At 41.9% G+C, this 288,358-nt stretch overlaps 15 protein-coding genes across 26 annotated transcripts in view; 7 read left to right on the forward strand and 8 right to left on the reverse strand.

The window, feature by feature from the left end:
* ora2 (olfactory receptor class A related 2) overlaps positions 1–516 on the reverse strand; it is a 1,218-nt gene extending 702 nt beyond the window's left edge. Inside the window, 2 exon segments of the mRNA XM_034083875.1 lie at positions 1–256; positions 430–516. The exon segment at positions 1–256 is cut by the window's left edge and continues 417 nt beyond it. Of these exon segments, the coding sequence (XP_033939766.1) occupies positions 1–254 (254 nt within the window). The 5' untranslated portion in view covers positions 255–256; positions 430–516.
* A 12,620-nt stretch (positions 517–13,136) lies between these two features.
* Positions 13,137–14,078, forward strand: LOC117447430 (olfactory receptor class A-like protein 1). Its single transcript, XM_034084170.1, has one exon. It carries the CDS (start codon positions 13,137–13,139, stop codon positions 14,076–14,078), a length of 942 nt encoding a protein of 313 aa, XP_033940061.1.
* Positions 14,079–15,257: 1,179 nt separating this feature from the next.
* On the forward strand, positions 15,258–28,739 carry phtf1 (putative homeodomain transcription factor 1). The gene is made up of 17 exons (XM_034083048.2): positions 15,258–15,599; positions 16,478–16,603; positions 18,560–18,616; positions 18,712–18,781; positions 19,061–19,219; positions 19,988–20,168; positions 20,418–20,538; positions 21,082–21,279; positions 21,369–21,614; positions 21,829–21,957; positions 24,236–24,505; positions 25,395–25,526; positions 25,762–25,848; positions 26,349–26,504; positions 26,681–26,776; positions 27,251–27,376; positions 27,993–28,739. The coding sequence occupies exons 2-17, from the start codon at positions 16,574–16,576 to the stop codon at positions 28,011–28,013; spliced, it is 2,079 nt and encodes a 692-aa protein (XP_033938939.1). The 5' UTR covers positions 15,258–15,599; positions 16,478–16,573; the 3' UTR covers positions 28,014–28,739.
* Positions 28,740–28,874: 135 nt separating this feature from the next.
* Positions 28,875–42,561, forward strand: pfkfb2b (6-phosphofructo-2-kinase/fructose-2,6-biphosphatase 2b). Its single transcript, XM_034083348.2, has 16 exons — positions 28,875–29,062; positions 29,421–29,577; positions 30,769–30,894; positions 32,325–32,421; positions 34,768–34,834; positions 35,014–35,088; positions 35,316–35,372; positions 35,523–35,647; positions 36,337–36,544; positions 36,834–36,980; positions 37,704–37,808; positions 37,921–38,050; positions 39,421–39,483; positions 39,571–39,635; positions 40,319–40,486; positions 41,514–42,561. Exons 2-16 carry the CDS (start codon positions 29,493–29,495, stop codon positions 41,589–41,591), a joined length of 1,596 nt encoding a protein of 531 aa, XP_033939239.1. The 5' UTR covers positions 28,875–29,062; positions 29,421–29,492; the 3' UTR covers positions 41,592–42,561.
* A 3,867-nt stretch (positions 42,562–46,428) lies between these two features.
* Positions 46,429–51,111, forward strand: yod1 (YOD1 deubiquitinase). Its single transcript, XM_034083905.1, has 3 exons — positions 46,429–46,516; positions 48,200–48,412; positions 48,685–51,111. The coding sequence occupies exons 1-3, from the start codon at positions 46,477–46,479 to the stop codon at positions 49,374–49,376; spliced, it is 945 nt and encodes a 314-aa protein (XP_033939796.1). The 5' UTR covers positions 46,429–46,476; the 3' UTR covers positions 49,377–51,111.
* A 2,346-nt stretch (positions 51,112–53,457) lies between these two features.
* Positions 53,458–59,851, forward strand: LOC117447051 (specifically androgen-regulated gene protein). The gene is made up of 4 exons (XM_034083638.1): positions 53,458–53,542; positions 57,179–57,330; positions 57,568–57,763; positions 57,852–59,851. The coding sequence occupies exons 2-4, from the start codon at positions 57,232–57,234 to the stop codon at positions 58,910–58,912; spliced, it is 1,356 nt and encodes a 451-aa protein (XP_033939529.1). The 5' UTR covers positions 53,458–53,542; positions 57,179–57,231; the 3' UTR covers positions 58,913–59,851.
* A 1,121-nt stretch (positions 59,852–60,972) lies between these two features.
* kif17 (kinesin family member 17) lies at positions 60,973–74,989 on the reverse strand. 6 transcript variants are annotated; one of them, XM_071203195.1, is made up of 15 exons: positions 74,800–74,989; positions 74,437–74,711; positions 74,032–74,178; positions 73,421–73,522; positions 72,986–73,175; positions 71,601–72,053; positions 71,326–71,420; positions 71,028–71,223; positions 70,768–70,871; positions 70,505–70,611; positions 66,789–67,017; positions 62,804–63,062; positions 62,497–62,555; positions 62,298–62,418; positions 60,973–61,554 (listed from the first exon to the last, which is right to left on the reverse strand). In XM_071203195.1, the coding sequence occupies exons 2-15, from the start codon at positions 74,665–74,667 to the stop codon at positions 61,364–61,366; spliced, it is 2,484 nt and encodes an 827-aa protein (XP_071059296.1). In that variant the 5' UTR covers positions 74,668–74,711; positions 74,800–74,989; the 3' UTR covers positions 60,973–61,363. The 6 variants fall into 6 exon arrangements, with proteins under 6 accessions (XP_071059296.1, XP_071059295.1, XP_071059294.1 ...); XM_071203194.1 differs by having other exon boundaries at positions 62,298–62,421; XM_071203193.1 differs by having other exon boundaries at positions 62,497–62,558.
* A 1,514-nt stretch (positions 74,990–76,503) lies between these two features.
* On the reverse strand, positions 76,504–81,059 carry LOC117446992 (SH2 domain-containing protein 5-like). Its single transcript, XM_034083548.2, is given in 12 exon segments — positions 76,504–76,563; positions 76,565–76,711; positions 77,165–77,324; positions 77,413–77,518; positions 78,408–78,591; positions 78,677–78,877; positions 79,674–79,751; positions 79,753–79,821; positions 79,937–80,011; positions 80,100–80,180; positions 80,259–80,323; positions 80,825–81,059. Coding segments are annotated over 11 exon segments (1,212 nt in total). The 5' UTR covers positions 80,310–80,323; positions 80,825–81,059.
* A 2,446-nt stretch (positions 81,060–83,505) lies between these two features.
* LOC117446367 (kinesin-like protein KIF17) lies at positions 83,506–91,915 on the reverse strand. Its single transcript, XM_034082533.2, has 11 exons — positions 91,829–91,915; positions 91,466–91,740; positions 91,061–91,207; positions 90,447–90,548; positions 90,012–90,201; positions 88,633–89,085; positions 88,357–88,451; positions 88,059–88,254; positions 87,799–87,902; positions 87,538–87,647; positions 83,506–84,047 (listed from the first exon to the last, which is right to left on the reverse strand). Exons 2-11 carry the CDS (start codon positions 91,694–91,696, stop codon positions 83,693–83,695), a joined length of 1,983 nt encoding a protein of 660 aa, XP_033938424.1. The 5' UTR covers positions 91,697–91,740; positions 91,829–91,915; the 3' UTR covers positions 83,506–83,692.
* Positions 91,916–92,748: 833 nt separating this feature from the next.
* On the reverse strand, positions 92,749–98,063 carry LOC117447340 (SH2 domain-containing protein 5-like). Of its 3 annotated transcripts, none has more exons than XM_034084048.2 (10): positions 97,861–98,060; positions 97,295–97,359; positions 97,136–97,216; positions 96,972–97,046; positions 96,710–96,856; positions 95,710–95,910; positions 95,441–95,624; positions 94,446–94,551; positions 94,197–94,356; positions 92,749–93,743 (listed from the first exon to the last, which is right to left on the reverse strand). In XM_034084048.2, the coding sequence occupies exons 2-10, from the start codon at positions 97,343–97,345 to the stop codon at positions 93,537–93,539; spliced, it is 1,212 nt and encodes a 403-aa protein (XP_033939939.1). In that variant the 5' UTR covers positions 97,346–97,359; positions 97,861–98,060; the 3' UTR covers positions 92,749–93,536. The 3 variants fall into 3 exon arrangements, with proteins under 3 accessions (XP_033939939.1, XP_033939937.1, XP_033939940.1); XM_034084046.2 differs by having other exon boundaries at positions 97,295–97,384; XM_034084049.2 differs by lacking the exon at positions 92,749–93,743 and having other exon boundaries at positions 94,264–94,356; positions 95,392–95,624; positions 97,295–97,384; positions 97,861–98,063.
* A 974-nt stretch (positions 98,064–99,037) lies between these two features.
* Positions 99,038–112,168, reverse strand: hp1bp3 (heterochromatin protein 1, binding protein 3). Of its 2 annotated transcripts, XM_034083142.1 has the most exons (13): positions 112,065–112,168; positions 111,513–111,593; positions 110,196–110,376; positions 109,433–109,495; positions 109,164–109,320; positions 108,927–109,070; positions 107,766–107,825; positions 107,289–107,428; positions 106,721–106,811; positions 106,378–106,531; positions 106,068–106,179; positions 101,162–101,314; positions 99,038–100,473 (listed from the first exon to the last, which is right to left on the reverse strand). In XM_034083142.1, exons 2-13 carry the CDS (start codon positions 111,577–111,579, stop codon positions 99,954–99,956), a joined length of 1,842 nt encoding a protein of 613 aa, XP_033939033.1. In that variant the 5' UTR covers positions 111,580–111,593; positions 112,065–112,168; the 3' UTR covers positions 99,038–99,953. The 2 variants fall into 2 exon arrangements, with proteins under 2 accessions (XP_033939033.1, XP_033939035.1); XM_034083144.1 differs by lacking the exon at positions 109,433–109,495.
* Positions 112,169–113,407: 1,239 nt separating this feature from the next.
* Positions 113,408–173,858, reverse strand: LOC117446291 (eukaryotic translation initiation factor 4 gamma 3-like). 3 transcript variants are annotated; one of them, XM_034082405.2, is made up of 36 exons: positions 173,259–173,858; positions 163,537–163,651; positions 163,009–163,113; positions 160,746–160,913; positions 158,496–158,588; positions 157,642–157,674; positions 153,343–153,363; positions 150,605–150,784; positions 149,474–149,585; positions 149,157–149,317; positions 148,207–148,332; positions 147,032–147,182; positions 145,735–146,496; positions 144,399–144,487; positions 141,639–141,927; positions 141,373–141,497; positions 140,173–140,292; positions 139,420–139,578; positions 138,231–138,428; positions 137,112–137,258; positions 136,742–136,978; positions 135,813–135,917; positions 134,192–134,330; positions 133,423–133,553; positions 131,631–131,721; positions 128,316–128,433; positions 127,989–128,206; positions 126,621–126,733; positions 125,460–125,632; positions 124,376–124,501; positions 123,884–123,965; positions 123,597–123,695; positions 122,365–122,511; positions 122,015–122,096; positions 121,750–121,896; positions 113,408–114,443 (listed from the first exon to the last, which is right to left on the reverse strand). In XM_034082405.2, exons 1-36 carry the CDS (start codon positions 173,420–173,422, stop codon positions 114,262–114,264), a joined length of 5,508 nt encoding a protein of 1,835 aa, XP_033938296.1. In that variant the 5' UTR covers positions 173,423–173,858; the 3' UTR covers positions 113,408–114,261. The 3 variants fall into 3 exon arrangements, with proteins under 3 accessions (XP_033938296.1, XP_033938288.1, XP_071059300.1); XM_034082397.2 differs by having other exon boundaries at positions 160,734–160,913; XM_071203199.1 differs by lacking the exon at positions 153,343–153,363 and having other exon boundaries at positions 160,734–160,913.
* A 532-nt stretch (positions 173,859–174,390) lies between these two features.
* Positions 174,391–202,365, reverse strand: ece1 (endothelin converting enzyme 1). 2 transcript variants are annotated; one of them, XM_034082654.2, is made up of 19 exons: positions 202,276–202,365; positions 192,145–192,231; positions 189,349–189,487; positions 186,520–186,732; positions 186,253–186,377; positions 186,020–186,166; positions 185,054–185,119; positions 184,564–184,752; positions 183,197–183,339; positions 182,915–183,029; positions 179,165–179,275; positions 178,980–179,078; positions 178,727–178,804; positions 178,527–178,630; positions 178,091–178,201; positions 177,414–177,481; positions 177,092–177,282; positions 175,901–175,996; positions 174,392–175,349 (listed from the first exon to the last, which is right to left on the reverse strand). In XM_034082654.2, exons 2-19 carry the CDS (start codon positions 192,229–192,231, stop codon positions 175,173–175,175), a joined length of 2,259 nt encoding a protein of 752 aa, XP_033938545.1. In that variant the 5' UTR covers positions 202,276–202,365; the 3' UTR covers positions 174,392–175,172. The 2 variants fall into 2 exon arrangements, with proteins under 2 accessions (XP_033938544.1, XP_033938545.1); XM_034082653.2 differs by lacking the exon at positions 202,276–202,365 and having other exon boundaries at positions 174,391–175,349; positions 192,145–192,751.
* Positions 202,366–206,422: 4,057 nt separating this feature from the next.
* Positions 206,423–246,533, forward strand: alpl (alkaline phosphatase, biomineralization associated). The gene is made up of 12 exons (XM_034083425.2): positions 206,423–206,564; positions 214,498–214,655; positions 216,285–216,404; positions 218,971–219,086; positions 220,495–220,669; positions 222,242–222,417; positions 232,019–232,159; positions 232,294–232,363; positions 232,476–232,610; positions 243,334–243,525; positions 243,642–243,761; positions 245,665–246,533. Exons 2-12 carry the CDS (start codon positions 214,583–214,585, stop codon positions 245,928–245,930), a joined length of 1,584 nt encoding a protein of 527 aa, XP_033939316.1. The 5' UTR covers positions 206,423–206,564; positions 214,498–214,582; the 3' UTR covers positions 245,931–246,533.
* Positions 246,534–259,515: 12,982 nt separating this feature from the next.
* On the forward strand, positions 259,516–263,264 carry LOC117446368 (alkaline phosphatase-like). Its single transcript, XM_034082534.2, has 4 exons — positions 259,516–259,564; positions 260,068–260,259; positions 260,376–260,495; positions 262,399–263,264. Exons 1-4 carry the CDS (start codon positions 259,516–259,518, stop codon positions 262,662–262,664), a joined length of 627 nt encoding a protein of 208 aa, XP_033938425.2. The 3' UTR covers positions 262,665–263,264.
* Positions 263,265–288,358: the final 25,094 nt, after the last annotated feature.

The following is a 288,358-nucleotide window of genomic DNA, read 5'->3' on the forward strand; positions in this document are numbered from 1 at the left end:
AAGATGACAGATTTGCAGCCTAGGTCTCCAAAAATGTTGGCCAGGCTGAAGGAGGCCAGGGTCTCCAGCAGACAGCGGACCATCACCAGCAGGTTGACGCAGGCCAGGTGCAGGACGATGGCATCAGCTGGGAGGAGGCGGTTCTCCTGGTAGAGCAAGAGGAGGAATGCCAGGATGACGCTAGCATTACCTGGGACTCCCACAACGGTGAGGGACAAGTAGAGCACCCCTCGGACCAACTCCTCCGATGGCATTCCTGCAGGAATAGTACAATAAACCAAGTGTATTTAAAATGATATCAGAACAAACTCATTGCAGAAATGTACACCGCCGAACTGAGAACAGTCAAAGCTAGGAACATCTGAAGTGGACCTTGTCCCTGATCCCTCTCTCCTGAAGTAGTTGGGGTGTTTGTGCTCTTATACTTACTAACAGTTGTTGGATCTGTTTTTCATGCTCCATTGACTTCTCTTCCCTCAGCCTCCAATTACTTGAGATCAATTCAGATGACTGCTTCTGTCCCCTCGATGGATTTCAGACAGGATAACAGAGGAAACTGTGTTTGGATTCATTAACAGAAAGCCAACCAGTGGACAGAGAATCTGGTGTTAATGAGCGGATAATATCCATTAGCCACATGTTTAGATTAAAACAATTTCTCCATGTCACTGTTTCACCAAGTGGAGACTATTGAATACTTTTTTTAATCACTTATGTTATATTTAGTTTCCCTTTTAAAACCCTTCATATTGCTTCTGTATTTTTAATTCCTACAATTAATTATAAAAGCCACTACCTACAGAAAGGTAGAAAGTCCTTGTGTTGCTTAGTCAAACACCAACACCACAGTGTCCTCCAGTGGAGAGAGTTGAAAAGTTAAAGCCAGAGGACATTCCACAGTCAGTCTGCATTAGATCACCCGCAATGTCATTTAAAAAGCATCCATGGCATTGATGTATGTTTGTTTACTTCATCCAAAGCAATTCAAGTTAAAAAAAAGGAAATTATAGGGCAAATAAGTGTGGATGGGCTGTATGATTTAACTTCAACATGTCCCATTGATAGTGGATATTAAGACATGTATCACAAGTGTATTATGAGACATGACCTCCACTAAAATGAAAATAATAAATACTAATATAATAATTAATTAGATAACTTACATTCACAAAAGCATCCACTAGTTATATATATATATATATATATATATATATATATATATATATATATAATAAAGCTCTGTACCTTATAGAATGTAACACAGTTCATTTTAGTATTATTGTTGGCAATATAATGATAGCATACGGTGATAGTGTGACACTCACAGGAGCATTTATTTTTTTGCATTGAGGGCTCTAACTTGAAGTATATTTTCATGACTTCTACTTAATATGAACTTACTGTAATACTTTTAATTCCCCTATTTTTAGAGTTAAAGAGGATATATTATGCTCATTTTCAGATTAATATTTGTATTTTGTTCCTCTACTGTAACATGTTTCCATGCTTTAATGTTCAAAAAGGTCTTTATTTTTCTCTTACTGCCTGTGCTGCAGCACCTCTTTTCACCCTCTGTCTGAAACCAGAGCCCAGTCTGCTCTGATTGGTTCGCTGGCCGGCTCTGTTTGATTGGTCAACCGCTTAGAGATGTCCGGCCCCTTAGCCTATCACGTACAATGTGGTGGAGCAATAGCCAATGGAAGCGCAAGTGTTACATGGTGATGTCATGCCAGTGCATGACATTAAGGATTTTGGGAGCTTAGTGTGCCATCTAAGCTAATTTACAGATGGCCCTGAGCCCAATAGAGATTTCCCTGAAAAATGTGCGCGGACAAAATGACGCACAAAGGGTTTGGGGGGCCTCCCCCTAGAACATTTAGATGTTTGCAGGTCTTAGATGCTGTCTGGTGCATTCTCTAGACTGAATTATAAAATGAACCACCACAATATTATATTGTTGTGGTGACACGTTATTGGACATAATTCACCTCTCGTATTGTGTTGCCACACGGACCCTTTAGTGGGAACACCTGTAGCGTTAGGTGGCATTCCTGCTAGCTCGTCAAGCAGAGCAGTTGATGTGATAACCTCTCTGTTATTAATGGCTAATAAAGATTGGAACTCTGTTCTTAATACACCGCCTCCGACTCCCTTTTCCTGGCACTACACTGGTGACCCCGACGTTTCCGAGAAAGTTTCCGGGAAATTAACGAGCATGGCTGAACGCGATGTGTTCGTAAAGCTGCCGGAATTCTGGGAGCACGCCGCGGAGGCATGGTTCGCACATGTGGAGGCGCACTTCGCCTGCCGACAGGTCCGTGACGGGGACCTGAAATACTATCATGTGGTAGCAGCGCTGGGCAGCTCTGCGTCGTCCAGGTTGGTGGGATTCATCGCAGCCCCCCCACATCATGGCAAATATGAGGCGATTAAGGCCCTTCTCCTTAAGACATTTAGCTTATCTGCTAAGGAGAGGGCCCGCCAGATACTTGACATTCAAGGCCTAGGAGACAGCAAGCCATCCCAGCTAATGGAGAAAATGCTAAATCTGCTAGGGGGGGAAGATCCCCGGATTTTATTCACGGAGATTTTACTGCGTCACTTGCCTACCCGGGTCCAGACGGCGCTGGCCAACACGCCTGTCACGGAGCCCCGTGCTTTGGCTGAGGAAGCAGATCGTTTTTTCCTGGCTACACAACAGCCCGGTGCAGAGACGTTAGCCGCGACGCTCAGCGGCCCACCTGCACTCAAGAAAGCGTGGCGGAGGCCAGACACGGCTGTGGCGAGCCGGCGTGGAGACGCCGGAGAGTGCGTTTACCACGCACGTTTCGGGACAAGGGCGAAGAGATACATCGCTCCGTGCGCAGTAGTGGCTCTGAGCGTCGGCGGCACGTGCAGGCTCCTCTTCGTCAGCGACAGCGTTTCGGGGAGCCTGTTTCTGTGTGACACGGGCGCTCAACGGAGCGTAGTTTCAGCGTCGAGTGAAGACGTCGCCCGTGGGGGGCACGGACCACGATTGACGACGGCTAACGGCGGTCCCATTCGCACATACGGCGTGAGGCCTATGTGTCTGTGCATCGGAGGACAGCGTTTCAGCTGGGATTTCGTGACAGCGGACATTTCTTTCCCCCTCCTCGGAGCGGATTTTTTGTGTGCTCGTGGACTCTTAGTGGACGTTAAGAATAGGCGTTTGGTTGATGCCTTAACGTTTTTTTCCCTCGTGTGCACACTTGGCAGCGCAGCGTACGACGGGCTGTCAGGCTCGCTGTCAGGGGCAGACACGTTTCTCAGACTGTTGGCCGAGTTTCCAGACCTGTCACTACCCACCTTCTCTGCGCTTACCACTAAGCATGGCGTGGAACACCACGTCACTACCGGGGGGCCTCCTGTCTACGCCAGGGCCCGGCGGTTGAACCCTTCTAAGCTGGCTGTAGCGAGGGTGGAGTTCGCAACCATGGAGCGCCTGGGCATTGTCCGCCGCTCCGACAGTCCTTGGGCTTCCCCCCTGCACGTCGTTCCCAAACGGAACTGACCGCTATTCGGTGCCGCACATTCAGGACTTTTCGGCGCATCTGGCCGGTACGGGGGTGTTTTCCAAGGTGGACCTGGTGCGTGGATACCACCAGGTGCCCATGCACCCCCTGGACATTCCCAAGACAGCAGTGATAACGCCTTTTGGACTTTTTGAGTTCCTGCAGATGCCTTTTGGACTCAAGAATGCTGCTCAGACGTTCCAGCGCCTGATGGATTCGGTGCTGCGGGACCTGCCGTTTGTGTTTGTCTACCTCGACATACTCGTCGCCAGCGCTTCAGTGCAGGAGCACCTGTCCCACCTCCGAGCCCTTTTCACACGGCTCAACGAACACGGATTAATCATCAATCCTGCAAAGTGCCAGTTCGGGGTGTCGGACATCGATTTCCTGGGGCACCGCATCACCAAGGGCGGTGCGACACCTCTGCCAGCGAAGGTGGAGGCTGTTGCGGCTTTTCCTCGCCCGCTCACAGCCCGGTCGCTCCGTGAGTTTCTGGGGATGTTGACTTTCTACCACCGTTTCATCGCCCGGGCCGCACACATCATGCGGCCGCTGTATGAAGCGTTGAAAAGCAAGACCCCCGTCCAGGAGATCGACTGGACAGCAGAGGCGGACGGCGCTTTTGCTGAGGTCAAAACCGCGTTGGCTCAGGCGGCTTTGCTGGCACACCCATCATCTACGGCTCCCATCTCCATCACCACGGACGCGTCGGACTATGCGGTCGGCGCAGTGCACGAGCAGTGGGTGGAGGGCGCTTGGCAGCCGCCAGCTGACGCCTAGAGAACGCAAATACAGCGCCTTTGACCGGGAGCTCCTCGGACTTTATTTGGCCGTGCGGCACTTCCGTTTCATGCTGGAAGGCCGTGAATTTACGGCGTTTGTCGACCACAAGCCGCTCACCTTCGCCATGTCAAAAGTGGCGGAGCCTTGGTCGGCACGTCAGCAGCGGCAGCTGTCCTACATATCGGAGTTCACTACGGACATTAAGCACGTGGCTGGCAAGTCGAACCTGGTTGCTGATTGCCTCTCCAGGGTCGTCATCTCATCGGTGCCGTCCAGTTGGGCCTGGACTACTCGCATGGCGGCGGACCAGGTCACAGATCCCGGCGTCCAGGCTCTGAAGGTGGAGAGCGCGGGGCTGCGCTTGGAGGACGTGGTGCACCGCCACACGAAGGCCCCGTTGGAGCGTTTCCTGGTGCCTGAGAGGAGGTTTGATCACGTCAACATTGACCTGGTTGGTCCGTTGCCTTCCTCTCAGGGATTTTCCTACCTCCTCACCATGGTGGACAGAACGAGCCGTTGGCCGGAGGCGGTTCCGCTCGTTTTCGACATCAGCCGCAGACGTTGCCCGGGCCTTCATTGCAACGTGGGTGTGTCATTTTGGCACCCCGTCAGACATTTCCTCAGACAGGGGCTCTGGAACGCTGTGGCAGGCGGTTTGGGGGTTAAGCTGCACCGGACTACCGCTTACCACCCTCAGGCTAACGGCCTCTGCGAGCGCTTTCATCGCTCCATGAAGGCGGCCCTCAAGGCCGGCCTTACGGACGGTAACTGGGTCGACAAGCTGCCCTGGGTGATGCTGGGCCTGAGGACCGCACCTAAGGAAGATCTGCAGTGCTCTACAGCGGAGATGGTCTACGGTCAGCCGCTGAGAGTTCCGGGGGATTTCCTCCCAAATGCATCAGCTCCCTGGTCTGCCACGGCCCAGCGAGTTTTTCTGCGTGACGCGGCGGAGGCTTTCGCTCCAGTCCCGACTACTCAGCACGGTGCGCCAGGGTCTCAAGTTCCCGCGGAGCTACGCTCGGCTGGGCACGTCTTCATTCGTCACGACGCACACAGAGGCCCCCTGCAGCCCCCTTACAATGGACCTTTCCGGGTTTTGGAACACGGTAAAAAACACCTGGTGGTTGACATGGGCGGTAAGGCTGAGTACGTCTCGGTTGACCGGGTGAAGGCTGCTCACTTGGACGTGGACCGGCCGGTGGTGCTGGCTCGGCCGCCGAGACGGGGCCGAACCCCGGCTTTGATTCCTGTCAGGGAGTGTGGACCTGTTGTTCCGGTCCCTCCTCTGTCAGGGGCCGCACGGGCGGAGGTCGCTGTACCGACTCCGGTGCGCAGGTCTCGTGGGGGCAGGCGGATTGTTCCTCCCCGCCATACAGATTTTGTTTACACGTGAATTCTGGGGGGGCTTGTGTGGTGACACGTTATTGGACATAATTCACCTCTCGTATTGTGTTGCCACACGGACCCTTTAGTGGGAACACCTGTAGCGTTAGCTGGCATTCCTGCTAGCTCGTCAAGCAGAGCAGTTGATGTGATAACCTCTCTGTTATTAATGGCTAATAAAGATTGTAACTCTGTTCTTAATACTACATTGTACAATTTCAATTGTATTCTTCATTTCACTTGTTTGTTTGTTCTTGTTTGTGTTTGCTCGCTTGCATGCCCTGCATAGCTATAATAAATACTTAAGTTGTTGGTCAAGACACTTTCCATCTGATGAAGGCAAATGCCTTCCCAGATGGAAAAAAGTAGAAAACATTACATTCAGATATAACTGCCAAAACAAACATTATTTACACTATTATGGCCCCTGTTAAAAATGTGTGTAATGTTATATACTGTAAATTGGTCGAACGAATGCCTCCTCATCCGGAAGCTGACGGAGCAGACCTGAGCAGCAGTCGAGAGGAGCCGAGCGCATCCGTGAAGCACACAAAATGGCGACGTCAGAGATAAAATGTAAGGTTGCGTTCCGATAATCCAAAAATCAGCTCCTAAATTCTAACCCTATCTACCCTATAAGTCCTTTTGAATTCTCCTATCCACTATCCCTTAACCCCGTGACGTTTCACTCAGAGGTCAAGGAATAGTGGATAGGAGAATTCAAAAGGACTTAGGAGAAGAGACTGCGGGGCTGCAGTCGAATAGTCCAAAGATCAGCTCCTAAATCCTAACCCTATCTCCTATCCCTTGACCTCTGAGTGAAACGTCACGGGGTTAAGGGATAGTGGATAGGAGAATTCAAAAGGACTTAGGAGAAGAGACTGCGGTAGTTTAGAGAATCGACTGCACTTTCACTATCCGACGTGTTTATGATGCGCCAGCGGACGTCATGAATGTGCGTCTGCTGCTGTGGGGAAACCATGGAAACAACAGTTTTCTATACAGCGGACTACAACATGGATGCTCAATAAGAACGAGGGACTTCTGTAAACTCATCTGGAGACTCTGCACCGTGCTCTGATGCTGTTGCTTTATGCTTTATGAACGTAGACAACAGAGAAACATATTCTTCATGACCAAAGCTGGAATTGAAATTAAAAAGGAAAGTGAAACTTCTGCTCGTCTCCCTCTCCCTCCGGTCCACATTAATACCAATGATCCAAATACGTATGATTGATGAAAAGATCTTAAAATCAATAATACAGATGTATTTATTATAAACGTTATTCCTTAACATCTATCACTGTGTATATCACCATTCAAACATCTTTTAGAAGTTGAACAAACTCCACAGCTCAGTAAAGACTGTGAAATGTTGACTTTATTTGATCATTTCAGTAAAAACTAACGTTCATATTTCTCTCTTTGATTATAATACTGATGAACGTTCAGAAGAAAGCACTTTGGAAACTTACCACATACGTTTTAAAAAGCTTAATAAGCACCGTAACTTTCATGATATCATTTCTCGGTCATAATCGGTTGTTTCCGTGAACGGCCAACTGTTGAGTGACGGCAAATGCTGCGGCTGCAATGCATTGTGGGGCAGCATTTTCGCTTCTCCTGTCGGTTAGGGAGGTCCAGTGGTTCCTAAGCTAAAGGAGGTTATAAAGGAAGTTTGAAACCTCCTTTCCTGTCATTCTAGAGAATTTGAACGGCACTTATCATGGCTGCCACTGAGGGACTTCCGGGTCATTTCACTAAATGGACTATTCGACTGCAGCCTAGATGGCCCCGGGCCATCGGGCAGTCGTTAATGTCGAGCCCCGCTCCCTTCATGTTGGTCACAGTCCCTTTTTGTTTGGATGCTACCTCGTGCCTTGTACCTGTTCATGGATTCTTGTTTACTGCTACTCTTCTGCCGGGGATCCAGCCAACCCTATGTCCTGTGCCGTTGGAGGTTCCGCTGGAGGTCCCGCTGGAGGTCCCGCTGGAGGTCCCGCTGGAAGTCCTACCAACTCTATGTCCTGTCCCGTTAGGGGTCCCACCGACTACTCTTCTGCCGGGGGTCCTGCCAACCCTATGTCCTGTGCCGTTGGAGGTCCCGCCGTCACCTGTCTCGCCGGGGGTCCTGCCAACTCCTTGTCCTCTTCCGTGGGGGATCCTGCCGACACCTGTCCCGCCGGGGGTCCTGCCTACTCCTTGCCCTGTTGCGTTGGTGGTCCAATCGACATCAGCCCTTGCTCCATCCGGGGTCCCATTGACACCAGCCCATGTCATGTCCAGGATCTCGTCTACGCCTGTCCCACCGGCTCCGGTTCCTGTCCGGCCAACACCGGGTCCGGCACGGTCTCCGGAGCTGTCCCGTCGCCGCCTTCTTCGCCCTCGAGCCCGGCCCCCTGAGTGCCGTAGTCTTCGCCCTCGAGCCCGGCCCCCTGACTCTTCCAGCCGCTGCCTTCGCCCTCATGCTCGGCCCCCTGAGTTCGCCCGCTGTGGCCTTCGCCCCTTTATGAACTCTGCCTTGCCCCCGGGCCGTCCGCCCGAGACCCCCTCCATGGACTCTGCCTTGCCCCCGGGCCGTCCGCCCGAGACCCCCTCCATGGACTCTGCCTTGCCCCCGGGCCGTCCGCCCGAGACCCCCTCCATGGACTCTGCCTTGCCTCCGGGCCGTCCGCCCGAGACCCCCTCCATGGACTCTGCCTTGCCCCCGGGCGTCCGCCCGAGACCCCCACCATGGACTCTGCCTTGCCCCCGGGCCGTCCGCCCGAGAACCCCTCAGTGAACTATGCCTTTCCTGGGCTGTTGATCCAGACCCTTCCTCCGGACCCCCTCCACCCACCCAGTTTGAAATGTTTGACTTTGTGAAGGGACGTCTGGAATCCGTCCCTTGAGGGGGGGGTTATGTTAGGGATTGAGTTTGTGTGTGTCTAGTTTTGGGGTTATTTTTGCTGTTCTGTCCTCCCTGTCGTTAGTTTCCCTGGTGTGTCTAATTGTCTGATTGTGTTCACCTGTTGCCCTTGTGTTTCTCCTCCCCTGCCCGGCTGTTTCTCGTCTCATGATTATCCCTCCCTGTATTTAGTCTTGTCTTTTCCTGTGTTCAGTGTTGGTTCATTATTTGTCGTTCATGTCTCCCTTCATGTTGGTCACAGTCCCTTTTTGTTTGGATGCTACCTCGTGCCTTGTACCTGTTCATGGATTCTTGTTTTTTCAGCTTTTGTGAATAAAGCTCGCCTTTTTGTTCCATTTTGAAACCTGCTTCCCTCCTCATTCTGCATTTGGGTCCTATTTTTCCCCAACCCTGACACAATGGAGGCGTTTCAGGCAACAGAAGGGAGAGAAACTTTGGGAACTTGGGATTTTAGCCTTTGCAGACCATTAACATGAACAGAAAGCTATATAACACACTACAGGAAAGATAGTGCCCTGCACTGCCCTTAACAAACTTGAAAAGTCATCTTTCACGTTTGTACTTAAGTAGAGGATCCAACTCCTTTCTCTTCCACTGTATTGTCCCTGCAAATACATGTTGAAACACAATTTGCACACAAACTTGCAGGTGCATAAAACATAATAAAAAATATTTAAAAAAGCATGTTTTGGAGTTACTGTGGGAGGTGCTGCGGGAGTATGGGGTGAGGGGGTCTCTACTCAGGGCCATCCAATCTCTGTACTCCCAAAGCGAGAGCTGTGTCGGGTCCTCGGCAGTAAGTCGGACCCATTTCCGGTGAGGGTTGGCCTCCGCCAGGGCTGCGCTTTGTCACCAATCCTGTTTGTAATATACATGGATCGGATTTCGAGGCGTAGTCGTGGGGGGGGGGGTCTGCAGTTCGGTGGACTAAGGATTGCACCACTGCTTTTTGCAGATGATGTGGTTCTGATGGCTTCATCGGTCTGCGACCTTCAGCACTCACTGGATCGGTTCGCAACCGAGTGTGAAGCGGCTGGGATGAGGATCAGCACCTCCAAATCTGAGGCCATGGTTCTCAGCAGGAAACCGATGGACTGTCCACTCCAAGTAGGGAATGAGTCCTTACCCCAAGTGAAGGAGTTCAAGTATCTCGGGGTCTTGTTCTCGAGTGAGGGATCAATGGAGCGTGAGATGGGCCGGAGAATCGGAGCAGCGGGAGCGGTATTGCAGTCGCTTTACCGCACCGTTGTGACGAAAAGGGAGCTGAGCCGGAAGGCAAAGCTCTCTGTCTACCGGGCCATTTTCGTTCCTACCCTCACCTATGGTCATGAAGGATGGGTCATGACCGAAAGAACGAGATCGCGGATACAAGCGGCCGAGATGGGTTTCCTCCGCCGGGTGGCTGGTGTCTCCCTTAGAGATAAGGTGAGAAGTTCGGTCATCAGGGAGGGACTCGGAGTTGAGCCGCTCCTCCTTCGCGTCGAAAGAAGCCAGTTGAGGTGGTTCGGGCACCTAGTTAGGATGCCACCTGGGCGCCTCCCTAGGGAGGTGTTCCAGGCACGTCCAGCTGGGAAGAGACCAAGGGGTAGACCTAGGACCAGGTGGAGGGATTATATCTCTTCGCTGGCCTGGGAGCGCCTTGGGATCCCCCAGTCAGAGCTGGTTGATGTCGCCAGGGAAAAGAAAGTTTGGGGCTCTCTGCTGGAACTGCTACCCCCGCGACCCGACCACGGATAAGCGGGAGAAGATGGATGGATGGATGGATGGATGGATGGATGGATGGATGGATGGATGGATGTTTTGGATAGAGAGAACAGAGAGAAAACGGCAGACACCTAAACTGATGAATGATCACTGCAGATGAGGTGTGACAGGTAAAAGCACTCAGTGGAATGAAAATACATTTTAAGGATTAGTTTGTGTTTTTCATTATGCTCGATTGAGTTATCTTACTGAAAAGGATACAGAACATATCGAGAACTATATCAAAGGTTGTGACAGCTTGATGTGGCCACCTTCACCTTAAATGCAGACAGAGTATAAGGTCCACCAATATCTGACGGAGGACTGCTAAGCCAAAAGCCTCTTAAACCAAATGTTTGCTGTGGGACAGATTCATTGCACAGTAAGGGGTGCACTCAATATTCCCCAACCAAAGCTGTTGCCCTCACCAGCATACTTAAAGGTGCAAAAGTTGAAAAAGTACTAATCTATCTTCAATTATATTAAAACAACTAACTTTAACACTGATTTAACATCAGCACATAATGATGCAAGAAAATGCCAGTTGCCAAGTGAATGATCTAAAACTGTTATCAAAGCTATGAAAATGCCATTTGAGTACAGCCATTGTGCGAAGAATCTTTTTAAGCACTCGTTGTGCAAGACACTTCATCCCAAATGTCTCCTCTGGGTATTGTCCACAAAATTGAGTGCATGTAAAGCATCTTTGAGCACCTGTATAAGTGATATAAAAATACCATGTATTATTATTATTATTACCCTCAATAAATGCACGTCTTATTTAGGAAAACACACTGTCTTAATACATGCAGCGAACAAAAAAAGACATATTTGGTGACAGGAACTGTATTAAAATGTGTGTGCTTCACCTCTAAGGATGATATTGTAACTGAATTACTTCATACAAATTTAAATTGAATTACTGCAACAGGAGAAAACTATTTACATCATCCATAAAAAAGGAAACCTAATTTCATGTCAAGGGGGAAAAAGCCCAGATTTCGCAGCGTACTTTACATGATGCAATCCCCTGAGAAGGACATGCTTGAACTTGCCGTTTTAATTAGCTCTTTGAACATGTAAACATGTAATGAAAAAACACACACAGGGAAATAACACATCCTATGATGGGTTATTCCACAGCCCACTCCCGAAAGAAGAGACGCTCCTCAAACAACAATGTTTCAGCTCACAGACCCAGTCCCAGCTTTGCAAGAGAAAAAACTGAAAAATAAAATAAACCAGTCGGTCACAGCGCTTTTAATGAAGACACATTTGGTTCATGGTGCTGAAAAAGCGTGATACGAATTGCAAACTTCTGTTGTAGCATATGTCAGTGAGGAACATAAATGAATAATGGCGGCTCGTCCCTGTGCCCCCAATTAGTACAGACATGCATTGTTATATGGCTAATTGTCTTGTTCCTCTGTGTCTTTTAACACGCTCCCAGGACATGCAGGAGGAGAGGAGCGCAACTCAAGCACCAGCTGTGCTTGTAAAAGCCTCTTGATAGCTCATTCAAGGCATCATCAGGCTGCCTTTGCATCAACAATAACCACTATAGTTGTCTCCGCAGGGAGAGTTTAACTTTGTTTTCAGTCAGCTGGGAAATAGCATTACAATGATTAACTGACAGTCTCTGTCTATGGACACTGAAGTGATGAAGTTAAGAACAGGAAAAGACCACTGAAGTTTAGAAGTAACATACGGTATGTTATAAATACAAGGCAGCTAAATTAAATAATTTTTAATGATGGAAAAATGACCAACACTAAAACTAATCTGAAAACAGGGTTGGAAGAAGTACTCAGATCTTGTACTTAAGTAAAAGTCCTGCATTCAAAATGTTACTCAAGTAAAAGTACAAAAGTATTAGCATCAAAATATACTTAAAGTACCAAAAGTAAAAGTACTCAGTATGCAGATTGGTCCATTTCAGAAGTCCAAATGTTCTTCCATTTGGATGAGAATGTCACATTAAAACTTAAATGATAGATTAAAATAGTTTTGAAGTATGTTTTCAAACAAACACAATATTACCATAAGTACATTAAACACATTTTGTTGTAATTATTATTACTAATGTGCTTACTGTAAACAAAAATACTCCTTTCTAGTATCCTATGGACGGTTTTGGGGACATTTGTGGAGTAATAGTTGTTGTCACTAGAAGAAGAATGGCTGCTGTAGTCTCGCAGGTGTAAAAGAGATACACAAAGCCCAAAGAATTGGCCACCAAGGACAATGTTCAAAAGATATGTTCTTCAAAGGATGTTGTTTTTTTTCCAGAAAGTAAGATATGAACAGAAGGAATAATTACAGAAAACAAAAATGGGTTCAATGTTCATATGGGACTACTGCTTTAATCCAGACTTAAAACTGTGTGTGCCCTTCAGCTGTACAAATTCCCTCTTTAGTGCTTTGTCCTCTGAGATCACTTGAGTCAGATTTATTTTGTTGCTTTAATTTTCCAAACTGTGGGCTGAAAACTGCAACGGTGGCCAATGATCTCAAGGGGCATCGGATACTATAAATTGCAATTTCACAGGCAATTAAACATTTAATGCACAACAGGCTTTTCGGTTCATCTGCAAATTGAGGTAAGCTTAATTTTGAATAAAAACATTTGAGAAATAACATGATTGTATCCAGTTTGGTTGTATTATTTATGTGTTTATAGTTTTCAATCAAACTTGTGGCTTGGTAGCATGGAGGATGTTTTCAGTGTATTTATAACAGTTTCTGTGTCTGCTTTTCAAATCAGGACCACTTTAGGCGCTGCTGTCATGGATCTGTGTGTGACCATCAAAGGAGTCTCCTTCCTCTTGCAAACAGGAATGGGCATCTTTGGGAACTCTGTGGTCCTGCTGGCTTACGCCAACATCATTTGCACCGAGCCCAAGATCCTTCCTGTGGACCTGATCCTGTGCCACCTGGCCTTCGCCAACCTGATGCTGCTGCTGACCCGCTGCGTCCCCCAGACTATGACTGTGTTTGGGCTGAAGGACCTGCTGAATGACCCTGGCTGTAAGGTGGTGATCTACGCCTACCGTATCGCTCGGGCTTTGTCAGTCTGCATCACCTGCATGCTTAGTGTGTTTCAGGCAGTCACCATCGCCCCCGCTGGACCCCGTTTATCCAGATTGAAATCTGCACTTCCTTCCCTGGTCCTTCCTACATTTGCAGGACTGTGGTTACTCAACATGGCCATATGCATCGCAGCCCCTTTCTTCTCTATGGCCCCACGTAATGGCACGGTCCCTGCCTTTACTCTTAACCTGGGCTTCTGTCATGTGGACTTCAGAGACTACCTGTCCTATGTGATAAATGGCGTGGCTGTGTCTGTGAGGGATTTTGCCTTTGTTGCCCTGATGTTGGGCTCAAGTGGTTACATCCTGCTGCTCCTCCACCGCCACAGCCACAAGGTGAGAGGGATGCGTCGCTCTCATGGCGGAGGGGCAGAGACCAGGGCGGCTAAAACGGTGGTCACCCTGGTGGTTCTGTATGTGTTATTTTTCGGCATTGATAACGTGATCTGGATCTACATGCTGACGGTGCCGAAGGTGTCACCAGTGGTGGCTGATATGAGGGTGTTCTTCTCCTCTTGCTATGCCTCTCTCAGCCCCTACTTCATCATGTCCTCCAACAAGAAGGTCAAGGCAAAGATCGTGTGTGCAGCAGAGCAAGATCAGCCGTCAGCAGACAATCAGGAATCGAGTGAAAGATGACACTCTTTTGCTGTCTTGACAGACTGTTGACAAACAAGACAAGGTTGTTTTCTCTGACCTTATCATTTTCAACCCTGCTGCAGATGACAGTCATTTAGCTGAACAATGGACTTTTTAGAAGTAGTACAAATAGTGCCTTGTAATGGTGATACAGTGTCTTATGTCTCTTGAGTATATTTTTGAATAAAATTATAATTCTACAGGTTTCTGAACCGGCTATGTGGTTTGTGGTCATTTTATCACTGAAAACTAACAGGTCATTGTCATTAGAGCTGAAGCCATTAGTCAATCGGTATTTTAATTTTTGTATCCATGTTGTTTATTAACTGTTTTGTTTTGTTGTTTATACATTTTTTAAGCGAATGTGCAAAACACCCCATTGTTTTTACATGTGGAAATGATATGCTTTTCTTTGTCTTTTGTGGTCTTACACTGATTATATTTGGGATCGTTTGACATTCAAAAACTATTTAAACAGGGCATTAGCCAACATTAAAGACAGCTATGTCCTCTAAACGTTTTGTTAAATGTTGATGTTTTATTTTCCCTGGAATGTACAGTTTCACTTAGATTTCAAATGCCTTCTTTTAATACCAAGTTCAGATATGTTAAGAGTCCCTATATAGGGCCAGCATCGTTAATTTAAAAGAATAAGATTTCTAATTTATATAACATGACTTTATTCATGGCATAGGAACATTTTGGGAAAATACCTTGTTCTTGTGGCTATTAAAACATTTCTCAGTGCAGTATTTAAAAAAGTAATGGTCCTGAAGATGTCACTTTTGTCTTTAGGAAATTATATTCACCAAACAGTCAATTGATAAATCAATCGTTTGTATAAGCTAATAATATATAAGTACATTATTAGTATATTCTTAACATATTGGTTCACTGTTGGTGCGCACTGATTGGTTGAAATGTTAGGAACAGCTTCAGGTTATGGGTACATTCTGACCATATAGGGACATTTAAGGCAGCACATTCCTCAACTTGCTGCGACCATCCCCATCAGTCAAACTTGTATTTAAAAATGTAGATCAGACCTTGTTGATTGAACGTTCAATGCAATAGTAGCGGTTTATTGTCTGAATCTTACCCACGGAAAATGATTCAGATTGCATCATAACAGAGCGCACTCTCAGCCTGAGAGACATGACTGAGGGATGGTTAATCCCACACAAGCACAACAAACCCCGGAAAAGGGAAGCGGAACACGGCCCCTAATGCTAAACCAAAAGTAAATAAAAGTGTAGTTAGTGAAGTACACCGTTCCTGGAATAAACGTATCGGCATACGTTCATGCGTATGAAGGAAGCAGTTTAGAAATGAAACATTCTGAAGTTATGTAACGCGTCGAAGAGTGTCAGTTGGGATAAACGCGTAGCTAGGAGTTAGCTCAGTTTGACAACAAGACGCTGCTTTTGCTCCTGACAGTGAAGTATTTAGCGACCAGTTTGTGATGATTATTAAAGCTGTCTTCCAGTTTGTGGCAGACCAACCCGCTCTGTTTCATTTTAGGTGAGTTATGTAAGCCTCTTGCTAACTGTTAGCTTTTGTTAGCTTACATTAACTTGTTTACAAAGAATATGGTTGAACATCAGCAGATGTGTGCTGCATCACGAAACTTACTGTAGCTAACGAACCGCTCCACATCTACAGCTAACGCTTGCTAACTATTGTCTTCATTGTGTTGCTGTTATGCATTGCTGGAAGAATTACTCCGATTATTAACTTAAGTTAGGGTAGAAATGTCACAGCAAAAGTAAAGCATTCAAAATCTAAAGGTAGCCTTCATGAGTATTAGCATTTAATATAAGTAGCAATAGTAAAATAATCAATAATGCAGAATGGCCAATTGCATAATAATATGTATTATATGATTGTATTATAATTGGCGATGCAGTAATGTGTAAGCATTACTATTGTTGTAATTGATACATGTGAGGTACATAATTAACAGATCCAATGTTGCTTAAAACATGTTGTTTATTCGATGTATTTTTTCTTTTTTGGGTTATTATTACGGGCATCAAACTTGTATCATGTTGTTGTTGAATGTACTTGAATCTGTAGAATAGTTAGTAACTTATGTTTGTAACAAATATTATGAAGTTAAAAGAACAATATGTTCCTATTAAATGTAGTAGAGTTATAAACAAAATAAAAAGAATCAAAGAAAGCTCTCGAACCATAGGGACTGCATTGGAACATTAGCAACTAAATCCGACAAATGACATGATGGAATCGAGTGCTCATGTTAATTAATGTGCATTGTACCTTCTTACATTAATGTATACAATTTAAGGACAGCACTTAATAATATTAACCCATCTACTTAGCTTCATTCCATCACGTTTTGTCTGGTTCAATGTGTCTGTATCTCTTTTTTTGTCTAGTGAACAAATCTGGATTTCTGCCCAGTCGTCTCTCTTTCCTGCGCTCTTTGTGAAATGACCTGACTGTGACTTCACTGGTTCCAGAATCCGATCACAATGGCCAGAATAGCCTGGTATCAAGAGAAGGTAAACAACCTATGTTGTTGTGAAAGGCATATCATTAATATATCCAACAAACAGGTTTCAAAGATAAATAAATGAGGGGTTGTGTTGTAAAAATATACTGGCAAAGGCCATGTATTTATTTAAAAGGCAATATTTATATCAATAAATGCAAATGGTCCCAGAAAAATCCAGCAGACACAAGTCTAAGATGAAGACTTGTTGATGTATTGTGTGTTTAATTGACAGAGACACTGCTGATTCTACAACAACACCTGCATACCTTTCCTGTTTTGTTTAACTGTTTACAAAGCAAATGAAGTTGGAAAAAAAGGTGGGACCAGTTACAGGTTAGGTTACCATATGTTGAAACATGTAGGAGGCTGCCAGAAGCACACACTTATGCAATACTCATTTTAAGAGCTCACTTTCATATAACCTGATTTGCATCAAATGTGAACAACATCTGACGCTGTTGAAGACATGTGTTTACATGTCTTCAACAGCAGTGGAGCAATTGAAAGTGTTTCTTGCTGCTGAACCTGTAATCATATAATATAACAAATTCCATCATCTCTTACGTTGTTTATGTTAGTAGTTCATGTTGTTTTTTTAAGAAGAAGATGACCCTTTATTTATCCCCAAGTAGAGATTCAGTTTTTTACTCTGTTGGTTGAACACACACAGTAAAAACAAACCCATGCATAGTAGGGCTGAACGATATATCGTGTCATGGCGATAACCGCGATATGCGCATGCGCGATATTCACATCGCAGGGACGTGCGATTTTATTAATATTTTTTTATTTTTTTTATTTTTAGGACGTGCGATATTAAAGGTGGAGTAGGTCATTTTGGAGAAACCAGCTCGAGTGCGCTAGAATTTGAAAATACACAGCCGGAACAAATCTGCCCCTTCCTTACAGAGCCCCTCCTCCAACACACACAAATGCGCACATGACCAATGAGGGCACGAGATAAGTTTGTGCACAGATGGAAAGCTGACAGGCAGGTAAGCCATCCAGTTACTTTAGCCGGGCCGGCTGAAATGATTGGTCCTGCTTTTTACAGCACTACGGCTTCCACAGATGAAATGTTTTTATGTATTTTTTGTCAAAGCACTTCAGATATTCATTGCTATCGGATGTTAAGAGCATTCCATGGAATATAACAAAAAGTGTATCTCGAGCCGGTTTACCAAACTTACCTACCCCACCTTTCAGTAGGTAAATTAACTCCAACACGTCATGTTACAATTATTTTGCTGCTTGCTACAAAAGGAAAACTTGCGCGGCTCTCTTGTCAGGGGTACTTGAGTGAGTGACATGCAGGCTCTGCATGCACAGCAAACTACCAATCACAATCATTCTTTATCAGATCACCCGCCCCGCTAGTTTGCAGACCATCAAAACACCGGTAAAAAATGTGCGAGTCAAATATAGATATATAATATATAAAAAATATAAAATGCAATATATATCGCAGAGGAAAAAAATATATCGCAATGTCAGTTTTTTTCAATATCGTGCAGCCCTAATGCATAGTAATGCACAGTACAAATACACACATGCATTTTATAGAGAGCTGCTAGAGCGAAGAGGATGCTAGGTTGTCCGGTGCCAGAGAGCAGTTAAGTTGCCTTGCTCAAGGACAGCTCGGCAGTGACCAGGAGGTGAACTGGCACCTCTCCAGCTACCAGTCCACACTAATTATATATCATTTTTTGGACAGATCAGGAGTTCAACTGGCAACCCTTCAGTTCCTAGGCTAAGTCCGTACAGACTGAGCTACTGCCTGCTGTTCTGTAGTCATACTTGTGATGTGTATGAGGCTTCAATGTTTTATTTAAATGCCAGATAAAAGTACATTGGTTTAATAATTTGTATTTAAAATGCATTTATTTTAATAACCAGTTTATTTAACATCCTGCATTGCTTGTTCTGAAGGAAAGTATTGATAAAAGTTGTGTTGTTGCTACAGATCGGAGCCTATGATCAACAAGTCTGGGAGAAATCTCTGAAGCACACCGATCTAAATGTAAGACGACAAAAAAAATCTTGATAAATAAATACTTTGTGTATCTATCTTCGGCATTCCCACTAAATCGAAAATACCACTTTCCATGTATCAAGGGTTTGAACAGCAAACCAAGAAAGACGGGCCACATCAAACCAGATCTCATCGATGTCGACTTAGTAAGAGGTGAGGATCGATGAAGAGTAGTTCTCCATCTATTGTTAGCAGTAAATACATTTGCTCCTTACCCTGTCCACACATATCCACCCTAACCTAAGTCATTTCTGCCTATGTTCTGATCCGTTTTGTATGTTCTGTTTCTGTAACTTTAGTTAAATGTAGTTGTGTATTGCTTAACCCTAACAGCAACAGAGCAACAATTATGTTGTAAAGCTGTGAGATATTGTCAAATCTATAATGGTTTCAATGAAGCTTTGTAAGAGACTTTCTTATTCCTCCCTTTAGGGTCAACTTTCAGCAAAGCTAAACCAGACCGGCCCTGGACAGCTCTGACTCGGAAGGGTCTGGTCCGAGTGCTGCTGTTCCCGTTGTTCTTCCAGTGGTGGATCCAGGTCACCTCCAAGTCCATCTCCTCCTGCATCCTCGTGATCTACTTCATGCAAGGTTTGCTCACCGGCTCAATCTAATTGTATTCATAATGGGGCAGTGGTTTCTCAGAGAACTGGACTGCGTTGGGTTATGAATTCAAACATTAACATAATTACAAGAACCAGTGTACAAATGACATGACTACACATTTTAAACAAACTCAAAGTGGGTTGTCTTGACACTTATGCTACTCATGAACGATTTTAAGTTATAACTGAAATGTCACTTGATGTTGGAGAACAGGTTTCAGATGTCTTAGTAATATATTTTGTAAATACTTTCTGTCTGGACCCCTATTCTAGACTTTCAGATAGTTTATTATGTTTGTACCTTTTTTAAAACGGCCTCTTTTATAATACTAATTATTAACATGCTTTTCTTGAACCAATGGAGCTCAAATGAGTTAACCAACTTGACATGCATTGGGTAATATTAACTGACAAAGCTCATGTATATTACAACAGTTACTGTTGAGTGTGTGTTCCTAAATTACAACATCTCTGCAGCTGCAATAATCTTTTAGAGCTTTTTCTATTGACTTTGTTAAACCATTAAAACACAAACACGGTCATTAAAGGAAAACAACAGTACCCTGTTTTTGATATGTACTTAATTCAGGATCTCCATTAGTCACAGTTTACACAGTTATGTGCAACACTAACCATATTAACCGTCACACCTGAGCAACACAGAAAGACCTCATTAGTAAGCAGGAATTCTGTTATAATGGCCCCCCGAAGGGACCGTTTTGTTTGCTCATGCCAAATGTGTTGCTCCCCTCAGTGGCCGCGCTGCTGCTGTACGTGGATGTCCCTGGGGCGAGTGCCAGCGAGGTGTTTGGCCCCATGTTTCTGATGCTGCTGCTGGGCACGGTGCACTGCCAGATTGTGTCCACTGAGTCCAGCCGGTGGTCCTCGGGCAGTCCAGCTGCCAGCTGCACCACCAGCCCTGCTCGCAGACGGAGGTGCTGTACTCATTGTTAGGCACTGCACACTCATTTGCCTTTACAAACACACTCTCACCTCTTGGCAGGTGCATAAACTGCCACATTATTCACACCAATAGACTCAGAGACCTTAAACTTAGAGTTATTCTATTCAGTAAGGCCTCTCTTGAACTTCTTTCACTCCTGTGGGTTTAGCTCATTTTGTAATGGCTGCTGTATTTAGAATTTCTTGTCTTCAACTGACATTTTTATTCTGTCTCCTGCAAGGCCAAGGAAGAGCAGAGGGCTGAAAAAATCTGAGGAGAAGAATGACAGCGAGGACAGAGAGCAGCAGGGGCCCTGGCCGTTTGAAGAAAGCCAGCTGTTATACAGGAACGAAGAGAGGAGGGTACAGTCACTCATCAAACTACTGAATCTCAGGACTGTGATATCAAGTAAAGAAGAAAATAACTTATGAATCAAAGATAAAAAATAACACCAAATAAATGCAGGTGAGCTGTATTGACATGTAGGTTTAATAACATTTTGAATTGTGTTACCTCATGGCTAATATCAACATCAAAATAAGGTATTTTTGTTTAGTTTGCTGTCTCAAAAAGAGAGGCAGATTGAGTTAAACCTGAATAAGTAGTAATAAAGATGAAAACTATCTTTAATGAAGTCGATGACCTATATCTGAATAGATATTTTAATAAATATTAAAACGTGCAGTTGTTTTATCAACTCTCGCTATTATATCGGAGTTCATCACACTGACGGATGGTTTTGTTATTTTATGAATTTCCGTTGGTTAAGGGTTGTGTTTCAAAGCTGCTCTAGATTCTTTAATAACATGTTTTGTACACCATAGAATCTTAGTCTTATGGCATATTTCAAATTCATGCATGTGTTGTCATTCCTTTTGTTTGTGTGACTTGATATTCTTTCACAGATCACAAGAAAGTCAGGTTTTGGGGCATCCGACGAGCTCTCCAGTGAGGAAGAGGAGGGGGTTCAACCGGTGGAATTAATTCATCCAGCATCTGATCAAGAGAGACAACATGCGTCAACATGGCCGCCATCTGAAACAGGGGCCTCTGTTAGAAGGAGGAGTCTAAACTCTATGGCCACACCCACATTAAGACCTCAGGTGAAGTTTGGTGTTTTGTATATAGAACAGGTATTTAAGATTGATCACAGTATGCAGGGTTTAAATAATTATTTCAAACACTGAAACAGGAAGTGAGTGGGGATCCCATCAAAGTGAAGCCTCGAGAGGTGGATCGCCTCAGGCCAAGGTTGGGCTCTCGTCCTGCCTCCGACACCGATGACACGTTGTGGGAGGAGCTTCTCCAGGGGCCTGACTCCGCCTCCACGGAGAGCAGCGACAGTGAGGTGAACGGGAGGTACAACGCCGGCCTGACGCTCCCACCAACCACCACTCTGAGCAGTGACGATGAGAGCCTGCAGCAGGGGATCGCCGGAGTAAGATCGACAATAAACCTTGTGTTGTGTGGACTTAACGGTTGTGTTTTAAAAGTTATGGTTTACTTTCAGATCTCCACATTTTATGACTAATCCCAGTAAATCAGAATCCTATTTAGCCCTAGAACCATTGCAGAATACGACACTGCAGCATTATTTACACATTTAAAAGCAGCAGTAAACTAAATGTTGTTTATTGTGCATGTGATTTCAGAACCAGCTGTCCTGGCTGCAGTCGTGTCACCCATCCAAGGACCGTGTCAGTGCCATAATATGGGAGCAGGGCGAGTGTAAGAAAGCAGACATGTCAGTATTGGAGATCAGTGGGATCATCCTCACACGGGTACACATTATCCTCTTTATGTTTGTAATAATACAGCATGTGCAGTTTTAGACTGTGTGGTATGAAGACATCCGATATCACAATATTTGAGGTTAAATACCTGGACTAACCCCGGCCACACGAGGACGAAAACGGCTAAACGCATAGGATTAACGCAATCGCAAAAATGCTTCCGTCCACACGCAATAGTCATCCGGATAGTGTCTGTCCACACGAGACCGCTCCGTTTAGCTCCAACCGCTGGAGAAGCTGCAGTACATATGCAGGAGCCTGTACGTGGCGCTGTAACTTCCTCCACAAAAGCAGCGAAGAAGCATGGTTGTCATGGTTGCCCTTCTGTTTATTCTCCGCGGTGGGGGCCGAGGGAACCGGGCAGAGTTTTTCGCCAGTCAACGTGAATTAAAGTTTAAATCTTCCGGACAAAATTATAAAAGTGCCGGTCAAAGGTCTTCTTTGTTATTTATTGAGCTTTAAAACAAATGAATAACGAATCTATATATTATAATAATAAAATACACGGAGCCTCTCTTTTTCCTCCCTCTCTTCTGACAGCGTCAGTGTCTGTCTCATGCAGCAGCTGATCCAGTAATGAGTGACCTGGCCGACAGTAAAAATAAACATATTTATAACTAGCTTAGGTAGTTTGAGAGGTGTCTCCGTCCTGTCAGATTAGACTTCACTCGCGTTTATGTCCATATCGAGAGAAAGATAAATAATCTGAATTCAGTGTGCAGTTTACTTTGATGCGGGGGTGAGCAGCAGAGGTGGGGAGAGGCGGGGCTATTGCCTCATCATTATCAGAAATGTATCGTATATGGCGTACACACGGAGCCGTTGGACCCCCCAGAGCTTTGCGTATGCCGTTCTATCCACCTTGGGACCCGTTATCGTTTCCGCAGTCGTTTAGTGCCGTATTCGGTCGTCCTCGTGTGGCGAACGGTCTATATGACACTAAACAGTAACGCAAACGACCATTTTCGTCCTCGTGTGGCCGGGGCACAAGATTGCGGCAATATCATAGGGTTGACTATTGCTTTCACCCAAAAAAAAAAATTAAATATGATTATTAGGTATGTGGATATAATGGCTATGTGGGTAACGGCAAATAATATAACAGACAGCTAGAACAATCTGTCACTTACGTAATGCATCCTTTAAAACCAGTAGAAAGTCACTTAGTGCAATATTTAGAGATCTAGTCTCATATCACAAAACCAATATATTATTGATAGCCCTCCTAGTGCTGCATAATACAAGTGTTTGAAGCCAAGAACCAAGACTGTGTGCCTACAAAGGGAGAGTTCACTGTTCTTTACCTTGCTGTGTCAGACAGCCATTTTCACAGGGGAACAGAAGCTGTTGTCGATGCCCTTTTTGCAAACCACCAGACTCCTCTGACAAAATCAATCATTTTAACTTAGACAGAGGATCGTTCTGGTCTACAACTGCCTAGATTGGTTATGTTGTTTTGGTTATTGTGTGACTTAGGTGATTCGTAACCCTTTAAAACACAACATTTACACAATAACCTCTTCTCGGTCTCCTAGTTTGTCTACCACACACAGTCATATCTGTGACAAGAAATATTGCAATTCAAAGTGTAGTCATCTTGAGTTATGCAATAAAGGTGCAGATAGGATTGCCAAAGGAGCCCAATACTGAAGCTTCCATGTGGTGTTTTAACTCCCGGGATGAATTGGCTGACGCGCTTACTGCGTTTATAGATACCGTTTGTGTTGTTGTTTTCTATGATTAGTCAGTAGGCTTATTAATGATGCGGAATAGTACATTCCATTTATTGACCAGGGTTTGTGCATCGTGAAAGTGAAGTCCATACAATTATCCTTGTTAACAAACATGCTTTGTGGTATTCCGACTGCCCTTAACCATTTGCCCTTCCGGGGTCAGACAAGGTGACAAAAAAACAACGTAAATACCGTTCGCCATAGGGAATAGGACAGCGACACCCTATGGCACACACAGTGAATAACACCTCATTGTGACAACTTGAACCCAAACATGACACTCCATCAAAATGGCTCTTACAATTACAATGTAAATGTTACATGATTACCGATATGAAAAAAATTGAAAATCTCAAAGTTTAACTGTCAGACATGTACTGTTAAATCACTTCTGGGTAATAAACATGCAGGCGATGTTAATTTAAATCAATATGTTCTGACTGAGTACCTGTCCAGATGCACTGATTTTATTAGCAGAATTTCTTTGCAGCATAACAAGATGTCTCCTGTGTCTCCCTCCTGTTTCTTCCCAGGTGAAGTTGGTGGAGCAGGGTGTGGGCTACCTTATGCTTGGTGGGCTGATGACCACCACCCTGGCTCTGCTTCCCTTTGCCTTCCACCTGGCTCAGCGTCTGGACGTGTCCAAACTCAGCTCCCTTTCACAGAAGGAGCTGGTAGACATGGCGCTGGGGCAGCATGGTCTCCATGCCTACGTCTTTTTCCTCATCACAACGCTGCAAAGAGTCTGCCTCATAGGACTGTTCTTCTTCATGATGTGTGTGGCTGAGAGAACGTACAAACAGGTGAGCGCTGAAGTATTTTTTATATATTTTCTCACACTTTATTCTCAGCTATGTCTTGCCACAAGGTTATGTGTAGTTAAATATGATTGCTTATAGAATCAATTTTAACCCAAAAGTGGCATTCCTCCATCACAGTCAAAACGAAATAGCTTTTCATAACTGAATGTAACTCCTGAGGTTATCAATAGGTCATATAAACGTCTGTGTCTTTTTATAACTCCTAGAAAAAAATCTCCTATAATCTCAGTTCTTTTTTCATAATTACCACATTTATAACGTTCTTCAATATGAGAATTAATTATTGAATTGGTCGTCCTGACATCCATGGTAACAATGCAAACGGGAACTACTAACGGCTAAATCGGCATGTTTTTCAAAGGTCCAAATTAGCAAATGCCAAAAAATGTTGACTAAAGATAACAGAGCTCAAGGGGAAGCATGCAGCTAACTCACTAACCACACATATTATACTTCCTATTGGCATCATCCAAAGCATGAGAGGAACTGTTCCAAACCGTATTAATCAAAATAGAAGAGTTGAATATAGTGACAAAATCCATATTTTTGAACTATAAATTAGCTTCTTTTCAGATTTGTAATTCTCAGAATATCTAATAAACTTGGCTCTTATCCCCTGACATTTTATTCAAGCCCTACATGTGCAAATATTGCCCTTTCGTAATAAACTTGAAGTGAAAGTCCATGTACTTACATTAATCCAACTCATCCACACTTATCAATTCATTCAGTTCATTTATTTAACAAATGTCTCCCTCTAGTGGTGTTAAGAACCATTTAAACAGTCACCTCTCTTGACTCTTTGCAGAACTGCTTAACTCTATCTGTGCTTTGCATCTCTGACACTGTATTTCCCTTGTTCTCGTTACAGAGACTCTTGTTTGCCAAGTACTTCAGCCACCTGACTTCAGCTCGCAAGGCCAAGAAATCCGAGATCCCTCACTTCAGGCTGAAAAAAGTCCAGAACATTAAGATGTGGTTGTCACTCCGCTCTTTTCTCAGGGTGTGTATTCTCCTGCTTTAAAACTCCCCCTGTTTGTGTATATTTTATTCACCTCAAGAGTGTTTCACTGGACTAGTCTTTGTTTGTAGTGGTGTGTTCACTGACTTGCTTATTCTTACTGGATGCTACCCGTACGTCATTTTGCTGCTACTTATTGAATACATATTGCATTTGCCTTTTTATCTGCACTGTTCCCCACTGGGATATTAATAAAATAGTTCTGATTTTATTGCAGAGACGAGGGCCGCAGCGCTCCGTTGACGTCATCGTCTCCACTATCTTCCTTTTGGCACTTTCTATTTCCTTCATCATTTGCGCCCAGGTCAGGTCATCTTATTTATCAGCTGGAACAGGTCTGATCTGTGAAGCGATCCCAAATGTAATAATGTTACCAGACAGCCACAAAAGATGCAACCATCTAATCATATTGCCAGACAAGAAGATGAGACATATTTATCACTCGGCTTGTCAAAAGTACTCTTGGTAGTTATCCTGGCTCATAAATGGTGGAAACAAGCTCTCCATTGATATCAGGAAAGCTAAATGTTGTACTTCAATGGTTTTAGCTCATTTGAAGCTAATGCTCCAGCACCTTCAATGGTTTGGCTTATTGAAACAAATGAACCTGCACGTTTCTTGCTGTTCTGAGTTTGTATCTTTTTGGTATAAATAATAATAATACTTATTGTAAGTCCCTTTAGATAAAAGTGTCAGCTAAAAACAATGTAATGTCATGATATAGTTGAATCCCAATTCTTACAACAACTAATTGCTGAGGGCTACAAGCATAACCACTGTTGTTGTTTTGTTGCCCTTCTTTAGCTTCTGCGCAACCACCAGACATTCCTAGAGACCCTGACTAACTGGGAGCTGATGGTGTGGGCCTCCTCCCTCATCCTCTTTCTGTTACGGTTGGCAACGCTCGGCTCAGAGACAAACTGCAAATACAGCAACTCCTCAGTGCTGCTCACCGAGCAGGTAAGAATATGTGTCTGCAAAGAGGGAAACACATGGAGTTGCAGGTTATTTCTCTGTGGGTTCAGCCCTGTACAGCAATACTATCAGATGATTTACAGTCAGTATATCATTCAGTTAAAAAATGACCATGACTTTATTGTATTATTTATATTATGTGAAACTGTTCTTGGTTGCAGATCAATTTGTATCTCAAGATGGAGAAAAAACCCAATAAGAAAGAAGAACTCAACATTGTGAACAATGTTTTGAAACTAGCTACAAAACTGATGAAGGTAAGCAATTTTAGCTTGTTTTCTGAATAAGAAATACTCTAATTTGAATGTACCATCATAGGGGCTTTGTTTGATTTTTAAGTGTAAAATACTGCATATATTAGCATTCTAATCCTTTCAAAATAAGATTAAGGCAGCACTTTTAGGTTAGATTATTTTAAATAATGAAACATTCAGAGTTGGTTTAAAATGTGTTTTTTAGAAAATAAACAATGGCTGACGTTAACCAAAATGTAAAATAAAAAATATATAATTCCTCATCCTGTTGACTATGTTAATACAACTGTTACTTCCACTGACTAAATTGATGTTTGTTAGTTAAAATTGTTCAATAATTGGTGTTCAGTAATCTCACTTTATGTTTAACTACTTAACTGTCCCTTAGTATTACAGTCTAATAACCTCCATAATTCATTCTAGCTTTGACTCATTTTGTAAAGTTATATAACATTGTATTCCCTCTCTCCTCCTAAGGAGCTGGATATACCTTTCAGACTGCTGGGTCTGACTGTGAACCCTCTGATCTACAATATCACCAGAGTGGTCATCCTGTCCGCTGTGTCTGCTGTGGTCAGCGACCTGCTCGGCTTCAACATCAGAGTGAGGGTCTTTCTGCTAGTTAAATTACATCTCATGTGTAATTTAGCAATCCCTCTATTGTGAATATACTTAATTGAATAGGCACATTTCCCTTTAGTATTAAGTTATGTGTACAACTCTCATGTTTGTGTGTGAACCCCAGAGGCTGTTAGCCTAGCTTAGCATAAAGACTGGGAGCATTGGAAAATAGCTTGTCTAGCTGCATTCAAAGTTGAAAAATACATCAATTAACTTCTCTAATGCTCACTTATTAACTATTACTAGTAGTATTTTATGGTTAAAACAAAAGATACATGGTAATCCGTGGTACATTTTTGAACTATGCTGAAACAACCTGAGCTAATGGGCTCCTGGTTGTAGTTCTGTGTGTGTGTGTGTGTGTGTGTGTGTGTGTGTGTGTGTGTGTGTGTGTGTGTGTGTGTGTGTGTGTGTGTGTGTGTGTGTGTGTGTGTGTGTGTGTGTGTGTGTGTGTGTGTGTGTGTGTGTGTGTGTGTGTGTGTGTGTGTGTGTGTGTGTGTGTGTGTGTGTGTGTGTGTGTGTGTGTGTGTGTGTGTGTGTGTGTGGTGGTTTTACGCTTTCTCTAACAAAAGTTGTATCTCCTCTGCTTCATTTCCAGCTGTGGAAAATCAAGCCTTAATGTGAAAAGAGAAAACCACTAACAGTCGGACACTGGATACCAGAAGCTCTGTCCGCAGCTACAGCGTCTCATCAAAAAAAAAAGTGCAAATCTACTGACTGTTATTCATTGTCTGTGCCTTCCAGCAGAAACGTCTGTCTCTTGAGTTTCATCAGTCATTCCCAAGCCTGAGATGCTCTGACTATTGCTCACACACAATTGCTGGCGGCTCAGTTGGTGTCCATCTACCACGCCACTAAACCAGTGCCTAATGTTTTACCCCTTTTCAGTGTGTCGTTAAATTTATATAGGGGTGATTTTGAGGTCTGAGATCATTTCAGGCATCCGTGGCATCCAGAGGTGTACAACAAAATGTAAATACAGACCTGGAGTGAATAGTTTATATAGTCTTACTGATGTTTTCCCATCAATATATTAGTTAAACTAACTGTAAATCAAGCTATGTGCTATCTGAAGCCGCTAAATCAAAAGGGGCTGCCAGTTTAATTAAATGAATGTTCATAGGAATTAGATTTTTGTACTGTTTAAAGAGGAAACTTTGTGATTGTAAGAGGGCTTTATTTATTTGGGGGTCTATTTTATCACTTAAACTTGTAATGGTACCTGTAAATAATGACCACTCTGTGTTTTGTGTCGATGACAATTGTCAAAGGAAATAACTATGCCAAGTTTTGCTTAAAGAAAATACTTGTTAGAGGTGAATAAATGTTTTTATCTACCTATCAATCGTGTAATATTTCTCTTTTAACATTTTGCCTTCTAAAAAAATCCTATTATGTTGTCTTTTTAATATATTAGAGCTTTACGCGTTTACGTATGATCTATTATCAACGTTACGGTAGGCACAAAAAATACGACGTCGTGGCACACCTCCAGTTTGGAAGGACACCAGCCGGGCAAGGAGGCACCCCAGCTCCAAGGGCAGGCTGAGCAGACCGCCTCCTCCGGCCGCAGCGGCAGGATCAAACTCTCGGCCCGGCAGCTCGAGAGTCCCGCATGCCGACCGTGTCCGCAGAGGCTTACCGGAAAGACTACCGCCAATCGAGCAGGTAAAAAAAGCAATAACCATTTGAATGAGATGCTGTTAGAAACGCGTCCTGCAAGGATTATATTGTATATTTCACTTCAGATTAAGTGTCGCATGAACTCAAGTCACCCCCGTCTGAGAGGACATCACCGCGTGCTCTTATGCGGCTACAGTGTGTTCAGCCAAAGCGGGGTTTTTGTAAACGGATGATGTGGCAACATTTCATCCTTAACTCCTCTGGCTCATGTTACCACGGATACATAAAGCCAAAAACACATACTATTTGGAGAATGTAGCCTATTGCTATTTGTGCAAGATTCTGTTCTACCAGAGATGCATGGAAGTAATGGATGACATGGATTGTGACTCATCTGTTTCAGATCAGCTTGGATGATGTCCCTCTGAGAAATACATCGAGGGACAGCTGATTTTGACTCAAAAATACTTTAAACATGTCGTGCACTCAGATAGACAATGGCTGTTCAAACTCGGCAGAAGCTACGAAAACAGACCTGAGAACCAAGGAGAAGAAATGCTGTAAGTAAAGTCGAGGTTTTACCACAATAATTTGATTTAAACACGTTATTGTTGCATGACTGCAGTCAGTCTACAGGTGCCATTGTAATATAAAACCTTGTATTGTTCACTCTGGATCTATAACACATTTTCTAAATCACCTCCCTGGGACACTGCCACTTCTTCACTAAAGCCTCCTCTTTTGTAAACATAGACTTTTTAATCTACATTTATATTTCTAAAGCAGTTTTTATTATTGAATGTTGTAAACATATCTAAACGCTCAATCCTGAACTCGTGAACTTCATTTAAATGAGCTTTCAGGACTTCTGATTGTTGTGATAATACAACACAATACATGAAGACCATCCCACAGTTTTAGATGTAAATACCATATGTAAATCCTCTAAATGTGTCCTAGTTACATGAAACCAGTTTACAGGAAGAAAGAGTTGTTTTTTAAACACTGAAGCATTTAACAAGTTCTAGTAGAAACCCAAATATAAGTATGAACCAATGTCTCCTTTAAGACTCCAACCTGCGAAAGATAATAAAATGAAAAGGTGAACATCTGGGCGAAAAAACTAAAGTGTGAAGAAGAAGATATAAAAAAGTGTGGCACCTTCTGTGGTTTCCACTGTTCTTCAGGAAATTGCTTTTTTCTCTAGGGATGATTTATTTTTAATTTCTTCGGATCCTGTCTGAGAAAATTATTTTTGTCCAGTAATGGCCTAGTTATGTAAGTGTCCTAATCCTGCAAGAATAGACACAATTATTACAACTATTTAATTATGGATTGATCTCATAATTATTTTTCTTAATGAATCTATTAATCATCTTGTCAATAAAATGTCAGCAAATAGTGATTTGTCCATCCCAGCTTCACAATGTCCAAGATAATGTTTAATAATGGGTTGTGTGGTCAGTACAAACCCAAAGATATTCAGTTAAAAATGACGTTAAACACAGAAAAAAAGAAAGTCTCCATATTTGGAAGGCTGAAAACGGCTGCCATTTTTGCATGAGAAATGACTTTAATTATGAATCGATTATCAAAATAGATAATTTTGTTGTTGACCAACTAATCAATTAATTGACTAATCAGTTGGTTGACTAACATTGGGTACATTTACATTATGACGTCATTTTTTTGCTTATTTTTCTTATGCATGGGATTACCATTGAAGTGACCTATGATCTACGTCCTTTTAGCATGGGCCTCCTATATGACAAATTCTCCAACGGTGATCGTAATGATCGGCCTGCCTGCAAGAGGGAAGACCTACATGTCAAAGAAACTCACACGTTACCTCAACTGGATCGGGGTCCCAACCAAAGGTAGTACAAGACATGTTATGGAAACCTGTTGAATTGTCTTTCATTTATTCTGACTATATATTAGAGCTGCTTGTTATTAGGAAAGGTGCAAAATGCAATGATGTTGTTCAATTTAGCAAAAATGATATTACTTGCGATATCATATGAAAGTATTTTCAGTTCTGCCTTTCTGCTTCTTTTGGTATACTGCTAAAGTACAACATGTTTGCTTGTTGAATAAAAAAGAACACAAAAGGAAGCAATGTCAAAAATAATAGTTACACTGTATTAAAGGTGGGGTAGGTCATTTTGGAGAAACCAGCTTGAGTGCGCTAGAATTTGAAAATACACAGCCGGAAAAAATCTGCCACTTCCTTACAGAGCCCCTCCTCCAACACACACAAACGCACACATGACCAATGAGGGCACAAGATAAGTTTGTGCACAGATGGAAGGCTGACAGGCAGGTAGGCCATCCAGTTACTTTAGCCGGGCCGGCTCAGATGATTGGTCGTGCTTTTTACAGTACTACTGCTTCCACAGATGACATTTTTTAATGGATTTTTTGTCAAAGCACTTAAGATATTCATTGCTCTCGGAATGTTAAGAGAATTCCATGGAATATAACAAAAAGTGTATCTCGAGCCGGTTCTCAAACGTACCTACCCCACCTTTCAGTGCTATTTTCTACTGATACTCTCTTTGAACTAACCGAAAAATTACAATATAATATGAAGCGCAGACCGAATATAACAATCAAAAACGCTCACTACATATTTTATACTGTAATTGATATTGAACCGCCAAAGGAATGGAAATCTTCAGATATTCTTGCAATGATGGTCAAAGTATTTTTAAAATAGGAAACTCAATTTTGCAGCAGTTGAGTTCAAACCGGAAAGACGTGATGTAAGATTTTACATATTTATTGTTTACACGTCATATGAATGAAATGATTGCCATGATAATACAACAGGAGAATGTAATGGTGTTTTGGCGATTAGGCCCCGGTTTGCAGGATAATCATTTAGGAGGGAAAGCACCGCTCCGATGAAATCCCCGGGGTCTAGACACTGGTGGTGGTGCTGAGTAGGTGAGACCGGTCTGAAGAAGGAAGGTTTAGCTTTGTCCTGGAGGAGACTGGAGGCGAGAGGGGTGGAGGCGGGTTGCGGTCATCTGCAAATGACAACTGACAGGGAGGAAGAGCAGGCATTTAAGGAATTTAGCATGTGCAGCTATTGGCTGCTGAGGGGTGACGCCCTCATATTTAATGAGGGGGGAAGGGAGCCATCGAGTGACGTGTAAGTGACTCGTGTTAGGTCTTCCTTATTGAACTTGCGCTAAGCTTAATTTGTAATAGGTGAAATTACTTATTAAAAAGCAACTTGTGGGTGACTTGATGCACACGTGTACAGATTAAGCCTTTTTAATATATTGTTTTCATTTTGCAGTGTTTAACTTGGGCGTGTACCGCAGAGAGGCTGTCAGAGCCTACAAGTCCTATGATTTCTTCCGCCATGACAATGAGGATGCCATGAGGATAAGGAAGTAAGTTCCACTCTAACTAATATGCTCTTGTCCAGTCATTAGATTGCACATTATATATCTATTAAAGGTCCCATGTCATGGCCATTTCCACTGATCATAATTCCATTGTTGAGGTCTACTAGAATAGATTTATGCTGTGCAATTTTCCAAACTCACATTGGTTTCGCATACAGCATCTCTGTAAAGTATGTGTATTCAGCAGTATTCACTCTCTCCACTGAACAGCTCGTTGCAGCTCTTGCCCCCCCCTCCCTGTGAGCCCAGTGTGCTCCGATTGGTCGGGACGTTGTGAATCGCGCTGAGCTCCGTGGAGGTGTGATTTCCTTGTTTAGCGATACACAGCCAAACTCACCCTGAGCACACACAAAGTCACAGCCGAAGTAAAAACAATAAGTGTGGCTTGATATTGAGTAAGAAAAAGGTTGATAAACGCTGTGAGAATGGGTCTGCAGAGAGAATTTCGCCAAGATCCCAACTGTCTGTTATCAGCCTGCAGCCAGGGAGGAGAGATCAGCTGAGCTGCCTGCACTGTGTGTGTGAGGAAGTCCGTGGATTGGTCAATTTGGACCAATCAGCGGGGGCTTAACGTAACAGCTCCTCGGACGTGACGTAACGGCACCACGGATTGGTCCATTTCGTTCCGGGGACGACATGACATCATGATGTACCCGGAAGAATCAAATGGACAGTGACGTATCTCCAACAAGGCATTTTGGGGAGGTCTTTTCTGTTTTAGAGTTTTACTCGCTACATGGTGTACTTTGAGGGTTTTGACTCTGCAGACCGTTACATGCATAAAAACCTTCATAACACACAAGGGGACGGGTACTAACCGGAAAAGCATGACATGTCACCTTTAAGGGAAGCTGTAGCAGCTCTACTGTCTGACCAAAAATGTCCTCCCAATCAACATGGCTCTGTTTGATACTATGCAGCCTCTACTGCTGCATCAGTGACTAAGCAGTTTTTGAGCTAACATTCTATAATAAACCAGGGTCTCCATGGTGTTCTTGTGACCTTAAACTGGCACTTATCTCAAATTAATGTGACAGCTGTAAACCACTGCCGATTTCTCCAAAAGTATACAGAATAAATGTCTCTTTCCTTCATGGTCTTATCCAGTAATGGTTTTTGGATTGGGGTTTGTCCTTCAGGGCTATCAGGAGATTTGTGACAGGCTCCTGACAGCCTTCCAGAGCTGAATCGTGACCTTGATATTAAACAAGCTGCCGCTGTCACTCTGAAGCTGACACAAGTCCGCCAGGCAGCTGCATGGGTTTCAAACCTGAATCAAATAGTAGCTGCAGTCCTTATGCTATTGGAAATACCCGATATGTTCGTTTAAAGGAATCATTTATTTTGTGAAGTTCACCTTTTTGCTTTGGTTCCAAACCAGTCCCATTGAGTTAAAGTAATTGTCCAACTGTTTGGGAAATATACTTTATCACTTTTCATTTCAAGAGAAAGATGAGAACATTGATACCATTCTCATGTCTGTTTTAATATAACATTTTTTACTATTCATATTGTATCAAGTTTTATTTAATCAAAAGGCTACCACCAACAACCTGTTGGCTTAGCTAGGCTTAGCTTACCTTAGCTTACCTTAGTTGACCTTAGTTGACCTTAGCTTACCTTAGTTTACCTTAGTTTAGCTTAGTTTACCTTAGCTAGGCTTAGCTTCCCTTAGCTTATTTTACCTTAGTTTAGCTTAGCTTACCTTAGTTTACCTTAGCTTACCTTAGTTTAGCTTAGCTTACCTTAGCTTACCTTAGTTTAGATTAGCTTATCATCAAGACTGGATACATTGGGAACTGCTTTACTTTGCTTACAGATATGAAAGTGGTATCAAGGACGGAAATAGACTAAGCAAATGTTTGAAATATCAAACTGTCTCTTTAAATTAATGAGACAGTTCTGTTTTGTTTTGTTAAAAACACCAACAAAAAACACATCCGTGCACAGGTAAACTAATTTAACCCGAAAATAACTTTTCTTACAAAATAATAGTCGCAATGAAAGAAGTGCAAATGAAGGTCTATGGGTTATCAATCATGTAATCAGTACATGTAATTGGAAAAATATATTGCTGCTTAGTTTTTGAATTGTATTTTTATCACTGTTTTAAAAGCAGTGCAAATAAAAGAATACACTTTGTTTGAGGTAAAACGATGTTTAACCGGGAAACAGTGGATATCCTAAATTCAAAGATTCTCCAAATAAGACATCCAATTTTCTTTCTGGTCACCAGTTTACTTTATGGGCAAAGTAAGTATTAGATTTAGAATGAGATCATAATGAGGCTTTTTATCAGCACTGTTCTCATGTTTCTCCTCCCTTTCGAAGGCAGTGTGCTCTGGTAGCTCTGAAGGATGTGAAGAAGTACCTGTCGGTGGAGGGAGGGCAGATCGCAGTGAGTCCTCTTTTTGCTGTATGTTGATCTGTGTCCCTGTCTGCGTTTCAATACATACTAGCTGAAAACATCCAGAACAGAAACACATCTGGCATTAAGGCAACCTTAATCTTACTGACAATTTACTAGAGAAACCCCACATTAAACATGAGAAATCTCCTTTGTGATTCCTTTATTAGGTGTTCGATGCAACAAACACAACAAGAGAAAGACGAGACCTCATTATATCTTTTGTGAAAGAGAATGCTTATAAGGTAAGATATAGTATATGTTTGCAAATGTTTCGTGAGGAAAACATTTTTACTTTCATCAAGAATTCACACAATTCATTTTGGTATAAACAGTACATGTAAAGACAACTTCACAGGGTGTCTTTACTATCTGATAAAAAGCAGGTGAATATGTGAGATGGCGTTGATTCAATGCACCATTACAGGAAGTTTAGCACGTGCTGACCCTGTGAGATGCCCTTTTCCAACAGGTGTTCTTTGTGGAGTCGGTGTGTGACGACCCAGAGGTCATTGCTGCTAATATTCTGGTATGATCTCATGTCACCAGCCAGACATTACGGTTGGACTTGTTGCCTGGGTCAAACCCATAATCTATTAATATTCATACTATCTACAGTGCTATGTGAAAACCACCATGCTCTCTTACATTGTTTGAATGTGCTGAATACCTGTAACAGGAGGTGAAAGTGTCCAGTCCAGACTACCCAGAGAGACACAGAGAGAGGGTGATGGATGATTTCCTCAAAAGAATCGAGTGCTACAAGGTTACTTACCAACCAATAGATCCTGATGATTATGACAAGTAAGGACTCATTTCTTCTGCCTCTTTTTATGTTTTTCAAACATGAATTATAACATTTCAATAACTACTGTTGAAATTAGAAATAAATGAATGTTTTTTGTTTATTCAGTACTGTGTCTATTAAGTTGTGTAATTATGTGTATGTAAATAGTCTACAAAGTATAAAATCCCAAAGTTCCCTCCAGAGGGAGTTTCTCTCCCGTATACTCTCCCTCAACTGCCTGAAACGCCTCCATTGTGTTCCTTTGTTTACTTCCATAGCATAAGGACATCACTACACAACATTCATATTTTTATTGGCTAGCGCTCCAACACATTGTATGTGATACTGTGATAGGCTTAGGGGCGGGACATGTCTCATTGGTTGACTAATAACAACCGAGCCAGCTAACCAATCAGAGCAGACTGGGCTCTGGTTTCAGACAGAGGGGGGAAAGAGATGCTGCAGCACAGGCAGTATGAGAAAAATCAAGAGCTTTTTGAACATTAAAGCATAGAGACATGTCACAGTAGAGGCACACAATACACATATGAACCTGAAAATGAGCATACTAGATCCTCTTTAATCACTAAATTGAATATCATTAAATAGTGTCAGGAATGGTTGGTATTGTTTTATATTTCTACTTGTGAAGCACGTTTGTGTATGAAAAGTGCTTAAAAATAAAGTCTGATTGATTGATCTACAGGGACCTATCTTTCATCAAGGTGATAAACGTGGGCCGGCGTTTCCTGGTGAACCGAGTGCAGGACTACATCCAGAGTAAGATAGTGTACTACCTCATGAACATCCAAGTGCACTCTCACTCCATCTACCTGTGTCGGCACGGAGAGAGCGACCACAACGTCGAAGGCCGAATCGGAGGAGACTCGGAGCTTTCTCCTCGAGGGAAACAGGTTCTCTTTTATAATCCTCATTTAATGAACTGAAACACCACTGTGTCCTGAAACCCAGCTACAAGCATTTCTTAAGGAGGTATATCAGTGAGATAAGGTGTTCCTTACTGCAGTATTATGAACACCTGAGTCATAACCACAGTTAACCTTCTCTACTTCCTGTTTTCCTGTCGCTATCAACTGAACATGGTTCTTATAAAGCAAATAAATAATTTAATCAATTATTAAGGATATAAATTATTAATGGTTAGATGATTTGAAACCTCTGTCTGTGTCTCCAACATTGCAGTTTTCCCATGCCCTACGAGATTTCATTGAAGAGCATGAGCTGTCAGATTTGAAGGTGTGGACGAGTCAGCTGAGAAGAACCATCCAGACAGCCGAGGAGCTGTGTGTCCCTTACGAACAGTGGAAGATACTCAACGAGATCGATGCTGTCAGTACCCTCATCCTCTAACCTTCAGCAGATTCATTACAGATTTATGTACCTTTGGTTTGGATGGGGAGAAACTTTATTTGCAATGTTTCTCCGAGACATTTTGGCACGGGGAAAGGGGCATCCTAATGTACATCACTCAATACCAGTGGTAGAGGAGGTATTCAGTAAAGTACCGTTGGGTAGTTTGATTTATGACAAAACATAATATTTTTTTTTATGTCTTAATGTAAAGTAACCGATAACTACTGCTGTCAGATAATTGCAGTGGTGTAAAACAATATTTCCCTTTAAAACATAGTAGAAAGTGGCATGAAAATAAGTGCCTAAAATGGGTTCCTTTAGTAAAGTACTCAACTCACCAAAATCAAAAGGCCAGTTTCAAAAGATATTGGTCACAGTAAAGAGAGAATAGTTCAGGCAATCTAAGGAGATTACCTTTTTTTTGTTCATTTTAAATGCAACCAGTTTCAACCTTGCAAGACCTTTTTCAGGGCAAGATATTAAAAACAAATAAAAACCACCTGGTACTGTTGATAGACATTAGTCTAAAACATAATGTAAATATCTGTGCTTACAGGTGAAACTAACATTCTTCTTTAAAAAGGAACGACTGCTGTGTTTTTTTTGTGGACTGTATTTAAATCCTGCTGTAAAAGCATCCATTCAGCTTTTTACTTGTGCTTTTGACATTTTGACAAATGCTCTGTTTTCCATATCCAGGGTGTGTGTGAGGAGATGACCTATGAGATGATTGAGAACACATTCCCAGAGGAGTTTGCACTGAGGGACCAGGACAAGTACCACTATCGCTACCCAGGAGGAGAGGTGACCTGAAATAATCCCTCTATGCTTTACTTTCAATACACTGAATTCATCTTGTTGTTTGAACATGACATTTGGAGTGTGGTTAAAATAGTCTTCTCTCTCTCTTTTTCAGTCCTACCAAGACCTGGTTCAGCGCTTGGAGCCGGTCATCATGGAGCTGGAGAGGCAGGGCAACGTGTTGGTCATTTGCCATCAGGCCGTGATGCGCTGCCTGCTGGCTTACTTCCTGGACGAGAGTGCAGGTCAGAATCACCCCTGTAATGTGAAACACATTTGATCCTTATATTCCTGACAAATCTAAGTGTATTTTTTGGGCAAATATCAGTTGGGGGAAGTGATATAGATTTGAACAGTTTTGGTTATATTATATTTCTATCACATGACCTGTATTCAATTAACTTTATTAAGCATTTATCCACACCAGTGTTCTCTATCTGATAGAGAAATAAAAATGGTTGACCTATGTTTACTACAAGCCAAGTGCAGGATTGCTGTGTGTTGGATAAATGTTGGCGGCTCCTCAATTGGCCCCTTCTGTATGTTTAAGCTCTTGAGAAACCCCCATAGGATCGATGTTGATGGAATTTGTTAAAAATGTTTGACTTTTTATAATTGTACTTATTTAAAAAAAATAAAACATCTGTCCATTTTAATTATTAAAGGTGGGGTAGGTAAGTTTCAGAAACCGGCTCGAGATACACTTTTTGTTATATTCCATGGAATGCTCTTAACATCCCGATAGCAATGAATATCTGAAGTGCTTTGACAAAAAATCCATAAAAAAATGTCATCTGTGGAAGCCGTAGTACAGATTGCCGCCCTGTCTGTCAGCCTTCCATCTCGTGCACGCACAAATGTATCTCGTGCCCTCATTGGGCGTGCCCACATTGGGCGTGCATTGCAGCTGCAGCAGTACTTCAATGACTCTCCAGCAACAGGCGGCCACTTTCACCAGTCTGCTGACGTCATGTGCGCGTTCATGTGTGTTGGAGGAGGTGCTCTGTAAGGAAGTCTGAAGGAAGGGGCGGATTCTTTTCGGCTGTGTACTTTCAAATTTTAGTGCACTCGAGCCGGTTTCTGAAACTTACCTACCCCACCTTTAAGTATTATTACTAACTATAATTACCTAGAAGGTTAAACTACTGTATGTATGTTTAATCGGTTAAAGGTGGAGTAGGTAATTTTGGAGAAACCAGCTCGAGTGCACTAGAATTTGAAAATACACAACCGGAAAAAATCTGCCACTTCCTCACAGAGCCCCTCCTCCAACACACACGAACATGACCAATTAGGGCACAAGATAAGTTTGTGCACAGATGGAAGGCTGACAGGCAGGTAGGCCATCCAGTTATTTTATCCAGGCCGGCTCAGATGATTGGTCGTGCTTTTTACAGCGCCACGGCTTCCACAGATGACATTTTTTAATGGATTTTTTGTCAAAGCATTTAATATATTCATTGCGATCGGGATGTTAAGAGCATTCCATGGAATATAACGAAAAGTGTATCTCGAGCCGGTTTCTCAAACTTACCTAACCCACCTGTAAACATAAAAATATCAATAATTACATTACAAAAAAGATGATGACATTTTATGCATTCGCTTTCCGCAGAAGATCTACCATATATGAAATGTCCACTCCACACGATACTCAAGCTAACCCCTGTTGCATATGGTACGTCTTTACCTCTAAATATAACACCATTTTCTTTTTTTAAATGTTTTTATTTATTTAAATGTATTCTGTCTTTTGTTCCAATAGGTTGCAAGGTGGAACTGTTTTATCTCAATGTGGACGCAGTGAACACGCATCGAGACCGGACTCTTGTAAGTCCCTCTGGATTGAGCTGACAAATCACATTATTATTTTTTAATTAAAGCTTCAAAATATAATAATCCATTCAAATAATGTTTATTGTTAATTTACCCAGTATTAATTCAAAAGTTATCAGCATATTTCAACATCTGAAACAAAGCCCTGTGTTTGTTGTGTCTGCTAGTTTGGTGCACTTCTTACCCTGTGTGAGGCTTTGCTGCTTTGACTCCCTTTTATATATTCCTTATGTTCCTTTATCTTTGAACCTTATTAATAAGTCTGGCTTAAGCAATATGATGAATGTTGAATAAGTTGTTTATTTTGGTTTTGTTTGACCTTGATGGAGGCAATGGCTTGTGCTAACTTGCTTGGCTCTGCCCTGCTTGCATTCTGATATGAAAGACATCTGTATTTGAGCTATTATTCTATTGTTCATCCGTTATTATACTCTCTGTTTTTCCTGTGAAATCAGGGCTGATTTCTTTGATATTTTTTTTGTGTGATGGAATACCTTTGCTTAAACAGCGTCTGTCACCTAAAACACTTACAGTTGTCTAACCTGTTGGTGTGGATCCATGTGGAGAAGACGGCTAGTTTGCTTGGCTTTGTCCGGTTAAGCCCCCCCCCCCCCCTCCTGCCAGGAGTTCACATGTACCTTAATCTTTTTTCCCTGCTATATTTCCTCCCCTACCAGGATAAATCTGCGATGGACTCTGCTCTCACACTCCGGCGGAATAGTTACACTCCCTTGTCCAGTCACGACCAGTTCAAGCGTCCTAGGCTCTACAGCGCGGGCAACCAGCCCTGGCTCCCGCTCGCCCCGACCCCCGCAGCACTGATGCCAGAGGGACGGCATAGCCAAGTTAGTGCCAGAGTTACAGCCCCCTTCTAAACCAGTCAACTGTATTCGGTCACCTCCCTTCACAGTTTGCCATCCCCTCGTCTCAGTGTTGGATCCTCTCGATGCATGACCTATGCTTCACTACTGGGCTGCTTGAATATGCAGAACAGCATGCCAATTTGTTTTGAGCTAGCCAACATGGGATTCAAAAGACACACAAACATCAAAGACATCTTATACTGTATTTTTTTTTTTACAAGTGTACTATAATGTACACAGCTTTGGTTATGCATCAATTCCCTTAAATACATTACAAAATGTATCCAATTTGAGAGCAATTAGGCAAATAAACAATACACAAATGAAAGATTTTAATCATTCAAATTTGAAAAAGCATAGAATAATATATTTATACGTGTTGTGTATTTGTTGGCCTTGCCTTGTGTGTTCAGTCCATCTCTACATCTATCCGTTTCCATTCCCACTTCTATCTGTTTCTATCTCCACCTCCTCTAAACCTGTCTTGCAGCCTCGAATAGGATGCGGTTGTCTGTGAGTATTTCGTAGTCTATCTAGCCAGCCCTTTATTTAGCCCTTTTCTTTCCCACAACCCATGTCATACGTTGTCACAGTGGTGTATTTAAATAGTTTTCAATCTTTCGGTTTCTCTAACCTTCCATCACCTTTAATACTTCAGTAAAACTCTTTGATGAAAGTCATTATTAGCCACCTAGATATAGTTCAAAATGAAACAAAATTGAGAACATCTTAACATATTTAGTTATTTATTTCCTTCATATTGTATTTAATTAAGTGTACTAGATTCATAGAGCGAGAATGTGATTAGTTATTAATCTCTTTTTGATAATTTGCCTGAAAGAGCCTCCTCTAATGTGATTGTTTTACCACACTTCACTTAATGACCTAATTTTTCATATAAGAACTTAAGACTCCTGGGGCCCCTGGTAAAATGTTTTCCTCTAAAATAGCATTTGCTGCTGTAAGTCATTAATTTGTAAATGTCTGTGACATTTCCTTTCTCTCGAAGGAGTCCCTGTGCGAAGGAAGTGACGCTGACAGCGACGCTGACAGCCCCGAAGAAACGAGTGGCTGTGTCCGCTTCTGAGTGAAGATGAAGGTCTCTTCCTTCAATGTGTCAAAGTTCTGGGTTCAATCATGTTAGAAAGATGATATTATTTGTTTTAAACCATATTCTTTGAAATGTTGGTCTGATTATGAGGTCATTTGTTGGTCCTAAATCTCTCTGTTTAACTTCACTCTGCATGCTGAGGCTTCAAACTGGAAGACTTTTCATGGGTATCAAACACTACTGCATGCGTACAACAATCAAGCAACCAAGAATAAACAGGTTAACTTATCGTCTATGTAAATATTATAATACCTCCCTCAACTTTAACTTGTACGTTGAAAACCATTTTTAGGTCATTGCAAATAGAACTTGTTATACAGAAGATGTTGTAGGAATTATTTTATAAGATACAAATATTCTCATTTAGCAAACATACTGTAATTGTAAGTCTTATATTCATATTTCTAACATCACATGTTATGTGACTATTTGGTTTTTATTTGTGCTTTTGTTGTTTAAGGAAATTAAAATACTGTATTTAGTTGGTTTCTTATGTTTTGGAAGCCTTGTATATCTTGTTGGTCTTGTTAGAAATACCCCATTGGGAAAACTGTGTTCTAGCAGCAGTTAAAGAAGCTTAGTTTTCTGTCATAGGCTACTTGTAATGAGATGGTTTGCTCCATCACAATTTAAACCCTAAATGTTCATCTGTTTGTTGTTTTTCTTGACTTTATATCCAAGCATGTTGATGGCTTATTAGCTATATCTGGACATCATTTTATCATACTTGCCATACATTTCTTTTAATTGCTTGTGTAATGTAACTTTACTCTTTACTTAATTCTCTTGACATATTCAAAACACAAAATCCTCTCATCATACTTAATCCTAGACAGTAGCACAAGTTATATTCTACGACTTTGTAATGTTTGAATGTTGATATGTATTCGCTCATAGCAGCCTACTGTGCCTTTCATGCAGAAAATAAAAGTGAATTCTCATATGATTTTTGTTTACCCAGTGTGTGTGTAGTAAAGACCTTTGTGTAATCTTCAAAATGGGGTGGTACAAATCTATTACAAACATCTATATAATATGTGTGGGGTTTAGTTAATTGTTCTTTGGTTGATGCAAAAAGGTCTCACAATTATTAAAAACTAAGACCCAGTGTCCTTTAAAAATGCAGGGTGTGTGTATAGGCCTATGTGATATTAGGGCGGGTCATACTCAGGTGCCAAAAATGAATCTGAAGGAAATCCTAACATGAGGGGTGTCAAAATTATGTGTTTTTCTATGGGGAATTCAAATATGAGCTTATTTTTTAGATAGGATAACTCTAAGCTACATCGTTTTGTATTTCTAAATTGGCAATTTTACCCTTTCGAACGTCTATATAAGATAGTAAAATATATAAGGGAAATCATTTATATTGACAAAGCCAAATCATTTTTACATATTTATTAACCGGTGAACTGCATATGTATAACTGGATAAGATTACAAAGAAACATCTTCTGACTTTGATCTGAACTTTGTCAGGTGGCACAAGTCCTGCTTTGACTCATTCTTGGACATCAGTCTCCTGCTGGTCTCCTGAGCTCTGATCCCTCCATCCCTCTTTTCCTGTGAGAAGTACGTAGCAGAAGCCTCGGTCACCATTTTAACGACCCTCTCAATGCTTTGAGTATGGCAAGGCCAGTTTAGTACCTCCATGGGGGTTTTGATGAAGTTTTTCACCTCCGAGGTGCTTAGCAAGCAGGTGAGAGGTGGCTCTGACACACCTTCTGACCAGCTGATCAAGTCCCCAATGCTGGAAGCATCACAATTGATGTCAGGAGTCCTTCTGGTCCTGACAGAGGAGTCCCCCAGCTGAGTGTCTGGGTCCCCCTCTCCCCTAATGGCCAGGATTCTCCCCACCCCCCTCAATTCTCTCCTTCTGATCCTCAGAGCACAGCAGTGTTTGGAGGATGGCTTCACTGTGGGCATACCAAGCAGATCTTCTCACAGTTGGCATCACAAGTTCCAGAACCTCCTTCCTCTGGGACTTGAGGCAGTCCAGCTGAAACAGGATGTGCCTAGGCCCTTCGATCCAGGAGTGCTTGACCTTCACGTTAAACCAACATGGATAATACACTCCAATGATGAATTCCACAATCAATTGTAGATTCTTCAGTTTCTTTCCTTTAAGTCTGTGCTTTGACACCCAGAGCCTGAGAAGTCTGTTTGCTGTGGTGAGCCAGCGGCTGTGGTTTACTGGTCCAATCTCCAACAGAGCCAGCCTTGCAGGAAACACTCCATCCCTGACTGCACAGACCATTTTATAGCCATAGTGTTGATCAGTTGAGAGATCTTGAATGACCTTGTCAGGCAGCTTGATCAGTGGAGGGCCAACAAAGATCCGGGTGAAGTTTGGATTGATATCCAAGTCTGTAGCGGAATCAAGGAGCTTTCCTATTGGCCCAGATAATTTGCTGTCTGACAGAGTAGGGCCATCAAGGCCAACAATGAGATGGCGCAGGGGAAGTTCACCAGTGTGCAGGTTGCACACCAACCACACCAGCTTTCTCCCCAGGTGCAGCTCCAGCTTTCGCATAACCCCAGCTTTCACACCAGTGTTGACATTAGTTGAGTCTCCTCCAATGGCCGATAAGGTCTTATCAAAACCCCTTTCTTTCAGCCAGGCCAACAGGACCTTAGCAATCTGCTCAGCATGTGAGTCCTCTTTAGTTGCTTTCTCTGGGGTAAAGTGGAACAGATAGTTGCTGCCAGGCTCACTAGCAACACTATAGTGTTCTTCTTTGATCTTTGCAGGAAAAGATTGGTCACTGCCCTCAGCTTCCATCATCACATTGGTCAGGTCAATCCGCCCATCAAAGAGGATGCAGGAGATCCCCCCCATCTCCCTGCACTTCTCCTCAAACTCTTCTCCCAGCTCTCTCATCAACTTCTCCTGTGCTCTCTTGACCTTGTTCTTATCAATCACTTTACTTGTGTTGTCTTCTGTGTTGATTCCTGCATCAATCAGAGCTGCAGTTGCTATCGCTGCAGTTGGTCTCAGCCCTATGCCATACCTTACACCAGCAAGCGCAATATTTAGAATATCGTCATAGTTTTTCTGCACTTTTGTTGAAGCTGCAGGCTCAGGTTCAGTTTCAGGGAAGAGCTCAACTTCAGGGACAAACTCATCTTCAGAACCACTCTCCAATTCCAGATCCTCATCACCATCTGCCAAAAATCTCTTAACATCCTTCCTGGCTGCCTTGTCTGCTGCTGCAGCATTTTCCTCCCTGCTCCTTCTCCTTTCCTCAGCCATGTTTTCCATCCCCTGCCTTTCCAATGTCCTCACCTGTCTCTTGTGCTCCTGCAGATCAGGGGCCCCCCATTTGGTGGGGTCCTTTACTTCCAACCTTCTCTTTCTGTCCCTTGATGTATGCAAGATCTTTTAAAGGAATCCTGTTCTCTCTGCTGCAGCAACAGTTCATGTGGGCTTGAATCACACAGCCATCACAGCCTCCCCTCTCACAACTGCTAATCTGACACTTGCAAGTCAAAATATCAAATAGTTGGTCTAACTTGACACTGAACCTCTCTTTTGCATCAAGTTTTCCCTTCCCAAGGGAAAACTTCACTGCCTGATTCCAGACCTCCTTGAGCTTGGACATGATGGTCACCTTTTCATTTATAACAGGTGGCTTGAAAAGAGCATTCGCTTTGGACCACTGACCAATCAGACCAGGGAAGATGTCACCCACCAGCTGGTCCACTGGGTAGTTCCTCCTATCATCTGTACTTTGATCCCTCAAGTAGATGCCATACCTCAGGATATCCCTCAAAGTTGGCAGTTCAGACACCAACAGCTCTCGCCCAGTGCCAACAAGATTACTCAAATGAGAATTCGATTTTGCCCTTGTTTTGACTTGAGCCATTTCAACTAGTTCACACTGAAAACGTTTCATTTCCTGTAATTTTCACGTCAGACAGGAACATGAAAGCCCTGACTTCAAAATAAAAGCCCTGACTTCAAAATAAAAGCCCCCCAATTTAAGTCTCTTTTTTCCTGAAGAATAGCTAAATAATCAAAAAATAGACAATATTCAACTGCAAATTGATGTAGCTTAGGTTTATTGAAATTGAAAAATGTCTTCAGATTTGTGTTCTACACGCCAAACTACGTTATTTGAACACCCCTCTCGGTCGATTTAGAAAAAAAAAATAGTATGGCCCGCCCTAATGTGATATAGGAGCAAAAATGATAAAGACTATGACATAAACAGGAGTAGGCCTACCTAAATTATAAACATTTAGTCATAGGTTTCAGGGAAAAGGGTTCCATTCTTTTTTCAAAATCTTATGACTTGTTTTGTTATTATAAACTGAAGTGTAAATAATTCAGTTCTACAAGAAGATGAAAACGTAATACTTTAGAAAATGCCTGAAGAAAGAAAAAATCTAAATAGAATAATACAATTGATAAGATATTCAAGAGCGCCATCATCTGGAGTATCAAGGTAGCAAATAATAGTTTAAAGTTAAAAGAGCCGACATAAAGATTAGCTTTAAAAAAAAATTCTCCAGATTTGTCCACAACCTACAGTCTATGGTCCAAACCTTTATATATACAGTCTATGGTCCAAACATGATCAAATAGATGCTAATGTCTTATCTTGAAAAAATAACATAAATATGCTATAATTGTTTGGAAATTTAGCGATAAGAAAATTAGCAGGGTATTTTCTTATGTGGCACATGAGTCTTGTGTAAGTACAGTAATGTACGGTTAACTTGGTTATATTGTTATATACATTTAAAAGGGAATGGATGTATAGAGAAAATGTACGGTACACGCCGTGTTGAGCGTCATGACGTAGAACAGACGCAGATTGACGTTATACACACACACACACACACCAGTTTCTCACTAGATGTGTTTATTGTTTGAGGCAGGATTGCAGTCAACAGCAGGTAAGACGAACAAATGAACTTATCTCGTTGTCATTTATCTTATGAAATACTCTGTCGTGTTAATATATTTCAATTGACAGGTAACATGATGTACATTAGTCTACATAGATTCGAAATGCTTGAAAAAACGGTCCACTTAACGTTAGGTTTAGCATGCTAACGTTAGCAGATGATACATGATATAGCTACCGTTAACGTTGGTCTATGAGTCTGGGCAAGTGTGTTTATTTCAAACATGTTCATAATTCATGTCACTAACGCCCTTCTTGTCCAATGTTATGAAGTAACTGGCTCTACATAATCATGCTATATTGTCTCGCTTGGCAGGTAGTTCCTAGCTTAGCCCGCTGTTGGTCTGCTGATGAGTTAACTGACAGAACAAAGAAAAAAAACAACAAAGCATGTCGCTGTCACTTGATGCCCTTTAATGCATCATCAGCATTGCAGTTGTTATGCTGGGTCCATTCAGAAAGCAGTACTACCACAACACGGACAGCAAAAACAACGGCTAACTGACACCCTGGTTTCCTGTTGTGAGGCAAAAAGTTAACATTTGGCTAACAATACAGTGATCTAAAACAACCAGTTTAACCACTACAACCATGAAGCAGCTGAGTCCCGAGCTAAACTTAGCTAACGTGTGGCGTGCATATTATGTGTAGCTAAATGATCATGATGGCTGATTTAAAATCGGCACAAAGTGAATATAATCTGGGTACATTAAGTTCCTATTCTGTTGGCACAACAGAAAACGATTAAGGTTTGTGAAACATTCCTTTTGAGTGTATTACTTCAAAAATAGTTAGAGTAAATAGAACACAATCAAGTAAATAGGAGACAAACTATCAGCATCATTTGAAATGACTGTAGACTCTTAAATATTTACCCCGCCTGCGGAGTGGCCTTTATTTAATCTTCCCCAAAAAACAAATGTACATGTGCTCCACCCATGGCTTTCTTTGTTTATGGGAATTGAAACAGGCCTTTGCAGAATAATGGAAATGTTATAAATAGCTGCTGCCACGTATAATTCACAACCAAAGAATAATAAATCAAAGTTTGATTCAATAATTGTCAATGCAAAAGTTGCAGTGGTGCATAGTGAATAAGTAAGGCACCAAAAGTCATAAAGCAACACCATATTTCTACTCAAGAAGTCTCTCACGGAGTGGCAAATATATCAACCTGATATATAATACATTCATCTGACTTTAGTAAACTTCAGAATGTCACTGTCAATATCAGAACAACTTGATATGTGTCATTTTCAAAATGAAAAGTGAATAATTTACCACTAATTTCAGCAGATCCTCTGCATTTTAACGGTCAAAAATATAACTTCAGGGAAACAGTATTGATGTGAACAAAGTATGTATGTTCCTCCCATCGGAGTCCTGCGGTCAGCTGTTCAGTCCCTTTGTTGTGCAACCATATGTGGCAGAAAGACAGTAAATGATGCTTCAATTGATGAGGAATAGGACTGTTACTTAACTACTATTAGGCATAAGAATGACAGCAGCAGAACAGGGTTATGCCTGTTGACTTAATAAGTTGATATGATGTTTTTTATTAAGCTGGATGTCCATAAAGTGTCCTTGATGGCTATTTAAATCACTTGATAAGTGGCCTGATTAGTGGATGAGTATAGGTTTGTTACTGATACAATGTCTAATGTTTTTGCAGGTAGAATGTTGCGGCTTCGCTGTAAAACCAAAAATGGCAGCCACATAATGCAGGGCTTGACTCACCAGTCCTGTGTCCAAGAGCTGAAGAGTATGGTGGAGGAGCTGACTGGTATCCCGTGTGATGTGCAGAAAATCATGGTTGGTTATCCACCCAGCAGCCTGGATCTTCGAAATGGAGACGCTCACCTCAAAGACTACCCTATCAAATCAGGTATGTTGATGTCAAACATTCAGATACATTCACATCATGTATTGACTGGGTTAACATTTAAGTACATTTTGGAATAAATTATTATTATAACAAATCTGGAAAGTTGGCGGCATATATCTCAAGAAGTGGCAAACCTATTTGCAGTTAAGGTGTTCTGACTATAACTCAACGTATTGTTAACAACTGCAAAGCTGTAAACAAAATAGATGTTTCCTCTCAATTTGTTCTTACAAAAGTCAGACTAGGCTAAACTGTGTGGCCTTCCTCTACAGGAGACACACTCATTGTTGAGGAAGACAAAAACAAGCCAAAGGAACAACCCGCTGTGACTAAAGTACCACGACTGGAAGCCTCGCCCATGCTGGCACGTAGAGTCGTCCCAGCAGACAACTCATGCCTCTTCACCAGTGTGTATTATGTGGTGGAGGGGGGGGTGTATGACCCTGCGTGCGCCCCAGAGATGCGCGGCCTCATAGCCCAGATCGTGTCAAGTGACACCACAGCTTACTCTGAAGCGGTGCTGGGGAAGACCAACGAGGACTACTGCACGTGGATCAGACGTGACGACACCTGGGGGGGGGCCATCGAGGTCTCCATCCTGTCCAAGTTTTACCAGTGCGAGATCTGTGTGGTGGACACTCAGACGGTGCGAGTGGATCGATTTGGGGAGGATGCTGGATACCACAAACGTGTGCTGCTCATCTACGACGGCATCCACTACGACCCCCTGCAGAAAGAGACGCCCGGCTCCGACGCTCCGCCCCTGACTATCTTCTCCACCACGGACGACGTCATCCTGGCTCTGGCACTTGAGCTGGCGGACGAAGCCCGCCGCAAGCGGCAGTTCACGGACGTTAACCGCTTCGCTTTGCGCTGCATGGTTTGCCAGCAAGGCCTTGTGGGACAAAAGGAGGCGCGTGAACATGCCAAGGACACAGGCCACACCAATTTCGGCGAAGTGTGAACACTGTTTTGTCTTTTCTCCCTCTCACAATACAACATCTGCACGTCTGGCAACTTTGTTGGTCTTTTTGTCACTCTGCTTGTGTGGATCCTCTACCTCACGACATCAATGGAGAATCTGCAGACACTGTGTCCAGCCTCTAACCTGTTAAGTATTACTGTTTAAACTGCTGTACGTTCTCAAAGTCAGGAACGCTACTGCCGTGCTACGATGTCTCTAAACCATCTTTTTTAGTCTGTTACGTAGGTTTTTTAATCTGGGTCAACAACAAAAAGCAAAACCATTTTTAGGATTTAACCCTTTCGAACGACTTGATAGCTGGTTGTGTAGAAAAAAATGAATGTGTTTTTAAATGAAAAAATCTTCCAATTTGCAAATACTTGCTCGGGTGGACTAAACTTCTGTTTGATTAAAACCCGGCTATCTGGCTCTTGAAAGAGTTTAAAAGGACTAGGAATGATTTGCACTATGATGTGATCCAACTCACCGTTGTCTTAAGTGCACACAACAAGTATGACTGTTATTCATCATGTTGGTTATGTAGCATGTTTTTTGTGTCATAAACTAGTTGAATACTTAAAACGTATAATTTGATCAAATGTAGAAATCTGTTCTGTGCGGCACAGTTGGGTTTGAATATAGTGAACAGTGGTCATTGAGATTGAGGTTAAGCATTTTGAAATACAATATCACGTTGCCAATTGTGATCCAAAGTTACTACTTATGTGAGACTATTTCATCTTCATTTTTCTCACAATATGTCTTATCAGTTATCTTATTTTAGATTAGTCAAAAGAAATGGTGCTGAAAACATAAAATATGTAGCTCTGTTTTTTTTCATGGGTACAACAGTATTTCAGGAGTGTTTTTTTATTATAGTGTTATATTCAAATGTCATGCTGAAATCTTTTTTTTTAGATTTACATTGCTGCATATTTTTGAAAAAACACTAAGCATGTTCATTTGTTTGAGCGTTTATTTAATATTACAAAAGATGGTGAGAGGGACTCGAAATCTAAAGTGTGAGACTGTGAATTGATGTACGAGAAATCTCGCTGACGGATGCATTTAGGATTCAGCTAATCAACAACAACCATTTATCTTTGAAATCACAACTTTTCAGCTAACATTTGAAGGCCTAAAGTATCTTTGGGTGTTTGAAAAGAAGTATTTCTTTGGTTTACTGTGTAGTGTATTTTGTCATAAAACATGTTGCACTGTATGTGTTGCACACATGGAGCATGTTCTCACATTTTCAGCTAAAGTCAGACATGATCTCTTTGCTCTTCCTGCACTGCCTAGAAGGATGAAGCATGCACTTGTTTCTTAAATCATAGCTCAAACATTATAAATTAGAGGAGGCCAGAATATGTAATTGTGGGATTACTTTTTCTCTTGAGAACCAGTATTTGTAATTCACTTTCTGTGATGACAATATTGGTACAGAGTTGTTGCCAAAAAATCAATTTGACAGTGGAGGATTTGATTGAGATTTTCTTGTAGATTTATCTTAATTATTTGAATGTGAATACATATGATTTCCCCCCTCATCTGTTACCTTAAGGTAGTTTTAACAGGGAAAGGTGAAAGTAGGAACTGGCTTTGTTGTGTTTACCAAGATCTCATGACTCTTCAAGGACAAAAACAATGAATGTTGCACACTAAGCACTACGGAATAACTGGACTTACTTGATCTTTTCAGTGTTGTGTCACAATTAAAAGTTATAGCCAACGGTATTGAGTATGAGTCATTTTATGTATGAGTCAATCAAACCCTTGTTTGCAAAACAATTTAGTGTTTACCACCATTTACATTACATCATCAGTACTGCTACTACAAAAAGCAAGAGATAAAAGATAAGTAGACTTCACGTTTGCATTTACACTAAACTGAAAACAGGGCTGTTTTTCTCATCCCCCAAAGATAACTGAACCTCTACAGCAGTATCATGCAACAATCCCATTAATGCACAGTGTTATTATTTAACATATAATTAACATCATTAGTTCAAAACACTGATGGAGAACAGCTGATTTGAAGTCACTGGGTCACATGACATAAACATTTGGGAAACAATGACTTTTCAATACAAAAAACTGCTGCATTTTTATAATATATGTATAAAATTGAAGAAGCCCTAAAATCAAATAAAAATAAGTAGGTGTGTCCTTATTGTCTAGTCAGTGTAATAATACAAATCCGCGTTGATATGGAGATGACAGCTATTGAGTAGAAATGAGACTTTTCAATGTAGTAATTGCTTTATTTTCATAATCAATAACCAATGTGAAAATATCAGAAAAAACAACATGGTATAGTTTGTCAAAATTATCTATGTACGTTGTAAATGTCATAAAAACTAAATAGTATAGCATGTTTAAAAAAAAAAGTATAGTACAGCATGTACAAAACAATTATATTACACTATGTTCAATATATCAGAAAAATATCATACTATACCTAGTGTGTATTTGTCTATATTTAAAGAAAAGAAAAGAAAAAGAGCAGCATGTACTAAATAATCATATTATAGTTTGTTAAACATATCAGTATAGTATAACAAAAATATAACAATACAACAAAAGTATTGTATGTCTAAAATATCAAGAAAAATAACACAGTATAGTGTGTCGAAAATACATAAAGAAAAAACAACATAGTATAGTCTGTTGTAAATACAAAAAAAACATAGTAAATAAAAATATAAATAAAAAACAACATAGTCGAAAAATATAAAAAACTGAAATGTAAACTCCACAGACAAATAGTTTTGTAACAGGGGACCCTTATCTAAAAAAAAAAAAATCCGGATATAAGGGGGACCCTCATCTAAAAATGTTGTTCCGGACATAAGGCGGACCATTATCAAAAAAGTCACTTTTTTTTCAAGGATCTAAAGTGTCACGTTTTAGATAAGGGGGACCCTTATTTAAAAAATGTATTCCAGACATGAGTGGGGACCCTTATCTAAAAAGTAAAATTGTATTATAAGGGGGGATCCTTATTTAAAAAAACGTTTTAGATAAGGGTCCCTTATTTTAAAAGTATCTTCTTTATATAAAAAAATTAAAATCATATTATAGTCAAATCAGAAAAAAATCATGGCATAGACTTTCAGAAAAACAATGAAAAAGTCAGTGTAGGATGTCCAAAAATGTGAAAAATATCCCAGTTTAGCATTTCAACAATATCATGAACAAAGTCTTGGCGAGATGGAAAAAGTTATAGATGCCAGCAGCCAATGTATTGATGGTCCGATAAGAAGTGGATAAGAGGACTGGAGTGAAAGTGTGTCCAATATCCAACCTAAACCTAACTTCACTCTGTTTTGTCTCACTTTAAAATAACAATCCAATACGGGTTACTCGTATTGGATTGTTATTTTACAAGTATTTATCTTTCGTATCATATATAGTTAGTATTAGTATAGTATTGTGGAAGTCATGCGAGCATAACATGGTGAAAACAATCAGTCTAAATTAACAATCGGGACGGAAATGTTCGGATTTCCAAAGGGAGGTTCTGTGAATAAATAAAAATCAAGAACCGAAATAATTGAAACTATTCATATCTTAGACTGCACTGTAACTTTTATCTTTTAATGTTTATTTTATTAGCTTCTCTTTTTAATGACTGATTTTTAATGCCATTTTCTTAATGTCTTTCAGTTTTTGTTTTTGTTTTAATGTTTCTTTTATTATCTTTTACTGTTTTTAAATGCCTTTATCTGAATGTCTTTCATTTTTGTAAAGCACCTTGATTGCCTGGTGCTGAAAGGTGCTATATAAATAAACTTGCCTTGCCTTAGTAAAAACAGTTTATGTAACTTGTTATATCCAAATCTGGGGAGTAATTATCGCAAGAGTATCCACTTATATTTCCTTTACAGCAGTAAGTAACAAGTTACTTTTGAGTAAGGAGCGACTTCACACCACAGTCAGCAGAGAGAGTCTGAAACATACTGATCAGCAGTTTAATGCAGTTGTAGGTAATATGACAACGACAGCTCGTGGGTCTGAAGGAGAATCCTGCTCTCTGATTGGCTAAAAGCTGAGAGCATAAAGTCCCTCGTGCAGGCAACACAGAGCCACTCTCTCATTTACCCGCGTCTTCACTTGCATAAGAAGCAGAAGATGGATAACTGACGAATGCTCGAAGATTCAAGGTATGTGTTCAATTAGTGCAATTTCCAGTTCGTGGTCAATTTAAATACCTCTTTATTTAAATTGTTAAATCGTGTTTTTCTTGTGGAGAGCTGATCCCATCAGGTTGATGTACAAGTTCTAAATGTTGGCTTTAACCATTATGTGTCCTAGCTTCTGTTGCCACACTTCATACGTGTATATAATGTCATAGGCTACTGTTGTAATTAAATAACTTCTTTACAATGTTTAGTTATCTTGCCTTTTGGGGCTGAATTGGAAGTCTTACATTTAACTAACATATTTTGGTAAATGTATATTTTGTGTATGACAATTCTAATTTACTTTTAAGGCATAGGGTTTGAGGCAGAGGTTTAAAATAACTTTATAATAAAAACAGTGATGATTCAACCCAGTTGCCCAATCCCTTTCAAATAATGCATTAATACAAGCTTGGAAAGTTGCTCTTTAATAGATACAATAAATTTAAAAAACTGCCACTGTGTCAATAGCAGAGATAATGTTCCATGGAGTTGGACAAAGGATTTAGGTTTATTGCTTTAATCTCTGCTTCTCCATGTCTTTCTTTGGCGGTAGCTACTTTGTTGATAGGTGTGTCTATAGAATAGAGATAACATTATGATGCACTGTATATTCATCCATGGCCCTCCACTGGAAATGGTCAACAGGGGTCAATGACTAACTACATTCTTAGTAGTCTGAAGGTTTGTTATGACAAGGGAAAAACACGCAGCACTGTAATACTTCATTACTTAAACAGATAACCAAAAATCAGAAGCTTCTAACACCCAGTGTTGTTATTTGCATGCAAATCAACCCCGATTGTGTCAGTTTAAAACAATTCATGTTATCTCAGTTTCACATCCTGACCAAAATACATCAGCACGTATGGGAACATTTACATATTTGCCAGCTGATAGTGATGGGATGGCATGACAAAGCAACCCAGGTGAACAGGAGTGCCTTTGTGCCTCTCTTGGCTTATCTAGAAAGCCTTCCCTCTCAGGTGTTGAAACTTTTCCAAAAGTACATTCTCTATTACATACAGACGGTCCTTTATACTAAACTTCAGAAGAAAAGTAAAATGTATTTTTTGTCTATAAAGTGTTTTTCTGTAGAACGAAACTGTTGAACAACTGTTCTTTCAATTTGTAATCTTTTTTTTTTTTAAGTGTAAATGTTTCCATCCCAGGAGTAACCTATCCCTTAACCTGGTATTCATATTTACATTATCTGAAAACAATGATTATTCTATAGATAAACATACACCCAAATGAATTGTGTTGCAGTAAGACAAGATGGATATCATATGGCTTTCATGGGATTGTTTCTGCTGCCCTCCACACTCTCTGAAACTGATCCGGTCGAGGAAGATTAGGAGTGGCATGCGTCCCGTAATCTGAGTCACATGCAGCTAGAGGACTAGCTAGATATCTGTCAAAAACACTCTGAGCTAAGATACCCTGTCGTTCTGCAAAGCTCCTGTGCATGTAAAGCCCAACAAGGTTTTGTGATTGAGATAGAAACTATTTTATAAATTGCTTAAACATGATTCCATTTGAACATATGCACAGGTGTTAGCCATTAACTACAAACTATGTTTCCTTAAAGTGGACCAATCATGCTATATATGAATAATATATTGTAGGGCCATACCTATATAAAACATGTGAAGTTTTTTTTTCAAAATACCAAACAGATCCTGCATTTTAGCCATGCCTCATTTCAATCTATTTGCTCTTTTCCAGCCCTGTTTTTGCAAGGGCTGATTCTGCTTTTGTGGCAGACTACAGCGCCACTTACAGGCCTGGCATATGTACTGCAGCGTCTCCAGCGCTTTTGAGCGATTCTCTCATTCCCCTGATAGGTGGAGAGTTGCCCATATAGGCGGAGCACCCCTTTTCTGACGTCAGAACAATTCAAATAATAATCAGCTCTGTTGCAGCCCCCGTTTTTAGAGATTTGGGTATGGAGGAAAAGAGAGAGGGTTGAGTTTTGTTTTTGTTGTGACACTTGGTGAGTTCCCTGACACACCGGGGACACATATTCATGTATAAAAGACGTACAAAAGTGCATTTTGCATGATAGGTCCCCCTTTAACATCAGAACCATTTGGTAAGACATTCTAACTTGATGAACTTCCAGGCAGCAAATGGTAATAATGTAATGCCAATTTAGTATGGAAATTAACTTTATGATCATTTAGTAAGCATTTAGGAAATTTAAAAACACTTTTGATAGATTTATAATAGTTTTGACTTGTTTTCAAGAGTTACTGTACAGTTTTTACATAATCTTGTTTTAATTCCCCCTAGGGAGCCTGCAAGGTAGATATTATCATTTATATAGATATTATCACAAATGAATATTTTTGCATTAAGAAAACATGGATATCATCGAATGTGTGCTATTGTTACGACCCGCTCCGTGGTAGTGGCTCGTGGGGAGACCCGCAACATAAAAGAAAACACATAAAAAAAAGTACTTAATAGCGATTTGATGTACAGCCGTTACTCACACAAGCCATCCGGCAAACGAACGAGCTCTGAATTATTATATCAGATTCTTGCGCAACCACAATGCACCCCACATTTACAGTTTATGTTAGTAATAATATTAAAGTAATCAAGGAATAATTGTAATCGTGTTTGACATAACTTCAGGTTAGGGTTTGACACATGGAATTCTCAAGTATTAAACATCAGCCAAATCTAAAGCGTCTGTGGGATCAAATGTACAGCTGACCTGGCTCCAAGCCGAATATTGTTAACCAAGGCCTGTGCACATTGTACTGTCCATTATTTAATCATAACAGAGGAAGCCAACATTCCTTTACACTTAAACATCTAATTTCACATGGCAGTTACATCACATCAGATGTGGTCAAAGGTCTGGAGTATCAAAAATAGTCAGTGAAAGAAATACTGAATGTTACTAAATGGTGCTTTGACAATATGTCAGACGATGTGATGAATAATTGTATCCTGAGCCCCTTAGAGTGTTTACACTACACATCTGGCATCATGACGTTTTGAACCAGTACTGAGGGTAAACGTCTGTTCTTTTTATCGTTACTGTTCTTTAGAGGTCTGGACATTGTAGGGCTCTTGTAATTTCTCCAAGGCAAGAACCAACGTATTGGTACTTACCGCTAATAGGTTCCATTTAAAAGTCAAAGTAAATGTCTCTAAAGAATTTAATTAGACCATAAGCGTGTAATTACATACATGTTTACAGACAAGCCTTCATTACATCACACCAGTGTGTGTTCTGCCTGTCGGTTGCACACACATTAGTTATTTGTAAACTGGGTATTCTTTAATACTGATTACAAATTGCGGCACAAGGTTAGCACTAGGTTACAGAAAATGTGGATAGACCAACAATATGGCGAGAGATTGAATGCGAAGGGACTGCAAGAGAATGCAATAGGAAAGTATTAGAAAAAGAATTCCCAATGTGTTGGGAGATAGAGTACACAGACACAAAAAGAAAGAATGTGACTGAAATAGGCACAACTAGAATGATCTATTAAATAGAAGTTACTTATCAAATAACATATTCATCCATTTTACCATGCCAAGGTTTTTGAGAAACTATTTTTAATTTAACTCACAATGTATTTTCTTTTTTAACAGAGTGAAACGCAACGCCCTTTGCCACTAACCTTGGATACATTGGGGCACTAAAGATGCCTAAAAGCGATACCTGGCCAGGTGGCATTGGACTGGAGACCAGCATGGACAGCGCCGGCAGCTGCGACAGCGTTGTCAGCGCCAACTCTATCTTTGTAAGTTTCTAACCTTCATCTCTTGCATCTAAGAAAAAGATTACTACAACTCCTTATGCAAAGCAACATGGGTACTTTTAGGTGTCTTCATAGATGTGTGTATTTAAAAGTCAAGGATTGTTCCGATAAAAAAGGGTGTCACATCTCAATTCTTCAGTTTGACAATTTCTCAGATTTAGTGTGACATCTCATCATGGATGTGTTGTCAAAAGGAGAGTCCTCTTTGATGCATTGCAGAGTGATGATAGTCTGGAGCACCTCTCTGCTGAGGAGAAGGCCTGCCTCATGTTTCTGGAGGAGACTATTGATTCTCTGGATACTGAGGAGGATAGTGGGCTGTCTAATGATGAGCCTGACCAACTGCCCAGCGCCGGCAACCTGGTCTCCAAACTGGCTGACCTGTCGGCTTCCATGAGCAAAACCAAGCTCAACAGTGAGTTCATCTCAAGGCCCAAATGCAGAATGACCTTAAATGTTCTCAATGAAATACTTTCTATTGACCAACAAGTGTTGTCTTTTAGGTTTGCAGAAACAAGACTTTTCGGAAAATGCTGACACCAAACCCATGCACAGCTACCTGGTTCCTACACCGTTTGTTGTAGCTAGCAGCTCTCCATGTTCCATACCAAATGCAAAGGCAGGTTTCTCTCCTGACAAAAACCTGAGCTCCTTGTCTCAGTTCCTTCCTTCAAGCAACAAACCTGATCACAAACACAAGCCGAAACCTGTTAACCACCATGTATCTTTCGATGCTAATGTTGGGATACCTCCTGCCACCAAACCCAGGGATTTGACTGAAGGTTTACCCAGAGGCCCCCTGTCCTACGACGCACTGGTTTATCTGCGGAGGAGTGCCTCAACAAAGAAGACGCCTCTATGTCCCACGATTGATCATACAATAGACTTGAACAAGCACCTTCCTGTCACAGAGGAAGGCCCACACTTTGGAAATCTACCAAGATCTGACAGATTTAACTCGGAGGCTTTTAAGTCCAAGACAGACCCTCCAGTTGTGGCCCCGAAACCCAAACAGATAACAGCCAAAACATCTGTTAAAACCCCAAATGCAGAAGATGTTTCGTACAATATAAAGAATGCGAAAGACCCCAAGGTCGTAAGACTGGAGGCTTTGGAGAAGCTCGGTCTCCTGAAAGACGAACAGCCCAAAAATGAGACAGTAGCTCCACGGCCTCCCACTAAATCTCCCTCCTCTCTGGACCCGACGACCAACAGACTCTCAAGAGGTACATCTAATGCTAACCCATCAAGAAGCCCGTCGTTGTCCTACTCTCATGCGCCTACCGAGCCCAAGAACAAGGCTCTGCAGAGCAGTGCCAGCTTCCATCTCTGCTGCAGACGGGACCAGCTGCCTGCGTCCGCGTCACATTCCGCTCCATCCAACGGAGTGAAGGCAGCTAGCCTAGAGCGCGCTGCTACACGAGACCAACACAGAAATGCAGAAAACGCACAGCCTGTACCCCACAAACCCCCACACTCAGTGGGATATACGGTGATGATGGTGCCTGGGATGGGAGCGGATCGAAAGGAAGCACTCAGAAAGCTTGGACTGCTCAAAGACTGAATCAGGTAAACAGCAGAAGAGAGCCTGAGTAAAAGCAGTGCGCAGAGTTCAAGAGTACCACCAGCTTTAAGAGATTAGAGCATTGAGTGGAAACTTGGCACTCAGAGCGAGCAGGAGAGGATGAAGAAGAGTGAGTTTAAAGGGCACGATCACACCTTTGAATATAGTTTGCAATACAGGGGACTGGATTGAGGTACATGTACATGAGGGTCGTTTTTTTCTCGATTATGGATCTTTTGTAGATTTCATCTATAAAAAGCAGTTTAAACTCTTCAAGTTCTCAAGGTTCTACGTGTTGATTAAATGGTATGTTGATGTAACGCCATCTAATCAGGATATCTCATTGTGTTTTTTTAAACAAATTTCAGTTAAATATGATTTTTCAAGACCCACACCTAATCTATTGCACATGAATGGTTGGTTAAATACTCATTTCCATACAGTATGCACACACACATGTATGGCTGTAAACAAGTGTTTATCCTTATTTACCGAGAGAATACAAATATAAATATTGCAGGTAACCTATTTTGCACATAAAAACACTTCAAAGTCAACATCGACCCAAATCAACAGATTTGTTACATTTCTGATTGTTTTACAAATCCCAGTTGTGCCTATAAGTGGATTGTTGAGAACGTCCATTGGAGCAAAATCTTAAAGATCTTTATAATAAAAATTAAAAAAGGTTTGGAAAATGTTTTGGGTTCTGTATTCTCTAATCTTCAAAACGCATCAGCAGTACATCCTAATATCAAGCCCCGGATTTGTTCTTGCTACTACTTTTACAGGAAGTATGGTGTAGTTGTTTTTTAATGTGACAGACTGTGTCCGAGCCGCTGCCTTAATTGTCTAAATACTGGATGAGTTCAACCAGAATTAAAAAGAGTGATCATGTCATTTTTACCATTTTCATGAATACCTGTGAAAATAAAGACATCTGCATGTTAAATACCGTGTATCGTTATCTTTAACCTCACATCTTTTATACATGTTGTGATTTAAATGTGATTAACTTAGTTTGCTTTTCAGACTGAGCTGCTGAATAACATCCTGCAGGTACAGCTGCACAGAGAGACAAAGGGTCTTTGATTCAGTCCAACTATCATCCCTGTAAACCTGCACAGGGCTTTACGTGCCTGCCTCATCCAGCGCTCCACTTACAGTCACCCTACTCATCTTACACGCCACTCGAGCAACGAGAAAGCCTGCTCAGCTGATCTTCCATTATCCGATTATCCTGAGCCCCACCTCTCAGCACACCGGTGTCTTCCTTTCTGTTTTCTCACTATCCCTTCCATGTAAGACTTATAATTCCCACCACTGACTTATCTAAATGGCCAGGCATTGGTTACGCAACAGTCTTAAATTAATGTGTGGTTGATTATTGTGAGAGACAATTACAGTTGGCTTCTGAAGTGTTACCTCTCGGTCAGGACAGGAGCTGGCCTAATAGCCCAGAATGTGTGTATAGTATGTCTGCGCACAGGCAAACAAAGGGTGTCAAATGTTGAAACTGACACGGCTCTCTGCCGGTCAACTAATATGAAACAATGGGTGAAGAAATCAGGCCATGGCCACGTTCGGAAATAGGACACCGGGACAGAAAAGTGAGCTGCGGAAATGATTGATACATCAGTAGAGATACGAATGCTACTACGGCGTTGAGCTGTTGCTGTGTTAGCAAAACAAACAAAAAACTAAAACAACAGGATACTTGATCATAGGATATTCTAAAATCATAATCCAGTATTAAAACTAAATCCATGCAACCTTTTGACATTGCCTACAGAATAAAAAGAGCTCTCTTGTCTCTATTATCCTTAAGCAATCCACTAATAATAATCCACTACGCTGACCCCAGAGGTCATAAGTAACCTGAGTTAAGCTTGGACTACCTGTACATGCTGCTGCCATGACAACAGCCCCCCCCCCTGACCTAATTGTGACGGTGGAGTCATCTGTAGCTGCAACAACACAAACTCAGATCTAATTTGTGTAACACTCAACAACCCATGTCTAACAAAGGAAAAAGAAACGTGCCATAAAGTGGTGGAATCATTTGTTTAATTTTTATATTTAGCAGCAAGATGTTGGAAGTTAGATAAACAGGTTTAATTGTGGTTTACAATCAGCAATAGCAAAATACAATATAAATGAAATATTATGGTACTAGAGTTTCACAGTTTAGGTACAGTGCAAAAAGTGCAATGGTAGTTTCAGAATGTAGGTAGTATTTTTTTCTCAAAATAACAATTGAAAATATTTTCGAAACACATGACAACTGAATTTAAAGTGTCCAGAAAAAGTGTTGGCTGTGTGCATTCTGGTGGGCACTAGACTTCAAATAATAAAATGCATAATGTATGTGACCGATAACAGGATATATATTCAAAAAAACAGATGACAGTGAGATGTGTTTAAGTATTTAAGAACCTAAGGGATGTTATTTTAAATCCCCTCGTTATGGATGTGGGATTTACTTTTCTTGCGTTTCACTCTAGCATTGGGCACAGGGACTCCCAGAGACTCCAGGCGGAAGGGGCGCGGGAACACAGAGTCTGAGCCCAGAGGGGAGCTCATGGTGGAGCCGCTCACTGTGAGGTGGGCCGACCCATTAGCCGGGGGGAGAGAGTGGACCGCTGTAGGAGAGAGAGCTCCATCAGATGGGTAAAACCAACATGAGCATAAACACCTAAATATGAAATAGCTTTAGCGTTACTTAAATGCTGCATACATTCGTACCACTGAATCAAATTGTATTTAATTTATTATCTTAACAGTTATAGTTAATTGTATTTCACTGTAAAATATTTAACCTTACATTCTGTTTCTTTGAACTGCACTATTTTATTCAAATGTATCGTACTTATTTTTGTATTATTATTATTGTTATTTTGTTGAATGATGTCCTTTATATAATATGCTGCATAGTTGGCGGAGCTCTGTACCTAAGATGTTCATTGCCATAACTACACTGGAGCTACTGTGCATATGATAATAAAACCTTTGAATGTTGAATCACTTGAGATTAATATTTAGCAAACTATTCGTTGAATGTGTAGTTTATTTATTTTTCTATATTATTTGTATGACCATTTTATTGTAGATAGGGTAGACGCCAGTTCTACCAGGTAAGATATTGGTGTCCCAAGTGTGTCTTCTTTTTCGAATTAAAAAGTAAAATGTAAGTATTTCCGACCTTCTACAATTTAATCATGATTCATTTTGTACCATTGTTTTTATGATATTGGTCTGCATACAGTTCAGAATCCCCAAAAAAAGATATACCACAGTGAGAGCACCGTGTTAAACTAAGCTAACTAGCCAACTAAACTGTAGCATCTCATTAGTAAATGTGTGTGTGTGCTTGTCCTGTCCCTACCGTGTCCCTTGGTAGCTTCACGTCCCAGCAGTTGGCTCGCTCTCTTTGATTTGAAGTAGCTGCTGGCGATGTTCTCACTGTCACTGCGGGCCAGCATCTCCTTGTACCTGTCCTCCTCCATCTGCTAAAAACACAACAGGGTTAAGGCTCTGTGACAGTGTTAGGTGTGTGTTGGATGATGCGTGGAACATGAACGCACCATGAAGGGCTCTCCAGTATCAGCAGCTGGACCTCTGCCAGCTGAAACCTTCGGAGCCCCTGCTGTGAGGGAGAAAGAGAGCAAGATAATATTTAAGATAAAGATAAGATAAGAAGTACTTTATTGATCCCAATTTGGGAAATGTTTATGTAAAAAGGCAAGGCATTGTACATTGTAAGGAATGGAATATTAAATTGTAGGCAGGAATGTTTTCCAGTATGAGCATAGTAATCTGCAGAACACATAGGGTTATAGCCCTACATTACTAAAACTGACACACATTTCACTCCAATATGCCATTGTGCACCTGAAGGCAGTGTTGTTTTCTGAACCGTCACCTCCGGCAGCCTCCAGGTGGCGCTGTCCTCCTCCCACACAGCTTCCTTCTTCAGGCGGTCCAGGTTGCTGTAGTTGCAGTCCCGGCGCACCAGCGGCACCATGCGCTCCAGCAGGCTGTGCAGAAGCAGGCCCTCCCTCTCCAGCCGCCGGATGGTTGCCAGGTAGTCATCCCGCTCCACCTCGAACTCCGCCTGCAGGTCCCGGATCTCCAGTCTGGCTCCTTTCAGCTGTCACCAGTGGGGGGGAAACACTCAGATGCTTTACTTAAGTAGAGACACCTAAAGGGCTGAGCTACAGGATCCATATTGTGCTTTTGGGGGTTTTCCCTTTCCTGTAGTGTGTTATAGGTTTGGGAGCATGTAGGGACTGCAAAGGCTAAGTTCCCTCCCCCTGCCTAAACGCCTCCATTGGGCTAAGTATACTTCAGAGACATAGTGACGTCACTACGTAACACTTGCGCTTCTATTTGTTAGCGCTCAAATACATTGTACGTGAACATCTCTAAGCGGTTGACCAATCACAACAAAGCCGGCCAGCTGACCAATCAGAGCAGACTGGGCTCTGGTTTCAGACAGAGGGTGAAAGGAGGCACAGGCAGTATGAGAAAAATAAAGAGCATTTTGAACATTAAAGCATGGAAACATGTGAAGGCACAAAATACATTTGAAAATGAACATTATAGGGCTACTATAAGATAGAGTTGTATTATTTTTTGAATATTGATATATTCCTTTTTTATCCCCAAAAATGACTAGGTATATAATTTATTCATTTATATATTCATTTTTGGTGTTAAAGGTCCCATGTCATGGCCATTTCTACTGCTCATAATTCCATTGTTGAGGTCTACTAGAATAGATTTACATTGTTCAATGTTCCAAACTCACATTGGTTTCTCATACAGCTTCTCTGTATAGTATCACTCTCTTGCGGCTTTCACACCAGCGCTTTTCAGTTTCTAGCTCCGAGCGGGAGCTTTTCTGGTTCAGCTCCGGTTTCCCTTGTCAGCTCCCGCTCTGTGCACACCGCCCACTGGCGCCCCAGAGCTGCCCTTGCTGCGTCATGACGTCACCGTTTACATCGCTGATTTGCCCCCCAACGGCAGCTCACAACAACAACTGCGTCGGGTCGATGATCGTGTTGCTTTTAATCACACGAAGCCAGAATAAATTGAATAACGACTTCTCCAACCTTATACTTTTCTCCAGAGTGCCGTGGTTCATTGTTTATTAATGTGTTTCTGCAGCATTTACCGACCGCTGCAGTGCTGCTCTTCCACGGAGTTTATTCTCCCGTTAGCTCCCGGTTAGCTCACACTGCAGCGGCCGCTCTAAAGTATTCACTGTCCGACTCACACAAGCAGCCATGGGCGGCGCCAGGATTTTTTTGCTGTAGTAGCTTAGGAGTTGCTATATGACAGCACGGCGTTGCTAGTTAATTTTCAAAATAAACAAACAATACCAGTGGGCCAAGCACGAGCCTGTTCATATTGTTGCGTTCACCGCTATTCAAGATCACTCAAGCCTTCAATGTCGAAAACGTTCTCTTTATTTACAGAACCAATCAATAGTGTAACACTCATGACTTTCACGTAACACACAGCGGACAACGCACACACATACACACCTGGAAGGGGCGGTCTCTCCCTAACTCCCACCAACAACATTGCCTAAATAACGCACTTTTCCTCCTCTCTGGCCTCCTCCTCCTCCTCATTCTCATTCTCAGTTCTCTTCTCCTCATTCACAATTCCCCGTGTTAGATCTCACTGTCAGCACGCCTCGAACAATGCGCCATGTCGGAAAATACAACACATTCTTGATTCATTTAAAATGACCATTTGTAACTGAGATGAGTGACTGCTCATTTCTGCCGAGATGCTCAAAGGGTGAGACGCTGTGTCTGAGAATCACGGACTAGCAGAAGTTGTATATTCTGGAGTGGAGCTCTGCAGAGAGCAGGGTGGAGGAAATGAGACGAGGAGCAGCGCTAGTTCCACTGCAGCTCGTGGTAGCAGCTAGCTGGTCCTGCTGCTGCGGGTGCAGCGGGTCAGTTGGCGGGGGCACCTGTTCTTCGTGGTCCCAATCCTCCCGGTTTTCATAGTGTGCATCGGGATCCTTGTGGATAGCAGGGTTGTCCAGCTGGACCGGCTCCGTTGGAGAACGCGGTCATTTACGCTGACTTGTGACTGTGAGAAATGTTTCCATTTTTGATCTACTGAGAATTAGCCAAGTAACAGTTCACACAGTAAATTACAACGACCCGCCCCTGATAGATCCCGCGAAAATGTATCATATTTATACACATTCTCGCGGGCTGTGAGAATGTGTATAAATATGATACATTTTCATATCAAAACAATGGGGTTGCTAAGCCGTTGCTAGGCCAATTGTTGGAGTTGCTATAGCAACTCCTAGATACCCCCTGGCGCCGCCCCTGCAAGCAGCTGATGCATATCCCCAGTTCCCTTAGCCTAATTGAATGTGTGTCAGTCTGAATTGACACTGTTTGGTATCACAACGCTGTTATGAAAGTTTCTCTGGTATAAAACGGGTGATGTTAGCATAGCAACCGAAGCTAAACTGACTACTTGCATCCGATAGCTGCAATAATACAATCTGCCTCTCTCCACAATGATCGATAACAGCGAACGGATGGTCAAAGTAAGGCACAAATAAACAGAATCACACGAAGCCTGGTTAGTGTTGCCTGACTTTATAAAGTGTGTTTATAGGCACTACTGCTTGTAGGCAGGCATAACAGTCGACCCATGGGAGGTGGGTTTAGTTTCCTGCACGCCTCGACGTAAGAGAGATGTAAGCGACGTCACCTCTTAGCTCCAAAGCTCTTGCCTCTGGACCGACAATTTTTTGGAGCTGGAAATGAAGCGGATTCCGGAGCTAAGAGCCGCCGCAGCTCCGGTGTGAACAGGAAAACCCGGCGCTTTTCAGGCTCTAGCTCCGAGCCGGAGCTGAAAAGGCGCTGGTGTGAAAGGGGCATCTGTCCTCCATGGCTTGTTGGAGCTCCTGCCCCCCCCTCCCTATGAGCCCACTGTGCTCTGATTGGTCAGCTTGCCCACTCTGTTCTGATGAGTCAACCACCGTTACAGCTGAACATCAGTGATTATGTGTTACAATGGCGTTTGTTAGCAACCAGAAAATGACACCAGTAAGGACAAACAGATGAGAATGCTGCGTGGGGTCTGGGTGCCGTGTTGGCGGGAAGTATTACTGGTGTCATTTCCTGGTTGCTGCGTGGGGTCTGCGACAGAGACACCGCGGAACTCAGCCTGAGCGCGCACACACACACACACACACACACACACACACACACACACACACACACACACACACACACACACACACACACACACACACACACACACACACACACACACACACACACACACACACACACTCACAGTGCAGAGATCCGCGGAGCCGCGGCTGAGAAAATATAAGGCTTGTGTGTGCGTGTGTGTGTGTGTGTGTGTGCGTGTGTGTGTGTGTGTGTGTGCGTGCGTGCGTGCATGTGTGTGTGTGTGTGTGTGTGTGTGTGTGGGTGTGTGTGTGTGTGTGTGTGTGTGTGTGAGGAGCTCCGCGGATTGGTCCAAGCCGTTACGTCACTATGACCAGGAAGAAAAAAATGGAAAAAGAGAAATCTCCAACGAGGCGTTCTGGGGCAGCACAGACAGGTCTTTTCTGTGTTAGAGTTTTACTCGCTACAGGGTGTACTTTGAGGGTTTGTGACTCTGCAGACCGTTTACATGCAGAAAAAGCTACATAACACACAAGGGGACGGGTAATAACCGGAAAAGCGTGACATGTTTAAGTTAAATCTGTGGTATTTCGTACTGCACGTCCTGAACCCAGTTGTTGAACTTTGCTCCAAACCCATTGCAGTTCCCATAAAAACTTTAATATGTGTCCTACTGTACTGTAGCTGTGACCCACCTTTCCCTGGACCTTGACGAGCATTTGGCTTTTGGCGTGGACTTCCTCCTGGATGGAGTTGTAGACATTTAACAGTACATGTTCACTGTCCTCAATGTTCTGTGACAAAGCGCTGATAAGATGGACTTTTCTCTGGTCAGCCAGGTTCTTCCTCTGCCTGTGTCTCTGCTGCAAGTCTTTGTTCCTGGCCTGCTCTCCTCCCACCACCTCCTGTTCCAGCTGCTGTAGTCTGGGGACAGATGGATCAACAGGGAACTGTTCATACTGGACTGTCATGTCTGAATCTTAAATGTAATAAATAACACTTAAATGCACTATTAATCTTGGTACAGATCCATTTTATAGTTCAATTGTAGTGGACACATACTGAGTAAGATGTTTTTAGCTGTAAATTGGCACTTCAATAGTGTTTTATTTGTCAGATAGTTACAGATTCTTATCTTCACGGTCAACCATTTCTGTTCTGTTTTATTTTCTATTTCTAGATGAATATATTTGATTTTTGATTTCTTATGTTGTGCAATACTTTGTTTTACATGCTGCTGCAACGTCCCCATGTCCCAATCTGTGATTAATAAAACTATATCTTATTTAGTTGGAATGCTGACACAGCATTCCAACTATCTGTTATGTTACGCACGAAATTCTTTATTATTCCGCCGGGTTATTTTGCACCTCTTCTTCTCCCACATTCCACATCGCAGAAACTCCGTTCAAACATCAAAACGTTCAGCTCGGTCGGGAATCGATGGCTATTACTTTTCTCATTCATAACTTTCATAATTTCAGAGATTCATCCCATAATACATCACAATCACATTTTTAACATGGAAGTCAATGGAGAAACTCTTCAGACTTGAACAATCTTCATGCAACTTCAACTGCTAACTGCTCCTTCATACTTTCACTCAGAAACCTCATTCCACTTTAAAATGTTACACATCTTTCTGACATTATTCGTGTAAAACAACTTTTAAATCTGATTCATACTTTTAGAGATATTTAACATTGTTCAGACCTTGGTAAAGAGGCCTTCTTCAGATTTAGAGTGAGTGATGTCACAGCTAGAGTGGAGGACAGATTTCATTTTGCCTTCATATTTTCTTTTAAACCTGCCATAATTCCCAAACCCTACATTCCTGAGACATAATTTTTCATGAGAAACATAGGAAAACATCTCGTAGCTTGAAAAATGACAAACAATTAAGCAAAAATAATTAAACAAAATGCCTCTTGAGGGCATGAAGTGACAAAAACTTTCAACATGTCTCCATTAAACCAGCCTCATCTTTCCCCACCACAGCAGCCGCACACCTTTAGTTAATCTGCCAAAAAGGCCACATTATTAACCCGGAAGTACACACAAAGTACACTTCAGATGCTCAAGTTCCTTGACATGCTTCACGCTTTGAAATTTCACCGATATCTGTTACGGTTCTTCAACAAAACGTTCACATGTAATGCGATGTTTGGGGTCGGCGCGATGACATGTAAAGTCAATGCAGAGTACACTACAGTACACTACATACGCAAATTCACTCCGACGGCCAGCATGAAGCGGTGGACGCCGCGCGAATCACACGATTGAGGCGATTGAAGGGGGCCGCGTCAAACGCGAGAGTTCAATCTTTTCAACTTGAGTGTCAAATTCACGTGACGCGTTCTTGCGAAAGCCAATCAGCGTTGGGATAATTCCTTCTGACGTCCTGCTGTTGATCAGTTGTAAAGATGGAAGAGATGATCGTTGTGGCTGTGAGTGGGTTCCCGGAGATATACGATACACTTCCACAGAAGGTACAAAGCAGCAATAGTTGTTCCTCCATAGTCAAGGACAGAAATAACCAAAACGATCTTGCATGTAAGCAAGGCCGTAACCATGGAGTCAACATTGGGGGGGACCAAAAATTCAATCAATTTGAATACTAATTTCCTGCTATTCTAAAGGAAAATATATAAAAATGGATTTCTTTGTCTATATAAATAAACGTACCTTGCCTTTTAGAAGTAGTAAAATTGAAGTAAATTGATGTGTGTGTCCCAATGTATATGGTGAATTCGGCCCTGCATGGAAGTATAAACAACCTCAACTGTCCGTCAACGGCGCGTCAACGGTATGTCTGTTTTGAATGACGCGATAAAACAAACTGCAAGCCGCGGTGAAACTGCAAGCCGCGGTGAAACTTGAGCGATTGGAGCGATGCGAATATTCGCATCGCGTCCGGTGTGAACGCAGCATAAGAGGTTTATCTCTCATTCAGAACAATGAAAATGCTCTCCTCTCACTGATCACCATGGAAACCTTTGATCTCTGGACACGTCGTTAGCTCAAATATAAACACCTATGTCATGGAACACGATGATGTCATAACTCCAATTGACATGCTCAGAGCAGCAGACTTCACATAATGGTTAACACAGCTCTACGTCAATTATGGGGTGTCATCATATGCCGTTTCCATGGAAACGCATCCCTCGCCATAAAACACGATGTCGCTGTAACTCCAATGGACACGGTCCGATCGTCCCCCAAACTTCGCTTGTATATCACCGGTCCTTGCCTCAACAGCTTTACGGGAAATCTGAGATCTCACCATAGGCTGTTGCCATGGAAACACATCCCTCGCCATAAAACCCGATGTCGCTGTAGCTCCAATGGACATGGTCCGGTCGTCCCACAATCTTCACCTGTATATCACCTCTCCATGCCTCAACAGCTCTACGTCAAATCTGACATCTCACCATATGCCGTTTCCATGGAAACGCATCCCTCGCCATAAAACGGTGGCGGTTTTCTCATAACTTCAGTGAAAATGCTCCAAACTGCCCAAACTTCACAGGTTTGGTAACGATGCAGCCATCAACGCATCTAAGCGTATTATGAGATGTCATCAAATGCCATTGGCATGGCGACAGGTCATTCGCCATCAAGTTAGTTCAAAAGTTTGCAGTTCAAATATTCTGCTGCTTTTCCAAGCCTTTTTACTTTCTGTTCTTCTCTCATCACACATTCCAGCCCCCAGTGTTCATGTATCATTACAATCTAAATTCTTCACTTTCTTCTTACACCTTACATTTCAGCATAGCAGTTTAGCGTCAGCTTTTCAGCATTCCCACTAGCAATTTCTTCAGGAATTGCATTCTCTAGTCTTATCTTTATTATTGTATGTTCTACACTTTCTTTTTCGGGTGCAATCAATTAAATATTGACACAGTTTCTTACAACCTCAGACCTTTTTTAATTATCAGAACAATTGTCGACACGGGGTTACTACAATTTAGGCAAATTCAAATTAAGCCCTTTTTAATGCCACTTGGAATTAGAGTTCAAGACCATTTAAGGTGCAATTTCATGTTAATATTACAATTATTTTCCCAAAAATATATGTCACCAATTATACAAACAATTATTTACATTGCAACTTCAGAAAAGTATGCATACAATCCTATTTCCTATGTGCTAGCATGTTCAAGACTTTTGAAATATGTACTTAACAATTAAATACCAATTAAGTCCTTATTTTTATGTATTTATATATTCAATGTCAATTGAATGCCTCTTAAGGCTTTTTTAGGATGCGTGGGAACCCTGGTACACAAAAACGTTATGGTGTTATGGCGTCCTGCTCCACATCCTTTGCACAATGTTGGAAAGACATCATGTAAAAAGACAGCAGTTGTAATGGCTGGTTCTGTGTGTACAATGTGTCTCTACAAACCTCTCCAGGACATGTTGCTGGTCCAGAGGCCCTGCAGTGACATCAGGAGAGTCTTTGAGCCCGTCTCTGTCTGGACCTTCTGGGACACCGACTGCCGGTACAGCAGGCTGGCTCGCCAACATGAGGAAATAATATCCAATAAGTATTTGAATGTCAGCATTCATGTCCAGCAGTTATTTCTAAAATGGTAGATACCTAATATAGAAACTATAACATATCTTGAATGTTTACTGGTAGTGTTGGAAGGTGCTAATGAACAGTACCTTGGTCTGGGAAGTTTCTCCAGTTGTTTTGTGGCAAACGGGATCAGTGTGGCAGGAGCCCTCTTCTTCTGAGACCTCTGTCATACAGCTAGCACTTACTGATGCTTAGAAGCAAGACAATCCATAGCAGTGATAGTACATACACAAAAACAAGGACTCTTGAGAAAAAAATGCAATCTCATACAACAACATTGTGTTCAGCAGGAGTGTTTACTTAAGCTTTTTTGACATGCACTGGACCACATTTCAAAACTAGTTACCTGGTTCTTGGGAAGATGATTTTCTGTTTTCATTCTTGGGGCCAGAGCTCCCCCTGCTGGCTCGAGCCTTCTCCAGATTGGACAGTTTGGAATCATAGGAGGAACGCAGGGCAGCGATGTCCTCCTGCAGCTTTGCCTTGGATTCCTGTTCTGCATTGTACTCAGCCTGCAACTTGGCCAGCCTCTCTTCGTACTCCTGTGGCGAGAGCAGAATACAGCCCGATAAATCACCTGCTCTTTATACAAAGCATGTAGAGATGTGAAGTGATATATGGGTGTGGGAACGGCCTGTAGTTGCCTCTTTAATCTTCTCCTTCTCTACTTCTTTGGTGCTGGACTGTGGCCTTGAAAGAGCAGCAGGGGATTCCTCAGAAAAGTGACCAGAGAGCAGAGCTGCATGCAAAATAGAAGAAAAAGTAGGATAAAAAGCAGGCGTTAAAAATCACACAACAAGTAAGCATATCCAGGTGGAACGTCTCTTGATATCTCTTGGTAGCATAAAATAATTTAGCAATATTCAAATAAAAATGGCATTTTGGCTTGAATTAAAAGGCTGGTCAAAAAAATACTTACATGATAGGTTTGTGGTGCCCATCTGACCTGAGATAAGGGCCCGCAACTTCTTGATCTCCTCCTGATACTCCCGCAGCAGAGCATCTTTGGGGTCCTCATTGATACAAGGCCTGTTCTGGATGCTCTTGGCCCGGTTGGCATAGCGCAGTGTGCTCAGGGTTTCCTCGTAGTTGTTATCCGAGGGGGACAGACAGGCGATCATTAATGTGCGCGTGTTTCCTCCCAGAGAGTCCTGCAGCAGCCTGGTCAGCTTGGAGTCTCGGTAGGGGACGTGTTTGGAGCGTCCGTCCACCAGCGCCGAGATGACGTTACCCAGCGCCGAGAGGGACAGGTTGATCTTGATGGCCTCGCGGAGCCGCTCACCTGTAGCACCGGTTTTAGACTGACGCTCACTTCCCGCCAGGTCAACCAGGTTAAGTTTACCTGCTCGTAGATGATCCTGGCCTTCTGCATCTGAGAATATGGGATGACAAAGAACATTGTGAAAAATGTGACTTGTTACTGTTACAATTAGTAAAAGACACCCTGAAATTATTTATTTTTTAAAATCCTGCTGGGTCTGGGTTTATGATCATCTCTCCTATTCAGCATTTAAATGTATCAAAGCTGGTCACACTTTATTTTAAAAATATTCATTATTCACACTATCAAAGATTTCAGAAAGTGGAATTTAAAGGGGCCCTATAATGCTCATTTTCAGGTTCATATTTGTATTTTGTGAACATGCTTTAATGTTCAAAAAGGTATTTATTTTTCTCATACTGCCTTTGCTGCAGCATCTCTTTTCACCCTCTGTCTGAAACCAGAGCCCAGTCTGCTTTGATTGGTTAGCTAGACGGCTCTGTTGTGACAATAAGTATCTTCTTGGTCGAATGCACTTATTGTAAGTCAGCTAAATAAAATGTAATGTAATGTGATTAGTCAACCGCTTAGAGATGTCCCGCCCCTTCACCTATCATATAGAATGGGTTGGAGCACTAATGCAGGCATTTCAGACAGGGGGGGAGTGCGTGGGAGAGAACATCTCTCTGGAGGGAACTTTGGGATTTTAGCCTTTGCAGAGCATTTTCATGAACCAAAACCTCTAAAACACACTACAGGAGGAAAACCCCTAAAAGCATAATAGGGCCTCTTTAAAGAAAGGAAGATCAAGCACATGTTCCTTCATGCAGACAAAAATGCCTTTATCACATATTAAACGGAATGTCAATATGTTTCAACATGTTAAACGTATTGCATCAGTGTGTGTGAGTGTGAGTGTGTGTGAGTGTGAGTGTGAGTGTGAGTGTGAGTGTGAGTGTGAGTGTGTGTGTGTGTGTGTGTGTGTGTGTGTGTGTGTGTGTGTGTGTGTGTGTGTGTGTGTGTGTGTGTGTGTGTGTGTTCACCTGTGTTGCACATCTCCAGGTGGATGGTGAAGATGGAGTGTGAGCGAGAGGAGTCCTTGTTCATCAGCGTGAAGCCCACTGCCCTGTTTCCCCAGCCTTGCACTATGATTCTCTCACACTCACCCACACTGTGCACAGTGTGCATGGAGAGGTCCCGCACATACACCCCCCGCTCTGGATGCTCTTTCAGCTAAGTATTCATCAACCACACAAAAACACATACACACAATCCAAATCTGTCACCTTGTTCAAACACCTTGACCTTCAAGCAACTACTGTGCTTGTAAGTCACCATGGCAACTTACACAGTACATGCACATTCCACAAAAAGCTCACTGACAGAGAATAGCCTGAGAAGCTATAATCACTTTACTTACTGAAGAGCAATAATCCTTTGGGCTTCTGATTTGTTTATTGAAACAACAAAAGACTTACCTCCAATCTGTGTTTGGTGTCATTTCCCAATAGGTCTCTGATTTCTTCATTGTAAATCTCCAAGTAGGAGGCCCTCACCAGGAATTTAGTATTCTCTGCACACTAGCTTGCACACATAAACACATCAAATGAGTCTCTCGGAGCACATAAAGCTCAGACAAGCCTGGACAGAGACTATATGTAAGAAAAGTCGTAGCCACTAGAATGGCGTACAAAAAGTGCTTAGCCAACCTACCTAAATACTCTAAAAGACAAATAAATCAATTTTAAGCATTATTATCACTAGCATTATTAGTTTATCTTGTTATTTTCTACAAAATATTTAAATTGAAGTGGATCCTTGCTTTTTTTTCAGAAGCTGAAACCATTGACCAATTCTTTTTTTTATTAACCTGAGAATTAATTGTCACTTTTGTGCATTTTCATTTATCTGTGCATTAAATAATATGCAAAACGTTCTCTTCATTTTAAGTATAATGGTACCTTTCTTGTAAATTGTGGTGTAGCATAACTTCCATAATTTTTTATTAAATTATATTATATCGTACATTCATTTCCTGTACTGTGTTGTTTATTTTTGTGTTGCTAAATATATATATTTTTTCATCTACCTGTATACTCTCAAAGATGTGCTCAAAAGCTCTTGGGATGACCCCCCTCTGGGCTGTAGGGTCGGACACCCCCTGCATGGTGAAAGACTTCCCACTTCCAGTCTGTCCATAGGCGAAGATTGTGCCATTGTATCCCTCAGTGACACCCTGTAAAGAAAAGTATAGGAATAAAGTCTGGCATGACCTTATGCAAGACAATTCTTTAAAAAGCACCCTTCTGAAAGTGACTGACAGCAACCTGTTAAGTAAATAATGAGGTCTGCTGTCATGAGCAATAAGATATAGGCTGTTGTTGGACTCAGGGTGTCCAGTGACCACTTTTGTAATGCTTCTGTATATGTTGGCACTGAAAACTAAACAAATTAAAAAAAAAAAACAGAATCAAAAGTGGGTGCCAGAGCTTACCTCAACCAAAGGATAGGCAATCTCGTTGTACATCTGCTCAGTGGTTTGATCAATGAAGTAAGTCCCATCAAAGGTGAACTGTTTGGGCGGCTCGTCCACTGCCCCGGGCTTTTCTATGAAGCACTGGCAGCGGTGCGGGTCGATGGAGAGAACCGTGTTAGAGCCGAGAGCATTCTCCCGGTCATTCAGGGGCCTGCACCTCACAACCACCTTCACTGACTCTGATCCCATGGCTCAACATCCACAACACAGCAGTCGACTTATACAGTAGCTAGCTAAAGATAAAAAAAACAAAGAACACTGTTCAATTATCATTTATACATATTTAACGTAACACAGCTGAGTTGAGCCTCATTAGCTTACCTAGTTTAAAAGCACGCGGACAAATGGCTGAAAAACAGTTCCCATCCCGGTTAAAGTCGGTTTAGAAAAACTGACAACCAGAGGATATCAAACACCACCAACAAAATAATGATGTACTTAAAAAGTAAAGTGAGACTTTTTAATTTCCTGTTCAGGTGTCGTTATAGGTTACATTGCATTCTGCACTGGTTCGTGGTTCCTCCCACAGCGTTGACATTGCTTAGCAACCATAAACAACCGTTGACCAATGGAAGCGAACCTACCTCGTAATATTGCTTGGAGTTACAAATAAATGTTTTTAGTATAGGAGAACATGGGTAAACAAATAGGTTACCCACAGATGCCTGTATTATGGGTTTCGTTTCACCTTCCATTAACAGTTAACCTATGTGGTACAATAAGTTAATAACTCATGCATTCATAAAGGTTAAAAGATGCAGTCTTTGTTGAGAGATGTTGAATATTTTTTACATTTTCAAATGATAACATAATACAGAAAGGTGTTTCTGTTTTTAAGCCACTCATTGGTATTTATTGGGTGGACGATTTAAGAGCAACACTGGTCTTGTGTAAATGCAATACAAATACAACATCACCACAAACTGCAAGCGCTAGAGCAATCATTAAGGTCAACTCACTTCTATAAAACAGATAACAAAAACAGATTCATAACCTAATAAATGTAGGATTTATTTATTTATCGATGATTATAAATAACTAAGTAAACCTTAGAAACTGAGTGTGTATCACGATAATTGAACAATGTAATTAGAGTTCTGCTCTAAGATTTAGAAACTTTGTACAGTATACTTGTCTCATAATACTAAGCAGCAAGTATTATCGTCCTCAATACCAAAGCCACAGGTGATGTTGTGGTATGCAGTCATAAATAATAAAAATCAACACTTTTGCAGGAAATTGGTTTTGAAAACAGAGAACCCCAGTTGTTTAATCTCAAACAAGGGTGAATAATATGAAAATTACCCTATGTGTAAAAGATAGTACAGAATAATCACATTTATTACCTAAATTGAAATGGAACATTTAGGAATAACAACAAAATATCAGACAATCTTATGATAAAGACTTAATTTAGGTAACTGCATGCAAAAAGTACCAGTTTAACTTGGAAGTAACAAACTTTAAAACACAGAAGAATGACCCTTCTTAGGGGCCATAATACAGGAAAAGCTATACACTACTAAGGTGTCGAGATATAGAAAATATTCAATATCATCATGGTCCTATTTTTTTACACCATAACACATTGTGGGCATAGGATTACTGCTTAGATATTCCCCCGGTTCTAACGTCTAAACACATAAGAGGAAACATGAAAGCAAGATTAAAATTGTATGAATAATAATATTTGATCAAATGTATGTGTGCAACTTGCAAGAAATAAAAGTATTCTGTATGACCCAATCAATTAGTTAGGTTTCACGTCTTAAAAACACAAAAAAACTCTTCTAGCCTTTCAGGGCTATTAAAAAGACTTTATCGAAAGACATAAAAAGCAACTTTACAAATAAGTACCCCATTATAAATGACTAGTATACTATATACATTAAGTGCCAACACTTTTGTGAAGCTTCCCAAAAACACCAATATGATTTAAAGATAAAAGATGATACATGTGCAAAAATCCAAAAAGTTTGTCACTCATTCTGAGGTTGGCATTCCACATTTTCCAGTGTCCAGTGATTAAACCCAAGTCCTTTCTGTGGTACTTTTAATTCTGGCTTTGTTTAGGCTCTTGCGTGGGTTTAGAGGCTGCGTGAGAGCTGGAACTCTCCTCCCACTCGTAACAGTGGTTTACCCGGGCACAGCTCAGCAGACACTGCAGCTCTTCCCGAAACTCTGTGTAGTGTTCGATCAGCTCTGCTATGGAACTGAATTCAGTCTTGCATTGCTGAGAGATAAACAAAAAGATTACTGTAAAAGCAGAAGTAACAGCTAGGGTTACACAGTATCAGTTTGACATTATAATCAAATGCCAACATGACTCATTCTTAGTTTCAGTTTTCACAGATAATAATGTCTGTCTCAGTTGTTTGCCTCTTTAACACTCTTTTTACACCCAATAAATATCCCTTAGTTATTTAGTAAAACCCTCAATTGCAGAGAGGAATATGTTCCTATAGGAATCTATATTAATAAATCAATTCAATCATGAAAATTCATCTTCTTTCTGATTATCTAAAAATAGTGAAAAAAAGACACTGTTTGGTGTGTGACTATATCCTTGGTAGCTCAAATAAAACTGATACAGTTGTTTACAGTACAAACTAAGTACAAATGTACCTGGCAGACTCACCGTTTGCTAATAATTCTGTGTAATAATTAACCTTAGCAAAACATTTACCTCGAGCAGGAATTTCCCTTTGTGAGTGTTTCCGATAAGGTGGGTGATCAGGCCAGAGGGAAAGCGGATGATGAGAGAGCCACATTTGGGTTTTTTAGGATGTGGGCACAGGAGGTATGACCCGAGAACGTCGTCTGCAAGCAGGGCAAAGCTGCTGTCACTAAAAAAAAAAAATACACATTTAGAAAAACACAGACATATAGCGGGCAAGAAGAAGCATCTATTTCAAATGCATGAAGGACTCTTACGTTGCGATACCAGCCCAACACCACACCGTTTGAGCCAGTGCTTCTTCCGTTTCGGCCAAGCTCGGAGCCCGTGATCTCCTTACCGGTACTTTGTCTTGCTCCTTTCCTGATTCACATTTGAAAGAAAAATCAGTGCGAATTTGGAGATGATTAAAAGCTAAGAGGTCAAAAAGTTGAAATATTTCACCAGCCGTGTTTGCGTGTGGAACCATTCAATAAATCCCAACCTCAGTGAATGTTTGGTTTAGAAGGCCCCGACACACTAAAGGAAACCAGAAGACTGTTCGACTCGGCCAAAAAGTACAAGTGAGCCAGGACATGACTCTCCATAAGCAGCATGCAACGGTTATTATAAAAAGAGAACCGTAAAACGTAGGGCTATAAAGGCTTAGCATACACACACATTAAAACCACCAGTGTTTGCCAAACATTTTTGCACCACTCTCACTCCCTACCTAGCTTCATTCCAGGTTGCAATATTGAACAAATTCAAAAAGATACCGGGTGTACACTTTTGACTTCAATTGTTTGTTTTCCTTACGTCAGTTTCTCTTCTTGTACAGATTTGCTTAAGCTCAACAGCCAATCAACTGATTTAACATTTTAAAAAGGAAGTGGCCAAAAATAGTGCCAGACACACCGCAAATAGTACACCAAAGATGCTAACCAACGGCAATGACCGTCGATCAATAATCGGCTTTGTGTGTCAGGACCCTAAAACAAGATTTAGATAAACAAAGCAGTTGGTGATGAAAGAAAACATTCAAAACGAGTGTTTTAACACATTAAAGCTACTAGTTCAAACTGAGACGTTTTAAGAACATTTACATCCGTTGTGACTCGACCAGAACAACCTACTTATCACGTGTCTAAATGTCTACCTGCTGACACCACGACAGACAGTGAGTGGCTGCCCTTCACCTAAACATTGAGGGGTTTCCTTTACCTCCACAACTCTTTGACTCTTGAAAGCGCTTTGTGAACACTTAGCCCACCTTGTGAGGCACTCAGTTGCTCCTGAACGTTGCGCTGTTTGAGCGGTGTGAAAGTGAAAGAGCGGTAGGCCCCAGATTTCAGCACCTTGTTGCGGATGGCCTTCTTGCGCACCAGGGAGGGGGAGGAAGTGGGGAAGACTTCATCTTGGCTGCTGTTCAGGTCATCGGAAGACTTTTGATTGTTCTATAGATGCAATGAAAGGAAATAATGGGGTAAAAGGAATAATATAATCTTGTAGGTGAAAATAAGAAGACGTTCAAGTCCAAACCTTAGATCCCGGCAGCAAGCCCTGAAAAGGAGCTCTTCTGAAGGACACCAGGGCACTGACGCTGAGAGGGAAGCCGTGGTTGAGCAGGGAGGGGTTGCGACGCGGCGCCGAGCCCACAGAGTCTCCCTGAGCCTCCTCGGGGTGCTTTTCTATGTAAGACAGCTGGAAACAGCGGCAAAGCAGCAGGTTCAGGAACTGTGCCTAGAGAGGAGAACATGGACACAGAAAACACAACAGTTCTACTTAGATTGTATCATCAATTTTTGTGTTTTTTGATCAACCAAATTCCTAGTAAACATTTTTCAGTTAAGAGCAACACTAACAAAAAACGTTTTCTCTCTTTGGAAGAAATATCACCACAAACTCCAAAACGCCTGACTGACGATCAATTTGGCCAAACAACAAGGTTGGTTTTAAGCAACGGTTTATTAAGTTAACATGGTTTATTTAAGGTCAGCAATGTTTTGATAAGAGTTTGGTAGACCAAATGTGTTTGATCTTGTGAGGGTTTCTTTGTGTTAATTATAAGATATTTTGATAGCAGAATTATAGTCTCTACAGACCCACAGAAGCTAAATAAATACTGCGTGGGTGTGTCTTTGTTCTGCTCAGTCAATGGGACAACTTACCCTGTTATCATTAATATTGCTACATAGTCTGTGTGGGTGTGCTATTTATATTCTTTTGTGTAAGATATCTTTTACATTTGTTTACTGTTACTGCACAATTATTATTATTTATTTGTTGAAGGTGGCGTACATTTCTATATATCTTTTGCTGGAAAACAATTCCATTAAAATATATTTGTCAAATAAACAGGTTTCTTTCAAATACAGCACATATTCTTCCTTTGATGCTTCCCATATATACTTTTTTTGTAGGGCCATTATGTCAAAATCCTAGATATGCATAGTTCCACATCTGCCCTAAATTGTTCTTGTGTAAGACACATAACTTAACTATTTCTCCTATCAATATTATACCCAAAGTTTCTCACCGCTCTTGAATGCCTTGCTTGAAAGACATGGCAGTAGAGCTGGGCATCAGTGCTGCCTGGGTTGTGGGAGACAAAGGAACAACTGGGCCTCAGAGGGCCAGGCGGTGGACAGAGAGACTCGCCGCAGAGCGTGAGCCATCAAGAGTTTCTGCATACAGTGACACACGAGAAAAACGACTTCATCTTTAATGTTCCAGATTTAAAACAAACTCATTAGATCAAGATGTCCATGAATGTAGCATGCCTAACGTCTCAATACTTGCCGTTTCATCCTCATTGTACATCTTCACACCTTTGATGGAGAATTTTAGGGATACAGGCCTCCTTCTTTTGCATGTCTGAAGAAAACAAACATATTCAATATCGTATTTTCCAAAAACGGGCACAAGTTGCTACTTTTGGGGATAATCTAAGGCTCAGGCTTACTATGAGGCACTTCAGCTGAGTGTGCAGCTGCTCTATCTGGTCATCCAAGCAGCAGTCATCCACAGGAAATGAACCCACATACTTCACAGCAAAGACAAACATTAAAGCGAAACACAAACACACAAAAAGACACAAACATGAATTACTTGTTCTAGTTACCTCTGCTGATCGAGTGACTGTACCATCTTCTCCCACTGGCGCCTCACCCATGCTTCTGTTTATCTCTGCAAAAGCAGACATATTTTAGACCTAAAAGCAAAGCCCAGTTAGAATAAAGCTCATTTGAAAAGCTATCTAACAAACAAGCAGATCACTTAGTCAGACATTTACAATAGTAGACTACAGCTGCATGAGGTTTAAACAGGGTGTAATGAAGTGAACGTTTGGCAGAGTATTGTAAAATACAATACCATCTTGAAATATCAGAATACTTGAAGACAGGTCGTGATTTAGGATTGGTCTGTGGTTTTAAAAACAGGCTTATTAGTCTTTTATCCAATGTCCGAGCAACGTAACCGAGTCAAAGTCGCTGCCAACAAGTGGGAACGTTGTTTTATTGTTTCACTTGTATTCATCCCGAACAGTAGGCTACAATAAATCCAAAATGACAAACGTAGGTGTCATTCGGCTTCAATTTGTTCTTCGTTTCCACCCAGTGTAGGCGGACAGTGCACCGGAGCTCCTCGACCTGTTGAAACAAAAGCTTTGAAATCACATAAACTTACTTTCGGAGTTGTTAGACCACAGCCCGTTCCTCGCGAAGCCTGCGTCTCCTTCAGTGGGTCTTCACACGGCGCGTGACACCGACGTCCTGCACCTTTACCTGCTGCCCGAGGCGGGGCTCGAGGGGAGGGAACCGGGGAGTCAGGAGAGGGTACGTGAACACGTCGGCCCCTGAGATATGATACACCCCTCCCTCTCCCTGCTGCTCTTTTCTATAAATCCACTCTTTTCCACCAAGCTCCTCACATTCCTACATATTGCGAAATGTACCGCAGTGACGTCACGCGCCCTGTGGTGGGAAAGTCAGGTTCCTCTGGGACAAGCACATTTCGCTATGATGGTTTCAAGTATCATTTTCTATAAACTTGCTTTTTTGGTAAAATATTCAATGCTTAAATTAAACTCTCTTAGAAGTTAAGTGAGAAAGATTGTTTGGACACCTGACATAGCCCTGGGCCCAAAACAAGCACTTGACACATCATTTCCTGCATTTTGATTAATTTTCAATTTATGGTGAAAAGAATCAGGCAGCAGGTAACAAATATAATATATTAATAGTAGCCTACAATATAATGGATTATAATGCAATAAGGCCGCCATACTTTCTGTACTGCTTTCAAATATGTAACTGAACAGAAATAGACATTTTAGATATCAATGTGATAATCAATGCGTTGAGGTTATGATTCCCCGTATTAAATTGTACGGAAATCAGGATGGCCCAAGTAAATGATTTATTGAACTCTGCTGGTCATCAACCCAGTATTGTTTAACTGATAAGACAAAACACGTTTGAGAGCCCAGCATTTAACAACCGTTTGCTTCTTCTCTCTTCATGAAGAGATGTGATTCATCCCACCAAGTCTAACATTCACGAGAGATCTAACGGCTCTTTATATTTAGAAGAATTTCTCTGACAGCATAAATGCAGACATGCTTTACCCTTCCCTTCTGATGTGTTTGGGGAAAGAACATCTTTACATATGCATTTGGAAAAAAAATAGCAAACCTCACCTACACATCACTATAAAATATTGTGGTATCTTGTCCAGAAGAAATTATAAAAACGCATACATTCATACCTAATACTACTTAATGTTTTTGAATCAGGACAATTATGCATTGTATTTAAAATAAATCACTCAAACTAAATAAAGGAAAAATAAATAACAGCAAGATTTTACAAATATAGCCATTTTATTAATGACTTGGAAAAAAAGCTTAACAACACAAGGAATACATGCATGCAGGGTATGTATGAGCTATTGTCCTCCTTGTTCGTACTCACAAGACACATTTCTTACAGTTGGATACTGAATTACAGCTGTGAAGCAATCAAATCAATTGATGTATATGCTCGTTTACACACACATCAAAAAATACATTTTCTCCTATGTGTATGAAATGAAAACTAACTTAGTGTTTTATCATTGTATTTCCTTAACATGTCACCTGCAAGCCTAATCTTTTGTTGGGGCAATCTTTTGTTAAATAACACATCAAATCCTTATTCATAATAATAAAAAATATTTAAGAACAAATGTCGATACAATTTTAAATCTAAGGTAGTACTGCACGGACAAAAAATATTGTCATTTACTCCCAGTACAGGAAACAACCATAGAATCTGTGTTTATAAAATATGAATGTCTTTAGGAACAGTTTCAAACCAACATTTTAACTTCAAATGTAATTTTTGCAACCATCCAAAACACTGATATCTCACTTCATTTGATAGGAACTCGTACTGCCAACAGCTAATTAATACACGAGGAACAGATATAAAAATGATAGTTACCAAATGGCTCTAGTTACAGATTATTGGACCTCGCTATGTTTCCCGATCTGGCAGCTGATCTGTTTTAACAGCAACACTTACTGAGCTTTTTCTACACATGGTGATTAAAAAATGAAATTCAGGAAACTCTCAACGTACAGTAAACTTGGTAGGATAACGTTATTCTACAATAGAAATTAAAAAAAAACTACTGCCCTGTTAAAAAGGGGAGAACATGGTCAAAAGAGAGAGCACTGAAACGAAGCGGCTGCATATTCAGAGCAGCTCAGTTCGTGGAAGGCGGCGCCGGCTCAGTTTTTCCCTCTCTTGGACTTACGAGTGGTCGGCTTGCCGCCCTTCGCCCCCTTTTTCGGTGCGGGCCCTTTTGTAGGTTCAGGCTCAGGCTCAGGCTCAGGCTGCCTTTTGTTTGCCGGCTTTTTAACCGCCGGCTCCTTAGGAGAAGACTCTTCAGGCTTAGATCGTCTGGACCTCGTTGTCTCCTTCGTGACTACCGCCTCCTCAGGGGACGAATCTCTGGACGCGGGTCGTTTGGCCCCCCGTTTGGCCAGCTTTTTAACCGCTGGTGTTTTGGGCTTTGTTGCAGGAGCTCTCTCTTGACGGGCGTGGCCACACACACACACACACACACACACACACACACACACACACACACACACACACACACTCACAGTGCAGAGATCCGCGGAGCCGCGGCTGAGAAAATATAAGGCTTGTGTGTGCGTGTGTGTGTGTGTGTGTGTGCGTGTGTGTGTGTGTGTGTGTGCGTGCGTGCGTGCATGTGTGTGTGTGTGTGTGTGTGTTGTGTGGTGTGTGTGTGTGTGTGTGTGTGTGTGTGAGGAGCTCCGCGGATTGGTCCAAGCCGTTACGTCACTATGACCAGGAAGAAAAAAATGGAAAAAGAGAAATCTCCAACGAGGCGTTCTGGGGCAGCACAGACAGGTCTTTTCTGTGTTAGAGTTTTACTCGCTACAGGGTGTACTTTGAGGGTTTGTGACTCTGCAGACCGTTTACATGCAGAAAAAGCTACATAACACACAAGGGGACGGGTAATAACCGGAAAAGCGTGACATGTTTAAGTTAAATCTGTGGTATTTCGTACTGCACGTCCTGAACCCAGTTGTTGAACTTTGCTCCAAACCCATTGCAGTTCCCATAAAAACTTTAATATGTGTCCTACTGTACTGTAGCTGTGACCCACCTTTCCCTGGACCTTGACGAGCATTTGGCTTTTGGCGTGGACTTCCTCCTGGATGGAGTTGTAGACATTTAACAGTACATGTTCACTGTCCTCAATGTTCTGTGACAAAGCGCTGATAAGATGGACTTTTCTCTGGTCAGCCAGGTTCTTCCTCTGCCTGTGTCTCTGCTGCAAGTCTTTGTTCCTGGCCTGCTCTCCTCCCACCACCTCCTGTTCCAGCTGCTGTAGTCTGGGGACAGATGGATCAACAGGGAACTGTTCATACTGGACTGTCATGTCTGAATCTTAAATGTAATAAATAACACTTAAATGCACTATTAATCTTGGTACAGATCCATTTTATAGTTCAATTGTAGTGGACACATACTGAGTAAGATGTTTTTAGCTGTAAATTGGCACTTCAATAGTGTTTTATTTGTCAGATAGTTACAGATTCTTATCTTCACGGTCAACCATTTCTGTTCTGTTTTATTTTCTATTTCTAGATGAATATATTTGATTTTTGATTTCTTATGTTGTGCAATACTTTGTTTTACATGCTGCTGCAACGTCCCCATGTCCCAATCTGTGATTAATAAAACTATATCTTATTTAGTTGGAATGCTGACACAGCATTCCAACTATCTGTTATGTTACGCACGAAATTCTTTATTATTCCGCCGGGTTATTTTGCACCTCTTCTTCTCCCACATTCCACATCGCAGAAACTCCGTTCAAACATCAAAACGTTCAGCTCGGTCGGGAATCGATGGCTATTACTTTTCTCATTCATAACTTTCATAATTTCAGAGATTCATCCCATAATACATCACAATCACATTTTTAACATGGAAGTCAATGGAGAAACTCTTCAGACTTGAACAATCTTCATGCAACTTCAACTGCTAACTGCTCCTTTCATACTTTCACTCAGAAACCTCATTCCACTTTAAAATGTTACACATCTTTCTGACATTATTCGTGTAAAACAACTTTTAAATCTGATTCATACTTTTAGAGATATTTAACATTGTTCAGACCTTGGTAAAGAGGCCTTCTTCAGATTTAGAGTGAGTGATGTCACAGCTAGAGTGGAGGACAGATTTCATTTTGCCTTCATATTTTCTTTTAAACCTGCCATAATTCCCAAACCCTACATTCCTGAGACATAATTTTTCATGAGAAACATAGGAAAACATCTCGTAGCTTGAAAAATGACAAACAATTAAGCAAAAATAATTAAACAAAATGCCTCTTGAGGGCATGAAGTGACAAAAACTTTCAACATGTCTCCATTAAACCAGCCTCATCTTTCCCCACACAGCAGCCGCACACCTTTAGTTAATCTGCCAAAAAGGCCACATTATTAACCCGGAAGTACACACAAAGTACACTTCAGATGCTCAAGTTCCTTGACATGCTTCACGCTTTGAAATTTCACCGATATCTGTTACGGTTCTTCAACAAAACGTTCACATGTAATGCGATGTTTGGGGTCGGCGCGATGACATGTAAAGTCAATGCAGAGTACACTACAGTACACTACATACGCAAATTCACTCCGACGGCCAGCATGAAGCGGTGGACGCCGCGCGAATCACACGATTGAGGCGATTGAAGGGGGCCGCGTCAAACGCGAGAGTTCAATCTTTTCAACTTGAGTGTCAAATTCACGTGACGCGTTCTTGCGAAAGCCAATCAGCGTTGGGATAATTCCTTCTGACGTCCTGCTGTTGATCAGTTGTAAAGATGGAAGAGATGATCGTTGTGGCTGTGAGTGGGTTCCCGGAGATATACGATACACTTCCACAGAAGGTACAAAGCAGCAATAGTTGCCTCCATAGTCAAGGACAGAAATAACCAAAACGATCTTGCATGTAAGCAAGGCCGTAACCATGGAGTCAACATTGGGGGGGACCAAAAATTCAATCAATTTGAATACTAATTTCCTGCTATTCTAAAGGAAAATATATAAAAATGGATTTCTTTGTCTATATAAATAAACGTACCTTGCCTTTTAGAAGTAGTAAAATTGAAGTAAATTGATGTGTGTGTCCCAATGTATATGGTGAATTCGGCCCTGCATGGAAGTATAAACAACCTCAACTGTCCGTCAACGGCGCGTCAACGGTATGTCTGTTTTGAATGACGCGATAAAACAAACTGCAAGCCGCGGTGAAACTGCAAGCCGCGGTGAAACTTGAGCGATTGGAGCGATGCGAATATTCGCATCGCGTCCGGTGTGAACGCAGCATAAGAGGTTTATCTCTCATTCAGAACAATGAAAATGCTCTCCTCTCACTGATCACCATGGAAACCTTTGATCTCTGGACACGTCGTTAGCTCAAATATAAACACCTATGTCATGGAACACGATGATGTCATAACTCCAATTGACATGCTCAGAGCAGCAGACTTCACATAATGGTTAACACAGCTCTACGTCAATTATGGGGTGTCATCATATGCCGTTTCCATGGAAACGCATCCCTCGCCATAAAACACGTATGTCGCTGTAACTCCAATGGACACGGTCCGATCGTCCCCCAAACTCGCTTGTATTATCACCGGTCCTTGCCTCAACAGCTTTACGGGAAATCTGAGATCTCACCATAGGCTGTTGCCATGGAAACCAATCCCTCGCCATAAAACCCGATGTCGCTGTAGCTCCAATGGACATGGTCCGGTCGTCCCACAATCTTCACCTGTATATCACCTCTCCATGCCTCAACAGCTCTACGTCAAATCTGCAATACTCACATATGCCGTTTCCATGGAAACGCATCCCTCGCCATAAAAACGGTGGCGGTTTTCTCATAACTCAGTGAAAATGCTCCAAACTGCCCAAACTTCACAGGTTTGGTAACGATGCAGCCATCAACGCATCTAAGCGTATTATGAGATGTCATCAAATGCCATTGGCATGGCCGACAGGTCATTCGCCATCAAGGTAGTTCAAAAGTTTGCAGTTCAAATATTCTGCTGCTTTTCCAAGCCTTTTTACTTTCTGTTCTTCTCTCATCACACATTCAGCCCCCAGTGTTCATGTATCATTACAATCTAAATTCTTCACTTTCTTCTTACACCTTACATTTCAGCATAGGCAGTTTAGCGTCAGCTTGTTCAGCATTCCCACTAGCAATTTCTTCAGGAATTGCATTCTCTAAGTCTTATCTTTATTATTGTATGTTCTACACTTTCTTTTTCGGGTGCAATCAATTAAATATGGACACAGTTTCTTACAACCTCAGACCTTTTTTAATTATCAGAACAATTGTCGACACGGGGTTACTACAATTTAGGCAAATTCAAATTAAGCCCTTTTAATGCCACTTGGAATTAGAGTTCAAGACCATTTAAGGTGCAATTTCAATGTTAATATTACAATTATTTTCCCAAAAATATATGTCACCAATTATACAAACAATTATTTACATTGCAACTTCAGAAAAGTATGGCATACAATCCTATTTCCTATGTGCTAGCATGTTCAAGACTTTTGAAATATGTACTTAACAATTAAATACCAATTAAGTCCTTATTTTTATGTATTTATATATTCAATGTCAATTGAATGCCTCTTAAGGCTTTTTTAGGATGCGTGGGAACCCTGGTACACAAAAACGTTATGGTGTTATGGCGTCCTGCTCCACATCCTTTGCACAATGTTGGAAAGACATCATGTAAAAAGACAGCAGTTGTAATGGCTGGTTCTGTGTGTACAATGTGTCTCTACAAACCTCTCCAGGACATGTTGCTGGTCCAGAGGCCCTGCAGTGACATCAGGAGAGTCTTTGAGCCCGTCTCTGTCTGGACCTTCTGGACACCGACTGCCGGTACAGCAGGCTGGCTCGCCAACATGAGGAAATAATATCCAATAAGTATTTGAATGTCAGCATTCATGTCCAGCAGTTATTCTAAAATGGTAGATACCTAATATAGAAACTATAACATATCTTGAATGTTTACTGGTAGTGTTGGAAGGTGCTAATGAACAGTACCTTGGTCTGGGAAGTTTCTCCAGTTGTTTTGTGGCAAACGGGATCAGTGTGGCAGGAGCCCTCTTCTTCTGAGACCTCTGTCATACAGCTAGCACTTACTGATGCTTAGAAGCAAGACAATCCATAGCAGTGATAGTACATACACAAAAACAAGGACTCTTGAGAAAAAAATGCAATCTCATACAACAACATTGTGTTCAGCAGGAGTGTTTACTTAAGCTTTTTTGACATGCACTGGACCACATTTCAAAACTAGTTACCTGGTTCTTGGGAAGATGATTTTCTGTTTTCATTCTTGGGGCCAGAGCTCCCCCTGCTGGCTCGAGCCTTCTCCAGATTGGACAGTTTGGAATCATAGGAGGAACGCAGGGCAGCGATGTCCTCCTGCAGCTTTGCCTTGGATTCCTGTTCTGCATTGTACTCAGCCTGCAACTTGGCCAGCCTCTCTTCGTACTCCTGTGGCGAGAGCAGAATACAGCCCGATAAATCACCTGCTCTTTATACAAAGCATGTAGAGATGTGAAGTGATATATGGGTGTGGGAACGGCCTGTAGTTGCCTCTTTAATCTTCTCCTTCTCTACTTCTTTGGTGCTGGACTGTGGCCTTGAAAGAGCAGCAGGGGATTCCTCAGAAAAGTGACCAGAGAGCAGAGCTGCATGCAAAATAGAAGAAAAAGTAGGATAAAAAGCAGGCGTTAAAAATCACACAACAAGTAAGCATATCCAGGTGGAACGTCTCTTGATATCTCTTGGTAGCATAAAAATAATTTAGCAATATTCAAATAAAAATGGCATTTTGGCTTGAATTAAAAGGCTGGTCAAAAAAATACTTACATGATAGGTTTGTGGTGCCCATCTGACCTGAGATAAGGGCCCGCAACTTCTTGATCTCCTCCTGATACTCCCGCAGCAGAGCATCTTTGGGGTCCTCATTGATACAAGGCCTGTTCTGGATGCTCTTGGCCCGGTTGGCATAGCGCAGTGTGCTCAGGGTTTCCTCGTAGTTGTTATCCGAGGGGGACAGACAGGCGATCATTAATGTGCGCGTGTTTCCTCCCAGAGAGTCCTGCAGCAGCCTGGTCAGCTTGGAGTCTCGGTAGGGGACGTGTTTGGAGCGTCCGTCCACCAGCGCCGAGATGACGTTACCCAGCGCCGAGAGGGACAGGTTGATCTTGATGGCCTCGCGGAGCCGCTCACCTGTAGCACCGGTTTTAGACTGACGCTCACTTCCCGCCAGGTCAACCAGGTTAAGTTTACCTGCTCGTAGATGATCCTGGCCTTCTGCATCTGAGAATATGGGATGACAAAGAACATTGTGAAAAATGTGACTTGTTACTGTTACAATTAGTAAAAGACACCCTGAAATTATTTATTTTTTAAAATCCTGCTGGGTCTGGGTTTATGATCATCTCTCCTATTCAGCATTTAAATGTATCAAAGCTGGTCACACTTTATTTTAAAAATATTCATTATTCACACTATCAAAGATTTCAGAAAGTGGAATTTAAAGGGCCCTATAATGCTCATTTTCAGGTTCATATTTGTATTTTGTGAACATGCTTTAATGTTCAAAAAGGTATTTATTTTTCTCATACTGCCTTTGCTGCAGCATCTCTTTTCACCCTCTGTCTGAAACCAGAGCCCAGTCTGCTTTGATTGGTTAGCTAGACGGCTCTGTTGTGACAATAAGTATCTTCTTGGTCGAATGCACTTATTGTAAGTCAGCTAAATAAAATGTAATGTAATGTGATTAGTCAACCGCTTAGAGATGTCCCGCCCCTTCACCTATCATATAGAATGGGTTGGAGCACTAATGCAGGCATTTCAGACAGGGGGGGAGTGCGTGGGAGAGAACATCTCTCTGGAGGGAACTTTGGGATTTTAGCCTTTGCAGAGCATTTTCATGAACCAAAACCTCTAAAACACACTACAGGAGGAAAACCCCTAAAAGCATAATAGGGCCTCTTTAAAGAAAGGAAGATCAAGCACATGTTCCTTCATGCAGACAAAAATGCCTTTATCACATATTAAACGGAATGTCAATATGTTTCAACATGTTAAACGTATTGCATCAGTGTGTGTGAGTGTGAGTGTGTGTGAGTGTGAGTGTGAGTGTGAGTGTGAGTGTGAGTGTGAGTGTGTGTGTGTGTGTGTGTGTGTGTGTGTGTGTGTGTGTGGTGTGTGTGTGTGTGTGTGTGTGTGTGTGTGTTCACCTGTGTTGCACATCTCCAGGTGGATGGTGAAGATGGAGTGTGAGCGAGAGGAGTCCTTGTTCATCAGCGTGAAGCCCACTGCCCTGTTTCCCCAGCCTTGCACTATGATTCTCTCACACTCACCCACACTGTGCACAGTGTGCATGGAGAGGTCCCGCACATACACCCCCCGCTCTGGATGCTCTTTCAGCTAAGTATTCATCAACCACACAAAAACACATACACACAATCCAAATCTGTCACCTTGTTCAAACACCTTGACCTTCAAGCAACTACTGTGCTTGTAAGTCACCATGGCAACTTACACAGTACATGCACATTCCACAAAAAGCTCACTGACAGAGAATAGCCTGAGAAGCTATAATCACTTTACTTACTGAAGAGCAATAATCCTTTGGGCTTCTGATTTGTTTATTGAAACAACAAAAGACTTACCTCCAATCTGTGTTTGGTGTCATTTCCCAATAGGTCTCTGATTTCTTCATTGTAAATCTCCAAGTAGGAGGCCCTCACCAGGAATTTAGTATTCTCTGCACACTAGCTTGCACACATAAACACATCAAATGAGTCTCTCGGAGCACATAAAGCTCAGACAAGCCTGGACAGAGGACTATATGTAAGAAAAGTCGTAGCCACTAGAATGGCGTACAAAAAGTGCTTAGCCAACCTACCTAAATACTCTAAAAGACAAATAAATCAATTTTAAGCATTATTATCACTAGCATTATTAGTTTATCTTGTTATTTTCTACAAAAATATTTAAATTGAAGTGGATCCTTGCTTTTTTTTCAGAAGCTGAAACCATTGACCAATTCTTTTTTTTATTAACCTGAGAATTAATTGTCACTTTTGTGCATTTTCATTTATCTGTGCATTAAATAAATATGCAAAACGTTCTCTTCATTTTAAGTATAATGGTACCTTTCTTGTAAATTGTGGTGTAGCATAACTTCCATAATTTTTTATTAAATTATATTATATCGTACATTCATTTCCTGTACTGTGTTGTTTATTTTTGTGTTGCTAAATATATATATTTTTTCATCTACCTGTATACTCTCAAAGATGTGCTCAAAAGCTCTTGGGATGACCCCCCTCTGGGCTGTAGGGTCGGACACCCCCTGCATGGTGAAAGACTTCCCACTTCCAGTCTGTCCATAGGCGAAGATTGTGCCATTGTATCCCTCAGTGACACCCTGTAAAGAAAAGTATAGGAATAAAGTCTGGCATGACCTTATGCAAGACAATTCTTTAAAAAGCACCCTTCTGAAAGTGACTGACAGCAACCTGTTAAGTAAATAATGAGGTCTGCTGTCATGAGCAATAAGATATAGGCTGTTGTTGGACTCAGGGTGTCCAGTGACCACTTTTGTAATGCTTCTGTATATGTTGGCACTGAAAACTAAACAAATTAAAAAAAAAAAACAGAATCAAAAGTGGGTGCCAGAGCTTACCTCAACCAAAGGATAGGCAATCTCGTTGTACATCTGCTCAGTGGTTTGATCAATGAAGTAAGTCCCATCAAAGGTGAACTGTTTGGGCGGCTCGTCCACTGCCCCGGGCTTTTCTATGAAGCACTGGCAGCGGTGCGGGTCGATGGAGAGAACCGTGTTAGAGCCGAGAGCCTTCTCCCGGTCATTCAGGGGCCTGCACCTCACAACCACCTTCACTGACTCTGATCCCATGGCTCAACATCCACAACACAGCAGTCGACTTATACAGTAGCTAGCTAAAGATAAAAAAAACAAAGAACACTGTTCAATTATCATTTATACATATTTAACGTAACACAGCTGAGTTGAGCCTCATTAGCTTACCTAGTTTAAAAGCACGCGGACAAATGGCTGAAAAACAGTTCCCATCCCGGTTAAAGTCGGTTTAGAAAAACTGACAACCAGAGGATATCAAACACCACCAACAAAATAATGATGTACTTAAAAAGTAAAGTGAGACTTTTAATTTCCTGTTCAGGTGTCGTTATAGGTTACATTGCATTCTGCACTGGTTCGTGGTTCCTCCCACAGCGTTGACATTGCTTAGCAACCATAAACAACCGTTGACCAATGGAAGCGAACCTACCTCGTAATATTGCTTGGAGTTACAAATAAATGTTTTTAGTATAGGAGAACATGGGTAAACAAATAGGTTACCCACAGATGCCTGTATTATGGGTTTCGTTTCACCTTCCATTAACAGTTAACCTATGTGGTACAATAAGTTAATAACTCATGCATTCATAAAGGTTAAAAGATGCAGTCTTTGTTGAGAGATGTTGAATATTTTTTACATTTTCAAATGATAACATAATACAGAAAGGTGTTTCTGTTTTTAAGCCACTCATTGGTATTTATTGGGTGGACGATTTAAGAGCAACACTGGTCTTGTGTAAATGCAATACAAATACAACATCACCACAAACTGCAAGCGCTAGAGCAATCATTAAGGTCAACTCACTTCTATAAAACAGATAACAAAAACAGATCATAACCTAAATAAATGTAGGATTTATTTATTTATCGATGATTATAAAATAACTAAGTAAACCTTAGAAACTGAGTGTGTATCACGATAATTGAACAATGTAATTTAGAGTTCTGCTCTAAGATTTAGAAACTTTGTACAGTATACATTGTCTCATAATACTAAGCAGCAAGTATTATCGTCCTCAATACCAAAGCCACAGGTGATGTTGTGGTATGCAGTCATAAATAATAAAAATCAACACTTTTGCAGGAAATTGGTTGAAAACAGAGAACCCCAGTTGTTTAATCTCAAACAAGGGTGAATAATATGAAAATTACCCTATGTGTAAAAGATAGTACAGAATAATCACATTTATTACCTAAATTGAAATGGAACATTTAGGAATAACAACAAAATATCAGACAATCTTATGATAAAGACTTAATTTAGGTAAACTGCATGCAAAAAGTACCAGTTTAAATTGGAAGTAACAAACTTTAAAACACAGAAGAATGACCCTTCTTAGGGGCCATAATACAGGAAAAAGCTATACACTACTAAGGTGTCGAGATATAGAAAATATTCAATATCATCATGGTCCTATTTTTTTACACCATAACACATTGTGGTGCATAGGATTACTGCTTAGATATTCCCCAGGTCTAACGTCTAAACACATTAAGAGAAACATGAAAGCAAGATTAAAATTGGATGAATAATAATATTTGATCAAATGTATGTGTGCAACTTGCAAGAAATAAAAGTATTCTGTATGACCCAATCAATTAGTTAGGTTTCACGTCTTAAAAACACAAAAAAACTCTTCTAGCCTTTCAGGGCTATTAAAAAGACTTTATCGAAAGACATAAAAAAGCAACTTTACAAATAAGTACCCCATTATAAAATGACTAGTATACTATATACATTAAGTGCCAACACTTTTGTGAAGCTTCCCAAAAACACCAAATATGATTTAAAGATAAAAGATGATACATGTGCAAAAATCCAAAAAGTTGTCACTCATTCTGAGGTTGGCATTCCACATTTTCCAGTGTCCAGTGATTAAACCAAGTCCTTTCTGTTGGTACTTTTAATTCTGGCTTTGTTTAGGCTCTTGCGTGGGTTTAGAGGCTGCTGAGAGCTGGAACTCTCCTCCCACTCGTAACAGTGGTTTACCCGGGCACAGCTCAGCAGACACTGCAGCTCTTCCCGAAACTCTGTGTAGTGTTCGATCAGCTCTGCTATGGAACTGAATTCAGTCTTGCATTGCTGAGAGATAAACAAAAAGATTACTGTAAAAGCAGAAGTAACAGCTAGGGTTACACAGTATCAGTTTGACATTTATAATCAAATGCCAACATGACTCAATTCTTAGTTTCAGTTTTCACAGATAATAATGTCTGTCTCAGTGTTTGCCTCTTTAACACTCTTTTTACACCCAATAAATATCCCTTAGTTTATTAGTAAAACCCTCAATTGCAGAGGAATATGTTCCTATAAGGAATCTAGATTAATAAATCAATTCAATCATGAAAATTCAGCTTCTTTATGATTATCTAAAAAAATAGTGAAAAAAGACATGTTTGGTGTGTGACTATATCCTTGGTAGCTCAAATAAAACTGATACAGTTGTTTACAGTACAAACTAAGTACAAATGTACCTGGCAGACTCACCGTTTGCTAATAATTCTGTGTAATAATTAACCTTAGCAAAACATTTACCTCGAGCAGGAATTTCCCTTTGTGAGTGTTTCCGATAAGGTGGGTGATCAGGCCAGAGGGAAAGCGGATGATGAGAGAGCCACATTTGGGTTTTTTAGGATGTGGGCACAGGAGGTATGACCCGAGAACGTCGTCTGCAAGCAGGGCAAAGCTGCTGTCACTAAAAAAAAAAAAATACACATTTAGAAAAACACAGACATATAGCGGGCAAGAAGAAGCATCTATTTCAAATGCATGAAGGACTCTTACGTTGCGATACCAGCCCAACACCACACCGTTTGAGCCAGTGCTTCTTCCGTTTCGGCCAAGCTCGGAGCCCGTGATCTCCTTACCGGTACTTTGTCTTGCTCCTTTCCTGATTCACATTTGAAAGAAAAATCAGTGCGAATTTGGAGATGATTAAAAGCTAAGAGGTCAAAAAGTTGAAATATTTCACCAGCCGTGTTTGCGTGTGGAACCATTCAATAAATCCCAACCTCAGTGAATGTTTGGTTTAGAAGGCCCCGACACACTAAAGGAAACCAGAAGACTGTTCGACTCGGCCAAAAAGTACAAGTGAGCCAGGACATGACTCTCCATAAGCAGCATGCAACGGTTATTATAAAAAGAGAACCGTAAAACGTAGGGCTATAAAGGCTTAGCATACACACACATTAAAACCACCAGTGTTTGCCAAACATTTTTGCACCACTCTCACTCCCTACCTAGCTTCATTCCAGGTTGCAATATTGAACAAATTCAAAAAGATACCGGGTGTACACTTTTGACTTCAATTGTTTGTTTTCCTTACGTCAGTTTCTCTTCTTGTACAGATTTGCTTAAGCTCAACAGCCAATCAACTGATTTAACATTTTAAAAAGGAAGTGGCCAAAAATAGTGCCAGACACACCGCAAATAGTACACCAAAAGATGCTAACCAACGGCAATGACCGTCGATCAATAATCGGCTTTGTGTGTCAGGACCCTAAAACAAGATTTAGATAAACAAAGCAGTTGGTGATGAAAGAAAACATTCAAACGAGTGTTTTAACACATTAAAGCTACTAGTTCAAACTGAGACGTTTTAAGAACATTTACATCCGTTGTGACTCGACCAGAACAACCTACTTATCACGTGTCTAAATGTCTACCTGCTGACACCACGACAGACAGTGAGTGGCTGCCCTTCACCTAAACATTGAGGGGTTTCCTTTACCTCCACAACTCTTTGACTCTTGAAAGCGCTTTGTGAACACTTAGCCCACCTTGTGAGGCACTCAGTTGCTCCTGAACGTTGCGCTGTTTGAGCGGTGTGAAAGTGAAAGAGCGGTAGGCCCCAGATTTCAGCACCTTGTTGCGGATGGCCTTCTTGCGCACCAGGGAGGGGGAGGAAGTGGGGAAGACTTCATCTTGGCTGCTGTTCAGGTCATCGGAAGACTTTTGATTGTTCTATAGATGCAATGAAAGGAAATAATGGGGTAAAAGGAATAATATAATCTTGTAGGTGAAAATAAGAAGACGTTCAAGTCCAAACCTTAGATCCCGGCAGCAAGCCCTGAAAAGGAGCTCTTCTGAAGGACACCAGGGCACTGACGCTGAGAGGGAAGCCGTGGTTGAGCAGGGAGGGGTTGCGACGCGGCGCCGAGCCCACAGAGTCTCCCTGAGCCTCCTCGGGGTGCTTTTCTATGTAAGACAGCTGGAAACAGCGGCAAAGCAGCAGGTTCAGGAACTGTGCCTAGAGAGGAGAACATGGACACAGAAAACACAACAGTTCTACTTAGATTGTATCATCAATTTTTGTGTTTTTTGATCAACCAAATTCCTAGTAAACATTTTTCAGTTAAGAGCAACACTAACAAAAAACGTTTTCTCTCTTTGGAAGAAATATCACCACAAACTCCAAAACGCCTGACTGACGATCAATTTGGCCAAACAACAAGGTTGGTTTTAAGCAACGGTTTATTAAGTTAACATGGTTTATTTAAGGTCAGCAATGTTTTGATAAGAGTTTGGTAGACCAAATGTGTTTGATCTTGTGAGGGTTTCTTTTGTGTTAATTATAAGATATTTTGATAGCAGAATTATAGTCTCTACAGACCCACAGAAGCTAAATAAATACTGCGTGGGTGTGTCTTTGTTCTGCTCAGTCAATGGGACAACTTACCCTGTTATCATTAATATTGCTACATAAGTCTGTGTGGGTGTGCTATTTATATTCTTTTGTGTAAGATATCTTTTACATTTGTTTACTGTTACTGCACAATTATTATTATTTATTTGTTGAAGGTGGCGTACATTTCTATATATCTTTTGCTGGAAAAACAATTCCATTAAAATATATTTGTCAAATAAACAGGTTTCTTTCAAATACAGCACATATTCTTCCTTTGATGCTTCCCATATATACTTTTTTTGTAGGGCCATTATGTCAAAATCCTAGATATGCATAGTTCCACATCTGCCCTAAATTGTTCTTGTGTAAGACACATAACTTAACTATTTCTCCTATCAATATTATACCCAAAGTTTCTCACCGCTCTTGAATGCCTTGCTTGAAAGACATGGCAGTAGAGCTGGGCATCAGTGCTGCCTGGGTTGTGGGAGACAAAGGAAAACTGGGCCTCAGAGGGCCAGGCGGTGGACAGAGAGACTCGCCGCAGAGCGTGAGCCATCAAGAGTTTCTGCATACAGTGACACACGAGAAAAACGACTTCATCTTTAATGTTCCAGATTTAAAACAAACTCATTAGATCAAGATGTCCATGAATGTAGCATGCCTAACGTCTCAATACTTGCCGTTTCATCCTCATTGTACATCTTCACACCTTTGATGGAGAATTTTAGGGATACAGGCCTCCTTCTTTTGCATGTCTGAAGAAAACAAACATATTCAATATCGTATTTTCCAAAAACGGGCACAAGTTGCTACTTTTGGGGATAATCTAAGGCTCAGGGCTTACTATGAGGCACTTCAGCTGAGTGTGCAGCTGCTCTATCTGGTCATCCAAGCAGCAGTCATCCACAGGAAATGAACCCACATACTTCACAGCAAAGACAAACATTAAAGCGAAACACAAACACACAAAAAGACACAAACATGAATTACTTGTTCTAGTTACCTCTGCTGATCGAGTGACTGTACCATCTTCTCCCACTGGCGCCTCACCCATGCTTCTGTTTATCTCTGCAAAAGCAGACATATTTTAGACCTAAAAGCAAAGCCCAGTTAGAATAAAGCTCATTTGAAAAGCTATCTAACAAACAAGCAGATCACTTAGTCAGACATTTACAATAGTAGACTACAGCTGCATGAGGTTTAAACAGGGTGTAATGAAGTGAACGTTTGGCAGAGTATTGTAAAATACAATACCATCTTGAAATATCAGAATACTTGAAGACAGGTCGTGATTTAGGATTGGTCTGTGGTTTTAAAAACAGGCTTATTAGTCTTTTATCCAATGTCCGAGCAACGTAACCGAGTCAAAGTCGCTGCCAACAAGTGGGAACGTTGTTTTATTGTTTCACTTGTATTCATCCCGAACAGTAGGCTACAATAAATCCAAAATGACAAACGTAGGTGTCATTCGGCTTCAATTTGTTCTTCGTTTCCACCCAGTGTAGGCGGACAGTGCACCGGAGCTCCTCGACCTGTTGAAACAAAAGCTTTGAAATCACATAAACTTACTTTCGGAGTTGTTAGACCACAGCCCGTTCCTCGCGAAGCCTGCGTCTCCTTCAGTGGGTCTTCACACGGCGCGTGACACCGACGTCCTGCACCTTTACCTGCTGCCCGAGGCGGGGCTCGAGGGGAGGGAACCGGGGAGTCAGGAGAGGGTACGTGAACACGTCGGCCCCTGAGATATGATACACCCCCCCCTCTCCCTGCTGCTCTTTTCTATAAATCCACTCTTTTCCACCAAGCTCCTCACATTCCTACATATTGCGAAATGTACCGCAGTGACGTCACGCGCCCTGTGGTGGGAAAGTCAGGTTCCTCTGGGACAAGCACATTTCGCTATGATGGTTTCAAGTATCATTTTCTATAAACTTGCTTTTTTGGTAAAATATTCAATGCTTAAATTAAACTCTCTTAGAAGTTAAGTGAGAAAGATTGTTTGGACACCTGACATAGCCCTGGGCCCAAAACAAGCACTTGACACATCATTTCCTGCATTTTGATTAATTTTCAATTTATGGTGAAAAGAATCAGGCAGCAGGTAACAAATATAATATATATAATAGTAGCCTACAATATAATGGATTATAATGCAATAAGGCCGCCATACTTTCTGTACTGCTTTCAAATATGTAACTGAACAGAAATAGACATTTTAGATATCAATGTGATAATCAATGCGTTGAGGTTATGATTCCCCGTATTAAATTGTACGGAAATCAGGATGGCCCAAGTAAATGATTTATTGAACTCTGCTGGTCATCAACCCAGTATTGTTTAACTGATAAGACAAAACACGTTTGAGAGCCCAGCATTTAACAACCGTTTGCTTCTTCTCTCTTCATGAAGAGATGTGATTCATCCCACCAAGTCTAACATTCACGAGAGATCTAACGGCTCTTTATATTTTAGAAGAATTTCTCTGACAGCATAAATGCAGACATGCTTTACCCTTCCCTTCTGATGTGTTTGGGGAAAGAACATCTTTACATATGCATTTGGAAAAAAATAGCAAACCTGACCTACACATCACTATAAAATATTGTGGTATCTTGTCCAGAAGAAATTATAAAAACGCATACATTCATACCTAATACTACTTAATGTTTTTGAATCAGGACAATTATGCATTGTATTTAAAATAAATCACTCAAACTAAATAAAGGAAAAATAAATAACAGCAAGATTTTACAAATATAGCCATTTTATTAATGACTTGGAAAAAAAGCTTAACAACACAAGGAATACATGCATGCAGGGTATGTATGAGCTATTGTCCTCCTTGTTCGTACTCACAAGACACATTTCTTACAGTTGGATACTGAATTACAGCTGTGAAGCAATCAAATCAATTGATGTATATGCTCGTTTACACACACATCAAAAAATACATTTTCTCCTATGTGTATGAAATGAAAACTAACTTAGTGTTTTATCATTGTATTTCCTTAACATGTCACCTGCAAGCCTAATCTTTTGTTGGGGCAATCTTTTGTTAAATAACACATCAAATCCTTATTCATAATAATAAAAAATATTTTAAGAACAAATGTCGATACAATTTTAAATCTAAGGTAGTACTGCACGGACAAAAAATATTGTCATTTACTCCCAGTACAGGAAAACAACCATAGAATCTGTGTTTTATAAAATATGAATGTCTTTAGGAACAGTTTCAAACCAACATTTTAACTTCAAATGTAATTTTTGCAACCATCCAAAACACTGATATCTCACTTCATTTGATAGGAACTCGTACTGCCAACAGCTAATTAATACACGAGGAACAGATATAAAAATGATAGTTACCAAATGGCTCTAGTTACAGATTATTGGACCTCGCTATGTTTCCCGATCTGGCAGCTGATCTGTTTTAACAGCAACACTTACTGAGCTTTTTCTACACATGGTGATTAAAAAATGAAATTCAGGAAACTCTCAACGTACAGTAAACTTGGTAGGATAACGTTCTTATTCTACAATAGAAATTAAAAAAAAACTACTGCCCTGTTAAAAAGGGGAGAACATGGTCAAAAGAGAGAGCACTGAAACGAAGCGGCTGCATATTCAGAGCAGCTCAGTTCGTGGAAGGCGGCGCCGGCTCAGTTTTTCCCTCTCTTGGACTTACGAGTGGTCGGCTTGCCGCCCTTCGCCCCCTTTTTCGGTGCGGGCCCTTTTGTAGGTTCAGGCTCAGGCTCAGGCTCAGGCTGCCTTTTGTTTGCCGGCTTTTTAACCGCCGGCTCCTTAGGAGAAGACTCTTCAGGCTTAGATCGTCTGGACCTCGTTGTCTCCTTCGTGACTACCGCCTCCTCAGGGGACGAATCTCTGGACGCGGGTCGTTTGGCCCCCCGTTTGGCCAGCTTTTTAACCGCTGGTGTTTTGGGCTTTGTTGCAGGAGCTCCTCTCTTGACGGGCGTGGCTTTAACTGGCGTCTGGATTTCCTTCTTAGGGGGTGCTGGTTTCTTCCCTCGTCTCTTGGCTGAAGACACCGCTTTCTTGGCCGGAGACTTCTTGGCGAGGGTCCGTCCCCTGCCCTTAGCTTTTGACAGGCTGGGGCTCCGAGATTTCTTGGCCGGTGGGGGGCGGCGAGCCTTGGGTGGAGGCCTCTTTGGACTTTTTCTACTAGTAATTTGAACAGGGAGATGTTAGTTCAGTAGGAGCATAATTATCAACACATCACTTGTAGATGAAAGGTTATTGGAAAACAGCCTCAATTATAGACGTAGCGCTCGCACACTGACCCCAAATCCACCAATGTATCAAGATGAACAGCATTTCAATGTCAGTTAGGTCATTGACAGACTTTACAAAATAATAATCGTCCCTAAAAAAGGTAAATATCATGTATTTACGCACTACTGACGATCTGAAACAAGAATATATGGTTAAATAGGAAAATATTTATTGGAAATTATTATATGTATTATAATTGTTATGGTATAGCTTGGCAACGGTCAATCTAACCATAAATTCATTCGCATATGTGTACAAATATTTAGCTTTAATAGAATTTCTGTTTTCTTTCATGCTTAAATGTAATATAGTTTTGTTTCATATTACTTACATCATTTAAAATACATTTTTGTGATACAGTCTTGTCTCTAATTCAACTTTTTAGCGTACTGTGGTCTTAATCGTGTACAACTTGAAAACGTGGCTGGAATTGAAGAGTTTTCCTTTTAAATCGATTTGTGATTTGGAGTCAGTGTGCAGATGACACTCGTTTGGTGGTCATTTGAAATGTTGGGAAACTGCCTGCAGACTACAATCCTGTGTAAAGGACACAAAGTGTAGAGATGTGTACACCCACTTCTTCCGTACGGGAGCTTCATCCTCAGACTCCTCCTTCTCTTCCTCCTCTTCTGACTCTTCCTCGTCCGAAGAATCGGCCGCCCGCCTCCGTTTGGTTGCGGGGCTTTTCTCCGTAGGCTTGTTGAACTTGTCTGGGTACAGGATGGTAGGGCTGAAGAGGAAGATACAAATATATTTAAGACAGTATATGGATAATAATATCATCTCTGTAGGCCAGTGCTTCTCAAAGTCTGGTCCGCGGACCACTGGTGGTCCGTGAGTATATTGGTAACATTTCACATTTGAAATAAATACATTTAAGTTTTCCGCACTCTCGCGGGAATATCTCCGCAATGGAGCGAGCTTTCATTTGCATGATATAGCCCAGCGCAACACCTTCATCACACATGTTGCCACTTGTTTGTACCATTTTCAGGCGATTTGTAATCTGTTCTAGAAAAACTATGTGTTTTTGGATATTTGTGGAGTTCGGTGGTCTGCGAGTATTTTTTTATTGGTTATGTGGACCTTGGTATGAAAACGTTTGAGAAACAAGGCTTAACCTGATCAGCCTGTTGTAAAATTGAAAATATATTTTATACTTTGACAAACTATGGAATATACCCTATAACAGGGGTTTTCAAAGTGTGGGAAGGTGAGCCTCCCCTCAGAGAACATAACAGCTGCGCCCCCCCTCCCAATTATTATTGCTATTATTACTATAATCAGGCATGAAAACGGGTCAGGGGTGAAAAAGGTGAGAAGGATATTATCCCTCTAGGGGGGTCCGGGGCATGTTCTCCCGGAAGAACAATTTGAATATTCCATATTTTAAAGCATCAATCTGAAGAATTTTGAGATGCATTTTTTTGCCAACCTGGGGAGAGCTGGAGAAACTTAACTTCAGCCATGAGTCAAAAATATTATGGCCTCCTTACTAAGTATTATCAGGGATGCAAACTCATCAGGTATGGAAAAGGTGACAAGGACCCGAGCCCCCCGACCCCACGGAATATCGGCTTTAAAATGAGGAATAACAGAGGATTTTAGCAGTCAAAACAATTAAAGCAGCAGTGTTAATAATAACAGAAACGCTAAAGAGTCACATCTAATAGAAATATATAAAAGCATTTATTTTAATTGTGTAGCAGTCAGTTTATAATTTTGGCAGCACTGTTGAGCATTTTGAAAATCTATTGTCATTCCTCTGTGCAAGGCTGAGTCTTTCTATCTTTATGGCATCTGGTGTAAAGTAACTAAATTCATAAACTCAAGTACTATACTTGGGTACAATTTTGAGATACTTGTACTTTATTTAAGTATTTCAATGTTTTGCTACTTTGTTCTTCTTCTTCTCCTCTACAGTTCAGAGGTAAATGGTGTACTTTTACTCCACTACATGTAATTAATACCTTTAGTTACTTCACAGATCTGGATGAATGATGTGTAATATAATCAAGTGTTGAATCAGACTTTAGTTCCACCTGGAGTAAATCCACAAGCTACCCTGCAGCATACAAAGTCATTCATACTAGCTGCACCTTTACCAGCTTTGAGAACACTTTCATGATCAATCATTATAAAACATATCATATATATTATTCTGAAATGGACCAATCTGCACAACGACTACTTTTACTGTCGCTACTTTCACTATATTTTGATGAGAATACTTTTCTACTTTTACTTGAGGAACATTTTGAATGCAGTACTTTTACTAACAGAGTATTCCTACACTCAGGCACTTGAGTACTTCTACTTTTACTTAAGTACAAGATCTGAGTATTTCTGCTTTTAATCAAGTACAAGATCTGAGTACTTCTACTTTTAATCAAGTACAAGATCTGAGTACTTCTACTTTTACTCAAGTACAAGATCTGAGTATTTCTGCTTTTAATCAAGTACAAGATCTGAGTACTTCTACTTTTAATCAAGTACAAGATCTGAGTACTTCTACTTTTACTCAAGTACAAGATCTGAGTACTTCTACTTTTACTCAAGTACAAGATCTATACTTATACCACCTCCGTTTATAGCCTATGAAAAAAAAACTATTAGAAAACGAAGGCTAAAGCTAACGTTAGCAGATAGTGACTATGTATGCTAGCTAGCTAGCTCAACGATAAAACTTTTCAGTGCACATCACGCTCTGCGCTCCGACAGGGAGCTCTGCTCTGAACACCTGAACGGCCCGTTCTAACAGCTGTTCACCAGCAGTCCAGTCTGTGCCACAGTGACTCCGGACCGCACAGTTAATATTAACGAACGCACCCGTAGGTAATGTGGCTGCTGAAGCTAGACCATCATCACGAAGCAGCAGAGCCGACAGTCAGGAAGACTCGAGCACACAGCTCGCGCTGCATTATAATATATAAAAAAAGAACACCATGCGTGTCATGATGGCAGATAACAGCTCGCGGCCGTAGATTACTCCGGGTCCCAGACCCCTCCCATACCCCAAAAATATTTTTATTGCAGATCTACATGAATCACACAAACGACCTATTTTGGATTCAAAACGGCGAATTTCGCCGAAAGGTGAGTGATTTTCATGCCTGTATAATGCAGGGGTATTCAATTGCATTTCAAAGAGGTCCAGTAAGAGAAAATGTAATTAAATGCTCCGTTTTCACTGTCTACCTTCCGCCATTTGAAATTACTCTGACAGTTTCTCTCCTCTTGTCTCGTATCTGTGTTTGAATCTATCGTGCTGACTCACTGACTGCACCGATTTGATTGACTGAGTAACGTCACCTCCTTAAAATATTAAACAATAACTTTTTTAAACCTTTTTATTTTTATGTTTTAAACATATTGTATAAAACTCCCCCACTACTTGGACTATTCCTTGCACCCCTCTAGAATAAGCCCGAATGGTCTTAACCATATTGCATCAGCAACGTGCACTTGTTGATAACAACATCGCAAAGACACTGGTAGCGATCGGACAATTGAGTGTTGTTCAGTTTGTGTGTTGCGGAACGTGTGTGTGCATTTCCACTACAGCGCGGTTTAACCTCTTAAGCCCCACGGGCCCGAGCTCGGCTCCGCAAATGCTATATATGTAGCAACAGTGCTATATCTGAAGTGTCATTCATGAAACTATTAATATTCCATACCCATCTGACCAGAGTAAACTTGGCTAACTGACGATACGAAAAAAAAAAGTTTTTCGAAAAAGAAGTCTCACAAGAAGGAGCCCATGGCAAAAACGGGCAATTGCTATTTCTGCTCATAACTCACAAAAACGATCATTTATAATTCATACTTTCTGCACAAACAACACATCTTCTGAAAGCTGAGATTCCATGGGTATACACCCCATCACTACAGGCACAACATTAACCGAGCTAGCAGCCAGAACATAGCAAGTAAACAATATCAGTTTTCAAATCCATGACAATAATTAGGTCTTACCTTGGCTGTTTTGTGATCAAAAGTTGTGTTCAAAGGAATAAAAACACTGCTCAAGGTTAATCCAATGTCTCTTGTCACTTTAAAATGATTACTGATAATCAATCCTTTCATTCACGGCATAAGAGTAGGTCCAACGATTAACAGTCCGTGGCTTCAGCTGCGGGAGATGCAGTTTACGCATAGCTCCCCCTCTGCAGGCGTAACGTATATACGTATTTTGAAACTGCCACTCGATTCGCTCTAACGATTCAAATAAATAGGTGTCAATCACCCAAATCGACCAATGGGTTCCAGAGATAGGATCTTGCGTAAGTATAAATAAAGGCAGTATAGCTGGTTTACGCAAACTCCCACTCTTTTTACGCAAACGCCCACTCTTTTTACGCAGCATAGTAGGCTATAGCATGTCCCGAGGCGACAGGAGAGCAGAGAACGGCAGATCGATCGATTAATGCTTTGACAAGTCTGCAGACAGACGGCAGGAGAAAAACCTATTAAAATGCGTGTTTTCTGAATGGAGCTTGGCTAAGCTAACGTTGTATATATGAGGAGGCGTGTGGCGCAGTGGATAGAGCCTTGGTGTTCGGATCAGGGGGTCACAGGTTCAAACCCCACTGCAGTCAGCATGTCGTTGTGTCCCTGGGCAAGACACTTTACCCCAAATTGCTCCTGTGGGGATTGCCCACAGTATTGAGTATGTAAGTCGCTTTGGATAAAAGCGTCTAACAAGTAACATGTAATGTATATGCTCCATCCACACTCACAACAACGGCCTATACAGACATAAATAAACCAGGGACTGTATTCGCCATGACACAGACAGTCTGTGGTTTGTACTTGTTTAACTTTTGTCTAGTTTTTGAATAGATATGTGGAGCTGTGAGCCCTGAGGGCTAACAGCTAATGTTGTTTTTGTGTTTCGCATTGAAGATGACGTCACGGCTCCGCCTACACTGCGTTACTATAGTTACTACCCCAGTTCCTAAACTGTAATGGAAACGCAGCATAAAGTGAGCCTGGCCTAACGAGGCCTAGCCATACGCCATAAGCCGAGCGAGGCCCTGCAGTGGAAAAGCGCCATAGTAGTAGCATAATGCAGACTAGGGCAGCCTATTCCTTTAAAAGAGAGAGGGGGGATATGCGTGTGGCGCATGCATGTGTAGAGCGAGCAAGAGGGAAGTTGAGCGGGTGCAGCTTCTGGATGATAATGGGAGTAGCAGCAGTATAACAAAATCGCAAATATAAACAACGGCCTCACAAGAACATTGAATGTTGGATTTCATTTACCGATCTGGCAGACACCCACTACACGGGGCGGAAGTAGGTTATATAAATATCCCCATTATTCCAAAAGTACAAATAAGAACAGCCAAAGTTGTTAAGTCAAGGAAGGATTCTGAAACACTCAACACTGAGACACACCAAAACCACAATTGTTGAGTTTAAACTATGAGACAAAACGATTGCATAAACGAACCCCCCCTTTTTTTCGGGAGTCATTGACATACCTGGGGTAGAAAGGGAACGAGAGCCGGTAAGTCCCCGTGAAGCCGTGACCGGTGATCTGCTCCATCCAGCCGAGGACTTTACACTTTGTCAAGGTCCTCCTCAGACTGGCCACTAAAGAAAAGAGTTCCCTTTTAGTGAAACCATTTTGGATGCGGAAACCTTGTGACCAAACCATAATCGTGCCAAATGTGTAGATTTCATGTGACATACAAAACAAGAATTTCAATTGACAGTGTGGGTCTAACAGTTTGTTTTATCTCAGTATATTATTTCAAATGTACAGTCCTGTTTAGTGTTAGGCAGTCTCACCTAACTGGTACTCCTTTCTGTCCTTGTTAGCGTCCACCAGGTATTTGCGTAGAGTGGTGGTGCTGCAGGTTTTAGGCTCGTTCATGGCTGTGACGGCGGCTGCGATGGCATCCTCAAAGTTGTTGCCCTTTGGCAGGACCTGGTTACGCTTTAGCTGGATGGTCAGAAAAAATAAACTTTTTAGATAACATAACTTTGTCTTCACCAAAATTCTAGCTTCCGTGTGATCTGCTACAAGTTATCGGCCAACTTTGATCACCACAGCAAAGGGAGGCATTCATGTTGTCACCTTCTCTTTTATGACAAATGAATAAAACTGTGTAACGGGTAAGTGGGGTTTTACCTGGAAGGTCCCAGAGGCTCCTTTCCCAGTGATCTGCTCCAGTATCCCTTTCTCTACCGCCTTCACCAGCGCTGTCTTCAGGAGGTCCGGCCTGGAAACAAACAACACTCAGTGAATAATTAACTCAAACAATTATTTCAGTTTATAAAAAACCTCACTTTTGCTTTTTAGTTAAAACAGAACACAGCCACACAATGTAGTGTGTGGCTGTGTTCTGTTTTAACTTTAAGTCTGGAACTTTTAGTGAGCATCAATGATTTTATGTTTGTAGTGCTAAAAAACATTGATCAAACACTTTTTAGACTGTTACTCGATACCATTAAGGATGGATTTATATACTGTTATCAAGGTTAGTATTCAACATTTGCAGGTTAAGGCTTTCCAAATGCAACAAGTCTTTCATCTACTCCATTTCACATAATACAGTTCAATAGTTTTGGATTGGATTACATTTGGAAACTTTGTTTGAGTTAAAAAATCAAAGTCGAATCATCAGTAGACACGATGCAGCCCTGATAGTCTGCAGAGTTACAAACGAACACATTAAACAGGAGGAAATGCTCCGTACCTGTTCTTGACATTTAAGTCGGGGAAGTGCTGCTCCAGGTATTTCTTGATCAGGAGGTAGGAGGCCTCTTTGGGCTCACAGAGCCGAGTGATGATGAGATGCAGAGCGTCTCCCAGAGCCTCCGTCTTCAGAGGAGCATTCTGAAACACCATGCAGGGGCAACCATTACCACCAAAACCATCCCAGTCTGACAGGGAAACATGCAGACAGGACACTGTCCTCACTGCCCCATTATCATTAGGATTAGATCCATCAGATATTTTACTGTTATCTGCTACTTTCTATATCAAATTGGACTCCAATTAGTTATCAATGAAGTCTTCCCAGCACCTCAAAAGCTCCCTAATCACATCATGTTTTATCACGGAGGAACAATTAACTATTTCCAGGGAACCACCTGGATGTGGATGCTCTCTGCAGAATTAGAAACATAACTATTATACATCATCCTCATTTCTAACCCCTGCTGAAACATACCTTAGAGGAGGCGGTCTGCTTCCCGATGGTGAAGGTTCCTGACAGGCCTTTACCTTTGAGCTGTGCATGAAACAGATACCAAAATACATGTGTTAGACATCACAATTACAAAAACATTTGGACAAGTTAGTTTTATCCTAAAGGTTTGATTGATTTACATGGGGCTCAAGTAAGAGAGCCATACGCACCATTAAAGTACTTTGAAAGGAGAGTGGAATTGACTTTTTACCTTTAAAACTACAAATATGCCAACACGGGTCCAGGTAAATGGTTAAACATTGTGTAAGTGTATAGTTTGCTATAACTCAATATACTTTTCTTTTGTTCCAGCTTACAACCAACTGTAGTAATTGAACCCAGCATTAAATCCAGGTAGGGATGGGACAGTATAGGATTTGATCATGGATCATGATAAAAACAAGTAAGTTGGTCAAGTTTTAATTTGGGGATTATTGTGAATATATCCTCATGAGGGTTTTGAAAAAGCAGTCAATTGTTTTTATCATGGTAGTGAATTGAAAATAACCGGATTTAAAAAGACAGAACTATCATGTTCAGGCCAATGCAATGTTGCATTTATTTTTGCAGCCTTAAGATTGACTATTATCCCATTAAAGTGTCATTTCCCCCCATAAAAATATGTGTTTCTTTTACAACATTAGTTTAGTACAATTTAAAAAGTTGTATGCATATTTTGAAGGGTATAGGGAAAATGTTGTGTATGGCATTATTTGGCCAACATAACTATGAACATTTTCACATTGTCCCAATGCTACATAGTGCCTTATTTTTAGGTTAGTAACACTGAAATAAAGTCTGTTCACAACTACAACATCCCAATAGTATGTGTGGGAGCTGCACCTGGATGCTATCAGGCTAGGTTAACATTAGCAGCTCTATCTTGCTCTTTAGTGGATTTGAGATAGTTTACAATCCAAGAAAACCAGTCAAACTCGATATCCTGATAGCCACCGAGTTTAGAATGAAAAACCTGTGTACAGGATTATGGTTCAGTTGTATTTCAAGTGTCTAATTAATGTTCCAGGAGAAAAAAAAATGATTTTCGTAATGTCTAATGCAGTTTAAACTGCATGCTTTAGCTATGTATCTATATTATTAAAATACTAATTAAACCCAATACCCCCTGATAACATTCTTTACCTGTTTGATGGTGCCCTTCTCCAAATGTTTCTTCATTGCTTTCTTGATGAGAAACTTCTTCTTGTGAATGTCCATCTCGGGGTATTTCTTCAGAATATATTTCATGAAGGACTGGTATGAAACCCCGGACTTATCATTACAGGACTGTAAAGAAAGAGGACAAGATATCACAAAGGTTGTCGTTAAACAAAAAGAGAAAAAACGAACTAAAAGGTGATTTAAGGAGTTCGTACACACCGTGATCGCTTCGATGAGGATATCATTCACTTTGTTCTGAGTGCCTGCATAGTTGGTAACAGGAAGCTTTTTGCTGGCAGTGACGCTAGCCCACGCAGGAATGGTCCGTTTCACTTTCTTGCTTTTCCCTTTCTTGTACTTGTAGCCATCCTTCAACCTGCCACCAAAAAAGATGAGGAGCAAGACACGAGGTCAGTGAAGAGGTTTGTTCTTTTAGAAGCGATATTTCACTGTGATCGTTACCACCCTTATCTTTAACACATCCTCACCTTAGTAGGAGAACATAGCAGTGTGTTGCACACTGTCCAGCCGCGCAGTCCTTGCATTTGTCCCTTTGTCACCGACGGAAAAGACAAAATGAAGTTTGAGAACATCTGTCTGAATGATCACCATGGTAATTTGACCCTACATGAACCGCTAGTCTAGTGTACTACGTGCACAAGAGTAAATGTTTTCTTTGTCGAGGTCTGGGAGAAGAAAGGGAGGAGAAATTCGGGGGTATTGTTATTAAATGTTGTTTATACTTTATCACCTACATTTGGAGTTTTACCCCCCTGCCAATTGTTGACTTTAAATATCTAAGTATTTCTTTATGAGAAATAGTCAAAAGAAAATCTATCCATAATGGTTTAGATGAGCTATTTATAATCTAAAATTAAACTGAAACCCTTTTCTGAACATTCTGAACTTTTTGTGTGAATAAGACGGCAAATAAAACATGTTTTAAGCAGCATTCTGCATGTACGTAGCTGTTGTTTTAGATTTCATATGTGGACTGAGCTGGAATCAAATCGCCAGACTTTCATGACCCTTGCGCCCTCTCCTCCTGAACTCCTCCGAGACTGCGGACAAAGGGACGGCTACATATGTCTGGAATGTTTCTCATGAATGTGGCTGTGACAGGTCACATCCTTTGGGAATGCAAAACTACTGTTATCCAGGAGAGGTAAGGATCATGTAAACAGATAAAAGTGCTATCAGAGTGAAATATCGCAGCGTTCAGAGTTACACTAGCTCTCTGGTGAAACTCACTCTTTCTTATCCGTCTCTTCTCCTCCTCCCTTCTCTGCCGTGGCTCCTTCAGCCTCCTCTCCATTCTCTGTGGGCTCCTTGTCCCCTGCCGCCTCGCCATCCGTCACCTGGTCGGGCGTAGCTGAGGGTGCAGCCTGCTCATCTTCATTGGAGGGAGACTCCTCTGAGGACGCTTCAGGCTCTGAGGAGGAGGAAACCATTGAAATTTAGCAAAAGAAAAACCCAACAAATGCTGTTTTTTTTAATGTAGCTGACTGATTATTCCACTACGTAAACATCCTCCCATTTAGTTTGTTCTCCTTCAGGAATTAATAATGAAAAATGTCATTCACCTCTATCAAGAAAAGCCACTACAGCAGCATTTTTGAATTGCAAAGTCAGTTAAATATGTATAAGTAATATGTAAATGGTTTTATAAATACCTGTTAACATCCACAAATAAATGTTAGCAACTTGTTTTGGTTGAAAACTGTTTTGTGTGCACAAATGTATTTCGTTATAAAAAATGCACTTAAAGGGCCTTGAAAGCTTATGCCACTGATCAGGTTGATGCAAAAATAATTAGTTTTTTCGGCATGTGATTTTCCTTGTTTTGACTGATTTACATACTGTGGTGAACTACTTGGACTTGTTATTACTGATAGACCATTATCTGTTGTAGTTAAGCCATGAAGGGCCAGCTGGCTGTACTGGTAAGCAGATATTTAAAGGGGCACACATAGTCTTTTGTAAAAGTTCATTGTAAAAGTAAAAAGTTACATATATTCAAATAATTATGGCTGTTATTTATGACGTAAAAATGTGGTGTAAAAGATAAATAATACTATTTGAAACAATAAATAGGGATTAATCACTTTTGTGTTAATGTCAGATGGACTATTAATAAATGCAAAACAAATACGTCTTTCATAAAGTCATTAGGTGTGTCACATTAAATCACTATTCCCGTGATTCCCAATATCTTTTACGAAAATGCAATATCTCACAAATACACAACTAATGCTCATTTGAAATACAATATTAATTGATATTTCTCCTTATTATTTATAACTCCCTTATTGGATTCCTGCTGCTTGTCAAACATACAAATGTTTCTCTAATATATTGTTTTACCCTGCTGTAATTAAACTCTGCATGTAAGCACCAAACATATTGCATTGTTTGATTCTGACACTTCTCAGGTCCAGAAACGTTGGCATAAACTAACTTTGCATGCCTACTCATGAGCTGAATACTGGACTGCCAGTTAATTTTGTGTCAGTGATGACGGTGCGTTCACGGGTCTTTAGTTCAGGTGATGGACGACCCCAGCCTCACCTTCCTCTGCTGCAGCGGAGGGGGCCTTCTCCGCGGTTGAAGACGCTGCTGCTCGGCGTATCGGCATCACACCAGCTTTGCCTGGGTGAGGAAAATAAAAATGTATCCACGAACCAGGAGGAAAGCTCATTAGCACACAGTTTTTTTTAGACTCATTCTGTCTACGTGCGTGTATAAACATGGCGACACTGCCAAACCCACTTCATTCATTGAGGCCCATTATCATTAAAACAGAAGAAAAAGCGCCAGTGTGTTTTCACAAAATGCAACCACTTCAAGACATGCACTGCTGTCCGGCTGCGTATCCTCCAGCCTATGCCGATATATTTCAAACATTTTTCACGTGAGCCAGAAGATGAGTTGCCAGAAATGTTAGGGCAATTTCGCCATTTTGTCCGTTTGGTATACACAGAGTAATGGCGTCGCACAAGGCAGATAAAATTCATTTCAGTTACATGGGGGGAAAAACACCGGCCTACGCTTTTCTCCAGCTTCGCATCCGTGCAAACACACATTGAGCTAGTAACGTACCATAACGCGAATACAACTTACCTTTTACTAGTGGAGAAAAAGTGTGTTACTTTGAAGAAAATTCTGCACGATCCTTTATTTAGATTTCCGTTTATGAACCCCGCCCCAAAGACCGTTGGTCACGCAGCGTCACGCAGCTTCACGTCGAAGGATCCCTACTGTCATGGCCGCCGTCATTAACAGTTTACATTTCTTGTACTTTCTCACCGAGGCTAGCTAGCAAACCAACGTTTTTATCTTTTAAAGTATTTCTATAAACATTAGAATCGAAGTAATACTTCCATATTTTGAGTCGATTCCACATGTTCTACCGTACAGGTCAATATAATTCGAGCACACTTTGAATTTAATCAAGATAAATCAATTATTAACGTAGTGTATTAAACACTACAGCACTCACAATGTTTTCGATAGTAGTGCATGGCAAAGACTAATGGGAGATGTAGTCATCTAAAAACAAAAAGTGAAAACGACTAGGAACGCAGCTCTTATGAATACCAGTAGGCTATTGGTCACACATTAATCGTAAAACAGACATTTAAACATTAGAAAAATCCTGTCATCTTTGTGGAAAGTTTTAAATTAAGCCCTTATTGAAAAAACCAAGAACATTATTGCTTAACAAATACTTCAATGTTCTTAATACCCTGATCATTATTTGTGGTTTACATTTGGACCATAATGTAATTATTATGTTCACGTTTAACTTATCAACGAATTATTTCACAAGTACTGGACTATTGTTATTTTTTGAAAATTGTGAAAGATGGCTGTCACATCGTCCTAAATTGACTTCATAATATTTCTTTTTTTATCCTTATAGCACAACAACAGAGTAGCAGCAATTAATTACAATTGTGAAGCTGGAACTTTGTGCCACTTGGTCAGTTTCGGTCACCATTCACTGTGGGTACCTTAAAATGCTTTTTGTGTGACCCAAAAAAAGTAAACTACTGTAAAGACACTTCTCCAGAGACCGGTCAGGACAAATTTGGTGATCAGATAACCATGTAACTACTCGCTTATCATGAATATACATGCTACTCAACTGGGTCTACACAAAATATAGTCAGAACTGTGAGCAAATGTGAGCCAGAACTAAGTGCCACAAGTATTTTAAAGCTCTGGCAATGATAGAGAGGTAACATTTAAATAACAATTTATGCTTTACAGGATCAGGCACTGAACAAATCAGTGCCTGGAGCTGCTCTGAAACATCCTTCAGCTTCTTCTGAGGACAGGCTGTCCAAAAAGGGAAAAACTGAAAATACACAGATTCATTTGTATCAGAGGGACTAAAAGAAACACATATAGCAACATATATTTTGACACCAACAATCAAAAGAACAAATCGTGACAATCACTTTTTAAATACCTTTTTTGTCTTTAATGTATTTACAAGTTTTATCTGCGCTGTAGTTTGAAGTATTACAAGCATTTCACGTTGAGCGACCCTGGCCATTTGCTTTTTAATGTTGCCTTTTTTGCTCGTTTCATTTGAATGTGTCCGGTTTGTTCGTCTGCGTTTGTTTTGAAAGTTCTGTGGACAGACCTGCATCGCTTCTTGAATGCATACCTCTAACCTGAGGCTTATGTATATCAACTTAGAGCAAGTCAAGGCTGAGGGAAACATTTTCTGCCTGTTAGGAGAAGACTTGGACCTGGAAATGTCAAACACGGACAACGTTAATAGTTTCTGTGCATCCACTCTTCTTTATCTCTGCTTCCCCTTCATCCCAAAATAACTTTGTTTACCCTGTTTTAAACCAAACAGTGTGGAATCCAGGGAGGCTATTTATTTCACAATTATTATTTTGTTATTATAATTAATTATATTGTTATTTCTGTTGTTGTTCTCATTTGTGAGCATCTGCAAATGTTAAATAACTTTCACATTTGCAGTCCTTAAAAAAATAATAAATTAAAGAGTCCGGAACCTATGTATCTTTTAAGTCTCTTCTTAAAAAGTAACAAAACAAACGTAAGTTAAAATTTAAAACAAAAATATTTTCTATGTATAATACAGGTATTTAGTGCTTCAGCTGTTGGAATCCAAACTCAAAATGGCGGCATGTTTCAGAACTGTACCGCAGAACAAAATTCCGGCCGTAAAACATGTCGTCCTGCCCATACACCCATTTTGAAAGTTTGTTTGTTCTGCTGTAAGTATGCAGTTCTTCTACGCCCTGCCCCACCCTCCCCCCGGGTGTGTCCCTCGTCAATTATCTTCCGACTCCTCCTCCGCTTCCCGCAGCCAGGTGAAGAAGGCCGTAACGGACTTGAGGGCCACTCCCTTCCCCTCCTGCTCGGCAGGGTCTTTGCTCGTCTCCCACTTGTAGAAAGCGTCCTCCGAGATCACGTCCTCATCATACAGACAGTCAAAGAACATCCGGAGGAGGTCTGCAACACAAAGAGACCAGCGGTGTTAACTTTGTCAGCTACTTGTCTTAGTTTTGTGCAAATGTGATTTTTTGTTCATAATATTAAACCTCATCCCGATTGTTTTTTTTTAAGCTGAAGGAGTTTTATTAAAAGTCGGGCCATTTTTGAGAAGATTGGAAAAAAAAAATTGTCAATGAATTCAACTGAGTTTTGCAGTAACCCCCTCTGAACGATAGTTACGGCTGTAACTACAGTTCTATGAGTCCTGGATGACCGCCAGAGGCGGTGCTTTAGCACTGGATATGTCCATCGCGCGCATGCGCAGCTCGAGTACCAATAACAACAAAGTCACCTGTGACCCACGTGACACCGGCTATATCAGCCGGTATTGTCAGAGGATCTGTTCCCCGAATCTTCTCGCGAGCACACAAGAATTCTGAGTGACAGGGAACTCTGGCGGTCATCCGGGACTCATAGAACCGTAGTTACAGCCGTAACTATCGTTCTATTTCGTCCCTACTGACCGCCAGAGGCGGTGCTTTAGCACTGGATGACCTATACCAACAATGTCATGAAGAATCCAAGCCCTTGCTCACCACTGGAAGCAGCGGAGCTCGGCAAAAGGACCACGCCCAAAGAATGGGGAGTGGCGACATTGACCTGATGACAACTGGAGAATGTGCCAGAAGACGCCGCGGCGCAGATGGTCTCAAGGGGCACCCCTCTCAGGGCAGCCCAATATGTTGAGATGCTCCTTGTAGAGTGGCATCTCAGCCTGGTGGCAGGGGGCGGCCACTGGCCCCGTAAGCCTGTGAGATGGTATCGACAACCCAGTGGGGAAGCCACTGGTTAGAGGGCCTAACCTCCTTTAGTGCCGCCAGGGCAAACTCAAGAGTTGCTCCTCCTGCCGTATACAGGCAGTAGCCTTGATATACGCCCTTTGGGCATCCCCCGGGCACAGCAACTTCGATGTGCCGTACTCCTGAATGTCAAAGCGTGCCAGCTGGGCAGGCTGATTGAAGTGAGTTTGTGGAAGGACCCCGGGCGGGAATGCCACATTTGCCCAAAGGGCAACGCATGAGAGTCCCACCTCGGGCATGTATTGTTTATGGAGAGGACATGCAACTCCCCGACTCACTTCCCTGAGGCTATGGCAAGCAGAAATGCTGCCTTTGTGGGCAGCCACCTAAGCCCCACCTGGGCCAGGGGCTCGAAGGGAGGAGGTGATAGGGCATCCGGCAGCAAGGGCAGGTCCCAAGCCGGAGCCCTCGGGGTGCAAGGGGGACGCTGCCGTAAAGCCCCTCTCATAAAGAGGGACACCGACCTGTGGCACCCCGCCGTGGCGCCGTCGACCCGAACATGTCGGGCAGAATCGCAGCCACATAAATTCAGAGTGGAGTGAGAAAGTCCACTATCTAGAAGGGACTGTTGTCTAAGCAACAATGTACATGCTGTCCCCAAGGAACACGCACATTCTTGCCCCCCAGTTGGGGTAGAAAGTGCGTGAGTGCAAGCTGCACGGCCCGAAGCTCTAGCACGTTGACCTGGCGCGCACTCTGCTGGGCAGACCACTGACCCTGAACGGTCCTGCCCTGCACCGCACCCTGAGAGACATGCACCTCTGGTGATGGTCTCCTGGCGGGATGGGATGGCGCCCATGGGCACGCCTACCAGAGATAGGCCCTGCCCCTCCAGCGTGACGGAGAGTGGAGCAATGCTGCGACACCCTGACTTCACTGTGCCTGTGCCACTTGGCGTCCAAGTGAAGGCTGTTCAGCCACATCTGCATGGGGCACAACGACAGCGGGCCTAAGGGCCCAGCGGCCGAGGCAGCTGCCAGTCTGCCCAAGGGCCGGAGGAACTGAATATAAGGCACCCTCTTGCCCGGCCCACGTGGAAGTAGGCATCCCTCGGTTGGGAACCACTCCACCTGTGCATATGCAGTAGTCAGCATATAGAATGGCAGCACCTTCAGGAATCTGTTGATTCCTCTGAGGTCCAAGATCGGGCGAAATCCGCCGACTTTCTTGCTCACGAGAAAGTATGCCGAGTAGAACCCCCTGGCTAAGCAGAGGGTCTTACTGGGTTGATTGCGTCCTTGGACAAAAGGACGGACAACTCTTGGCCCAGAGGTAGGGCCCCTGCCGGATCGCTGACGACTGTCAATTAGACCCAGCCGAAGGCTAGGGGCCGGAGCTGCGGTCCGTACCCCTGGGTTAAGGTGAAAACCACCCAAGGGACGGAAGTACAGACTGCCCAGAAACTGAGCTGCTGCTGGGAAAGCAGCTGCCGACCACCCCCGGGATTTCAAAGCCCAGCCCCCCGGACCCTGGAGCCTCTTGGGGGGTTCCGGTCAGGCTCTGGGGCACGAGGCCGCCTGGAAGGCGGGCGACATGGGGCACGAAAGTCATTGGGAGGCAGTTGAGTGGGCCGCTAAGACCTCTGCAGACCACCCCTGTAATCCAGCGGCTGAGTGCGGCTGCTAGAGCGGCCCCTGGGCCTGCTGGGAGTGGGCACAGGTCTGCGAGGACCCGAGTGCTGCTGCCTGGTCTGCCTAGCTTGGGCGGCACACTCCAGTGCCTCCGAGGGCAGCTGATCTAAACAGCTCCCCTGGCTCGACTGGTACGCGACGGAGGACTCCGTCAACCGGAGGAGGTGCGTCAGCCGAAGGAGGGGCGCCAACCGAAGGAGGGGCGCCCACCGAAGGAGGGGGGGGGGGGGGGTTAGCAGCCCCTACACCGGGCCCAGGCTGAAGGGCCAAGAGGCGACTTCATTATGCCCCTATCGGCAGCTAGCCGATCCACTTTAGAGGACAGCCTATTTCTAGTCCTTCTATTGGGGGGAGCACACAAAGCCATCGCTCCCTCAAGTCGCCGGGAACGGCCGAATTGATCTGGAGGAGTACGTGACAAGGAGAGGTGTCTGTTGGCTGCTGCCAGACGTTCCACCTCAGTGATTCGAGCCACTCTGAGCACCCGAGGCATGCAGCTATAGCTCATGCAGGCGTTTACCGTAAGAACCTCCCTCAGATGCTCGAATTTCGTCCCCACTGACCGCCAGAAGCGGCCGAGGCAGGAGGGGCAGCGGTCGTGGCCGTCCTCGGGCTCAAGAGAAACCCTACAGGCGCTACATGAATGAACCATTCTGTAGGTAGCCAGATGCAGCGTAGCCGGGAGCGGGTGCGGGAACACGCCTTCACCAGCTACCTGCTTAATGGAAAGAGTAGAGCGTTGCTGCTACTCGCCGAACAGAAAGAGGGATGTAATTACACCCACGTTACGGCAGAGGGAGCGGGATCACTGCCTTCACCTAGCTGGATTATTAAATAAGGCAGTTTACCAAGAGCGGGGGCGAAAACACTGCCTTCACTGGCTGAGCTAGAGGCGAGTGCCAGATGCAGCATAACCGGGAGCGGGTGCGGGAACACAGCCTTCACCAGCTACCTGCTTAACGGAACCAGGCAGTTTAGCATCTACCAGGAGCGGGGGCGAGAACACTGCCTTCACTGGTTAAATTAAGACGAATGCCAGATGCAGCGTAACCGGGAGCGGGTGCGGGAACGCAGCCTTCACCAGCTACCTGCTTAACAGAATAAACAAGGCAGTTTAGCATCTACCAGGAGCGGGGGCGAGAACACTGCCTTCACTGGTTGAGTTAGAGACGAATGCCAGATGCAGCGTAACCGGGAGCGGGTGCGGGAACACAGCCTTCACCAGCTACCTGCTTAACAGAAAAACAAGGCAGTTTGGCGTCTACCAGGAGCGGGGGCAAGAACTGCCTTCACTGGTTGAGTTAGAGACGAATGCCAGATGCAGTGTCACCGGGAGCGGGAACACAGCCTTCACCAGCTACCTGCTTAACAGAAAAACAAGGCAGTTTGGCGTCTACCAGGAGCGGGGGCGAGAACTGCCTTCACTGGTTGAGTTAGAGACGAATGCCAGATGCAGTGTAACCGGGAGCGGGTGCGGGAACACAGCCTTCACCGGCTACCTGCTTAACGAAGAAACAAGGCAGTTCCGCGTCTACCAGGAGCAGGGGCGAGAACACTGCCTTCACTGGTCGAGTTAGAGACGAATGCCAGATGCAGCGGGAGCGGGTGCGGGAACACAGCCTTCACCAGCTACCTGCTTAACAGAAAAAACAAGGCGGTTTGGCGTCTACCAGGAGCGGGGGCGAGAACTGCCTTCACTGGTTGAGTTAGAGACGAATGCCAGATGCAGTGTAACCGGGAGCGGGTGCGGGAACACAGCCTTCACCGGCTACCTGCTTAACGGAAAAACGAGGCCGTTTGGCGTCTACCAGGAGTGGGGGCGAGAACTGCCTTCACTGGTTAAGTTAGAGTCGAACGCCAGATGCAGTGTAACCGGGAGCGGGAACACAGCCTTCACCGGCTACCTGCTGAACGGGAAGAGTAGGGCGGTGCTACTACTCGCCGAACAGAAAAAGGGATGTAGCTACATCCGCATTACCGGTAGAGGGAGCGGGAGCGAGAGCACTGCCTTCACCTAGCTGGATAAAATAAAGAAGCTAACAGTATACGCAAGACGTTAGCCGAGCGGCTGCTGCTAACGATCAAGCGAGATCAAGTCAAATAACACACATGTTTAAGACCAGATAACTAGCTTCTAAAGAATAGAATAGCACAGAGCCATAGTTACAGCAGTAACCATGGCCAGGGCTCACACAGCATCTAACCGTAGTTACAGTAGTAACTATGGCCAGTACTTACACGGCTTAGCACCGTCGTTACAGTCGTAACTCTGGCCAGTACTTGCACGGCTTGGATACTTACACAGCATAGAGCCGTAGTTACAGTAGTAACTCTGGCCAGTACTTGCACGGCTTGGAACCGTAGTTACAGTAGTAACTATGGCCAGAACTTACATGGTTTAGAACCGTAGTTACAGTAGTAACTATGGCCATTACACGGCATAGAGCCGTAGTTACGGTATTGCCTATGGCCAGTACGTGCACGGCTTGGAACCGTAGTTACAGTAGTAACTATGGCCAGTACTTACTGCTTAACCCCGTAGTTACAGTATTAACTATGGCCAGTACTTACACAGCTTGGAACCGTAGTTACAGTAGTAATTATGGCCAGTACTTACGGCTTAGAACCTTAGTTACAATAGTAACTGTGGCCGGTGCCTAAAAGTGTCAGCCAACGGCTGCCCACTAGACAATATAATATTGGGAGGATGAAATCCTCCTTAAATGGCCATACATGCAGAGCACACGGCACACACAGTGAAGATTGTTCTCTGCATATCGTCCTAGTGCTAGGAGTCTAGTACTAGGAGCAGTAAATACCACGATATAGCGCTACTGCAACCATACCATGCGTTTACCGGGAGCAGCAGCGAGAGCACTGCCCTCACCGGCTGAGTTAAATAATGAAGCTTAACCGTACATGCAAGGTGTTAGCCAAGCGGCTGCTGCTAACAATCAAGCAACCAAGTCAGAACACAATGTTAAGACCAGATAATTAGCTTCTAAGAAAGAGAACAGCCCGCATAGAACCGTGTCTGGTTACAGTAGTAACCGCACATGCCGAGCACACAGCACCCGCCGTGAAGATGTTCTCTGCATATCATCCTAGTGCTAGGAGGCTAGTACTAGGAGCAGTAATACAACGAACTAGCGCTACTGCAATCAAACCCTATGCTACAGGGAGCGGGAGCACTGCCCTGAGTTAATAGTTAAGCTCAACAGCAAGGTGTTAGCCAAGCGGCTGCTGCTAACAAACAAGCGACCAAGTCAGAACACAAATGTTAAGACCAGATAATAGCTTCTAGAAAATAGAAAGTACTTACCTTACTTTCTGCATCTAAACGAAAAAACGGGTTTAAAGTATGACACTCTTGGCTTTCCATACTAAATCGAATGAGGGACGCAGCCAAAGCTGGGACTCAAATGCTAATGATAGCTCGGGCACAACGCCACAAGCAGAACTTTCAAAAGAGCATAAGGGCAACTTTATGGGAGAGGAAGCGGGAACACTGTCGTCACCAGAAAGTCTAAGCCACAAACAATAAGACGGTAATCAGGACAATTTGGCTGGGAGCGGGTGTGGAAACACAGCCATCACTAGCAACAAGCTGACACAAACCTGTCTGTCGAGGCTCTGCACAGCCGGCGCAGCTCCTGGAGGACGCGTCTAACGACCCGTAGCTCCGACTGTCAGTCGCGAAGCTTCACGCGGCCAGCTGTTTGCAGAGAAATCCCTCCGATCAAACGTTCAAGCCTGAACGCTGTAGGCTACGAAAACGTAGCCACGGTACCCTCGTGCAGCGAGAAGATGAAAAGGAACAGATCCTCTGACAATACCGGCTGATATAGCCGGTGTCACGTGGGTCACAGGTGACTTTGTTGTTATTGGTACTCGAGCTGCGCATGCGCGCGATGGACATATCCAGTGCTAAAGCACTCCTGCTGGTGCAGATGCTCCCCTCTGAGGAGATGCCCTCTGGAGGAGAACTGTTTCACATCTCAGAACTTTAAAAGAAATACATTTTTACATTACATTGCATTTAGCTGACGCTTTTATCCAAAGCGACTTACAATAAGTGCGTTCGACCAACAAAATACAAACTTGAAGAAAACAGAATCATATAAGTACATCAGGTTTCATAGAGCAAAAACATTTCAAGTGCTACTCAACTGGCTTTAGGTAAGCCAGTCCTTTATTAGTATACAAGTGATTTGTTAATAGTTCTATCGCTCGAAGTGGAGTCGAGTCGACATTTCCCTGAAGGTTTTTCACTTGTACCCTCTAAGGTAAATGTTTTCGTTTGGATTGTGATTTACTCTATAATTAATGCACGTTTATTGTACTCTGTTACTGCTTTGAGCTTTAGTATTTATGGTACTTTGTGTATATTAGCATGTCATTATTAAAATGCTGGCTTTAGTGAATACTGTGCCGTCTGTCCAATGCTGTAAGCTCTCTGAGGATAGCTCCTAATGTTTGTTGTAGTGGAAATACAGTAGACATGCGGACATCCATTTACTGGTCATGATCGGTACTATGATTGGTTTAACAAATATAAAAACCAGGTATGAACACTAATGTGGTTTGGGATTATTATGCATATATATGTTTTAGTTTTTTAAATTTCATTTAAAAAAGTGTAATAACATTTTAGCTCAGGAAAAAGTTGATATGGTTTGACGCAACTTAAAAAGTAAAGACTATACATTTTATTTATTATGTGTATTTGAATGTTATAACTTGAAAAACGACAAAAAAAACTAAACTGAAGGAATATAAATCTTAGTTTCCTCCTCCCACCTCCTCCTGATGAAGCTGAGACGCAGCACTTACTTGGAGGCTGATCGAGTGCGACGATCAGCATCTGAAGTGCATAAAGTGCTTGCAGCTGTCGCTCAGTGTCTGAGTTAAGGTACTTGAGTAATACAGGCAATCTCCTCTGGATGATGGCCGTGTCCACTCGACAGTTGGTGTTATCATCTGTTCGGTGAAGCGAGAGGCAGAGTGAGCGCACGTTTGGCACAGAGTAAATATTGCAATCAGCAGCGCCATTTAAAAAAATTAGACGAGTCTCTCCTCCAGGTGGTGGAGTGCTTACCTTTCACTGCTGCCTTACACACAGCTGTCATCAGAGCCCTCAGGAAGGGGTACGAGCTCATCTGAGAGTCATCTAGGTTTGCCTGGGGGAGAAAGACAAAACACACACATACAGTTTCACATGGCTTTGAAAACTGCCTATGAAAAGGTTCAGTGCCAGAGGTCATTGATAATCAGAATTCTTTTATAAGCTGGGAAATGTACAACATTACAGCAAAAGTGACATAGCAGATAATAACTAGCTAGCTTGTTAAATATAGAGACAAAGCACATACTGATAAAAGGACCACCCCTCTGAATTAAGGCACACAGCTTACAAGGTTTAATGTTTTTCTTTGCCACTTCTCTTACCTCTACCCAGTCAAAGATATGCTCGTCGCTGGCCATGTCCTCCAGGAGGAGTCTCTCCAGCTGCTGACTCAGCTCCTCAGGAGAGTAGATCCTTCCGGACAGAGCCGTCTCCGGACTGGAGCCGTCCGACAGAACAAACTGGAGTTTCTGTATTAAGACGAGGGGACATCAGTATGATGGGAAAGTGCCAAAACGGGAGTATAATGTGGTGACTTATTGGGATTCAATACGATTAAGAAAACTGTAAAGTGGAAAAAGTGAATGAAATGTTACTTGAACATTGGATAAGCAATATCAGAAGACAGGAATAAGGAAAAACTATTTCAAATATATGAGGCACATTTGATGAAGCTCTGTAGATAGAGTGGAGCCACACACATCTAATCACCCAGCATCCAAACATCTGAGGAAACACTCAGTACCATCTTAAGCAATATTATGACAACTGTTTAGCAGCACATTTTTGTTGTTTCATGTCTTCCTGTGATTCCTTCATTAAATGTATTTATTATTGATTATATTTGTATGTATTCATTATTTTGTTCATTATAATATTGTGTTTAAAAAAAAAAAGTAAATATATTAGGGCTATCAAGTTAACGCAATTTTCTTTTAAAGCCACTAATTATTTTAACGCATGTGTATTTTTTTTCCTTGGCCGCCCCGTAGTTTCAGAGCGCATCGACTTTAAAATACCATCTGCAAGCTGATGCTGACAGCCCCGCTCCTGCTGCCCGCTTGTGGCAGACCACACTTCCACGCTCACCGGCAGGCACCGACTGGCCATCGGGAGGACCGGGAGGGTGTGTGTATGTGTGGCCCGAGCGAGCGAGAGAGAGACCTTACGTGTATTGTTGTTGTTGTTAGCATCTGGTGCTAGCTAGCGGCGCTAACGGATATAAGGAGCTGTTTAAATGAAAACAGAGGAGCGACATTTCGCCACAACTGCGCCGAGCACTTGACTTGATGCAGGCAGCCAGACAGTGGGACATTGTAGGAGAAGTCAGCACACTCAGCACGGGTAGTGCAACATGATTGCAGCAAGTTCCCGTTCGAGCATATGCCTCGAGTTGCACGCACGCACGCGCGCGCGTGCAAATTAATTTGGGATTAATCGCGATTAAATATTTTAATCGACTGACAGCCCTAAAATATATATATTTATTTTTTGAAAGATATGAAACTTTGTAACTCCCAGTCACTCAGTAAAATACAATTATACAAAAACCAACCTGCTGTGAGATGAAAGCCTGGACGTCCTCCCCCTCTGGCAGGAAGTCGGTCCAGTTGAGGCCAGATTCCCTCCACAAAGAACCCACAGTCCTATGGCTCTGTGAGACCAAAGAGACAACATCGCACATCTGTCCTCTGAAACAACTTATTTCTGCCGAAAGCCAAATGTGCCAAAACAGGCCACAAATCCAAACGGCAAAATAACCAGTTGAATAATACCCAGAAGTCCACTCCATAATGAAAGCAGGTAACATCATTACAACATTGAAAATAAAGTGTTGCTTACCATTTGTTTGCATAGTATGTGCAGTATTTCAGAAATTAAGATCCCAGCTCTTCCCACAGGAAGCAAAGGCTTGCTTAATTCACTGGGAACAGACCAAGACCACAGATTACATGCAACCCTCCCTTTCACTCATACAGGAGAATGGCGAAGTTAAATAACACATTAGGACACTCACACTTAATACATTATACTGTGCAACTCCAAGTTCCTGTTCAAACTTAAAATGTCTCCAAAACAGGACTAAACACGTATCTCGGAAATGAGCACAGGAAACCATAACATAAGCTAGAAAAAAGTAAAGTATCAACTAAGTAATTTTGTTCATTATGAAAATATTGATCAGATGTCCTGTGACGATAAACAAAGTAAAAAAATATTAGCTACTTCCTCCACCAACCAGCCAAGTGGTCACATTTTATCCATGGCAAATGCACCACATTTAAGTTCATTTGTATTATATGTTCTCATTTAGTTTTGGAGTAAATGACTAACCTAAAGAGCCCTCTCATAGAGAAGCCCCCCTCCTTCAGCACGGGGCTGAGCAGCTCGGCCAGGTACAGCCAGATGTGGGGAATGTCGATGGCCATGTCGTCCGCCTGCTCCAGCATGTCCGCAAAGCTACAACAAAAAGACACACTGGATCTTTATATTAAGAACTATATTACTGTTCCTGTACTCTGGAAAGAGACAACTGGAATTGCACATGCATTGTAAGTATAACTACAAATTAAACACAAAGCTGCTAAAATACACATTTGATTATATTTGAGAACCTATAATATGTTGATTTATATTCAAATTCATTTAAAATTATGTCAGATACACGCTTTTAAGTTTTACAGAGCTGTAAACTGATTTACAGTATCAAAACAACAGCTAACCGTCAATGGTGTTTACAGAGTACACTAAAGAAATGAAATAGGGTTTTCCCATTTTGTGTCCCATTGATATAGATTAGCAACATGTTTGACCTACATGTCCAACATGACCTACATAACCCTTCAATACGGACGTTTCCTATCAATGTGTTTCTACTGTAGAAACACATTGAAACAGATTTTTCTAAAAGAATAATAAAACGTGGCCAAATTCATGTCCGACCTATTTTCAGTTTCTATATATCTTTAGGTACTCAGGGAAAGCAACACAGCCAGTGACAGATCCCAGGGGAATACCTTTAGTGAAAACATTTCAATGCAAGATTTTACTTTTCTTTTCTGGTAGACTTTCAGCAAAACACTGAACAGGTCTGACAATCTCCTGGTAGAAAGTTGCGGACAAACAATACAGACAAAATTCGAGTTTTAATTAGTGACGATGGATACTTTGAACAAAATCAAGAACAAGCAAGAAGTGCTTGTTGGGAGGATACAGAACAGAAAGCCCTAAAGGCTGCAAGAGATGTCAATGAAGTCTGATGAAGCTGACAGGAAGTGAGACTGAAAGTAAATTAAGATCATTTAGGAAGACAGTAACACAATAACAGAAGAGGCTTTCTGGAGAGTTAATGATCAAGCCTTGTTCACATTATGTTCTTGATTGAGATGTGGAGTACATTCAGAGCAGGTGAACTGACCCTTCGTGGAACTGGGCTCTGGGCAGGATGCCGCGCTGCAGCAGCTGGAAGAGGAGCTGGCCCATGTGGTCCCGGGTTATCTGACTGCGCTCCAGCGTGGACTCCACCCCGATGCGCACAAACACGTGCAGCTGAGAGCTCAGGTCCAGCTCGTCCACACACTGCACAGCCTCCTGGGGACACAAAGGAATGGGATTCAGAATGAGTGTTACTGATGGGGATGCTCCGATCGATATCGGCCGCCGATCGATATCGGCCGATACTCACTCTCTGCCGATCGTTTGGTACTCTCGAAAAATGCAGATCACAAGAGCCTATCACGTGACGTAAAATAATGACCTAAAATACCAACAAGCCAAAATGGCTTCACCAGTCTGGCAGTATTTTAAGGTGTCCGAAAAAGACAGTAAAATAGCGGCTTGTATGCAACGTGTGTGAAGCAGAAATCCTGCAGCTCCACCCGCTGTGACGGACCGGTGAGCAGAGCAACACACACACACTAAGAGTTAGACCTAACACACTTAGCTGTTTTATCTACCTCTGGAACTAGCTAAACTAGTTATACATATATTTATTCTTCACTGTCGGGTCACTCATTACTGGATCAGTGAGCTGCATGAGATACTGACAGGCTGTCAGGAGAGAGAGAGAGAGAGAGAGAGAGAGAGAGAGAGAGAGAGAGAGAGAGAGAGAGAGAGAAAGAGAGAGAGAGAGAGAGAGAGAGAAAAAGAGAGCGTTTATTATCCAAAGTTAATGTAAACTTGAATAATGTACTTCATTTGAATGTAATAATTATGTTGGTTGTTGTTTGTGGGAGCGCCAGTGAATGAGCCCCATTAACTGAGTTGTAAACATCACTTTAAATGGACGATCCCCATAGGCCCCGCCCACTCGATCGGATCGGCTGATACTGATTCCGGCGATCGGCCCCAAAATTGGCGATCGGAGCATCCCTAATTACTGGTAAGAGAAGGGAGACTGAAACACAACATGCTTTTGAATTCTGTTAGTTATTGTTGCAGGCTCAGTGATAAAGAAGAAACAATCATTGATTTCTCATTAACATCCTTCTAAGCACCAAGTTTGTTAACTTACATTCAAACATGGCACCTACTAAACAGGGATCTAATGTTGGACCTATCTTCTTGTGAATGTCGGTACCTTGTAGTCATTTATGTGCAGGAACTCGTCGATGATGGACTTGGACTTCCTCTCGATCTCCTCCTCAGAGAGAGCAGGTCTGTCTGAAGTCGGGACCACTGGCTCAGCTTTCACTGTTGATCGGAAAAAAACGACAATAAAAACAGTGTCTGTCTTGCCCCTTTCACACCAACGCGGTTCCAGGGCCAGTTCGGAGCTAGAGCCTGATAAGCACAGTTTTTTCCTGTTCACACCACAGCGAAAACCGGTTCTTACCGAGCTCCAAAAAATGGTCGGCCTAGAAGCAAGAACCGCATACGTCGCGCTTACGTCGGAGGCGGGGGCGGGATTAACCTGAGCTAACAGTTTATGGCGAGTACGGCAAATGATAGTTGTAACAAGCAGTAGCGCTGAGCAAAGTGACTAGAACGCAAACACACACTTATAAAAAAAACAACTAACCAGGCTTCGTGTGATTCTGTTTATTTGTACCTTACTTTGACCATCCGTTCGCGGTTATTGATCATTGTGGAGAGGAGGCAGAAGTGTTGTTTTGTATTATAGCTGCTATCGGATGGAATCAATACACGGGCTGCACAGGTTGTCATGACTGATGTCCGACTATCACAAGTAGAATCATAGTGAAAAATACGCCGGTAAAATGTGCCCGTAGAAAACTGATTATGTCACAATAGGATAGCAACAAGTAGTCAAGTTATAGTCAGTTTAGCTTCGGTTGCTATGCCAACATCACCCATTTTATACCAGAGAAACTTTCATAACAGCGTTGTGATGCCAAACAGCGGGCAGCACTGCAGCGGTCGGTAAATGCCGCTGAAACACTTTAATAAATAATGAACCACGGCACTCTGGAGAAAAGTATAAGGTTGGAGAAGTCGTTATTTAATTCAATCTGGCTTCGTGTGATTAAAAGTAACCCGATCATCGACCCAACGCCGTGGGGAGAAAATCAGCGACGTAAATGGTGACGTCATGACGCAGCCGCGGCAGCACCAGTCGGGCTCTGGGCGGTGTGAACAAACCGGGGGCTGAAAAACCGGTTCCGAACCAGAAGAGTGCAAGCACGGAGCTAGAACGGGAACCGCGTTGGTGTGAAAGGGGCATCAGAGGTGAGAGCAACATGAAGATCCAGGCCTGATCTTCTCTGTATGAATCACATTTATTCGTCTATTTAGATTAGTATAAGTATAATCATCACAGATTATTAGCAGAGTCTGTTGAAAATATAAACTAATTGATATCTTTTATGGAGTTGATCCTTTTGTTTTCAACCTGCAGTTGCTAATACATTCATTACATCCAAGATTATTTTTGGATATAAAATAAAACCTGTTCATGGCTTAAAATCATAGCAGCTCTGCCCCTCACCCGGCTCTCTGACTCTGCGCTCCGTCTTGTCCTCGGTGACGCTCGGTCTCCGGGGCTCGGCTCCCTCTCGCTCCGGCTCTCTGCGCGGCTCCTCGGGGGTCGGACTCTCCAGCAGCTCCTTGGAACTGCCTCCCCTGGTGAAGGGTCCGGGCCGTGGCGATGGAGGGGTGGAAATCAGGGGCTTCTCACCGCGGTCTTTCCCCACACTGCTACGACTGCTGGAGGGGAATAAAGGAAACCGTTTTCTGTATCCGGGGGAACCATCAGAAACACACTGAGAGGCCAATCTCAAGAGGTCAGAGACAATTGATTGATGTTGATCTTTACCTTCCCAGAGTTCTCCTGGGGTCAAAGTCTGTGTTCTGTGGAGGAGTGGTGGAGGGTTGAGGGGAAGGAGTAGACTGCAGCGCAGAGTATCGATTGAGGCCGGCCGTCCGTGATAGTTCTGTTATAAAGGGCAACAAATAAAGCAAAATTATTAGAGTGAATGTGTCACTTAAAACACTTTATATACAATAAATATCCTATCGCTTTCCAGTCTGTTAACCCAGAATGCAAAGCGATACAAAATCAGTCACGTGCCGGGAAAACTCAAATTAAGTTAAAGAGGCAAACAACAAAATGAGTGCGGGACCGAGCAAGAAGCTAAAGACATACCACTTCCACCCAGAATGGGAGGAAGAATATTTGTTTGTGATGTCACATTCAAAGGTTATTTGCCTCAGTTATTTGTAAAGCAAGTGTCGCTCTGCCAAAGAAAGGTAACATAGAGAGGCAATATCGGAGTGTTCACAAGGCATATGGCAGCGACTTCCCTCCGAGTAGCGAGTTGAGAAAGGTCATGTATTATTGCTACACAAACATTATCTCGCAGTCTTAGTGTCGCCAACTCGTTTCTAACATGCAAAAAGACAAACAAACGCGTCTATGGTCGGTGTATTTTCAATCTTTCCAATCCAGACGAGATCTCTCTCCCGTGTGCGAGGGGGCGGGGCAGTTTACACACAGGCAGCTGCTGCATGCAGCACCACACGGCGGAGATGGCGGAGAGAAGCGCTCCAAGGTGTGTTTAAATGTTACCCGTCTCGAGGTGGACAATGCTCGTTGCCAAGAGGGTTTAGCATGTAAGGGCGGTAACACGAGCAATTTGTCTAAACATTTAGCAAAAGTGCTCCACATCCAGACGGAGGAATGCACCGGGTTCGACTGTCTTTCTAGTAGCTCTGTAGCCCCGTCCACGAGTAACGTTTCCACGTCAGGTCTTATTATGTATGCTAGCAGCAACACACGGAGTTAACTCAATTATACAAGCATGGGTTAATGATGAGAGGTAACTGAGTTACTCTTTATTTTGTTAAAGTTTCAGGTATTCTGTTTACAGTTCTGTCATCAGATTATTTAATACGATTTGTTAAAACATTGTTGTTTCTTTTGATGTGAAATATTATTTATTTAAATAAAAAGCAATGTTAATTTTGTAAACAATTTGTTAAGTTAAATTAATAATATATGTATTTTTGAATCAAGTATTCATCTTTGTCTTCATTGTTAGTTTCCACATGCCTAAAACAACCTCAAGCTACATCTAAAAGTTGATGGCTAAATAAGAGCGTTTGAGAAATTGTGCAAGGCATACAGTAATAGTCTGAATAGTCGATTAATCGTTTCATTAATCGATAGATTAATGGATTATCAAATGAGTAGTTTGTTGCAGCCCTATTGTAGTTATCACATGTATAAATAAAACGTGTTATTCAGCAACCCTTGTAATTTGGGATTTTATTTTTGGTTGGTAGACCTCGGTGAGCTGGTCATTTCAAAAGTAGCTCACTAGCCAAAAAAGTGTGGGCACCCCTGATCTAGAGGAAGAAAATCTCCCTCCCGACTTTTGATATCTCGTAATACTATACAAACCTTGTACAATGCGTTTCATTTCAATTTCTAATATGATCATACTTGACAATATCAACCTCTCTGTTTTCTGTTTACTTATGTAAAAACATGAAATGTCATTCCAGATATGATTGGACAACACCTCACATTGTTAGGACATGCTGACATCTTAACCTCACATGTAGGCCATCTATCATCTATCATAACACAAACATGCAACCTCTTTCCATTTTAATCTACAGTTGGAAAAACAGAGGTTTAATGACCCATTTAGCATAAGAAGTTTATAATGATTTCAACTCAAACGTTGATGCTTGTTGAACCAGTCAACAATCGACCTCATCGAGTGATGAAGAATATTTAGATTGGCACCAGGGTTTCCGTTAGCCGGTAATTACCGGTTTTTAGCTGGTAACATTTATTAAAAACCGGTAAATTGAAAACCTGCCGGTAAAAATGTCTGGTAATAATTAGGGAGGCTCCGATCGATCGGCCGCCGGTCATTATCGGCCGATATTCACTCTTAATAGTTTGATCGGTGCTCTCTATGAAGGCCGATCAGGAGAGCTGGATCTGATCGATATGGACATAAACGCGAGTGAAGTATAACCGGACGCGAGAGAGAGATCAGATCAGCTGCTGAGTCTGACCGAGACACGCAGCTCTGCATAATCACCTGAAGCCCCGCCCTCTGTTTAGCGAGCTGCAGGAGCTGCATGAGAAACTGACGGGCTGTCAGGAGAGAGAGGGAGGGAGAGAGAGAGAGAGGGGAAAAGAGAGGATCCTTTTCTCCCGTGTTATTATTCAAATGTAATGTAAACTTTTGAATAATGTACTACAAGTAGTTTGTTTGAATGTAATAATTATGTTGTTTGTTGTTTGTGGAATCATTTATTGAAAAATGAATCTGAATTTTTCGATCTGTTACGATTATAAACTGAAGCAATATAAAAATGAGCCCCATGAACTGAGTTTTAAACTGAAGCATATCTGCTCATAGTCCGGTAATTACCTGCTAACGGAAACTCTGCTACACAACTCTTATTATTATTGAAATATGACCGGTAAGTTTCAAATTAGTCCGGTAAAATAAATTCTGCCCGGACATTTGACCGGTGAGAAAAAAATCCTAGCGGAAACCCTGATTGGCACCTATGACTCACAATACAAAATGTACCTAACTCTGTTATAAACTATTTATATATATATATATATATTACCATGCTGCGAATGGATCTGGCCCTTCCTACATCCAGGACATGGTTAAACTGTACACCACAGCACGTGCACTACGCTCTGCTTCAGCCAAACGACTCTCTGCACCCTCGCTGCGAGGGGGACCCAAGTTCCCATCAGCAAAAACACGTGGGTTTGCTATCCTGGCTCCAAAATGGTGGAATGAGCTCCCATTGACATCAGGACAGCAGAAAGCTTACACATCTTCCGGCGCAGACTGAAAACTCATCTCCTTCGACTCCACTTCGAGCGATAGAATTACTAACAAAGAACTGCTTACAGAACACTTATATACTAATAAAGGACTGGCTTATCTAAAACCAGTTGAGTAGCACTTTCTTCAAGGTTGTATCTTCTTGGTCGAATGCACTTATTGTAAGTCGCTTCTGATAAAAGCGTCAGCTAAATGCAATGTAATGTAATATTCACTGTCTTTTCTGGCCTGTAAAGATTGCCAATTCCTGCTACTGCAATGGCTTGTAGCCACTGTGGTCTTGCTTCAGATAATCTTACCTGAGTCACTGGCCTTGGCTCCTCCACTGCTGCCCTTCACCCACGTGACTTGAGCCCGGGGGCCGAGCTGGATCTTTTCATCCATTTGAGGCTGCAGGAAGAGAATAGTTTAAGAACGAGCTGCAAGCAGACGTGGAAAACTGACAGCAAAGGCGAATGAGGAAATCATTTCAGACACGATATGCGACTTAAACCTACAAGATTGTCTAGATAATTATGTCTGAGTAGACATAAATAATACACATAATATGTGTGTAAATAAAGATTGCATGTGATACCTTATCCCAACAATCTGCCTAAACTTTGTACTCTGAAGATATTACTCAAGAACACATACGCACATATGCAGCATATAACATGACTCGTCTTAAAAGACAATTGAGTGTTTCCCCGAGTCTGACTAACACTGACAGCATGGTAGTGTTGCACGGTGTACCGATACTTGAAAGGTACCGCGATACCCTGCGGTTAAAAACGTTACGATTCCTCCGTTTCATTAGTATCGGTACTTTAAGAATGACGGGGGAAAGTACTCCGGTGAGAAAGCGCCGTTTTAATAAGAGCCGTGTGTGTTCAGTTTGTAGCCTTTATTTAACCAGGTGAAGCCCCTTGAGATCAAAAGATCTCTTTTTCAAGGGTGACCTGCAGGACATTAGTTACACATGTAACATAAAAACAACAGAACAACAATAAGGATGACATACAACATAATGTACAGGGTAGTGATGTGTCGGTCGCGAACGAAAGAGCCGGCTCTTCTTGGTGAGCCGAGCCAAATGATCCGGCTCACCAAGAAGAGCCGGAATTCCCATCACTAGTGTTCAGCGCTCTGCTTCCACTCCCTGCACTGCAGCCGTGCCTGCAGTCCCTCCCTCTCAAGCACGCTCTAAGTCCCTCCCCTCTCTCGTGCACGCGCTAGCTGCCAGAGCATGTGAGAAAGCGAGAAGCATGGCTGCAAGTGGGAGTGCAACTGCCGCTGCGCCTCGGCTTGTTGACAAAAAAGACGCCAGAAGCGAGATGTGGAAGTATTTTAGCTATATCTCTGACAGTGAGGGCAAGCCTACGGACACCACGAGGCCTGTCAGTGAGAAATGTATTCATTTGATTTAATACGAATTCTTGTCATTTATTTTATTTAATGTTCTCATTGTTTAAAAGTGTGTGTTTTGGTTATGGTGTGAAATAAAGCACAATAATTACATTGAAGACTGTTTCCCTTTTTTTAAGAAAAGTATTGAAAAAGAATCGCAATTCTTGACTTGGTATCGGTACCAAAATGTTGGTATGGAGACAACACTACAGCATGGTGAAATTCCTCCTGCAGGGGGAGGTCTTGTTTACAAAGCAGTTCCTCATGATTCCAGCAGAGGGAGAGTGCACAACTGAACCACAATGATGTGGGTCAGAGGAGGGCAGGGACAGCATTCGAGTACACAGGATTCCTCTCGGTGCTGTCTAAACACTTCTCTGCTGTGTACAGACACCTTTCCACTGAAACAACAACCACCACTGGTGCAGGAGTGGAAAAACACTGGATGAAGGCGAGACAGGCTTGTCACGACACGAGGAACAAGCGCACAGATTTAATTAAATTACAAGGCAGAGCTGACAGCATTCAACCAAGACTTGAAAATGAAAAATGGCACATCAAGACTTTTTTTGTTCAAGTGTTGATGGATTTGATGAGTTTATAATTGGGCTTCCTCTGATACAACAAAGTGAAACGACGTTAGAAGAGAGGTGTGTTTGTCCTACTCTTTGAATCTTTGTGAGCAGAAGCAGCCGGTCTCACCTTGGAGATCTTTGGGATCTTGGTGGGGTCGATGGTCCTGCTGTTCTTCGTCACGGGCACAGTGTTCCAGGTCTCTTCTCTCGGCACGCGCGGATCCCGCTGCTCCCGCTGATCTCTCTGGTCTCTTGGATCTACGACACACGGACGTGTAAAACACTCTTAAAAGGAATTTGGATTCCTTTTTTATTTAAAAGAAAGAGCTGTTTAGAAAAGCAACTACAAGAAATGGCTTAAGCCAGTCTCCCCACCTATAGAAGACTGGTATGATGTGATGTTGTAATGGACATGATAACCTTCTTCACGCTGCAAACTCATTTTGGTACATTTGGCGGAAGAACATTTTTATTTACGAGAAAACGTCCTTTTATTTATTTTCAATCACAAATTAAACATACCATGTTCTAATATTATGTTCCATCATTACATTGTATTAAGATAAAAAGATGATTCAGTATATCAGAAGTATATATAAGATATATTTGTATTAAATAATAATCAGTGATAATCTAATAGCGGTTGAATTCATTGAAAGACAGCTGACAGTGTGACGCTTTTGACCCCTTCGTGCTCAACATGATGAAATATTAAAAGGCCTGCTAACAGATGGGAGGGAGTGGGGGGGGGGGGGGGCTTCCTGTCAGCTGTTGGGCACAATAGCATCTCTGCAGGCTGCATGGACAGGAAGTGTGTCTGTATGTTAGAGGCTTCCTGACTCGCTGTAGCCGTGCCGATAGCACTGAGCCTTAAAGAGGATTTGGGGCGGGCTGACCTGTCCGTCTCTTGCTGTCCTTGGAGAGAAGCTGCTGCTGCACTCTCCTCTGCTCCTCCTGCTCTTCAATCTTTGCCTCTTTGTGGATCTGCTCGATGGTTTTGGGGCCCTGGTCGGCTCTCCTGGACACCCAGTTGTGCTGAAGAATAAGAACAGTAATCAACAGGAGTGTCAGATTTTCCAACATGTCCTTTTCCTGATCAGGAACATTTCAAACGAGTCCAGATCGTTCCGTAAACATCGGGGGATGTAGGGTATTATCACAGAAGATATATCAGCGCAGAAATATGACGTTGTCAAGTGCAGAGGAATAATCTGAATTCTAAGACTGATGAATGAGCCAATGATCTGAAGTGACTGATGTTCAGACTGCAGCACAGCAGGGCTTCAAACTGGGATTACAGCGTCTGGAAGGAGACACTGGGTGTTTCTCAATCTCGAGTAAAGCTGCTCCAGAGCCACTATTTCAAGCATACTACGTCACCGAGTGCCACCGAAGTACTGTTCCAATGTCCAGCATACTTGGAATTCTACCGAGCCCGGCTGTACTTCGTTTGGAGACATTTCGAGGCTGCACATGTGTAGACTCCGGTCTTAAAATCCCCACAATGCTTTGCGCACGGACCAATTTCCCCAAATCTGTGGTGGAAAATGTAAGGCGGGGCCTCTCATACGACGCACACTTGCTAGCCTGTTCCACTCTTCGTTTTCCGAATGCCAGGAAGTATTCTTGCCTCGCTTCTGAAGCAAGTGACTCGGAAGACATGTGCTACCAAGCAAGCGTCCTCGACATTGAGAAACACCCCGTGGCATTGATTCAAACAGATTGTGTTTGTTAGGTTCATGTCAGAGAATTACAATGCAGGTGTTCCTCTAATGTAAATGCGTTCACACGACACTAAGCAGGTTAAGATATTTGTAATCAGCTTTTCTTCATTCTCATTTCGTCTTCTGTTGGGTGCCCAGGAAATACCCATGTTTTTAGTTGAACTGATCAGGACAAATTAAGTACATTTTGTTACATAAGGAGGAACAATGCAGCAGATGTAAGGCACATACCATCTCCAGCTGGAGCTATCATTCTTGTAGCTTTGTATTTTTAAATTAACATTATACATTAAACTGCTTCCAAGATCATTTACAAGAACATATTAAATACAATTTCCACAGAAGACATTTGTGTGAGAGAGAAACTCCCTCTGGAGGGAACTTTGTAGCCTTTGCAAACCATTAACATGCACTGAAATCTATATATAACACACTACAGGAAAGGGAAATACCCAAAAAGCACAATAGGTCCCAGCTGTAAGAGGTTCTACAGTGTATTTGACTAAACGGTTCTTTTTCCCTGTCAATCTTTCTGAAAAGGTGTTGAAACTCAATAACAATATACAATATAGGGAGGGATGAACCCCTCTTTAATGGTCACACATGCAGAGCACACAGTGACATTTGTTCACTGCCCTGAACCCACCCTAGTACCAGGAGTCTAGTACTAAGAGCAGTCGTAGACTATAGCAGAATACTCAATATCAGGTTGCAGGAGGTCAGAGAGATCAATGTAACGAACCTCATCGTGAACCAGAGCTGAGCTGAACATAAACAGGCATCACACACTCACCAATCTCTGGTCTACAATGTCTTGTAACATGAACCGTATCCGAGACGACGTCTTCCTCTCCTTGACGATTTTTTCCATCTGGTTAAAATACTGATCCATGCGAGGCTGAAGAAAGAGAGACAAGAGGTTACGTTGAGACATTTCCTTTGCTGTTTGAGGGTTTTCCACACGATGTCACTGACCTGACAGATTGTCAGCCTGAACTCAGAGCAGAGGCTACACTGGAACTAGAACTGACACAGCCATAATGTACACCCACTATTCACTTTGATGGCTGAACATTAAAGCAGCCAATGTTTAGAAAATGACCAGATAAAAAGGAAATGTCCACACTTGTCATGAGGTTGTCCGTTCAGTGTTGACTGTAAATGGAGTAAATTGAAGCAATGGATTCCTTAGTTTGTGAGATATTGACCAAGAAAGCAGAGTTATCGTGCGTGTGAAGCAGTGCCGATATGTACCATGATGCATTGGGCACAAGCTTCTGTTGCAAAGGCGGTTCCCACCAGCAGTATACACAGGCACAGCTAATGCTAATGCAGCCTCTTTCTTCAGCTGATCCTCTGGCTACAGTAAACACAGCTGAATGTCCAAGTCAGCCAAACAACTGGAACATCTATCCGTATCCATCACATCCTCTGAGCTCATATTTTAGGACAACATTTTCGCTTTTGGCAACAACTTACTTGTATTGCAAACTAGCATTCTGTTTAACAAAACTAAAAGATTTAGCAGCTGCAAATTCAGCTTTCATGGTCAATATTGCACGCACTGAGGAATGTGTTGTTATGAACTGATCAAAACGGATTAGACATCAAAAGAAAAAAGGCACACTTTCCCTTTAACGGGATGAAGTTGTCTCATTGAATTGTTGATCATTTCTGGCTCATACAATAAATCAACTATCTTCTCCTCCTCCTCCTCCTCACCTTGGCCTTCTCAAAGTCCAGGTCCTTGCCGATGGTGGTGAGCAGCCTGCAGAGACACTCCAAAGACTCCTCGTCGTGGTTCTTCAGCAGCTTGACAACACAGTCGTGCATGATGGCCTCCGTCAACATCTTGAGCTTAAAGAGCTCGCCGATGAAGCGGATGTTGCCGATGGAGCGCCGCCGGGCCTTGTCTTTGGCTTCCCTCAGCTCCACCTGCAGCCGCTCGCGCTCTGTCGTCTGAGGGGAGCAGGGGAACATTAAACAAATGCTGACCCTGCAGGTTATTCACTACATGTCTTTGCCACAGTTTCATTCCCTCCCCCGTGCTTGAAATCGGATTTCACACTCAAGTTATTCATGGAGTGCATACCGATGCAGCAGAGTCCAGCTCCTTCTGCTTCCTCTCGAACACCACGTCGTCCACCTTGTCTTTCTCAAACTCCTTCTGGCAGCGGTTTAGCAGCAGCTTGCGGAAGTTCACTGTGGTGTTAGGTTTGTCTGTCATGGGCACCTTGAGCTGCACAGGAACACAAGTTAAACATGGTTAAAGGTTTAGTCACTTTACGTTGAAAAGTCACTTTAATGCACCCTAAAGCCCTAAATAGTGTATGCATGCAGGCTAAATGTATAGTTAGGGTAACCGTGGGTAGCTCTTTTTTATTGTATTTAAGTTAAATGCATTGTAGGTGAATAGCATTTAAAATACTTATTAAGGTCACCTATTATGCAGAATCCACTTTTAATGTCTTTTATACATAAATACGCAGCCGCTCTGTTTTAAGAGATTCTGAAAGTTTCAGGAAAACATATTCTCTCTCTTCTGTCCTGAAAATGCCTTCATCAGAATTGGGGCCACTTTGTGATGTCACAATGTTTTTTTGGGTGATGCAACCATTAACCAATAACCAACCACCCGCCCACCTTATCACCTGAATCCCCTCCTAGAACACATTGTGTTTTTAAAAACAAAACAAATGCATCCACAGAGGGTCGTGAGGAGTGGCTCCTTATTTTCATCTAGAGTAACAGAATCAGCACTTTTGAAACAGGGCTGAAACAGAGTGGGTTATGGGATGCTGCAATGATCTGTTTGGAGCCAAACACTTCAGAGACATGTTTAGTATATATATCTGAGACCAATAATATATTTTTGAGAGTATAACAGGGGACCTCTGAGCTATTAATCCTTGACTTTATATTTGACTACCAAAACGTTTAACAACAAAACTGTGTTGTATTGCACAGCATTACGTTGCATCGGGCAGATATCAATCCAAACCCATCGATCTGTTTGCAGCCGACACATTTAGAGACTAGTTGACTGAACATTGAGATGCAAATTGGATCGCACACACAGAATAAACTGCAGTCTGTAAGATTAAGAAAGTTTGCTTATAGGTGTACTTAAATGCACCCTAGTTGAGGTAAGCTTAATGTTTCACTTCCTGTCTGCTTCTGCACCCTAACGGTGACACAATGAGCTGCTTACCGTGGCCAGGCAGCGGCACATGTTTCCATAGGCCGCGGCGAAGCTGGGCTCGTCGATGGCCTTCTCAAACACCAGGTCGATGACTCCTTTGAGCCTCTCCTCCGTGTCGATGGTCAGGTCCGTCACCTGCTGCATCAGCTGGTTGAACTTCTGTGGCGTCAGCTTGTTCAGGATGCTGCGAACCTTCTTGAAGAGCTCCTGAGGGGAATCCGTCATAATAACGACATCAATCATTATTCTTTACGATTCACCCCGGCATCCATTATGTTCGCTTTCTGGTTCATATTTGGATGTAGTGGCTCTCCTGTGACGTGTCTCCATGCTTTAATGCACAACAAGCTCTTTGTTTTCCTCATCCTGCCTGTGCTGCAGCACCTCTGTTCACCCTCTGTCTGAAACCAGAGCCCCGTCTGCTCTGATTGGTTGGATAGCAGGCTCTGTTGAGATTGGTCAAACGCTTGGTCAAACGCTTAGAGATGTCCTAGCGTACAATGTGTTGGAGCACTAGCCAAAAGTGTAACATAATGATGTCACTGTGTTACAAAAGTAAACAAAGGAGTGCGTTCCAGGCAGAGTGGGGAGTGTGTGGGAGGGAACTTTGGGATTTTAGCCCTTGCCGATCAGTTACATGCAGAAAAACTGATATAACTACTACCCGTAATTATTCGGTACGGGCCCTTCGGTTCGGTACACGTATGTACCGAAGTGTACCGAACGAATATAACGTTAAACGTAAAAAATTGAGAACGTGAACAACTTTTTGGAAGTAATCTCAGGTGCTGCGTCGTAGTAATTTGCTCACATTGGGTTCAACGCGTCATAGAGCGAGCAAGTCATTTCATTGGACGAGAGGCATACTATGAGAGCTGGTCAGAGGGATGCGTTCAAATTTAGTCAGTAATTTGAGGAACTGTCGAAATGGCGAACCCAGATAAAGTTGAGCTCGAAAATCCTCCAGCATCATTGAAGTCTCCGGTTTCGGCACATTTTGGTTTCGCAGTTACGTACAAGGATGACCGTTACACCCCTAATAACTACAGGAAATGGAAAACCCCCAAAAGCATAATAGTCGTTTCCTCACCAATGTAATATTGCTTTCTATGATTTTTTGGTCAAAGTCTGGTGCGGCTGTTTGAAAAGCTCCTCTTTTGTGTATCTTTTCTGTGTGTTTGTGTATATGTGTCTGTACCAGTGTGTTTTGCACCACAGGATCATCTATAACGACTTCCGGCCTCTTCATGATGGGTTTCCATGCATTCTCTGATTTCTTCAGCTGAATTTCATCATTAACAGGAACGTGCATGATGATCTTCCTGGGTGGAGGCCGCCGGGCCCCAATGTTCATAGGCTGTGGATGCAATGAAAGAATACAGCACGTCAATGTCATTTGCGATACTAGTTTCAAACTGCACAATGTATTCCTTTACCCGTCTGCAATGAAAAACAACAACATATAACGCAGTAGCTGACCGTCCTGGTCATTTTAACAACAATTTCCAATAATTCTTTACCGACATTTTAGAAATATGACCTCGGCTCTAATTAAATAGACCCTGCTTTGTCCAGAACAGACAACTAAAATGCTTTTCTGCAACTCATTAGAGACTTATTCCATTCTGACAAAAGCAAAACAGTGTTGTTAAGAGATATATTGGAAGTCTCAGCTAATGACCATATATGGATGTTTGCTTAATTACCAACTGGAACAAATACTTCAAATTGTAACCCATTATTCTCTGACTTTGAGGATTTATTTCTTCTTTTAAATGCTTTTAAGGACTTTAACATCTGAAAGACTTGTGATATCATTTAAATAACCCCCCACTTATTCAACTAGTTCTCTACGAAATATGAGGGTATGTTAATACATTCAAATGTGTTTGAATTTAAGATTGCCTGTGGCTGCTTGAGTGTTTTTGTTGTGTCTGCAGGTGTGACTCACTGCAGCGCCTCGTCCTCCGGTGGTCTGCCGGCCAAAATCTGCAAAGGCAGGTGTGAAATCGGGTCCTCTGGAAATCACCCTGGACTCCACCGCTCTGGATGGCAACTTGTTTTGGTTAATCTGCAGGACACAAAACATACACAATACATTGTCACACACATATGATGAGTTGAACAGCAGGGGGAGCAGTGATCCTAATAAGAGTAGGAATAGGGTGAAAGGATTCCGCCTGGGAAGTGTGTGAGTGTGTGTGTGCGTTTCTAACTCAGTGGTCCCTTAAAGGTGACCCGTAGCAAATGACAGTCGTACGACATTAACAGCTTTTGGTTTATGTATTTTCACTGTACTGGTGATAAGTCATGCTTGGGGGATCAGCAGGCCATTCAGAGAGCGAACTCAGAACCAGATGTGGAGGGGAAGGAAGGAAGAAAGGAACGCAGGAGGGAGAGAGAGGCAGATAGTTGTGGGGGAGGAGAGAAGAACAAATCCAGCCCTTTGTCTTTCAGCTGTCCTTGACTTTCCCCAGAGAGATTTCACTTTCTACCCTCAGAGAAAACGAGACTTTGGGATTGAACATCGCCGGTCTGGTGGCTGTTCTTTTTCGGAGAGGTGGGGGAGGTTCAAGCACTCTTAGCACTGCCAAGAGTGACATAATCGCAATGTGATTTGAATCAAAACAGCAGTTCTGCAAGCCATATGCTCCGCCCATACGTACGTGTGGATCGGAGGAATGAACCCAACTGTGTGCTGCATCTTTGATCCAGTGCACACAAGCTAACAGAGTAAAACATTGCCTGTTGCTATGAGCAACAGACAAAGAACCCAGTTTCATGGAGTTTATTCAGAACTAGGGCTTCAACTTATGACTGGTTTCATTATTAGTTCATAAGATATATAATTGAGTAGCTTAATCGCTTCGTCTTTAAAACCCTTACAAAATGATGACACATTTGTCCAGAGCCCGAGGTGGATTTTAAAACTGCTACTGTTGTCCCAATAACCACGTCTAAAACTAAATGACATTGAAATTATAATGTTTGAAACAATTAAAAAGTGCAGCAAATCTTTAGAAGCGGAAACCACATAATTGGACTTAAAAGATTATTTAAATATCATTTGGAGGTTAATGTTGCGCTTGGAGGTTTATGGACAGGGGTCTGACTATTTAACGGGCATATCTGCAGGGACCAGCTTTCTCACCTTGTCCAGCACCACGTCGCTGATGGGTGGGAGACCCTCGGGCTTCTGTATGCAGGCGGGAATGAACTGGAAGCCCAACAGGAAGTCCCTGGTATACTGACGCTTCCCACCGGGCTCAGCCAGGTCTGGACCACCAAGTAGGGAATGAGAAAAAGACAAAGAACAAATGCATACATATGAGACTGAACTGAGAATAACTCAATCCTGGATATAAAAGCTCTTAATGGCAAAGAGAGTTTTGCTAATAAAAGTGTTGCCTCTCTAACCTTCGATGTCCTGTGGGGCCCCTGTGGAGTTCTCCTTGTCAGCGGGGGTGGCTCCACCATCGCTGCTCTCTGTCTCTGAGGTGTGACCTGCCCCGTTCCTCATGGGCTCCGTCTCGGCCTCACCGTTCTCCTCGGGGGCGGCGGGCGTCCCGTCCGCCTCTGGGCTGCTGGCAGGAGCTGGAGCAGGGCTGGAGGTGAGGGCTGCTGGCAGGGGCCCCGGGCTGCAGCTCAGAGGGGCCGAGGGCAGGACCTGCTCCACAGCAGGAGGCTCCGCTGGCCGGGGCTCGTCCTGTGAGGAGGCAACATTCCGTTTTTGGATTTAATGTTCTGCATTATTTTGATTCAGTAAGATATGAACTCCTAACAGCTAATCAGTTGCAGTCCCTTGGCTCTCACCCCAGCCTGTTCACGTTGTGATCAAAACTGGCCTGCTTGCCTGGCTCTTAATGGTGAAATGAGCTCCCTATTGATATCAGGACAGCAGAAACTGTCACATGACTGAAACTATTTCAACTGCATATTTGCCATTAAAATTATAAGAGAAAAAGGTGGTTGCACTAACAATGGTTTGGCTTGTTTGAAGCTAATGTCTTTTCCAGATTCTTGTTATACTAAAATGTGTATCCTCATAATTGCTTGCACTTATAGAGTGGTGCAGTGATGATGTATTTGTGTAGGCCAAACCGGGAAATAGCATTGCAAGGAGTCACAAAGCAATGGGGTTTCTCTATTGAATGTTGGGTATAATGCAGAAAGAAAGCTCTGTGGTACACACATATTTATGAAACTTAAAGGTGGGATAGGTAAGTTTCAGAAACCAGCTCGAGATACGCTTTTTGATATATTCCATGGAATTCTCTTAACATCCCGATAGCAATGAATATCTGAAGTGCTTTGACAAAAAAAATCCATAAAAGAAATGTCATCTGTAGAAGCCGTAATACTGTAATAAGTACAACCGATTGGATGGCCTACCTGCCTGTCAGCCTTCCATCGGGGCACAAACTTATCTCGTGCCCTCATTGGTCATGTGCGCGTTCGTGTGTGTTGGAGGAGGGGCTCTATAAGGAAGTGGCAGATTTTCTCCGGTTGTGTATTTTCAAATTCTAGCGATCTCGAGCCGGTTTCTCAAATGTACCTACCCCACCTTTAACACATTTTGCTCAGCAGGATAATCTCCATATATACCTTTTTTTAAAACCTAAAAGGCAATCGCCAGGATTAAAAAGTTAACGTTTGGCTGTGAATGAACTACGCAGGGCTGTGCAACACCACCGCTAAGCTAACGGCGCACTTGAAAAAAAAACAAGGCGACATTTGTTTAATGCCTTTTTGGTGCCGAGGTTATTCACCCATCCACACACGAAGTAGTTGAAAGCTTCCAGGCTTTTATACGCTTTCATTTGGCTAGCCGTGTAGTATGGTATGAAGGACGAGGTAGCTGGTGATATCCATCGCCTCGACAGCGGGCAAATCTGATAAATCACGAGAAAAGTCGCTCTTTTTCAACTGATACGGATCGTATCCGATGTGTGCTGTGATTTTTTTTCACGATATCTGCGGCGTGCAGGTTCATTTAATTGTTTGACATAGTGTCATAGTCGGTGTCCTCCACGATTCCTGCGTTGATGAATGATTGCGTTTTCACTTCCTGACCTCCACTTGAATTTCGCGCGTCGTAGAAGTCACGTGACTGAAACCAAGCTATTGGGTGATTTTATTTAGTAGTTTATTTAGTCACTTGTTAGCAAATGCACCAAGAAGCTCCGGATATTCACAAATTAAATTATATTTATATTATATTTATATACACGTAATTGAACTCGTAATACAAAACCTGAACATCTCTTTCCTGGGTTTTAAGACTCATTCCTGCACCGCTATATTGTATGAGTATTTTGATAACACCGTCAGTTATATCAAATGTAATGTATTTGCAGCATAATACCCGCACATAGAACTGAACAATCAGCAGTTTAGAGCTGCAGAAGAGGTGGACATAAAGAATGGGTACAAATACAGGAGTGGAAAATAAATAAATAAAAGCAGAGAGGGCAGAATTGGTCAGGCACAAACAAAAAGACAGATAAGGCAGGAAAAAAGGAACACAATAGGCCTGTTGCAGCGAGCAGTACAAGCAGTCGGGTCATGCTATGCTGGTTTGATTTTCTACACAACTCCATTGTCCTCATCTAAAATACTATCTGTACATATACCATTAACGCATCAAAAAAAGGAATATTCACTTTCATCCATTGTTGGTAAAAACATGTTGAATTTAAATTGTGAAGCTATTAAGTCTTATAGACACAGGAATCAGGATATACTCTTTTTGCTCTAAGATATTTAAATGCAGGTGGTTATGTTTTTATTTTTTGCAATCCCTGTATTTCTACATAAAATAAAAAATGTTCTTCAACGAACGATAACGACACCCAAAAGTCATTTAAGTCTGCTCCCCCCCCCACACGTGGAAACATTTTCCACTTGAACTATTGCCCACTTTGTCCTTCTTTTCTCTCTCTTCCACCCTCTCTGTCCTGAGATACTTTTCAGGGATTTCAAAAAGCTTTGTTCCAAAAATGATATATCAACAAAATGCTCATAAAGTAGGAAGGGTATTTGTCAACATTTGAAGGTGACCTTTTCAAAACTTTCATCTCATTTAAGACCAGTGAATGGTTAGAATTTAAATTCTTGCTGAAGATGGGTTAGTCTTTGAATCTTGCAGGGTGAGCAGCGTTCGGCCTCTTTTCTTACCTCGTCCTCCTTGTGAGGTGCGTCTACAGCAGAGATCCCTTCATCTGGCTTCTTCCAGGTCTTTGGTATAGCAGAAGCAGTCTGATTTACTGCAGGGAAATACAAAAGCGGGAGCATGCAATCAGCCAAACAACACAACAGCAATGGATTTAAAAGTGTTTAGAAGGCAAGATGCCTTTGTGTCGGTGTAAGGGAATATGTTTGGATGCCTTTGTGTCTGGGTAGAATCTGGGTTTTCTTTAACCCTACAATGGATAGGAGATATCTAAAATGGAGGGAATGCCAGAAAATAGCATAAAATCACATTTAAGTCAATTTTTAATATGATGAACCTCGCCCACCAAACTGAAACACATATTGAATATTATTTTAAAAAAAAGTATTTTAGGGAGATTAGGAGACAAAAAGACTCAATTAAAAGTGAATTGCTATACTTTATATTTTTGTTTTCTCAAGTTGTGTGCTCTTTAGGATTTGTTATGCATTGATCGAGTAAATACATTTGTAAGGATTTTAAAGGGCAAGAAGTGACTCCTCATGATTTTGAAGTGTCACACGGGTGAAGGTTATGATGACAGGTGTTGAGTTCTACAGTCAGCAAGTCAATATCTGTTCTACCTGTTTGTCAGGTGTCGCTCTGCAGCTGACTCTGAGCTACGTCACCACTTCCTGTTCCATGTATGTGAACCAGGGTGCACTTTGTGGGGCATTTTACAAACCATAATAGTTGTTCACAAAAAGATTCCTACCTGTTAGCTATTATTTGATTTCGAATGTTGTGATTTTCTTGGCAAATACAAATATTAAGATGAGAAAGTAATCATAGCACTAGGGCTGCAACTAAGGATTATTTTCATTATTGATATCTGCAGGTTATTTGGATGGATTCATCAAGTCAATAAAACGTCCATCACACTTTGCAGAGCCCAATTATATTTTTTGACAAAAAGGAGAAAGTCTGAAATTAGAAACAATTTTGTATTTTTTTCTTTCCAGTTTCAATTAATAGTCGATTATAAATGGATATACCGATATTGATATAATGACAGATATTTGGAGTAAATGTGTGAGCTCTAAGGGTAACAAATACATTTGAAACACTGTTTTGATGAGATAATCTTCAATATTTGCTTTATGGCCATTCATAAAAAAACTGCGTAAATGATATGGCCAAGTAATTTTGATGTCTGGCATAATACCATAAAAAGTATAGTTCTCATAAAACAGCATCTCCTTTGAAGCTGGAAAGAGTTGTTGCTCCTTTGTTGCAGTCAAAACACACAACACAACAAAGCGCTGATCTGGAGAACAATAAAGCCTGCAGGAAGCTCAGTACCTGTAGTGGGACTCTTGCTGCTGAGTGCTTGTTGCTGGGCCTCTGTTTTGCTGTCCGTAATGTCTCCGTGTGCCTCCGTCCCCGCTCTGGGGACGAGGTCTTTAGTGTCTAAGCTCTTGCTCGGCTCCTCGGCCTCTGTTGTGGCCTGCACTAGAGGCGGAAGGCCGGGGGGCAGCGAAACTGGCAAAGCGGGGGCTGGGCTTGAGGTCAGGGTGACTGGCACCACAGCCACAGGGGCCAAAGGGGCGAGCACAGCAGCAATGGGCACCTCTGGGCTCACGTTAGAGGGCAAAGCGTCAGAGGAAGAGGTCTCTCTGTGAGCGGGGGCCGAGGCCTGGGGCTGGGGGGCAGCTGAATGCAGGAGAGAAGGCTCCGGCGTGTCCAGCTCAGCACCGGGGTCTGCAAGGCCGTTCAGAGCCTTGGGAGCCGGCGCTGGAGAGGCAGCCGGACTCCGTAGGGCGTCGGAGAGAGGCTTGTCTGTGTTGGTGGTCTGAGGTGGCTTGTGCTCCCCCACCGAGGGGGAGGGAGGAGAGGCTGATGCAGTGGATTCCTTGGCTGGGGCACGCTCACTGTTGTTGGCCACTGAAAGAGGGAGAGTGACGGGGGCGCTCATCAAAGCAGGGGAGGGAAGCTCTGGTTCGACGGGAGAAGAGGGCTCGTTTGCGGGAGCTTTGGCCTGGAGCCTCTCTACGGGGGCTTCAGGCTGCACAAGCACAGGCGAGGAAGACTTCTGGACAACTGGCTCCAGTTTTGGCGTATCATCTGGAAGGAGAAAGTTCAGTAAAACACATATTTTACTTAACAGTCTCTTTAAGTAGATTTCTTGGGTAAAGGTGCATGGATGGGTATTAAGTTCACAAAGCAAACAATCTAAACAACAACAACATTCTCCACAAACAAAGAACTGGTTCCAAAACCTTTGCTTAAAAAATGCTGGTGGAATGTTCCAGCTAAATACTGGAAGAACAGGGAGCCCATCTGATTTCTGATAGTCAAATGAAAGTGAAAGCATTTCATGTGCAGCGTGTTATGGGGGAAAGGAAACTGATACAAGGCATGTGTTTGGAAATCATTGTTTATGCAAAAGAGTGATACTGAAGTAGCAGGAGGACTAAAATAAAACCTCAGACATAGCCTTGCAATGGAAGGGAATGACACAGCAAAAATAGATCAATATTACTGATGGTCTGATGTCATATTTGTGCTATTTAAACATAAAAACCAAGTCAAAATAACAAGATGTATAGACTGTTGGGAGTTGTGTTTTTAAAGACAGAGGGGGGATGTTGGTGCAGACCTGGCCCTGGTTTGGTGTCTGCAGCCGTAGTGGTGGACGGCTGCTGTGGCTGTAGTGGCTGCGGCGGCTCCAGTGCGTAGCCCCCAGGATGGGCCTGCTGCTGCGGCGGCGGCTGCGGCTGCTCTGGAGTCTGGCTGCTGCTCGGCTGCTGCTGCGATTTGAGGTAGAAAATGTGAGGATAATGAGGGTGCGGCCATAAAAACTAGCAACACAGAAAACCAGAGACAGGCCCAGATGTGGAGGCAAGCACACAAACAAATAAGCAAACAAGCCCAAACGCAAGATTTAAAGCCGAAACAAGGAGCCCGATGGGGTGGGGATGGATTCAGAGGACAAAATAAAGATCAATGTGGGAGAAATAGCAGGAGGGGGGGAACGGCTCAGAACGGCTCAGAACAATGCAGAGGAAGAGGAGCGGAGAGAAGATGGAGGGAAAAATAAATCAAGAGGGGCACAAAAAGACAGAGAAAGAGAGGAAAGACTGTTAACATCCACAGGAGGAAGAAGTCACAACGTCCTTCTTCAGAATCCAGGGAAGCCGTTTGATTTGGGTTTTCGTTTCTTTTTAAAGTGCCAATAGCAATAGTGCATTGTTTCCAACTCCTGTCATTTGACCCAGAGCCTGCTGGATTCCATGTTATACATCTAATTGGGGTGGCAGGGCTTTTTTTGTTATGAACAGAAGGGATATGAAATATAATCTGAGCGGATTCTGTAGAAGACGCAGGAGAATACATACAGAACATATGCAGCAAGTAGAAACAATGATAGAAAATAAGCAGGTGTTGGATTAGAACAGCTACGAACAAGAGTACATTGAATTCATTAGGAGAAAATCAAGTAAGAGCCAAGTTTAGCTGAACAGTCCCAGGAACAAAACCCAAGACTGCTGCAGAACAGAAACACATTAAAACAAGTGCTTTAAGACGATGTGAAGTCCAGAGGAATGTTCTGGACTCAAAGCCATCATGAATTACTTATGAGAAGGCAAGATGTCCGCATAAATGAAAGACCCACAGGCCGTATCCTGTATGTCACACACGTGGTGGAGAGGGTTGGAGCTCACACTGCAACATGAGACGCCTTCTCTCCTCAGCTCCAGTCTATTCAGCTGCTCTCAATGCTACACTAACACAACTGTAACTACAGTAGATGAGCGTGTCAGAGAGCCATACCTGTGGGGGTGTCGGGGTAGAGGAGGGGCGGCCAATAGGAGGCGTTGAATTCCTGCTCCCTGAACCCCCTGCCATGATCTCGTCTGTGATGTCCCTGCCGCCCTGATTGGGGTCACGGATACGGATCTGGGCGGACAATGGCACACAAAAACAAAACACTAAAGCACACGAGTTTGAGAGGAACCCTGCATCAGATATGTTGGAAGCATGCTTCTCCTCTGTAGCGGTATACACTAACCAGAGCCTGAGGTATTCTATTTAAGGAACAGGAAATGAGTCACTGACACTTCAATTAAAAAAACCTAAGTATTTCACCATAGAACATAGAAAGAGAAATTATAATTTTGCATTGTGTTTTAATTGAACCAATAAAAACCTGCAGATGTACATTTTAATCAATCTGTCTTAAGGTGATACGGTCCATATGTTATTTAAAATGGTAAGCTTTGGTACTTTTAAGACAGCACAGAACACGGAGAGTTGAGTGCATCCAGCTGTTTAGCTAGAGCGAATCAAAGCGCAGGTGATAAAGTCAGCAAATGAGGAATACAAACTATTTGAATTCAGAATCAAAACATCTCTTAAGAAGTTTGAAAATCCACATTTTGTGATGGGAATCATGATATCGTCGAGGCTACAGAGCAGCTTCTTAATCTGCCTTTACAGAAGATTATTTTACTAACACAGATTCAAATTTGTATTTTGACTATATTTGCTTTGTGGTAGGAAACATAAGAGTTGGTTCATATCCATGTTAACGTGTGCAAGCATTGTTTTTTAGAATTTCACCAGAAAATATAGCCATCTGATTAAAGGATTTTTTAACTTTTTAGAAGAGTGGCTTTGTTTTGAAAAGATTACAAATTTGACAATTGCTGGAGGTTCAGAGTCAAAAAGAAATGATTTGGTCAAATATGTACCGTTTTGGACAAAAGACCTAAGGTACTCACTGTTTTCTTCTCACGCTTGGTTGGTGGAGGTTGCTGTGGTGTAGGCACTATGATGGGGGGTGAGGGGGGGTACACAGACTGTCCGGGGTAGTACTGGGGAACAGCTGTGGGGATGGGAGCGGCAACCGTGGGTGAGACAGGCGGGTGGTACCTGAGGGGGTCTGAATGCAGAAAGGAAAGAGGAGGAAACTGATATCAGCACAACAGTCCCGTGCTTTGGAGGAAAACAAGGCTGACCGTGTATTTGGGGTCAATTCAGATTAGAATGTGGCATAGGAATAATAATTGATGTTTGCAGGGTTCAATTAATGACTCACGATATGGGGAAGAGTAGTCCCCTGGCCCCGGCCCAGCATAGAAGGCGCCGGACCCCGGAGGCTGTACAGAATACTGCTGAGGGGGTCCCACGTAGGGCGTACTGTGGCGATACTGCAAGGAGAGGACAAAGAGAGGCAGCTTAACACATGCTCACTTTTGCAATCTGTGAAATCTTTTTCTATGTTTCACATTTGCATCATCATCCTTCTGTGAGATTTTAGATAAGCTGTCTTTCAAATTCTTCGTAGACAAATGATATGAACGGTGGTCCTAGAATTCACTCAAATGCAACCCATAGGAGCAGCAGCCAGAGAGGATTTCTCTATCTTAACAGCACCAAAAGAAAGATAATTGCAGGTGCTTTACAGAAGGTAAATTAGATGATGTTTTCTTAATTTCTGCATACAATTATTTGTTGAACTATATAAAGAAAAAGGCTTTTATACATTCAATAGAAGACACAAACATAGCAGGAACTGAGGTATGGATAAGTGTGTTTCCTATGATCTCATACCTGCTCAATGTGATGCCTAAAAACAGGAGATTGGGGAAACAGCTATCCTTTTTAAAACATAACTAAATCTGGCAGCAAGGACTCGTAAAGCTCAATTATCACAAAATAATATCCTGTTGTTTTATTTTGTATCCGAATTAAAGCGTAAAACGTAATATTGTGGTTGTACGGGCATTGTGTTCTGGACTATTTCTTGGCCAAGTGCAGTAGCATTATAGAAATGAGAGGTTATCCTTGATTCCAGACTTTGTACTAAGGTAAGCCAACTGTTAAATGTCTGATGCTTCATATTAACAAACGGATGGCTTCATTCTCCTCATCCAACTCAAATCTATTGCAAAAAATAAAACCTACAAAATGACTTCAAATATTGTCCTTCAATCTGTTCAATCCATGATGATTGAACAGATTGCAGCCAAAGAACATGTTCTCACTAGTTACTCAATACGAATCATTGAAACTGCTAAAGCATCTTTGAAATTGAACATTTTGTTCATCCTAATAAATACAAAATCAAATCATATTTTTAGAAGTGATGTGCACACACAACTATAGCTCGAACTGAGGTATAAGACCAAATGTAATTGTGAGACCCAGTTCAGTCTGCCTGTGTCACCTGTGGGATGTAGTACTGAGCAGCCTGTGGGGAGGGGAAAGGCATGGGGGCCATGGTCATCATGATGGGCTGGTTGGTGGGGTAGACAGCTGCTGTAGGCGCCTGGGAGCCGGGCCGTAAGGAGGGGATGTTAGTAGGGATGGTGGGCCTCGCAGTCTGCATCTGAGTCCTCTGGAAAAACTGAAGGCAACATGTGAAGAAAACCCAGAGGAACAACAAGAGACATTTAGTGCTATCCAGGAGGCGGCCGTCCCACTTCCACATGCTGCCGTGCTTTGTCTAAAACACAAACAGGTACTGTTTTTCTTACATGTCTCCACCATTTGGCCTACACATTTCTCACAGTGAGAGTCCTGGTTTCTATCAGCAGCGTAACAAAAAACGAGGGAAAAAAAGCCCCAGCACCGCGACTTCCTCTACACTCTCATTCAGACTGAGGGATGAAAGGCTAAATGATTTCTAGGCAGCCATGCACACTTTTATACTACGATTTAATGCCTTTTCAATCCATAATTTCCACCATGATTTGCTTTACTTAACATCTAAAACTGTATTTAACTGGCAAGCACTATCATGAATCAGATACATGACATGGACAAAGCAGGGAGCACCGCTCTTTGTTTAGACACCTAAATACTTCCTCCTACACGCCTAGGATGGACTAACTAGAAGCTTTAAAAGCATCATTAAATCGTATTGAGGAACAATTTAGTAAAAAGCACAGCACATAAGCCGTGAAACAAAACAGTAATCAGAATGAACTGTCGTGATTATTCTAGACCTTCACGATGTATTCTTCATGAAGGTTATTTTGACGTTTTTGTTATTATCATTATGAAGATGCGAGGGAGGCAGACATATATAAATGGTTGAAGTGGTTGAACATTTCACTAACGTTTAACTAACGTTTAACTAATGTTTAACTAACTGAATGGAGACTAGCTGCAATACATTGTGTGAAGGGATGTTTCAGGTATCGTGAGCTGACACCTTGAGAACGTAATAGTTAAGCAACAACAGATTGAAAAGCTAGGCTACACATCAGCTACTGAGCCTAGTTTCACAGGAACAACAGGTTTCTAATTGGTCCCAAATGCAGCTGGCACAATCTAAAAAGTTGGACCATATAACACCGGTGACGATTCCTCTGGTTTAACTAACCACTTCATGCAAGAGCTGATTTCAAAAGCCTCCTTCTTACCTTTAAAGGCTTTTAATGGAGTGGCTGCCTCAAATATATCCAGCTTTATTTCCCCATACACTTAATCACCCCTTTACATTCCCTTGATGCTGGTTACTTTACCATTCCTCGATTTAATAAGAACTCTTTTGGTGGTCGAGCCTTTGCCCACACGGCTGCCCTCCTCCAGCTGCACATTTGGGAGGCAAGCTCTGTTGATACTTTAAATATAAGGCTGGAAACACGTCTTTTTTCTGGTAGCTATAATCTCTCCTAATTTCACTGGTCTGTTGCCAAATCTCTTCACCGTTACAGCTTCTTAACAACGAGGCTGGATATCCCATGTCTGTTATCGCTACGATGTCAAATCTGTTTTTAAAATGAATAATCTCAATCATATTTATATATGTTACATGTGTAACAGTCTCCCAACAACTCAAAGCTCTACACTACGAGTCAACATTCATACAATGATGAAAGTGCCGTCCTACTCGTCAGGAGCACAACTAAGAGCTCATTTACACACAGCTGTCTCTTTTTAAAAAAAGGGTATTATTGTGGCCAGCCTGCCAACTGTAAACAAGCTGCACACAGCTGTAGAAAATAAAATAAAAACTCTTGGCCAGCTGAATGGCTTTGAATACCTTTGTATGTGTGTGTGAGCAGCTTGGCCAACGTTGCAGTTGTGCTGAATGTGTGACAGACACAGCATGGCTTTCTTCATCAGGCAGCAATATGGCCTTTTCTCAAGCCTCACATAAAACACACTCTTAGTGGATGCAGCTACTTTTCAATACAGCACGTCACAATCAGTGAAAACGTTTATTAATGGGCAGGTTTTGTGTTTGGACAAAAGGAAGACTACTACCAACAGCTGACTGACTTCCAAGCAACTAAGGGCTCATGCTGGGAATGTCCCAAGCGCAGTCACACTGGGCTCCAGTGAAAGAAAGAATAAACAATGCTGTAAAGCACTCTAAAAATACCCAGGAGGGAAATCACCGTTAACATAATAAATCAGGTTTAATGGCTTTATTGCAAATAGCCCTGTGGACATTTGGGAAAGGACCAGGAAGCTGTTCATTACAAGCTACCCTAAAGACAGTCTGTCAAAGCAAGAAATATGAGTCGACAGACAAAACAACTTTTCAACACTGTCAACAAAAAAAAGTGCTTCACTGAAACAATAAGTGTGCTCTCCAGCAACACTGAAACCATACATACCTCCAATTGGCACAAGACATTAACAGACACATTCTTAATACATGGGTGATACAGAAAATGCACTTATCTCTATCATTCCGCATGCTGTTCATTCAATTGTGCAGGCTAATTAAAGATGAGTAATGAGTGGAGGGAAAACTACAAAATGATGAAGGTGCAGTAATGATCCTCTACATAAAAGGCAGGAAATAATGATGATACATTGATCTCTCTGCTGAGCATACACTGGGGTGAAGATGAGGGGGTGCATGGGGATAGAAGTCAGGAGGAACGGGATCATTTGAGGATGATCCTCATCATGCCATGCAGGTCTGCAGGGAGACGTTAATGTTACCTGGATGGGCCTGAATCCTCCCTTGAGTTTTGAAAGCAGGGAAGAGAGAAAAAGCCAATGGGAGACTGGTACTGGTGACTCAATACAAACACAAGCAGGCAATCAGTCACCCACACACATCAAGGCAGGGAACTACCCAATTATATCCCTCTACCTGAAACTGGTCCTGAGCTACTTTGATTGGCAAGCATACCTCGAACAATAGAAAAGTGTGTCCTTGGGGTGGGTGGTAAAGTGGAAAAAAGCTTCAGTGAAAATGTCACATCAGCATTTGCCACCCTCACATAACATGCACGGTTGCACTTACATCCTCCGTCCACAAAATCCTGTCTCACCCAAACACACACTTTACTTCCAACTGGTATTACTTTCCGCAAATCGTGCAGTCCCTGCGCCACAAAGTGTTCTCTGCCAGGGGGGGGGGCTGATAGGTATCACTTCACTGCCCTGATAGCCTGGCAGCTCAAATGGATGATATAAATCAATGCTTTTTGCGGTTTTCCGTTCCCTGTTGTGTGTTAAATAGGTTTTTGTGCATGTAAATGCTCTGCTAAGGCTAAAATCCCAAAGTTCCCTCCAAAGGGAGTTTCTCTCCCACACTCCCCCCGCCTGAAACGCCTCCATTGGACACCTTTGTTTACTTTAGTAACATTATGACATCACTATGTAATTAGCGTTCCAACACGCTGTACGTGATTTGCAAAGGGTAAACGATATGAAATGTTGACCACAAATACTGCCAGCATACAGGGATTGTAAGGGTGGAAATGCCAAATGATTATGTGACATTTCTGCTACTTGGGGCCAACCCAGAGAAAACATGTAATAGTGTTATTTACACTCTGAATAGCTCTCTGAATTAAACAACAGTTGTTTTAGTGTAATAACCGCTTGCTGTGACCTTTTGGTTCACACGCTGTGATTGAAATCCATAAACGTCAGTTTCATGCACAAGTGGAGGGAATCTTTTTGAATAATGATGACCCTTGTTTGAAGACCAACTTATGTTTGAGCCAAATGAATGCATTTCCTGATCTCTATGTAGCCTTTACTGTGCATTGAGTGTGTTTCAGGGGGACAATGGCTGTTTTCACCATCGGTATAAAAGGCTACTGTTTGGCTTCGTCTGCTTTCCGAATCCACTTCCGTGGTGGCACAAGTGATCCCAGCGCCAGTTTGTGACAGCCAGAGCATGCACTTGTATGTGTGTAAATGTGTTTGTACGAACTCCCAAGGGCAAACACACCCGACACACTTTGACACGACACTATTAATAGTCTGTCCACACAGAAGCATCCAGAAGGTGAGGATGTTAGAAAACAAGTTACACAAGGAACATCTTGGGGTGGGAATAAGGCTGCGGCCCCACGAGGACGAAAACGGCTAAACGCATAGGATTAACGCAAACGCAATCGCAAACGGCTTCCGTCCACATGCAATAATTATCCGGATAGTGTCTGCCCACACGAGACCGCTCCGTTTAGCTCCAACCGCTGGAGAAGCTGCAGTACATATGCAGGAGCCTGTAGGTGGCGCTGTAACTTCCTCCACAAAAGCAGCGAAGAAGAAGGTTGTCATGGTTGCCCTTCTGTTTATTCTCCGCGGTGGGGGCCGAGGGAACCGGGCAGAGTTTTTCGCCAGTCAGCGTGTATTAAAGTTGAAATCTTCCGGACAAAATTATAAAAGTGCCGGTCAAAGGTCTTCTTTGTTATTTATTGAGCTTTAAAACAAATGAATAACGACTCTATATAATATAATGATAAAATACACGGAGCCTCTCTTTTTCCTCCCTCTCTTCAGACAGCGTCAGTGTCTGTCTCATGCAGCAGCTCATCCAGTAATCAGTGACCCGGCCGACAGTAAAAATAAACATATTTATAACTAGTTTAGGGAGTTTGAGAGGTAATTAAAATAGCTAAGGCTGATGATCTGACTTGAAGTGTGTGTTTTGCTGCAGAGGGAGGAGCTGCAGGTGAGCAGAGCTGCGTGTCTCCGTCCTGTCAGATTAGACTTCACTCGCGAGAGAAAGATAAATAATCTGAATTCAGGGTGCAGTTTACTTTGACGTGGGGGTGAGCAGCAGAGGTGGGGAGAGGCGGGGCTATTGCCTCATCATTATTGCTGTAGATGTTGCACAAACAACTGTAGCATGGTCAATAGCGTCCGGAGCACGATAGCAACTCTGCGATCCGCCATTGTTGTTGTTGTTGGTGGCGAAACACTTCAGCACTGGCGCGGGGTAAGCGGAGGTGAGCAGAAGAGGTGGGGAGAGGCGGGGCTGTTGCGCAATCACTATCAGTGATCTGAAAATGTCCGTATAGGGCGCACACACGGAGCTGTTTGACCCCCCAGAGAGTGGCGTATGCATTTCTATCCACCTTGGGACCCGTTGTCGTTTCCTCAGTCGTTTAGTGCCATATTCGGTTGTCCTCGTGTGGCCGAACGGTCTATATGACACTAAACAGTAACGCAAACGACCAAATTCGTCCTCGTGGGGCCGCAGCCTAACACATCAATCTTGACTTGGCAGCGGCATGAAACATTACGGTATGAATAAATAACTACAAAAGACAACAGGAAATAACATAAATAATAATAACTGAATGTCAGCAACTCTTAGCATCCACAAGGTGATCCACAAACCGCACCACTGCCAGACAGGAACACATTAACAGGCCCTTCACAATCTAATTGGTTCACAAGGTGTCAGATGCCTGACAGGAAACTCACAGACGGAGCCTTCTACCTTTACCACTGGCTCTCTTCGTTCTGAAAACTTAAGACCACCACTTGATTATACCATATGAATATTCAGCATTTTAAGAACAACTATTAGGACCACTTGTGTTCACCTGGAATGTGGCTTGCAGATGTAGTTGTGTACAATCTCAACATCACAATTCTTACCCAAACATCAATAAAACAGCCAATTTAAAATGACACTACCTTGGTGTAATTACTGGAAACAAATAAGACTCATGATATCACAGCCAAATATCCTTAAAAAATAGAATCATTGCAAATAATGGCTCGATTATGCTAGGATCAACTATACTTAAAAAGTATAAAAACGGATTAGCAGGACACTATCGAGACACTTACGAACACACTAACAAATACTGTAATACTGCTGCATGGAAGTGCCCTGCAGAGGTCTAGCACAATTAACTCAAGGTAGTAGTTAGGTGTGTTCATGGCACATGCAATTGAAAGCACTCTGACTGGCAAGTAGATTATCTTTCTATTATTATTTTTCACCTTTACTTCTTTTAATAGCTAACAATCATAGGCTCTAACCACGTGTGCAGAGGCTAAACCCATTATCACAGAGAGTCATTTCCTGTTCGTTTAAATGTTAGATCAATATTTAAGTCATCATGTAAAGCACGGGTGTCAAACTCAATTTCATCGCGGGCCACATTCGCATAAAGGTTGCACTCAAAGGGCCGGTTATAACTATATAAATATATAATATATATATAAAATAATGTATTTTATATGACATTATTGCCTCTGAATTGGATTATTATCGGATAGGATAATAACTTAGTAATTAACTACGTCTGAAAGCAGAAGTCCAGGGCAAATAATTGCAAGTCTCTTCAATGCGCATGTCACAAAACGAGATGCATTGTGGGAAATGTAGTTTATGGGCAACCTGCTTCTGTAAAGTGTCATGTAACCGTATAATAAACGTATTATATTCTTTGCAAGCTCTTGCGGGGCCACATCAAATGAAGCCGCGGGCGGATTTGGCCCCCGGGCCTTGAGTTTGAGGGGTCTCAAACTCAAGGCCCTTTACATTGTAAAGGGTCGTTAAGAAAATGATATAAACTGTAAGAAAGTCTAGGAGAATCCCAATCCTAAACATCCTGTGAATAAAAGGATAACCTGTCCAACTGAGAGCCCAAAGACAAGCTTAGGCTTCATTACATCTGAACCTGATAAAAGAATATTCAATTGCAACTCAATTCTTGGAAATGAACTCGGATCAATCTCACCATAAAAATAAACATGAATAGTGCAAAAACCCACCCGCCAGGAAACTGCGCTGCGCACCTGGCTGGACAGGTGGATTACATAGCAGCACGCTCAGAAAACCCCCCCATGATAATTAAAAACTCTTCAACTGTATCCAAGACATTTGAAGCTTTTGCAAATCGGAGACTACTTTTTTATTGAAGGAATGGCAGACGTCCCGTAAACAGCCCTCTTGCCAGCAGGTACCAGCTAAAAACTGCTTTGATGAGGATGATGCAAGAGAGGGAGCAGGAGGGGTGTTCAGCGGGGGTAAATTACCTGATGGTGGGTTGGTCGAGGGCCCGTGGCAAACTGGTGGGGGAGGGAGGACATGTCCAGCAAGGAGATTGAAGCAGTGATGGCAAAGCAGGGAGAAAGAAAGAGCATAAGAGAGACACCGATAAGATGAGCGATGAGGCCGGTAAATACAGAACACAACCACACAAGACTTCACCTGGTACGTGACGCCGCTCTCAGACTAAAGTCAAGGTCTGTATTTGCAAGGTTAAATATTATGATTCCCAATTGTGACTTGCAAAGAGTAATCTGTATGCCGTGTTGCATACTGTAGTGGGATTAAAATAATATCCTGTTTCCTATGAAGGAATCCTTCCCATAGTAACCACACGGCTTAAAACAAGACTCCTGAGGTCTGGTTAGCCTTGCTCTGCTGATGGGGGCTGGGCAGGAGCCAGGCTAGATTCATAAATAATACGTGTGCGAGTACAGAAAATGCTGGCAAAGTATATATGATATTCAAAATGTCTTCTCGTGGTGTGAGGTTTCCTAAAAGCTGTTAGTGGGCTTTTCATGGTTTTAAATGTAAGACAGGGACTCTGACTTTTTAACTTGAATATTGCATAACAAGGGGAAATGATTACACCAGTGTTTACTAATGTCCCACACCACAAGTCTGTAAAGTTAAGGAGATCAGAATAAAAAAGTACAGCTCATGCTTCACTGACATGAGCAGATTTAGATGTTTCAACATTTATCAAGCTCTTTGTGGCATCTAAACACCAGGTCAGTAAGTCAATGACATCTCCCAACTCTCAATTAAAGCCACAGTAAAGAGCAAACTCTTGTACTTGGAGGCAGCAGAGCTGTAAATCCAACAGCAGAGGGACACTCACCGTGCGACTTTGTGGCTGTGCATTCATTGGCTGCGCCTGGGGTGAATACACTAAAGGGGCGGAACCAACATTTAGTCCAGGGTTGTATGGAGACTATGAGAAAAAGAAAAAAGAGAAAAAGAAAGACAGGAGGAGACAGTGTGTTAGGATGCAGACAGGAACTGTGCATAAATCCTAATTTCATTAACACATTTCACAAGCAACACTTGGATGTTGCTGGTATGTTTCCAGCTGGGGTTTATGTGCTGCGCAAAGATAATTGGTACCCTAAAGCAGGGGTTCCAAGGTGGGGGTCGCGAGATGATTACAAAATTAAAATGTTAAAAAAAAAGGAAAAAAACAAAATCAATTTTTTTAATAAATGTTTTATTATTATTATTATTATTATTATTAATAATAACGTCTGCATAGACTTTTTTCAGGGGCGGACTGGCCATCTGTATAATTTACCCGCAGCGAGGCTCCCCCCGTTGACAATCCACTAGCGCAGTGTTTCTCAAACTTTTTCATACCAAGGACCATTTAACCAATAAGAATCACGGAACACCTAACTCCACAAAAATCCAAAAACCATAGGCCTGCTCACCACTCCAACAGTACATAACAGCCTAATAATGACAGCTTAACCTTCTCTATATCATCTCGTTCACACGTTAAAATCAACAATACAAATACAACTATAGATTATATAAGCATTTAGTTCAAATGCGATTTAAAATGCTCACAGGTTTTACACCTCTTATGAAATGTAGACTACATTTATTACAGAGGTTTTTTTTTGTCTGCGAGACAGAGCGAAACCCAGCCGAAACCACACACACACCCGCAGCCTGGCTGGGAGTTTGTGTGTGTGCCGAGGCTGAGTTCCGCGGTGTCGCGCCGACCCCACACCAGTGAGCCAGCTCACAATGTCCTGCTCCTCGCAGCAGCGAGCCTCGCAACGTCCCGCCGAGTGCGTGTGCGTGAGGAAGTCCGCGGATTGGTCCAAACGTAACGGTTCCGGGGACGTTTTGAACAATGGAAAAAGAGAAATGTCCAACGAGGCGTTCTGGGGCAGCACAGACAAGTCTTCTCTGTGTTAGAGTTTTACTCGCTACAGGGTGTACTTTGAGGGTTTGTGACTCTGCAGACCGTTTACATGCAGAAAAGCTACATAACACACAAGGGGACGGGTAATAACCGGAGAAGCATGAAATGGGACCTTTAAATTAATTCATTTATTTACTAGCAATGGCAGGAGAAAGACATCTCAATTTGATTTCTACCATATTGTTAACCCTTACCTGACCCCGACCATGTCCAATTGTAATTATTATATTCTATAATAATCTTGTAATTGGTATCCTGTATGTCTATGATGAGAAGGTCAACCTGGGATCATGGTTGGAATCCCTCAAATCCATAACATCCAGTCAATAATCTTACTTAAATCCAGGTTAAGCACTATGCTTCTGCCCTTAACCTCAGGTGGTGTAAAGATGGTTGCACCCACATCCCCTGTGAACGTATTCCCTATCCTGATTCATTATTTTCTACACAAATAATCGAGGTCGAAACATAAAAATGCTTTAATTATGCTAAACTGATGGCAATGAAGTTTAGCAGAGGACTTTTTTCAGCTGCAGGGGCATAGAATTGGCTCCAACATTTAAAAACTATGTTAGATTTTGGTTGAGCAAATTGATCATCAATCATAACCCCAAACAACCTTTTGATGTTGTACAAAGTAGCTGATATTAAAACAGCTATGGTTGGCTTAGACATCATAACATTACTCCCTTCAGGTTAGCACTACGACTACACAGCAAGAGGGTACTGGTTCAAACCAGTGTTAATCCTCAGGGCGACCTGCTTTCCTAACGTAGTTTTAATCTAAACGTGTTTGTCCATATGATCAGCCCTGCAGCCCTGACCAGTATTGATCTCTATTAGCAACATGCATGCTTGGTCTGCAGTCTAAACTAATTAGGACTGTATGAAGAATACAGGACATGCATGTTTGTCTCGGTCTGATTTGTCTTTTTTGTTGAAAAAAAATAATGCTATCATTTCAAAATCCTGTCCATTAAGTAAATCCCACTATCTTTATTTTAATGTCTGTGATGATGGGGTTATATATCGGGAGGAAATAAATGTTAATGTTGAATTGTATCCAAGCCCTATCACAAGTCATACAAAATAAGCAAACAGGTGGACAGATCAAACATGAGCATGCATTGAGGTTAAAGGCGGACGCACTGATAAACTCACCCCTCCGCCTGCCTCCCAGCCCTTCGCATAGCGATATTGGGAAGCTGTGGGAAGGGATACCTGAGTGAGCGCCGGGGAGTGGGCATGGCCGGGTGGTGTGCCCGCCAAGTTAGGGTGTCCCTTTGTGATGTCATGAGCAGTGTAAGGAGGGCCAGCGTGCCTGGGTACCTGCATCACATGAAACAGTCAGGTTAGACAGACACCCAAAACAAGATACTATGCCACACACACATGCACTGATGCAGAAGAGGAACAGAAAGAACATCTGGATTCCACAGGTCATTAGTCCTCTCCCCTGTTGAAGAATTTAAATGAAGCTAAAGCTCCAGGATTAGCCCCTGTATGTGTGCAGAGGTGAGTGATTTGAGAGTCTGCAGGGGTTGGCTGCCACTCTCTGGCCTCTCCTGCAACATGCTGTGCCCAACTATGCTGTGCAAGGATGCCTGGGCCTCATATGGCATAACTGGGTCAAGCAATCACATCACCATCCAACTCATGTGTGACAAATGAAGTGCCCTCGGACACAATAGAGTAACGGAGTCATTCGAACAAGTCTCATCGATATGGGGGGCACTATCAGGAGGAAGAGATGAGATTTGACTGGTGGTGGGATGGGCCCTCCCTGGCTGCTGCAGCTGCTGGCTGGCAACACTGCAGGTGCTGCTTGTTTCTGCTGCAAGACGCACACACACCAGGGACTGAGACAGGATACGGCAGGAAGAAAGCAGGAGGCACTGAGACGGCCAGGAAAGCTGGGCAGCCCACGGTTCTCTCCAGCCAGGCTTTTTTTTTCTTTTTCTTTACACACAGCTATTAAAGCTTTCACAGCTCCAACGCTAAAACTAACATTAAGGGCTTTCTCCTTAAAATGCATTATATTCAAATCTACTGACACTACTCTGTATAGATTCTATAGGATCAATCCCTTTTGCTTCTCTCCATAAACTATGTGTGGCCTACTTCCCTCAGATGACCTGGGATGTAGCAACTAATCTAGCTGCTGTTGCCAGGGGAGGAGCCTGCACTGCTCCAGGCCAGTGAGAGATTCTGAGGACATACAGAGTGATGGGGTGGGGGAAGGGAGGCAAGCGACTGTATAGGAGCTGTACATGAAGAGAAGGGGGGAGGGGAGGGGGTGTACAAGCTTTACATCCACTGCAGAGAACAACCGTTTCATGCCATGGGATTTATTTCCACCAGTGTTATCATTGTTGCAGCCCATCGCATTTAAAATGAACTTCCAGAGGTAGAACATCTCTTAAAACCTGCAGTGTTTCCAGTGGTGTCGTTACAGTAGATCATTTCAGTCTCTGTAGGCATACACCGGCTTTTTTCTGGCGCAGCTACACATGCTGTGCAACAGAAATCATAACTGAAATCATCTTCTTTGTGGTTTCAAATAACCAAAGTGGCAATCCTATAGAATACTACAAAGCTCATCAAAGACCAAACGTCAGCACAGGGCAATCAAACACTCTTATGTTATATTCTCCCCACAAATGCCCACGACAATGTGGAGGAGGTCTCAGTGAGCACCATGTTTATTGAGCCAGCTCAGTTCATTTTGTCGAGAAAAACTAAATCTATAAAATGTGTAGTGAAAGGAAAATCAATATTTCTTTCTTGTAATTTCAGTGGTAAACATTTCATGTGGGGTTGCCACTAATCATTATCTTACAAAGCCAAGTATGGTAGAAAGAAAAGTGCACATGTGGCTGATTAGAGGCCCAGGGTCTGCAAACATGACTCTTATCACAGCATAATGCCCACTACCAGATGGTGACTGTGGTGTCCTCAGAGGGAAGGCATGAGGCTATTTCAGGTTTCTATTGGTCTTTAGGGATACAGTAGGTGTGGCTGGGCACTGACACACATGAATGGCAAGTCCATGGTTCAGCCAAGGACAACATTTCAGAGGAAATGTGTTTTTGTTTTTTTCTGTGGCCAAAAATAATAGTACTCCTTCAACAATATATAAATACAACACAAACGATGACACAGACCACAATACAGGAAATGTTAATAAACTCCTAGAGGGAGATGGTGAATGGCAAAGGTCCCTTGAGGTAACACATTTCCGTTTAAATATATTGTGACACAAACATAAAAAATATAGAGGTGGCGAGCAGTTTTCCAGGCCCTGTGATCTTGCATGGTACCAAACCGCAAACACATATTTAAAGTCAACACACATTCAGTTACCAGTTTATCAGGTACACTTAAAGGGTGGTTACACTTTGTAAACAAATGCAATACATCCTACCTTCATAAAGGTTACAATGTTCTTCGGAGGAAACTGGTGCGTTTCTCCTGCACTGAACTTCAGTTGGGCGCTCTGCCTCAAAAAAACAGCAATGTCCGTGGCGCTCTGTGGTCAGGTGGAAAACAGCAAAGAATCACCTCATACGTTGATGCTTGTGGGAGTGGCATGAAGCCTACATCAGGGCATCATTATCATGGTTATACTGTTCTGTGAGAGGAGTTTCTAATACTTAGTCTACGCCCATATCAATGAGCGTAGACTAAATATTAGAAACACCTCTCGGTAACTGCTTCAAATATTACCATAAATCAACATATCTAATAGTTTAAACAAACAATGCAACCTTTCCAAAAGGGAGTGTTGCATAAGCCAGTTTTATCCAGGTGTACCTAATAATCTAGCAACTGTGTGTGTGTTTTTACAGTCAAATGTTTGCAACTACATTCAGTCCATACAATAGATAAGTCTCTGCGTGTGTGTATTCTGTATCTGGAGTGTGTATTTTGATGTGCATGCACTGCAGCATACCGGTGGATAGGTTTGGGAGAGGGTCTGTGGGCAGGGACTCACACTGTAGACTGCAGTGACTCCGGGCTGTGAGGGGAAGATCCGGTCGTCCAGAGGTGGCTGAACCCGAGGGATCCTGGAGAGAGGTGCGTTTAGGAAAACTCAAACACAACTGGACATTAAAAGGTCTCTTAGTAAGGGAAAAGAGATGCTCAGATCCTTGATTTGTTTCATACTTTATGTAGTCATGTAACAAGACCAAAACAAATGACCTGACGGGACAACAAAGTGTATCGTGTTAAATCTAAATATTGCTGACTCGACAACATTAAGGGACTTGATTTAGTATGTGTGATAGTGTTGCAAACACTTTCTTTGTTCTACATATCTATGTTTTCATGCAATTCATATATAGCTGATCCAGATCCAAAGGGCTTTCCTCAAGCCCCAATGGCTCTGATTTCAAGGATCCTTCCACCACCCGACCCCACCCTAGCCCAAAAAGCCCCATCTCTGAGCACACTATGTACCTTCACCATTTTGCAAGTGTGAAAGGGAAAATGTGAAATGGATTTCTGGACCACTTCAGGCAAATGGACAGCAGGAGATAAGCCAACTGCAAATGCATAGAGAAACACATGATCAAATATCGGTTTTCTTATGCTGGAAGTGGAATAGTAGGGTCAAAGACAAATACCACAACAGTTGTATAAACCTATAGTACTCAGGGTGTTATAATTGCTATGGGCTCTGTCTGAAGAGAAACCAGAACAGATGATAACTTTCTTTAGGGCTTCTGAAACATGCAATAATGAGACTCACTTGGGAGACATCACTCACATGTTAAGGGAGACAAAAGAGGGAATGTCTAATAGCCAAACAGAAGAGGGAAGCCCTGCAGTTAGTAAGCTGCTCAGGCAGTTGGCCGTGACAGAAAGTCTCTCACACACACAGTCACATGGTTTAAGGGAAACCGAACGTCTGGCCCCCCCCCCCCCCCCCCCAGGGAAGGGTTTTACTAGAGAGAAAGTTGGTTGTGCGACATGTGTCCGCGCACACTATCCAACGTTTTTGTTGTTGTTCAGAATGACCTAACTCAAGAATGAAAAGCCAGCTGTCATAAGGGGAAGATGCAATGTGGTTAAAAATTGGGATATCATTCCACATTTTCAGACAGTTTCTCCAGGAAGAAATGCAGTGCTGCTCTCAGCTCTTCACATGAAAAGAGCCAGGAATAGCTTCTTTGTAAAAAAAAAAAGGGTTGAAAAGAAACTCAGCGTTCTTTCTAACCTCTGCGCAGCTGGCCAATCAGGCCGGTAAGTGGGTGTGAATGTCAAATCGTAGGTTACAGGAATGATCGGACACAGCCCCCTCAGCTAACCGAAGACCATTAGACAAGCTGTCCTGACGGAGTAAACTGGCCCTTTGAGCAAGTTTACCCTGCTCTTGTGTGCAGGGGCCGTCATCTGTCTTGGCCCCCTGCCAGCATCGCTACTCCTAACCGACAACACAAGAGGGAGAGAAGGATGTAAAAAAAAAAAAAAATCCATTTAAAAGAGGGCTGCTATCCAAAAAAGCAGAAGCGCAGCAGGAGGTTTGTCCATTTTATTGCCGGGGAATAACAACACGCCCACCCCCACACACACACCCAGTCTACATACACAGAATGAGGAGCAATTAGAGGATCCGTCTCCTGACACTGAGTCAACGTGAGGAGGAGCACAATAATACTGTTATATGGGTGACACAGTATTTGATGCTTTGTTTTACCAAAAGTGCATGACAAAAAGTGATATCACCAGAAAGACTGAGATAAATCTTCTACTTGTTGTATATATTTTTGATGTGAAAATTCTTACTGTGGTACATCCAATGCCACAAAGCAGATGGGGGAATGTAATATTCAACTGCAAATGATTCTTGACCGAGGTCTGGTGGGTGACGGACAGAGAATGTCACACTAAGAGGGGGTATCAACAAGTGAGGCAAGCTGATCTGTCTGCTGTACATGATCTCTGTGTGGAAACTGTGTCGGGAAATATACCCAGGCTTCACTTGCTGGAGCAACAGTAACACATCCATGGAATTAAAGTGGAGGGGGGCTCTTGTCAACAGTGGCAAAACAAACGCAAAAGTAGATCAGTAAATCTTCCAGGGATTTTGGCAGACCTGATTGTTGCAAATGCAGTCGAATTTGAAATCATCAGATTCCTTTAAAGGGTTAAACGTTTTTATTAAGGTTTTCCCTTTCCTGTAGTTTGTTCTTTAGGTCTTTGTGCATGTCAATGGTCTGCTAAGGCTAAAATCCCAGAGGGAGTTTCTCTCCCACGCACTGCCCCCCGCTGCCTAAAATGCCTCCATTGGACTCTTTTGATAACTTCTGTAACATAATGACATCACTATGTAACACCCAAGCTTCTATTGGCTAGCGCTCCAATACAGTGTACGTGACCTCTTTAAGTGGTTGACCAATCACAACAGAGCTGGCCAGCATACAATCAGAGCAGACTGGGCTCTGGTTTCTGACAGAGGGTGAAAAGAGTTGCTGCAGCATTGTATGAGAACAATAAAGACCTTTTGAACATTAAAGCATGTAAACATGTGGAGGAACATAACGCATATATCGACCTGAAAATGAGCAAAATGGGGCCCCTTTAAATTGCTCAAAGACAGGTTTTTGTAAGTAGTTATGTTGTGAGGGAACTCAAAAGCAGATGCTAAACGTAATTAATTACAAAGCTAATTAATATGTTAACACCACAAACATATTTACTTTTTAAAAAATCGTTTAATTTAGCTTAATCGTTCTGTTTCTGTGCCTGAAAAAGTGTTACACACAAACTGCTGCAAATTCTCACTTCGATATAATAGCATTTTTAATATTGGCGACTACTCCCTTCAATAGCCGACAGTTAGCAAGAGTGGATGTCCAAGTATGCCATTATGACACACCATTACCATTTCATTCTTCGTTTATTTTTGCAGTTTTAAGATGAACTGCTTGTACAAAATGTTTTCCTATTCATATGTAGGTGATCACGCGGTGAAAACCAAATGTCCTGAGGATCATCAGTGTCGAGCTGTCCACGTGGGAGGGCATGTAAACCAGATGGAAGCTTTTCAGTCAGGCTCTTTTGCATGTAACGGGCACAACCATGAAAGTGGTTGACCGCACGAATTAGATATTAGTCATTAGTTTGATCTACAAGAATGTTCTGCCTGAGGAGAGGAGGCGAGCACAATGTCAACTTAAAGACTTACAGCAGGGACACCGCTTCAGGGAATAAGAGCGTTGTGGGGCTGAACGATGACCTGCGACATCAAATTGGACTAAACTACATTAATGGCGAGATTCACATTTGACCCCTCGCTGAGACTGAGAATAAACACTGTGTACAGAAGAGAGGGTTACAAGGTGCATAACCCTAACATTGCCTCACCTTAAGGATACTAGCTAGTTAAAGGGGCCCTATTATGCTAATTTGCAGGTTTCATAATTGTATTTTGTCTATTTTGACATACAAAGTGCTTGTTTACATGCTTACATGACTCAAAAAAGTATTTATCTTTCTCAAACCAGAGCCCAGTCTGCGCCGATTGTTTAACTGGCCGACTCTGTCGTGATTGGTCAACAGCTTAGAGATGTCCCGTCCATTAGCGTTTCACGTACAATGCGTTACGTAGTGATATAACTATGTCACCGAAGTGAGTGAAGAAGGGGGGGGGGGGGGTGTGTGAAAGGAAATCCCTGTGGCGTTAACTTTGGGATTTTAGCCCCTGCAGACCATTCACATGCACAAAAACCCATATAACACGCAACATGACAGGAAAAAAACGCCCAAAAAAGCCAAATAGGGCCTCTTTAAAGTCAAAGGAACACAGGTTCCTTATGACACTGTAAGCAGGTTTTTTCCATTTTAAAATACATTTGGAAAAATCACATTTAAAATAGGATTCATAACTCCTAAACAAGCATAGGCTTCTGTGTAGTTTATCCTTGACAAGGTCAATTTGGGTCTAAAACAAGTCCCCCACCAGAACAGAATACAAATCAATCCTGCTTCTTCTCTGAGGAGATCATAAAGTAGCTTTAACCACTCACCTTTGGCCCTTGTCCAATTCAACATTGACCTGTAAGCCTCATTTAAGAAAGGAGGGAGGGGGGGCTGCTCCTGCTTCATCAGTAGCTTACTGTAAAGCCACTAATGTGCTGATTGTGTGTGAGGGGGAGAGAAGGGGGAAGACAGGAGGAAATACAGCCTTATAAAAATAGCAGGGGTGTGATCCTGAGGATGATACGGCTCAATAAACTGTAATCTGCTATTACTCCTACCATCAATGAATTACAGCTGTGTATTTTGCAACCCCTTCCCTGAATGAATCACATGGAACATCCAGGAAAAAGAGGCAGCAGAGGGTCAGAGTGAGAGGTGAGCTCTGTAGGTTCATTCACAGGAAGTAAGCAGAGACGGCCCAGATGGGGCAGACACAAACCCTCCTGCTCCCTGATGGCCCACTGGCCACTGCACACGCACGCACGTTTTTTGAATGAAGGAAACAGGGATTCAGTACTGTGTACTTTAAAAAAGGAGGTAGAGTCAGAAAGATATACACCATAATTAACACATTTCCTTACATTGATAAATAAAGTTGTATTGTATGTTATTTCACTGCTAAATGGGTAAATTCAAGTTGCAACTCACTTTTAGTTAAAATTACAAAAATGTAGAGCTGCCTTGATTGGTCAACAGAAAGTAATTCCAAACTATTTAAAAAAGGAATTCATTGTTAAAAATGGCAGAAATTACAGTTTTTAAATGAAATATGTTTCTGTTGTATGTCATATTAAACTGAATAGTTTTGGGTTCAGACACGAGAAAATGTGACATTTCAAGAGGGGATGATATTTAAAGAAAGATATACTTGGAAAGATAGGATGGAAATGTTTCCCTACTTTTGGTCACTTTTATAGACCCAATCATTTAAGACAGTAACCCATAGCAGGGATTCCCCGCCTATTGCATCTCTGAAACACTGTAAAGGTTTGCTAAAAAGTGAAGAATACTTCCTGGTATTTAGACAGCAAACGTAGCCAATGACACTGTGCCCTTTTGTTTTGCATGGATTAGTCATTTTCTGTGAAACTAATTGTGAAATTATGAAAAACATAATTTTGATGACATTGTGTGAGTTTACAGAATCCAAATCACACTGCCAATAAAATTAAGAATTTTCTTTAAGACATCGCGGCGGAGGCGGAATCACAGGTCGGTAGACGGCAAACAGCAGCCAGATATATACCGCCTGGGTAATGATTTACGTTTGAAACATCAGCAGTACTAGCCAGTAGGGTTGCAAAATTCCGGGAATTTTCAAAGATTGAAACTTTCCATGGGAATTAATGGGAATTTTCAAAATTGAAGGTTGGCTCTTCATAGGGAACTTAAATATAGTTGGGGGAAGTATATTTTAGCATTAATTTTTGACTAAAACAAACAGATGCCATTCAAGTACACTTGAATATCCATGCCATAGCACACTGCTTACTGCATGGCTATTGAGACCACACAAAGGTTTGCAACAGGCTCACAAATGTGAGTGGAAAAACTGGTTGGCATTCGAGCAACCCTAAGGCTCTTTGAGCCTGACACAGAGCCATCCTCAACAAGGCTGCACAGTGACACTGAAGATGAAGACTCAGAGTTGGATGTTGATGAGGCCCAGGAAGAGCCCGTTGACTGAAAGAGTTTAGCAAAAATGCAGACGATCGCTTGAAGGAAGATTTGCATGTTTAATGGGACTTTTTGGAGGGAGAAGGGCTCTTTTCATTTAACATTTTGAATAGGACTTTGTGGGGATTTTTGGATGGGGGGTGCATTTTTGTTCATTTTTGGGGGGGGGGTGAGTAATATTTAACGCAACATTCCTGTTTTCGTTCTTCAATGAAACAAATAATTGTTCAATAAAATTATTAAAACTTGTTCTTTTCTACTTAAAAAAAGAAATCTGTTGAAATGTCATGTTTTTTGTTTAATTTTGCATCGAATATTTCAAAAATTCCCCAGCTTAACTTCCCATGAAAACTTTCCGGAAATGTTCCGCCCCTTTGCAACCCTACTAGCCAGTGCTAAAAATCGGACCCGTCAACAAAAAAACCTGCCAGGTTGATTTAGGAGAGAGATCAGTTATAACTAACAGTTCCAAAGTTAAATTACAGTTTCGCTATGAAAGTCCCACGAGGACTGAAATGAATATCAACAAGAACAACAGAACAGGGACAGCTGACAGAAATGGTCAGCAAACTTAACTGCAGATGCACACAAATCAAGCAATTGTTTAGCTGCAGTGTTTCGTAACAGTAGATGCAATATTGCATTTGTAAATTTTGAAGCAACGCATTCATTCTTTCTCCTACAAAACAAGTATTTGCACTGTTTGGCAAATGTTGTAGCACTACTTGCTGACAAGTGGATGTGAACATTCTCAACTTGACCATGGACCTCACAGCATCTTGGTGTGGGTGGGATGGATCGCCAAACAAAGAGTGCACTGCAAATACTGAGGGTTGTAAGAACAGTTGAAAGCAATGTCAGTAAAATAGGAACATATTGGGTTTTTTTAACAATAAGCAACTATCAGGCGTTGATCCAAGATAGAGGAATAAAACAGCAGCAATGATGTGTTTATGTCGCTTCAGATAAAAACCCTGGGAGATCTCTGAAAGGGTGCAGAATGTCTTTTCTCGACAGGCCACTCCCTCTCTGTAAAAAACAGTCCTGTATGCGGGCTCATAACAACTCAGCAGTTTATTTATAACATCCCACAGTGAGTATGCTCATGAGAATATCTTCTAACGCGGCTGCACGCACCTGTCCTAAAATACATGACTACAGTGCTGTGTGACCAGCCAGCTGGGTACCAACATTACGTAGTGGGATATCAACACGAACACTGGCTCTGACTGTATGCCTGGCTGGCGGGTTCAAATTAAACTTCAGTTTTTTTTATTGACAAATTCCTTTTGTCCAAACAGAAATCATTAGGATAGAGAATTAAAAAAAAAAACTTGCAAAGTTGTGAGAAAGAAAAAGGAGCTAGCCTCTTCAAACAGAGATGAAAGTGCTGTACCATGAAAGCTGAGGGGTTGGAGGGAGGCGGCAAGGAGGGGGGAAATGGGGAGAAGCCCTCAGTTTTCTCAGCTGGGGGCGAGCAATGGGGTGAGGTGAGCTGAGGGGGGATGGAAGGAAATAAGGGGGGGCTAAGGCAGGCTGGGTGACCTGGGCCTTTGTTGGCAGATGGTGGGAAGCGCCACCTTGGCCTCTCGCTCTGAATGCTAAGCAGCACTGTCATTGTTTGACAAGTGCAGCAGCAGACGCATGCGCTGGGTGTTTCTCTGGCAACCAGGAACAGAAACAACCCCCCCCCCCCACCCCCCCGCACTGCACACATACAAGCCCTTTCCACCCTGCTCCTCTGGACCCCTGTGCATCTCAGGACTCCTCAGACACACACGCCAACATCCTCCAAGTGGGAATTCCCATACATTAGGAGCCCAGGCCAGACAGAGCGTAACATGCTCCCACAGTCCTGACCTCTGGTGTCTGGAGAGAGTGAGGAGTCAGACAAGTGGCGACACTCAGAGGGGTTGTTTTCATGTATGACAAGAAAGTCAAATGCAGTACTGTCTAAAACAGGATCCAGGGACTATCATAGGGACATGGAAATGACATTGAAGCCCCAGTACAAGGCAGACATTCTTGCAACTTTATCTAAAAAAATGTAACCTTTCTGGTAACTCCTACCTCTGCACAGATAGTAACATAATGAAAAATGAAATCATACTCTTCGTTATATAGTTACATGGCATTTAACATTTAACATTTAATAACCCTAACCCATATGCATACATGTGCAGATGTAATGTCATATTCACCAAACATTGGACATTTTAGATTTCATTTATATTGTGGTCATGAATTATGATACAACTCCCAACCAATGTATTCTGTCAAATGTAGTAAAGAGGACGGACTAATTAATCTCTTAATCACATTTTAAGAAATATAGCAATAATTGATGTAACCATCTTATTCCACTATACGCTGTTTAATGCCGTCTACCATAGGGTTGCCCCTGTTCATTTAACAGCAACACAGTTACTATTTCATTAGTAGATCAATAGCCAGCGCTTCATCCAGACGTCAGTTATTCCATAATGTTGATAACTAATATAAGGCTGATCACTTTAATCAATGTGAAAGTAAAGCTTAGCAAGAGTGAACAAACCAAAACATAACATATTAAAAATGTTTGTGATTTCTCTTCTTTAAAAAATGAGCATTTCGTTTTTTCTAATGTTTATGTATTTCTATACCAGCCTAACAATGAGAAAATGAAGAGGGTTCAATTATGTACTCAACTGGTAGGCACTTCACAACATACATCTAAAAGTAGGTTAAGCACATTTCAGAAGTCTGGAGAGTCAAAAGAGGACACGGCACAACACATAAAGAGACTATTATCTTCTGTGTTGCTCTTGAGTTGCTCAGCTAACCCACAAACAAATCAAAAACACACTTTAGGCAAGACAGTTCCATACTGCCACCTGCCATAACCAGCTACTTACTGCCCCTTGCAGATGTCAGAAACACAGGGCGGCTGTAATCCTGGGTGGCAGGAAACCAGGTTGAGACATCACAAGCCAAAGCCAAAACCACAACAGAAGCTGTCAGATCACAAAAGACATCTCTCTGCCTCTGACAGGCAGGAGACGTCAACCTAATCCTCTCTTTCACTTGTGCCACCATACTGTAAATAAAACAGGAGGTGACAACCACAGTGAGTGTATCACTATGTAAACTCAAAAGTAAAGGTGTATTTTGGGGCAATGACAGTGCAAACCCACGACACTGAAAGTCTGATTTACTGAATTACAGTTCATATTTGGAGACAGGTTTCTGGGATAACCCAATTGTATTACCTGATAATGTAAACAAACAGTAAATATCAAACTTTATGTCACTGTCAAGCTACTTTTTAACTACTAATTTATACATGCTGTCATCATTAGAGCTCACCGGCCCAAACACTGACAGGCCTGGTTAGGTGCATAGGAGCACCTCTTTAAATGCTAAATTCATGTTAAATGTAAAGGGGTGTAATTCCCACAAACCGTGCCTTATACAGGCTAACGTGAGCCCCCTGAAAAGAATGAAGCTTTACTGCTTACATTCACTGAGTTGTACAATTGCTAGCCACGGTGGCTACCACTAACTTAGCAGGCTGGCACGGTAACTAGGCTACCGCACCTTGCTAGCCAGCAACGGTAACTGAACAAAGCCGGTAACCGGTGTGGAAAGCATTATAGCTTGCCGGTGATGGCTATTTTATATACCCATTAATGTCACTTCATCTATATTTGACTGTATCTCACTATATTCGAGTGACAGCTTTATTCAATCACACACGTAAGTAGAAACAATAGCATAGCGTGAACTCCCGAATCCAAACTGACATTTCCGTTAGCTTTATTGATAACCGGCTTGATAAGCTAACGTTAGCATACTTAGCTAGCGAATTGTCCCCTCCCATCCCAGCTCCCTCCAAACGAAACCATCATCCCCGCATCAAACCTGTTATCTGCCGCTTATAAAATAAGCAGAGCGTGCGTGTTACTGTCTTAAAATAAGAGTGAAATGCACAAAATCACAAACAATGTCCATGTTACCCAAGTGAAAGGATACTGAGGTGGTGGTACAGCACCGGGCTGAGGAGCTGTTGGGGCTCCCGGCGGCAGAGACACGGAGGTCAGGGTAGCCCGCAGTTGGCTCGACGGAGAGGGGCCACTTCCAGGTCCGCTAACTGCGACAGCGGCGGTTTTGGGGACCACTTTCGGTGGCAAACTCATCGCAAAAAAATCAACAAATAAAAACAATACCTTAATAAATACTGATACAAACAACGCCTAGCTTGCATACATAGAGCAAGCGTAGCAGATTCTTGAAGCAGGCCCCAAATCCCTTTAACGAACTGGGATAACGAAGCACGAATAGCAACACAAACGTATTTTTTTCATGGAAAGTCGCTGTTCGGATCAGCGGTGCTATTCATGGGGACGGTGGGAGGTTTAGCCTCCCTCGTCCGTCCGGAACCTCCGCGGATCCGGCTCGGTTCCTTTTCTTTCAAAAATAAATAATCGCCACAATCTTCTACCTCTGTTGGCGATCTACCTTTTCTTCTCGGCGCGTATTTTTTCTATCATTTTTTCCTCACAGAGATGAGAGACTTCGCCAACATGGCGTTGCGGCCGCTTCCAGCAGTCCGGGCAGGACAGATGATTCGGCAATTCTCGGCCAGCTACGGATTCGCTCGGCTAATCAACTAACCTACAATCAGATACAGATAGCTTGGACACATGGCTCATGTGTCCACAACGTTTTTGAAATACCAATTTTTTGTTGCTGTTTTGCGTGTCTTCAATTTAGATGATACGATTATAGTAAAAACTATTTATAACAACTAATAATTGCAAAAAAATAAATAAGTAATTTTAATCAAATCAACTTGCACTATTATTTTAGCAATGTGCGTGTTTGCATGGACAAAATCCTTAATTATTCAGCTATTTACACAGTATAGTTTTTAACTGTAATCTGCACCAGCAGCAGGACTATAACATGGGTGTGTTATTAGCGCCATCTATCGTTCTTCTCGCTGCTTCGCATCTGCAGGTCAGCAAGACAATTCCTCATGAAATGTACTGCAATTTGTTATTTTAAGTGATCTGGGGCATTGGGTCCTAGTCTTTATTAATCTAGTATAACATCTCTGTACAACAACAAATGTGGATGTAAGCTCACGCAAAAAAACAAATGTGTGACACAAACGTTTTTTTAAAGATTGGTTTTACTATACAAAATAATTTGTGACAAACACTTAATCTTGAATAATTGTTAAGGACCATACATTCTGCAGGAAGAAAAGTAGCAACTGTTTTGCAGGAAATGTCTTAATTCCAAACAGCAGCAACGGAATACAATTTCATGTCAGCATCTCTATAAAATGTAACAGTTTGACCAGATAGTACACAAAATATTTGTAATTCAGCTTTAAAATGGTGTTACAGTTACTGTAGTTTTACACAAATAATAACATTCTTAATTAACATTAAGAGCTGTCCGTTTCATTAGATTAAAAATCTTGCAGGTCTCTGGTTCACTTTCATATAAAAAATTGTGAACATAAATAAAACACAATAAAAATAAATTGCAGAAGATCTAAGCACAGTGAAAAGTTACAGGAAAAAGAAACAGCCCTTTGCTTATTTATCACCACATGTGACAAACAAGCAGCTGACAACATTTGAGAGTGGTTCCCCCATTTTCTGTAACCATTTTTTGGATTTCCAGTGTTCAAAAAGCGCATTCATAGTTACATTTAATTCAGGGAAAGCTGCTAGTTTAAACCAACACGTCTTTTGGAAAAGCAGTGAAGATTGCAATCCTGCATGCAAAGCAGGCACATTCTGTCCTGATAAGGATCCTGATAAGCATTAAGTGGCAAGGCAGAAGGACTTTCAGTGGTTCTTGCGTTCCCCGTCAGTAGAGACTTTGTCATTCCTTTCTCCCCAACGTCCATTTTCTCCTTGCTGATAAACATCACCAAAGCTCACACTTGTGTTTAGGGTTCATAGGAGCGTCTGCTTTGCAGCCAAAGTGCTTTGAGAATTCTTGTGAATTGGAGATGGAGCCGATGACTCTGAATCTTGATGGACTGTGAGGATCTGTGATGACGCCTTCATGTGAGCTTTCAGGTGTCCTGACAGAGCACCATACCTGCAGCAAAGATAAAGGACACAGAGACACACAATTAGGGATTCATGTTTCCGCCTAGCCCTTTAAAAACATAACATGGAGAATTGTAAGGAGATTTATAAAGAGTTTGGACTGAATTTATTCCGGTTAGGTTGAAGTTATTCATTTAAATATCTTGTCATTTATGTAGGCTTTTTTCACATTTATTTGCAAAGGACGAAAGTTTGTTTGTGCTCATCTTGAATCCAAGTTTGACATAGGAGCAGTACAGGAGGCAATGTATACAAGTGTGACGAGGAAACTTAAAACCTACAGAGGACAAACACTGAGATGGATCTTTCCAGCATTTAAATATTGGAAAAATGTTTGCAGATTTATACAGTATGGATTTTTCAGAAGAGAGAAAGGGTGTTGATTTCTCTAAAACCCCATCCGATTAACCACAAATTGTTATTTGTACAAGAGTTGTTATGTCTTAAAACGTGTCTGGAGAGTAGCGTTAGGAAATGTTGTAAAACCAGCAGTAATATTAGCACTATTGAGTTAAAGGAAATAATTTGAGGGATACAAACCTGTGCAAATCCTACGAAGAATAGCTGATCGTTCGTCATCCCAAGTGCAGGCAGCGTGGCCTCCTCACCGTTCTTTTTGACCCAGTTCACATAAGCCTTTGAATAAAAAGAAATGATCCTGTTACTAGCATGCGGTCCCTGTTTTGCTTGTGTAAAAGTGTAAAATGATACACCAAGGGGGAAAAGAAGATCCATAGTGTTAACTCCCTCTGGTTTACATGTGCCACATAATGCAGGCTGCTTTTGCTTCTATATGATTTGCTCCTCTGCTTCACAGCTTATGACCTTTCATTACATGGAAAGAATGTTTGCATGTGAAGAAGTAACTAGAGGCTGACAAGGTCACTCATAGCCACCTGTTGCATTTCCAGGCTTTGCTGCAAACCAGACAAGTTGCTTTTTCCAATACAGATGAATGGATGTGACCCACAACGGCCTTGAAGAATACATGAATGCAGGGGATAATAATCGGATCTGTCTGGTAAGATTTCTGACCTTTTGAACATGCAATCTGATAATGTTGCAGTAGTAAACATAACAGAAGCGGTCTGACCTTAACCAAATAAATAATAATAGATCAGACTTAATTTAAATGCTCCTTTGAGTTTAATTGTGTGTCTCCATCGTTAAATGGAAGTCACAAACAGAAAAACATTAAAGCCTTAGCATTTTATAGGCTTGTGTGCATGTAAATGTTCTGCAAACGCTGACATTCGAAAGTTTCTCTCCCACACTCTCCCCCCCATGCCTGAAACGCCTCTATTGAAATCCTTTGTTTAGAAGAATACACAGATCTTAAAATCTATTATGTGTTTTCCTGTAGTGTGTTTTATAGGTTTTTGTGCATGTAAATGTTCCTCACAAGCTAAATTGGATAATTGGACTCCTTTGTTTACTTCCGTAACATATTGACATCACTATGTAACACACACTTCTAATGGCTAGCACATTTGACATGATATGCTAAGGGAGGGACATTTCTATGCGGTTTACCAATCACAACATAGCCGGCCAGCTAACCAATAAGAGCAGACTGGGCTCTGGTGCAGCACAGGCAGTATGAGACAAAGATCTTTTTTAACATTAAAGCATGTAAACATGCCACAGTAGAGGAACACAAAATAGAATTGTGAAACCTGGAAATAAGCATAATTGGGCCCCTTTAATCACGCTTCCTATTAGATATCAGACCTTGTAGGCGGCCTTGAGTCCACCGTTGTCAGCGATGTTCTCTCCCAGGGTGTGTCTTCCATTCAGAGGCTCTTTGTTGATGCTGTAATTTCCGTATTGCTCCACCATGCAATGAGTCTGCTTCTTGAAGGCCTCTACTGAGGAATTCTTCCACCAGGGACGCAGGTTTCCATCTTTGTCGTATTCCCTCCCTTTAAAAAAAAAAAGAGAAAAGTGTAAGGTGTCACTGTATTCTCTGCCAAATCAAGCATACAGACATTGAAGGTTTTATTTGACATGTATTTAAATGTAAAGAGTTCAAAATGGAAAGCCTTTCACCAACCTTGGTCATCAAAAGCATGAGTCAGTTCATGTCCCATGACGACGCCAATTCCCCCAAAGTTAAGAGCTCTGAAAAAGTGTAAAAAATATACCTTTATGACCCCCAATGACTACATTTCAACGTGTTTGTATGTCCCACAAAGATGGTTAAAGCAACTGTGTCTGAGGAAGTATTTTAGACATTGTTCAATTTATTGCCAGTTAGATAAGTAGATTGATACCACTCTCATATCGGTTTGATCAATATGAAGCTGCAGCCAGAGGACAAATCCACACACCAGCACGACCAATTTATATCTTGTTTAATCTGTGTAAAAGAAAAAGTGAGTTCTTTCGATCCCCTTTTTTGCCGTTGCCCTCATCTCAGATCAGCAATTCAAATGTAATCAAATCAAAACATATTCAAAAAGAAAATCAATGAAGTAAAACAGAATGGCAAATCAGTCTGATTACCATTTTGTATCTGCTGCACACCACAGGACACTCATGTTTAGTTATAAAACAGCTGCTAAAGGCAATGTCCTGTGGAGAATGTTTTTTACAACTAGTATTGATTTAAACTTCACTGTAGTTTTAATACCATGTTTTTTGTTTACTGCTTTTATGGTTCTGTGAATTAAAGACAGTGCTCCACCATCCATGATTGTTTGAGCCTGAAATGCGATGCAGAAGACGTACTTAGGCCAGGAACGACTGTAAAACGGAGCCTGAAGGATTCCTGCAGGCAGAACCATCTCATTCTTTGTTGGGTTGTAATATGCATTCACGGTCGGAGGGGTCATGCTCCACCTGTAAAAGAAAAACAAGGAACATGCAGGACCAACATGTGAGGCTGACATCAAGGTCACAACAAATTCAGAATATTGATTCTTCCCTCGCTACTGTGCCGGGCTGACTGCAGATCAGTTTGAAATGCATGGGAAACCCTCGTCAGCCTAATTAGAGACAAGGCTCAGGTCAGCGGAGGGAAGTTGGTTGCCTGGGAACATTTGTGGATGGCAGCATTATTCTGCTGAGTCAGTATAATGGGAATGTGCCCCCAACGGAGCGTGCAGCCTCGTCTCTGGCCGTGCGGGGCTGGAGGGGGGGATGAGGGTAACCAGGGGCAACTCACTGGTTTCTGTTGGGAGTTTTCCTCAGCTGGTCCGCAGTCACTCGGGCTGAGAAGTTGTAGTACTGCATGACATTTTGGAAGTAGAGTTCGTTCACCACCTCAAACTAAAAGAGAGGAATCAGAAGCGTAATTTGGTGTTTTAGTGAGACATTATGTCATGAACAAAAGTAACAGGATGATACAGTTCCACATTTACCTACATCATTGAACACTTTGTCCAGCTTTGTGGAGTTCATGATGAACTCTGGATATCCAACCATGTTGTATATTGCATCCGCCTGTGATATATAAAGAAAAACTGCATAAGACACATTTTTACACCAGGTGGCAGTGCTGTAATTCCCACCCACTTCAGCACACGACAACATAACTCATTCAGATGTTAGTGTCTCCCTGAAGCAGGAGTTGGAAAATGTTTTGAAGAGGGAATAAACATCATCTTTCTTATCCTACCTTTTCTTTGGCTGCTTTTTTTGTCTCCGAATCCATCCAGATCACATCTTTCAGGCTGTCCTCAAACGCCCATTTAATCTCTGCAACCATATCCTCAGCCTGGAGCACAGAAGGGACAAAAGAGAGTCAAATCACCTCACACAGCAGAAGCAGCTTTTGTGAGGGGAAGACTTTGAAACGCTTACAATGGTCTTGCTGTCTTCGGGAAAGGTGTCTTTGACAAACATGGCTCCTAGAGCAAAGCCCAGGGCGCTGTCTGTGTCGCTGACGCACAGCTTCCAGCGTGGAGAGCAGCTCTGCAACACGAGATCAACAAGTCGAGATACGTTAAGGAAAATTGCTTCATCAGTGTAGTGAAGATACAACCCTTTGGAATTTCCTTATAGTCTGGAATTGTATTGTAGCGTCACATTTAGTTTGACCCCATTTGTTAGTCACTGTCTACATTTCCCAGAATGAACATGTAGCTGTGGGGCTTCATGTGTAGGTGGAGAGAACTGTGGTGATGGTTAAACAGAAGTGAAAAGAAAGCATTACAGTAAACATGTTCCTACTGAGACAACGCAGTCTAATAATAGATATTTCTCCTGCAAAGCAGTCTGAAAGTTTGGTGATCGGGTCAATCTGTTCCAGCTTCAAGCACAGTGCATGCTGGGATAGGGCCCCCCCATGACTCTAAACTGGATAAGCATGTATTAACATTTGTTGTATCCCTATATGTAAAGTGGGGACCCATAATCTATGGGTATTGGTAATAAAGTAGTTTCAAAGAGAAACAGAAATAGATAAGAATTGTTATTTTTTAGACTTAAATCCAATGACGTAACAAAATGAGGAGCCAGTGTGTAGATTAGAAGATTCATTTGACAAAAGGTTGTTATCTCTCTGTGGGCTGAAAGACAAAGTGTTCTCTCTAAAGGACTGAGTGCTGGGTTTTTTGTTGAGTCCAAGATGGCATCAACACCCTTAATGTCATTTACACTCATGGCTGAGGAAATGCAAGCAAGCAACCAACAAAACACCTACTAAATGAAAAAAGACCGAGGAGTCATTTCAGCACAGATAAAGGTCAAGGACTCATTTTAAATCAGCAGTTTCACTTAACGCTCAACTTTACCTTGACATTGCTCAACATGTCATTTACTAAAAAAGCATGTTGATTATTTCTTTTTTTCTGAAATGTTCAAAAACAGTGTCTCACCAACAGTCTCACGGCATTTCGTGTTATAGTCACGAAATTAATCTATTGATTCGTGTTCACCAACACGATTTCGCCATTTTTTCCCCGTGTTTTTCAGTCACACAGAACGATTTTAAAAGCAATGTAAATAATAACAAATTAGAAGGAAAAACAGATAAAAACAAATACAGATTTCAGTATTCTGACACAGAACGATTTTCGAAGCACTGTATTTCTATTGGTAGTATGTTTCGTGCCTGCACCAAATAATAACAAATTAGAAGGAAAAAAAGATGACAACAAATACAGATTTCAGTATTCTGAGACTCTGAGCCCCATTTCTTTTCCTCGCGGACGGCAAAAAAACTCCGACATTATACGATTTAAAATGAAAGGGATAGGGTTAGATATTGAGTAATACAATGTTTTTAGAAACCACACAGCTTCCGGTCTTCCAAGACCCGACCGGACAAAAAGACGTGGTGCAGGCACGAAACACACTACCAATAGAAATACATTGCTTTTCAAATCGTTCTGTGTGACACGAAAAAAATGCGAAAATCGTGTTGGTGAACACGAATCAATAGATACAATACATTTTGTGACTATAACACGAAATGCCGTGAGACTGGGTTGGTCTCACACGCAACCAGTTAATTCATTTATAATAATAATTAATTAATAATAATTCCTTATATTTATTATAGCGCTTTTCCAGATGCTCAAAGCGCTTTACATATACACATTACACATATTTTGTATACATGCAATGGTCACTGTGGACAATACCCACAGGAGCAAGTTCAGGTGAAGGGTCTTGCCCAAGGACACACCGGCTTTACAGACGCAGCAGCGGCGGGTTTCACCCCTTGATCTGATGATCATTGCACAGCGCACTGCGCCACACCGTCCATCTTCACGCCTCGAAGTCATCGAGGCGCTTTTACAAGTATACATTAGTATTATACATGTACTGTGGACAATACCCACAGGAGCAAATCCGGGTGAAGTGTCTTGCCCAAGGACACAACGGCCTGACGCAGTGGCGGCAGGAGCGGGTTTCGAACTGGAGTTCCCCAGCACTCCCCCTTGATCTGATGATCGGATGCACAGACCACTGCGCCACCCGTCCCGATTTACTGCATGTAAAGAAAAATCCCTATGTGACAAAGTGATTATCAGGTGAAAGGAAGGACAAGTACAAAGTGGGATGTATGTATACATAGATAAAGAGGAAACAGGATCAGAGTGAGGAAATGAGGAGCATTCTGAGCAAGCAACAAGAAGTTGTAAATGTGTTCACATAGATGCAAAAAGAGACTCAGCTGCACTCTCACATAAAACAGACATACATAGAGAGCTCGGGTTTGTTTTAACAGCTTAACCCTATTTTAAAACAATGTCAGGGGAACAGGATATTGCATAGTCATTTAAATGTGCACTAAGACAGGATATGTATTTAAGTATTAATATCTTTGACTACGTGTCTAATTAAAGAGGCCCTATTATGCTTACTTTCATATTTGTATTTTGTGCCTTTACTGTGAAATGTTCAAATGTTTTAATTAAATGTTCAAAAAGCTCTTTATTTTTCTCACACTGCCTGTGCTGCAGTACCACTTTTCACCCTCTGTCTGAAACCAGAGCCCAGTCTGCTCTGATTGGTTAGCTGGCCGGCTCTATTGTGATTGGTCAACAGCTTAGAGATTTGCCACCGTACAATGTGTTGGAGCGCTAGCCAATAGAGGTGTGTGGGAAGGAAACTCTCCCTGGAGGGAACTTTGGGATGTTTGCCTTTGCACCCATTTACATGCACTAAAACCTATATAACACACTACAGAAAAGGAAAATAACCCAAAAGCATAATAGGGCCCCTTTAATATCTCAGTTCACTAATTTAAAGTGTTGTATAAAGTTATTAAACGTGTAGTTGCATCTTGCAATCATTTCAGAAGATAAACTGTGGGATTAAGTTAAAGGTCTCTATGAGTGTTGCTTTCACCCCAACACAATAAAGCTGAAAATAATTGTAGTTGTGGTGCTCAATTCAACAGCAACACTTCTGCCCAGAAACAATATTCCAACAACTGGAAAATACAAGGACCTTGCTTTGAATAGTTTTTATTGGAACTATTTCTTTGGTAGCAGATAGTTCCAATGAAAACTGATTGAGACATTGTTTCTGGACAAAGCACACACACTCATTATGCAACAAAATCAGGTTTGTTCAGCAAAATGTAGCTGTGTTAAGTAGCTTTCTCTTTTAAAACCTCTTATCCTAAATAAGGAAACATGGTTTCCTGTTTACATATAGATTAAGAACGCAGGTTAACAAGGTTAGCCATAAAACACTGATTGATACTGATATTGAACACTGATACTGATTACAGTTCTTGTTAAAAAAAAAAGGTTGTTTCTCAGTTGGCGAACATTTCTTCCAGCATTCAGTAAAAAAAGTCTCTGCAGTGTCAAAGACACAAGAACAAGAGGTCAAGTGAGAAGCTTTCCAACATGTTAGTGGTTTGGCTCTGGGCCATTCCCCCTGCCAGTATAAACTGGGCTTCTAAAAGCAGAATGATAATGACAAAACCTCAATTCACGTACAGATAGTATCTAGTCTACAAACATGCTAAAAATACCTTATCTAGATTAGAATCTTGCACAGATTTGTTGGACTCTATCCCATCTCACTGTTAAATCTATCTGTGTCATACTTTATTACAGTGACTGTAAAGTACCTCATTTAATGTCTCACCTTCTTTGTCCCGTACATGACCTCAAGGAAGCGCTGCTCTGCATCCTGGAACCTTTGGTCCAAAATGGACACCATCTTCCTCACCACCTTCATTATCATGTAGTTGTTGAGTAGGCTAAAAAGGAAATATCAAATCCATTGTTTAGTTGCCTTCTGTCAGCGTGATTGCTTACCAATGAGCCTTTCAGTAGGAGGGTTTATGCTAGTGATTATTTAAAAAGAAATTGTAACATGCAAAATGTATTTGATGCATAAAAGTATAATGCTTATACAATATCTGACCTTTTATTTGTTTTGAGTATGAGTTCCGAAACTTGCTGGAGGTATTCTTTGGCATAAACAACTACTGGCTCTGACTCGTTGAGTTGCACAGGAGCAAACACTTCTGTGAGGTATGGCATCCAGTCAACTGCAGGAACCAGAGTCTGCAGAAACACAGATAAAACACAAACATTGAGACAAAGTCTAGCTTTTACAATGAATATGAATATTTACATTTATGTTATTGCATAATTTAGCTTCATACTTTTTCTCATGATTTAGAGAATATTATTATCTTAAAAACGGCCCTATTATGCTCCTTTTCAGGTTCATATTTGTATGTTTTCTCTTCTGTGACATGTTTCCATGCTTTAATGTTTAATGTTATTTCTGCAGCACCTTTTGTCACCCTCTGTCTGAAACCAGGGCCCAGTCTGCTCTGATTGGTTAGCTGGTCTACTTTGTATTGATTGGTCAAACGCTTAAGGCCCGGACATACCAATCTGACAACAAATAATTGACACAGACGGACCCCGCATGTTGCGTCGCCTCGCGTCTCTGCATTTTGGCCATATGTCGCACTGGAACACACCGCAAAGACTTCAGCCGACGGCCAAGAAGCACGTACGAACTGCGCATGCGTGAGTGGCAATAACTCTCCTTACCAGCAGGCGGTGGCAGTGTGTATTCGTCATTCAAAAGAGGCAACAACCGGAAGACAGACTGCATGATAACCGAGAGAAGAAGAACAGACTGCGTGATATAAACAAACAATAAATAGCTTGTGCGTTCCATTTTCACTCGAGAAGCTCATGGGGCTTTCCCGAACCTGTGTCGAGAGTTAAATGAAATCTCAGATTTGCCTTCTTAATAGTTTGCTTGGGTCCCTCACTTCCGTTTCGCTTCTCATGCACTGATTCGCTAGCGGAACAGCCAATCAGAGTGATTTCTTTTGCCGACTGCCTTTGCCGACTGTTGAATCGGCGGCAGTCGGCAAGGGCTGAAAAGACCGAAAAGGCGTCGGTAAGGCTGAAAAGAACCCGACGGTGCGGGACACACCAATCTGAGTAGGGCGTGTCGACGCTCATCGTCGGCCTGACGCCCACCGACGCCGATAATCGGCCTGGTGTGTCCGTGCCTTTAGAGATGTCCTGCCCCTTAGCCTATTACTTTTTGTGTTTGGAGTGCTAGCCAAAAGAAGCGCGAGTGTTACATAGTGATGTCACTGTGTTACGGAAGTAAACAAAAGGAGACTAATTATCCAATTAAGCCTTTGCAGACCATTTACATGCACAAAAACCTATATAACATACTACAGGAAAGGGAAAACACATAATAGGGCTCCTTTAAGATCTGTATATTCTTGTTTAATGTGGGGGATTGCTCACCGACAGATCTTTGGCCTCCATCTTGTGGTAGATGAGCTCCTCGTCTCTTCTCTCGTCCTGAGGGACTGTGATGTTGGCCAGGGTGCTTTCAAAGTCCACGATCTCAAGCATCAGTGATGAAGAAGTCTCTTCGGAGCCACCAAGAAGAACCCCCAATTCCACCAGGAAGTTGAGGTATGCTGACAGATACTGTAAGTCCATCAGGCAGTGCAGAGGGGGGGATGTGGGGAGACAAGGGATGTGTGTGCGTGAGAGAAAAATCTATCAGAAAAGTAATCCTAAACAATGCAAAAATAAGCTACTATGCAGAGTTGATTTCCACCCTGCGGCTGAAATATTTCTCTTTTAATATTTCCTTATTTTCAAATATTTGGATGAGCTTAATAACCTGTTTTTTATTGTCATTGTAGAAGTTCCAGATCTTTACTTTTAAAGTCAAAACATTGTAGCCGCTTTACCACTGTAAAACAAGCAATTTGCCTACAAGTACCTTTTCATTTGCTGTTTTGTTGAGGTAGTAATCCCGTGAAGGTAGCCCCAGGCTGGACTGATCCACCTAGATTTGAGATAAAACATTTATGACATACAGTTCAGCCTCCATCTTAACCCCTCACAATGTACCTTCTGTTTTCATTCCTGCGCTGCCAGCATGCAGCCTCAAAGAAGAAGCTTGCCAAAGACCATATCTGTACTATTTGTTACGTTTTCATGACACCCTGCAGAGGAATGAACTCTTGTGTCAAACTGTCTGTGTGAAACCAGGACCCCCGTGATAATGAGTGGATTGGCCCAAGAATATCAGATTAGTCTATTATATTCTAGTTTATTCTGTATATTTTCATATTGTGTACTCGCTAGATAGATATATTTGTATTGTTAATATCTATTGACTTACTGTTTATGTTTTTTTTGTTGTTAACTAATTATTATTATATTATGTATAGTTGTAGCAGTAATACTAGTAGTAGTAGTAGTAAGAGGATTTAAAAATCAACCCAATAAACTGTAGGGTTTCTTTGGATGTTTTTCCCTTGCCGGCTGTGAGGGTCCAAGGACAGAGTGTTCGTATTCATTTTCTGTAAGACTGTAAAGTCCACTTTACATATGTAAAATGTGTGATATTTGGCTATATAAATAAACTTTGATTGATTGATTGAAATATATCTTGATAGAAATTGGTAGAAGTATAGAATAATTACAAAAACTGTTATACAATTCAAAGAATAAGTGTTTTCAAGAAATATAAATATACAAAACACAAGAATATGAGAAATGACACAAAAAAGAATGTGTAGTATATCAGAATTTGAAAGTGGGAGAGCTGTGCAGCTTTAAATGTAATTTGTAATGTAAGTTTAAAAGAATGTGGTAAAAGGTTTTTAGTGAAAAAGCACTTTCTGAGATGTAAATATATAATTTCCATTAATTCATAACATTTTCGCCCCTCTCCTCTCACCTGGATGATGTTGCTGTTGGAGTTTTTGGAGTCGGTGCTGACAAACACTGTGAAGAACGGTGAGGTGCGAAAGTTGGCTGACACCATACGCAAAACTTCCTGGAAGTTGTCCTTGTCCCAGTCTCCGGTCAGGGACCATCCTCCTAACTGAAACAGGAAATGTAAAGGCTCAGAGACCTCTTGAAATGATGAAGTGTTTGATGTCTGATTGCTTTAGTAAAAAAGAAACATACCTGGCTGATAAGCTCCTGTAGTGGCTTTGCTCCTAATTCTTCAATCTTGCTCTCATTCATGCAGGCCTGATAATATTTCTGGGCCTTCGCCTCAGACTTACTCAGACCTTTTATTGTTGTGTTTTCTGCCCAATAAAAGAAGTGAAATCAATTACAACAATGAAAGACAAGCCAGTTTCCTCAGCTGTGCCCAATGAGCCAGAGAAGAAAAGCTTATCACATCTCTGCCCGGGTTGAAGCCAGCTGAGCCCACTCAAAGAGTCTTACCTAATAAATGCTTCATCACAAGCATGTTGTTCTCCCAGAGGTTGCTGAAAGGTCCCCAGCGGGACTTGCCCTCAGGCAGGGGGTTATTCTTCACCCAGCCCCCGCAAGCAAAGTTGTAGAAGTCATGGCAGGGGTCCACAGATTGATCCAGGGCCCCCATGACTGCACTGGCCACAGTAATGCACGGCTCTGATAGACACAAGCCAGGGTGAGCTGCAGGGGGAAAGAAAAAATTAAAACATGTTTACTTTATAGATAGTTTTTATAAACTCTTTGGTTTCTAAGAACCACAGTGGGTAAATATTTCCTGGTAGGTCATTTGAGTTTTCAGAACATCTGGAAACAATTATTTTACGAGAAGTACCAGGGAAGATAAATAACCTGGAGGGAATATCTCTTCTAGTAGAAATCTTTTCGAAATAATAAGCCGAAAAGTGAGATATTTTCTTTATAGAAGGAAATGTCACACGTGTCGTGAACTACTAATAATTGATTATGTTGTCCCAATAATGCAAATGTTCAGATTCATATTTGTATGTTGTGCCTCTATAGTGACATGTCTTCATGCTTTAATGTTCAAAAAGCTCTTTATTTTTCTCATACTGCCTCTGCTGCATCACCTCTTTTTACAATCTGTCTGAAACCAGAGCCCAGTCTGCTCTGATTGGTCAGCTGGCCAGCTCATTTGTTATTGATGAGTAGTCCAACCCCTTAATATTTTACGTACAATATGTTTCAGGGCTAGCCAATAAAAGAGTGTTACATTGTGATGTCATTATGTTTTGGAAGTAAACAAAGGAGTCCAATGGGGGCGGGGGGGGGGGGGGGGGGGGTGGAGTGTGTGGGATGGAAACCTTTGCAGAGCATTCACATGCATTAAAACCTATATAACAGACAGTAGTGAATGTTTGGGATGATGGATTAATTAATTAAAATCAAAGTTGAAGTCAGCCACTTTGCTTGAACAAGGTATTTTACTGGCTCGTAATAAATGTGATTGCTCTTTATGTGTGTAGAGTACAATATTGTTAAACAAAAGCCATTAAGGCAGCACCGAGGCTTTTGTCAGCTCTGTGTTACTTCATAAGGTTTAAACACAAAAGTGTTTAGAGAAGTGCCAGTACTGAACAACTCCAGGGACCACTCAACTCTAATACTGGACTTACAGTAAAGACTTTCCCCATCTGTCCATATAAGGTCAATAACAGATCCGGAGACAATGTTACGGGCAGGGATGAGTTTAGTACCCTGAGGAGAATTCTTCCTTGTTCCTCTTATTATTTCAAAGTGTGACCTGACATGTGGTTCTGAATGGGAGGAAGTTACATTAGGTTTCCCATGGTACATTTGAGGAAACAAGCACAGATGAGACCCCGCCTGGATGTGATGGTAATTCCACAAGACCTTTTTCCGTAATGAACAAGCTCTAGGGAGAGATTTAGAGAGGTTTTTTTGATAGGCAGTTTAGCTGAAGCTTTACAGGCATTACTTAGTATTATTATAAAAAAGGTTATGCCCAGCATTTGAGGAATAGTTTGGCATTTGGAAAAAGTGCCTTTGTTGAAGACAGTTAGGTTATATCAAGAATGATGACACTCAGGCCTTTTCAGTAAATGTGTAGCTACGGTGTAGCTGCAGATGACAGAGGGATAGCCTAGCTTAAAGACTGTAGGGTTAGTCTAGCCTAGCATAAAAAGACTGTAGGGTTAGCTTAGCCTAGCATAAAGACTGTAAACATGGGAAACAGTTAGCATAGCTCTGTCCACAGGTAACACAATCTGATACAAAAAATGTTTCTTTCTTGGCAAATGTTAGTAATTCTTGAACACTGAGAGCAGGACAGACTGAAAAGAGTCAAGCGAAGCTTATAAAAGTTAACAGTATTTAATTACACAAAATATGCAGTGATGTACAATGAAATTGCAAGCTGGAGGCGCTCTCCTCATCGGTCAGTAGAGGTCAGGAAAAATAGATCGATTCTTGGCTTGCTCTTCCTGTTGTCATCTATGGTCTTCTCCTATTGGCCGGCGTCGACGGGGGCGGGTCCAATGCAATTCCTGCCTTTTTCTGTTGCTAAATTACATCATTCTGATGTCTGTGGTTATTTAAACATTCCCTGATAAACGTTATTTCTGTGTCAATAAATGAGTGTTAAGTGTACAACATCTCATGTTATTTCACCTTCAATTCACGGTTTCAAAACGTTAGCCACATGCTAATGCTAACCGGAAATGAAGAATTTTCAGAATAAAAGTGTTAAGTTAATAGTTAGTGTAAACTTCCGGTTTTTCAGAATAAAACTGCTTTAAATTAAAACCCTGTATTTAATTTAAATTATGCCATATCAACATTGATTTTAATTTCTTACACTAAGAAATATTCCAATACATTTATATTTTTATCAAGTTTTTGTACCGATCAAACGCAATATAATGTATTGATTTTAAAGCTTTAAAAAGGTACTGGTTGGTGAATTATGTTCCTTTGTTTTCTTTATACTGTTTCAAGCTTACATTCCAAGCTTAGTGAACCAGCTACTGGCAGATAGATGTATATTTAATGGACAGACATCAGAGTGGTATTAATCTTCTCTTATCTTGGCAAAAGCAAATTTCCCGACATTTTGAAATATTCTTTTGAACTACTCTCCTTTCACTGGGGTGTTTTCTTTTGTAATTCTTTCTTTTGGAAATGTGTGTTGCTTTGTCTTTTGATTTGACAATATACTTGTAGAACATTCCCCTTCTCAGGCTACTTCACAGAGACCACTGCTGGGTTTCAGGAGATAAGTCACCGTAGCATTGAGTTTACATGGAAATTGGAACTCACTCTGTTTGTAGAAGACCCCAGTCGTGATGAGAGATACGAACAGGCCTACGGACATGACGCACACTAAAAACAGCAGCCTCCGCTCCGTCTGTGTCCTGTCTGGCCAACATGTTGGACTCCGGCCGTGTAGAAGTGTCACCTGCACATACAAACACAAAAAACATTTAAGGTGCTTCAACGAATCCTTTAAGTCAAGTATAATCATTTCAAGCTTGGACATAAAATTGATTTAAATCACATTAGCACACACTCTTCACAGCGTTCCTTTGTTGAATTAATGCCGTGTGGAAAATATTAGTCTATAGTCAAACAGCTTCTCAGGGACTTGATGACAGGTTTTATTTTAAAGCACAATGGCTTCACCCTGGCGGCGCTTTCAACCCTTCTACACAGACAAGGTTACACATTCTTCTATTGTTTCCTGACTTCTAGTATAACATGCACTTGTTAAAGATGTTTTGCTTCTGCCCTGGATTATAACATGACACAATATTCCTGTTGAGCCACGCCTGCTTTGTTGTTGTTCACATGTAAACACTGCAAGACAACAGTTACCAGATGTTCAGCTCCGAAGCTTCTCAGAAAAACATGAAAGAAGAAGAGGAGAGTGCATATTGTTTTGGTCTGATGCAGAATTTGTTTTGATAAATGATTGGTGCAGTGGCTTTAAAACAAGCACTCCCTGCTCCTGCATTTCTTTCTTAGAGAATATTGCTTTAGTTAAGGCTGCCAAGGGAGTTGATTTCTTACAGGAATGATTCCAAGGGTCACTTACAAATCTTTCAGGGGGCGCGTTTAGCACTTTGGCCGATCGTAGAGTATCCCCGCTGTAAATAAATGCCAGATCTTGGACCGTACTTACATCCTGTGGAAGTCAATTACCCCTGAAGTATATAAATAAGGATCCGATTTACTGCTATTAGCTTAGATTAGAGTTCAACAGTCAAACTGAATGTGACTAAATCAAATGCCAAAAGCCACAGTGGCTTGTTAATCCTTGGAGCTAAGAAAGTCGGGTTGGTTTGGACCTAAACTGCTTTGTGGGTGCAACTGTGAAAATCCCCCTGCTTATCCCGTGCCATTTCCAAATGTTTTTCAAAACCCAATTTTATTATCCCGAAAACCACGGCATAATAATGATAGCAGGAACACTTATGCTCAAGCACATTGTTTGAGCTCTGTATACTTTTGGTCAAATAAAGTAGTGCTGAACGATGTGCTTGTTCTAAAGTTAAGAAGTTGAAGAAAGGGCACAGAGTGTATATTAAAGAGCGCTTGTAAGTTCCCAGAGAAAACCATTTCACAACTCTACTTTAAAATCAGGAATAACTGTCACGATCTGTCTGTCTGTGTTGTGTTTTGTCTTGTCTTTTTCTGTCTTTGGTTTCACGTTTTATTTTGAAAAGTGTTCACCCCCTGTCTTGCCTGTCGCTTTCTGTCTGTTTTCCCTCCTACCTGATTACCCGATTGTGTTCACCTGGTGCCCCTGTGTTTTCTCCTCCCTCCTCACCTGTGTCTTGTTTGTGTGATTAGTCTTGGGTGTATTTAAGTTCTGGTTTTTCTGTCTGTCTTTGTTGGTTCATTATTTGTCGTTGACTGTGTTCACGAGGTAGTGTTCTGTTTGGTCCTTAAACCTTGAAATAAAGGTATTTTTTCTGTTTATTCTGCATTTGGGTCCTGCCTGCTTCACTGACCCTAACAATAACAGGTATGGAAATAAAAAAGGAGGAGAAACAAAATGCTATTCAGAAGCTATGCCAATATGATAAGTGACTAGTTTTTACATATTAATAGTGAAAAGGAAGTCTGTTTGAAGAGAATTCTGTAAAAAAAAAGATTAACTAAGATTATTAGGTCTTACAGTGAGACAACTTTGTGTCAAATGTTTTTAAATTTCTGAATTCAGTTAACTGCTGACAAAATCACATGTTAGACGCTTTAATCCAAAGTGACTTACATACTCAATACTGTGGGCAATCCCCACAGGAGCAATTTGGGGTGAAGTGTCTCAGGGACACAAAGACATGCTGACTGCAGTGGGGTTTGAACCTGTGACCCCCTGATCCGAACACCAACAGACAACCCACTACGCCACACGCCTCCGTGTTTTTACACACAGAGATGCCGGATATAAAATATTGGTCTTCTCTTTTTCTCTGATCCTGCACAAAATGGTCTGTACATTGTCAAACAATGACTTACTGATGCCAAAATAAAAATACAGATCTAGATCGTAACATTAGTGCAACAAAGTGTTGTAATGCCATGTAAAAGCTTGACAGTTAGCAGGATTTAATAACTCTGAATAACTGAAATAGGGGTAAAGCAATTATTTTATAGTTATTAAGAGTCTTTCTAAGTGTAGCACTTGACACTTCTGTCTAGCAGGTTAGTGTGTGTAACATATCATTTAGAGCTCCAAAAAAGATATTTACGCCAAACAAGAAAAAAGAAGAGGCTTTATATCATGTCAGAAGTCTACGGATGAAATCACACAAGTTGATGGCACACGTTAAACCAGGAAGTGTCTGTTTTTCTTTTAAACTGCACCTATAAATTGTGTTTTAGAAGTTTACATTTTTCTCAAGAATTGTGAAACCTTTACTTGACAGCAGATTTATTTTACAAATGGATCGATAGTCGAGGAAACACCGTGAGTACCTCTTGTGTAATACCGTGAGATACGATGAATGTGTATTTGATTGTTTTGTATACCTTTTTAAGGTCTATTCATTTTTCTTATGTAAAGTATTATAATAACTGAGTTACCTATATTTAGGGTATTTGAGAGTTTACCTGCATGGGTGATGATGGGTAGATATCGTCAGCAGTGGAGTCCACCAGGTCCTCCTCATCCAGCGTGGCTCTCTTATAGGATGACATCTGAAAAGTCAAATTCAGAAAAGACTCTCTCAGTGCTTCCATGTCTCTTCTTCTGGCCCCTCTCCTCTCCCTCTCCTGATGTGTGTGTGTGAGAGTGTCTACTCCTCAGCAGTGTCTGAGGCTTCAGGGTAGTGTTTCCCTCTAAAATCCATCAGCAGGAATTTGGTTTGTCTGGTTGGAGCACTTCCGCTCTAACAACTGAGTTAATATGCAAAAAGTGTGTCAGTCCTCTCCTTTCAGAAGCACTTTTCCACTCCCTTCAACCCCAACAAAACTTCTCACCGCCCCCATGGGGTAGGGCAGACACCACCCCGGTTTCAAATGTCACAACACAAACAAACAACGTCCTCACAAAATCCTTGAGATTTCCTCGTGGGTCTGCTTTTCCTCTTTAAAAGATTTGCGACTCTTCCTGGGCAAACTTTTTCAGGACTTCCTGCTCAGCCCAGTCTGTGAAAGCAGGCACGAGAGAAGACGGCACTAGTGGAAAAACAGGAAGGAGCTCTGACTTGAGCAACTTACATGACTTAGGCAAATACTCACACAGAGATTGTGTGTGAGTGCATTCCCCAATGTGGTTTCACTTAGATTTGGGGAGGGATCTTCACAGTTGTAGTTCACTCCCAGTGTCCTTTCTATAAGACATGATACACTTGGGGGAGGAGCCCTTGAAAAACATCCTCCTCCCACATGCTTGAAGTTGCTGCCCCTGGCAACCGTTACCTGATAGGCAGCTCTTCTCCAGTTTAACCCTTCACCCACACAGCCACTGACACATGCTTCAAACAAGGCATTTTGTATGTCTACTCAATAAAGGCAAGCAGTTAGAGCTAGATTAACGGCCCGTCCACACAGCGGCGTGCGTTGAAGCTTCCAACGCTTCTGCCCATTCACTTTGAATGGGGTTACGTCACTTTTAGCCGAACTGCATTTTGGGAAGCGACGTGGAGCGTTACTGGCTTCAAAAGTTGAGCAATGTTCAACTTTTGATGCCTCGACGGAGACGTCAGCCAATGAAATCCCGTTTATGCAAATCTGCCAGTACAAGCGCTAGCCAATCAAACCGCGTGTATGCTGGGAGAGACTACGCAGGTCATTTCCTCATATTCCAAAAAATGTAGGGAAAATTCATTATAGCAGTAGTGAATCACCCGGTGCTGAATGATCAGTCTCTGTTCATCTACCGGGATACAAACCGGAGGAGCGAGGCATGGAGGGAGGTGGCAGAGACAGTGGGTGGAACTGGAAGGTTTTCGCCTGTTTGGGGAGTTTATATCCAGTTTACTTAGTTTTAACATTGCTATTGCTTTGTATGTCGGGGGCGGGAGATTCATGTGATTGGTTGTTGGTCGCGTTGCTCGCAAAAAATCCCCAAGCTTCAGACACGCCCACCGCCAAGCGTCAACACACACCGCTGTGTGGACGGGCCGTACGAGTGAGTGTATCGAGAGGATGGTAATACATGTTTGAGTAAAAAAACTATGGGTTTAAACTAATCAAACTAATTAAAATGCTAACATAACTACTTTTCATAAAATCAGTAAGCAGGCTCTTATAAAAGTACTTTTTGTATTGTAGTAAGGTGGGCACATGTTTACTCTACCTTCATGTTTATAAATATTTGTATTAAATGTTGGTATTGCACCTAAATATATTAACTTATTTTATGTATATGAATGTTTTAATTCAATATTATTTCCTTTCATTTTTACTTCTTTCAATTTTGGATTCATGTCATACACCACTGTAGATATTAATACACGCACATTTACATATTTATTGTCATTATATATAGTAGCAAAATGTGCATTTTTACTTGACCTTCTTATGTCTATATACATATTATATATTTTTATTTCACCCTTATATTTTAACTTCCTAAATGGACCTAGGTATGAATGTTTTTATCATATTTTATTTTCATTCTGTTTTTCATTTATGTCGAACAGCACATTATATGTTGTTGTTATATATTGGAGTAAATGGTGCACATTTGAACCTTTCCTTCTTATGTTTATATCATATTTTGTTATTATATTATATTTTCGTTTTTATTGAATTTTATATTATTCAAAGGGTAGCAAATGTCACAAAGAACAATCCCTCAGGATAAATAAAGTATTCTGATTTTGATGATGGTGATGATGAAAATATCCAACAAATAACATGAATGGCCGAGCATGTAGTTTATCAAGTTTATTTAAACATATCTTAAATAAATACAACAATTATTACAAAAAAGGCCTGTTATGCATCCAGCATATAGACAATTAAAATGTGCAATCTCTTCTTCAGGTAACGGGTTACACTACAACACAATGTAACTATCAGGCCCAGAGAGACACATCATTCTGGCCACTGTTGAAATGTCTACTAAAATACCTTTCATTGACATGATCAAACATATTATTGATCTTGGTTAAAATAAATACAATTTTATATTTATCTTATTAGACAAAGGTCCTTTAACTGATATATGAGCAGCTACAGAAACATGTTTACATCTGATTCTCGCACAGCTCTGTAGAGAAGGTAATAATTAACCTCAGCTGTCTGAAGCCTGACGGGGACACAGCTCACTGATTGCTCAACACCGTGTAATACAGTGTAGAGGTTACTCATGACTATACTACAGTATAACTATCAGTACAATCTCACTCTCTCCTTCTGGACATTTACCTTCATGCTCTGGCTTGCAACTTCCCATGTAAAAGGGCCGTATTTATTTTTCCCATTCTGCCTGTGCTGCAGCACCTCTTTTAACCCTCTGTCTGATTGGTTAGCTGGCATGCTCTTTTTTGATTGGTCAACTATTAGAGCTGTCCCAACCCTGAGGAAATCACTTATGTGTTGGAACGCAAACCAAAAGATGTGCTAGCATATGTTAAATAGTGATGTCATTATTTTATGGAAGTAAACAAAGGAGACCATCATGGCGTTTCAGGCAGGGGGGGGGAGTGTGTGGGAGTGAAACTCCCTCTTGAAGGAACTTGTTGGATTTAAGCCTTTGCAGACCATTTACATACACAAAAACCATATAACACACTACAGGAAATCCTAAAAAAAAGCCTAATAGGGCCCCTTTAACCTTCACAAGGTCACACCAGTGGCTGAACATCAATGTTTATTTGATGAAGCTAGATTCCTTGCAAACACAATCCCGTGACAGATTCACACTTTATTTGGTGCCCCACATAAATATGAAACCGAGGGGGAAATCATCCCATCGCAAGCATTACACATTACAGGGAATTCCAGGCACACCAGATTCTTGTTAACTTTCCCACAAGATGGCAATAAATCCGCCCCAGCAACACCACGAGGAGGGAACTGATCTTATCTTCATTGTAACACCCTAACACCACATCAAATAACACAGACCCTTCTTATGTTACTGTGTGTATATAAACTGTGTTAAACCTAGCCCCCTGTCAGTCAGGTCACATTATCGGCTTATAAAGACTGTTGGGACAAAAGATGGAGGACCAAAGTGGTGAGAGATAGAGAGGGGAGGGAGGGAGGAGAGAAGTAAGAGGCCAACCAATTGTTTTTAGGACGCTTTCAATTATATAAATGGCTTCAAATGACCTATAGCTGAGAGCAAAAAGAGCTTAATGGGGTTATTGACGATTATTTCAACACACACACTTCACTTGTTTTCCATCAGTATTTAATCCACACTCCATTAAAGGGTGTTGTCGGTGGTGTTCTGTAACAAAACAAGTGGATGATGCCTATCTGTCTGTTTGCATTTGCCTTTAATTGAATTGACTTTGTTTATTTTCCTGAAGGATCCTGGATATCCCGGATATCAGCCAGTTGTGATCCTTGGCTCAGATTTCACAAAACGTAATGATATGATGTTGGATGTTACAGAGGCAGATCAAAATGCAGATCCCACTGTTCTGATTGCATTAGAAGAGAAAACAAATAGTAACTAAGATTTAAAGCGGTGTGTAGGGATGTCACAACTATCTTTATTACTGCAGGTATCAGGTCAGGGCTCGAGACATATAACGTCCCCTTAACCATTATAACGTAAGTAAGACCAAGAATCCTGGAGACCAACATTATCTATACTATTTGTGAAATAGCAAGGGGGGTAGGTGGTTTGGGGCTTCTTGCCCTGATTTCTTTTTGCATATTTACATTTCTATAGTTTGTATCTGTATGTTTGTGTTATCTTTTAAAGATGGCTTGAACAATTAAAAGGTCCCTGTTGTGCTTTTTTGGCCCTTTCCTGTGTGTTGTATAGGTTTTTGTGCATGTAAATGATAGGGCCAGAAGCGCGGGAAGGTATTTTGAGTGGGGGTGCTGAGGTGCTGGACTCCAGTGAACACTATTACGGGCACTATAGAGCACGCACAAAAGCACTCACACAGTACACCCGCGACTGTTACAATGAAGGCTCGATAATCAGCTCACGATATATAGGCAGGGGTAAAATGCTATTTTTTACGAGTGGGGAGCGGACCTCACCTCCTCTAGGAGGGTTCGGGGGGATGCTCCCCGGGAAGATTTTTGTTGAGACCCACTGAGATAACTTAGACTAAAGTGAACTATCTAAACACTCAGAGAGTCCTTTAGCTCTCTCTCTCTCTCTCTCTCTCTCTCTCTCTCTCTCTCTCTCTCTCTCTCTCTCTCTCTCTCTCTCTCTCTCTCTCTCTCTCTCTCTCTCTCTCTCTCTCTCTCTCTCTCTCTCTCTCTCTCTCTCTCTCTCTCTCTCTCTCTCTCTCTCTCTCTCTCTCTCTCGTAAGAGTAAGGCACTTCGCCCTTAGTTACTCCAGGGAGAATGTCCCTGTGGTAATTGTAAGTCGCTTTGGATAAAAGCGTCAGCTAAAATGTAATGTTATGTGTTGAGAGATATATCTCTTAATGTTGCTCTCAAAGTGCACCAGATTGATGCTTTTAACTTCAATATTTAAACAAAAAATCTTCCAGGGGCAGCATCCCCCCGGACCCCCCTAGAGGAGGTGAGGTCTGCCCCCGACTCATAAAAAATAGCAATTTACCCCTGCCTGTATGCCGTGAGCTGATTATCGAGCCTTCATTGTAACAGTCGAGAAAATTCCACTTTCGCGCCACTGTGGGCTAAGCCCCGAATGTTTTCAGGTCCAGGCGACGCCCCTGGTTGGAGTACTATTCGGGTTTCAATTTCGTTATTCAGATATTCTTGATAATGCGGCTGCCGAATTGAATTTATTGAAAACTCCAATATCAAGAGCTTGTGCCTCTTCGGGGGGTGCTAATACTTAACCATAAACGTTATTGTTTACTTTCTCCGTCTTTATAATGTAGATATGACTTTTTCTCCATTGATCTCCGTCACGTTGTTTCCATAGCAACAACAACTTCCTGTCAACAGCGCTAACTCTCCTTCAAAATAAAAGCATGTCCATACAAAAAAAAATCTTCAAATATTCGCTGCTGACTACTACCGAATATCCGGAGCCTGCAAAATGGTACTCGGGACAGCCCTAGTAAATGATTTGCAAAAATCCCAAAGTTCCCCCGACAGGGAGTTTCTCTACCACACCCAGCCTGAAACACCTACATTACACTCTATTGTTTACTGCAGTAACATAATGACATCACTACAAAACAATCACGTTTCTATTGGATATCTTTCCAACACACTGTATGTGATAGGGTAATGTGCGGGACATCTCTAAGCGGTTGACCAATCACAACAGAGCCAGCTAACCAATCAGAGCAGAGCTTTTTGAACATTAAAGCATGGAGCCATGTCACAGTAGAGGCACAAAATAGAAATATGAAACCTGAAAATTAGCGTAATATGTCCTCATTAGTAAACAGTTGATTACAACTTTGTAAAATGTGCCATTGCTTACTGTGGTGCAAAAATGACTTGTATACAATACACAGTGCTACGATTTAATCATGTGGTCTGCTTCGTGGCCCACAATGAAGAACAAACAACGGTATTCACTGGCAAAGACAAGTGTTGTTGACACACACACACACACACACACACACACACACACATTCCTCAGCACACAATCACTGTTTTTGCACACTTTCCTGGCTTTGGGGTCTGTGCAGATGTGCTTGCACACATGTTGCCACACAGATTGACCCCCCCTGAGCCGAATCCCTGATCAAGTGACAAGGCTGCCTTCCCTTTCCTGTTAATGATATTTAGTGATTTCTTCAATAGAGTTTGGTTCCCGATTTATTATTTCCCTTTCCATATCCTGCTCCACATGATCTGGAACTAGGAATTGCATGCACTTTTAAAGATCTTTAGTCATCATCATGTCGTGACTTGGTGCCATTAAGAAAAGAGTGAACGCTGTGAGGAGTAACATCTGTAAAAACTACTGAGGAGTCCCTGCTGACGTCTTAAGTTTCTGGAAGTCACGCCAAGTGGCAACTGGGAGCCATTAGAAATTAAAAACGATAGAAGTATCACAACAATAGCCTTTTGTCAAGGCTAGTTTGTGAAAATCCCATTGTGTCCCACAGGGCGTGAAGATGTCTTCCCAAAGCTGATACTACGAGGGGTCACTATCCCACGATTCTTGGAAGCAACGCAAGGCTGCGGCCTTTGAGTGAGGCTGTAAACCACAATCATGCGTCAGTAATTCGTCACTGATCCTACAAACCAGATGATTATTTGTAGTGCAGGGGCATTCCTCCAAGAATAACTGAAGCGTGTTTGTGTTTGGGATTGGGTGCTGCATGTACTGCAGAGCTCAATGTTTGACAGTTTGTTTCTGAAGGGAAAAAGGAGAGCGGGACAAGAATGTATCGAAGAAAACAAAAAGGCATAGCGTAAATGCATGCAGCTGGCAGGAGTTAGTGGATGGAAGGAGACTAAGGGTGATTTATAGGCGCGGTTGACGTAAGATGGCAGTAAACACATTTGCATTAGATAGGTGGCTCAGTTAACCACCGTGGTGAGCCAAACAGATGCAGGGCCAAGATGTGGTTTCAGACCACAGAGGAACGGAAATGAAAGGCTACAAGCCAAACAATCTGAGGGTCATATTCTGTGTGACAAGTTAGAGAACATCTGTGATTGGATCCTCGTTTCGGTTGAAATACTACTTGAAATACTGCTTTTCAGGGTCGTCACCTCGCTGTCACAGAGAGACGACACAGAAAGCAACCACAGCAAAACAAACTTCCTCTTCAGGCCTAAAGCCATCAGTTGACCCGCTCTTTGTGAATCCCGAAGGAGAGCACTGAGGTTGGGAAAACATTTAAATTACACCACGCTCCCAAAGCTAAACATGACCACACTTACTACAACAACATGAAACAGCTCCATCAGATCCAACATTATCTCAACTGAAGGTCAACTGGTTGCACACGGCCCGCCCAACCATTCAAAAATAATCATATATTTGTATTTTAATGTCAAATCGTGTTGAATTCATATATATTATATAAGATATTTCTTTATTACATTGTGTACTGTAAATCGAAAATAACAAGCAAATGCTAACTCAAATTTTCATCAAAATCAAAAACATTTTTGATGGAATTTTTATTTTGAAGTAGGCAGTATTGTTTTTACAACGATCTGTACATTCCATTTAATGTGCTAACAAAATATTATTAATATAGTGTGTATCAGTTTTTTTCTTCATAATTTCAATTGAAAATGTTAATTCAACAGTAAGGTTTTTAATTATTTGTGTTTGCGTCTAATATTTAATTCACAGAAAAAGGCTTAAACAGGAGTTTATCTTGAATTTGTTCATTTCTATGTATCATTTTTATTGATATAATGATATTTTTCTTACCAAAGAACATGCTTTTTTCGTGATGAATATTTTTTTGAAGATATGACATGATCTAGCCTTTATCCTGATAGATGATTTTGGATATGTGTTATGCCGTGCATCTGATTCTGTACTGTAGTAACGCAAGCAGCCATGTGTCCTTGTGTGCATGCGAGGTCCTGACCCTGTGCAATGTACAGTATGTGCTTTATACGTCCACTGTACGCTCGCATATCAATGCAGCCAACACACCAGCAGTGATGATTACTCCACATAAACAGATTCATGACTACAGCCACTCAGCTCTAACAATTTATCTGTTGTGTTCAGTCCCTTGTGTTTCTGCCTGAAGGACACAGATAAGACAGAGTTGTCTCAGGCTGCAGCTTCTGACCTATGACGTCAAAACAGCACTGGAAAAGTCTTTATTTTCTCAGCAGAGGGACGTTTCCTGTGCAGAAAACACCCTGATAATAACACGTTAACAAAAGAAAATAATGCCATTCAGCTTTTTCCTGCTCTGGAGGAGGATTGTTAAACTATTTTGGTTTGTTTTTAGTCAAGCATGTACTTGTTGCTTTGAACATAATAAAAAGGAGCTTGCATTTTCTCACACGTGGTTATTTATATGCAGGCAGCAGCTCTGAAATTCTTCAGATTCCTCTTTGACAGAGCACCCTAAGTTGCTCTTCTGTGCACGTTTCAGGTATTCTGACGTATGTGCATTGCTCAAATATCACCCAGTTTGGGGTTAGGCCTATACTATCACCATCATGCACTGCAGCAAACAAGCACCCTACTTCCAATTCAAATCAACCCTAGATGGATGCACAGTGTATTTTGAAACAACTGCACTTTATGTCATTTTATTATGACCCAAATGTAATGTAAGAGCTCTGACCTGACTCTTTCTGCATGAATTCAGGATTATGGGAGTGGCCAAGGGATAGATAACAGGAGATTACCTGTTCCTAGTGTTGTCATGGCGCCCTGCAGCACACTCACACCTAGGTAATGAATAACAGCAGAGCTCGCTGAGTGCAACACATCCAGGGCTGTGTGAGGTTATTAAAGCCATCCATCACTCAGGCATTAGCTTACAATTATCTATCTGAGGCGCTAATAGTTCATGCCTGAGCAATAAACAAAGTTCCCTTAAGCAAGCCATCTATCAAAAGCCGACGGGTTTGAATTTATAGCACCATATTTTGCCTTTTTTACTGCTCCGGCTTCCAGGAAACTAATCCTCGAGTGATACATATTAGGTAACAAAATGTCTAACTGTGATAACAAGAGTCTTCATGTCTTGGCCAGCTGATTAAAGATAATATTTAATCAGTTCCATCCATATATGCCTGTATCCAAAAGCCAACGCATAATTTCCTCTTTCTGTGAAGTAACTTCTCCTTTTAGAAATGACACGTGAACTGATTTTCAATATGATCCTCCATAAGTGTTTGGAATTGGCTTGTCTTGCCAAACATGACTGTTTACTTTATCCAAACACTGACATTATACATCTGCCATTGTTTTTTTTAAAGATGATATTCAAAAGGTAGTGTTTGCCTCGAGATATTTTCCAATGATGATCTTTTTCATGTTGCTTACAATCTTGTCTCCAAGTCCCCAGATGATAAATGAGCTCTTAAAGATCCAAGCTATAATTTAGACAGTGGAGGTAAATATGACTTGCATGCAACGGCTACCATTAAATCAAGCAAAACAAACATGAGACTGTATTCTGGGGGCACACTCACATAGGTGTATAAGATGTGGTTTTGGTTGTAGCTGGAGGATTTATTCAGCATAAAGACTACACTTTTGGACAGTCCCCTTAAACATGTTGAAGTGTAAGACTGTTAGGAGGGTGTTTTGGTGTTGGCGAAATGACTCACAGAAAGTACAGAAGACGAACCTTAAAAAGACAGCAAACTGAGCTTTTTTAAGGGAAAAAGTAATGTCATTTTAAATCCCTATTGGCATAATAGACTGATTTCATAAAAAGATACAAAATTAATGCAGTTTAGGTAAGGTCACTGAATTTATGAAACGTCCTGTATACAGCCAACTGAGTAAGTACGTACAAAGATCACAACAAAACATCAGTTTACTGCGAAATATCGTTATGAAAACACATGTGTCATGTCAACAACTGCTAACAAGCTGGTAGAAATCAATTCCAGCGAGATATACAACACGCGATTTTGTGTCATGGCTCACTAAGGTGTTTTAATCTAATTAAAGCTTTGGTAATTGACTTCACTGTGTATGTGAATGGAGGACATGTTCTTACCGTGCTGTCAGATGTTCCGCAGCCACTCTCCGTGACTCCGGTGTGCTTCTGCTGCCAGGGGACAGCGAGGGAGCCTCAGCTGCAACGGCCAAAGACACACACTGCGCTTCTCTGTCAAGATGGTTCACCTCGCTTTGTAACCTCCTCCGCTCTCCCGCGACCCCGGAAATCAAGGGGGAAAATGGAATATAAAAAATTGTAAATAAGCTAGTTTGACAACATTACCCCCTGCTGTGTTTTTTTCAGTCCATCTATTGTTTACGTTTGGAAACGTTTTTTCAATTATTATTATTATATATCTTTATTGGACAAGGACCATGCAAAGAGAAGAGATGCTATATGCCACATTATAGCTAATAGCTAATTGCCATCTGCAGCTCTTGGGCATGTACCATAGGCATGTACACACATACAGTCAACACACAGAAAAAACTTGAAAACAACTTAAAAAAGGTGTTTGAGAGCACATTTTCTATAAACTTTCAATCACCCGACATGAGACTTACCTTGTTTTTGAGCATTTTGATTTCTTACTTAATATAAGAATATACTTACCCATATCTTACTTTGAAGCACAACCCCTAACTGCTCACTGATATATCATGAATGAATCTTTAAAATACTGCTGCCTGTGTAAGTGTCAAAAATAGGTGTTTATCAGAGTACGCTAATGTTTTTAGTACTTAAGTACTATTTTGGAGTAGGCTACTGGTGGAAGCTGAGCAAGGCAAATGTATGAATTCAAATAAACAAATACTGCATTGTTTCCAGACCTTTAACACATTCTAAGCCTATATCTAATGTGTAATTGGATGTTAATGTTTGTAGCCTTTGGATTTGTAAGGGTATCTGTGGATTTAATGTAAGTATTTTGATATATAACGGCAGGCACTGTGTGCAAGTGGCTAGGCCTGGGAGCTCTTGTCTGTGAATGTGTGTGTTGTTTCATGACATGTAGTTATTTGTATGTGTGTGAAGGACTCCTTGAAAGAGGGTGTTCCTCTCAAGTAGTTCATCTATATAATAAATGTCTGTAAAGCTTAACGGCTACTGTAAATAACCAATGACCGGTTAACCTCTGTCTTACTGCAGCTAGCTAACTTCATCCTTCGAGCAGTTTATGTGCCTGTACTTTTATAGCACCTAACAATGCTCTCAGAAATTTACAGCAATATAAACCTCACAGCTGGTTATAAAGGCAAGGGCAGAAGCACCAGTGTGCTTAGTGAAAGCTCTCTCTAGGCCTTTAGGCTACTGGATCGGCTTCTTCTCTGTTAGTGTAAATATTGATTTTCCAGGCAGTACCATCATTTAATACTCTGAAATAACACAGGATGAGTTTGGTCTAGAGCAGGCTTTTCGCATACAATAATCAATTCTGTTGGATCTCAAACAATGAAAGTAAAGTATACAAAACATACTCCAAACGAGGTTAGCTACCCAACATAAATGCTATGCTGAGGCCTTTACTGTCTAATTAGTTGGTTGGGGAATCAGATGCTAATTAGCGAATTCTGGGCTAATGTACAGTAAGGAGATACAAAAAATAATAATTAAATAAAGAAGGGCTTTAGATAGATACCCTATATTATTGTTTCAATGGTTTTACATAATAACATGTTAAGCTCCACAGAGACATCCACAGGAGGCCACTGGAAACTACAAGGAGCCCACACTTACACTTTAGAATAACAAATTGGACAGTTGAAAACGTAAACCTTATACAAATGTATATGATTTAACTAACAAAAATATAGCCATTCAAATTATTTATTTATTATTTATTTTACCATCAACTGTATACGGCCTACTAATTACAATAAAATTGACAATAGGCTATACATCAGCAGACACATTTGAGCCTATATTTGGAGGCTATATCTGTTTATTAGATTTTTTTTTTATTTGTTTAAATACCCTACTATACATGAAGAGAAATAAGAGTATACTTGTAATTTAATAATTACATTTCTCAGACCTGTCATACTACTACACTACCAGATTCAGAACAAATTATTTTGTATTCATCTATTTAAAAAGGGACTATCGACATGAATTAACATGAGCACTGCATCGTGTAAATGTGACGTGTAAAGATCTGCAGTCCCTGACAGGTTAATGGCATTGTAGCATTTTTTTTCCTTCACTCCACTTTCTCCACCTCAGTAGTTTTTAGTTACTTTACAGATTTAAAGATTGCACAGATTACATTTTCTTTTTATGCTTTGCATAGTTCGTACCCTCTTCGTGTGTCTGTATTTCAAAGGGCCATTGAGGGAATGGCAATGCAACAAGCTTTGGCAATAAATGCTCTGGTTTGTTGCGACGTTCAATTAAATATAGTTTCACATGAATTTTTTTTACTTTATATAAAGTAATTACAGAGGTGGGAAGTAATTAAGTACATTAACTGAAATACTGTACTTAATTACAATTTTGAGATACTTGTAGGCCTACTTTACTCAAGTATTCACATTTTATGCCACTTTGTTCTTCTACTCCACTACAATTCAGATGTAATTAGTGTACTTTTACTCAACCACATTTATTTTGTACCTTTCGTTACTTTGCAGATTTTGATAACTCAAATCAGACTTTAGTAACACCTGGAGTAAATTCACAAGCTACCCTGCACAAAGTCATTAAAACTAGCTGCACCTACCAGCTTTGAGAACACTTTAATCATTATGCATCAATAATTACAATAAAAACATATAATAGCCTATATATTATTCTGAAATAGGCCAATTTGCATAATAAGTACTTTTAGTTTGTTACTTTAAAGGTCCCATGTCATGGCCATTTCTACTGATCATAATTCCATTGTTGAGGTCTACTATAGATTTACATTGTTCAATGTTCCAAACTCACATTGGTTTCTCATAGCATCATGTATTCACTCTCTGTCCTAAACGGCTTGTTGGAGCTAGAAACAGAATTCACATTGATTCATTTTATGAATGGATTATGGGCTGCTAGCACACATAACATATACCTGCATTGGTGGTAATAACCAGTATATTTACTTGTACTGTACTTATATTAAGGGAGCCTACTTAAGTATTTCCACTTTTGCTTCTTTATAATTTTGCTCCTCTACAGGTCAGAGGTAAATCGGAGTACTTTTACTCCACTAGGCTACATGTATTCAATATCTTTAGTTACTTTACAGATGTGGATTAATGATGTGAACTCTTAAATCAGACTTTAGTTACACCTGGAGTAAATTCACAAGCTACCCTGCAGTATACTACTTTTACTTAAGTAGCCTACTTGATCTGATACTTCTCCCACCAATTACACGTCGCCTAATTGGAGCAACAGAACTCGAGTTAAGGAAGTTGAAAACTGTGCATTTCTCCGTGGGAATATGATGCCTTTTGGCCAGCTGATGGACACATTGCTCGTGTTTCCGCGAAAATACTTATGGCAAACGAGCATTGACCACATCGAGCTCTGTAGATTAGATTGTCACAGAGAGAGATCTCCGTAGCGAACACGATGTCAAGGGAGATTGATTTGGGCATTAGGCCTATAGCTGAAAGGCTGGTCGTGGGCTTGTCCACTTTTCTTTTAACTGCCGGTTGTGTTAAAAATGTGTCAATTTTATTGATTTTACGAGCAAACAATGTTTGATTACAAATTCTTCCCAAATGTATGGGGGGGGGGGGCATGTCCCCCAGGTTGGGAACCACTGCGCTACAGGGTGTACTTTGAGGGTTTGTGACTTTGCAGACCGTTTACATGCATAAAAAGCTACATAACACACAAGGGGACGGGTACTAACTGGACAAGCATGTCATGGGACCTATGCTTATACTTTTGTACTTTTACTTGAGGAACATTTTCGATTGCAGGTACTTTTTCCACCTCTGAGTAGATATAATCCTACAATTGCTTCCTCAAACACCACTAAAACATCACATCATGATTCCATCATTGTCCACAATCTCCTGCATTAACATTTAAATACAAAAATAGTGTGTTTTCCCACTGTTAGTTACAGTACAGTGAAGGTGCTCTGTCCTTGCAGCAGTGCGTCGGTCGTCAGACAGGCGGAGCTCTCGGTCCATCTTCCCCCACAGCATGCATCGTTATTTCTAAAGGTTTTTGTTTTTTTCGCCTCTCCCTCGTGGGATACAGACCGCTATTCTCAGACCCCCAGAGCCAGAGCCGAACAACTGTGGCCTTATAAAACGGACTGAAAGCAGCGACGAGGACACTCATTTCAAGGTTGATGAACTGCAGACACACTTGGATGTAACCGTAGATTTTTTACGACACTTGCAGTAAGTCAAACAACAATTCAACTTTTCTTTTATTATGCGGGTTTTTTGTGGAGAAACGATAAGGGGATTTGTGTTTCGGCTACAGGTTGTTAGACTCTTTTTTTGTGCATCTTTCCTGACAGCATCCTCTCTGAATATTGCTGCCTGTTTGTCCTGATGCAATGTCAAATAATCCATTCTTGGTTTTAAACATTGGGGATTGTTGTATTAACTGTGTCCTCGAGACCTGCTCTGATATCAAATTTTTCAACCAGGATTCAGCTGTTACTCGATGAGCTAAATACTATAGTTGTAATTCATTCTTTATAGTCACACGGGAATTCATGTTGTACTTTTGATAGCAACATGAAAGTCCTATTGAGATGATAGAAGTGCTTGCAATGGAGTCAGGGTGCACATTTCCACACCCCTTTAACGTATAGGATGTTGCAGTAAAATGCCCTTTTGTCCCCATTTATCATGGATATTTTTTTAAATGAAAGAATGTAAGTGTGTCCTGGATCAATTAAGGAGTTTAGGGTCATGTCTGTTTTCCAAGTTTGGGATAATCTACTTTTGACAGATACATCCCATTATTGACAGTTATTATAACATATTTTATCTTTTACACTTATAGTGAAATATCAGACACTAAAAGAGAGAAAAACCTCCTGTCGAAGGTTAAATGTTTCTTATTCTGTGTGCATAGGAGAGGTTGCATGAGGCAGCCTGGTGCTAGGAGCAAACCAAGTTGCCTTTTTAAAGACTGGCAACTGAGTGCAGTGTCCTCGCCAATCAGAGTGAAAAGAGAGGATCTTGTCTGTTCTTGGACGTGGCAAACCATGATAAATATAGAGATTTGATTGAATATTTTGGAGACCTGCCATTCATCTATTAGCCCTCCAGTCCTGAGCATATTAAGATGCCTAATCCTTGCTTTAGAGCTGATACCTGGAGTGTCACACTGAGAAGCTGTGTGACTTACCCCAGGCTTCAATTGCAGCTCAGGAAGGCTCTCTGGTTGTTAGGTTATTTGGTGCAAAGGAATTTCACCCCATTTGATACCAGTTGGGTATGTTGGAGCAGCCAAATGCTTGGTGACATCATGATGGATGAAGTGGGATTTCATGTGATATCGATCACCGTCCTGTCCGGAGTCCTGCTGGTGGCCGTGGTGCTAGTGCTATGCTTCTTTTGCTGCAGACTGGCTGGTTCTGGAAGTTCTTTAATGGTCCCTGGACTACCTGTAGGCTGATCTGTCCGAGGAACTGAAAAAGCAACTGGCGTCAGGCATCTTGGATTATTGCAACACAGACTCCTGCTTGGTTGGTGCCGGAGTTTTCCTTTAGTTCAGACATGCCTGTTTTCTATTAAAACCAGATGGAGCCTGGCACAGTCTGAGCAAGACTTTTGGAGGTGTTCACAATGTGATTTTTGTATTATAGCTAGTCCAAAAATGTGGAATTCAAAGGTATGGCATGTGTTTAGAGATTACAACAGGTCATATATTGGTGGGCGGAGGGTGAAGCTCAAGAAGGCTCATATTTGACCATCTAACAAACTTAATTTCATTTCATTTAAAATCTTTATTTAACCAGATTGGTCCCATTGAGATCGTAGATCTCTTTTTCAAGGGAGACCTGCAGTACTTAACTACAGTAACTTGTTTTACAGAAGATGTTATTATGCACATAACAGCAATTATACAGCTATTGACCAACAATAACACACAGCTAAGAAGCTACAGGGGGTGCAATGTGTATAGCAGGAGCCAATTAATGTTGACGCAACAAACAACACAAATAATATATTGGCTTACTAGGATACAGATAAACAAGATTCAACAATGCCGGGCAAATATGCCACTGTTGTATAGTTGAAATGCAGGTTACTACTTGTTTAGAGCTGTTTAAAAACGCAAATGCAACAAATCATGTGAATTTAGAATTGACAAATGGAATGCTTACATAAAGTTTATAACAACAAGCAGGAACAAACAACCAAAATCAGTCAAAGTCAGCCTAAAAAACATTTGTGCATTTGTTTAATACTGTGTCTCTGAGCTACGACAATGGTAATGCAGAGACACCAACCGTTACTGTGCAAACAAACATATACACAGTCTATGGCATACATACATCCCGCTAGACACATCCCTGATGCACACAGCATGTGGCCCTTACTGACAGTATAGACTCAGCAGTACCTGTTGGACCTAATACATTTATGTTGTTCTTAATAGCAGGTTCAACAACATACACACAAACACATATTTCATCCACACAGCTTTCTTCACCAACATGCTGTTACAGCTATTTCTCCGCTCCTCCCTCTGCTCATTCTGATGAGCTAACTATGTTTTGCCCATACACACTATAGTTAGGGCTCTGATAGTGCTGAGTTCTTAATAGTCGTCTGACAATTTAATGTATGTGTTGACCGTAGCCTGATATTTGGAGTTGCTGAACATACTATATCGTAGCAGTAGCCTATATGAGACTTTTAGGGAACATTGGTGTGTACAATAAAGGGACCAATCATTTTGGAAAGCCTTCCCATGGGCCCTTCTCACTTCTCTTATTTGTAATTTCCTCACTCCTCGGTCTCGGTCTCACCGGAAGTTGATTTGTCTGTGCCATCTTGAGTAGCGTCCCAATGGCCTTATTTTTGCCGGAGGAGCGAGGAGCGATAATGGAGGAGCTATAACCGAGGAACCACCAGACCATCCTTCAATGAAATCCTCAGCCACTCGCCCCGCCCCCTTACTGTGTTTCGCTCACTGATTGGACGATGCAGTGCATGCACTGATCTGATGCTTCTTGACATGAGAGCAGTTTCCCAGCGGAGTGAAGAAAACACATGAACCTCACGGGAGTCACTCCTCAGTTTATACCGTGTTTTGTTTCAATTCATGTTTCATTTAGTTACAAATATGTGATATATCTGAACAACAAAGTGGTCAAAAATCATTTTATTCATTTATTGGAAACAATTTCATGATCACTTTTTTCGTTTTACATTTTCATTTATTGTCATTTCCATTCAGTCAGTCATTAAGTGCTATTTAAAATGTTAATTTGCTACATATCCACACAAACAAGCAAAGTGTGCAATCCAATTCTCTCAATTATTTTATTTATTTTGTGCACTCTAATCAATATTAAAAAACTATTGTTCCTTTATACATTTTAAGAATGGTTTTTATCTTTTTTGAGAATGAGTTCTTATTTGATTTTATTTATTTGGGTCTACAACAGATGATACAAATGTTTGTGTCAGTAAATGTGTAGGCCTACTAACAGAGGCGGGGGTGTGTGTGAAAATAACGGGGACAGAGCTGCTGTCAGACGATCAGCTGTGCAGCGTCATCACAAGCGGACGTAGCTTCAAGTGACGCTCCGGAGGAAAGGACGTCCCATTGCTCTTAAAACTCATTTCCTTGCTTCTTGTGGTTTCCTTGCGTCTCTCCATGCTTCCCTGGTGGGAGGGACTAGTCGCAGGAAAACGACGCAAGTGAGGGACGCAAGGATTCCATTTAACCGAAGTGAGAAGGGCCCCTAGCCTTCATTACATGCCGCCCTTGGGCAGTGTTGGGCAAGTTACTTCCAAAATGTAATATATTACATATTACTTATTACTCTCTTTTGAAAGTAATAAGTTACATTACAAAATTACTGTCTCTGAAATGTAATGAGTTACACTACTTTAGTTACTTTTCTAGTTACTTTCACCAAAATAACCGCAAAAGAATGGCTAGGTATTTTAAATGCTAAAATGTAGTTTAGTGCAGCTCATTATACATCCAATGAAGGCTAATGTGGTATAGCATAACAACTGTGTAGGCCCTTAAGGCTACTAACAACTTGTATTACACGGGTTAGTTGAATACTCGATTCTGATTGTAAATTCTTAACATGTGACACGTTGTTAATACAGCAGTACAGACCACTGTCAAGGACTATAATGAAGGTTGCTAAGGAGGATCAAGAAAGAGAAAGGAAAAGAGGTTAAAAGACGGAGCGCTGGACGTCAGATAAATCACCAGAAGAAGGCAGACAGGAAGTAAACACTAACAGGACACCGAATGGGCTCTGTAGTTTGTTTAGTTTATGGCCATACAGGCCCGGTTCCAGAACAAAATGACTCAGGGTGCCTCTGAGATTACAGGGGGCGCACCGGTAGTAGGTTTACATGAGCAGTAGTGGCCGGCAACAGCAATGAGAAATAGCATTGATGGTCCCCAATGAACAGATTATGGCATTTGTTTGTTGTTATGTTTTGAAACCAAGTGAGAACATTTCAAGTGAGTTAAAAGTGCAATCCTGAAATATCTCATATAGTCCAAAGTGGACTGTGGCAAAGAAAAGCACCAACGCTTCAAAACTGTACTGATAAAACAAATGAGAACATATTGTAAATCAAGGCACATATTATTTGAACCAGCTCATGGTTTGAAATGGCAAACATTGAAAAGCAAAAGTATTATTAAAACCATGTAGCCTACTAAACATCACCTTGGTCCCATCATATACTCTGGGAAGAGAATATTTACTGTGCTTGAAAACTGGATCACATCATCATGTGAGGTTGAATTTGTGACCTGGAGATCATTTCATCTGCAACATTAGCTTGTTGATAAGCTTGGGATATGAGATATTTTTGTAGCCATTCGTGGTGAAGGCATCTGTGCTATTGTATGCATTATCTTTGACCCAACATTTCTACAGGCATGGCAGAATATGGCACTATTTTCACATATTGTCTATTTGTATACCACGAGCTGCGAAATGACCGCCTAACCCCACTGTACAGGCGGGTACTTGTTTAGATATACCTGGGCAGGCTCTGTTTTGCCGTGGTATCCTGGCTGGCACCTGCGGGCCGCAGAGGGGCGGCGTAGTTTCGGGCGACGAAGAGTGCTGCTCCGGGGTTGAGGGCGGCGAGTCAGGCGGGAGTAGCTAGTGTCCACAACGGAGGGTAACGTGATGTCCCCATCTGACCCTGTTGCTACGGTCTGCAGTAGATGCAGTGTTGCTGGCGTTTAGTGATGGTTGATTTAACCATTTTCGTATAAATGATTATCCACAGATGTGTGTCACTGCTGTGGAAGCACTTTGGAAATGATGCACGCGCAGCGGAGCAGGTCACGCGCACCTGACACAATTTGTTGTTAGTATTTTTCGCTCCGTTCTCTTTTTTGAATAGAGGGTGCATGACATTCAACTGCCCGAAGATCCCGGCGCGAAGCCTGAAGGGTAAACACCAGGTTTACTAATCTACCCGCACAATGTGTCTGGTGTCGGAATGTCTCGCTATGTTAGTACATTGTTAAAAAAACAAAACACCATTTAATTTCGGGTTAAAATGTGTTGTAACTGCGTTACTGAGCATTGTAACGGGTAATATATTACCCACATTGCATTAGTAATGCGTTACATTACTTCGTTACAGCAAAAAGTAATATATTACTGTAACTCCGTTACTTTTGTAACGCGTTACACCCAACACTGCCCTTGGGTGGGATACAATGTAATGCCAAAGATATTTGCAATTGGGAGGGAACAGATTTGAATTTGTTTTCACTCAACCTTGTCTAAACAAAAAGAAAAAAAAGAAAAGCTTTCCGTCTGAGTTGCACAGGTCAAAGATTTTTGCGATGTTATTTTTTTTTCTCATGTGTGTACGTGTCCAGTCAATCATTCACTGTTAATCGGCTTTGTTAAGGCCTTTAAACCTCTCAGTGCTATGGAGCTCAATCCCATTAAAATGACCTTGATTATAAGCACAGAGAAGTAAGGAGGAGGGTGTGAATACTTTCAGATGAAAGCCTGACTGGCCAGGGGCCTATACTGCGAACCTGGTTCAACCTAACCTGGATATGTTTGAGTTAGCCGGTTGGCTTAATCCAAAACATACGCGCTCTCGCTAAACTGTACTACGACGCGGGTTATCAAGTGGATCGCTCAAGCCAGCCGTGTCCTATCTAGTTAGGTGCGCGTTCACATGAAAGGGGTGGTATCTGGAGCATTCGACCAATCACAAACATGGAGTAGCATACTGACAGCGCAGCGTCATACTTCCTGAATGAAAAGTGAACTTTAATACTAGTCAAAAATGAAGAAGTTAAACTTTAAACATCCATGACTTAAACACTTTATCCAGGATAAAAGCCACATAGCTGCACCTGCAAGGTGAATACAGCTGGTAACAGAACAAGTGTTTGAATGCGTACATTAACAGGTTTATGATATCACTGCCCCGTCTAAAACACGATCTGACTTCAATTACATTTGTCTCGAGTGTTTCGTCAACTTAATGTGTTGCTTAAAATAATACTTCTGCATACAGTATGTGACACTGTGAGTGTTGCACGGCCAGATACGGCTCAGCTGACTCAGATAATAAAATATATGATACATTATGAAGTGATATGCCGCGGACTGTACTTAATGTACTCTGATACGGTTACTTATGTTGTGGCCGATATTTAAGTAAGCTTTCTTAACGCTAATGTTATAATAGTCAGATTGCTCTGAAGATGGGAGGTGATATTCTATTAATGTTCACGTTCACACAGTCGGTGATTTTTGTCGGCCGTCTTTCCTGCGACGGCAGTTTTTCTGTATTTCCTTTCTCCGGTAATATGACTTGATCGCTTTAAACTCCGCACACTGAGCTCTGATTGGTCAGCAGGCGGTGCTTTCACTGAGTTGAGCTCTTAGCCTGCAACCTAACCTGGTCCCGACCAGGTTAGCTGCTTAGCATATATTACCATGGAGATCTAGCCTGCTAAAAAGAGAACCAGCTTCGTAGGACCGGAAAGCCGGAGTTTTCCCTGAATTTAGCCGGCTAAGCGAAAATCCTGCTTCGCAGTATACCCCCCAGGACCCATAAGGACTCCTGTTGTGACCACTTACATTCACAGTGAGGACTCCATCTTAACTTCACCAAGATCTCCTTTTCTCTACTCTGCAAGGACTGAAGGACTACTTCTATTTTACAAAGACGAAGTTCAACACACACACACACACACACACACACACACACACACACACACACACACACACACACACACACACACACACACACACACACACACACACACACACACACACACACACACACACACACACACACACACACACACACACACACACACACACACACACACACACACACACACACACACACACACACACACACACACACACACACACATTTAATGAACAAAGCTTTGAGGACATGAAAACATACTATTGGTTGAATTCTTGAAGCCTTGTTTTGCCTGTTTCTTTATATAGAAAGCCTATTTAAGATAAGGGAGCAAGTAATATTAACACATATTTTCAGAATTTCTTTTAAGTCTTTTTAATGACTGATTTTAAATGCCATTTTCTTAATGTCTTTCGTTTTTTGTAAAGCACTTTGAATTGCCTTGTGTTGAAAGGTGCTATATAAATAAACTTGCCTTGCCTTGCCTTAAGCTTCCACTAAGCATTAATTGAACTATTCATATTTTAAACTGCACTGTAACTTTTATCCATGTACTTTTTATTTTAATGTTTAATTGAACTATTCATATTTTAGACTGCACTGTAACTTTTATCCATGTATTTTCCCTTTTAACGTTTATTTTATTAGCTTTTCTTTTTTAATTCTTAATGTCTTTCATTTTTTTGTAAAGCACTTTGAATTGCCTTGCGTTGAAAAGTGCTATATAAATAAACTTCCCTTGCCTCCCTAAGCAAAGAAGAAGTTGCCAGTTCAATATGTAAATTGGTCAGTTACTGAGAATAATAATTGATACTTGAGGCGTTACAACACGAGGTAGAATTGTGTTGCATGTATACTTATGTCAATCATCGGTAAATACATACTAACCCGGTGTGTCAGAGTCTGTGTGTGACAGAATGACACAGACTTAATCACTAGTATTTGTTCTCCTTCTCTCTAGCTGTGAGGTGACTGCAGACAGACTTCCTCAGCTTCTCAAAGTGGCATGTTAAGGCTTTCTGGAGAAACACGTCACTGACACGACAATGAAGCTGACAGCCGTGCTCATCGTTTGCTCCTCTCTGATGTTTGGGAGTTTGGGGAAGCCACAATTCCCTGGTAAGTTGCAGTGTTGTTAGTCAGTCGACCGCGAAAAAAACAACAAAATAACTGTCCAGCTGCCTGTAATGCGTCAAAACACACACTGGAAGGTTTTCAAGGTTGTTGGAGAATGTTTTGAACCTTTTAGGGAAGTTTACTGTATGGCTTCAAATAGATGTCCTGTTTTGTTTTAAACACTGGATACTTTTAGTGCTGTTTGGATTAGCCAAGAAAAATGATCATCCAGCTTCTCTGCAGGAGATGTGCTGGAGATTTGTATTTCTATTGTAACAACTCCTGCCATCACCTTTTATGAAAAGAGGTGAACCTAGTTAAATGTTGAGAATATGGATTCTAACTTACGAAATGTAATGTTTTAAGATGATTTCACCAGATTTGACTTATTTGGTGACAATTAGAGCTGCTGGTGATTAGTCGATTAAAGAGGCCCTTTAAGATTTTTAGGGTTTCCCTTCCCTGTAGTGTATTATAGGTTTATGTGCATGTAAATGGTCCCACACACTCCCCCTCTACCTGAAACACCTCCATTGGACTTCTTTATTTACTTATGTATCACAATGACTTCACTATGTACCGCTTCTTTTGGTCAGTGCTCCAACACATTGTACAACATATTGTACATGTACAATGTGTTGGAGAACTGGCCAAAAGAAGCGGTACATAGTGAAGTCATTATAAGGACCAGGACATCTATAAGCGGTTGACCAATCACAACAGCCAACCAATCAGAGCAGACTGGGCTCTGGTTTCAGACAGAGGGTGAAAAGAGTTGCTGCAGCACAGTGCTTTTTGAACATTAAAGCATGTAAACATGTAGAGTAGAGCAGTAGAGCAGGGGTGTCAAACTCAATTTAATCGCGGGCCACATCAGCATTATGGCTGCACTCAAAGAGCAGGTTGTAACTTATATATAAATATATATATACAATAATGTATTATATTACATTATTGCCTCTGCATTGGATTATTATCTGATAGGGTAATAACTTCATAATTAACTACGTCTGAATTCAGAAGTCTGGGTAAAAAAATTGCATGTCTCTTCAGTGAGAATGTCACTAAATGATTTAAAAAGAAAAGCTGGAAAAAAAGTAAAAAACAGAAGTGATGTTTGAAAAAAAAGAGTCAAATTCTGAGAAAGGGGCACATTCTAAGAAAAAAGGCATATTTAGAAGAAAAAATGTAGCTTCTGTAAACTGTCATGTAACCGTATAATAAACATATTATATTCTTTGCAAGCTCTTGTGGGGCCACAGAAAATGAAGTCACGGGCCGGATTTGGCCCCCGGGCCTTGAGTTTGACACCCCTGCAGTAGAGGCACAAAATACTAATATTAACCTGAAAATGAGCACAAAAGGGTCTCTTTAATTGACAAGTTGATAGTTAAAATAGAATTTGTCCCATTTAAGAAAAGACGTCAAAACATTTTCTGGTTTAAGCCTAATGTAAAGTTCTGAGCCTTTTCTTCATCATGCATTTTACATTTGAACAAAATATCTTCAAACAAGAAACATGAAGACATTAACTTGGGCTGTGGGAAATTACAATAAATATATCATAATATGGATTTGTTTTCTCCTGATTTTCTATGTAAAGCTAATGAGACTGCTTATTTCCTTCCACAGAACATGAGAAGGATCCCAAGTTTTGGAACATGTGGGCCCAGCGTACCCTGAAAAATGCTCTGTCACTGCAAAGTCTCAATACAAACAAAGCGATGAATTTAATCCTCTTCCTCGGAGATGGTAAGCCACATTATCGATGTGTTTCCATATTGACTAATGGCAATGCTAATTATCTTCCCAAAGGCAGAAGGTAACCTTACTGCAGAAGAATTTAGATTGCGATCAGTAACTCATCAGTAAAGACAAACTTTCCCTTTTGGCATTTTTATCGGGTGATAATAACACTGCAGTTTGTAGCTTTATTAAAAAGCCACTTGTTGTCATAATTGCTGAAACTGTCAAACTGTAATTGGTGAAAAAAAGCCTATTTATAGGCATCTATTAGTGCTCCATCTGGCATTTGCAAGATTTCAGTGTGCAAAATCAAACCAATCATGGCCGGGTATTCTCAATTGAAATGTCATTCGCTGCTTTTGTAGTAGTTACTGCAAAAATAAGGAAGTTTGCTGATGTGGGCAGTGGGCAACTATGTCTGTTTTTTTATATTGTGGCCGGCTCAAAATATTTCTCCTTTTACAGCTTTACAGTACATGTTTCTGAAAACATTTAAGATAAGAATTAAGCAATACAGTAACATAATCTTGATTATATTGATCAGCGCGGCCTATTTTGACAGTTAGATTGTGTTCACCAGCAGTGATTGACCCTCTGCTCTGGTTTGGGAGGAGACAGAGGAAACTTATATTTTACAATACTGTCAGGATATTGAGCAAATATTACAAAAAGGTGTTTGGAAATTTGCCAACCGTACCTTTAATTATGGACAATCCAGCCGAGCCAACAGTTATATACACTGAACAAAAATATAAATGCAACACTTTTGTTTTTGCTCCCATTTTTCATGAGATGAACTCAAAGATCTAAAACATTTTCTATATACACAAAATAACCATTTCTCTCAAATATTGTTCACAAATCTGAAGAAATCTGTGATAGTGAGCACTTCTCCTTTGCCGAGATAATCCATCCCACCTCACAGGTGTGGCATATCAAGATGCAAGATACCGCTCACCCACACGACGCCACACACGCTGTCTGCCATCTGCCCTGAACAGTGAAAACCAGGGATTCATCCGTGAAGAGAACACCTCTCCAACGTGCCAGATGCCATCGAATGTGAGCATTTGCCCACTCAAGTCGGTTACGACGACGAACCGGAGTCAGGTCGAGACCCCGATGAGGACGACGAGCATGCAGATGAGCTTCCCTGAGACGGTTTCTGACAGTTTTTGCAGAAATTCTTTGGTTATGCAAACCGATTGTTGCAGCAGCTGTCTGAGTGGCTGGTCTCAGACGATCTTGGAGGTGAACATGCTGGATGTGGAGGTCCTGGGCTGGTGTGGTTACACGTGGTCTGCGGTTGTGAGGCCGGTTGGATGTACTGCCAAATTCTCTGAAACGCCTTTGGAGACGGCTTATGGTAGAGAAATGAACATTCAATTCATGAACGTTTCAGAGTGGCCTTTTATTGTGGCCAGCCTAAGGCACACCTGTGAAATACTCATGCTGTCTAATCAGCATCTTGATATGCCACACCTGTGAGGTGGGATGGATTATCTCGGCAAAGGAGAAGTGCTCACTATCACAGATTTGTTCAGATTTGTGAACAATATTTGAGAGAAATGGTTATTTTGTGTATATAGAAAATGTTTTAGATCTTTGAGTTCATCTCATGAAAAATGGGTTGCATTTATATTTTTGTTCAATGTAGTAGCCTAAATGATGTTACACAGGATCCAATGATCCAGATACAAATGAATGAGATGTTTCAAATATTTGCCAACATGGGATTTGAATGCATAGTATCAAACAAAACAACGGTGCCGCCACCAGATCTGTGGGCTTGTGTTTGAGCTGGGTTGCTCATTGGTCAGAGAAAAACAACTTTTATCCTTTATCTGCCATGTTTGGACTATAGGAACAACATCACATTCTTGCGCATGGATGCATTCATGGTCATGTTTGCGTAGTTTGAGAATAACAGGCAGCGTCTTGGGAAACAAACAAAAGTTGGAAACACATAACAGGGAATGTACGACTAACTATACAATTTATGACTTACTATAAACTGTTTCCCAGACATGATCTTCCTCCGAAAATGTAAGAAACAGGATCCAAAATTGCACAATAAACCGTTTCTTCTGTTTAACCTCGGGTTATGTGACGTGTAGGCTTTGATAATGCATGGCAGTCTTCAAAATGATTGGAAGTGATCATAGACGAATGGAAACAATTTATTTTTCTTTCTGAGAACAAAGCAAAACTCGTGTTGTTTCCACAAGATGAGATCAACACTTGGCAGTTATTATGTTAAACTGTTCCTCAGTTTTTAACAAAAGTAATGGTCATTCAAAGTCATAATACATTGAATATTTAGTGTATTTCTTTGAACAGTGTCTGCTTTGTTTTGCTTGCTTGGATCTGTTTTTAAAGTAATTTGTATCTGAGAAAAATGTTTTGGCTAACAGCAGCAAGCTTTTTCTAAAATTTCAAAGAAAACAACTGCCCCACATGTGTTGCAAGCTGAGGACAGCAGGGGAGGAAAAGTGTTGAAGTTTCTCATGTGCTGTTGCTTTCCTTCCCACCGTGAGAGATATCTAACACTGGACCTGCTTTTGGTGTTTAGGGATGGGCATTCCCACGGTGACGGCTGCTCGAATCCTGAAGGGTCAGCTGAACGGACAGAGCGGAGAGGAGACACAGCTGGAGATGGACAAGTTCCCTTTTGTGTCTTTGGCCAAGGTCTGATCATCTTTCATTACTATATAGTTTCAATATGACGCAATGTATTGATCTTGTGGCCATTAATGGTTTCCTGTCAAGGCCTGTGAAAAACAAGGCCTGTGAAAATCACATGAAAAGATAAAAAACAATCTTACTAACCAGTGCTGTCTGGACAGTGCATGCCTGTATTAGATTATAGACCTCCATTGTCCAATAAATATTATAAAAAACATTAATGAGACACTGATGTAAATAGATATACCAAACATAGCCGACTTAGGCAAGTTCTGAAATTAAACATGTTTTTCCTTGTTACTGATTTATCATTATAAAAAAGTTACTTTCAATTAGTAACATCAGGTAACATAGGTGCACAATAATGCCTCTTATATGAATACTACCGGGAAACCAACCCGGCAACTTAAATACACTGAGAATTCGTGCAATATTACAGTTGACTAACCCCATTTTTTTTATCCAGAGAAAAACAGGGTTTGGGGATTTTTCCAAACATTAAAGAGTTGGACTCAAATCAAATATTTTAATTGGTGTGATTTATAATGGTACCTGCTGTGTAAAAAGTAATTAATGGTGAATCTAGAATCAAAGACTTCATGTGAGGCACAATTTTCTGCTGCTGATGGAAAATGTAAAAAAAATAGGACCTCACACATTTCTTTGGAACATTTGGGGCAATTGCTTTTGTGCCTTTGCCAATACGCCATGCAAATAGTCCGAACAGCAAAAAGGCAAGTTATTTTTTATCACATCCTTCCTGTTGTAAAAAGTGCTGTGTGTGTGTGTGTGTGTGTGTGTGTGTGTGTGTGTGTGTGTGTGTGTGTGTGTGTGTGTGTGTGTGTGTGTGTGTGTGTGTGTGTGTGTGTGTGTGTGTGTGTGTGTGTGTGTGTGTGTGTGTGTGTGTGTGTGTGTGTGTGTGTGTGTGTGTGTGTGTGTGTGTGGTGTGTGTGTGTGTGTGTGTGTGTGTGTGTGTGTGTGTGTGTGTGTGTGTGTGTGTGTGTGTGTGTGTGTGTGTGTGTGTGTGTGTGTGTGTGTGTGTGTGTGTGTGTGTGTGTGTATTATGAAGGTCTATGGGACGCCCTGCCCGTAGAAGCCTGACGGGCAAGGGGTCCGCTGTGTCCGCAATGAAGGTCTATGGGACGCCCTGCCCGTAGAAAATGACGGGAAAGGGGTTTTGGGGTTTTGGATTCTTTCATGGGATTTGCTTACAATTAGAATATCCCAAGCTTTACTTATTAGTAAAGTATTTTAACATATTGCTATTAAAGGAAAATCACCTGTCCAGTTAGTGTCATGGCTTAACAAATTACACAAACACACCAACAAGTGTAGACAATGATCCTAGAAAGACTATAAACGTCCCTGTTATATGAAATCTGACCACATGCGATGTCCTGGTACTCTGCAGACATACAACACTAACGCCCAGGTGCCGGACAGCGCTGGCACTGCCACAGCGTACCTCTGCGGGGTGAAGGCCAACGAGGGCACGGTGGGCGTGAGTGCAGCTGCTGTCCGAACCCAGTGCAACACCACACAGGGCAACGAGGTCACCTCCATCCTCAGATGGGCGAAGGAAGCAGGTAGAGTGACATCAAATAAACATAACGCTTACTTTTTTTCTTTTTCTCTCTTCTGGGAATTGTTCATGTTTGCAACCAATTATGCGTCTCATGTCCGAGGATCTGGTTGTACTTGAATGCTGTGTTAATGGGAAGTTGGAAATGGGAATACTCACTGAGGCTACTTAATTGCTCAAAGCTAAGTCTTTGAAGTGCCCTTGAAAGTGATTGCCCTAAAACATGTTTTTCAACTATGCTCAGCTGTTCATCCTTTGAACCAGAGTTATCCTGCTGTGGAAAAAACGTAACCCAAAGAGCTTTTTATCATGTATTAAAGAGACACTGTCCATCTGATTGCCCCTTGAAATAAAGTTGTATTAGGATTTAGTTTTATGTTTTGATGTGTCTGCATCCTTGTTTTAGATTTCAAGTTGGTGTAGGGTTAGAAATGTTTTGATAGGAGCCGTTCCTAGACTCAAATAGAGTTGTTTAATGTACTTTTTCAGATAAGGATACATGTAGGCAAAACATACCAAGAAATCCCCTAGTCAATCTCTTTCAATATAACTGAAATGCCTTTATTTTCATAGCATATTACAGTTAAATAAAACATAAAACAAGCAGTACAGCATTAAGTCTGAATCAGGAAGTCAAAATATTGTAAACTTGAGTACTTTATTTTTAGAATTGTTACAAAACCATTTGCACAAGTGTTTATAAATCTCAATAATTAATCAAAGGTTGTAGCCAAAACCCAATAAAGAGCCACATCTCAAAGAGTCCCAAAATAATGACCTCTGATTTCCCCCTCCAAGGACACAGCATGGTGTTATTCAGTCCGTTTCAAAAACCATGAGACAAAACAACGAGTCAAAGCGCACCACACAGAAGGAAAGGACTGATGGTTTTTCAGAGGTTGTGGGGGGTACTGGGTGAGGGTCAGGGTGTGTGTGGGTGGGGAGGTCACAGATAATAAGAAATCCAATTATTGCTCTGGAAATAAAGCAGGCAGCAGCTGACCTCTGGCAGAGAGTGAAAAGGAAATTTGAAAAGTGATTTCCATCAGGTCATTTAGCTAGATTGTCCTCTGCTGGTTTTGCTTTTAATGTTTGACTTCTTTTCATCCAGAAGATTTATAACCAGAACAAAAATAGTTGTAGGTTGTTATTGTCCTCTACTGGCTGTGAAGGAATTGCTTCCTGTAAGGGATGGAAGACACAATTGTCACTCCTTGTTCAATGCAAATGTGCATTTCAGTTTGAACCAAAGCTAATATGAAGCTACATGACTAGCAAATCAACTGAGCTATATCCAAAGTTACAGTTATTTAGGTATGAAACTCTCTCTTTGTGTTACTATGCCTCCACTGCAGCGAAGAAACCCTGCTCAGGGAAACACAAAGAGTGAATTCATCTAGGCCTGAACATGTTGTTTAATCAAAAACGTTCTCAGCCTTAATTCACAGCTGTGTGTGTGTGTGTGTGTGTGTGTGTGTGTGTGTGTTGTGTGTGTGTGTGTGTGTGTGTGTGTGTGTGTGTGTGTGTGTGTGTGTGTGTGTGTGTGTTGGTGTGTGTGTGTGTGTGTCCACTGCAGGCAAGTCCGTGGGAATAGTGACAACGACCCGTGTCAACCATGCAACTCCCAGCGCTTCTTACGCCCACAGCGTGGACAGAGACTGGTACTCTGACAATGAGATGCCAGCTGAAGCTCTGAGGGACGGCTGCAAGGATATCGCCAGACAACTCTTTGAAAACATTCCCAACATTGATGTAAGTCAAGAGTATAAACCCTGATGCACAACTTTTATCAGCTTATCCTATTAGTATGTCAGAGAGCCTTCTGGGTTTCAGATTATGATTTTCAATTCATTGGGGTCTATAGAGAGCCGCAGTGACGCGTCCTAATCCCCGGATGTAAACTTCTTCCGGTTCCTTCGTCAAAAACCAATGCAATTTCTCCATAGGATTTTGGAAAATAGCTCGAAATAAGGTCTGTGGTTGACACACATTTAAGAGAAGGATCACGTTTTGTTCAGCCGGATAATCTCCACATGTCTCTCCTACTTTTATAATTTTTGAATCATAAATATAGTCGCCAAAAGCGAAATGCTAACGTTATGCTATAAACGAACTACAAGCCAGTACAGCAGCAGGGTCGCACGACTTCAACGTCACGCCAATTTAAGATCGTTTCAACTGACTTTCGCGCGCTTGCATATTTTAACAAAGCTTTTCATTTGAGCCACACTGAATTTCATTAGAAGTCATGGCTGTGTCAATTGCCAGTCTGATATCATTTTACAAATATGACAAGAAGAGTGTAGATAGAGGAGAGAACCACTACAAGTCAGGACACGTACAGCAGTGCAGCCTAGATGAAGGTGTGCTTACCGGTGTTGTCAGGGGCAGCATGAGAGACAAGGTTTATAGAGTGTCGGTGAGTAGTGATAGCAAGAGTACCGTTAACCTAGAGTTAATTTATTCACATTAGTGACATTAATTCCCATCAACACATCCATTTTATGTGTCACATGAAATCTTTATTACAAATATTACACACCAGAAAACACAGAAATATCCATGAAATAAACATACAGTGTATATATATATATTATATTTATATAAACAATTAAAGGGATAATTGGGAAGGCATTACAAATGTAAATATATTTTAAATAATAAAACAATCCCACCACCACAGGTATCTACAGGAGAAGAGGGAATTCTCTCCACAAAATGTGAATGCCCACATGGAGAATGGAAATGCAGTCATGCAGCTGCATTAGCCATCTTTGCCATCCACAATTTCAGCTGCACTGACACCCCCTGCCAGTGGAAGAAACCAAAGGCAGCTAAATGTACACATTCAGTGGAGGAGCTATTTCCTCCAACCAATAAGTCATTCAACCCGCTGACAAGAGAGCCCACCTCCGCAGATCGTGACTGGCTGAGGGACAGACTCTGGGGCAGGTTCTCAGGAATGTCTTGGCTTCTCTCCCCCGAGCCAGAAGAGGAACACTACAGCTTGGAAACACTTACTGTTCCTGAAATTATCAAATCTGTTGGGCATCAGGGACGTGAGGCAATTGTGGCAAGCATGGCATTGTCTGAGGAGCAACAGAGGGCAATTCAGGTGGCTACACTGGTCAGCGAACCAACCCAAACTGGCATATTTTCAGGAAAGGAAGGTTGACTGCCAGCAACTTTGGAGCTGTCCTGAGGTCAAAACGTGTGACTGCTTCCCTTAGTGCCAGGGTGCTAGGGCAACAACAGGCCCTGGATGGTGTTTTGTCTGTACAGTGGGGGACTATGAATGAATGTGAGGGCGTCAGGGCATTCACCACTGCAACCCAGATGCAGGTCCATGAGTCAGGTTTGTGGCTCTCCCAATCAGGAGTGTTGGGGGCATCTCCAGATGGTCTGGTAGGGTCTTCCGCTGTGCTGGAGGTAAAGTGTCCCTATGGAGCCAGGGAAATCACAATTAGTGAAGCATTGCAAATCAAGGGCTTCTGTGTCAGTAAGGAAGGAGAAACATTCAGCCTGCGTGAGGAACATCCTTACTGGCACCAAGTGCAAGGTCAGCTTCACCTCACTGCAAGAGAGACTTGCTACTTTGTGGTCTGGACTACGAAAGACAGTGTCATCATTCCGATAGCCCGAGATGACAATTGGCAGCCTAACCTGTTGGCTCTCGAGGACTTTTTCAAGGCCCACATGCTTCCAAAGCTGGCACTGCCGGAATAATCACCTTTCTCACTGTTGTGGTTATTTTCTGAAAAAGACAGAAAAACAAAAAGGCATATTAATTGACTTGTTCTGAGTTCAGAGAGCACTGTTGTTAAAATTAAATATTTTTTTTTAGAGAAAACTCATCTTCAGGATGTTATGGTTCCCCTTTGAAGATCTTTCTTGTAGCTGCTGCGATCCTTGTTTGAGTCGTTCATATGTTCGACGAAAAAGATCATTAAATCTATCATTTTCAAATATAGTAATTTTAAGAAATTGTGAATCGTTTTTAATTTACATTTACTCACCTTTGCAATGTTGTGGTTGTTAGAGTGTTAGGTTTCTGACTACAGAGAATAACATATTTACAAAATAATATTTCTTAATTAAAAAAAGGCAGTCCATGCAGAAAACTATTGTGGTTTCTTGATTCAAGCCTGCCTCTGAATCCCAAACCACAAACCATTCTTTGGAGTAACGTTTTTGATAAAGAAAGACAGAAAACAGAGCCTACCCGAGAGGCCAGACTTCAAGGTAAAAAGACAGTTTAAAGATTTATATTTGCAGATATTATCAGCACATCTGAGTCAAATTAATGTGTATTAAACAGAACCTAAATAAAAGAAATAAAATGCACCCAGTTTAAAAGACATTGTTTGAGTTTAATGATGAACTCAAAATGTAAAACAAAGTATGAAACATGTTTCTGGATTGATTAAACAGCAGAATCTAAATAAAAGAAATAAAATGCACCCAATGAAAAGACAGTTTGAGTGTAATGATGAACTCAAAATGTAAAACAAAGTATAATAATAATATACATTTGATTTATATAGCGCTTTTCTACAACTCAAAGACGCCTTACATTATGAGGGAGGGTAGATAAACAAGGACAGGCAAACAAATAAATATAGTAAAATAAAATAAACAGAAAAGTCAATCAAGAGGTTTTGATTGAGAGGGGGGAGGGGGGCTTACAGAGTTGAAAAGATGTGTATGAAACACATGTGTTTACATGTGAAAAGACACTATTTTTCTGCCACCTCTTTTATGAGAGGACGTTGGAAGTTCACTAGTGCGCAACATACCTGCACCAGTTTATCTGCGAAGTGCCTCAGGTGAGATGGAATGAACTTTAGGATCCTAAATTCTTTCAAACGAGCATTTGCTCTCTCGACGTGAATCCTATTTTGTGCGATAAGCTTTGTAGCCTGTGCTTCACTGTGTGTCAGTTGGCCATGACAGAGGAATGGGGGAATGTTGACAGTGACTCCTTCAGGAAGAATGTTCTGGATTAAGAATCCCTTGTCAGCCAAATATCATTTTGCAGTTTTGGATGTGCCGAAATGAAGAAGGCAAGCTGGTTTTATTTTTCTCCCGGCTGGGAACAGTACTCATTATATCCTTAAAAAGTAATTTATGGAGAACCTCTATAAATGTTACTATCACATTTCTGACAGTGCTTTCACAGTGAAAGAGTGCAGCCAGATGAAGGTGTGTGTAATTATGACGCAGTTTCATGAGGGTCATGAAAACTTGGTCTTCAAGACTCAGTGATTTGGGGAACCAACCTTCTGGGTATGTAATGGAACCCTCAAAACGAGCAACATACTCACACACAGCACTGAATGTGTCTATCTGGCAATCCTGTCTCCATCCGAAGAACCTTTTCACTCAGCTGAGAGGCAGAATACTTGTCACGGCAGTAACTCTGCTTTGCCTTGGACTCCTCTAGCTGGATCTCTAGCTGCATTATGTGTCTTTGCTGAGATTGAAGTTTTTCTTCTACCGTGGTTGCTTGCTCCTCTGCATTCTCAGATAGTGGTTGAGGATCTTCATTAGCAGCCGCCTGTGTTGATGGACCTGCTTCGTCCTCAGTCATTAGACACACAGCTCCTTCCTCCATTCCATCAATTATCCCTCTCAGACAGTAGGAATGCTCTTCTACATTCTGTGCTTCAAATGAAACAGGCCTTTTTCTCTTTTGTAAAGGAAAATGACAGCTGCAGATGCGGGAACTGGCATTGGGCTTCCTGTCAGCTCGTCTGTTGGGAAGATATAAAATATTAGTTTCATGGAAGTCACACCGTCACATATAAGAGCATTAAGACATACAGTACATAGGCTAAAACAAAACATCTAAAGATATAACCTTGCACTTTGATAAGTCTCGTGAACATTTTCACTATTTTGACATTTTTATAGATCAAAATTGAACTAAAAGAAATAAATGGTAGATTAATCCATATTGAAAATAGGTGTCAGCTGCTACACTAATTATAATAGTTTGATTTCTTAATTAAGATAAGATATTACTGTATTGATCCCAATTTGGGAAATGTTTGTGTTGCAGCAGCATAACAAGAAAAACTAAATATAAGTTGTTATTATATATACACAAAAGTATGTGAGGGATGGAATATTAAATTGAATATAAATGTATAATGTACATGTGATTTTACGTCCAAGAGAAGCTATGGAGCAGAGAGTTCTCTGCCAGCCAGAGGTGATTTGTTATTAGTTCAATATGTCAAACTGATTTCCCTGACTACAATCTTTAGTCACATGGTGAAACGTTATGCTGCTTGTACTAATTAGACTTATCATATAAGCCACACAGGTTTTAATAGGATGTATTCAGGGGTGGACTGGGACAACAATTCAGCCCTGGCATTTTCTGTCCAGACCAGCCCACTACATTATCAGCGGACACTACATAGAAGTCCACTAATCTCGCGGCATCTTCTCTCATGCATACTACAAAGGAGTCATATTCCTTGATAGCAGTTTTTTTTGTATATGATTTATTTTTGCGATTTTCAATACACAAAGACAGCAGCAATACAATGCATTACCCCTGAGACTTCTAACAAAACAACCCCAAGACACAATACATCAGTTACAATTAGACAATAATGAAATAAATAATAATAAAATTAATTAAAAAAAAGAAAAGGAAAAAACAAAACAAAAACAACCTGCGAGACATTTTGTGAGCATTCCTGTGAGCTGTTGCGGTACAGGGGGCGACTCAGCCAATGGGGACAGACTCCAACTGGAGGGACTTAACATGTTCTAAGAAGGGTAGCCATATTTTTGTGAACTTTGTGAAGATCCTGTCTTTGGGCTGACACACTCCTCACTCTCTGCAGCCTTTTCCCTCTCAGGTGGTGCAGTCTTTGGGCTGACACACTCCTCACTCTCTGCAGCCTTTCCCCTCTCAGGTGGTGCAGTCTTTGGGCTGACACACTCCTCACTCTCTGCAGCCTTTCCCCTCTCAGGTGGTGCAGTCTTTGGGCTGACACACTCCTCACTCTCTACAGCCTTTCCCCTCTCAGGTGGTGCAGTCTTTGGGCTGACACACTCCTCACTCTCTACAGCCTTTCCCCTCTCAGGTGGTGCAGTCTTTGGGCTGACACACTCCTCACTCTCTACAGCCTTTCCCCTCTCAGGTGGTGCAGTCTTTGGGCTGACACACTCCTCCCTCTCTCCAGCCTTTCCCCTCTCAGGTGGTGCAGTCTTTGGGCTGACACACTCCTCACTCTCTACAGCCTTTCCCCTCTCAGGTGGTGCAGTCTTTGGGCTGACACACTCCTCCCTCTCTCCAGCCTTTTCCCTCTCAGGTGGTGCAGTCTTTGGGCTGACACACTCCTCACTCTCTCCAGCCTTTCCCCTCTCAGGTGGTGCAGTCTTTGGGCTGACACACTCCTCACTCTCTGCAGCCTTTTCCCCTCTCAGGTGGTCCTGTCTTTGGGCTGACACACTCCTCCCTCTCTCAGCCTTTTCCCTCTCAGGTGGTGCAGTCTTTGGGCTGACACACTCCTCACTCTCTACAGCCTTTTCCCCTCTCAGGTGGTGCAGTCTTTGGGCTGACACACTCCTCACTCTCTACAGCCTTTTCCCCTCTCAGGTGGTGCAGTCTTTGGGCTGACACACTCCTCCCTCTCTCCAGCCTTTCCCTCTCAGGTGGTGCAGTCTTTGGGCTGACACACTCCTCACTCTCTACAGCCTTTCCCCTCTCAGGTGGTGCAGTCTTTGGGCTGACACACTCCTCCCTCTCTCCAGCCTTTCCCCTCTCAGGTGGTGCAGTCTTTGGGCTGACACACTCCTCACTCTCTGCAGCCTTTTCCCTCTCAGGTGGTGCAGTCTTTGGGCTGACACACTCCTCCCTCTCTGCCAGCCTTTTCCCTCTCAGGTGGTGCAGTCTTTGGGCTGACACACTCCTCCCTCTCTCCAGCCTTTTCCCTCTCAGGTGGTGCAGTCTTTGGGCTGACACACTCCTCCCTCTCTCCAGCCTTTTCCCTCTCAGGTGGTGCAGTCTTTGGGCTGACACACTCCTCCCTCTCTACAGCCTTTCCCCTCTCAGGTGGTGCAGTCTTTGGGCTGACACACTCCTCACTCTCTGCAGCCTTTTCCCTCTCAGGTGGTGCAGTCTTTGGGCTGACACACTCCTCCCTCTCTGCAGCCTTTTCCCTCTCAGGTGGTGCAGTCTTTGGGCTGACACACTCCTCCCTCTCTCCAGCCTTTTCCCTCTCAGGTGGTGCAGTCTTTGGGCTGCCTGAATTGGTCTGGCTCTCTCCCTGAACTGACCAGCTGGACTTGCCCTGAACCTGTCTGGGCTGGACATAGGGAAAGCATTTATCATTGAATGGGGAAATAACTCAAAACCACAGAATAATGTACAAGATAAAAGATTAGTTCATATTGAATGAAACGTTCGTGAGCGTAACAACACTAGTGGCTTTGCACTACACAACACATTTACACAGAAATTAAAGTTACACACAAATTATGAAATAGTTATCACCTCAGTAAACAATAAATGAATTGAAAGATTACAATAAATTCAATTGCAAATTAAACTAATTATTTCCGGTTTACTTGTATTTTGTGCTAAAATACAAAGTATCTCATCTGTATTTACAATACAGCTTGATTCTGCATCTCTACTTCCAGCTCGTTGGTCCATGTGAACGTTTACTGTTGCTATGGCAACAAGAGACCGCTGACGTTAGCAGCTCTTAGCTAGCCTAGCTAAATCATCTGAACAATAATAACCCATAATATCACAATTCGGCATATTTAAACAAAATCAACCACAACTACCAACATTCACAGCCCTTCAACTCTGGGCTGACGTGTTGTCACAAGTAGGACTATGCAGTTAATTAGGTCACATCACATTCAATGGAAACACGTTTTCTACTTTTTGTTTGGACATGTCTCAAAAATGTAGCCGAGCCAGCCCCAGGCTAACGGTACTTACCATGTATGCCTCCACTCGCTCGTCTCCCGGCGCAGCAGCACCTGCCGGCACCAAATAGGTCCGTCAATTTAGAATATTTAGCAGCCTCCACCTCCAGAGACTTCAGCTTTTTAAGTCGCAGTTTTTCAGCGCCACCTGGGCGTTTCTTCCGTTGATCCATTTTCAGCTCAGCAGCAGCAGCAGCAGCCCGTCCCGCCCATGCCATGAGGTCCCGCCCCACCCGGGTTTGTGTTGTGATTGACAGCACTGTCAGGGCTCTCTGCGCCTGTCAGCCCATGATTGATTGACAATGACAAACAATAGACCAATAATATGTGTCGATGCTGGCAACACACTGCTAGCCCTCTGTAGCCAATTGGCCGGCCCAATTGGAGGGAATTTAGAATTTAAAGAAAAGGAAAAAAAACATAGTGGACCGGCCCACATTGGGTCAACGGCCCACCGGGACGATGCCCGGTATGCCAGATGGCCAGTCCACCCCTGGATGTATTCATTATCTTTACTTATGTTACGGTCTTTTCAGCAGCGCCATCTCTAAAACGGCGATACAGTCACTACCCGTCATTTAAACATTTCACCGTGACATGGACAAAAATGTAATGTCAGCTTACCTCATGGCACGAATCCAGACTCTCCTTTGGAAAACATTGGCTGGGAAACGAAAGAACGAGCACGTTTCATGCGAAGACCTGTGGCTGCAACCCGGAGCAAAGCAACAAACCATTGCGTAGCTAGTAGCGCTAGCCTTAGCTAACGTTAGCTAACGAAACAAACTGCCGAGTAAACTTGGAAAACACTGGTAATTAATTATTCTATAATTTGTAAAACTACGGTGTTAAAAAAAAATACAGATTCTAATGGTCAGATATACAGATACTACAGATACTAGAGATAGGCAGGTACTTGCTTTCAAGCAGAACACGGGGGAACACAAAGTTAGCTGGAGTGTTTACGTGTTCGGCGTAATGACGTACAACGGCCTCGACCATTCCTATTCAGCCACTCGGTAACAACCATTGTTTTTCAGACACGTAAACTCTTCAAAAATCACCAGTGGGGTCACTGCTGATGTATTTAATGTCGTAGAACAAAACGTGATTTATCTCTTAAATTTGTGTCAACCACAGACCTTATTTCGAGCTAGTTTCCAAAACCCTATGGAGAAAATACATTGCTTTTTTGACGAAGGAACCGAAAGTGCTAAAAATGCTAACTTACTTCCGGGTTTTAGGACGCGTCTTTGACAATCACCAACATTGGACTTTTAAGTTTAACCCTTTTTCGGAGTTATAGAAAAAAAGAAAAAGCATAAACCAGCACTTTCCATTGTGTAGTAACTAGGGCCGGGACTTTAACGCGTTAATTAAGATTAATTAATTACACAAAAATTAACGCATTTTAATCGCACTTATTTTTGCACAGCGGAACGTTTCTCACTGGATGAGTTTCAGGCGTACCGATTATACTGGAGCACCAACTAACGTTCATGACTTCAGCATGGGACTTCAAACAACAACAAACCACGGTGAACAATAGTCAAACATAAACGAACAAGCTGATGAGACCGCTTTGGTCGGCCCCGTGGATGGGACATTTTGTTTTATAAACGGACGGATGGAAGCGTCGATAAGAGCACGGTTGTGTGCAAAAAAATATTTGCATATCAACGCAGCACGTCAAGCCTAAAGTATCACCTAAATGCAAAGCATGTAGCAGCTAGCGTGGACGTTAGCCCGACTTCGAGTGCAAGGAACCACACCCTGACCCAACCCACACTCAACTAGATGACTGGTTTCAGGGCCAGGATAAGTAAGTCCACGTCTGAGAAAATAACCAGCTCACTGGAATGCACTCCACTTGGAGTAAAATCCATGTGAAAATTGCTTCTCACTGTTCTCAGGTCAAATATGTATATTTGATTAAAAATGCGATTCATTTTTATTAATTACAAAGCCTCTAATTAATTAGATACATTTTTTTAATCGAGTCCCGGCTCTAGTAGTAACAGTTATTTCCCCAATATTGAAGAGCTGGCCCTGTATCTTACTATATCAAAGTGTAAGCGGTTTAGCAATAGCGGTTTAGCTTTAACAATTGTGCTGGATTTGGAGAAGTTTACACTCCAACAACCCAGCGAATATTTCAAATAGACAAACCAAATCAAATACATAACTTCAATAATGTATAAATGTAACCAAATATCTCCAAATACGTGAGCATTTTCCTTTATCATATTTGAGTGAAAGGATTAACTCTAGTTTAATTAAATAACTAGCTACATCTAACATAATCTGCCAACCATGGTTGTCATTTGAGCCAACTATAGAACAGTAATGACAACGATGTTTATTTTCTTATTCTTTTCTTGCCACTTTCTAGGTGATCATGGGTGGAGGGAGAAAGTACATGTTCCCCAAAAACAAGTCGGATGTAGAGTACCCCAACGATTTGAAGCACAGCGGCACACGAAAAGACGGAAGAAACTTTGTGGAGGAGTGGACTGACAGAATGAAGGATAAAGTAAATGTCTCTTCCTCTTTCATTTCTCTGCTCTCTCTTTTATCTTCCCAATTACATTTACATATTCAGGTGTTCAAAGTGACTGCAGTGCTAAGACACACAATGTTGTGCTGTACATTTGTGTCTTTGTGCAGAAAGGCTATTATGTGTGGAACAAGAAGCAGCTCTTATCACTGAACCCTAACAACGTGAATTACTTATTGGGTGAGTCTCTAGTCCTAGCTTCATTATAAAACTATCCTTGAAGTTCAAAACAGAGAAAGTGTTTGCATTTTCTGTAGGCTTATTTCCTGCACTGTGCTTGATGTTTTTTAAGGTCTTTTTGAACCTGCGGATCTGCAGTACGACTTGGAGAGGAACACTGAGACTGATCCCTCGCTGACAGAAATGGTGGAGATGGCCATCAAGATCCTGAGGAAGAACCCTAGGGGATTTTACCTGCTTGTCGAGGGTGAGTTTGTGGTGAAATTGGACTGTCTACATTTATTTTGGGACCAGTTTCCAAAAGATTTATCAGACTGGTCTCGTGACTTTATTACGAACCAGTTTCTTTTGGAAACAACACAGATTTTAAGGCCAGTAGGACTTCTGATACAGTTGCTAGTACCCAATGTTTTTTATTAGGATTATGAAAGAAACCATTTCCAAACAATCAACCGTCTGATTGGTAGGCGACCACCTCAGAGCCACTGTCAAAGTCAACTTTATTGTCAATCTTTCAGTTTGTGTGTACAGACAGAGAGATCGAAATACCTTCTCCCACAATCCCGAATACAAAATACAAATATATATAAAAATATGTATACAAATAGGTATATACCTATATATACACAATCAACAGACACATTTATACTAGGGCTGTCAAGTTAACGCGTTAATAACGCCACTAATTATTTTAACGCGATTAACGCATGTGTATTTTGTGTCCTCGGCCGCCCCGTAGTTTCAGAGCGCATCGAGTTTATAATACCATCTACAAGCTGATGCTGACAGCCCCGCTCCTGCCGCCCGCTTGTGGCAGACCACACTTCCACGCTCACCGGCAGGCACCGACTGGCCATCGGGAGGACCGGGTGTGTGTGTGTGTGTGTGTGTGTGTGTGTGTGTGTGTGTGTGTGTGTGTGTGTGTGTGTGTGTGTGTGTGTGTGTGTGTGTGTGTGTGTGTGTGTGTGTGTGTGTGTGTGTGTGTGTGTGTGTGTGTGTGTGTGTGTGTGTGTGTGTGTGTGTGTGTGTGTGTGTGTGTGTGTGTGTGTGTGTGTGTGTGTGTGTGTGTGTGTGTGTGTGTGTGTGTGTGTGTGTGTGTGTGTGTGTGTGTGTGTGTGTGTGTGTGTGTGTGTGTGTGTGTGGCCCGAGCGAGCGAGAGACCTTACGTGCATTACCGTACCGCAGTGTGAACGCGGCTATTGTTGTTGTTAGCATCTGGTGCTAGCTAGCTGCACTAACGGATATAAGGAGCTGTTTAAATGAAAATAGAGGAGCGCCCTATCCACACAACTGCACCGAGCACTTGACTTTATGCAGGAAGTCAGACAGCGGGACATTGAAGGAGAAGTCAGCACACTCATGATTGCAGCGTCCAGGCAGCTCCCGTTCGAGCATATGCCTTGAGTTGCACATAGCTCCAACGATCACACACACACACACACACACACACACACACACACACACACACACACACACACACACACACACACACACACACACACACACACACACACACACACAGACCAACACGTTCTCACTCCCATCCCGTCACATATTGACGGACGGTCAGGGCCCCTCCCCGTCGCTATATTACGTACAGGGTACCCCTTTCCCGTCATTTTCTACGGGCAGGGCGTCCCATAGACCTTCATTGCGGACACAGCGGACCCCTTGCCCGTCAGGCTTCTACGGGCAGGGCGTCCCATAGACCTTCATAATGCCTATTTTAAGGTTCATTTGGCCATTAAAATGCGTTTTGATCTCATTTTATGCGAGTAATGAGTTTTTATTTCTGATTATTTGTGCAGTACATGTACATGATGTTTAGTTTGCTAGTTATGACAAAGATTACTTCATGAATGTGTACACATTCATGGTTGCTAAGGTGGTTGCTATGGACGCTGCAACAGCTCCCAGACCACGTGATCAACAACAATGGCTGTCCTTCGTGTTATTCTCGGTGAAAATGCCTATTTTAAGGTTCATTTGGCCATTAAAATGCGTTTTGATGTCATTGTATGCGAGTAATGAGTTTTTATTTCTGATTATTTGTGCAGTACATGTACATGATGTTTAGTTTGCTAGTTATGACGAAGATTACCTTACGTCTGTGAGGAAAATACACGGGGCTCAGAGCCTCGTATTTTTAAAATCTTTTTTTCCTTCTAATTTATTATTCTTTTCAAAATAACACACTGTTATTTACTCACCAATAACACACAATTATCCTTGCTTTTATTTATTGGTTTAATTCCATAATCTCGGTCTTTTTTGGCGTTCGTCAGGAACTGAATTTAACAATAAAAATAACCGGAAACAGATGTGGGCATTTCGAGCGATTACCCAAGATTCTCAGCTACGCTGATTGGATGTTTTACCCGCAATGCATGCTGGGGTTTGGTGTTTATATTAGATGAAATCCGGAAAACATTTGAAAAGACTAAAATAATACTTAATTCCGAGTGTTCTTGCTTTTCTCTTTGAAAGTCATCACATAACGGCATTGTAATACACGGTTCGGCTGCATTACATATTACAGATATGCCGTAGTTCTTTATTTATAGCGCCCTGATGAGAAGACCTTTGGAAAAACTGAAGAAATGCCGCCGAAACTGAATACTTGACGTGGATCATAAATATATCAACAATTAAAAAACTTTCAATTTCTCTTCACACAATACGTCTCCTTGCAGTATCAACACTAATCCGGCTGACTTTTACATTTGATCTAATTCATAGATAGGTTATATTTACACCATAACGGTGCACAGCTGATATAATAGGACTTGTAGTTTTTAAAGATATTACTGATTTGAATTGGATTGAATTTTGAATGTAAGAATGTAAATACTGAGTCTGAAATAGTATAGCAATATGCTGTAAAATTATGTGAAAGCATGAATAAAACTACACATCTTCAGATGTTGTACATACAAGTGTCTGTGTGTACCTTGTGTGCCTAGTGGTTAAAGCACGTTATTGAATTATTGTTTTTACGTGTTATATTTGATTAAAAAAATATTAAGAGTACATATACTTTCATAGGGGGAAAGTAGAAGGTCTGTGATAGAAATATAGAATATAAAAAATCAAGAAGATACTATAAGTGATCTCTTCAATAAAACAGTTTAGTGCAGGATGTACAAAGATATTAATAGGAGGAGGTGCAAAACAGAAAAACGAATTAACCTTTATTTAAACATTAAATAACAGATTACGGTCTTCTTTTAAATAAGAAAAAAACGTTGGGGGTATCTATCTACAGATAAATACAAAGTACTTCACGTCTAATATATTGCTTTCCTGCAATGTTAACTATGTTGAAGCACTTATTTTAACTGATATTATACATATGGATTATACTCTTATGTATGTAGATAGAATAAGAAATGTGCAGAATATGACAGTTTAATGGTGGAGGTACACACATATTGATAGATGTCTTGTAATGCACTGTTGAGGGACCTGTGACCCAAGTTTTTCATTCATTTCATAACTACACCGTAAGTTGTGTATGATATGTCAATACACCTTTAAAATCTTGAAATCTTGAAAGGGATGTGCAAAATAGCCATAATATATAGTCTTTAATTAACTATTAGTAGAGAATAACGAGTAATTAATATACTTTATTACTCGTTTCCATTAATGTCAATTGCAGATACATGTTTAGTCTTCTCAAGCACCAACTATCAAATATCTCTCCTGATTGTTGGCACTTGACAATCACCTTATCTGAATTTTACTCAGGTGTAACTAAAGTCTGATTTAAGGGTTGTTTATATTTCACATCATTAATCAGAATCTGCAAAGTAACTCAAATAAGTGTAGTGGAGTAAAAATACCAGGTTACCCTCTGAATTGTAGTGGAGTAGAATTACAAAGTATCAATGAGCGGTCATGTGGGTATATTAATGCTATATATTGATGCTGCGCATTATGGACAACGATTTTCACCCATTTATTAATTATATGTTTTACATTTGATAACACCAATGTGTTTAATACTGGCAACTTCTAATTGTGGGAAAAACGAAAACGTTCAGTAGAGACGTCCCATAGAACATTTTGCGAAACACAATAGTGTAGTGTGTAGTTCTGGGGGGGCGTTCGATTCCAGTTTTGGATAGTCTGGCGTGGTTTCGTTCCATTTCAAACAGCTGTTTGACGCTGTAACCTTGGCGCACTGCCACTCCAACATCCAATCCCAGACCTTGAAGAGTAATCACGGGGACTGTAGTCCTAAACGATAGCTGGGGAATTCTGGGTAGTGTAGTGTAGTGCCATCCTAAACTCAAACATTTTGACAATCGCAATGATGCTCGAAATGTCCCTTATAGGCCTACGTCTGTTTCCGGTTATTTTTATTTTGAAATTCAGTTCCTGACGAACACCAAAAAAGACCGAGATTATGGAATTAAACCAATAAATAAAAGCAAGGATAATTGTGTGTTATTGGTGAGTAAATAACAGTGTGTTATTTTGAAAAGAATAATAAATTAGAAGGAAAAAAAGATTTTAAAAATACGAGGCTCTGAGCCCCTTGTATTTTCCTCACAGACGTAAGGTAATCTTCGTCATAACTAGCAAACTAAACATCATGTACATGTACTGCACAAATAATCAGAAATAAAAACTCATTACTCGCATACAATGACATCAAAACGCATTTTAATGGCCAAATTAACCTTAAAATAGGCATTTTCACCGAGAATAACACGAAGGACAGCCATTGTTGTTGATCACGTGGTCTGGGAGCTGTTGCAGCGTCCATAGCAACCACCTTAGCAACCATGAATGTGTACACATTCATGAAGTAATCTTCGTCATAACTAGCAAACTAAACATCATGTACATGTACTGCACAGAAATAAAAACTCATTACTCGCATAAAATGAGATCAAAACGCATTTTAATGGCCAAATGAACCTTAAAATAGGCATTATGAAGGTCTATGGGACGCCCTGCCCGTAGAAGCCTGACGGGCAAGGGGTCCGCTGTGTCCGCAATGAAGGTCTATGGGACGCCCTGCCCGTAGAAAATGACGGGAAAGGGGTACCCTGTACGTAATATAGCGACGGGGAGGGGCCCTGACCGTCCGTCAATATGTGACGGGATGAGAGTGAGAACGTGTTGCACACACACACACACACACACACACACACACACACACACACACACACACACACACACACACACACACACACACACACACACACACACACACACACACACACACACACACACACACACACACACACACACACACACCCTCACCATTTGTATTGAATGAGAGAGGTTCCAGGTTGTTGTGTTTAATATTCATGAGAATATTTGTCATTGTTCAAATGACAATAAACATTAGCATAAAGCATATTTGGCCACTCATATGTTTATAAGAGTATTAAAAACTAAAAATATTCCTCTAAGGTGCATTTAGAACAGATCAAAAATGTGCGATTAATTTGCGATTAATCGCGATTAACTATGGACAATCATGCGATTAATCGCGATTAAATATTTTAATCGACTGACAGCCCTAATTTATACACATGCACACATTAAAACATAAATAAAAGCACAACAAACAATATATACAAAATAGTCACTTCAATATCTTTGAGAAATGTACACAATGCAGTTAGGGGATGGAGACCCAGTCATCAACCCTCTGAATTGTCCACATACTCACTAAGGATGACCAAATAAAAGTATAACATGTTTAGGAGTAATGAATGAAAATGGAAAAATATCTGTGAAGTTTCTCCTGAGGTGCATTATTGTGACGGGGTTCTATTTGTCCGTTCGACACATGGCTTAGTCCAGTGATTTTCAATAATGTACCCCCTTTGAAAAAAAAATTCAGCCAAGTACCCCCTGATCAGCGCAAAAACTATTTGTTAGGGACAAAATGCCTATATAAAGAGGTACAGTACAGCGCTGCACCATCAGTGTCTGATTTATTAAAACAACAACATTGTAACTGAGAAACACTTAAATGCTACATTTCAAATGTTTAGAATCCATCACTAAATTCATGGCAAACAAATGTTAGCATCATGCAATAACACTAAGACGACATTAGTGCATTGATCTGATCTTTTTAATAAGTTGTACTTACAATTTTGTGAGAAACATGGGATTGTGCTTCACTGAGTATCTTTGTCATTCATTAACATCAAATAAATCTCACATACCCCCTGCAGTACTCCAACGTACCCCTAGGGGTCCGCGTACTCCCATTTGAGAACCACTAGCTTAGTTGGTTGTTTAAGCTCCAAAACTTGAATTACAGCAACAAAAATAGCGAAACAACATAACTTAAACACACAAAATAAAAGACCAAATCAGGCCGTCCATCACTCATTGAGAGTAAACATGCTCTGGTGTTGCCTTCTCTGCAACATTCTTCCGAGTGACCTCCTCCAGGGCCAAAACCGTCCCTTTTTAACCCATAGCCCCTCCCACAGGCTTACCGTCAACAGGTGACACAATTAGCTCAAAACCACATTGTCAACATAAAAATCCAACCCAAACATAAACAGGTTAACCACCTCTTAACACAATCATTCATAATTAACAAACGCAAAATAAATAATAAATTGCATAGTTCATGACATCCTATTTAAAACACGGAAGTAATGCGCCTCCGTCTTTTCTTCCGAAATGTTTGGTGTGTGTGTGTGTACACGACCGCTAGAGGTGCTCTAGTGGTCGTGTAAGAAACAACATGCTCCCGGCCCGTTCATTGCAAACGCTCCGGAGGGACGTTTATTCACAAATAACCCTCTGGAAAATCCTAAATTGTGGAATAGTTTGGCCATTAAAATGCTTTTTGATTCGATTTCTGGCGAGCAGTGTATATTGTACTCTTAGAATCCACGTCCAGTCGATGTGTAGGATCTATAGTTTGATAGATATTACGAAGATGATTTGAGGTCTCGCCAGGATAACGTGTATGCAGCTTCCATGTAAAGTTAGCGTGGGTAAAAACAGTTTTTCCGGTCTCGAAGTTTTCATAATAAAACCGGATATATTCCCCTCACTGTCAAATGATTACACAGTGATATCTGCATTACTCATCCACTGAAAAACATCAGTTTATCCTTGTTAATTACACAATATTGATTGGTTTAAATTGTGTACAATGCTTTTGTGTTTTTAACCTTCGATTCAGAGAAACAAATAGTTTTAGACACTATAGTTTCCGAAGACACTACACTACCCAGAATCCCCAGCTATCGTTTGGGACTACTACATCTGCTTTGCTTTACAAACCCCGTGATTAGTCATCAAGCCCTGTGATTGGATGTTGGAGTGGCAGTGCGATAAGGTTACGCTGAGCGTCAAACAGCTCTATGAAATGGAATGGAACCACGGCAGACTTTCCAAAACTGGAATTGGATGGGTCCAGCCCCCCCCCCCAGAACTACACATGCTGGCTATAGTGTGTTTCGCAACATGTTCTATGGCACGTCACTTTATAAGACATTTTCCCACAATTAGAAGTTGCCAGTATTAAACTGTGTACACCCTGGAGGTGATACGAAACACAGTGGTGTTATCAAATGTAAAACATATAATCAATAAATGGGTGAATTAATATACCCACATGACACCTAAGGTCAGAAGAGCTTTATTTAACAGCTGGTCTTATGTCTGTGACCCCTCCTGTTGTTGTACTTGAAACATGCACTTGTCAAGGTTCGGAGGCAAACTTTGCAAATATGGCAGAAGCCATCGATCATCTTAAGATAAGATAAGATATACTTTATTGATCCCAAGTTGGGAAATGTTTTTTGGGAAATGTATTTTAGTTACTTTGCAGATTCTGATTAATGATGTGAAATATAAACAACCCTTAAATCAGACTTTAGTTACACCTGAGTCAAATTCAGGGAAGGTGATTGTCAAGGGCCAAAATAAATTGGACGTCAAGTACTTTGTCAGACTTCATATTTATCTGTGGATAACCCCAACGTTTTTTTCTTATTCAAAAGAAGACCTTAACTTAAAGTAATCTTTAATGTTTAAATAAAGCCTTATTAGTTTGTCTGTTTTGTACGGAGCCCCCTAGGGGACATGGAGAAGAAAAAAAAAATTATTTGAAAAAATAAATAAATAAAATGTTTTGCGAGATATCGCAAAACCCCTTTGCGAGATATCGCAAAACCCCTTTGCGAGACCTCGCAATACTTTTGCGATATCTCGCAAAACCCCGTTGCAGTTTGTAGACGGTCCCTAAGCACTCCTCTCCTTCCTCCAGCTGCAGATTGTGACCAATTCTTGATGTTTAGCTCGGATGACGGCGTATTGAACTGTTCTGATAAAAACGACTCTGTAGCTCGTTGTCTACCTTGCTATGATTGTAAAGTCATGTTGTTTGTATTTTTACAACGTTATGTTCATGAGTTATTGATCCGCGAAATTCGAATCTGTCAATAACTCAGCTCAGAGGAACGGGCATGTCCCCTCGCTCTGAGTGTTTTCTTGAGGTGTCTTCACTTATGTGAAACCCTTTATATATACAGTCTGTGTGAAACATGTGCCTATTGCCAAGCACTGATGTTATATCTTTATATTTAAGGCCAAGCTCAAAGTAAAATCGATGAACCACTCCATTGTTGTGGTTTCTGTGTTGCCGTAGCAGCCGAACTGACCAGGAAGTACTAAATGAAAAGTATTGCGATATCTCGCAAAGGTTTTGCGATATCTCGTAAAACAATTTAATTTAATTTGTTTCACATTTATTTATTTTTTGTTCTCCATGTCCCCTAGGGGGCTCCGTAGTTTTGCACATCCTCCTGTTAATATCTTTGGACGTCCTGCACTAAACTGTTTTAGTGTAGAGATCACTACAGTATCTTCTTGATATTTTATATTCTATATTTCTATCATGCCTTCTACTTTCCCCCTATTGTGTATGTAGGCTACTCTTAATATTTGAATGTTTTCATCAAATAAAACGTTTTCATCAAATAAAACGTATTCAACAACATTCAACAACAACATTCAGTAACGTGCTTTAACCACTAGGCGGTGCGGGTTAAAAAAAACAGTGGTGTAGTTAACATAATAATATCAAACATAATCTGACTATTAACTTTATTGTGAAATTAAAACAGAACGGTAAAGGAAAATACAGTTTCAGTCTCTTGATTGGAAGCTTATGCATTGTACCATGAACCTGTATAGACCTGTAACAGTCAACTGCATGAGGAGTTGGAAAGGTAGTAAATAATATCTTTAAAAACTACAAAAAAATCCCTTTCTATCAGCTGTGCACCGTTATGGTGTAAATATATCTACCAATTGGATCAAATATAAAAGTCAGCCAAATTAGTGTTGATACTGCAAGGAGACGTATTGTGTGAAAAGAAATGGAAGATGTTGTTTAATTGCTAATATATTTATGATCCACGTCACGTATTCAGTTTTGGTGGCATTTCTTACAGTTTGTCAAAAGGTCATCTGATCAGGGCTCTATAAATAAATATCCACGGCAGATATGTAATATGTACAGTAATGCAGCCGAACTGTGTATTACAATGCCGTTATGTGATGACTTCCATAGAGAAAAGCAAGAACACTCGGATAAATTGATGTTTTTTAGTTGATGAGTACTGCAGATATCACTGTTACATCATTTGATCATTGGTTTTATTTTGAAAACCACGAGACCGGAAATACTGTTTTCAACCTGTAACTTTACATGGAGGCTGCCGCATATCTCAAATCATCTTCGTAATATCTATCAAACTATAGATCCTACATATCGACTGGACGTGGATTCTAAAAGTACAATATACACTTCTCGCTAGAAATCTAATCAAAAAGCGTTTTAATGGCTAAGCTATCCTACAATTTAGGATTTTACAGAGAGGGTTATTTGTGAATAAACGACCATTTGTAACGTTTGCATTCAACGGGAGCACTAGAGGGCGAAAACTTTAAAACGTAATTATAGGACGTATTAAGCGCTAGAACAAACGACATATTTGGTCGTAATAAGGGCTTGAACAATCGGTCCATTTGGTCGTATGAGTTGGAGGACTTGGAGGTCCCGGTGTGTCAGGGAACTCACAAAGTGAAAATAAAACAATTTGTCTCCACATCTCTAAAAACGGGGGTACAACAGAGCTGATCCAGATTTGTGTCTGATATGACGTAATATAAATGGCTTTACACCCACGGGCCTGTCAGAAACGTCGCTATCAGAAACAATGTGGAACGTGTTTTGCACGTAATATGGTATTTGTTCACATTAGCAAGCATCGCTAACACTCAGAGCTAACCTGTACTGGAGAGAGTATGTGTACAAAATAAGGAAATAAAAAAAGGTAGTAAACCCGCAAGAAAAAAAGCATTTGAGCTCCATACTGTTTCAGAAATAATCCTTGAAGTGGTTTGGAACATGATGGCGTGTAATCAAGGCAGCATTGAGCTGAATCTGAGCAGGATCTATAGTTGGATCTATAGACAGCCTGCTCGTCACAGAACTCACAGTATGCCTGCTGCTCAAAAGGGAGCGGGCCAGCAGCTACAGTCACAGAATCAGAGCTTCTCTAACAGGGCTGAAATAGAGGGATATGATGTCTAAAATGCATGATCTGTTTGGTATTTGGAGCAAAACACATCATAGATATGTTTTTATATATCTGAGACCCATAATATATGCCTAGAAATAGCTTGATAGGAGATCTTTAAATGAAAAAAATAAACTACTGCTCTATTGCGTGTGTGCTCATAGTCCCACCATGCCGCTTTCCCCTTTTAACATACAGGGGAATAAGGTGTGAAACAGAATATGTGGCCAGGAGGATAGCAACCAAAGGGACTCAAATCACATCCTTGAAGTTTTGTTGAATATATATTGTGTTGTGAAGAGATATGGAGCTGTAATCCAAACACACAGGATTAGAAATGTCACTGTCTTTACGAATCTTAACAAATAACTGTCCCCCTGTCAGGAGGACGCATTGATCACGGACACCACGAGGGCAAAGCCAAGCAGGCGCTGCATGAAACTGTGGAAATGGACAGAGCCATCGGCCGGGCAGACCTCCTGACCAGTGTCCATGATACGATGACTGTAGTTACCGCTGATCATTCTCATGTGTTCAACTTCGGGGGTTACACAGGGAGAGGAAACACCATATTTGGTATGTTATGATAGTGATGTACATTCTGTAGTATAAATATCTTTGTTGTACCACATGTTTACTAGTGCTGTGAGTTAATTTTTCTCTCGTGATAATGGGGTTTAATGCATCTACAGGTCTGGCCCCGATGCTCAGTGATATTGACCAGAAGCCCTTCACCTCCATCATATATGGGAACGGACCAGGTTACAAACTTATCAACGGAGCGAGGGAAAATGTCTCCACTGTCGACTACCGTAAGTAAAACCAATAAGGAAACATTATAGAAAATATATTTTCTTTGAGGAAAAAGTGCATCCATCTCACTTATTATTCTCCAAAATAACTTGACAAAGGTAGATCGATTATGATAGCATGAGCTATTTCCTGTCAAATGAGGAGAAATGTATTGCAATAAACTAAGAGACATTTCTCAACCTGAGGTACGGGCGATAGACAATGAAACAGTTTTGGTAAAGAGCATGACTGAAGGGGATTGCTCTTGTCTCTACATAAAATAACTTATTCCAGAGGTTTTTAATTAATCCTAGATTAATGGTGCATCCTTTAGTTCTCCCCTGTTGAGTTTTCACAAAACACATTGTGTGTATCCTGATTGTTTAACAAATATGTTGAGGGCAAGGCAAGTTTATTTATACAGCACCTTTCAGCACACTGCAATAGGGATGGGTATCGTTAAGGTTTTAACGGTACTACTACTTTTATCGATACCGCTTATCGATCCGGTCCTCTTATCGGTTCTTTTGAAGAAAAAAAAAAGGTAAATTAATTAAGCAAATTGTAAACAAAATTAACATTGCTTTTTATTTAAATTAAATAAATAATATTTCACATCAAAAGAAACAACAATGTTTTAACAAATCGTACTAAATAATCTGATGACAGAACTGTAAACAGAATAGCTGAGACTTTAACAAAATAAATAACTCAGTTACCTCTAATCATTAACCCATGTTTGTATAATGTAGTTAACTCGGTGTGTTGCTGCTAGCATACATAACACCTGACGTGGAAACGTTACTCGTGGATGGGGCTACAGAGCTACTAGAAAGACAGTCGAACCCGGTGCATTCCTCCGTCTGGATGTGGGGCACCTTTGCTAAATGTTTAGACAAATTGCTCGTGTTACCGCCCTTACATGCTAAACTCTTATTGCACTTTAGGCAACGAGCATTGTCCACATCGAGACGGGTAAAGTTTAACCACACCTTGGAGCGCTTAGTTCTCTCCGCCATCTGTGTGTTGCTGCATGTAGCAGCTGCGTGTGTGTAAACTGCCCCGCCCCCTCGCACACAGACGGGGGAGAGAGATCTCTCGTCTGGATTGGAAAGATCGAAAATATATCATAGGCGCATTTTTTTGTCTTTTTGTATATTAGAAACGAGTTGGCGACACTAAGACTGCAATATAATGTTTATGTAGCAATAATACACATATTTAGGCTACCGATAAAAAGACCGATTACGTCGGAGCTTAACGGTACCACGGTCTTTAATAATTCAGCCCCGGGGCCCATTTAATACCGGGGCTTGGTACCCATCCCTACACAGCAATTCAAAGTGCTTTACAATTTAAAATAAAAGACATTTAAGAATAAATACAGCAAAAACACATTATAAAATGGCATTTAAAAACAGGCATTAAAAAGCAAAGTTAATAAAATAAACACAACAGATATAGAATACATGAATACAAACCATACTGCAGTGTGGATATAAACAGCTCACTGAAATGCAGCGACAAAAAAGTGAATGCATTTCATTCCTGATTTGCTAAGCCAATAGGTATGTACTGTTTTAAATTGAGCATTGTTTACATCCTAATTAAATATAATTTATCTTCTCCCCTGCTTTGGTTTGCACATTGATGAATAGCTTGGCTTGCAGCCGCTACCTGTGAATGAGTAGATTCATTTAAAACCATTCACTGGATTGTGTATTCCACCACCCACGTGCATGAGCGTTCTTGTGCATGAGATAAACAAAAAAACGCTGAACCACTCATAGAAAAACTCTCATAGAGAAGAGCTACTAGAGGGTCAAACCTCAATACAAACCTTTGAATAAGGGTGAACATCTTTCCTTTATGCTTCATGAGTTAAGAACAATTACATCTTTGCATATTTTCTCTGCCTTTCAGAGGATAACAACTACCAGGCCCAGGCCGCTGTACCTCTGACTATGGAGACCCATGGAGGAGAGGATGTAGCTGTGTTTGCTAAAGGTCCCCTGGCCCACCTGCTGCACGGGGTCCATGAGCAGAACTACATCCCCCACGTCATGGCGTATGCAGCCTGTATCGGCCAGAACAGGGAACACTGTGTGTCACGTAGCGGGGCTGCAGATCTACGCCCTGTCCTCTCTAGCATCGCAGCCCTTCTCACAGTCACCCGAATCCTGTGCTGACCCCGAACTATACCCTCCCATCCTCATCCTGTTAATAACCCCGTTATAACCACTCATCATTTTTTTTTATTTCAATTTGATGTTGTTTTTTCAAGTTCTGATTTTACTCTTCAATATTTAGTTGTTATCATGGGACCACTGTTAGGGCTGTTTGACAATATATATTATATTTGACAAAAGCAAAAGGGTATCTGTTATGTTAATTAATAAAAAACCAATCACCCATGATGCACTGAAATGAAAAGTGGTGTTGCAAGGACTACCACACAATCTTGAGATCTCAGTTGAGACGTTTTTATAAAGAGAGTTTTAAGACCCATTAAGCATGTTTGTTCAATGTAAACCGTTTAGAATCTACCTCACAAGCTTGCAAAAGATCTCTCGTGCAATGATGGTGCGTCGAGAAGGCCACATTTTTAAAGGCAAAATGCATGCCCAAACAAGAGGCAAATGTCTAATTGACAAAAGAGTAAAACATATATATTTCCTTGTCATACACCTTTGTGCATACTTGTAAAAAGCACTGAAACAGCCCACCTACCATTATTATGTCAAATGAACGTTGTAAACTTCTTAACCAATAAAAGACAATTGTTCTGATCATCTTGTGTAAGTTTTGTTGCAACATTATTGACTAGCTTTTCCTTAATGTTCTTGATATCCTATTTTATCTAAAAGTCCCAAAAATAGTTTCTCATTCTTATAAAGCAGTGAGTGTTAACTTTGCTAAGAACATTAGAGTGGGCCCTATCAGGGACGTGCACAGACATTTGGAGGGGCTATTGCTCTAAACTGGAAAAAGGGCCCCCCCCCCCCGAAAAAAACCACAAGACCTTTTGAAAAAATAAACTTGTTTTTAATGTGAAAGGTTCATAAAATAAAAACAGAACACTGTGACACTCAGCTGACTTTTATGTCCAACTGTTAAATTAGTTATTCAGGCACATTTTTAGTTTTGCGGTCCATATCTCATTAAAATATCTAATGTTAGTAACTATTAAAGACAAAATGGGGACAATTTTGTTCTAATGTAGTTTGACCATTGTAACTTCTGTGCAGTCCAGACATACTGATAAAATAGGGCTTCTAACTAATTACCTTAAATAAACTCACTAATTAATTAAACTAGTTCAATACGCATTATTCTTATCATTCTTTAGGAGCGCAGAAACGGTAAGGTATCTAATTACTTATTTATTTAGTATTCCATAACTTAATAACAGAGATGGTCAGACTAAAGTAGTGACATGGCAGAAATCTTACAATGAAGCGGGACAGTGAAGTGTTCTCTGTGAGAGGGGCGATCAAGAAAAGAGAGCGAGCGGCCCCCTTTGAGGGAGTTTACAGAGTAAAAGACACAGAAAGACAGAAGCACAAAAACAACAAGTAGGTAGGTTCTTTTTTTTGTAGATAACCGACGGTATCAAGAGGATGTAAAGTCCCCTGGTTTGTACCCCTATACAGGCACATGGTGTGATCACCATAGCCATATGAGGCTGGACTCGGAGGGCTTTCCTTTGCTTCCAGCTGTCAGATTGTAAACAAAGTCACGTGACTGGGGGCAGATGACAGCGCTGACAAGTTGTGTTTTATCGCAGCAAGATGCTACAATACTAATTGTGGGCTTATCATGTTGATTCGGCCACAATAGAAAGCAAAAAAAAATCTCGCTCTCTCCAGAGGGGCAGGTCAGACAAAAATGGCAAACAGGCTGTTGCCCGGGCAACATTAGCCCCTACCTGTACACGTCCCTGGGCCCTATTATCCTCATTATCAGGTTAAAAAGTATTGTGTGCCTCTACTGTGCCTATATGCTTTAATGTTCAAAAAGCTCTTTCTCATACCGCCTGTGTTTCAACTTCTCTTTTCATCCTCTGTCTGAAACCAGAGCCCAGTCGGCTCTGATTGGCTAGCTTAGTGTGTTGCAGCAATAGCCAATAGAAGCATGAGTGTTACATAGTGATGTCACTTTAATAGTAAACAAAGGACTCCAAGTGAGGCATTTCAAGCAGGTGGGGGGGTGAGTGTGTTGAAGAGAAACTTTGGGATTTTAGCTTTTGCAGACCACAAAAAACCTAAAGAACACACTACAGGAAAGGGCCCCTTTAAAAAGGTCACATTTATTGAGAACTTTTTCAGGGTAAAATGTTATGAGTAGATTGTGTATAGCAAGAAAAAACCACCTCTTTGAGCATTGAGTTCTAAAGACTGAAAGCTCAAAGAAGGGCCATTTTGTACCGACAATACTTCAACACAAGGTCAAAAACACAGATTTGTGGTTGTTCGTCAAGTCAGACATCACGCATAATCCTACGATTTGTCATGCGTTAGAAATACCTCAGTAAACATCTTTTGTTTAGTGTGTCACATGTTGTATAAGTTGTATTTTTCCATCTGCTCTACTGTGGCTTGTGAGGAATGTGAATAGACTGAAGCCCACTCATTCCTTGGCACATGTGGTCACTGCGAAAACAGAGGACTCATGTTGGCTGAAGCATGAAAAGGGGATTTAGCGTAAAACGGGTATGAAATGAAGTCCTCATGCTATCTTTTGTTCATTTTCAATATCAGCTGCTTGTGATCTACTGAGGCGCTCGAGGGCCACTTCATGATTTTATGTAGCCCTGCTTTGCTGATTAGGATTTTCCTTCTATTCCACTTGGCAGCTGCAAACAGTTGTCCTGTTATCCTGTTTTTATCTTCTGTATTCCATAGTTAGAGTTGAGTGACACTGGGTATCAGATTGTGTAGCATGAATATTCAATTGGGCTTTCAACCCCCGGTTTCCTCTGGCTTTCAGATGCATGTGTAGGCTACATGACACCCAGTGCTTCTTCTTATGTTTCCTGAATAATGAAAGATTCTCTATTTTTAAAAACGGATGATGAATCCAGACCATGGCCTGTCTGTATGTTACTGTGTGGATGTAACAACACACTCCTCTCACAACACAATACATTTACAATACTGGGTTTCGAATAGGATTTTGTCAAAATAAGAACAAGTCAATTGAACAGTGACATTTCCCTTTTTCCACTGATGTCTCAGGGTGGCCTCACCAGATGTACAATTTTCGCAAGCAAGCCATCTGATGAGTTCATATAATAAAGACATGTGTACGGTTCACCCTGGAAACACTGTTATTTTCTAAATCTCATGCATCTAAGCATATGTGATTTAATCCAACCAGTATGTAAATAATTTCCCCAATTAGTGTAAAGTAGTTGCAGCATTTGCCCCAATTTTACGCTCTTGAATGGACCATACCAGTATTTGCCACTGACTTTACTATTATCTACCTCTACTTTACATCCTGATTAACTATTTTCCAAACCATGATGTGGTGTTTTAAATCTATATGACTAAACTTTTTCTACTATTGCAAGAAGTCATTTGGCTGGTAACATACTTCTTAATCACCGCCATTGCGTCTGATTAGATCCAGGATTCTGGTGCTGTACCAAATAATGTCTGTTCGCATCATTTAGAACTGTTTTACGGCTCGGCTGGAGCGAGGAAAAAAAGTGGATGACATCAAGGCAGCTGTTCAGGTTGACTTACAGAAATAACAACTGTTGCACACCCACATATGTGTTTTCAGTTGAATAAATGATTGGGTACCTGCTGAGGTTGAAGTTTGGACGTCATCCCACTCCATGTAGTAATAAGGACAATAAAAGCTGTAATTTGTCTCATCTAACAGATGGAGACAAACCTGTATGAAAACAAAGAGCAAAGGGAAGAAAATGACACAGACTGTGCATGCAACACAGTCATAAGAGGTCTAATCAGCCAAAAATAATCACCTTTAAAAAGAAGCTTTTATTTTATTTACATGTACAATTCATGTAGTGTTGCTAGCAGCTTTGCCGGCCACCGAAAAATACATTTGATACTGCCCAAGGAGAAATAGCATTAACATTTAAGGCAGGGTGAGTAGGATTTCCCCATAAATCCATATACTCATACAAAAATAATAATCCCTCTCAATCATCACTTATGACCCATCAGAAGGGTGTGGCACCGGTGTCTCTAAGCAGACTCCCTTTCCTCTGCTTGTATATATTTTAAGGATGTTTCTCAGAGTTTATAACCACAAAAGTGGTGTGTGTGTGTGTGTGGTGTGTGTGTGTGTGTGTGTGTGTGTGTGTGTGTGTGTGTGTGTGTGTGTTGTGTGTGTGTGTGTGTGTGTGTGTGTGTGTGGTGTGTGTGTGTGTGTGTGTGTGTGTTGTGTGTGTGTGTGTGTGTGGTGTGTGTGTGTGTGTGTGGTGTGTGTGTGTGTGTGTGTGTGTGTGTGTGTGTGTGTGTGTGTGTGTGTGTGTGTGTGTGTGTGTGTGTGTGTGTGTGTGTGCCCGAGCGCGCGAGAGACCTTCTTACGTGCCTCCCGTACCGCATGTGAACGCGGCTATTGTTGTTGTTAGCATCTGGTGCTAGCTAGCTGCACTAACGGATATAAGGAGCTGTTTAAATGAAAATAGAGGAGCGCCCTATCACACAACTGCACCGAGCACTTGACTTTATGCAGGAAGTCAGACCAGTGGGACATTGAAGGAGAAGTCAGCACACTCATGATTGCAGCGTCCAGGCAGCTCCCGTTCGAGCATATGCCTTGAGTTGCACATAGCTCCAACGATCACACACACACACACACACACACACACACACACACACACACACACACACACACACACACACACACACACACACACACACACACACAGACAGACCAACACGTTCTCCTCCCATCCCGTCACATATTGACGGACGTCAGGGCCCCCTCCCCGTCTCTATATTACGTACAGGGTACCCCCTTTCCCGTCATTTTCTACGGCAGGGCGGGCGTCCCATAGACCTTCATTGCGGACACAGCGGACCCCTTGCCCGTCAGGCTTCTACGGGCAGGGCGTCCCATAGACCTTCATAATGCCTATTTTAAGGTTCATTGGCCATTAAATGCGTTTTGATCTCATTTTATGCGAGTAATGAGTTTTTATTTCTGATTATTTGTGCAGTACATGTACATGATGTTTAGTTTGCTAGTTATGACAAAGATTACTTCATGAAGTGTACACATTATGGTTGCTATGGTTGCTATGGACGCTGCAACAGCTCCCAGACCACGTGATCACAACAATGGCTGTCCTTCGTGTTATTCTCGGTGAAAATGCCTATTTTAAGGTTCATTTGGCCATTAAAATGCGTTTTGATGTCATTGCGAGTAATGAGTTTTTATTTCTGATTATTTGTGCAGTACATGTACATGATGTTTAGTTTGCTAGTTATGACAAAGATCACCTTACGTCTGTGAGGAAGTACACGGGGCTCAGAGCCTCGTATTTTTAAATCTTTTTTTCCTTCTAATTTGTTATTCTTTTCAAAATAACACACTGTTATTTACTCACCAATAACACTCAATTATCCTTGCTTTATTTATTGGTTAATTCCATAATCTCGGTCTTTTTTGGCGTTCGTCAGGAACTGAATTTAACAATAAAAATACCGGAAACAGACGTGGGCATTTCGAGCGATTACCCAAGATTCTCAGCTACGCTGATTGGATGTTTTACCCCGCAATGCATGCTGGGGTTTGGTGTTTATATTAGATGAAATCCGGAAAACATTTGAAAAGAACTAAAATAATACTTAATTTCCGGTGTTCTTGCTTTTCCTCTTGAAAAGTCATCACATAACGGCATTGTAATACACGGTTCGGCTGCATTACATATTACAGATATGCCGTAGTTCTTTATTTATAGCGCCCTGATGAGAAGACCTTTGGAAAAACTGAAGAAATGCCGCCGAAACTGAATACTTGACGTGGATCATAAATATATCAACAATTAAAAAACTTTCAATTCTCTTCACACAATACGTCTCCCTTGCAGTATCAACACTAATCCGGCTGACTTTTACATTTGATCTAATTCATAGATAGGTTATATTTACACCATAACGGTGCACAGCTGATATAATAGGACTTGTAGTTTTTAAAGATATTACTGATTTGAATTGGATTGAATTTTGAATGTAAGAATGTAAATACTGAGTCTGAAATAGTATAGCAATATGCTGTAAAATTATGTGAAAGCATGAATAAAACTACACATCTTCCAGATGTTGTACATACAAGTGTCTGTGTGTACCTGTGTGCCTAGTGGTTAAAGCACGTTATTGAATTATTGTTTTTTACGTGTTATATTTGATTAAAAAAATATTAAGAGTACATATACTTTCATAGGGGGAAAGTAGAAGGTCTGTGATAGAAATATAGAATATAAAAAATCAAGAAGATACTATAAGTGATCTCTTCAATAAAACAGTTTAGTGCAGGATGTACAAAGATATTAATAGGAGGAGGTGCAAAACAGAAAAACGAATTAACCTTTATTTAAAACATTAAATAACAGATTACGGTCTTCTTTTAAATAAGAAAAAACGTTGGGGGTATCTATCTACAGATAAATACAAAGTACTTCACGTCTAATATATTGCTTTCCTGCAATGTTAACTATGTTGAAGCACTTATTTTAACTGATATTATACATATGGATTATACTCTTATGTATGTAGATAGAATAAGAAATGTGCAGAATATGACAGTTTAATGGTGGAGGTACACACATATTGATAGATGTCTTGTAATGCACTGTTGAGGGACCTGTGACCCAAGTTTTTCATTCATTTCATAACTACACCGTAAGTTGTGTATGATATGTCAATACACCTTTAAAATCTTGAAATCTTGAAAGGGATGTGCAAAATAGCCATAATATATAGTCTTTAATTAACTATTAGTAGAGAATAACGAGTAATTAATATACTTTATTACTCGTTTCCATTAATGTCAATTGCAGATACATGTTTAGTCTTCTCAAGCACCAACTATCAAATATCTCTCCTGATTGTTGGCACTTGACAATCACCTTATCTGAATTTTACTCAGGTGTAACTAAAGTCTGATTTAAGGGTTGTTTATATTTCACATCATTAATCAGAATCTGCAAAGTAACTCAAATAAGTGTAGTGGAGTAAAAATACCAGGTTACCCTCTGAATTGTAGTGGAGTAGAATTACAAAGTATCAATGAGCGGTCATGTGGGTATATTAATGCTATATATTGATGCTGCGCATTATGGACAACGATTTTCACCCATTTATTAATTATATGTTTTACATTTGATAACACCAATGTGTTTAATACTGGCAACTTCTAATTGTGGGAAAAAACGAAAACGTTCAGTAGAGACGTCCCATAGAACATTTTGCGAAACACAATAGTGTAGTGTGTAGTTCTGGGGGGGCGTTCGATTCCAGTTTTGGATAGTCTGGCGTGGTTTCGTTCCATTTCAAACAGCTGTTTGACGCTGTAACCTTGGCGCACTGCCACTCCAACATCCAATCCCAGACCTTGAAGAGTAATCACGGGGACTGTAGTCCTAAACGATAGCTGGGGATTCTGGGTAGTGTAGTGTAGTGCCATCCTAAACTCAAACATTTTGACAATCGCAATGATGCTCGAAATGTCCCTTATAGGCCTACGTCTGTTTCCGGTTATTTTTATTTTGAAATTCAGTTCCTGACGAACACCAAAAAAGACCGAGATTATGGAATTAAACCAATAAATAAAAGCAAGGATAATTGTGTGTTATTGGTGAGTAAATAACCGTGTGTTTCATTTTGAAAAGAAAATAAACTGAGAAGGAAAAAAAGAGTTTTAAAAAACGGCTCTGACCCCGTGTATTTTTTCCTCACAGACGTAAAGTAATCTTCTCATAACTACAATAACATCATTTACATGTACTGCACAAATAATCAGAAATAAAACTCATTACTCGGGCATCATGACACAAAACGCATTTTAATGGGCCAGAATGAAACCTTAAATTATAGGGCATTTTCATCATCATTTACCCCACACATTTCACCCGAGAATAACACGAAGGCAGCCATTGTTGTTGATCACGGGGTCTGGAGCTGTTTGCTCGTCCATAGCAACACCTTAGCAAACACTGATGTGTACATTCATGAAGTAATCTTCGTCATAACTAGCAAACTAAACATCATGTACATGTACTGCACAAATAATCAGAAATAAAAACTCATTACTCGCATAAAATGAGATCAAAACGCATTTTAATGGCCAAATGAACCTTAAATAGGCATTATGAAGGCATAGGGACTCCCTGCCCGTAGAAGCCTGACGGGCAAGGGGTCCGCTGTGTCCGCAATGAAGGTCTATGGGACGCCCTGCCCGTAGAAAATGACGGGGAAAGGGGTACCCTGTACGTAATATAGCGACGGGGAGGGGCCCTGACCGTCCGTTCAATATGTGACGGGATGAGAGTGAGAACGTGTTGCACACACACACACACACACACACACACACACACACACACACACACACACACACACACATCACACACACACACACACACACACACACCATTTGTATTGTATGAGAGAGGTTCCAGGTTGAATTGAGGCGAATATTTGTAATGTTCAGAGTTGTTGTGTTTAATAGTCATGAGAATATTTGTCATTGTTCAAATGATATAAACATTAGCATAAAGCATATTTGTCCACTCATATGTTGATAAGAGTATTAAAAACTTGAAAAATATTCCTCTAAGGTACATTTAGAACACATAAAATATGTGCGACTAATTTGCGATTAATCGCGATTAACTATGGACAATCATGCGATTAATCGCGATTAAATATTTTAATCGACTGACAGCCCTAATTTATACACATGCACACATTAAAACATAAATAAAACACAACAAACAATATATACAAATAGTCACTTCAATATCTTTGAGAAATGTACACAATGCAGTTAGGGGATGGAGACCCAGTCATCAACCCTCTGAATTGTCCACATACTCACTAAGGATGACCAAATAAAAGTATAACATGTTTAGGAGTAATGAATGAAAATGGAAAATATCTGTGAAGTTTCTCCTGAGGTGCATTATTGTGACGGGGTTCTATTTGTCCGTTCGACACATGGCTTAGTCCAGTGATTTTCAATAATGTACCCCCTTTGAAAAAAAAATTCAGCCAAGTACCCCCTGATCAGCGCAAAAACTATTTGTTAGGGACAAAATGCCTATATAAAGAGGTACAGTACAGCGCTGCACCATCAGTGTCTGATTTATTAAAACAACAACATTGTAACTGAGAAACACTTAAATGCTACATTTCAAATGTTTAGAATCCATCACTAAATTCATGGCAAACAAATGTTAGCATCATGCAATAACACTAAGACGACATTAGTGCATTGATCTGATCTTTTTAATAAGTTGTACTTACAATTTTGTGAGAAACATGGGATTGTGCTTCACTGAGTATCTTTGTCATTCATTAACATCAAATAAATCTCACATACCCCCTGCAGTACTCCAACGTACCCCTAGGGGTCCGCGTACTCCCATTTGAGAACCACTAGCTTAGTTGGTTGTTTAAGCTCCAAAACTTGAATTACAGCAACAAAAATAGCGAAACAACATAACTTAAACACACAAAATAAAAGACCAAATCAGGCCGTCCATCACTCATTGAGAGTAAACATGCTCTGGTGTTGCCTTCTCTGCAACATTCTTCCGAGTGACCTCCTCCAGGGCCAAAACCGTCCCTTTTTAACCCATAGCCCCTCCCACAGGCTTACCGTCAACAGGTGACACAATTAGCTCAAAACCACATTGTCAACATAAAAATCCAACCCAAACATAAACAGGTTAACCACCTCTTAACACAATCATTCATAATTAACAAACGCAAAATAAATAATAAATTGCATAGTTCATGACATCCTATTTAAAACACGGAAGTAATGCGCCTCCGTCTTTTCTTCCGAAATGTTTGGTGTGTGTGTGTGTACACGACCGCTAGAGGTGCTCTAGTGGTCGTGTAAGAAACAACATGCTCCCGGCCCGTTCATTGCAAACGCTCCGGAGGGACGTTTATTCACAAATAACCCTCTGGAAAATCCTAAATTGTGGAATAGTTTGGCCATTAAAATGCTTTTTGATTCGATTTCTGGCGAGCAGTATATTGTACTCTTAGAATCCACGTCCAGTCGATGTGTAGGATCTATAGTTTGATAGATATTACGAAGATGATTTGAGGTCTCGCCAGGATAACGTGTATGCAGCTTCCATGTAAAGTTAGCGTGGGTAAAAACAGTTTTTTCCGGTCTCGAAGTTTTCATAATAAAACCGGATATATTCCCCTCACTGTCAAATGATTACACAGTGATATCTGCATTACTCATCCACTGAAAAACATCAGTTTATCCTTGTTAATTACACAATATTGATTGGTTTAAATTGTGTACAATGCTTTTGTGTTTTAACCTTCGATTCAGAGAAACAAATAGTTTTAGACACTATAGTTTCCGAAGACACTACACTACCCAGAATCCCCAGCTATCGTTTGGGACTACTACATCTGCTTTGCTTTACAAACCCCGTGATTAGTCATCAAGCCCTGTGATTGGATGTTGGAGTGGCAGTGCGATAAGGTTACGCTGAGCGTCAAACAGCTCTATGAAATGGAATGGAACCACGGCAGACTTTCCAAAACTGGAATTGGATGGGTCCAGCCCCCCCCCCCAGAACTACACATGCTGGCTATAGTGTGTTTCGCAACATGTTCTATGGCACGTCACTTTATAAGACATTTTCCCACAATTAGAAGTTGCCAGTATTAAACTGTGTACACCCTGGAGGTGATACGAAACACAGTGGTGTTATCAAATGTAAAACATATAATCAATAAATGGGTGAATTAATATACCCACATGACACCTAAGGTCAGAAGAGCTTTATTTAACAGCTGGTCTTATGTCTGTGACCCCTCCTGTTGTTGTACTTGAAACATGCACTTGTCAAGGTTCGGAGGCAAACTTTGCAAATATGGCAGAAGCCATCGATCATCTTAAGATAAGATAAGATATACTTTATTGATCCCAAGTTGGGAAATGTTTTTTGGGAAATGTATTTTAGTTACTTTGCAGATTCTGATTAATGATGTGAAATATAAACAACCCTTAAATCAGACTTTAGTTACACCTGAGTCAAATTCAGGGAAGGTGATTGTCAAGGGCCAAAATAAATTGGACGTCAAGTACTTTGTCAGACTTCATATTTATCTGTGGATAACCCCAACGTTTTTTTCTTATTCAAAAGAAGACCTTAACTTAAAGTAATCTTTAATGTTTAAATAAAGCCTTATTAGTTTGTCTGTTTTGTACGGAGCCCCCTAGGGGACATGGAGAAGAAAAAAAAAATTATTTGAAAAAATAAATAAAAAATGTTTTGCGAGATATCGCAAAACCCCTTTGCGAGATATCGCAAAACCCCTTTGCGAGACCTCGCAATACTTTTGCGATATCTCGCAAAACCCCGTTGCAGTTTGTAGACGGTCCCTAAGCACTCCTCTCCTTCCTCCAGCTGCAGATTGTGACCAATTCTTGATGTTTAGCTCGGATGACGGCGTATTGAACTGTTCTGATAAAAACGACTCTGTAGCTCGTTGTCTACCTTGCTATGATTGTAAAGTCATGTTGTTTGTATTTTTACAACGTTATGTTCATGAGTTATTGATCCGCGAAATTCGAATCTGTCAATAACTCAGCTCAGAGGAACGGGCATGTCCCCTCGCTCTGAGTGTTTTCTTGAGGTGTCTTCACTTATGTGAAACCCTTTATATATACAGTCTGTGTGAAACATGTGCCTATTGCCAAGCACTGATGTTATATCTTTATATTTAAGGCCAAGCTCAAAGTAAAATCGATGAACCACTCCATTGTTGTGGTTTCTGTGTTGCCGTAGCAGCCGAACTGACCAGGAAGTACTAAATGAAAAGTATTGCGATATCTCGCAAAGGTTTTGCGATATCTCGTAAAACAATTTTTTAATTTGTTTCACATTTATTTATTTTTTGTTCTCCATGTCCCCTAGGGGGCTCCGTAGTTTTGCACATCCTCCTGTTAATATCTTTGGACGTCCTGCACTAAACTGTTTTAGTTAGAGATCACTACAGTATCTTCTTGATATTTTATATTCTATATTTATCATGCCTTCTACTTTCCCCCTATTTGTATGTAGGCTACTCTTAATATTTAATGTTTTCATCAAATAAAACGTTTTCATCAAATAAACGTATTCAACAACATTCAACAACAACATTCAATAACGTGCTTTAACCACTAGGCGGTGCGGGTTAAAAAAAACAGTGGTGTAGTTAACATAATAATATCAAACATAATATGACTATTAACTTTATTGTGAAATTAAAACAGAACGGTAAAGGAAAATACAGTTTCAGTCTCTCGATTGAAGCTTATGCATTGTACCATGAACCTGTATAACCTGTAACAGTCAACTGCATGAGGAGTTGGAAAGGTAGTAAATAATATCTTTAAAAACTACAAAAAAATCCCTTTCTATCAGCTGTGCACCGTTATGGTGTAAATATATCTACCAATTGGATCAAATATAAAAGTCAGCCAATTAGTGTTGATACTGCAAGGAGACGTATTGTGTGAAAAGAAATGGAAGATGTTGTTTAATTGCTAATATATTTATGATCCACGTCACGTATTCAGTTTTGGGCATTTCTTACAGTTTGTCAAAAGGTCTCTGATCAGGGCTCTATAAATAAATATCCACGGCAGATATGTAATATTTAATGCAGCCGAACTGTGTATTACAATGCCGTTATGTGATGACTTCCAAGAGAAAAGCAAGAACACTCGGATAAATTGATGTTTTTTAGTTGATGAGTACTGCAGATATCACTGTTAATCATTTGATCATTGGTTTTATTTGAAAACCGAGACCGGAAATACTGTTTTCAACCTAACTTTACATGGAGGCTGCCGCATATCTCAAATCATCTTCGTAATATCTATCAAACTATAGATCCTACATATCGACTGGACGTGGATTCTAAAAGTACAATATACACTTCTCGCTAGAAATCTAATCAAAAAGCGTTTTAATGGCTAAGCTATCCTACAATTTAGGATTTTACAGAGAGGGTTATTTGTGAATAAACGACCATTTGTAACGTTTGCATTCAACGGGAGCACTAGAGGGCGAAAACTTTAAAACGTAATTATAGGACGTAGTAAGCGCTAGAACAAACGACATATTTGGTCGTAATAAGGGCTTGAACAATCGGTCCATTTGGTCGTATGAGTTGGAGGACTTGGAGGTCCCGGTGTGTCAGGGAACTCACAAAGTGAAAAATAAACAAATTTGTCTCCACATCTCTAAAACGGGGGTACAACAGAGCTGATCCAGATTTGTGTCTGATATGACGTAATATAAATGGCTTTACACCCACGGGCCTGTCAGAAACGTCGCTATCAGAAACAATGTGGAACGTGTTTTGCACGTAATATGGTATTTGTTCACATTAGCAAGCATCGCTAACACTCAGAGCTAACCTGTACTGGAGAGAGTATGTGTACAAAATAAGGAAATAAAAAAAGGTAGTAAACCCGCCAAGAAAAAAAGCATTTGAGCTCCATACTGTTTCAGAAATAATCCTTGAAGTGGTTTGGAACATGATGGCGTGTAATCAAGGCAGCATTGAGCTGAATCTGAGCAGGATCTATAGTTGGATCTATAGACAGCCTGCTCGTCACAGAACTCACAGTATGCCTGCTGCTCAAAAGGGAGCGGGCCAGCAGCTACAGTCACAGAATCAGAACTTCTCTAACAGGGCTGAAATAGAGGGATATGATGTCTAAAATGCATGATCTGTTTGGTATTTGGAGCAAAACACATCATAGATATGTTTTTATATATCTGAGACCCATAATATATGCCTAGAAATAGCTTGATAGGAGATCTTTAAATGAAAAAAATAAACTACTGCTCTATTGCGTGTGTGCTCATAGTCCCACCATGCCGCTTTCCCCTTTTAACATACAGGGGAATAAGGTGTGAAACAGAATATGTGGCCAGGAGGATAGCAACCAAAGGGACTCAAATCACATCCTTGAAGTTTTGTTGAATATATATTGTGTTGTGAAGAGATATGGAGCTGTAATCCAAACACACAGGATAGAAATGTCACTGTCTTTACGAATCTTAACAAATAACTGTCCCCCTGTCAGGAGGACGCATTGATCACGGACACCACGAGGGCAAAGCCAAGCAGGCGCTGCATGAAACTGTGGAAATGGACAGAGCCATCGGCCGGGCAGACCTCCTGACCAGTGTCCATGATACGATGACTGTAGTTACCGCTGATCATTCTCATGTGTTCAACTTCGGGGGTTACACAGGGAGAGGAAACACCATATTTGGTATGTTATGATAGTGATGTACATTCTGTAGTATAAATATCTTTGTTGTACCACATGTTTACTAGTGCTGTGAGTTAATTTTTCTCTCGTGATAATGGGGTTTAATGCATCTACAGGTCTGGCCCCGATGCTCAGTGATATTGACCAGAAGCCCTTCACCTCCATCATATATGGGAACGGACCAGGTTACAAACTTATCAACGGAGCGAGGGAAAATGTCTCCACTGTCGACTACCGTAAGTAAAACCAATAAGGAAACATTATAGAAAATATATTTTCTTTGAGGAAAAAGTGCATCCATCTCACTTATTATTCTCCAAAATAACTTGACAAAGGTAGATCGATTATGATAGCATGAGCTATTTCCTGTCAAATGAGGAGAAATGTATTGCAATAAACTAAGAGACATTTCTCAACCTGAGGTACGGGCGATAGACAATGAAACAGTTTTGGTAAAGAGCATGACTGAAGGGGATTGCTCTTGTCTCTACATAAATAACTTATTCCAGAGGTTTTTAATTAATCCTAGATTAATGGTGCATCCTTTAGTTCTCCCCTGTTGAGTTTTCACAAAACACATTGTGTGTATCCTGATTGTTTAACAAATATGTTGAGGGCAAGGCAAGTTATTTATACAGCACCTTTCAGCACACTGCAATAGGGATGGGTATCGTTAAGGTTTTAACGGTACTACTACTTTTATCGATACCGCTTATCGATCCGGTCCTCTTATCGGTTCTTTTGAAGAAAAAAAAAAGGTAAATTAATTAAGCAAATTGTAAACAAAATTAACATTGCTTTTTATTTAAATTAAATAAATAATATTTCACATCAAAAGAAACAACAATGTTTTAACAAATCGTACTAAATAATCTGATGACAGAACTGTAAACAGAATAGCTGAGACTTTAACAAAATAAATAACTCAGTTACCTCTAATCATTAACCCATGTTTGTATAATGTAGTTAACTCGGTGTGTTGCTGCTAGCATACATAACACCTGACGTGGAAACGTTACTCGTGGATGGGGCTACAGAGCTACTAGAAAGACAGTCGAACCCGGTGCATTCCTCCATCTGGATGTGGGGCACCTTTGCTAAATGTTTAGACAAATTGCTCGTGTTACCGCCCTTACATGCTAAACTCTTATTGCACTTTAGGCAACGAGCATTGTCCACATCGAGACGGGTAAAGTTTAACCACACCTTGGAGCGCTTAGTTCTCTCCGCCATCTGTGTGTTTGCTGCATGTAGCAGCTGCGTGTGTGTAAACTGCCCCGCCCCCTCGCACACAGACGGGGGAGAGAGATCTCTCGTCTGGATTGGAAAGATCGAAAATATATCATAGGCGCATTTTTTTTGTCTTTTTGTATATTAGAAACGAGTTGGCGACACTAAGACTGCAATATAATGTTTATGTAGCAATAATACACATATTTAGGCTACCGATAAAAAGACCGATTACGTCGGAGCTTAACGGTACCACGGTCTTTAATAATTCAGCCCCGGGGCCCATTTAATACCGGGGCTTGGTACCCATCCCTACACGGCAATCCAAAGTGCTTTACAATTAAAAATAAAAGACTTTTAAGAATAAATACAGCAGCAACACATTATAAAATGGCATTTAAAAACAGGCATTAAAAAGCAAAGATAATCAAATAAACACAACAGATATAGAATACATGAATAAAAACCATACTGCAGTGTGGATATAAAGAGCTCACTCAAATGCAGCGACAAAAAGTGAATGCATTTCATTCCTGATTTGCTAAGCCAATAGGTATGTACTGTTTTTAAATTGAGCATTGTTTACATCCTAATTAAATATAATTTATCTTCTCCCCTGCTTTGGTTTGCACATTGATGAATAGCTTGGCTTGCAGCCGCTACCTGTGAATGAGTAGATTCATTTAAAACCATTCACTGGATTGTGTATTCCACACCCACGTGCATGAGCGTTCTTGTGCATGAGATAAACAAAAAAAACGCTGAACCACTCATAGAAAAACTCTCATAGAGAAGAGCTACTAGAGGGTCAAACCTCAATACAAACCTTTGAATAAGGGTGAACATCTTTCCTTTATGCTTCATGAGTTAAGAACAATTACATCTTTGCATATTTTCTCTGCCTTTCAGAGGATAACAACTACCAGGCCCAGGCCGCTGTACCTCTGACTATGGAGACCCATGGAGGAGAGGATGTAGCTGTGTTTGCTAAAGGTCCCCTGGCCCACCTGCTGCACGGGGTCCATGAGCAGAACTACATCCCCCACGTCATGGCGTATGCAGCCTGTATCGGCCAGAACAGGGAACACTGTGTGTCACGTAGCGGGGCTGCAGATCTACGCCCTGTCCTCTCTAGCATCGCAGCCCTTCTCACAGTCACCCGAATCCTGTGCTGACCCCGAACTATACCCTCCCATCCTCATCCTGTTAATAACCCCGTTATAACCACTCATCATTTTTTTTATTTCAATTTGATGTTGTTTTTTCAAGTTCTGATTTTACTCTTCAATATTTAGTTGTTATCATGGGACCACTGTTAGGGCTGTTTGACAATATATATTATATTTGACAAAAGCAAAAGGGTATCTGTTATGTTAATTAATAAAAAACCAATCACCCATGATGCACTGAAATGAAAAGTGGTGTTGCAAGGACTACCACACAATCTTGAGATCTCAGTTGAGACGTTTTTATAAAGAGAGTTTTAAGACCCATTAAGCATGTTTGTTCAATGTAAACCGTTTAGAATCTACCTCACAAGCTTGCAAAAGATCTCTCGTGCAATGATGGTGCGTCGAGAAGGCCACATTTTTAAAGGCAAAATGCATGCCCAAACAAGAGGCAAATGTCTAATTGACAAAAGAGTAAAACATATATATTTCCTTGTCATACACCTTTGTGCATACTTGTAAAAAGCACTGAAACAGCCCACCTACCATTATTATGTCAAATGAACGTTGTAAACTTCTTAACCAATAAAAGACAATTGTTCTGATCATCTTGTGTAAGTTTTGTTGCAACATTATTGACTAGCTTTTCCTTAATGTTCTTGATATCCTATTTTATCTAAAAGTCCCAAAAATAGTTTCTCATTCTTATAAAGCAGTGAGTGTTAACTTTGCTAAGAACATTAGAGTGGGCCCTATCAGGGACGTGCACAGACATTTGGAGGGGCTATTGCTCTAAACTGGAAAAAGGGCCCCCCCCCCCGAAAAAAACCACAAGACCTTTTGAAAAAATAAACTTGTTTTTAATGTGAAAGGTTCATAAAATAAAAACAGAACACTGTGACACTCAGCTGACTTTTATGTCCAACTGTTAAATTAGTTATTCAGGCACATTTTTAGTTTTGCGGTCCATATCTCATTAAAATATCTAATGTTAGTAACTATTAAAGACAAAATGGGGACAATTTTGTTCTAATGTAGTTTGACCATTGTAACTTCTGTGCAGTCCAGACATACTGATAAAATAGGGCTTCTAACTAATTACCTTAAATAAACTCACTAATTAATTAAACTAGTTCAATACGCATTATTCTTATCATTCTTTAGGAGCGCAGAAACGGTAAGGTATCTAATTACTTATTTATTTAGTATTCCATAACTTAATAACAGAGATGGTCAGACTAAAGTAGTGACATGGCAGAAATCTTACAATGAAGCGGGACAGTGAAGTGTTCTCTGTGAGAGGGCGATCAAGAAAAGAGAGCGAGCGGCCCCCTTTGAGGGAGTTTACAGAGTAAAAGACACAGAAAGACAGAAGCACAAAAACAACAAGTAGGCTTTATTTAGGTTCTTTTTTTGTAAATAACCGACGGTATCAAGAGGATGTAAAGTCCCCTGGTTTGTACCCCTATACAGGCACATGGTGTGATCACCATAGCCATATGAGGCTGGACTCGGAGGGCTTTCCTTTGCTTCCAGCTGTCAGGTTGAAACAAAGTCACGTGACTGGGGGCAGATGACAGCGCTGACAAGTTGTGTTTTATCGCAGCAAGATGCTACAATACTAATTGTGGGCTTATCATGTTGATTCGGCCACAATAGAAAGCAAAAAAAAATCTCGCTCTCTCCAGAGGGGCAGGTCAGACAAAAATGGCAAACAGGCTGTTGCCCGGGCAACATTAGCCCCTACCTGTACACGTCCCTGGGCCCTATTATCCTCATTATCAGGTTAAAAAGTATTGTGTGCCTCTACTGTGCCTATATGCTTTAATGTTCAAAAAGCTCTTTCTCATACCGCCTGTGTTTCAACTTCTCTTTTCATCCTCTGTCTGAAACCAGAGCCCAGTCGGCTCTGATTGGCTAGCTTAGTGTGTTGCAGCAATAGCCAATAGAAGCATGAGTGTTACATAGTGATGTCACTTTAATAGTAAACAAAGGACTCCAATTGAGGCATTTCAAGCAGGTGGGGGGGTGAGTGTGTTGAAGAGAAACTTTGGGATTTTAGCTTTTGCAGACCACAAAAAACCTAAAGAACACACTACAGGAAAGGGCCCCTTTAAAAAGGTCACATTTATTGAGAACTTTTTCAGGGTAAAATGTTATGAGTAGATTGTGTATAGCAAGAAAAACCACCTCTTTGAGCATTGAGTTCTAAAGACTGAAAGCTCAAAGAAGGGCCATTTTGTACCGACAATACTTCAACACAAGGTCAAAAACACAGATTTGTGGTTGTTCGTCAAGTCAGACATCACGCATAATCCACGATTTGTCATGCGTTAGAAATACCTCAGTAAACATCTTTTGTTTAGTGTGTCACATGTTGTATAAGTTGTATTTTTCCATCTGCTCTACTGTGGCTTGTGAGGAATGTGAATAGACTGAAGCCACTCATTCCTTGGCACATGTGGTCACTGCGAAAACAGAGGACTCATGTTGGCTGAAGCATGAAAAGGGGGGTTTAGCGTAAAACGGGTATGAAATGAAGTCCTCATGCTATCTTTTGTTCATTTTCAATATCAGCTGCTTGTGATCTACTGAGGCGCTCGAGGGCCACTTCATGATTTTATGTAGCCCTGCTTTGCTGATTAGGATTTTCCTTCTATTCCACTTGGCAGCTGCAAACAGTTGTCCTGTTATCCTGTTTTTATCTTCTGTATTCCATAGTTAGAGTTGAGTGACACTGGGTATCAGATTGTGTAGCATGAATATTCAATTGGGCTTTCAACCCCCGGTTTCCTCTGGCTTTCAGATGCATGTGTAGGCTACATGACACCCAGTGCTTCTTCTTATGTTTCCTGAATAATGAAAGATTCTCTATTTTTAAAAACGGATGATGAATCCAGACCATGGCCTGTCTGTATGTTACTGTGTGGATGTAACAACACACTCCTCTCACAACACAATACATTTACAATACTGGGTTTCGAATAGGATTTTGTCAAAATAAGAACAAGTCAATTGAACAGTGACATTTCCCTTTTTCCACTGATGTCTCAGGGTGGCCTCACCAGATGTACAATTTTCGCAAGCAAGCCATCTGATGAGTTCATATAATAAAGACATGTGTACGGTTCACCCTGGAAACACTGTTATTTTCTAAATCTCATGCATCTAAGCATATGTGATTTAATCCAACCAGTATGTAAATAATTTCCCCAATTAGTGTAAAGTAGTTGCAGCATTTGCCCCAATTTTACGCTCTTGAATGGACCATACCAGTATTTGCCACTGACTTTACTATTATCTACCTCTACTTTACATCCTGATTAACTATTTTCCAAACCATGATGTGGTGTTTTAAATTACTATATGACTAAACTTTTTCTACTATTGCAAGAAGTCATTTGGCTGGTAACATACTTCTTAATCACCGCCATTGCGTCTGATTAGATCCAGGATTCTGGTGCTGTACCAAATAATGTCTGTTCGCATCATTTAGAACTGTTTTACGGCTCGGCTGGAGCGAGGAAAAAAAGTGGATGACATCAAGGCAGCTGTTCAGGTTGACTTACAGAAATAACAACTGTTGCACACCCACATATGTGTTTTCAGTTGAATAAATGATTGGGTACCTGCTGAGGTTGAAGTTTGGACGTCATCCCACTCCATGTAGTAATAAGGACAATAAAAGCTGTAATTTGTCTCATCTAACAGATGGAGACAAACCTGTATGAAAACAAAGAGCAAAGGGAAGAAAATGACACAGACTGTGCATGCAACACAGTCATAAGAGGTCTAATCAGCCAAAAATAATCACCTTTAAAAAGAAGCTTTTATTTTATTTACATGTACAATTCATGTAGTGTTGCTAGCAGCTTTGCCGGCCACCGAAAAATACATTTGATACTGCCCAAGGAGAAATAGCATTAACATTTAAGGCAGGGTGAGTAGGATTTCCCCATAAATCCATATACTCATACAAAAATAATAATCCCTCTCAATCATCACTTATGACCCATCAGAAGGGTGTGGCACCGGTGTCTCTAAGCAGACTCCCTTTCCTCTGCTTGTATATATTTTTAAGGATGTTTCTCAGAGTTTATAACCACAAAATAGGCACACATCCATGAGGAAGCTAGGAAATTGGCGGACACAACGCCGGAAAAAACACAAATTATAACAAGACAAAATGCCAAGCGGCAAAGCAAGAGGGAATCTTGGATCTTCACAAACATTCGACCTTTGTAACACTGAAAGCAGTCGACACTTCTAGTGTTTTAGAGCTGGGGAGCAGGCGTTAATTGGAACAAAAAAAATCTTTGTCATTCTGCCTTTAACATCAAAGATGTAGAGCAGCATAATCAAAGTCAAAAAATAACAATTTAGGCTATATTTGTGAGTTGGAGGCCGTTTTTCCAAGAAAATGCATTGATAACGTAAGAAACATGTGAATAAAACCCAAAGGCTTTCTGTGTCAAAAGCACACCCATACTCTTTGAGGGGTATGCATGCCTTTGAAATGGCGAACAATTATGTTCAGTATACATAATTTATAGTTAAAGCGCTACATTTAGCAAACATTGGCCCATGGACCAATCAATGCAACTCATGTGCAGCCAGACAAACCCTCAAATGTTACTTTTAATTATAGGGCAGTTCCCAAAGATGGCAGAACATGTGTTGGGATAAATAGCTTTAATGAAGAGCCGGCAAAGAATGATAAAACATGTTTGATACATCAAAATGTGAGAAAGTTTTGCAACCAAAGCTGTTCAATGTGAAAAATTATGAAAGCATGTAATCTTTCTTTAACAGCACAGATTGTTCAGAATATCAGTATGAGAAAAAACGACACCCTCTATCCTTAGACCCTCACATCGTACAAGGAAAAACTTCCAGAGAAAAAACCCACAGTTTAAGGGGAAAAAATGGGAGAAACCTCAGGGAGAGCAACAGAGGAGGGATCCCTCTCCCAGGACGGACAGACCTGCAATAGATGCCGTGTGTAAATCGAAGAGATAATACATTTTACAGCATATAGACCAAATGTTAGGACATGCATGTGTCTGTAATAAGAAGATGAATCCACGAGGATGTCAGCTACAATCCTGTGGAAGCCATCAGGGAAGCAGCATGGCGAGACCCAGGCAGGACCGCAGAGACAGGTTCAGCCACGACCCGAAGTCCACGACTTAATCCAGAACTCAGGATAGAGGATCCAAGACACAGGATTACAGCAAGAGGATCAGCCTCGACTCCGGATCCCGGCGTAGATATAGATACAAAACAAGAAAAAAGATTTGGCTGGGTTAATCGGAACAAGAGAATACACAGACACAGACAGAGAGGGAAAAGGTCATTGGATAAAAGTTATTCTTGATAACCCTCTAGAAAGATCTCATGAACTTCCCCACTCAATCTTTCAAGACCCGAGCAGTTATATTAGAAGTCCAAGGTAAAGGCATAGGCCGGCACATACCGCTCATGGAATCCCTCACCATATGAACTCTGACCCCTCAAGTGTACAAGTGAAGACGAGACACCATGTGTCAGCTCCTTTTTAGAATAGTATTTCTTCTCAGAGAAACAAGGATATGAAAAGATATGTAATATGTAATATGTAATGCTCTTCCTTGTCAGATGTTCATCAGAGCCTCATTTATAGCTTTGACTGTCAGCCTGATGTAATGGAAAAAAACTGCTGTAGATATAGATCTTGATCGACCCTGAAAAGTGCCATCAAAGCTCTGCTCGCCCTGACATCAAGTCGCTCATCAAACACATCATCTCAACCTCGCAGAGCCACGTGCGACAGCTCGATGCTTTCCATTTTACCCCCTCTTGTTCTCCATCTCTCAGCCTCGCTTTGATTAGTCCACTTTTACTTTGAGTGATGATGTTTTATATCAATCAATCTATCCATGTCTATAACAGGAAGCATCTCTTCAATCTGCATTATCTCCAGCACTTAGATTTGCTGTGGGCACGGTTGAATAACTGGGGGGAAAAAAAGTGTGTTGGAATTTACAGCCTCAGAGAGATCAAACACAGAAAGCAAGCCATGGCTCACAGCTACGGGGCGGGTGTATAAAAGAAGCAGTGAAGCTGCAAGAAGATGCAAATTCTCCCCTTTTCAAAGCAGAGATCCTTCTCTGGGCAGAAATGGAGTCAATGATATTATTGTTTTGGGTAATCTAGTTCAGCTGAGTGCATTTAGTAGAACTCACAATGATCCAAGATCTAATTCACTATGCAAAATATAGATATTCTTTAGCTATACATGTAATATTTCTCTCTGGATGCTATGCAGAATAATTTTGTCATTCCCTCCACAAAATTCCAGGAACTGTTCATAATACCGTTGTCTTTTATCATTTTCTACTAGTGAAGAGTTGAACATGACTTAATCGCTTTCCTCTATAGATCCACAAACTCCCATCCCCCCTCTGAGGGCAGCCAGCTAGGGCTAATCCCTGTGCGACTACTGAGGGCAGAAAGAATAAGGTCCTGGATCCTGACTTCTGCACATATTTACATTTGTTGTCAGCAATTCTCCTCGCTAACAGCTTGGCAATCATGAATAAGGGAGCCTAAAGTGCCCCAGAAAAGACAAAAGATTATGGAAAACGAGTCAATTTGAGAGTGAGACCAGCCGTAGTGGACAATTTTATGGAAGGAAACATTTGCAACGAAGATAGGGAAGGATGTGGAGCACACATCTGCATGCTAATTAAAGGGGCCCTATAATGCTTTTGAGGTTTTGCCCTTCCTGAATTATGTTATATAGGATGGTGTGCATTAATGGTCTGCAAAGGCTAAAATCCCAAAGTTCCCTCCAGAGGGAGTTTCTCATTCCTGTGGTGTGTTTGTTTTGTTGTACATGTTAATGGCCTGCAAAGGATAAAATCCAAAAGTGTCCTCCAAAAAGGGGTTTCTCTCCCACAAAGTAATACCATAAACCATTATAACCCATGAAAAAGAGACAAAGGTTCTTGCATTCTTGGAGCATTTTTGTAAAACAAAACCACAATTATTTGGTGTGAAATCATGCTAGGATATAAATATTTGAGTCAGAGATTGTGAGGTAGATTTCCACAATGCAGCTGCGACTTATTTTCCGGTCGTTTGTCCGTGTATTTCAAACAAGCTCATTTCAATTGCTGCTTCAACAATACCAAGTGCTGGATAATGGTAAGGAAGCACTTTTATTTTCCACCCTCCTGTTGAGGCATATTTTCTTGTGTTATTGATAACCATGAGAAGAAAAAACATTGAAACAGTAGAGAACACAGTGTTTAGAAAGACAGGCCTCATACGCAGTGTTGGGCAAGTTACTTCCAAAATGTAATACAGTACTACTGTCTTTTTTAAGTAATAAGTTACATTACAATATTACTGTCTCTGAAATGTAATGAGTTACACTACTTTTATATTACCTTTGAGTTACTTTACCAAAATAACCACAAAAGAATGGCTAGGTATTTTAAATGCTAAAATGTAGTTTAGTGCAGCTCATTATACATCCAGTGAAGGGCGATGTGTTATATAGCATAACAACTGTGTAGGCCCTTTTATTACACGGCTTAGTTGAATACTCGATTCTGATTGTAAATTCTTAACATGTGACACGTTGTTAATACAGAAGTACAGACCACTGTCAAGGACTATAATGAAGGTTGCTAAGGAGGATCAAGAAAGAGAAAGGAAAAGAGGTTAAAAGACGAAGCGCCGGACGTGAGATAAATCACCAGAAAAAGGTAGAGAGGAAGTCAACAATAACACGGAATGGGATCTGTAGTTTGTTTAGTTTAATGTGCAACGAGGCGGTCATTATGGGGAAAAGAACACCCGACAGGCTGATCAGGGAACCCAACGCGAAGCGGAGGGATCTTGATGAGCCTGAAGGGTAAACACCAGGTTTACTAATCCCGCACAATTTATCTCTGGTGTCGGAATGTCTCGCGATGTTGGTAATTTCGGGGTAAAATTTGTTGTAACTGCGTTACTGAGAATTGTAACGGGTAGTATATGACCCAAATGTCATTAGTAATGCGTTTAATACATTACTGTAACTCTGTTACTTCTGTAATGCGTTACACCCAACACTGCTCATATGTCATATTATCATTAGTTTTTTGAAGGAACTTTCAGATATGACTAAAATAAAAAATGACTATGAAGTCAAATGAAAAAAAACATCTGCTTTAAAATATGGCTTTATCTTTTCAGGGGAATGTGTGTGTTGGCTAAAAACAACTTTTCCTTTTTCCAAGTATAATACGGACAGCAAATGTTTGAAGGTTTGGCTAGCCCATAGTTTGGTCACTCATCATGAGAAATAAATAGTTGCTTCTTCACAATCTTATACTTTTTATGTGTTCCTGATATGCATGCGTTGTTGGAATAATGGCTCCAAGTCATAAAGATGGGAGGAACAATATTGTTATATGGCCACATGAGGACGGGATGGATGGTTGGCTGTTCAAAATCCATGACTTTGATTGTGGAAATATGGGCCTGAATCCTGTTTCCCACTACCTTACTTATCAACCACGAATTAGCAACCCTGTCTCCTAAAAATTACGTTCCAACAGAACTAAACTGCATTCTCAATTACGTTTAGCGAGAAACTTATTTTCTCCCACGTTACGTTTGTTATGAACGTATCTTAAATACGTTTATTTTCTACATATCTTTGCAATTTATTGTCTTGCTTATAATAATGATAACAGTCATTTATAAATATCATTTTAGAGCACACATTTTAAATCGAGAATCGGGCTCGATATATGGTTAAATTAAAATCAGTAGGCGAGGCTGTAATTTCGCCAGCTGTTACTCTCATGAGCGAGGCAGAAAATAATAGTTTTAAGATGCCAAAAAGCTGCTGTGTCGTTTATTGCACCTCAAACATTAAAACAAATCCAGAGTTACGTGTTTCTGTACTTCCTCTAAGAAGAAAGGACAGTAACGGCCCGTCCACACAGCGGCGTGTGTTGAAGCTTGCCGGCGGGCGTGTTTGAAACTCGACCAACAACCAATCACATGAATCTCGCGCCCCTGACTTGCTTTGGAGGCTCGCCTACATGAGACATTGAAATCTCGCGGGACAAAGATGCCCGCAGCCTTGAGAGCGAGGCAAGGCGAGGCGCGGCAAGGCGCGGCAAGGCGCGGCAAGGCGGTGCAAGGCGGTGCAGTTCCTCTCCACGGGCTGCGGAAGCGAAATGCTTGATGGGAAACGACTCGCTGGTATCTCGAGCTGAGCGCTTATTGGTGGTTCTTTCCCCGGCTCTAGACGTGTTCCCGCTGCCTCGAGAGATGCCTCAACGTCATCCTCAAGTCCGCATAAAACACATGTCACATCTTTGTTGTTTAAATAAACCATTTTCCGCTGACGCATCCAGGCTCCGGCCAAGGGCGCAGCTCAAAAAAATGAAAAGAAAAACAATAAACAGTCCGTTAACTATAAATCCCCTTTTGAGAGCAGCTACGGCCTCTCTCAAAAGGCGGATAATAAACGGGTCTGTGAAGGCACCACCGTCACGCGCATGCGCAGTGTCGGTGGGGATTGTTGAAATGGGGTATCACCGTGTTCAGACACTAGAGGGCCCCATAACACAACAAATAGAGACTCAGAGGGTAAGAGATGTGACATCTCCGCTGGCTCTAAGGAGCACACAGTGGAAGATGCTCACAACATCTGCTTGGGTTTTCAAGACAGTAACACGGGGTTACAGACTCCAATTCGCTGTCACCCCCCCTCGTTTCTCGGGCATTTTGTATTCACAAGCCCGGGGAGAGTCAGCCCATATTCTAGAGAGAGAGATCCTCTCACTTCTAGAAAAGAGGGCTATATCTATTGTACCTGCCGAGCAGAGTCAGAGTGGCTTTTATTCCAAGTATTTCCTCGTTCCCAAACGAGGAGGGAACGGAATTCGGCCAATACTGGATTTGAGGGTTCTGAACAAATATCTAAAAAGATACAAATTCAGAATGCTCACTCACACATCTCTGCTGCGTCTCGTGCGACAAGATGACTGGTTTACATCAGTCGACCTGAAAGATGCGTATTTCCACATCCCAGTATATTACCCACAGGAAATATCTGAGGTTCACATTTCAGGGGATCTGTTACGAATACAGAGTACTTCCCTTCGGTCTGTCTCTCAGTCCAAGAGTGTTTGTACGATGTACGGAAGCCGCGATAGCCCCGTTAAGACAACAGGGTATTCGCCATGGCAACCTACCTGGACGACTGGCTGCTTCTCGCACAGTCGGAGCAGGAGGCTATTACGCAGACAAATGTCCTCGTAAAGCACCTGCTCAACCTGGGTTTCATAATAAACACAGAGGAGCATGCTGTGCCCACAGACTGCACTCTTCCTGGGTTTACACCTGAACTCGGTGTCCTTTTCAGCCCGACTGTCAGCGGAAAGAGTGAAAGCTTTCAGAGCTTGTCTCGCTCAATTCCAGCTGCGCAAACATGTTCTCTTCAGATCATGCCTGCGGTTAATGGGGCTCATGGCATCAGCCATCCTGGTCGTACGACTAGGACGCTTACACATGAGGGAGTTTCAGCGCTGGGTAGCCGCCTTAAAACTAAACCCGACGCGCGGAGAGTAATGGTTACTGTGAAATGCGTAACGGCACTGCGCCACTGGCTGCACCCGACTTTTCTAGTACGGGGCGTGCCTATGGGTGCTGTCCTTTCACGGAAGATGGTCACCACGGACGCATGTGTGACAGGCTGGGGAGGTATTTATGAAGGCCGTCCGGTGAGGGGCCTCCAGCGGGCGCACATAAATTACCTGGAGCTTTTAGCGGTGTTCCTCACCCTAAAATGCTTTCTGCCTTTTCTCAGAGGACACCATGTCCTCGTGAGGACAGACAAAACGACTACAATATCGTATATAAACCGCCAAGGGGGTTTGCGTTCTCTCCAGTTACACATGCTGGCACGCAAACTGATCTTATGGAGCGGCAGACGTCTCCTCTCTCTGAGAGCGACGCACGTACCGGGTGTGTTGAACCTCGGGGCTGATCTACTGTCCAGAGGTACACCACTTTATGCAGACTGGACTCTACATCCAAGGATTGTGAGTCAGCTGTGGGTGCGTTATGGTAGAGCCGCGGTAGATCTGTTCGCATCGAAAGAAAATGCTCAATGTCAGCTGTTCTTTTCGATGCGCGACTTAAACGCACCGTTAGGCGTGGACGCACTCGCACACGTTTGGCCTCCGGGCCTTCTGTACGCGTTCCCACCCCTGGCTCTGATTCCCCAAACTCTGGCCAGAGTGAGGGAACAACGCCACACACTTATTCTGATAGCTCCGCACATATGTACTGGCTGGCGGAGATTTATCAGCTGCTGTGCGGGCAGCCATGGCAGCTCCCACTACGCAGGGACATACTGTCTCAGGCGGGGGGGCGATCTTTCACCCACACCCAGAGCGCTTGGCCTTATGGGCCTGGCCCGTGAGTGGTGCTGTTACTGGTCCTGGCTCCCGCCAAGCGAGCCAGTAATTTTCATGCACTATCTGTACATTGTAAAAAAAATTCACACACTCGGTTCACCCCAGGGCAAACGAGAGTGTTGTTGAAGCCCAACCCTGTCCTTATACTCAAGGTGGTTGGGTCATGTACCCCAATGGACATTGAGGCATTTCCTCCCCCGCTGGGTCCCTCCGGGGAACAGCAGCCGGATTTGCTGTGTCCAGTTCGTGCTGCTTACACACCTGTATGGACAGATCAGGGGTGCTTGTCATAATGACCAACTCCTGGTGTCCTGGGCTAACCCTTATAAGGGCAAGCCTGTTACTAAGCAACAGCTCTCCCACTGTTTTGTGGAAGCAATTGCTTTGGGGCCCATACGAGTCAGAGTTCGCAGGCACCCTCGGGTCCGCGAGCTCTTTCGACTCAGGGTCTGGCTGCATCCTGGGCTCTGTCCAGGATGTCTCCCATCCAAGACATCGGTGCAGCGGCGAGCTGGTCCTCGCCGCTCACTTTTGTCCGCCTCTTAACAGGCTGGGCGTTCTGCTCCCAGTGTGACTCAAGCAGTGCTGGGCACCTGGTTGAGTCAGAACTCTACCTGTTAAGTTCTGGTTGGTTTGGTGATTTTCGAGTTAAGCTCGTCTGGCAATACGGGAGCTACAATTTCCCATAGTGAGACATCGGACGGAGTGTTATGAATGAGAACTATAGGTCACTTACGTAACCCCAGTTCTCAGAGTAACATGAAGTGAGATGTCTCACCAGACGGCCCTCCTTGCTATGGTGAAGCGAGAAGAGGTGCTTATTTTGAATGACGCATGCGACGTAGCGCAAGCTACTTATAGGGGGTGGATTCCCTGACGCTGACGTCAAGATCACCAGCCAATCAGGATTGGCGTAATGAGATTGATGCTTCTGTTTGCTCCGCGATGAGGCGCATCCCATAGTGAGACATCTCACTTCATGTTACTCTGAGACTGGGGTTACGTAAGTAACCTATAGATTTCAGTATTTTGAGGCTCTAAGCCCCATTGATTTTCCTCACAGATGGCAAAAAAAGTCAGACACTATACGATTTAAAATAAAAACAAATACATAAAAAGATAAAACACTGGCATGTAATTTACGTTAGAATAAATAGAATGGTTTTGAATAATAGATGAGTAAAATCTACGTCACTTTACAGCCCCGCCCACTTTTGGCGAAACCAACGCTGTCATTTGAACAGCAATCAAGCCTGAAGCCACAGAGGTCTTCTGTTACTGTCCTTTCTTCTTAGAGGAAGTACAGAAACACGTAACTCTGGATTTGTTTTAATGTTTGAGGTGCAATAAACGACACAGCAGCTTTTTGGCATGTTAAAACTATTATTTTCTGCCTCGCTCATGAGAGTAACAGCTGGCGAAATTACAGCCTCGCCTACTGATTTTAATTTAACCATATATCGAGCCCGATTCTCGATTTCAAATGTGTGCTCTAAAATTATATTTATAAATGACTATTATAATTATTATAAGCAAGACAATAAATGGCAAAGATATGTAGAAAATAAACGTATTTAAGATACGTTCATAACAAACGTAACGTGGGAGAAAATATGTTAGAAGATATGTAGAAAATAAACGTATTTAAGATACGCTCATAACAAACGTAACGTGGGAGAAAATATGTTAGAAGATATGTAGAAAATAAACGTATTTGAGATACGTTCATAACAAGCATAATGTGGGAGAAAATACGTTTCAAGCTAAACGTAATTGAGAATGCAGTTTAGTTCTGTGGGAACGTCATTTTTAGGAGACAGGGTTGGAATTAGTGATCTACATTTAAATATAACATATTGTAGAAGGACCTCTTCAGAAAAGTATTTATTTAACATTTGGGGTGGTGGACCGAGGAAGGAGCCTTGGAGAACGCCAAAGGTTTACAAAAGAGAAAATGGCCATCACCAAGATCAACCAGAATAGTTCATTAATAAAATGGCATCTATGCAACTCTTTTTTTTTTTTAAAGGTTTGGCTTCCTCTACGCTTTCTTCCCGTCCCTTTCCCGGACAACATTTGGTAAGGCTGATTAGAAAGATTGGGAGCATTTTGGCCATTTTGTTGGCAGAAGTGTGGGCTCCACAAATGCATAGGCTTTGCGTTCCTTTCTTGTTAGTGGTTTCCCCATAATAATTTCACTGTTAAAAAAAGTGTAATATTGCATATGGACTAATGTATTGTACAGTTTAAACAATAACGTGTTCCAGATTTACCCCTAAGGCAGCCAGTACAGACAGCCCTGTTGTTAGGACATTCACAACCTCTTGTGACCGAAACAATCAGACTAGGCTGCAAAGTGAGGGTGAGGCTGGAAGAGGAAAAAGAAAGAGGGTGACCGACAGAAAGATAGAGCCAAAGTGATGGTGACTTTATGGGGTTAGGGTGTGTGCAGTGAATATTCACTATCCCTGATGAACAACTTGCTGTGCAGCTGTGAAATTAGAAAATGTCCAGAAACTTTTTGTTGTTGTTGTATATCCTGTAAACAAAGATAGGCCACAGGCCAAAGGTTTACAGAGGACAAAAGGGCCATCACCATGTATAACCAAGGTTTGGTTTCCTCTACGTTTTCTTCCTGCCTCTTTCCCAGACAACATTTGGTAAGGCTGATTTGAACGGTTGAGAGCAGCATTTCAAGAAAAGTTTTTTTTATTTTGTATTTCCTGTAAACAAAGATAGATACAAAGAAATATATAAATTAAAATTAAAATAAAAACAAAGACAATGGATAGAAAATGTGTGTACTGTATGGGAGTAAAAGCTGTAACAACACTATCCATGTCTAATTCAAATCAAATGTGTGAAAGAAGACTTGAAAGATCCAAAGTGTTGTTTAGTATTTTATCAAACTGGTTGTTTTGTATTTTTCATCTCTGCACCAGCTTCCTTTCCCCTTACGTTTCCTGAAAGCAGAGCTTTGAAACACAACCGAGCTGAACTCTTTTGTAGTCTACACATATCCCCTCTGCTCCTTGTTAAACCTCCCTCCCCTCCCCCACCCAGCACCTTACCTCTCCTACATCGCTCCACAGCTGCATGCAGAAGTTGATCCACACAGAAAACACAAGTGCAATTCCTCTTCCTGTAACTTAAACAACCCAGGGGAGAGAGAAGGTGTCAATCTAACATTGAATGAGCTTTTAAAGCCAAAAAGTAGTCATTGCAATATATTAACTATAAAGAAATCTTATGAGACGGGTTTACGTCAAGTCCTGTATCTGAGGTCAAGGAACATTTGCCGTCTCTGCAGGATTTCCTGCAGAAAGGAGTTCCAACCCAGTCTCACGGCATTTCGTGTTATGGTCACGACATTTAATTTATTGATTCATGTTCACCAACACGATTTCCCCCTTTTTTTTCGTGTCACACAGAACGATTTTAAAAGCAATGTATTTCTATTGGTAGTGTGTTTCATGCCTGCACCACGTCTTTTTGTCCGGTCGGGTCTTGGAAGACCAGAAGCTGTGTGGTTCATGAAAACATTTTCCTACTCAATATCAAGCCACGATTATTGTTTTCATTTTAAATCGTATAATGTCTGACTTTTTTTGCCGTCCGTTAGGAAAATAAATGGGGCTCAGAGCGTCAGAATACTGAAATCTGTATTTTTTAAATCTTTTTTTCCTGCTAATTTGTTACTCTTTTCTAAATAACACACTGTTATTTACTCAACAATAACACACAATTATTCTTGTTTTTATTTATTTGTTTAATTCTATAATCTCTGGCTTTTTTGGCGTCCGTCAGGAACTGAATTTCAAAATAAAATAACCGGAAACAGACGTAGGCCTCTGATGCGGCTTTCACACAAGCGCTTTTCCCTTTCTAGCTCCGAGCGGGAGCTTTTCTGGTTCAGCTCCGGTTTCCCTTTTCTGCTCCCGCTCTATTCACACCGCCCAGAGCTGCCGCTGCTGCGTCATGATGTCACCGTTTACGTGCCTGCTTCATAAAATCCAAACCGCGCGGAAATCCCTCACATCGACAACAACAACAATGGCCGATTGTATTGAAGCGCTGTTCGCTTTGGTTATCCTCTTACGAAACGAAATGGAAGGCATCGGACGACTTTACAAGGGACGACTTTACAAGGGACGACTTTACTTGGAACTTTACAAACATCACCTGCGAAATGCAAGACTTCTTTGTGGTCTTCAGCATCTACTTCAACCCGCCTTGACGTAAGAGAGACGTAAGCGACGCCGCCAATCAAATCAAATCAAAATATGAACAAAACATTTACAAGAACAACTCAATTGATCTGCTGTAGCCTAGCCTGAACGCTGATTTCTGCATCGTCGTGCACCCTCGGACAAATCCGTTACTCATCTTAGCTTTTCTACAGATGTCACAGAACATTTTGCCATCTCCCCTCCTCAGCCACTTAAATGTACTGGCTTGTCCTTCATCCTCCACCAATCCATCTTTTTTCACCTCGTTTATCCACACCATCACAATTACTGGGCTTATTAAAAAAGCTTCGGACGATCAGCTGCCGTGACATTTTGCGATTACTAAAGCCGGTTAAACAACGAGGTAATCAACGAGGTCAAAAACAAGACTAGACAATAGCTACTTAATATGCACACACTCGCCACCAACTGGACAGGGGTGTGAATGACTACATAATAGTTACAGACTACAGTAGAGTACAGTAGATCGCCCTCAGTCTACCTGGCCACTAAGGATGTAATATAATGTGGACCGCTGGTGGACATGTTGGCGCTGTTCCGAGTTGTGTTCTAATCTGTCAAAATGACGGACTGCTTTCAGATTTTTCCGTCATTGTTAGAAAAAAATCCGTCATTGACGGAAAATATTCGGTTAACGCAACCTCTGCTCTAGACCGACAATTTTTTGGAGCTGGAAGTGAACCGGATTCCAGAGCTAAGAGGCGGCGCCTCTGCGGTGTGAACAGGAAAAACCGGTACTTTTCAGGCTCCAGCTCCGAGCCGGAGCTGAAAACGCGTTGGTGTGAAAGGGGCATGAGGGACATTTCGAGCATCATTGCGATACACACCCACTGAACTGATTACCCAAGATCCTCAGCTACGCTCGGTGATTGGATTGTTTAGCCGCAATGCACGTTGGGATATGGTGTTAATGCGATATGAAATCCGAAAAACATTTCGGAGTTTAGGATGGCCGAAGACACTACACTATCCATAATCCCCAGCTATCGTTTGGGACTACAAACCCTGTGATTAATCTTCAAACTCTGGGATTGGATATTGGAGTGGCAGTCCGCCAAGGTTACGACGAGCGTCAAACAGCTCATTGAAATCGAACGAAACCACGGCAGACTATCCAAAACTGGACTCGAACGGGACGAATAAATGCTTCAACATAGTTAACATTGCAGGAAAGCAATATATTAGACGTTAAGTACTTTGTCAGGCTTAATATGTATCTGTAGATACCCCCAAAGCTTTTTTCTTATTTAAAAGAAGACCTTTACCTAAAGTATTCTTTAATGTTTAAATAAAGGTTCATTTGTTTTTCTGTTTTGCACATCCTCCTATTAATATCTTTGTACATCCGGCACTAAACTGTTTTATTGTAGAGATCACTAACAGTATCTTCTTGATTTTTTAATATTCTATATTTCTATCATTGACCTTCTACTTTCCCCCTATGAAAGTATGTACTCTTAATACATTTTTCATCAAATATAACATATTAAAAAAAGAATTTAAAAACATGCTTTAACCACTAGGCGGTGCACACAAGGTACACACAGCATACCATAATAACTTTATTATTAGTGTAGGACACTTAATGAGGTTAAAATGATAACATAGGTTCAGGAGCATGGCCACGCCTAAAACTCCGCCTCGAACCACAACCACCCCTATTTATATCCGGCAAAACCTCCGGCCACTGCTCGTCTCCATCCTTTCAACGACTGACAGCCAGACCGTGACTCACGCCGCGCGTCGTCACGGTTCAAACAAGCTACACTCTACCACCAGAACATTCAACTTACCATGGATCCCGAACTGCTGATCAACTCACCAGAGTCAGACGAAGATCTCTTCGACATCGGCTACCCGCCATCCACGTTTCAGCAGTTGGATCTAAGCCAAGCATCCGAACGGAGCCGCGTGCGCTCGGCAATCAGTGTTCCACACACCAGCCGCCACAGCTCCCACTCAAGCTCCCCCAACGAGACACCTCCAACTCCAGACAGGTCCCAGGCTTCGTCTACTCCGCCAGCGAGGGCAAACAACCGGGGCCACAACAGGCACAGCCAGCTCCAATCTCCCCACCACCGGCAGCCTGCCTCATTAGCAGCCCCCAGCCACTCGCAGCGGTGCACGCGACACGCCTCTCGGACGGAGCCGGGCTCCGAAACGGAGCCCGAACTACGGAGGTGGACAGTCACTCAACTCCAACGTTTCCTGAGAGAAAACGGCATCCACTTTCGCCGAAACGACAACAAGGCTAGACTGTTCAATCTCTACAAAGCCTACAGCAGCACAACGGCAAGAGCAACGACACACACAGCTCTTCCTGCTCCAGAGCCAACCACCGTGCGGTGCACGCACCACGGGTCGTGACGTCACAGGCCGCCGTCCTCCTCCACGGACACAGCCCGACTCACCAGCACTCCCTGGTGGGGGCCAGGTCGTATTGCCCTCTGTACCTGCTCACAGGCTTCACAAAAATCCCCTTGCACATACATCCCTTCATCCCTCCATCCCTTCTTCTTTCCTACCTTCAGCAATCCACAGCAACCCAGCTTCCGCTTACCTTCCTCCTCTAGCAGCTAACCCCGTAGCAACAGCGCCTCACCCAGTGAGCAGACGCTCCGGTCTCCCTCTCTCTGACCCTCGCAGTGAGCAGACGCTCCGGTCTCTCTCTCTCGACCCTCACAGAGAGCAGACGCTCCGCTCTCTCTCTCTCCGACCCTCGCAGTGAGCAAACGCTCCGGTCTCTCTCTCTCGACCCTCACAGAGAGCAGACGCTCCGCTCTCTCTCTCTCTCTCTCTCTCTCTCTCTCTCTCTCGACCCTCGCAGTGAGTAGACGTTCCGGTCTCTCTCTCTCTCGACCCTCGCAGTGAGTAGACGTTCCGGTCTCTCTCTCTCTCGACCCTCGCAGTGAGTAGACGTTCCGGTCTCTCTCTCTCTCGACCCTCGCAGTGAGTAGACGTTCCGGTCTCTCTCTCTCTCGACCCTCGCAGTGAGTAGACGTTCCGGTCTCTCTCTCTCTCGACCCTCGCAGTGAGCAGAGGCTCCGGTCTCTCTCTCTCGACCCCCGCAGTGAGCAGAGGCTCCGGTCTCTCTCTCTCTCTCTCGACCCTCGCAGTGAGTAGACGTTCCGGTCTCTCTCTCTCTGACCCTCGCAGTGAGCAGAGGCTCCTGTCTCTCTCTCTCTCCGACCCTCGCAGTGAGCAGAGGCTCCTGTCTCTCTCTCTCTCCGACCCTCGCAGTGAGCAGACGCTCCGCTCTCTCTCGACCCTCGCAGTGAGCAGACGCTCCGCTCTCTCTCGACCCTCGCAGTGAGTAGACGTTCCGGTCTCTCTCTCTCTCTCTCGACCCTCGCAGTGAGCAGACGCTCCGGTCTCTCTCTCTCGACCCTCGCAGTGAGTAGAGGCTCCGGTCTCTCTCTCTCGACCCTCGCAGTGAGCCAACGCTCCGGTCTCTCTCTCTCGACCCTCGCAGTGAGCAGAGGCTCCGGTCTCTCTCTCTCGCCCCCCGCAGTGAGCAGAGGCTCCGGTCTCTCTCTCTGACCCTCGCAGTGAGTAGACGTTCCGGTCTCTCTCTCTCTCTCGACCCTCGCAGTGAGTAGACGTTCCGGTCTCTCTCTCTCTCGACCCTCGCAGTGAGTAGACGTTCCGGTCTCTCTCTCTCTCGACCCTCGCAGTGAGTAGACGTTCCGGTCTCTCTCTCTCTCGACCCTCGCAGTGAGTAGACGTTCCGGTCTCTCTCTCTCTCGACCCTCGCAGTGAGTAGACGTTCCGGTCTCTCTCTCTCTCGACCCTCGCAGTGAGCAGAGGCTCCGGTCTCTCTCTCTCGACCCCCGCAGTGAGCAGAGGCTCCGGTCTCTCTCTCTCTCTCTCTCTCTCTCGACCCTCGCAGTGAGTAGACGTTCCGGTCTCTCTCTCTCTGACCCTCGCAGTGAGCAGAGGCTCCTGTCTCTCTCTCTCTCCGACCCTCGCAGTGAGCAGAGGCTCTTGTCTCTCTCTCTCTCCGACCCTCGCAGTGAGCAGACGCTCCGCTCTCTCTCGACCCTCGCAGTGAGCAGACGCTCCGCTCTCTCTCGACCCTCGCAGTGAGTAGACGTTCCGGTCTCTCTCTCTCTCGACCCTCGCAGTGAGCAGACGCTCCGGTCTCTCTCTCTCGACCCTCGCAGTGAGTAGAGGCTCCGGTCTCTCTCTCTCGACCCTCGCAGTGAGCCAACGCTCCGGTCTCTCTCTCTCGACCCTCGCAGTGAGCAGAGGCTCCGGTCTCTCTCTCTCGACCCCCGCAGTGAGCAGAGGCTCCGGTCTCTCTCTCTGACCCTCGCAGTGAGTAGACGTTCCGGTCTCTCTCTCTCTCTCGACCCTCGCAGTGAGTAGAGGCTCCGGTCTCTCTCTCTCGACCCTCGCAGTGAGCCAACGCTCCGGTCTCTCTCTCTCGACCCTCGCAGTGAGCAGAGGCTCCGGTCTCTCTCTCTCGACCCCCGCAGTGAGCAGAGGCTCCGGTCTCTCTCTCTGACCCTCGCAGTGAGTAGACGTTCCGGTCTCTCTCTCTCTCTCGACCCTCGCAGTGAGTAGATGTTCCGGTCTCTCTCTCTCGACCCTCGCAGTGAGCAGAGGCTCCGGTCTCTCTCTCTCGACCCTCGCAGTGAGTAGACGTTCCGGTCTCTCTCTCTCTCGACCCTCGCAGTGAGCAGAGGCTCCGGTCTCTCTCTCTCTCTCGACCCTCGCAGTGAGCAGAGGCTCCGGTCTCTCTCTCTCTCGACCCTCGCAGTGAGCAGACGCTCCGGTCTCTCTCTCTCTCGACCCTCGCAGTGAGCAGAGGCTCCGGTCTCTCTCTCTCGACCCTCGCAGTGAGCAGACACTCCGGTCTCTCTATCTCTCGACCCTCGCAGTGAGCAGAGGCTCCGGTCTCTCTCACTCTCGACCCTCGCAGTGAGCAGACGCTCCGGTCTCTCTCTCTCTCGACCCTCGCAGTGAGCAGAGGCTCCGGTCTCTCTCTCTCTCGACCCTCTCAGTGAGCAGACGCCCCGGTCTCTCTCTCTCTCGACCCTCGCAGTGAGCAGAGGCTCCGGTCTCTCTCTCTCTCGACCCTCGCAGTGAGCAGACGCTCCGGTCTCTCTCTCTCGACCCTCGCAGTGAGCAGAGGCTCCGGTATCTCTCTCTCTCGACCCTCGCAGTGAGCAGAGGCTCCGGTCTCTCTCTCTCTCGACCCTCGCAGTGAGCAGACGCTCCGGTCTCTCTCTCTCTGACCCTCGCAGCGAGCAGAGGCTCCGGTCTCTCTCTCTCTGACCCTCGCAGTGAGCAGATGCTCCGGTCTCTCTCTCTCTGACCCTCGCAGTGAGCAGACGCTCCGGTCTCTCTCTCTGACCCTCGCAGTGAGCAGAGGCTCCGGTCTCTCTCTCTGACCCTCGCAGTGAGCAGAGGCTCCGGTCTCTCTCTCTGACCCTCGCAGTGAGCAGATGCTCCGGTCTCTCTCTCTCTGACCCTCGCAGTGAGCAGAGGCTCCGGTCTCTCCCTCTCGACCCTCGCAGTGAGCAGATGCTCCGGTCTCTCTCACTCCGACTCTCGCCGTGAGCAGACGCTCCGGTCTCTCTCTCTGACCCTCGCAGTGAGTAGACGTTCCGGTCTCTCTCTCTCTCTCGACCCTCGCAGTGAGTAGATGTTCCGGTCTCTCTCTCTCGACCCTCGCAGTGAGCAGAGGCTCCGGTCTCTCTCTCTCGACCCTCGCAGTGAGTAGACGTTCCGGTCTCTCTCTCTCTCGACCCTCGCAGTGAGCAGAGGCTCCGGTCTCTCTCTCTCTCGACCCTCGCAGTGAGCAGACGCCCCGGTCTCTCTCTCTCTCGACCCTCGCAGTGAGCAGAGGCTCCGGTCTCTCTCTCTCTCGACCCTCGCAGTGAGCAGACGCTCCGGTCTCTCTCTCTCGACCCTCGCAGTGAGCAGAGGCTCCGGTCTCTCTCTCTCTCGACCCTCGCAGTGAGCAGAGGCTCCGGTCTCTCTCGACCCTCGCAGTGAGCAGACGCTCCGGTCTCTCTCTCTCTGACCCTCGCAGCGAGCAGAGGCTCCGGTCTCTCTCTCTCTGACCCTCGCAGTGAGCAGATGCTCCGGTCTCTCTCTCTCTGACCCTCGCAGTGAGCAGACGCTCCGGGCTCTCTCTCTGACCCTCGCAGTGAGCAGAGGCTCCGGTCTCTCTCTCTGACCCTCGCAGTGAGCAGAGGCTCCGGTCTCTCTCTCTGACCCTCGCAGTGAGCAGATGCTCCGGTCTCTCTCTCTCTGACCCTCGCAGTGAGCAGAGGCTCCGGTCTCTCCCTCTCGACCCTCGCAGTGAGCAGATGCTCCGGTCTCTCTCACTCCGACTCTCGCCGTGAGCAGACGCTCCGGTCTCTCTCTCAGAAAAATAAATAAATAATACAAATAATAAAATAAACTTCGCTAGCCAAGCCGCCGGCCGCATCAGATGACCATTACATGTATGTATGATCTGTACGTGCAGTGTATTTGTAAAGCGCTTTGAGAGTCGTTGATAAAGCGCCATAATAAATATAAGGATTATTATTATTATTTATTATCAAGCCGCTCAACCAGGGAACATACCGGGGTGCTCCAGACTCCGAGCGTTACTGCAGCATCTTCGCAGCACGCGCATCCCTCCCTTGCCAATTATGCGGAGCCCCCTGCCCACCCAGCCTTAGCATGCTTAGTCAGCTCTCCACCATCTCAAACACCTCACTCACCTTCCTCTCCATCACGCAACGCCTCAGACTTAAACCGTCTATCACCCGCAGGGAGGCAGGACGGCGTGCAACAATTTCAATGACCTAGGCTGCTCTTTTTCTAGCTGCCGCCTCATGCACATCTGCTCTTTCTGCGGCGGCGCTCATGCCAGGAGCACCTGCCCCCACAACCCAACTACATCAGCAGATTGACTAGCACGGCAACTCAGCACACCCGTCAAGATAAGCAACTTAGCTACCGCCTCAGCGAATCATCCAGATAGTCCGTTTACTTCTCACCAAAGGCTTCACCCATGGTTTCCACCCAGGCTTAGCAATACTGCCGACACATCTCACATCTGCCACAACCTTCAGTCCGCTTTAACAGAACCTCACACCTTTGACACCTTACTGGCCAAAGAAGTCAAAGAAGGATTCATGATAGGCCATTCAATAGTCCCCAAACAACCACAGACTCCCCCACGTGCTCCATCTTCTCGACTTCTTTCTCACAGTCACTCCACCATCCTCACCCCCCCGCCACGGGCTGAGCACACTCATACAAATATTTTTCAGACCTTGGCATTCCTCCGTCTGAGGAGAAAACCTCAGGGCCTACAACCTCCATTGAGTTTCTAGGCATCACCCTGGACTCAATGTCTTTCCGGGCTTCTCTATCCTCAGAGAAAGTACAGCGCATCACTTTCCTCTTGTCAAACTACTTACAGGCAGACAGATGCACGAAACGGCAGCCGTTAGCCCTCCACGGCAAACGACTCTCATATTCACACTCCGGAATAAAACGGATCAGCTGGGAATTCTTTCCCCATCCACATCTTCCGCCCGAACTCGTATCCCAGCCATACGAGCCACTAACCAAATACTTCAGCGCAAGATACGATGCATACGCAACGCCTCAACACCCACTCTCTCTCACCGAAACAGGGAAAAGGGCCACTCGTTCTGGTTCCAGAAACACTTCCACAACGTGTCGCTCATTTTGGGGATATGCTCAGAATATTATTCGAGCCATTCCTCCCGCATTGGCGCAGCGTCCACAGCAGCTAGACCGGGCATCCCGTATACAACCATCCAGGCCCTCGGCCGCTCGTCATCCCAAGCGTATCACGCTTACATCCGCAACAATCTTAATGATCTCAGACACGCACACGCTTAAGTCAGCTGCTTTAATCCGACTCTTTTGGGGGCCCGTAATCAGCCCACGCAGATCATGCCGGAGACGGAACCCCCACTCTGAGTCTCCCACTGCACAGACCACAGCTCGTCCTCCCAGATCATCTCTTCACCCCCCTCATATCATTCACATGTTACTTCAATAAACTTACAAACATCACCTTGTTGTGGCGTGGTTCCTGCTAGTGAAATGAGGTTAAAATGATAACATAGGTTCAGGAGCATGGCCACGCCTAAAACTCCACCTCGAACCACAACCACCCCTATTTATATCCGGCAAAACCTCCGGCCACTGCTCGTCTCCATCCTTTCAACGACTGACAGCCAGACCGTGACTCACGCCGCGCGTCGTCACGGTTCAAACAAGCTACACTCTACCACCAGAACATTCAACTTACCATGGATCCCGAACTGCTGATCAACTCACCAGAGTCAGACGAAGATCTCTTCGACATCGGCTACCCGCCATCCACGTTTCAGCAGTTGGATCTAAGCCAAGCATCCGAACGGAGCCGCGTGCGCTCGGCAATCAGTGTTCCACACACCAGCCGCCACAGCTCCCACTCAAGCTCCCCCAACGAGACACCTCCAACTCCAGACAGGTCCCAGGCTTCGTCTACTCCGCCAGCGAGGACAAACAACCGGGGCCACAACAGGCACAGCCAGCTCCAATCTCCCCACCACCGGCAGCCTGCCTCATTAGCAGCCCCCAGCCACTCGCAGCGGTGCACGCGACACGCCTCTCGGACGGAGCCGCGCTCCGAAACGGAGCCCGAACTACGGAGGTGGACAGTCACTCAACTCCAACGTTTCCTGAGAGAAAACGGCATCCACTTTCGCCGAAACGACAACAAGGCTAGACTGTTCAATCTCTACAAAGCCTACAGCAGCACAACGGCAAGAGCAACGACACACACAGCTCTTCCTGTTTTACTTCTACACATTAATATCTGATTTGTAAAACATCAAAGGTATATCTGTCATTTAATGGTAAGCTATTGAAATTCTGAATCCATAGATGTGTCTCCCATCACCCAAAACCCCTGACTATTCTCTCAACTCAGTATTTACATTCTTATATTAAAAAAAAGTCCTTTTATATCAGCTGTGTACCGGTATGGTGTAAATATAACCTAGTATACTATCTACCAATTGGATCAAATATAAAAGTCAGCCGAATTACTATTGATACTGCAAGGAGACGTACAGTATTGTGTGAAGAGAAATTGAAGATGTTGTTTAATTGCTGATATATTTATGATCCACGTCACGTATTCAGTTTCGGCTGCAGTTCTTCCAGTTTGTCTAGAAATCTTCTAATCAGGGCTCTATAAATAAATAACTACGGCAGATGTGTAATATTTAATGCAGCCGAATGTATTCCAATGCCGTGATGTGATGACTTCCAAAGAGAAAAGCAAGCACACTCGGAATAAAGTATTTCGGATTTCATATCGCATTAACACCATATTCCAAAATGCATTGCGGCTAAACAATCCAATCACCGAGCTTAAACCATAGCTGAGGATCTTGGGTAATCAGTTCAGTGGCTGTGTATCTGTGTGTTATTGTTGAGTAAATAACAGTGTGTTATTTAGAAAAGAATAACAATTTAGAAGGAAAAAAATATTAAAAAAATACAGATTTCAGTATTCTGAGGCTCTGAGCCCCATTTATTTCCCTTGCGGACGGCAAACAAAGTCTGACATTATACGATTTAAAATGAAAACAATAATCGTGGCTTGATATTGAGTAAGAAAATGTTTTCATGAACCACACAGCTTCTGGTCTTCCACGACCCGACCGGACAAAAAGACGTGGTGCAGGCATGAAACACACTACCAATAGAAATACATTGCTTTTAAAATCGTTCTGTGTGACACGAAAAAAAGGGGAAAATCATGTTGGTGAACACGAATCAATAGATTCAATATCGTGACTATAACACGAAATGCCGTGAGACTGGGTTGGGAGTTCACATCCCCAGGCAAGACTGGAGAGCCTCCTAAATTCAAGATTATTTCATTTCCATTGCGAACACCAGTACAATAAATTACTGTGTAATTTCACATTGTAACAAAAGG

Source organism: Pseudochaenichthys georgianus, chromosome 5, assembly GCF_902827115.2.
Source record: "Pseudochaenichthys georgianus chromosome 5, fPseGeo1.2, whole genome shotgun sequence".
NCBI classification, from domain to species: Eukaryota; Metazoa; Chordata; class Actinopteri; order Perciformes; family Channichthyidae; genus Pseudochaenichthys; species Pseudochaenichthys georgianus.

Excerpts from the sequence above, each read along its gene's own strand:
- LOC117447430 (XM_034084170.1), top strand. The coding sequence starts at position 13,137 with ATGGATCTGTGTGTGACCATCAAAGGAGTCTCCTTCCTCTTGCAAACA.
- phtf1 (XM_034083048.2), top strand. The coding sequence starts at position 16,574 with ATGGCCAGAATAGCCTGGTATCAAGAGAAG. Across the intron at positions 21,615-21,828 it reads TGCAGCAGGGGATCGCCGGA|AACCAGCTGTCCTGGCTGCA; the intron begins GTAAGATCGACA and ends ATGTGATTTCAG. Across the intron at positions 26,505-26,680 it reads CAGTGCTGCTCACCGAGCAG|ATCAATTTGTATCTCAAGAT; the intron begins GTAAGAATATGT and ends TCTTGGTTGCAG.
- pfkfb2b (XM_034083348.2), top strand. The coding sequence starts at position 29,493 with ATGTCGTGCACTCAGATAGACAATGGCTGTTCAAACTCGGCAGAAGCT. Across the intron at positions 29,578-30,768 it reads AACCAAGGAGAAGAAATGCT|CATGGGCCTCCTATATGACA; the intron begins GTAAGTAAAGTC and ends ACGTCCTTTTAG. Across the intron at positions 36,981-37,703 it reads TACTCAACGAGATCGATGCT|GGTGTGTGTGAGGAGATGAC; the intron begins GTCAGTACCCTC and ends TTCCATATCCAG.
- yod1 (XM_034083905.1), top strand. The coding sequence starts at position 46,477 with ATGTGTTTATTGTTTGAGGCAGGATTGCAGTCAACAGCAG. Across the intron at positions 46,517-48,199 it reads AGGATTGCAGTCAACAGCAG|GTAGAATGTTGCGGCTTCGC; the intron begins GTAAGACGAACA and ends ATGTTTTTGCAG. Across the intron at positions 48,413-48,684 it reads AGACTACCCTATCAAATCAG|GAGACACACTCATTGTTGAG; the intron begins GTATGTTGATGT and ends CTTCCTCTACAG.
- LOC117447051 (XM_034083638.1), top strand. The coding sequence starts at position 57,232 with ATGCCTAAAAGCGATACCTGGCCAGGTGGCATTGGACTGGAGACCAGC. Across the intron at positions 57,331-57,567 it reads TCAGCGCCAACTCTATCTTT|AGTGATGATAGTCTGGAGCA; the intron begins GTAAGTTTCTAA and ends GATGCATTGCAG. Across the intron at positions 57,764-57,851 it reads GAGCAAAACCAAGCTCAACA|GTTTGCAGAAACAAGACTTT; the intron begins GTGAGTTCATCT and ends GTTGTCTTTTAG.
- kif17 (XM_034082211.1), bottom strand. The coding sequence starts at position 74,667 with ATGGGATCAGAGTCAGTGAAGGTGGTTGTGAGGTGCAGGCCCCTGAAT. Across the intron at positions 73,523-74,031 it reads ACATCTTTGAGAGTATACAG|TGTGCAGAGAATACTAAATT; the intron begins GTAGATGAAAAA and ends TGTGCAAGCTAG. Across the intron at positions 61,555-62,297 it reads TGAAGCTACCAAGGGACACG|CGGTCCACTCTCTCCCCCCG; the intron begins GTAGGGACAGGA and ends TCTCTCCTACAG.
- LOC117446367 (XM_034082533.2), bottom strand. The coding sequence starts at position 91,696 with ATGGGATCAGAGTCAGTGAAGGTGGTTGTGAGGTGCAGGCCCCTGAAT. Across the intron at positions 90,549-91,060 it reads ACATCTTTGAGAGTATACAG|TGTGCAGAGAATACTAAATT; the intron begins GTAGATGAAAAA and ends TGTGCAAGCTAG. Across the intron at positions 84,048-87,537 it reads CAGCAACATGTCCTGGAGAG|ACTACAGCAGCTGGAACAGG; the intron begins GTTTGTAGAGAC and ends ATCTGTCCCCAG.
- LOC117447340 (XM_034084046.2), bottom strand. The coding sequence starts at position 97,375 with ATGTCTGCTTTTGCAGAGATAAACAGAAGCATGGGTGAGGCGCCAGTG. Across the intron at positions 94,552-95,440 it reads GCAACTGAGTGCCTCACAAG|GAAAGGAGCAAGACAAAGTA; the intron begins GTGGGCTAAGTG and ends AATGTGAATCAG. Across the intron at positions 94,357-94,445 it reads TGTTGGGCTGGTATCGCAAC|TGACAGCAGCTTTGCCCTGC; the intron begins GTAAGAGTCCTT and ends TTTTTTTTTTAG.
- hp1bp3 (XM_034083142.1), bottom strand. The coding sequence starts at position 111,579 with ATGCCGATACGCCGAGCAGCAGCGTCTTCAACCGCGGAGAAGGCCCCC. Across the intron at positions 106,812-107,288 it reads GACTTAAATGTCAAGAACAG|GCCGGACCTCCTGAAGACAG; the intron begins GTACGGAGCATT and ends GTTTGTTTCCAG. Across the intron at positions 100,474-101,161 it reads GAAGCTCCCGTACGGAAGAA|TAGAAAAAGTCCAAAGAGGC; the intron begins GTGGGTGTACAC and ends TCAAATTACTAG.
- LOC117446291 (XM_034082397.2), bottom strand. The coding sequence starts at position 173,422 with ATGAGTTTGCCACCGAAAGTGGTCCCCAAAACCGCCGCTGTCGCAGTT. Across the intron at positions 126,734-127,988 it reads GCGCAGAGTCAGAGAGCCGG|TGAAAGCTGAGCCAGTGGTC; the intron begins GTGAGGGGCAGA and ends TCCGATCAACAG. Across the intron at positions 123,696-123,883 it reads ACATACTATGCAAACAAATG|AGCCATAGGACTGTGGGTTC; the intron begins GTAAGCAACACT and ends TTGGTCTCACAG.
- ece1 (XM_034082653.2), bottom strand. The coding sequence starts at position 192,273 with ATGGAAGCACTGAGAGAGTCTTTTCTGAATTTGACTTTTCAGATGTCA. Across the intron at positions 177,283-177,413 it reads TCATGCTTTTGATGACCAAG|GGAGGGAATACGACAAAGAT; the intron begins GTTGGTGAAAGG and ends TTTTTTTTAAAG. Across the intron at positions 175,350-175,900 it reads TCTTCGTAGGATTTGCACAG|GTATGGTGCTCTGTCAGGAC; the intron begins GTTTGTATCCCT and ends TCTTTGCTGCAG.
- alpl (XM_034083425.2), top strand. The coding sequence starts at position 214,583 with ATGAAGCTGACAGCCGTGCTCATCGTTTGCTCCTCTCTGATGTTTGGG. Across the intron at positions 232,364-232,475 it reads CAACGTGAATTACTTATTGG|GTCTTTTTGAACCTGCGGAT; the intron begins GTGAGTCTCTAG and ends ATGTTTTTTAAG. Across the intron at positions 243,762-245,664 it reads TGTCTCCACTGTCGACTACC|AGGATAACAACTACCAGGCC; the intron begins GTAAGTAAAACC and ends TCTGCCTTTCAG.
- LOC117446368 (XM_034082534.2), top strand. The coding sequence starts at position 259,516 with ATGGCGTGTAATCAAGGCAGCATTGAGCTGAATCTGAGCAGGATCTAT. Across the intron at positions 259,565-260,067 it reads GAATCTGAGCAGGATCTATA|GAGGACGCATTGATCACGGA; the intron begins GTTGGATCTATA and ends TCCCCCTGTCAG. Across the intron at positions 260,260-260,375 it reads GAGAGGAAACACCATATTTG|GTCTGGCCCCGATGCTCAGT; the intron begins GTATGTTATGAT and ends ATGCATCTACAG.